This window comes from Callospermophilus lateralis, chromosome 14 (genome assembly GCF_048772815.1).
Source record: "Callospermophilus lateralis isolate mCalLat2 chromosome 14, mCalLat2.hap1, whole genome shotgun sequence".
In the NCBI taxonomy this organism is placed as follows: Eukaryota; Metazoa; Chordata; class Mammalia; order Rodentia; family Sciuridae; genus Callospermophilus; species Callospermophilus lateralis.
The window spans coordinates 1,555,028-1,800,396 of record NC_135318.1 but is presented as its reverse complement, the minus strand read 5'-3'; the positions used below and the strand labels follow the sequence as shown (position 1 = coordinate 1,800,396).

Here is a 245,369-nt window from a genome sequence, read left to right as displayed (position 1 = left end):
ATGAGTGCTTGTTACATCAGTGTTAATGACATTCATGTTACTTTGTTAATTCAGGGCCAATTAGTTTTCTCCAGAGCAAAGTGTACGCATAGGCTTAGTAACCATTCTTCAAACTCAGGGTCCTGTTTTACTTCTGGGATCAGTTATAGGTGCATCATCAAAATGCCCCTTTTCCCTGCCAGCCTAAGGCTGTTAGCTTTCCTGGAAGGGAGAAGCCTGGTTGCAGGGAGATGTCGCACTGCCATTACATGTGCTGCCCCTTGGGGAAGGCAGTGAAGTGGCCTTCCTGCCTAGCACTGATAAATGGCCAAATTAGGAAACCCAGCTGCAACCTAGATTCATCATCTCTCTTTATACCCAAGAGTGCTACCCAGTGGGATACCTGGACTAGAGGAAGAGGAAAGGGGGCCCAGGACATTGGTCTGCATAGAACGAGGTGGGGGTTCCAACCAGGGACTCAGAAAAGAGCAGGGTTCCTGTGTTGTGGACCTCCCTCCTGCTTGTGAATCAGGCTCAGCAGCTGCGTAGCCAAGAAACAGGGATAAAATAAGCAAACTAAATACACTTAACTGGACTTAAGGAATTCCAGCAACTCAGGAGGCTGAAGAAAGAGGATTACAAGTTCAGAGCCAGCCTCAGCAACTTAGCCAGGCCCTGTCACAAAATATAAAATAATAAAGGCCTGGAATGTGGCTCAATCCCCAGAATAAAAATTTTTAAAAAATAGAAAAATAAAAATAAATCTGTTGGCGATATAAAAACAAACCAACAAACCAACGTCCACACTGTGTGAAAGAGCCCTGAGGAAGGATCTTGTTTTGGAGATGCGTGATCTCAGTGCCTGAGATGCAGAAAGCCCAGAAGTCAGACAGGTCGGGAGCCCAGGGCTCCAAAGTCATCCTTTCTCCTCCAGATCCTCATGTTCATAAACAAGTGACAGAGAGGAGTTACTGATGAGTCCTTGCAGGTAAGACACGTGTATGGACCTGTCTGTTTCACCAAGAACTAATGGATTCTCTCCTCTCTGCAGCTAGCAAGGCTTTGATTTATTATTACCCATTGGCCAGTGTAAGTGAAATGAATCAGGGACCTGGGAATGAAGGTGAAAATCCTGAGTCAGGAACTTAATGGGAGCAAGGTCACTGGCCAGTCTGTAAAGCTTCAAGGTCCCTTTTCCTGCATGACACCTCATGATCTTCAGGCACAGAGACCAGTCAGGAGGATGGAAACTACCAATTCATATGTTCATATTTAAAATACAGAAATGTTTACACCTTTGATTTTTACTATAAACTGATAATTTGCCCCTCTTCAATATATTTCACCAAGAGCAACAAATTCTTGCCGTTAACTTGCATGAAATAGGCTTGAGATCAGAAGGAGCATGGCCCCGAGACGGCGCAGGAACATCAGGCGGTTGGTCAGCTTGCACAGCCACCATGCAGGGCATCACGATCTCCTTTTTCACAGGAGAGAGAAAACTTCAAGCAGCTCATCAGATTTATAGCGCTGGTGATTGTGGAGCTGGAATTTGAAGTTGATGTGCATGAACTTCTGAGCTCAGGCTCAGGGGAGAACAAACAGGCATCAGCTGAAAAGTGATACACACATCGCCCTGGGTGACCCCCAGAGCTCTTCCAGGGCCAGAGGGCCGGAGGACTAGAGGGCACAGAGTCCTCTGCTCCACCCCATTATGGTTTTTGGCTCTGGTGCACCAGGCACTTGATCCTCCTTGGCTAGTGAGAACTGGGGTCTGAAGGGAAGTCATGTGACAGGGAATGCACCAGGTCTCAAGCCTAGTTCACTACTCACCTTGGGGTGCATCACATGACAGGGTGAGTAGCAGAAGTACAGGGAGCCTGGAGAACTGGGGGGAGCTGCCTGGCAGGCATCTGTCCTTCCTAGGACTGCAGGGGGTTTCCTACTGCATCAGCCTGGGGGTTCTCACGCCACGGATTCCAGAGGGAGTGTCCCTAGGACAGTGCCATCCAGGGGAATTTGACACCAAGAGTGGATTAGTCAACACCCTTCTCCAATTATTCAACAAAAATGTTTTCAGCTGTAATCATGTAATAGTAATAGTCATCTGCCGGGTTTCTGTTCTTGCGACTAAAAGGCTCAGGGGTCACTCCAGTAAAACTGGGCTGCGCGAAATAAGCACACAAGAGACAAAAATACCTTTTTCTTTGGGACCGCTGTGATGGCTCCTCTGACTTTAAGGGTCCCCAGAAAGAGAGCGAGAGCCGGCACTGACCCCTTTTATTGAGGAGAAGCTATTCAAATGAGGCAAGGGGTCAGGTTTCAGGGGGCTGAGTCTATCTTCATGATGTCCACTGTCAGCAGGTTGACTGACACCTGGGTAGGCCACACCCAAGGGCACAGTAGGAGAAGGGGACACACACAAGGTACTTCCATGGAAGATTCTATCCTAAACAGGGCAAGGGGTAATATTACAAAGGAACAGGTGAGCGTAGCTTCACCCATGGGGCTGTAGCAAGACACACCCATGCACAAGACACAGACCCTCGAACCCAAGAAGGGTGGGGAAAGCTCTGTCACATTTCTGTGACTGAGCCCCTCAGCACCCAGCCAGGGAGTGTGACTCATTTGGTTGAGGTTGGTCTCCCACAGTCATTATTTTCTTAATCCATTAATTTTAACCAATAATTATATTTTAAAAGAATAGATTTTGATTTAATTAAAACTCAGCAGTAACTATGAATAGTTTCTTTGCTCATGAAGGAAGATTTCTCCTGAGAAGGCACTTATTGGGCTGTGTTTAGAAGGGCTGGTGTTTGGTGATGATCACAGCAGTCACCTGTGCCGCGCGCGCGCGCGCGCACACACACACAAACCCCAGCACCCAGCCTTTGGGGGCATGCAGGTGGAGGTGCAGAGGCAGGGTGTGGGATGATGGTTGGAACGTGAGGATCTGGAACCAGGAAATGGATGGGCTTTGGGAAAGGGCGTCTGCATCCATAGTCTGGGTTTAACTCCTGTGAGTGGTGACCCGCCTCTGGGTGTGGGTGACTCAGATTCCAAACCGGTGCACCTGGAAGGCTTGTGGGAAGTGGCCCGTAGGCAGCTCTCTCTGGTGAGCCACCCTGGAGCCCTCTGCTCCTGACTAAAGGCAGGACCACCTTTATGAGCTGAGTGCAGATCCCTCACGATGCATGGGCACAGCTCCACAGTAGGAGCTGTTCGGTGCCACAGATACCCAGGTGCCTGGGCCAGCCACAAGCCTCCTGGGGCCTGTGTCTTCACCACTAAATAAGCATCTGCCCGTGGACCTTATGGGTGCTGTGAGGAGCAGCCAGTAGCAGAGGCAAACCTGGCTGGTCCCCAGGGGGAGCGCCCTGGAGCACGAGGCTCAGACCCTGCCTTCACCTGGAGTTTCCCATGCTGTGGGCCTGGAACAACATTCTGAATTCCCAGGGAGGCTTTTCCAGCTGGCATGAGGCCCTGAGAGTCAGAATACTGGTTCCCGAGGCCCGGTTCTGGCGTCAGCTCTGAGTCTTGGCTCTGTTATAACCTGTCTTTGTGTCCGTGGGCAAGTGATACATGTCTCGTCACTTTCTCAGCCACACCAGGATGGTACTGTGTTGCACTGAGGATTGACCTGTGGCTGCATTTAGTACTAGCACAGCGCCTGGACTGCACAGGTTGCTGAACAGCGGTGCAGGTGCCCGTTAGAGAAAGCCACCAGCCGCTATTACCTGGTCACTGCGGTGTGTTAGACATATGCATTATTCCTGAAGAAGGAATGGCTCCAGGCGTTTTCTACCCAAAACTGCAGACTTCAGGAAGTTCTAAAGTGCTTTACAGAAACATGACATTAGATTTTATTTATCAAAAAATATAATTTACAGTAAAATGTGAATTAGTTACAAACCCATAGTTTGAAAATATTATTTTATATGTAGTTTTAAAAAAAATTTTTAGTTGTAGATGGACATAATATCTTTATTATTTTTATGTGGTGCTGAGGATCAAACCCAGTGCCTCATACGTGTGAGGTAAGTGTTCTGCCTGAGCCACAACCCCAGCCCGTTTCTATGTAGTTTTAATATTGTTTGATGATGAGGCAGGAGGATTGAGAGTTCAAGCCAGCCTCAGCAACTTAGTGAGGCCCTAAGCAATTCAGCAAGATCCTATCTCTAAATAAAATATAAAAAGGGTTGGGTGTGGCTCAGTGGTTAAGCGCCCTTAGGTTCAATCACTGGTATATATAAAAAATAGATTTGGGTCTTAGGGTCCTTTAAACTTTTAAAAATCATTAGAGACCTTGAAGAATTTTTTATTTGCACTCATATTTACCACATAAAAATACAGTGGAGCGGTTGGGGGTCAAGTTCAGTGGTAGAGCATGTTCCTAGCATGTGTGAGGTCCTGAGTTCAATCCAGCACCACAATCGATAAATGAATAAGTAAATGGGGAACTAAGATCATTAATTCCTTAACAATAAGCAATTTATATGTTAACATGCTGCCACACATGTTTTATTTTAAGATAATTACATTGGTGCCAAGGGGTAGAGCATACCTATAATCCCAGCAACTCGGGAGGCTGAGGCAGGAGGAGCACAGCCTGTGCGATTTAGCCAGACCCTGTCCCCAAATAAAATGTGAAAAGGGACAGGGTGTAGCTCAGAGGCAGAACCTTCACTTAGCATGCTTGAGGCCCTGGATTCAGTCTACAGGAATGCAAAGAAAAAGCAGGCTGTATTTTTAAACAAAGAGTAGAATTATGTACACTTTGCCAACCTCACTGATGCCTGGCTTAAAAGGATTAGACAGAGGTACCATTGCAGGAACTGAGTTCTTCCTTTCCTTCTTTTCCCTGGTAGCTAGTGCTTTCTGCACCTCAATGTAAATTCAAGGAGTATATTTTTAAATTTTAGTTGTTTTTAGATATCGAAAGGATTTTTCTTCAGTGACTTTTTCATTTATTTAATATTATATTGCTAGGGCAAATACTGTTGTGTGCGGATGCATTTCACTTACCCTGGGTGCTGCAGGTGACCTGCCACAGCTGGGGGGTCCCCTTCCATTGATAGTTTGTGGATTATTTCCACATTTTCTCTACTGTGGAGGTCATGGGCGCCCCGCTCTCATAGCCTTCCAGTTCTGGTAGCTGCAGTGTACATCTCAGAGGAATTGAGGGTAACAGGGTATATGACTGTCCTTGACTCTCAAGAGGCAACACCAAGGTGTAACGGTCAAAACCAACTTGAGCTTTCAGTGGAAACATAGGCCACCATTTTATATGGATGGTGGTCCTCGGATGTGGTTCCAGGACAGCAGCCTCAGCCTGGGGTTGTGTGAGCAGCACTTCCCAGAACAAACAGTGAAGGGAGCATGTGACAGGATGTCCACTGTCACTGGCGGCCAAGAAATGTAGATGCAGACCAAGGTGTGATGCCACTGATATCCACTGACAGACTTAAAAGTCTGACAAAGCTCAGTTACAGGGAGAAACAAAGTGAAGGTTGAAGGAGATCCAAGGAGTTCCCAGAGAAGGGGTCTCAACTCAGGATGAGTGAGGTTCTTGACAAATGCCACAGAAATGAGCTTGAGGACACATCAATTAGATTCAGGTTTATTTAGGGAAGTAGAGATCCACTGAAGGGAGAATGTGGCTATCTTGAAAGAGGTGCTATAGGGTCCCAGGCTCTTCTTTTAAAGGAAGTTGGTGAGGGGTGGGCATGGGAAGGTGTGTAGGGATGACCCCAGTCTAGTGATCACAAGGTGGTTAATGGTGCTCTGGTCATTCTCAGAATCCTTATGTCCCCATTATCTGATCAGTTTATCCTGTTGGAAATTACACTGTCATAGATACATATCATCTCTCTGCACTTAATCTATTAAGGAGTATATTTTTAAATTTTAGTTGTCTTTAGATATCGAAAGGATTTTTCTTCAGTGACTTGCTTAATATTATATTGCTAGGGCGAATACTGTTGTGTGCGGGTTAATTAACAGGGCACAAGGTAATTCTCATAAGTGAATGAATTTTCATGAGTGGTAACTCTGAGATTTAGATTTTCCGGGAATTTGAATGAAGGCTGGGAGAGCTAATCTGGGGAGTGACAGGCCTGAAAAGGCCTATGGAACTTCAGGTTAAAATCCCATTCCGTGTCCATCCTTCTGTGTCCTTTTTACCAATCTACCAATTTCTTCTGTCCTCAAAATAACTTTGAAAAAGTTTGCAATAACCCTTAAATGTCCCTTTTTCCAGGTAGTTCAAGGGCTGATGGAGGACCACAGCCAGGAAAGCGCCATCCTAACTAGTTCTCACCCCCAGGGGGCTGGTGGGGCTGGAGCCCCCACAGGCCATCCTGATCCAGTCTCTGGCACATTTCTAGGTTTCAGAAACATTTGCAGGAAGAATATAATGATCCATTATTAACTTTCAGGGACAGGGCTTTTTAAATTTTTATTTATTTTTTTCGTGGTGCTGGGGATTGAACCCAGGGCCTTGTGCATCCGGGGCAAGCACTCTGCCAACTGAGCCCTATTTTTGATTTGTTCTTTTTTGTTATACCTGACACTGGGATGTATTAAACAGGGATAGGTCTTCTTTTAAATGAAGAAACTACCTTGAAGTGCATTAAGCAGGACTGAGGCGTGCGAGCCCCTGCGCCCGGGCTCTAGGAAGCACAGGCCTGAGCGCACTGCGGTCACCTGGCCACGGTGCCGTCCCCGGCCCCGTTCCTGGCCCATCCCACCTCCTCCTTCCGCCCGCTTGCAGGCCGAGCCGGGGCAGCGCGTCCCGCCCCAGAAGCTCCACGGCGGAGAGCACGTCGGCCGGGCTCTGGAAGCGCCTTTGAGCTGCACCTCCGACTCCGGACTGGAGTCGCGGGCCGCCCCGCGGGGCTCAGAGGGCCCTGGTGCGCACCGACTGCGAGGGGACGGCGCCTCCCCTCCACTGGTACGCATTCCTCCCTCCCCAGCGCTTTGCCGGCAGCGCTGGAGCCCACGAAGCCGGACAGACCAGGACCCAGCGGAAACCGCGGCACACCCCGTGACGCCGACTTCCGGGAACGGAGGGGCGCAGGCCCCGCCCCGCGGGCGCACTACGTCATCTCCTCGCGTCGCCGCCGGAAGTGGGCTCGTGGGAGCGCCGGAGCCGGGAGAGCGAGGCGGCTGCGGGCGCGGGCCTGAGTGATGCGCGGGCTGCTACCTCTAGCCGGCAGAGTAGTTCTGGTCGCGCTGCGCGGCGGCCGCGGCTGCTGCGGGCTCGGAATGTTCTACGCCGTGCGCAGGGGCCGCAGGACCGGTGTCTTCCTCACCTGGTGAGTGGACGCGTCGGCCTGTGCGGACCCCGCAGGCGGCTTTGGGGCGGCCGGTCCTCCCTGGGGCCTGTGTTGCGGACGGGCTCCCCGCGGGAGGCGCGCAGCCCCGGCAGCGCCGCCAGCGTCGCCAGCACAGGTTCCCTGCTCCGACGGGGCCGGAACTTGGGCGATCTCCGGGGGGTCCGCGGAGAGGCCTTTGCGGTGGGCCGGGTCGCGGTCGTGACGGGAGCGCGCTCCCTGGGGGGTGGGTCCCCGCTGTCGGGAGCTCCGGGTCAGGGGAGTGGCAGAAGCTGGACCGGACCCTCCCCTCCGGGTATCAGGTTTTGTCGTCAGTGTGCAACATGTACTCCCCGTGCCTGGCCGCGACAGCAGAGAGGAAGAAGCACCTCAGATGTCCGCCCGTCTTGTTGCCATACAGTGATCAGTCGACCTTTGTATTTCAAAGACCCCCAACTTGTTGTTATGCTCTGAGTTTGAGGAAAGCCAGTGGGGCCGACGCACCGTCCGCCTGGCGGACAGCAGGGCAGGGGTGTGGAATGTGACACGCCAGGGAACGCTGCAATCTGTAGGGTGTGACATTTGATCCTAGGAGCTGTCAGCCCGATCTTTCTCACACTGTTTCCCACCTAAGAGAAGAGTCTTCATTAAAAAGAGGTAGTTGGACAGGGAGGGAGGTTGGAGATGACGTGCCTCCCTTTTCCAGGAATGAATGCAAGGCGCAGGTGGACCGGTTTCCTGCTGCCCGGTTTAAGAAGTTTGCCAGTGAAGATGAGGCCTGGGCCTTTGTCAGAAACTCCGTGAGCCCGGATGGTGAAGGTACTCGCCTGTCGATGAGGGTGGTATTTTAGCCCATTCAGAGCCTTCACAGCCAGATATCACTGGATCTGTGCACGGAGGAGGCTCTGCAATCTCATTTTTCCCCTGTTGTACAGATTAAAGAGTAGTGCTCATGTCAGTAATAGTGTTAGACACACCAGGACTCTCATCTCTTTTTGCATTCAGTTTATCACTAGGTCATAATTTCTTTTTTTTTTTTTTTTGGTACCAGGGATTGAACCTAGGGGTTCTTAACCACTGAGACACATCCCCAACCCTTTTTATTTTTATTTTTTAATTTTGAGGAAGGGTCTTGCTAAGTGCTGAGACTGGCTTTGAACTTGTGAGCGTCCTGCCTAAGCCTCCTGAGCCACTGGGACTACAGGTGTGCACCACCATGCCTGGCATGATTTCTTTCTTTTAAAAAAGTACCTGTACTGTTATTGGACCTAGAAAGCTATGTTTTTAAAGGATAGAATGTGATTTCCCTCCACAGCATATGTGTATATGGTGTTTTTATTTGGAACAGAGTCATGCAATTTGAATTTCTTTCAATTTCATGTGTTACGGAAAGTATGAAAGTTAGGCCTAATATAAGGGACATAAGATTTGCAACTCTGATATACATAACTGAGATAAACAGAGTAACTCTGATTTAGAGCACAAGATTAAAAAATATATATTTGGGCTGGGACATACTTAATGGTAGAGCATTTACTGAAGACACATTTGTGTGTGCATGTGTGGTGGTAAATGGTGTGTGAACCTACCTTGAGGAAGTACTTGCAGACTTTACAGGAAAGTTAAGACTGAGCAGAGCCTAATAAGCTCATATGCTCTTGAACAGTTTCAAGCTCACTGAGATGCTTGTATGCTGAACTCCTTTGGGATGTGATAACAATTCTGGATAGACAGGATTCAGGGAAAGGCAGATCATTCTCAGACTGGTATTTTCAAAGGGCTAGTTTCTGAGGCAGGAAGATCCTTCCTTTGTGCATCTGCTCATGCTCTCGCCCCAGCAGCTTTTTAAGGAGCTCCCTGTATGCTAGTTACTCAGATGGAGCGATTAGAAAGAAAGCAAGTTTGAAAGTATGGCACTTGTCTGTTTGGTTGAGTTCTTCATTGCCTTTTCATAGTTTTTCTGAACCAGTTAACAATTATTCACATCTCATTTCTTCCAGTGTACATATATTCCTGTCTATGAATCTGCTTTCCTAAAAGCTTACAGAGACCTCATAGTGGCTTAGGTTTATAAATTGAGATTTTAGCACTTTTAATGTTTAGGAACTATATCAAATAAAAACATTAGCCCCCTTTCTAGTTTTTTCTCTTATCCTCATTTTGGAATTTTTGATCTGTTTCTAGTTGTATGGCTTATATAAGCTGATTTACTTAAAGAAAAACACACTTTTGTGAAGTAAAAATTACCTGATAACTGTGGTTTTTCCATCTTTCAAAGACTTGTCTGTTCTTTAAAAACTTTCAGTTCAACTAAACTCTGTTGTAGTAAATAAACCCGTATTTGTATCAATATCAAAATTCTACAAAACTGCCCTTTGGTCTGTACCTGTGTGTTTGCATTTACTTCTGTAGAGTACCTTTGAGGTAAATAAAGAGGCACCGAGGTGGTGGGTGGAAATGCCCCCTTGTCTCACTCAGATTCCCAGTTGCCTGGACATTGGAGAGGCCTGGCAGGAAGCTGCTGGAGGCACAGGTGTGGTCTCTCAGCTGTTCAGCAGACGCCTGGTGGGTGTCAGTGCCCTGTTCCTCCATCCCTGGCATGAGAGTTTAGAGCTAAAGGTCAATTCTGTGGTTTGGGTTAAGGTTGCTGTTGTGGAGATGTTAGTTATATTAGTTGCTCCTTCTGTACCTCTGTTCCCACTCCATAAAATGAAACCGAGGGAGAGTTGCCTCAGATCAGTGTTTTACAGAAGCCTAGAGGGTCAGGGTCGATGTCAGCTGCCCATGTTCTCAGCCAGTGAAAGTGGAGCTGCCCTTGAAACACTTGTTGGCGAGTCTTTCTCATTCAGCTTGTGCTTGGCGAAAGGGGACTGAGATCCTGGCTGTCCAGTTATCCCTGAGGTGGTGTTTGAGATTCCTTTGGCTTTAACCCCGGGTCCACCTGAAGAGAAACTACAATAGTAGTTGGCTTGTTTCCTGATGTGTCCAATTGCCTTGTTGTTTATGCTTGACCCACACCCCCTTAGCCTCCCTAGAGGTTCTTAGTGTGGAGTTCACGTAATGGCAATATTTGGGGCAGCAAGGGGACTGATCTTATGTACAAATTTGGGTCCTTGTTTTCCTGGGTAAGAGTCCCTCAAATTTTCACATTGTCATCCCTAACTGGTGTGTCTGTTATGTCCATCAAAAACAGGTTTTTGCACAGAAGCTCTTCTATTGTCTTCACAGTGCTCTTATCAAGCTCACCTTGAGAGTTGAGAATTATTTCACAGGACGTCAAAATCTGAGATGAGCCGGGCATGGTGGTGTATGCCTGTAGTTCAGCGGCTTGGGAGGCTGAGGCAGGAGGATTAGGAGTTCAAAGCCAGCCTCAGCAACTTAGCAAGGCCCTAAACAACTCAGTGAGACATGTCTCAAAATATAGGAAAGGACTGGGAATGTGGCTCAGTGGTTAAGTGCCCTGGATTCAATCCCAGTGCCAAAAAAACCCCCAAAAGAATCTGAGATGGTGTGTTCCAAGTCATTCCCTCTTTGTAGGGCTGTTCAAAGGGTGTGATAGTAAATAACTTGCCAGAATTCTTGATTCTTGAGTAGTACATTTTATGCTCATTGTTTCTATCTCATGAATAGGCTCTTGTCTTCCAGAGCAAAAAAATACACATGCACAGGAGTCACAGGTGAAAGTCAGCAAGCGTCTCAGAGAGCCCTTAGATGACCATGAAGAAGAGGTCTCAGAGCCGAGTGCGAAGTATGTGCGAAAGAACACAGAGCCAGCCCCTGCCCTTGGCAAGGACACATTTTCTTATATGGGTATGTGTTTTAGTCAGGTTCTCACCACGGTGACCAAAAGACCTGACGAGTAATGCAGAGGAAGAAAGCTATTTTGGCTTTTGGTTTCTGTGGTTGCAGTTCATCGACAGGCAACACCATTGTTTTGGGCCTGAGATGAGGCAGGACATGAAGACAGAGGGAGTAGTGGAGGGGAGCTGTCAGGACATGGCAACAGGAAGCAGAGAGCATTCTGCTTACCAGGGACAAAAGATAAGCCCCAAAGGCATGTCCTCAGGGACCTACCTCCCCAGCCACAGCCTCCTGCCTGTCTGGATTAATCCATGGTGGGGTTACAGTGGTCATTCTCTAATTATTTCACCTCTGAACCTTTTTGCATTGTCTCACACGTGAGCATTTGGGGGATACCTCCTATCTAAACCGTAGAGTACATCTTCCTTGGGTTTTTAAAAATATAACAATCTAGAAACCATGAAAACTTTGCTCAATCTCTAAATGAGAGAAATCTGAGCTGATGTTTATCCTCATTGTTTTCCATACAGGATATGTAGAATTCTCTAAGGTTATCATTTTATAATTGATGAAGTCATGCAGAATTATTAAACTTTTAGGTATTCTTAGGAAAACCATTATGTAGACCACAAATGACATTGTAATGTTTGAAAGACCTGTAGTCCCTATGCACAGAGTGCTTTGCTTCTCTGTGCAGAGGCTTTAGGTCTTCAGATGAGGAAGGCCTCAGCACAGCTGTGTTCAGTCTGGAGATTGTGTCTTATCCCTAGAAGCAAGGTGGTCATGAACTGTTTCTCTGCTTTAACTTCAGTCTCTTAGTGACAGTGTGTATATCTTCTTATCTTTAGTATAGGCGAACAGAAGGTAGAAATACCCAGCATTTTTATTTTTAAAATTTTATTTATTTTTTTAATTGTGAATGGATCTTTTATGTTTTATTTGTTTTTTTGTTTATGGTGCTGAGGATTGAATCCAGGGCCTCACACATGTCAGGCAAACGCTTCACCATTGAGCTACAAACCCAACCCTCAGCATTTTTTTTTTTTTTTTTTTTTTTTTAGTCTTAGGGATTAAACTCAGGGGCACTCGACCACTGAGCCACATCCCTGCCAAGGTCTCACTGAGTTGCTTAGCACCTCACTCACAGTTGCTGAGGCTGGCTTTGAACTCTCGAATCTCCTGTCTCAGCCTCCTGGGCCACTGAAATTACAGGTGTGTGCCACCGAACCCAGCTCCTAGCATTTTTTATAACTCATCGAATTTGTAGGTTCTAACTTTCCCAGGAAGAAGCATTTTATAGTTTGATTCAAGGGAAACAAATAGAAATGTTTTGTTGATCTGTATTTGTAGGTTAGTTTTATAGTTATTTAAAACAGTCAAAAAGGTATACTTGATTTGGTTATTTGCTGCTTGGAATTGAAACAGGTGTTTGTGGGGTATGAGCTGTTTCCAGCATGCTCACCACTGCTTGAAGCTTGGTGGCCCCGACACAGCCTGGTGTGTGGTAGGTCTCTTCAGTGACTGCATGCAGCTGTGGCTGTGTTGGCAGAGCTGAGATGCAGCTGGACTGAAGCGTCTCACCCAGCCTGTGTTCTGATGGCCCAGCACCGTTCCAGGAGCTGAGTCCCCGTACTTCTGTAGCATCCTCCCACAGTGCCTCTGCTGTGCCTGCTCCACCCACTGTCCTGGACAAGGGCCTCCTGTGTGTGCCTCTCTGCTCCCCCTTCCTGTCCCTTAGTGCCGTACAACCCAGCTTCTCCCACTGTTCTGCTGAGAGTGTGTTGCTGGCCACCAGAGGCCTGAGAGTGGCCTGGCCTTATGTCCGTCCTTTTCTTCCTTGTTGTTCACAGCTTTGGCATGTTAATCCCACCCTCTGCCTTGATGAAAAGAAGCAAGGTCAGGAGCAACAGTACACTGTTACAAGTGTCCTACAAGAAAAATGAGATCAGCGTTTGTTAGAGGACTTGATCTTCTGGCAGGCAGGGTCACCATGATGCCAAGGCCCTGCTCTTTCTAGAGAGACGGTTTGCTGAGAATGATGGTGGCCCTGACATAGAGAAGGACATTGCCGTTGTCTTTTGACCCTTTAGGGTAGGTTGTGAGTGGTAGGTCTCTGGAAGCAGGTTCTAGCTCTGCACTGTGACCACCTTGCCCTGTCCCTTGCCTGGTGTGTGAGACCAGGTGTGATGTAGCATCTGCCCCACATAAGAAATTTGTGTTTCCCAGGGACTGCAGCATGTAGAACATCTTCTTACAATGCTGACCTGACTTCAGAGACATTTGGTGTGAGTTTTGTTTTTTCCAAAATTCGATCCAGCTGTTTCCTGTTTCCCTTATAGGAGACTCTGTGGTTGTCTACACTGATGGCTGCTGCTCCAGTAACGGGCGGAGGAGGGCACGAGCAGGAATCGGTGTCTACTGGGGGCCAGGCCACCCTTTGTAAGTAAACAGCTCAGTTTTTCAGCATCAGACTTTACTGAATCATATTCTAAAACTTGTGGAAAGATGTGGTAGATCTGGGTACTCATTGATTATTTGGAAACCTTGTCAGACAAACAGCTCTAGCAGGGGCTGATAGAAGAACAGAGCTTTGATTTTTATTGACACTGAACAGCTTTGTTCTTCAGAATGTCGAATGTAGAACCTGGGTGTTGCTGTGTGGCCCTAACTCTCAGGCGTCTCTATCTCATGCGCTTTTACACCAGAAGGGCCTCCTGCCTCTTAGCTTAAATTAGATGGACCTCGCAGGGCTGACCAGGGAATGGCTGCTGGGCTTGGAACCCGTGTATCACTAGACCCTTCTGAAGCTGTGTGACCCAGCGGTGACCCTGGTATGTCAGAAGGCAAGGTGAAATGCTCTTGTTCAGACCTATCTCGCCTGTGGATGTGAAGGAACTGGATTGGAAGCTGAGCCCTGACGTTCAGAGGAAAGAGGGACTTGGTCCCTCTAAAGCCGCCCGCACCAGTGCTCAACTTTGTTTTCCAGTATTTACAGGTACCCACAAGAGCCATGTGTAGGTGGCCAGATGCAGTGGTGCACACCTGCAATCCCAGCACCTCAGGAGACTGAGGTAGGAGGGTGGCAAATACAAGGCTAGCAACTTAGTGAGACTCTGTCTCAAAATTAAAAATAATCAGGACTGACAATGTAGCTCAGAGGTAAAGTGCCCCTGGGTTTGATCCCCAGTGGCTCAAGGAAAAAAAAAGTTGGTTGTTAGGCATTTTTATTAATGATACCACTTTCCATTTCTTTCTAACTGTACAGTTTACAAAGTTCTTTCACTTTAACCTTTTGCTTAGCTTCAAACCCCGGTGGTGGAGAGTGGAAGCTGCTGTGGCACTAGGTTCTGGGGACTTCGTGCTGGCCCTAGACACCATGCTAATGCCTTTCAGTCCAGAAATTGCACTTTGTCCTTGACTTCTGGTCTGTTGTTTCTTCTATGCCATATTATAGTGTCTTTCAACAAAGTTAGTATTGTTGGCTTGATTTTTTTCTTAATTTTTTTTTAGTTGTAGTTGGACACAGTACACTTATTTTATTTATTTATTTATTTATTTTTATGTGGTGCTGAGGATCGAACCGAGGGTCTCGCACATGTGAGGCGAGTGCTCTACTGCTGAGCCATAACCCCAGCCCCATGTTGGTTTGATTTTTTTAAAGTCTGTGTTTTTATATGAAGCTTTTATATCGTTTTTTTTTTTTTTTTTTTTTTTTTTAACACACTAGCTCACTATTCATTGGAGGGAATCACTTTTGAGAATCAGCATTATAAGTGTATTTTTAAAAATTCTGTTTTGAAACAGAAACATAGGCATTAGACTCCCCGGACGACAGACAAACCAAAGAGCAGAAATCCATGTAAGTTATCAGATAAATGTGAGTTTGTCATTTCTCAATGTTGACCTTGAGCATGAAACTTATGTAAAGTTACCTGATACATGTGAGTCTGTCATCTCTCAGCAAGACTGTGAGCTTTTCACTTATTGCTATTATCCATGTAGATAAGACATTCAATGTCCAGAAGAAACTTTGGGTTAGTAGCAATTCTGGAGAAACACTCTAAAATGTCATTTCAAGTCGGTGTCAACAGAATTATATGTTTAGCACTATTTCATGTAAAGAATATAATCAAAATACATAAGAAGAAGGAACCCTTGTGTCATAGACCCTTTTGAACATATGTGACCCAGAGGTGACCCTTGTATGTCCACGTGTGAGTCACTCTGAGCATGAGCTGTGTTGCAGTTCTCTGTGGAGTATGACTGTGGCTTGTTTTTCAAGGCAGCCTGCAAAGCCATCGAACAAGCCAAGGCGCAGAACATCAGTAAATTGGTTCTCTATACGGACAGTATGTTCACTATAAATGGTAAGCCTTCGTGTTTATTTCTTCCAGTAATTTTCCAGTTGCTCTGAGGGGAACTAGGCTTTTCTTTCCCTGGTGGGAGGTATTATAATAGGCTAAAATTAATAACAGGGATAACATTGGTCTGTCACAAGGAAAAGAGGGAGGTTTTGAAGCCCAAGTTCTGTCATGAAGTAGATGTGGCTCTGCTGTCCTTGCAGTTGGAGTCTAGATGTGTGTAAGTAACTTAGGATCAAGGTGTGCTGGCTGCTTCTTGGAGAATGCCCGTGGGAAACTTCCTGGAGAAGGACGTCCTAAGCTGAGAGCTTCAGGTGAATGCAGTTAGAGGAATGGGGGAGATGGGTGTTTCTGGCATGTGCTGCAGGCCAAAGCAACTGGGGCCAACTGAGGAGGGGAGGAGTCCAGGATGATGGGTCAGAGCACCAGAGGCCCTGGAGGCAGGGCAGGCAGGGCGGTGCAGGTGGAGGCCCAGTGAGCATACCTTCCCCTAGGGATCACTAACTGGGTCCAAGGCTGGAAGAAGAATGGGTGGAAGACGAGTACGGGGAAGGAGGTGATCAACAAGGAGGACTTCATGCAGCTGGAGGAGCTCACCCACGGCATGGACATTCAGTGGGTGAGTGCCTATTAGAATGTTCACATCTTGTGTCTGTTGTGACCGTGGGGTCCCTGTTGGCTCGAGAGCAGTGGTTTACTTAAGGGATCGAGTGGTGCAGGTTAACAATTCCCACGAGGGTCATATCATGAGGTGTAATGAGTGCCTTTGATTCTGTCTTTGCAGTGAACAGTGTTACTAGGTGTAGGAAGTGCAACAGTAAAAAATATTGCTCGAGGGCTGGAGCTGTGGCTCAGAGGTAGAGCGCTTACCTAGCATGTGTGAGGCCCTGGATTTGATCCTCACTACCACATAAAAATAAGTAAATTGGGCTGAGGATGTGGCTCAAGCAGTAGCGTGCTCTCCTGGCATGCGTGCGGCCCGGGTTCGATCCTCAGCACCACATACAAACAAAGATGTTGTGTCCGCCGATAACTATAAAATAAATATTTAAAAAAAATTCTCTCTCTCTCTAAAAAAAAAAAAAATAAGTAAATAAAGGTATTTTGTCCAACTACAACTAAAAAAATAAATCTTTAAAAAAAAAATTGCTTGATAAGGCCTTAGGAACATGGTCTTCTTTCCAAAAGGGAAATGTTTTTCTTATAGTTTTTTTTTTTTTTTGGTGGGGGGTGGTACTATGGATTGAAACCAGGGGCACTTTACCACTGAGTTATAGTCACAGCTTTTTTTTTTTTTTTTAAGATGTTAATGGATTTTTATTTTATTCATTTATTTATATGTAGTGCTGAGAATCGAACCCAGTGCCTTGCATATGCTAGGCAAGCACTCTACTACTGAGCCCCAGCCCCAGCCAGTCACAGCTCTTTTTGTTTTTTTATTTTGAGACAGTTTCACTAAGTTGCTGAGGTTTGTCTTGAACTTATGATCTTCCTGCCTCAACCTTCCTAGTTGCTGGGATTACAGACATGTAATAGATAATTTTAATGAAATGTTTTCTCCACGCAATACAAAGCAAGTTAAACTTTTAACCATTGTCTCAACTCTGCCTTGTTCTGCTTCCATAAAACCATTGGTAACATTTTGTAACCAACATGTAAATTTGCTTTAGCAATGGAAATGTGAACGATGGTTAAATCAAATAAGTAATCCATTCTCCTAAACAGCATTCAAAGAGTAAAGAGTGTGTGTGTGTGCGCGCGCAAACACAGATTATCCATCCATCTGCACAGTTTGCCGTATACCATTGCCAAGTGAGAAAAAAAGCACCATTAATGGTAAAATCAAATTTGTAGAGAAATGAAATGGAGCTTTTGTGAACACGTCATTGTGTGAAGCATCTGGAATATATGTTGTGCTCTTCAGTTATGTTGGGCAAGAGGCTCTGAGTGAGCTTTGGCTCGCCCAGTCTGCTCTGTGTGCTTGCGTTTCTCAGTGGAGTGTAGTCATGTTGCTTATATTAAAAATCAGGAGAAGTAAAAAGGAAAACCTTTATTTTAACAGATGCATGTTCCTGGTCATTCGGGATTTGTGGGCAATGAAGAGGCCGATAGGCTGGCGAGAGAAGGGGCTCGGCAGTCTCAAGACCGAGTGGAGTCACTTGGGTGCTCTGGAGAAGGCAAGCGATAGCTCTTATTGCTGTCATTTCCTGGTGTGGGCATCAAGACCTCTCAGCAGGAGTGGCTGCAGGAGACAAAGCTGATCCAGGGGGCACTGTGTCCTGTGAGCATCTCAGTAAAAAAGCGCTCCAGGAGGGAGTGGACATCTTTTGAGATCTGGTGATTCTGAGATCTGCTGCTTACCGAGCTTAGTATATTTTCATATGTTTTATTGCAGTTTGGCCCAAAGTGCTTGGGCATTGATTTTTATAAGAAATCAATAAAACATTGGTTAAAAGATGCTGACAGGAACTCAGGAAGAATTGTGGAAGAGTTCGATGACCTTCTGATTTTCAAGGTGGAGTCACCTGCCCTTGTAGCCACACACTGGGCATGTATGTGGCTCACAGGATGCCCCTTCAGTGCCTGATGCTGTGTACACAGGAGACCGTGGCTGTGGAAGAATGGCCTCAGTCTTTCAAATGTGTGTGTGTGCAGGGCTGGGATCGAACCCAGGACCTCACGCATGCTCAGCAGTTACAATTTTGTGCATGTGGGTGTGTGTGTGTGTGTGTGTGTGTGTGTTTTGGGCACTGGGGATTGACCCCAGGGGTGCTCTACCACTGAGATGTTCCCCCAGCCCTTATTTTTTCATTTTGAGAAGTCTTGGTGACTGGCTGAAGTTGACCTTATACTTGTGATCCTCTTCGCTCAGCCTGCTGAGTGTTGGGATTATAGGTATGTGTCACCACTCCTGGCTCAGTTACAGCTTTTTTTTTGGTACCAGGGATTGAATCCAGGGCACTTAACCACAGAGCTGCATCCCCAGCCCTTTTTTATATTTTATTTAGAGACAGGGTCTCACTGAGTTTCTAAGTGCCTGGCTAATGTGCTGAGGCTGACTTTGAACTCGCGATCCTCCTGCCTCATCTTCTGGAATTGCCAGGATTACAGGTGTGCATCACTGAGCCCGGCTCAGTTACAGCTTTTAAAGACCAAGATGCATGTATCTTTGAAAAGTTTCTTTGACTTTTTTTCTTAAAAATACTGTGCAGGTTTAAAACAAATGTTTGACATGATCATTTATTTTTGAATTTTTTTTTCCATAAAATAAAAATATAGAAAATGACACAAAACAAATGAATGCGTATTGAGTTACTATTATAAGGTGAATGTCCTTGCATCCACCACCCCGTAAGGAATAGTGCTTTGTGGACACTCCAGAGTACTCCCTGGGACCTCTCCTTCCTCCTCCTCCCTCTCTTTACAAGTAATCCTGACTTTTGTGGAAGTGACTTCAGGCATTTTTCGATGGCAGTTTAATCTTGCCAACTTTTTCCTTTTTTTAACTTAATATTTCTTAGGGCTTTTAATTTGCAGTCCCTGCTCCATCCCACTGTTTCCCTACATATTATCTTCTGGACCTGGGCCATCTGTTGTTTCTGTAGTCTGGATTTTGCTGATCGTGTTCATGAGAACACAGTTCAAATGTGGCCAGCAAGGTGGGGAGCAGGACTAGGGCATTGCCTCCACTACGCAGATAGACAGAGCTCCATTCTGTCAACCCAGAGACATACGGGATTATTCTGTTTTAGGAGCAGTAACTCACCAATGGGGTAAGCAAAGGTCTTTTTACTTATGACATATGATCATAAAAGAAAAAGATTGCATATAAATAAAAAACTTCATAACGCAAAGATTTTGAAAGTAACAAGCAAAAGCAAACAATGAAAGAGTTTGTAACTCATCACAAAGGACTAATATCCCTAATGTGTAAGAGAAAACAACTGGTGAATCAGAGGAACGGATCACCCAGGTTGTTCCCAAGAAGTACATACAGCCCCTGGAGTGGATGTGTGTCCATCTTCACTCCGGAGAGTACAGCTGAGCAGCAGATACAGTTTCTCCTTCAGCAGGCTCCAGGGTTGCCGAGGCTGTTGGGAAACGCTGCTGATGCTGAAGGCAGATGGCATGCCCCTGGACACCAGCAGGGCCTGCCTGCCAGTATGATAAATGTGTTTCCCTGATCCGCCAGCCCTGTTCTGCAACACCTGTGCCCATACAAATATAAGGCAGGATTCATGGGCTGGGTAGAAGCTCAGCCACCATGCCCAGCTCATCAGATAATGTTCTGGAGAATGTTTTTGGAATTAGAAGAAAAATATTGTCGCTATTAAACAGTTTTCTCCCTACAAGCTGCTGTGGTTTGGATGTGTCCCCAGTTCATGTGTGGGGAGCTTAGTTCTCAGAGGCACATGCTGATGGTTGGCAGGGGGCCTTTGGGAGGCAGTAGGGTGAGGTGAGGTCTACAGGGTGGCCCCACGACAGCATTAGAAGCCTTAGAAGAAGGGAGGGGAGACTGATGTGTTTTTTTTTAAGAGAGAGAAAATTTTTTTTTAATATTTATTTATTTAGTTTTTGGCAGACAACAACATCTTTGTTTGTATGTGGTGCTGAGGATTGAACCCGGCCGCACGCATGCCAGGCAAGCGTGCTACCGCTTGAGCCATATCCCGAGCCCCAGAGACTCATGTTTTTGGGAAATGTCTTAAGAGTCTTTGGGAACAATATGACCATGAATGAGGCTGGTGGCCCACACTGGAATAACTTTTGGGTTTGATTTTCATCCTGGAAGCTTGGACGCTTGGAATAATTCACAGTGGCCACGCCTGTAATCCTAGTAACTGGAGAGTCTAAGGCAGGAGGATGTCGTCTTCAAGACCAGCTTCAGCAACTTAGACCCTGTCTCAAAAAATAAAAAGGGCTGTGACTCAGTGGTAAAGTACACCTGGATTCAAAATCCCTAGGACCAAAACCAAAAAACCCCCCAAAACCAAAAACCAATACAAATGAGTTTTTCCTGCCTCTGCCTTCCCTCTACCTCCACTACCTCTCTTGACCAGAGACTGCTTTCCTTTAATAGCGCCAGTGAGACTTTGCTGAGTGGCCTCCAGGCAGCTGACTGGCTTCCTCCTTGAGAAATCCAGACCCGAGCTCCTTTTTTTGCCCAGGGGATTGAACCAAGGACCTTGGGTGTGTGAGGCAAGCACTGTACCACTGAGCTACATCCCCAGTCCCAGTCTCCCTTTTTTCAGTGAAGAAAATTTACGTGCACAGCTGGCTCATTTCTTCATTTACAGATAACACGACTTTAAAAATCTTCATTGGAAATTTTCAAAAGTACACAAAAAGAGTAGTTTGATGAACATCTATGAAACCATCTCCCAGCTTCTTCAACAGTTACCAAGTTGGATAACCTGACTGAGTAGTATTCCAAGGCTGTTCCTTCATATGTGGTATTAGGTGTGTCTCAGCACAGGGACACATGGAAAGTCTGCCACGGTCATGGGTCTCCTAGGGGAGGGACTTCCTGGGTTTCTTGGTTGGGTGAGACCTGGGACTGCCTGGCTGGTTTTCTTACGCAGGTCGTGCTGTTGACCCCAGGTTGGTTGATAGACAGGCCCTTGTGTTTCACAGCAAGTGGTTTTTTTTTGGCTGAGTGGCCAGACCTCTTGAGTAGTGCCCAGGTGTGCCTGTGTGTTATCTGTTGGCCTTTCTCCCCTGCTCTGTGTGGCTCTCCCACAAAGCCCTCAGGCTGTTCCAGCTGGAAGTCATTAGCCCAGATGGCTTTTCTATAGACTGCCTGGCCTTGCTGTGGCTGGGTCTCAGCAGGAGTGGCCCTGGGGGAGAGGACCTGAATGAAGATGGGGCTGAGAGCAGTTCTGCTCACCGTGTACTCTCTCCCCCAGAGCCTCTGAGGCACCAGGCTGCAGAGTTTGCCTCCCAGGTTCCCGACTCCCTGCCCAGTCGTGAGACCTGGTCTCAGAGCACCTCGCAGCTCCCTCAGAGATCCCCAGCGCCAGCAGTCTGGCTACTGCTTCTGCTCTTGAACAGTTGACTATGCCACGTCTCTCACCCAGGGGCCTCAGTCCTGTTACATCTGGGAATCTGGGTGAGGCCAACAGCCTGCAAGCCGGGCAAAATCTTACTCTGCATCGCTCTTCCCACAGGCCAGCAGAGGCTAAGTACGCTGGGCAAGCAGACAAAAGCAAAGTTATTAGCACACAGCAGGGGCCAGCCGAATCCTAGAAATGGCTGTTAAATATTTCCCCCTATACTACCTTCAGTTTCTCCTGTTGGCCTGCAAAGCCTAACGTGTTGACTCTGGCCCTTCATGGAGCACGTTTGCCTAGGGCAGTGTCCATGTCCCTGGTTTCAGTGGCTTGGGTCACCTGGTCTTCCAGGGCACTGCTCTACCTGTGGTCTGCTCCTGGCCTCCTCTGCAGCGGAGGCCATCTTTCAGAACACCTCAACAGGTTCTTCCCCAGTCTCATGGTGGTAATGAAACCTAGTCGTGAGACATTTCTGGGCTGTTGGGGGCTGTTTCTCTGGAAGAAACATGTCAAAGATTCTCCAAAAGGCAGAACGCACGGGCAGTGGTGTCCACGGGAAAGCAGCGGGAGCCGTTTCCCTCAATTGTCCTGCTGGAGTGTTGGGGGCAGCAGACACAGCGCCTGTTTCCCCGCCAGTCCCTCCGTATCCTTCCCATCTTATTTTTCCAAAGCAAAGTTTTCTATGGCACAGAACTGCTCCCCTTTCCCCTGTCCCAGTGGGAAGGAAAAGACATCTGCTCAGGATGGAGGCTGGCAGGGCAGATGCAGGCTGCTGGGCAGCTGCCCCTGGGTGGGGTGTTAAGTGCTCCCCCAGGTTCAGGACACTGCTGCTGGCACGGCATTTTAGCAGCTACTGTAGAGACTGTTGGGCAAGATTCCCTGAGTTCAGACCCCAGCCTTGTCACTTCCTGGCCATGTGACCTGAAGTTAGGTGAGTTCCTGTGCCTCAGGTGTCTCACCTTTCAACTGTGGGTGACAGGTACTCCCAGCTGCCCAGAGTGGTCCTGAGGGCAGCACTGTGCAGAAAATTCTCACACCCAGCTTGTGCTGCATCACTAGAAGCGCTGGACATGGGGCAGGAGGCCATTACAGTGATGGTGTGAAAACTCGGGAGGGCAGTGTTCACGAGCTTTTCTTGGGGTACTGTGTGCCAGGCGCTAAATGAGTGACCCGAAGGTATGCAGAGTCGTGACACCACACAGGAATCATACCACAGACATGAGGTTGACAGGTGTAGGCAGATGTTGATTCAAATGTCCTCACGGAACCTAACAAGGAACATGCAAGTGCCTCAGGGGAGGGGCCACGGCCGGCCTGTAGGAATGGCCAGGGCAGCTTCTCTGCAACTGGGTGTCTGTAGGGGAAAGCACTTGAGGCAGGAGGAGCAGGAGATCCACATGCTAAAAGGCCAGAGGTCTGGAGAGCAGAGCGCAGGAGGGGAGGTCAGGTTGGGGGTGGCCAGGGTCTGGAGTTCAAAAAGCAGGGTTGACCTGGGGACTGGCATGACATGGCTTTTAGAAGGTCACTGGCTGCTTTGCAGGGAATGGTTGCACTGGGGCAAAAGCAGTCACAGGAGGCAACTTCAGTGGTCAGTTCCACCAGCCAAGAGGTGGTGGAAGGAGTGGGATAGAGGCCAGTGGACGGGGGTATGGTGTTTTGAGGGTCAAGTGAGGGGATTTGCAGTTAGGGTGGACTGGATGTGGAGTGTGAGGGAGAAAGAGCAAAATACCCAGCTTCTGAAGAAGCCACTGCTGCTCCCTGATACAGGAAAGGGCAGGGGAAGGGTCTCCGCGCTGTTTCAGCCAGGTTAGGTTGGAGACTTGTGGATACTCAAACCTGAGGTTCTGGAAAGGGGTTCAGACTTGAGATGTGGACAGGGGAGTCAGCAGCATGGGGTGGACTATGTGAGGCCACGGGGTTGGTGAGAATGGGCAGGGAGAGACCGTTGGGACCATCCAGAGGAGCAGGAGCCAGAAGAGGGAGGGAGGGAGGGAGCAGTGACTTGAAGGAGAACCAGAAGAAGGTGTCTGAAGGGAGTGGGCGGCTGTGAAGCGCTGCTGCTGAGATGTGGCAACCCGCAGTGTCCATGGAGTGGGGCAGGAGGCAGTGAGAGAGGACAGATCATTAGAGACCACTCATGAAGCACAGCAGGGAAATGGCAGCCATGTCCAAGCTGGGATTTATTTATTTTTTTCAGTGCTGGGAATTAAACCCAGGACCTCACAGGTGTGTGCCAGGCACATGCTGTACACGAGCACATCCCCAGCCTGAAGGGCCAGCGGAAATCCGTCAGGTGGAGTGGAGAGGAAATGAGGATGTGGGCTTAGTATTTGCAGTCATTAGAGGAAGGGAACAGAATGAAGTGGACGTGTGCTTCCTGTGCAATCTTCCTGAAGCCTTGGAGTCAGTCTGCTTTGGAGATGTAAACTCGCACAGTCTGGTTCAACATCTCGGGGTTTCCAGTTGCTTGATTTGCTAGGCTGAGGGAACGGCTGAGAATGTGATCTTTTTTTAGCCGATTGCTCTGAAAAGATAAATCCAGGCTCATCAAAAGGTTAGATTCCTTTTTTCTTTTTATCAGCTACACAGATGCTCAAGCTTTGATGGGATTACTTCCTGATAAACCCCTCGTAAAGTGAAAATATCAGCTGAAAGCACACCAAACCTACCCCTAGTGGCGGCCTAGTGGGGCCTGCCCCCCCAGGCTCACACCAGCTTTAGCAGACAGTTGGCAGACCCAGCAGTCTGTCCTCAGGTGTTGAACATCCCATGTCATTGACTCAACAGGTACTGGCAGTGGAGGGCAGAGGGCCGCATGAGCGCTGCCCACTGCGGTGCACAGCTAAGACACACGGAGAAAGGTCCCTTCAGCTGCAGTGTTGACTGACTGCGTGGCTGCCAGCTCCCACAGCACGGCTGGAGTGGCCCTTTACCTGCTGCGAGCCTGGGCAGAGGCCAGAATTCAGAACTCCAAGTATGGTTTCCGCTGAGTGCAAATGGCTTTCCACCATGAAGTCACAAGATCTTAGCTGAACCACCCTAGGGAGGGGGCTGTCTGTGTTCACAGGGAACTCAGGACTAGGAGGGGCAGCCTGGTTTTATTCCAGGACACAACACATTTTATGGGAAAGATGACATGAAAAGAAAAAGATGGCGCTTTTAAAAAAATTACATATTAGGGCTGAGATTGTGGTTCAGGGGTAGAGCGCTCGCCCAGCACGGGTGGACCCGGGTTCGATCCTCAGCACCACATAAAAATAAAGGTGTTGCGTTGTGTCCATCTACACCTAAAAAATAAAATGAAAATATTTTTTAAAAATTACATGGTAGCATGGCCGACTTTATTTATTTTTTTCTAGTACTGGGGTTTGAACCCCTGGGCACTGTACCACGCGGCTACAGCCCACCCTTTTTCAGTTTTTACTTGGAGACAGGGTCTGGCCTCCAACTTGCGATCCTCCTGTCTCAGCCTCCTGAGTCTGGGATGACAGGTGTGGGCCGCGCCGGGCTACAGTCGTTCAGTTTTGCCTTCACGTTGACGGCTGTAAACGTGAACTGTTCCTCGCAGTCTTCTCCGGTGTGAAGGCGCAGGAAATCTGCGGCGGCTGGCCACGCGTCCTCCAGGCCCAGCAGGGGCGCGCTTCCCTCGCCGGCCCCGCCCTGGAACTCCTCCCACTCCTCCTGGCACAAGACCCGTCCGGATCTCCTCCCAGAACCACCCTCCGGGAACTAACCTCCCCTGGTCGGTCCTGGCCCGACCTGTCCCTTCCCTCCCCGGTCCCGCCTACCTCCCTGTCCCTGCCCGCCTCCCTGTCCGGACTCTGCCCTTCCCGGCCCGGCCCCGCCCACCTCCCCAGCCCGGGCTCGCCCACTTCCCAGTCCAGTCTCTGCCGGCCTCGCCCACCTCCCCAGCCCGGGCTCGCCCACCTCCCTGTCCAGTCTCTGCCGGCCCCGCCCATCTCCCCAGCCCGGGCTCGCCCACCTCCCTGTCCAGTCTCTGCCGGCCCCGCCCACCTCCCTGTCCTGGCCCCGCCCACCTCCCTGTCCGGTCTCTGCCCTCCCGCCCGGCCCTCCCCTCCGCCAGAACCCGGCTACCCGCGCCGCCGCCATGGTGCAGGCCTGGTACATGGACGAGTCCGCGGATGACCCGCGGCTGCCGCACCGCTCCGAGCCCGGCCGCGTGGTGAGCCTGGAGCAGCTGCGCGGGCTCGGCGTGCTCTACTGGAAGGTTCGAGGGCGCTCCCGACGGCCGGGCGCGCTGCGCATGATCGCACGGCGGGGGGCGGCGGGACCCCGGCTCAGCCGAGTGGCCCGGAGCACCCGGGGGCAGCCGTGGCCTCACCAGGCCCGGGGCGGCAGTGCGGGGCCCGCGGAGCTCCCGTGGGCTGGGGTCCCTGGTTCAGGTGGACCCCGCTCGGCGGACGTGTGCTCTGCGAAGCTGGTGCCGCCGCTGCGGGCCGGCGTTCAGTGTGGGCAGGCGCTGCTCCCCACCCGAGGGCCTGCCGAGGCCACGGGGAGGCCACGGGGAGGCGCCGGGGGTGGCTGTTGCTCTCGCTAGTCTGCATTCAGTTGTGATCAAAACGGAACACAGGCCCAGGCCTACGTTCCCCCACCTTTCCTAGGGCGCCCCTGAGGGTAGGCTTAGGGACGGGCATGGGAAGAAGAAGGGTGAAGGGGGCTGGAGACACGGTAAGCGTGGTCAGCGTATGCAGTTAATCTTGGGACGTCTTCTTGATGCGGGTTCAGAAAATGGTGTTGGCAAGATCTGAGGAGGGTGTTGTCTGGTCGCAGGTGAAAGATCCCTGGTTTCAACACGTGGCCTTGAGGTGGCTGGAAAGGAACAGGCCGTCATGGCTGTGACCTGAACCTCAGACGTGCAGCCTACCTGAGAGTTGAGAGAGGCCAGGCCTCCAGTATGGGCTTGAACCCAGGAGCGCGCAACCACTGAGCCGCATTCTCAACACTTTTTATGTTTTATTTTGAAATAGGGTTTTGCTAATTTGCTGAGGCTGACCTCAAACTTGGGATCCTCCTGCCTCAACCTCCCAAGTTACAGGTATTACTGGCATGTAATGCCATGCCTGGCCAGAATTAGTGACTTAATGCCACCTAAAAGCAGGCAGCTAGCCCGGTGCAGTGAAGCGTCCCAGCGGCTCCTGGAGGTTGAGACAGTAGGATCAAGAGTTCAAAGCCAGCTGCAGCAATGCCAGGTACTAAGCAACTCAGTGAGACCTTGTCTCTAACTAAAATTCAAAATAGGGCTGGGATGTGGCTCTGTGGCCAAGTGCCCCTGAGTTCAATCCCCGGCACCAAAAAAAAAAAAAAAAGGCAGCTAGAGACAGGTGAAGCCAGAGGGTCCTGCTGGTCCTGGGATGAGCAGAGGAGCTCAACTCTGACTTTTGGAGCCAGGCCCAGGTGTCTTTCCCTTGAAGGCTGAATAGGTTAATTCAGGACTGGACTTGTCTTTTGTGGGCCACAGCCGAGTTCTGAACCTCTGGAAGGTACCGTCTTCAGTGCAGTCAAAGGCTTTATGGTTTCTGTTATGATAGGAAAATCGGTTTTGACGAAGAGTGACATCTGATCTATCCCCATTCCCAAGCACAAGGGTCAGATCACAGCACTCCTGGAGTTTTGTTGTGTCAGTTAAAAACAAAAATGAGGTAAAGGTCAACTTCAGACGTTTCCGGAGAGTGGGACTGTGTTAAAGGGTGTCTCTTGGCTTGTTCCCTGGGTCCGCCAGGATGTCTTCCTTCTGCAGCCCAGTGGAGGAGCCCAGGGCTGCGGAAGGTCCCTTGCTTACCACGGGCTACCCGTGCCTGGTGCACTGTCCTGTGCTTTCCTAGTGACTGAGATGGACCAGTGGCATCCAAAAGTGAAATTAGTTAAAGATCTTTATTTTCTCAGTAGTGGGGGCTGAGCCCAGGGGTACTCAGTAGTGGGGATGCTGAACCACATCCCCAGACCTTTTTTAGTTTTTATCTTGAGACAGGTTCTTTTTTTTTTTTTTTTTTTTTTATTTACTTTTTAGTTGTAGTTGAACACAATATTTTATTTATTTATGTTTATGTGGTGCTGAGGATCGAACCCAGGGCCTCTCATGTGTGAGACGAGCACTCTACCGCTGAGCCACAACCCCAGCCCCTTTGAGACAGGTTCTTGCTGAATTTCTGAAGCCAGTTTAAAACTTATGATTCTCCTGCCTTAGTCTCCGCAGTTTCTGGGGTTACAGGTATATGCCACCATGTACTGCAAAGTTTGTTGAAGAGCTAATTGGCTTTTGCTCAAGATTTGTGAGGCCGGGCAGTCTGCATTCTGTGAAATACAGTCAGCCTCTGTGTCTTTATGTTGTGCACCAGGCAGTCAATCAACTGCTGATTGACAATAATAACAAAATTGTATCTGCCCTGAGCCTGTGCAGCCTTGTCATCCCTTCAGAATACGGTAGAACAAGTATTTATGTAGCATTTGCATCCTGTTAGGTATCCAAAGATGATTTAAAGTACAAAGGAGGATGGGTGTGGGCTATGTGCCCATCCTGTGCTGTTTTATGTAAAGAACTGGGCATGTGTGTAGGTGTCTGTACCAGCACCCCAAGGGCAAGAGGAGTGCAGAACGAGCACTCCCTGGGTATTGGTAGAAGGGTGAGCTTCATAACGTGGGAAAAAGAGACAGCAAGAGGAGAATAAACTATTGGTTAATGTCAAGTTCCTTCAGATTACTTTTTTGTGGGGGTGAAAGCAGAATGTGGCTTCTTATCAGCTGACCAGGAGACTGGTGTCTAATGTTTCCAGGAAAAGCAGGTCTGTCTGGGGACCTGTCTCATTTTGTCGGATTATACAGCATTTAACATTGGTGGCTCTGTTGGTTTTGTCTGGCCTGTTGCCGGGTGCAGAGCTGGGTTCAAAGCAATGGGACCCCTGCCGCGCATGATGGCACCTGCCTATAATCCCAGCAGCTTGAGAAGCTGAGGCTGGAGGATCACCAATTCAATGCCAACCCCCCTAAAAAACCAGCCAATCAACCAAACAAACCAAAAACCCCAAGCAGTGCCCCCTGTAACTTTGTCAGGTTTAGTAGGGATCCGAGTGGTGGAAACAGGGTGAGGAGGGATCCGAGTGGTGAGGTCTTGTGTACGCGCAGGCAGCTGGCGGTTCGGTGGTTCTAGTTTGCAATAGTGTGCGGTCGGGGCACAACCACAGTCTGGGAAGAGAGTGTTTCTGCCTCCTATTAACATGACTCCTTTTTGTTGTCTAAACTTGTTAGCTGGATGCTGACAAATATGAGAACGATCCGGAACTGGAAAAGATCCGGAGAGAGAGGAGCTACTCCTGGATGGACATCATCACCATATGCAGAGATAAGCTTCCCGACTACGAGGAGAAGGTAAGGCGCTGCCCCTGCGGCCCTCGGCTTTCTCCCTGTTCCTCCCAAGGGCCTAGCTCAGGGGCTGGGAAGGACGCCTGGGCTGGTGGACTGAGCCAGGAGGCTGCCCTGGCGGGGCTGCACTTTGTGGGACGCTGGCAGCTGTGAACCCAGCTCTCTGTTGGCTTGGGCGGTCCAGAGGCCCAGGCTCTGGGGCCTTGGGAGTGCCCAGGGCTGTCCACCGTGGAGCTGTGCCCTGCTTGGCCGCCCCCCCACTCCTGGTGCCCGTCCCTCCTGGGCCTGCGCAGGCTTACGCTCTCGCTGACCTTGCGAGTCACCCTGGGCTCATCGATCTCCTCCCGGCTTCTGCTTTCTGCTTCATCGACTCCTTCCTGACCTTTGCCCCCTTCTGTGCACTCTGGGTTCAGTCTGCTCTTCTTTTTCTAATGTCTGGAGGTGGAAGCTGAGGCCACTGGCTTGAGTCTTTTCTTCTTTTTTACTTTTGTGTGGTGCTGAGGATCGAACCAGTGCCTCCCGAGCGAGGCACGTGCTCCACCACTGAGCCCCAGCCCCAGCCCTCTTCTGCTGTTTGACGCAGGTGTTTAGTGCTCAGGCTTGCCCGCACGGTGACTAGTGATATCAAATACATTTTGATACGTTCTGATTTAATTTTACTCAGTAAAAATTTCCTTTCTGATTTTGACTTTGACTCATGAGGGATTTTTTGTTCTCTCTTTTTTTTTGGTGCTGGGGATTGAACCCAGGGTTGCTCTGCCACTGAGTTATGTCCAATCCCTTTTTATTTTGAGATAGTCTTGCCAAGTTACTGAGGCTGGCCTTGAATTCGGGGCATGTGTTTCCCTGCCTGGCTGTGTTTTACTTTTAAAGACATGTGTCAGTTTCCAGTTATTTGGGGATTTTTCTAAAGACATTCTTCTGTTTCTAATGTGATTCCATGTAGGTAGGGGATGTACTTTGTGTGACTTGAGGTTTTGTGACTGTGACTTTGAGATATGTTTTCTGGCCCAGAGTGTGGTCTCTGTGTTGGTGACGGTGTCTCTGAAGGCCCCTTGTAGCCGGGCAGCTGATGGTGCTGTGGGGCCAGCGCGTCCTTGCTGGTGTCCCGCCTGTGGTCTGCTGTTCCTGATGGTGGGCTGCTGAAGTGTCAGCTGGGGTGGACTGGTCTGTCTCGCCCTCCGGTTCCTTTAGTGCCGACCTTGTGGGTGTGACGCTGTAGGATGTGCACGCCGGGGACAGCCGTGTCCTCTGGGAGAAAGGCCGTCTGCTCCCTGGTGACCGATGACCTGCTTTCTGGGGGCGTGTTGACAGGAGCGCCTCTCCTTCCTTTTACTTTCAACTCTGTAGACGGCATATGATTTTGTTTTTGGTTCTGGGGATGAAGCCCAGGGCTCTTGAAGCCCACTGAGCTACATGCTTAACCTTTTTTTTTTTTTTTTTTTTTTTTTTAAAGAGAGAGTGAGAGAGGAGGAGAGAGAGAGAGAGAATTTTTTAATATTTATTTTTTAGTTATAGGCGGACACAACATCTTTGTTTGTACGTGGTGCTGAGAATCGAATCCGGGCTGCACGCATGCCAGGCGAGCGCGCTACCACTTGAGCCACATCCCCAGCCCAATGCTTAACCCTTTTTATTTTTCATGTCGAGACAGAGTTTTTTTAAGTTGCTAAGGGTCTTGCCAAGTTGCCGAGGCTGGCTTCCAACTTACGATCCTCCTGCTTCAGCCTCCTGAGTTGCTAGGATATAGGCATGCACCACCATGCCCGGCTTTAACATAGAATCATTTTTTTTAGTAGTCATTCAAACAGTTTGTCTTCTAATTGGTTGTACTTGGACAACCCACATTAAAACTGGTTGTTAATATAATTGAAATATCTACCATATCTATAACTGTTTTCTAGTTGTACTTTTTAAACATTCCCACTTTTTTTCTCCTTGTCTGGTTTTAACTGAGTATTTTTTATAATTCTATTTATTATTTTTTATAATTCTGATTTTATAATTCTTAGGGTTTGTGAGATGTGTTTACCCTGTTACCATGTTACCATGTTTACCCGAGGGGCCCAGTTTTTTCCTCCTGTCACTCCCATGGCTCAGAGAAGTTAAATACTAGATCATTGAAGAATAATGAAAATTAAATATTTATTTTATCTTTATTTCCTCTCTTTCATAGATATGAGTTTCAGACTTAAGTAATTTTCTTTTTGGTTTGAAGAACATCGTTAGCATTTCTTGCTAAGCAGATCTCCTGGTGACAAATTCCCTCAGTTTTTGTTTGTCAGAAAAAGTTCTCCTTCACTTTTTTTGGTGCTGGAACTGGGTGTGGTGGCACGCACCTGTGATCCCAGACACTGGGGCCAAATTCAAGGCCAGACTCCACAGCTTAGCCCGACCCTCTCAAAATAAAAAATAGAGAGCCTGGGGCTGTGGCTCAGGGGTAGAGCGCCCGCCGCACGTGTGAGGCCCTGGGTCCGTCGTCAGCACCACAGGAAAAGATACTGTGTCCATCTACAACTAAAAAATATTAAAAATAAAAAATAGAAAAGGGTGGGGATGTAGCTCCGTGGTAAAGGGTCCAGGCCCTGGGGAAGAAAGATGGGACAAGAAGGAAGGTGCTCTCCCTCTGGGCTGCCCCCGCCACCCTGCCCTCACGTTTCAGGTTGGGTGGGCGCCTTCCTTCCGTCCTGCGTGGTTCCTGGCAGAGGCCTGATGTGATTCTGCTCCTGCGTCTCTAGGTCGGTGCACTTTCCTCTGGTCCTTTCACGTTTGCTCTGTCTGTTGGTTTTCCACAGTTGTGGTGGGCTGTGCCTGGGGGTGGGCGCTGGGCTCCCCTGCTGGCTGCTCTGTGGTTTGGTGTCCGCAGTTCACTTGGGGAAATTCTTGGTCTTCATTATTTCAAATTTTGTCTGCCTCCTTTTGCTTCCACTCTGCCTACCAGTTATGTAGAAGGTGATCGCGTCACTTGAGCAGTCTCCTCCCATTGACCCCCGTCCATTCTTCTATGAGTACCACACTGGGTGATCACCATGGCTTTCTCTAGAAAGTCTTGGGGTTGGGTGCAACTGCGGTCCATTCCTTCAGTGTTGTGCTAGTTATTATTGGTCTTGTGCCTCTCCACTCAGCTTTAGAATCAGTGTGCTGACATCTGCAAAACAGCTGGCCCGAACCTGTCGACTCTGCTGGGGAGAGCGCCGTCTTGGGACACTGGGCCTTTCTACCCATGAGCATGGGGGGTCTCTCCACTCTTTTTAGTTCTTCCTGGATTTCTTTCATCAGAGTTTGAGGTTTTCCTCATACACCCCGTGTACTGATTTTGAGTTTGCACTTAGGACTCTTGTTTTCAGGTGGTGCTGATGTGATGTGGTGGTCGCTGGTGTGCGGGAGGGTGGGAGACCTCCACGTCCAACCTTGCTGTGGTTCTTCTCTGTGGCTCTGGGTGTTCACCAGGGGGATCGCGTCATGTGAGCAGTCTCCTCCCTCCCGACGAGCTTGCTTTCATCTCCTTTTCCTGTCGCGCTGCATTGGTAGGATGGTTCACTCTGTGCTGAGCCTCGCCTGTGCCCACTAAGTGGGGCACAATGGCGGGACGGCAGAGGGACTAGAGCTGGGTTTCCCGTCCCTGACCCGCTGTGACAGAATGCCCCCTATCCTGCCCCGAGGCTGCGGTGGCCAAGCTGCTGCATGTCGAGGGGCTTGAGATCCGGGGGCGAGGTGGCATCTCAGTGCGGTGCCCGCTGGTCTTTCTCTGAAGTGGTGATTTTCCAGATGCCATGGTGAAGGACACAGCCTCCTGCCTGGGGCGGGAGGCCCTGACACGCCTGGCTCTCGGTGGGGGCATTCGGCCCTCATCTAAGGGCCAGCTTCTGTGTACTTGATATCTCCATTATAAAACACAGGGAGAGATGACTGTCAGAAAGATGCAAAGTGAGTCTGAACAAATGGGAGCTACACTGAGACCGACTGCCGTCCCTGTGAGAGGGCGTGTGCAGCCGGATCTGCGAGGCAGTCTTGCTCTGTGACACTCGGCCCGTGACCTGCCCTCTCTGTGCCTGTGGTCTCCCTCATCTGTAAAACTGGGATGACAAGGAGACCTGCCCGGTGCGGTTAAGAATGGGATTGTTGCCTAGCACCTGGGCTGTGTGAGTGTGGCCTGCCCCTGCAGGGCATCAGTGGGTTCCTTGACTATTCTGGCCCACCCCTCAGGGCTCTCCTGGCCCCCCTGGCCCTCCTGGCCCCCTCCTGGCCCTCCTGACCCCCTCCTGGCCCCTCCTGGCCCTCCTGGCCCCCTCCTGGCCCTCCTGGCCCCTCCTGGCCCCCTCCTGGCCCTCCTGGCCCCTCCTGGCCCCTCCTGGCCCTCCTGGCCCCTCCTGGCCCTCCTGGCCCCTCCTGGCCCCTCCTGGCCCTCCTGGCCCCTCCTGGCCCTCCTGGCCCCCATGGCCCCCTCCTGGCCCCCTCCTGGCCCCTCCTGGCCCTCCTGGCCCTCCTGGCCCCCTCCTAGCCCCCTCCTGGCCCCCATGGCCCCCTCCTGGCCCTCCTGGCCCCCTCCTAGCCCCCTCCTGGCCCCCATGGCCCCCTCTTGGCCCCCTCCTGGCCCCTCCTGGTCCCTCCTGGATCCTCCTGGATCCTACTGGCCCCCTCCTAGCCCCCTCCTGGCCCCCATGGCCCCCTCCTGGCCCCCTCCTGGCCCTCCTGGCCCCTCCTGGCCCTCCTGGCCCCCTCCTGGCCCCTCCTGGCCCCGTCCTGGCCCCTCCTGGCCCCTCCTGGCCCTCCCTAGCCTGCGTGGCTGGTTTCCCGTCACCAGGGTTCTAGCCGTGCAGGTGGGGGCCGCGTGTGCTCAGGTTGGTGCCCAGCAGACTGAGCGACTCTGCCTCCTGCCTAGATCAAGGTGTTCTACCAGGAGCACCTGCACCTGGATGAGGAGATCCGCTACATCCTGGAGGGCAGCGGGTACTTTGACGTCCGGGACAGGGAGGACCAGTGGATCCGCATTTCCATGGAGAAGGGAGACATGATCACTCTTCCTGCCGGCATCTATCACCGCTTCACACTGGACGAGAAGGTAGGATCTGCTGACCTCCGTCTGCGTCTGCCTGCGCTGGGCGTCAGAGCTGACCAGGTGCCCCGACAGTGCGCTCCTACTGGCCGTGCCACTGAGACTGATGAGGGAGCGTGGGTGGCGCAGCTCATGACCTGGCAGCTCATGCTCAGGGACAAGGGCAGCGGCCTGCCTAGGGCCGTGTGTGGGCCGTCCACAGAGCGCAGAGAGGTTCCAGTGCCCTTTCTCGTTGTGTAGGGCTGGTGGCCTGTGGCCGCGAGGCACCCGTAGGGTGGGACTCCTGTCATTTTTGGATGTTAATAGTGGAGATGCAGCCGTCAGATTGCCGGGGTGTAGAGATGAGCCCCTGCGCGGGTGTGATCTGGCTAGACCTGAGGGCTGGCGTGCTCTTTAATAGATCATAAGTGCATGCACTTGAAATTCTGAGTTAGGAAACAAGAGGGTCTCCGCCTGACCCCTGGTCCCAGTTCCCAAGTCCCCTCCCTGTGGATGGCCGCGTCACATCTCCAAATGCCTTTGTAGAGGGGTTTGGTACGTATTTCAGTGAATGGGGTGGGGGTCCTTTTCCCTTCTCGGCACGGTTCTGCGTGTGCTCTGTTCCGCTGACGCACCGGGGAGGGGTGGTCCTCCACCCGCATGTTTGTTTGCACTCTGGGCTGCACATGCTCCGCAGCTGACGGCCCTGTGCGTTAGCCTCTGGTTCAGTTCACTGAGTGGGTGGCCTCTGTGAGGGCGTGTGATTGTTTCCACCTTGGAGTCTGTAAGGAGTGCTATCCCGTGTGCCCCTGCACAGTGTGGTTGCACTGGAGTGAGTTCACCTGCGTTAGCAGGCGGGCATGTTCCAGTTTGGAAGGGTGGTGCCAGCTGTCCTCTGCCCAGCCAGCAGCATGGGGCCCCAGTGCTGACTCATGGGGAGGCTGTGCCCATGGGGCAGAGAGCAAGGGATGGTGCTAGTGTCCACCACTGGTCTGTGTCCAGGCTTCAGCTGCAGAGGCTTCCACCCACTGCCACGGGAGCCTTCTGCATAGGGTGGCCACTTAGGCAGAGGGTCCAGTGTGGGATGAGCATCGAGCCGGCAGTAGGACAGCTGTGAGGGCGTCTTGTTAACGTGGGAATGTGTGAGAGGCGATGGGTCAAATGAGATGCGGTGTCTGTCTGTCTGCAGAACTACGTGAAGGCCATGCGGCTGTTTGTGGGAGAACCAGTGTGGACAGCATACAACCGGCCAGCCGACCATTTCCCCGCCCGGGAGCAGTACGTGAGGTTCCTGGCCCAGACGGCCTAGCGCACCGCACCCGGGAGCAGCTCGCCTGCAGGCTCTGTGCAGCGCCCTGAGAGCCACCTCCTCACTTTGCTTTCATGCAGTGGACGGCGGCTGTCTTTCCTTTGCAGACATCTAATCAGAGTATTATAATGAATGGAGCTGGGAATCGATTTCTACGTGGACGTGAATGAAACGGAGAGCCCCTGATTCCCTCTCATCGGGGGAATGTGTGCAAGAGACTGGGCGGGCAGCGCAGTGATCTGTGACAGAACATAGGAGTCAGCTCCTGGGGGGTCACTGCCCCTGGTCAGCTGACACCGGTCAGCCTGAGCGCTGTGCACAGGAGCAGTCCTAGAGACGGGCAGCCGGAGGGAGGCGAGGCGCTGTCCGCCCGGGGCACGTGGGCTGGGAAAAGCTCCGGCTGGTGTGCCTTGGGCTGCCTGTGTCCCCTCCTGTTGGGAATAAAGTGCCTTGACCTCACGCAGGGGCTTGGAGTTGCCTCTGATGCCTGTGGGTTTGCCCGGCTCATGATCGTGCGTTTGAATTCGCTGTGAGGCGCTGGGTGTGTGTGGTCAGCTCACAGACTGACCGTGTTCGTGTTTCTAGTGTGAGGTTTCTAGGTTCGCAGGCTCTGAGATCCTGATCACGGAGACCCACAGTCCCCCTGTGGTTGGAACATGTGGCTCATCCTGAGCTCCTGTTTTAACTGGATGCGGACTTCGTGCCCGTCACCCTTTATCACCTGCACCTGGTGTGGGGCTCGCCTCCGGCGGGCAGAGGCCGCTCGAGCTGTAGATGATTTCCGTGGCCAGAGCCAGGGCTGGTCTGCTGGAGCTGTTTCTGTGGATGGATTTCTAATGGTCATCATACATGGGACATGTTTTCCTCCTGTCCTCTGTGGCTCCTGAGGCTTCGGGAGGACGGAGGCGGGTGGCAGACTTCTGCCAGCCCTAGGAGCCAGCGGCCCTGTGAGCCTGGTCACGTCTCACTTTCCCCTGTGTCTGCGTTGTCACAGTGCACTCGGGCAGGCTGCAGCTGTGTGACACGCCCTCAGCCAGCCAGGAGGTGCCCGTGCCCCGTGCCCCTCCCTGCCCCTGCCAGCCCCGCCAGGGAGTGTTCCAGAATCTGTGGAAGTGGAGCCTCGGCTAGGGTCTCCGACTGGCTTCCTGCGCTCCTGCCTCTTCAGTGCAGCCCTGTGTGCAGCTCAGATGCTGCTGCTTGTCTTTCCCTCGAGAGGGGCCTCGCAGTGTGGCCCAGGCTGGCCTCAAACTCCCGTGCTCACACGCGCCTCCTGCCTCAGCCTCCCAAGGAGCCGGACTGCAGGCTCCACCACTGAGCCCAGCGGGGATGTTCAGAGCTCTCAGCTGAAGCCTCCCGAAGCAGGGAGTCGCTGCCTCGCCGAGCTCAGTGTCCGGGGTCTCCTCTGAAGCCGTGCTGCAGCAGACTGTCTCTGGTTCCTTCAGGGACGTGGTGTTGTGCTGGTTTTGCCCTGCCGGGGATGGAACCCAGGGTGTTCCAACACTGAGCTCACCCCAGTCCTTGTAGGTTTGCTTCTAAGACAAAGTCTCACTAAGTTACCAGGCTGGTCTGGAACTGGTGACCTCCTACTTCAGCCTCCTGTGCGGCTCTAACTACAGGCATAACACGCACCCGGCCAGTCCTGTATTAAAGGACAGCGTGGGTCACAGCATCAGGACTTGAGCTGGGCCTGCTCTCCCTTCCAGTGCAGCAGGGCAGAGCCTGCTCTGCTTTCCTTGAATCTGTAAACGGCCCAGAGCTTGGGTGAGAATTCCAGAGTTGAGCCACCAGGGTCTCGGCAGCCTGGCTCACGGAGGATCCACCACCACCCTGAATAAGGAGGGGAAAGCGTGACCGTGTAGGAAATGAGAGGCCCAGACAGTGTCCACCTGCAGCTGTGGCATGAGGGTGATCTGCGATAACCTTGGCTTGTCACAGGACAGTGTCCACCTGCAGCAGTGGTGGTGAGGGTACCCCATGCACACCCTCGCTCATCATGTGGCACTGGTATTGTGAACTCAGAATGGTTGTCACTCGGTGACACAGTGACCTGCACTCACTGCAGATTGCCACGGGATGGGGCAGGATTCAGGTGCAAGGCCACCCCGGGATGCCAGAGGCTGGTCTGCTGCGTTTCCCTGTGGGTGCTGGTGCGCTGGTCCTGGCCATGTGGCACTCCAGGGAGCTGGCAGAGGCTGGCCAGGTGTGGCCTGGGAGCCCGGCTGTACACCATGGAGCACGGGTGTCCTGTGGCCCTGCAGGGAGTGGAGGGAAGGGTCAAGGCCCACTGCCCACCAGGCGGCCGCCACAGCCCTGGGCCTGGCATTAAGTGCCTCCAGATGTCCATGTGCAGAAGGAAAGACTTACTGACGGGTGTGGCCGCCACGCTGCACAGTGTGGATCCACCTTACACACCTGAGCCCTGCCTGTCGCACCAACCTGCTCCTGGCCGGGTCGGCTGTCCGCATGCCCAGCCAGCAGGCCGTGCCGCATCTCCCCGGTGCACTTCTGCCCCCACGGGCCCCCTGCACCTCGGTCACATTCTTGCATCACGGTCCTGTCTGCATCAATGGGCACGTGTTCACCTGAGCAGGAGTTTTAAAACGGAGTTTTTCCACATCGTAAAAATCCCTCCACAGGATGGCTTTAGTACTGCACAGACTTCTCTTAGGAACACGCAGTAAGTGATCAACAAAACCATCCCCAGCTTTCCATTTTACTGGTTCCTCTTGCCCCATCATGTTCCAGAAATGCACATGCTGTTTTCTCTCCCAGCCGTTGGAGAGCGTATGCTGGTAGGAGGCCAAGTGGTGGACGTCCTGCACCCCTTCCACCTTGGTGTTGCCTGGCTCAGCCCCCACTCCAGAGCGCCTAGCTTGCTGGAAGACCTGCCATTGGGGCAGGGTGGGACCCCAATCCCGTGGGACTGTGGCTGACGAGGGGGGGCCACCAGTGATGTGCGCACACAGGAGACTCCACTGAGGGCACAGTAAGAGGCGCCCTTTGTCAGCTGGGAAGGGCTGAGGAGAGCCCAGCTCCCAGCCTCTGCCTCAGACTTCAGCCTGCAGAACTTGAGAGCGTGTGCTCCGGGGTTGAAGCCACCCTGTTGCTGTGTTGGTTTCTGCAGCCCATGCTGGCCAAGACGCCTGCGTTCACTCAGCTCCCTGCCTCCCGGCCCCTGGCTCTCTTTTGAGATGTCCTGTGCTGTCATCCTATGCACCACCTGGAGCTAAAGGACACAGGGGCACTGCCTGTTCACCCAGGAGGAGTGTGTGACATGTGCGCACATGTGCGCACCTGCCCTGAGCGCTGCAGTGAGACCCTGCAGTCTTCCAGCACAGGCCGCAGGATGGGGCTCAGCTGGGCGGGGCCTGAGTGAGGGGGTGCACCCTCTGCCTTCCAGCTTAGGCCAGGTGTTGCAGAAGGGGGCTCAGCTGGGTGCACCCAAGGAATTGGGGTGTGGGGCGTAGCTACAGTCCTCCCAGCAGAGACCAGGTCCTCCAGGAATGGAGCTTAGCAGGGCTGTGCCCAGGTAATGGGCACCTTATGTTCTCATTAACATTGGTCACCTCTTAAAACCCCTCTACTCAAATACACTCATGTGGCAGTAGGGCTTCAATACACGAGTTTTGTGGGGACAGTTTGGTTCATGACACTAGGTGGATAGCTTTCCAGGGACAGGAAGAGCAAATGCAGACCTGCCTGGCAAACAGGGCTGATGACTGGAACAGAGTCGGGGGTGGCGGTGGCAGGAGTCAGACAGATGGCAAGGGACAGATTTCACAGGCCTGAGACTGGGGGGCAGCCGGGAGCTCCACGGCCCTCTCCCATGGGGAGCTGGGGAGGAATGTGAGCAGAGGGGGCATGGCCTCAGGGGAGGCAGGGGTGGGGATGAGGAGGCCAGTCAAGAAGCTGTAACCCACCGCCTCTGCCCCCACAGGAGGGACAGCTTAGTGGGGCTGTGGGACTCACCGAGCAGGACTTCCCAGCTGGTCCGTGGTCCCAACTGCACACTCCTGTGCCAGTGCACTGCAGAGTGTGACTTTCACTCCAGAGCTTCTTGGGGGCACTCCTATGTGCGAGACGCTGTTCCAGGACAGGCAAGCAGGCTGGCCAGGGTGCCCGTGTCTGTCTGCAGCTTGAGGTGGCCTCCACATTCTCAAGGAGCTGTGACAGCAGAGCAAGGCAAAGAAGACTGCATAGCAAAGACAGTGTGGGCCCAGCCTCAAGTGTGGGCGCTCAGGCCCGCTCCAGGACCCAGGTGGGCGAAGACCTGGGCTCCCAGCGCTTTCCTTACTGGCTTGTGCAAGTCTTTGGGAGAGGGGTGGGCACACTGAGGTTTCCCCCAGGATCCCCCATCCCTGGTGGTGGTGAAGTGGGCCCAAGCCCTGGCCTGATTTGAGTGGTGGTGGACCTGGCCCAGGGGCGGAAGTGTGATGGGGCCTCCACCCAGTTCTGCCGGACACCACTGCAGAGGAGAGCACCGAGGGCTCCTTGAGCGCGTTCCACTTGAACAGTGCCCAGGTGTCCAGGGGAGGCAAGGTGGGAGCATTGCAATTCAAGACCCTGCCTCAAAATGAAAAGGGCTGGGATTAGCTCAGTGGTAGAGCAGCCTGGGTTCCCAACAAGCCAAAAAAAGAAAAGAGACAGATGCGGAGCACGCTCGGAGAGCGCTTCTAGGCAGGTGCCATGATCCGAGAAGCCTGTTGTGGACGCTTCTCCCCTGATCAGAGGGAGAGATGAGGCGTGCTGAACAGGCGCGTCACCACTTGTTACCAGTGACGACAACAGTAGTGGTTGACAGGAAAACGGCTGCTTGTACTGCGGGCGGTGAGGGCTGGGCTTCCTGGGACAGTGGGACTCCCCTCCTGTGTGTGCATGAGTGTGTGCTGAGCCGCGCGAGGCTTGGCCACAGCTCCCCCGGGAGAGGGCCCGGCACCGTGTCTGTTCTTGCTCGTTTCCTTGAAGGTTGGAGCATGTGCCCTGGAGAGAGCAGTAGGGTGAGGAGGGTGTGAGGCTCTTGAGGGGGCTTCCGGGGCTGACAGGGGAGGAGGTGCCCACGCAGCACCTGTAATGGAGGGACAGAAAGACCCTGAGTAGCACACATCATGGCACGCACTCAGGACCACTTTCTTACGCTGCACTACAGCCTCCGTCTGCGGCCGGCCCCCCGCAGGTGGGAAGGTCCGCCTTGTCTGTTCCTGTCGCTCAGTGTGCCCATGAAGCTCAACTCGCAGGCCTGGGCCCTGCCTGGAGAGGTCAGTGTGTCTTTTCCTGGACATCCGTGGCCCCTGGTGTGTTTGTTCTGACCATGTGGTGCCCAGGACTGGGGCTGGGAACCCTGGTGCTCAGCTTCCCTGCCTGGCTCAACCCAGTGGGACAGAATTGTTCTGTCTGCACCAGGGGATGACCCTCTTCTGTCCCTGGTGGCAGCAAAGGCACTTAGCACAGCCTCTGTACCTCTGAGGCCCCACGAGAGAGTGGCCTGCACGTCTAGCCCTGAGCCCACGTGCAAGTCGGCAAGTCGTTCCTGTAGTCCAGGGCAAGGCCTGAGGACTGCAGGGGTGGGAGGCACCCAGAGGGCCTGGGAAGCTCCCGGGGGGACGCTGCTGAGAGAGGGGGCTGAGTACCATAGCAGTGGAGTGGCACAGTGGCTAGAACGAAGGGGAGGCAGGTGTGGACCCCAGGATGCCAGCTGTGGGGCCACAAGGGCTTCCAGCCCCACAGAGGACAGGCAGGTGTGACTGGGGGAACACAGAGATATGGCTGGGAGTGGGAGAGGAGGCCCCCAGGCCATCCCAAGGCTGTGGCCCTCAGGCAGTGTGGAAAGCGGCTGGGCCTACACCGGAGTACTCCACCCACAACAGTCACTTGCCATCAACTCTCCATTTTGAGCACATGCCAAACTGCCTCACCTGCACAGCAGTGACAGGGGTTCCCAGCTTGCACAACACTGGGAGCCTTGGGGGCCAGCGGACCTGGAGCGCAGCCCAGGCCCCAGGTCCACATGCTGGAAGCCTTGGGGGAGAACGTTCCTTTCTGGGAAGTCTCTGGGGCCACTGCTGCTGCTGGCCCAGGGACTCCCAGTTGAGGTCCCCGAGCTAACCCTTCCTCTTGGGGGAATGTGGACTGACTCAGGACTCGGTCATACGGGAGTGCTCAGGGGGAAGGCGTGATAGCCCGACATCGGGGGCAGCGGCTGCTCACAGGGAGGCGGCTTGATGGACGGAACCTTGACCTTTTCCCTGCTGCTTGGCTCGCGTCTAGTGGGAGCCTGTCCCATCCATCTGCTTCCACCACGGGGTTCTGTGACCCAGGAGATTCCCAGACTCGGGGAAGAGACGCGCCATCTCTCATCCCCGAAGCCAGACTGAAGGAAAACTTCACGGGGAAGGCCTTTGGGCTTCTTAGAAACAAAGACAGGGTCTCCCTGTGCCTGAGCTGGACTCGACCTTCGGGGCTCAAGTGATGCTCCTGCCTTGGCTTCCTGGGCGTTGGGAGGACGGGTGCACTGGCTTGTTTTTCCTCTTATTATAGAGAAAGATTTTCAGGCCACACCATGTTCAATGATTCTCTTGTCTGCCTCTCGAATTTTTTTAAAATACTTTTTTAGTTGTATGTGGACACAGTACCTTTATTTTATTTATATGCGGTGCTGAGGATTGAACCCAGTGCCCTGCATGTGCTAGGCGAGCGAGTGTGCGCTCCACACTGCTGAGCCCCAGCCCAGCCCTTCTCCTATTTGAATGTGTAAGTGATCCATTTCAACCAACACCTTGGGACTGGGTGCCTGAAGAGGCTGTAACTTTCCACTGTACTGTGAATAGAAACATTGTTTTGTGCAATAAATGTTTAAATCAGAGTATTTAAGTTATTCTATTTTAAAGTATTAGAAAAACTAAACATTTAAAGGAAGTCGGTTGGTGAAGTGTAGAATTTTAAGTTCTTCAGAGTGGAGACTAAGGAACAGGCCCTGGCTCTCAGGCCCAAGGGCAGGGTGCCCAGGGCCTGGTCCTGAGAGCTCTGCCCGTCTGCTGGAGTCTACACCTGAGCTCCTTACCCACCCCTCCCGAAGGTAGCCAGTGCCTTGCCCTCTCCCGCCATTGCGTTACCAAACACAAGGTAGCCAAGGCCCTTCGGCCTGCGGGAGGGTGAAGCCTGCGGGTGGGGTGGTGGTGAAGCCGGCAGGTGGGCCGAGGCAGACAGGGGACTGCAGCTGCTGCATCTGGACCGTGATTTATTCAACCCTCCCATGAGAACAGCTGCCATCACACCTTCCAGCTCTTCTCTGGGAGGCTTACAACGAGTGACTGAAGAGGGCAGCCTCTAGGAAGAAGCCGGGGCCCCTTGTGGGCACACAGCACTGTGGGGCTGGAGGTCAGCCAATGGCGCAGCCGTCTGGTCTGACGGTGGCCCTGGCTGCAGCGCAAGGCAGCACTGAGCCTGGCAGAGTGGCAGCAGCACGTGTGCCTGGTGTTCACAGTGCACAGAGGTCACTGGTGTGGGCCAGGACGCCCTGCCCTGGTGGGCCTAGGCCAGCTTGAGGCACTGTGTGTTGAAGCTGTCCCCTTCCTTGCCCGCGACGGCCTCGAGCAGGCTCTGCTTCTTCTGCACGCTCCGCGAGGACTCCAGCTCATACATGGTGGTCAGGTTGAAGAGCACGCTCTCATGCAGGTAGTGCTTGGGGTCCTGCTGGACCATGGCCTCCAGCTGCCGCAGGGAATCCTTGAGTTTGCCCAGGTAAAGCAGACACACAGCCGCATTGTTGTTGGCCTGAGGGACAGGAGACATGCAGAGGCAGCAGGTCACCCGCTGTCGGCTCCTGCTGCTACCTTGGGCCCCGGCAGAGCCTAGACCCCTGCTTCACACTGCCCAGGGCCCAGGGCCCTCTGCAGCTGCCCGGTGCCAGCAGTCCCACAGAGTTGAGGGCCTGGGTTTGCCAGGGTGCCCACTTCTTAGTCCCCAAGACACTGAGGGCTCTGTGTGTCCTAGGTCTGTTCTTGGGATTCTTACCACTGCATTTGTGGGTTCCATCCTCAAAATCTCTGTGAAGAATCTATGGGCTTCCGCAAAGTTGTTCTGGCCGAGGTAAAGGAAGGCTCTGTAACACAAGCACAGGGAAGAGGGAGCCCCCGCACGATGGCCTCAGACATGCACCAGGGGACAGGAGCACCTGCTCTTTAGGGAGCCCCTGCTCAGATGGAGGCTGCGCCCTCCCAGCCAGGACCTCACTGCACGTGCTGCCTAGCAACCACAGCTCCCAGCTGTAACTGAACCTGGAAACCTGCTGAGAAAACTAGCCCCTGCCCTGCCCCATGTCCACTTCTGACTTCCCTTATGCTTTTTACTGGCTGCAGGTTCATCCTAATGAACATGCACCCAAAGCTGCCACATTTCACTCATGAAAATGGTTCTTAGGGACTAGGACAGGTCCCCACGGTGGGTGTGCCAGGGACAGTGTGGAAACAGGGTCACACGAGCAGTACTTTGAAGAAAACACTTCATTTTTATGGCTGCCTTTCTAGAAGACACCAGTGTGCCTCCAGGCCCGGACTCTGGGCCTCAGCTCGGGGATGGTGGAGCTGGAGAGGGACGCATTCACTGGGGAGAGAGGCTTGCAGGGATCCTCCGTGTAAATCATTTACCTGTTCATTAAAACCATTATTTTACCCTGTAGTCCATCCAGTTTCTGTGTTACTTTCTCAACATCTTGAAAATACTTTTCAGCTGTTTTTATGTCTCCAATCTGCTTAGATAAAATCATCTTGTTAGTGGACAAATTAGATCTATTAAAGCTACCCCCACATACATAGCACAGGCCAAAGCGCCTGCAGGCCACGCCATACTTCTTCCACTTCCTCCAGAAGGGCTGACACAAAGCCGTTCTAGAGACTGCAGAAATGCAGGCATTGCCTTGATGTGGGGTTTGAACACAGCAGCCACAGGCTGTGGGGACTCAGGCCATGTATGTCTGAGGCTGGCTTCTCTGAGGCTCTTTCAAGAATCTGCCATGGCTGAGGCTGCCTCTGAGCCCTGAGTACTGACTGACCCAGTGCCACATGCCTTAGGACAGAGCCTCGCACTGGCTTTCCTGTGTCTGTCAACTGGGATCCTTGTCTAAAACAGCAGAGTCAACCCTGCTGGATCTAACTCTGGAACCCCCTTGGCACCCCAGCCCCCGTGCTGTCCTCTACCATGACCGCCTCCTCTTGCTCTTACCCTCTACCCTGACTGCCTCCTGTTGCTCTTGCTCTCTACCCTGACTGCCTCTTGCTTTTGCCTTCTACTCTGACCGCCTCTTGCTCTTACCCTCTACCCTGACCGCCTCCTGTTGCTCTTGCTCTCTACCCTGACTGCCTCTTGCTTTTGCCTTCTACTCTGACCGCCTCTTGCTCTTACCCTCTACCCTGACTGCCTCCTGTTGCTCTTGCTCTCTACCCTGACTGCCTCTTGCTTTTGCCTTCTACTCTGACCGCCTCTTGCTCTTACCCTCTACCCTGACCGCCTCCTGTTGCTCTTGCTCTCTACCCTGACTGCCTCTTGCTCTTGCCCTCTAACACTGCTAGGCACGTCTTTTGATCTGTCCTGAGAACACAGAGCACCAGTAGGATGGCTCTGGAGAGCGGAGCTGGAAGATTTCTTCTGGTTTGTTCAACACTTTACTAATCACAACGGGACAGTTCCTCAGGTTCTCCACTTGAATGTCTCTGGTGAAAGTTCCTGCCAACTCACTCTGAGCACCCCTTCTTCCCCACGTCCAAGGCAGTGGCTTCACAGTCAAGTTAGAACTGCTGCCGAGAAACCCATTTGAATGGCCACACCAATCTGAGCTGATCTGGACCCTCCCTGTTCTGACAGACTTGCTGCGAGCGAGGCCTGCTTGGGTGGGGCAGCCTGGCTCTGCCCTGGAGCCCCTGGGAGCACAGGCACCTGCAGGAGGATGCGGCCGATGCCACTCAGCAGCTGTGGCTCCTGCTCTGGGTAATACTTGATGACCATGCGGTATGCATCCACAGCCAGCACGTAGTCCTGTGGAGAGACCCGAAAGCTCGGTGTGAGCGACAGACACCACTCAGTCTGCACATCAGGAAGAGCACAACTACCCATTAAGACACATGTGGAGTGAGCACACGCGTGCAGCTCTGAAGCGGGGCTCTGACTGAGTCAGTTGCATGTTCTTCTGTCACTCAGGGGCACAGGGTCAGCGTCCCTCTCCTGCCTTCCAGGGAACAGCTCATCTCTGACTTTCTCTCCCACAGACTCCAGAGTGGACCAGCAACGCCATTCCCCAAACACAATCCATATTTCCCATGCTAGAAATTGAGGCAAACATCAGTGTTTATAGCAGCTCAATTCACAATAGCTAGACTATGGAACCAACCTAGGTAACCTTCAATAGATGAATGGAAAAAGAAAATGTGGTATCTATACTCAATGGAATATTACTCAGCTTTAAAGAAGAATGAAATTAAGGCATTTGCTGGTAAATGGGTGGAGTTGGAGAATATCATGCTAAGAGAAATAAGTCAATCCCAAAAAACCAAAGGCCAAATGTGTTAGCTCTAATATGTGATGCTAATTCACAATAAGGCGGGAGCCGTAGAGAAAAAATAGTGTTACCATAGATTAGGTAGAGGCGAGTGATGGGAGGGCATAGGAGTGAATGTGGGATAGGAAGGGTGGAAGAATGAAACAGACGTTGTGCTTTGTGTATCCACATGACTGCATAACTAATGTGACTCTACGACATGTACACTCAGAAACATGGGAAATCATACCCCATTTATGTAGGACACATGAAAGTGCATAAATGCATTCTACTATCATGTATAACTAATTAAAATAAAGAATAAAAACATTTAAAAAAAAGAAATTGAGGCAAAATCCCTACAGTCAAATAAACGACCCACAAGTCGACTTTGCAGGGAGAGCAAGCCTGACATTGCACGTCGTTTTCCACAGCAGGACACCTGAGCGCCACCTGCTCCCGCAGCACCCAGGAAGCTCCTGCTGTTGCAGACACTGCGCAGGGGCCCTGAGAGAGGCCTTGCGGCCACCATGTTTGGCATCTGCACTCTGCACAGGACCTCAGCCTTCTGCCTCTTGAGTCTGTGCGTCTTGAGAAACAGGCACCCTGCCCCTGCTGCGGTCCCTCCTCCAGGCAGGGCCTGTCTGCCATTGACCTGTGAGAGTGGCCGGAGTGCGCCTCCAGGTGTTAGCTGGTCGTGGGCGGGGCTGTCAGTCACAGGGGACACAGAGGCCTGCCCCCACCCCGGGGTCTGCAGAGTGGCAGCCCTGCTGAACTCCCTCCTGTGGGCAGCAGGGTGGCCACCCACAGACTCGCCTCCTGGCTGACTCACTGTAAGCCCCAGAAGGTACTTTTATTTTATATTCTTCTACATTTTCCATTCCCTCAAACTGGGACTGGAGTTGCTAGTTTGCTAATTGGGATGTTATAAAGAAAGACAGACGACAAGTCAAGTTCCAGTTTGGCAGGAAGAAAACGGAGCCTCTCCAGCCTGGTACCTCCCGCAGCTCATTAAAACTGATTTTACTCCAGGCCAGATGCTCTCGAGGAGCCAGACAGCACACGCCTCCTCTCGGCTCCCACGGCACTTGCTATTTTGATAGAGACAGGGTCTCACTAGTTGTCCAGGCTGGCCTTCAACTTGCCGTCCTCCTGCTTCAGCCTCTCGGGTTGCTGGGGCTGCGGCCTATGCCCCGGGCTTGCTCAGCAGGACATCTCCTTGCCTGCTGCTGCCTGTGGCTGGACTGACCCGATTCTAAGTGGGAGTGAGAGGGTGAGACCCCACAGAGGTGGATCTGTGAGCAGCTCCTCGGGCCTAGGGAGGGCTGAGGCCAAGGCTGAGGAGGGACACACCATCCTGGGGCTGGTAAAGTCCAGGTGGCAGACAGGGAGGCTCCAGAAGCCTGTCTCTGTAGCTCCTGGGAGGGCGGTGGCCCAGGGCCTCTGTGCTGCTGGGAGGTGTCCACTCTGATCTGACACCCTTACCTTAGGTTTCCAGTGAATAAAAGGGACACTCAGGTCATTATGGCCTCCGAGTGTCCCTGGGCTGTGCAGTGCTTCACCTGTGTTCTGCCGAGACGGCCACTGTGAGAGCACCAGGACCCCAGCATGGAGGGCCGGCAGTGAGCTCCGCCAGGATGACTTCTCGCCAGAGTCAGTGTGGCTAAACGGGGGCGTGGAGCTGTGCTGGAGAGCTGCCTGAGTCACTGTCTCAGTCAGACCGCTCATTCCCCAGGTGGGGAACAGAGCCCCTGGGAGGCCTGGCTGACGGGAGCTCCTCAGAGAGCCCACTCACCCTGTGACACAGATCTGGCTTTGAGAGGAACATGGACACTTCTTCCAGGGACAAACTGACTCTGCACAGTTTCCACAGTGACTCTGGCTGCAAAGCCAGCCTTTTGGCCACTCCGGACCAGGGATACTTTGTGTCACGGCTGAGTGTGGGCAAGGCAGTGCCTTCATGTTCTTTCCACAGGTGAGGAGCCAGGACAGGGGGAGTGGGGGCACCTGGAGGGATGTAGACTTGGGAGGCACAGAGAGTCTGGGCAGTGAGCTGGTGCCCCTGTGTGGCCTGCCAGCTCAGGGGCCTCAAGGCTACCAAGAAGAACAGCAGGCCCCAGGCCAGCCTGGGAAACAGCAAGACCTTGTCTCAAAGTAAAATAAAAAGGACAGGGAGGTAGGTTGGTGGGAGAGTGCTTGCCACATGTTCAAGGCCCTGATTCCATCCCAGCACCACAAACAGGCTTAAGGAGAAGAAGTGACATTTACAAACTGAGTACTGTGGGGTTTCCCTGGCTTGGTTATATGGGCATGTTATATGTGCCCTTACAGCGCAGTATGCAGATATCTGGGGTTGGAACATACAGATAGGTTTCTCATCATTAAGAAGTTAAATTGATATTTACTTCACCATAACAGAAATGCTACTTAAAATAATTAAATGGCTGATTAAATAACTCATTGTTAGCCCATGCACAGAATTTAATGACACCAGACCCCCACTGCTGCAATACCGAGCATGCTCACTAGATGGCAACAGACTGTGCATGCTGGATGGGCCTTAATTGTAACATTTTTCACTCCTTTTTAAAATTCATGAAAATAAAAAAGATTCAGCTAAACTTTCAAATTAAATTATGTCATTTAAAAAAATTCTTGAAAAGCCATGGTAAGTTCTGTACTGAGTCCCAACAACATAGGTAGAGGCCTTACATTGGTGTGTGGTGTTGCGACTGCACCACAACAAAGAAAAGCACTTTTTATTCTACCGTCTTCTATGAATGCACCTTAAAAAGTGCAAGTCCAAGCCCAGCAGTGGAACAGGTGGCTTCCTTCCCCTGGAGTTCCAGCCCACGAGGGACTTTGAGGGACTTTGGTGCTGCGAACTTGTGATTGCACAAGCTGTTCTGGCAACCAGAATTGAGAGGCCTTTGGGGGAAGCCTGCGAGGGAGTGGAGGGGGGGCTCGCTGTGGTTGCTCAGACTGCCAAGTGGAGGGCAGAGAGGACAGGAACCAGGTGGTGGGCGCCTAGTTACCCCAAGGCCCTGCTCTGGCCCACAGGTGGCTCCTGGGAGGTGTGAGGCCAGCTCAGAGGGGGCAGGCCCTGCTGACAGGGTTAGAGGAGAGGACGAGAAGGAAGGCAATGGAAAGAGGGGGGAGAACAAGGAACAAAGTGGCCCTACAGCAACCACCTTTTCAGAAATATCTTAGAGAAGAAAACACCCATTCTGAGAAAAAAAAAAAAACATAGAACTCCTTAAAAAACACGCTTTCCTTTGTGTGGAAAGGGGAGAGAGAGCTGTGTGACGTCAGCGCTGGGAGGGAACCAGAGGCAGCCATCCCTTGCTGTGTTGTGAGGAAGCCGAGGCTGGTGGACAGAGGAGGTGTCCAGGTCACTGCATAGAGGGCAGGCTGATGTTCTGCCCCTTCTGCACCAGCAGAAGGTAGGGACCAGAGGTAGGGACCCTGAGTGGGTGCTGGGGCTGCACACCTTCCTACCTGGACAGGTGAGCTATTTGTGGATGCAGCACTCTCCAGGGCTGCCGAGGCGTCTGTGTGTAATGTGGGGGTGCCACACCAGGGCTAAAGAGGGGCCGGAGTGCAGAGCCCGTCCAGGAGGGACCGTGGGTAGCCTGGGAGCCGTGAGTGTGGCAGGAGCGCTGCCCATCTCAGAACAGCCCAGAAGATGCTCATGGTGCTGCTCTGGAGTGGCTGCCGCTCCAAGGCTGGGCTCCAGGACTGCTGGGCAGCTTCAGAGCTCAGTGGAGGACAGCTGTGCCCAGGGTGAAGGCAAGCAGTTGTGGGCTGCATTTGAAACACCGAAACTGAAGAGCACTACTGCCTAGGCTGAGGGCCGTGTGCAGCAGAACAGGCTGGGAGAAAGGAATGACTGGCAGGCCCCACGCATTCCTTGATTGCCACAAAGGTTCTCCGGTGGAAAGCTTTGGGGTGTGTGGGGTTGATAGGGTTGCTTGACCTCAGAAGTCATAAGCATCAATCAACACTGAGTGGGGATGGAAGGAACCCACCAAAGCCGGGAACAAAAGAATCTGCCTGAGTGGAATTCAGAGGAAGGTAAGGGGGATGACCCATGTTTGTATGATTAAGATTGATCACTTAATCAATCCTGCCTTCTAGAAACAACACAGATTCAGCCCTAGGGTGTCCAGAGTTCCTGGACTCTGCTCAGGAACATCACCTGCTCTCCCCCAGTGCACCAGCCCCTCTCCGGCCCTCCTTTGGACACACAGTGCTCCACAGCTGGCTAGCCACGTACCTTCATCAGGAGCAGGCAGTTTGCCATGGAGTACAGCACCCGGCCCAGACGTGACCTCCACAGCTGAACGGAGGCTGCAAAAGAAGAGCAGCTTGTCAGAGTATAGCTACATCAAAGGTCGGGCCTGTGGTGGCCGGGCCTATGTGGCCAGGCTTTCTGAAGTCTGATTTAAAAGCCTCTCTTGCAAACACCACGGACTCCAGCCCAGAATGTTCATCCTGCTGAGGGTTATACTCGAGGCAAGATGCACAGCAGGAACATCCGGAGGGCCTCAGTGGCTCCAGGAAGATGCATGCTGCAGAAAGGCTGTAGCTTAGCCTCAGCTCAGGCAAAGGCCCTGGAAATCCAACAGGAGCACCAGGTTAGCACTCCCAGAAAGGCACCAACCTGCCTGTGGCTGCGCCCTGGTGGGAAGGGCTTCAAGGAGCTGGCCACGAGAGGCCACGAGGCCCCGCACCCCCAGGCAGGGCGGCAGGGAAGCAGGTTCTCCCCAGGCTCTGCACCGGCTGGCTCTGCTTTAGTTCCTAGGACAACTTCCCAGGCCTTGGCTCCTTCATCTTTTAAAGGGAAACAACAATCCCTGGCCTCTTTTCTTCACAGGGCTCTGTGAGGGTGAACCAGCAAATGAGTACCAAAGTCCACCTGGACAGGTGAAAGCAGCACAAGGCCAGCTCCCATGGACGGCCGCGCAGCAGCTCTGGGGCACCCGCTCCTGGAGGGGCAGTGCCCGCTCTCTCCCGCTGTACCCACTGCTCATCTGCCATCCTTCCACCGAGTCCAAACCTCCAGGGCCTGTCCTCCTATGGCTCTCATGGGCTCCGTGGCTCCATGGCCTCCGGGGTCTAGAGAGGCCCCATAGTGCCTTCTGGCACGAGGGAGGGCTGGCCTATGGCTCTGTTTAATACTGAGGTCACCGGGAGTGAGTTCTGTGCTGGGGACTCAGCTGACTTCAAAGTTTGTATTTCACTGACAATTAGGTTGAGGCCCAGAGAAGCAGGGGTGTGTCATCAGAACCCCTGGTCAGTGAGCCTTGCCCTGGGCTCAGTCCGCTCCTCCAGAGGAACCCACGCTGCTGGAAGGGATGGCGCGGGGGTGGGGTAGTGGAGGTGGTGGGGGACACAGGCCCAGGAGCTTCCCCTACCAGCCAGCACCGCTGCCCTCTGAGATCATGGCTCCCTGGAACCAGGCTTGCCCCAGCTCCCAGAGACATGCGTACTGCCCCCAGCAGGCCACGCCCCGTCCTCCAGCACTCACACACCTGCAGCTCCTGTCTTCTCAATGAGCCTCGGTGCGGCTGGGCACCGTGAGCCGCCCTCTGCCGCCCTCTGCCGGCCTTGCCAGCTCGGTTGTGCCTGTGAGAGCCCCAGGAGTGGGACCACACACCTCGCCTTGATGTGCTTGCTCCTCTAAAGGCCCAGGGGCATCAAATGCAGGGGCAGGGTGTCAGGGTGATGCCTTCCCCAGCTGGCCTCGCAGGCACACATACACCAGACAACACACCCACACCCACGGGAAACACAGACACAACCACACCCACACCTCACACCATGCACACACCTACCCACCCACACATCCCACACATGTGATTTCTCCATTTGGTTTCTCAAGTTGTCCTAGGAACTAAAGCAGAGCCAGCCGGTGCACAATGGAGGGCACAATGGAGACCCAGGGTGACGCCCCTTCCCCACATGTCCCTCTTGCCTCCGGTCTCACTGACCTAGCTCAGTGCCCTGGGCCCGACGGGGGTCCCCCCAGCTCTCTTCTCTTCCCACATGTGAACACCTAATGGCAGTTCTGGAGAGCCTAGGTGTATCAGGCCTGAGCCAGCAGTGATGTGGATCTGGGAGTTTACTGAGCAGGTGGCCGTGGGGAGGAGGCAGGGGTAGGGATGAGGGAAGGAGGGCCTTTCTGGGAGTTCGTGTGGAGCTGGGGTTGCAGCACCCTGAAAGCTCACCCCCACAAATCAACTCAGCGTGCTGCAGCCAGGACACCTGCTGTGGTGTGAACCTGCTCCCACTTCACAGGGCAAACACCAGCCCCAAAGTCCTGCTTGTTGTTTTGAGGAAGGGGCCTTGCAGGTCACTGGGGCCTCTGAAGGCTTTAGTGGCTTTATAAGAAGGGCTAGCAGCATGCTTGCTTGGCCTCTCCATGTGATGACGCCCTCTGCCACGTTATGACGCAGCGAGAAGGCCTGACCAGATGCCAGTGGGAGCTCTTGCATTTCCCACCCCAGAACTGGAAGCCAAATAAACAGACCGAGGCAGTGACCTCAAAATATAGATCTGCACCCACAGCAACCCCGAGCTCTGGGGTGTCACCCTGTTTCCTGCAGACCAACATGCGTGGCCTCAGAGGCTGCACCCTGGACCACCTCCCCAGCCACTCTTCCTGCAGCACTGGCTCATGTCTGGTCGCACCCTGCTCCCTCCTGCCATGGGGGGCAGACCCAGGTGGGTGAGGTGCCCTTCCTGCATGGGAGGCCTCCTGAGCCACAGGCTGGGCTAGGCCCTCTGTCAAGGCTCTCTCAGAACTGCCACCTGGGGGAGGAAGGTCACCTGCATGGGTGACAGGTGGGTTAAGGTGCATCTTCTTCCCTGCAGATAGGCGCAGGTCTAAATCTGCACACAGGTCTGCAGCACAGCCACAGGGCTCAGCTTGCCAAGAGGAAGGAGTGAGTGACTGCGTGACTGTCACAGAGGGAGAGGAGGAGACCCAGGGCCTGTGCGGCTCTGCTGAGAGGAGATGCTCACCTTGCCGGCTCTCTGGTGTGACGCTGCTCATGCCCCCGTCTTCAGCTAGACCTTGCTCCAGGTTGGCTAAGATCTGCAGTCATTTCAAACAGGAAAACAAAACCATAAAATTGAGTTTGCGTCTAGACTTGTCACAATATATTCCAGGTGGAGCAAATTTCTCTGGATGAAAACCAATCTGTCAAGGAATGTTCACATGGACACATCTCAAAGGCCATGATGACTATCACTCAGAGGTGACAGCAAAGAGAAGGGCCTGTTCTCTGCGGAAGGTGGAATTGACACTCGTAAACCACAATGAGACATTGTGCATAGGGACATGTGGCTTTTCTTTTTAAGAAAAGCATCAAGTATGTGACACATGAGAGTGATTATTAACTTTTGTGGAAATATCAGTCTCATTCTTCCAGGCACCACGAGGGGCTGTGGCCTTTTTTAATGTACCAAATAAATATTGTGCATCTGCCGTTTCATGTAGATCGTACTGTTTGGTTAATAACTCTTGGTTGCTTCTTCCACGTTTTGGTTTACACTGAAAGACAAGTTGCTGTGGCCACTATCATTTAGGTACAGATTTTATTATTTTCTTGAGGGGAAGGACAGGAGAAAGTCTTAATAAAGACTATTTAGCAGGGAGACAGCAGCCTCAGGCCGATCACTGTGTGGAAACCCCTTTCTCTCACCAGGCCACCTACCCAGCCTCCCACTTCAGCGCTAGCAAGGAAGCCATGGTTCTATAGCCCGCTCGCCTGTGAGAGAGGACAGCAGTGGCCGTGAACCTCGACCTGTGGCATGCCTGGGGTCTTGCATCAAACGGTCTCCTGGCTAGTCTGTCTTCTGAGGGGGTCACGAGACCACATGTCAACAGGCAGCCTCAGGGCTGCTGTGCAGTTGCAATCCCTTGCGCTAGAGGAGAGGAAGCCCAGGAAGGGAGGGAAGGAGCCCAGTGGAACCCTGACCATGCAGATGGCCAGTGCCACTAGGATTAGGGCCACCAGTTCAGTGACCCTGGGCAGGGGGGAGGAAGCTCTGCGTGGAGGGCAAAAGCAAAGGTGGAGAGCAGTGCTGGGGCAGGTCGCTCAGCAGAGGGCCAGCGACGGCCCCGCCTGCCCCGACACCACAGCTCACCAGTGCACTCTGCTGACCCCCAGACCTGAGGGGAGCCCTGGGCCCATGGGCTGTGCCGATGAGCCCTGTGTTCCAGTGGGCAGATGCTGGGAGGAGGATCCTGCGCCACAGAGGCCAAGAGGTGCCCAGAACACAAGCTCCACCAGACCAGCAGGAGCAGAGCATGAGGGCACCCCCGCTGCTCTCCTGTCCTCCTTGTGGAGAGTCAGCTTCATTTGCTGGTGCCTGACCACGCAGTGGGGAGGGCACTGATGTCGAGAGGGAGCTGCAGCTGCCCTCTGTGAGGAGCCCACATGCCAGGTAGGGGGACTCCGGCAAGGCTCTACGGGGTCTGCAGAGGCCCAGGCTGCAGAAGCATGTGAGCACAGGGAAGGCTCAGCCATGACAGTGGGCCGTTTGCCTCGGGTGTCTGGTCCTCACACTGCTTCCCATGTTAGGGCACTGCTGAAGGGAAGCTGTCTGCAGTCCCCTCCAGATCAGAAGTGCACACCACCTGACCCATCAGAAACCCTGGTTCACAGTCAGCAGCTTGCAGAGCTGCCAGAGCCAGCCCTCTGCACTGCTGAGCAGAGACACATGCGCAAGAAAGGCCACCCCTACACTGAGAGTGACCAGAGCCAGCCCTCTGCACTGTTGAGCAACAGTGCACTGATCAGCAAAGGCCACCCCTACACTGAGAGTGACCACAGCCAGCCCTCTGCACTGCTGAGCAACAGCGCACTGACCAGCAAAGGCCACCTCTACACTGAGAGTGACCACAGCCAGCCCTCTGCACTGCTGAGCAACAGCGCACTGACCAGCAAAGGCCACCCCTACACTGAGAGTGACCACAGCCAGCCCTCTGCACTGCTGAGCAACAGCACACTGACCAGCAAAGGCCACCTCTACACTGAGAGTGACCACAGCCAGCCCTCTGCACTGCTGAGCAACAGCGCACTGACCAGCAAAGGCCACCTCTACACTGAGAGTGACCACAGCCAGCTCTCTGCACTGCTGATCAAAGAGAATCAAAATGTCATGGTCTTCTCTGACTACTAGATCAAAAACTAACAGAAGAAACTTCAGAATACACACAGTCACTTAACACGTTATTGAACAATGTCACTGAATATATAAATCTAAAGGAACATTTAAAACTTTCTGGAAACAAATGAAAATGGAAAGAATGAACCTAAGCTTAGGGTCAACAGCAAAAGTCATACTAAGAAGGAAGTTTACAGCAAAACACTACCAAGAAGAGAGATTTCAAATAAAAACAGTACATCTTAGGACCTAGAAAATGAAGAGAAATAAAGCCAAAATCAACATTAGGAAAGAAGTGACAGAGAGCAGAAGTAAGCCAAACTCAGACTGAAAAATACAAAAGACCATGAAATAATGAGTGGTTTTTAAATAAGATAAACAAAACTGACAAATCTTTAGCTAAGAAGAAAAGATCCAAAGAAATAAAGGTGAGGAGGCATTACGACTGAGACACTGATATCAGTAGAGATTGTCATGAGCAACGCTAGGCTAACAGACTGAAAGACCTAGAAGAAATGAGCAGACTTCTGACACATAGAACCTACCAAAACAGAACCAAGTTTAGGGCCACTATCATACTGAATGAGCAAGAGCTGAGAACATCTCCAAGGTCTAGAAGAAGACAATGCTTTTATTCAAATAGTACTGGAAGTTTTAGCCAGAGCAATAAGGCAAGAAAAAGAAATAGAAGCATAGAAATAGGAAGCCAAAGTATACCTATCTGCAGGTTTTATAAATAAATATAGAAAAATCTAAAGGCTCATCAAAATACAAATAAACATTTAGTACAACATTTCTAGGTCTTCAAGATGAACTGTTAGGTTTTTTTTTTTTTTTAAGCTTTCTCTTTTTGGTAGTGGTGTTTTGCTGTAAACTTCCTTCTTAGTATTACTTTTGCTATTGGCCCTAATGTTGCAGGATACAAAATCAATGTGTAAAAGTCAGTAACATCGTTTTTTTAATTTTTTTTTTGGTACTGGATAGTGAACTCAGGGATGCTTAACCACTGAGCCCATCCCCAACCCTTTTTGTATTTTATTCAGAGACAGGGTCTCACTGAGTTGTTTAGGGCCTCACTAAGTTGCTGAGGGTAGCTTTGAACTTGCAGTCCTCTCGGCTCAGCCTCCTGAGCTGATGGGGTTACAGGCATGCGCTATAGTGCCTGGCTTCAGTAGCCTTTTAATGCATCAATAACAAGACTGCTAAGAAAGCAAATATGAAAACAACTCCTTCACAATTGCCACAAAAAGTATGTATAGAGCGCCACTTAGAGACAGTAAGGGAGCAGAGGGAAATCAGCAGAGGAAGGTGACAGGGTGGAGGGGGGAGGGTCAGTGAAGGCACTGGGGCTGACATGGAGCAACATGGAGCAACATGTTAAGATGCTCATGCTCTTATGTACACCTCAGTGCATTAATAAGAACATGAAAAACAACTCAAAATGGGCCAGAGAGCTACATGTGAGACACGCAACTAGAAGAAATCACAGGGGAAATACTTCAAGACCTTGGCATGGGCAAGGTTTTCTGGATAAGACCCCAAAGCTCAGGAAACAAAAGCAAAAATAGACAAATAGGATTATAGCAAACTAAAAAGCTTCTGAAAGCTAAGAAGACAATCAAGGCATGAGGAGACAACCCAAGGAATTGGAGAAAATATTTACTAGCAAGCAGTTATCCAGATACACATGAAACTCAGGAAACTTAACAACAACAACATGGGTGATTCAATTAAAATGGCCAAATGATCTGAATAGATACAAAAGTATTTAAGGAAAAATGCTCAATATCATTAGCCATCAGGAAAATGCAAGTCAAAATTACAATGAAATATCATCTCACCCCAGTTAGAATAATTACCACTAAAAATCTAAAAACCAGCGGGTGCAGGGGCTCATGCCTGTGATCCCAGTGGCTCAGAAGGCTGAGACATGAGACAGCAGGAACATGAGCTCAAAGCCAGCCTCAGCAACAGCGAGGTGCTAAGCAACTCAGTGAGACCTGTCTCTAAATAACATACAAAACAGGGCTGGGGTGTGGCTCAGTGGTCGAGTGCCCTTGAGTCCAGTCCCCGATAACTCCCCAAAATAAATATTAAATAAAAATAAAAAACCAAGGGAGATGAGGAGAAAAGCTCTCATGCACTGTTGGTGAGAACGCGACGTAGTACAACCATCATGGAGAAGAGCATGGAGGTTCCCTGGAGGACTAAAATCAGACCCAATGTTTTGAATAACCAACAATAAAAATTAAAATAAATAAAATAAAATAAAATAAAATAAAATCAGATCCAGCCACCCCTTCTGGACATATAGCCAAAGGAAATGCCAAGGGAAAGCCCACGCCCACTACGGCAGAGGACTCAAACAGGAACCAGCCTAAGTGCCCATCAAGAGATGCACAGGTAAAGAAAGGCTACACACATGACAGCGGGGTGTTCATCAGCCACAGAGGAGAATGCAATCCTGCCACGTGCAGCAAAACGGGTGGAACTGGAGGACACCAGCCTGAGCCTCCTGTTCTCTCTCACACGTGGAAAGTCAAGATGATGAGGTACAGCCGAGCACAGACTCGGGGCTACACAGCTTGGGAGGCAGGGGAGCGTGGCGTGGAAGGCGGGTGGGTGAAGGAGGCTGAATCAATCCGTGCCGCTGGGTGGGCGCTCAAAGGAATACCACACTGAGCCCCATTGATGTGTGCAATTCATACATGCTCACGAAAGTAAAACAAAACTGTCCTAAAAATAACATTTATTTTTAAAAGAAAAAAGAAAGCCACTGTTGCTTGAAGCCAGAGCTTGGAGTGGTGTGTCCCATGGCAGTGGATGACCCACGCCCGAGGCAGCTCGTTTTAGGCCTGCCGAGGTCAGTGCTGCAGCACACTGTTTTTGTTCAATTGGGAGCTTCCATACGGGCTCCTCTTTGGAGTCCTGGAGCAGCCCCTCTCTGAAAGCAGCTGCACTCATGAGAAGAGGCTGCTGGCAGGGGCGGGGGTGGAGGGCAGCACGGGGCAAGAGCCGCCTTCCTGAGAGGAGGGCCTGATGCGCCATCTCAGTGCCTAGCACTGGCTTGTCCTGGGCTGCCTGGGAGGGACAGGCTGCATCCCAGCCGTGAGACAGCCCCCAGCCATCCACTGGGGGGCGGGAGGAATGAACACCTGGTGGTTTTGACCAAGGACAAAATCTTATGAATGCCTTGAACCATCCCAGCTGACTGTCTTGTTCACAACAGGATTTAAAAAGGCAATTTGTACCCTATTCAGATTTAAAGGACCCAAAGCCTTGTTTGAGTTCTATGCAGTCATCTGGAAAGGTGGTGGAGCAGGTGCCCTAACTGGAAACAGACCCCATTAGTCTGGGGCCACAGTTCTCCAGAGGCTGAGAGGAAGGACCCTTCGCACCTGTCCCTTGGTGACTGTCATGTGTGGTGTGCTGGGACAGGACTTATGTGAGGCATCAGTACAGATGGCTGAGAGGTGGAACTAACTCAGGGATCTGAGGATTCACTGACCCTCTACAGTTCAGACTAAAGGGTAGGTCAGGTCTGTCCTGGATCTCTAGGAAGTCCAGGGCTCTCCCCTCCTCACCACCACATCCCAGGAGACATTTCAGTAAAGAGGCTTTCCAAAGGGATGTGAGTTTCTTGGAGCTGCTCCAGGGCACACAAGAAGTGTTAAGTACTCGCCAGGTGCCAGCACTGTGCTGAGCCCTGACTCAAAGCCCAGGGGTTGTGAGCAATACTACTCAGGCCAAAGAGGCCGGGCTGATCCAGGCGGAGCAGCTGGTCCCGCAGCCAGCAAGGCAGGGCTGGATGTGGAAGTTCTCACTCTGTTTGCAGGGCTTCAGGACACCCTCCCAATCACTGCCTGTGGGGCAGTGTCCTCTGGAGCCCTCGTACCTTGAAGACACGTCTAGAAGGAAAGAGTACACAGTGCCGAGGAAACAGGGCAAAGTGTGCAGCATGTCAGGCCTTATTACTATGTCAAGAGCCTGCTTCCCTGGGCTTCACACACCTTGAGTTCACTGTGGTGCAGCCAGACTTGTGCCAGATGCAGGTGCCAGGTGGCTGCTGGCCATTCCCAAGTCCTGGCTTGTGATGTGCAGGGTACAATCGAGGGGCTTCTGGAGTGCGAATGTCCACTGTGAGCAGTCGGGACATAAATATTGCAAGCCCTGATAACAAGGGCTGTTCCACTCCTTCAGGGGTACAACAGCTTCTCCTGCAGGTGACCATCACCTCATGTTCTCAAGGGCAAGCTCACATGGCGTCAGGGCGTGAGCCTCCAAGCGAGGCCCTCGAGCCTGCTCCACTTCTCTCCAGGTGCCAGTCGTTCCCCTCCTCTCTTCTCAAGCCACAGTCAGCTTGCTCTCTGTGGGGAGCAGAACACTGAGCAAGGCAGCCATTGGGGCCACGCGGAGAGCTGGCCGCAGTGCACGTCCTCAGTATGCTGATGGTGGCCTGCCTGAGAGCAGCTGGCCAGTGACAGGCAGTGACGGCTGTTCTCACTTCCATTTCTAACTTTGTGTACAAATAAAACAGCAGAACTGAATACGTCCATCTGTCAGAAATCCCTTTTAGAAAAGCTATTAACCCCTTCTAGAGACCGAGCTCTCAACCACCAGCAGAGAAGCCAAATACACTGGCACCACTGAATAGGTTTCTCTCCCTCTGCCTCCTCCAGATGTGGATGAAGCTCTAAGAAAGGACTCCTTTGCCTCCGGTGCCCTCAGCAAGCTCTCGTGGGCTGGTGGGGGCTGCAGAACAGGCAGGTGGCATGGAGTTGCCCTGGAGACCATACTGGGCACATCCACGTTGGCAGTGAATGAAGCACAAACTGATCAGACACCGTTACTGACGGGTTCTGTATCTGCTTATGCAATGGCTCTCAGGAAGAGGTTCACTTGGCTTTCTCCCAACTGCCCTGCCAAGTTCTCAGACCCAGGGGAGGAGATAGCCTGCAGAACTAGTGAGACACACGGAGAGCAAAGACGGAGGCATCTGCTCTCAACAGCGCCACGAGCTTCTAGCCATGGCGCCACGGCACTCACAGTGAATCATGGCGTATTTCACTCTTCATTGGTGTAATTCCTTTGATCTACACATTTACTGATTCACTACCAGCTCAAATAGGTAAAATACTTGACTCCTTTATAAAGAGCAGAGGGGTGTCCTGATAAAACTGGGTCCACACAGAAGCTCCTGACATCACCCTGGTCTGGGACTCACATGATGAACACACAGACTCTAATCATCCCTTGGTGAGTCTTCCAAACTAGGAAAAGTTCAGCTGCTTCTGAACAAATGACGGGTTTATGGATGCTGAGAATTCTGTAGTCAATTATATTTTCCACTCGGCCTTGGTTACTAGGAAGTAGACACCAAATTTGCTTTGAACACATCTTTTACTGCACCAACTATACTACTAGCTAAATTTTATTTCTTTGTCCCAAGGTCCTCATTTTTTTCAATAGAAAAGGTCTTATAAATGACTTCACACATTGCATTAGTCTTGAAAACAAAAGAACTAACACCCGCTGTGATCACGTCACCCATACGTCTCACCTCTAATGCTACTGTCTGCTTCTCTGAGATCAGATGCCATCACTGTCCCATGGGCTGGCTCTGAGAATTAACACTGCCCTGCAAATCAGAATTTCCCTGCGAGATGGCTTTGGAGTGCGGTGCCATGTGGACCCCACACAGCCCGGCAAGGACCAGCTCCAGGAGCAGGTCTGAACACTCTGTCCAGGCTTGTGAGTGGACGTGGCCCACCCGGAGTGCAGCAGAGGCTGCCTCTGCAGGGGAGGCACAGACGCTGGTACAGGGAGGAGGAGAGCCTCCTCCGGGCCTCCTCACTTCTTGCAGAACACATGGCAGTGATGATGGAGCATGGGCCCAGAGCCAGACTCCTTGGCTCAAGTCAGGTGACCTCCTGTGCCTCAGCGTCCTCCTTTATAGGACTGGATATTCTGGGAGGGCAAACCAGACCTGGGTGTGAAATGGAATTACCAAGACCTCATGGCAAGAAACCAAGGCCTGGGGAAGGGGTTGGTTCTGCTCCCCTCTCAGCCTTTCTCCAGGAAGCCTGATTAACCATGGGTCTCGGCCTTTTGGATGCTAAGTAACTGCCCTAAGAGTCTGACCACTCCCTCTTGAAAAGTAGCAGATACCTTGAAAAGAGCCGTTTCTTCTCTGTTCCATGAGCATGCTCCATGTTAGAGACCCTGCACAAGGCCCTCAGCCACACAGATGAGGAATATTTTTTAAAAATATTTTTTAGTTGTTGATGGACCTTTATTTATTTATTTGTTTGTGGTGCTGAGACTTGAACCTAGTGCCTCACACATGCTAGGCAAGCGCTCTGCCACTGAGCCACCACCCCAGCCCTAGTTTTTCTTTTTTAAAAAGAAAAAAGCCCCAGTGATAAGATGGATCTAAGATGACATCAAATAACCTCTAAATGTTGTGAGAAACTAGGGATCAGGGATCAGAATTTGGAGTTCTTGTTTTTCTCTGGGCCCGCCAGCATAAAATAAAGTTTGGAGTTCTCCTGTCTGAGGGCTGCTTGCTGCTCCTCAGTCAGTCAGCTCCCTTCAACACTGCAACCCCTGCTTCATGGGTTGCTCAAGGACTGCTGAGTTAATATGTGGCTCAGGAAAGGTGGAGGGCTCACCTCGAGCTCCATGTACCTGCCTGTCAAGAAGAAAGAGGACAAGTGGCCAGAACAGAGTGCGGAGGACTCCTCTCTGACCATGTGCCAGTTGCTCTGCAGCCTGAGGCAAGGGCTGCGGCTAGTCCTTAGTAAGTGGGGCCTGGGGGGACCTCGAGCACGTGGGAAATAGGTAAGGACCAGAGCGCTGGCTCACGAAACTACTTTACTCTCTTAACTTTTTCACTCTCTAATCACCCCATGCCTCAGTTTTCTCTCCCAAATTGTAAAAAATCTTCCTGCAACAATCTGACATGGAGGTGAAAGAAAAACAGTATAGTTTAGAGAGTTATTGATCTAGAATTTCTCAGTATCAAGTTATGCAGTTCCTAATTCTGGAAATAAATATATTTTAACTGTGTTTTAAGATTCAAGAAAAGTGTTATCATGTAAAAAAGTTAAAAAAGCAATTTTATCAACTGGTCAAGGCACAGGAAAGCAGCACAGTTCTTTTTATCTTTTAAGTTATGTTATGAAAAAGTGGGAGCAGATGCGAGCCTGTGGGCAGGAAGGCCTGAACCCCATGCCGCCCTGCAGAAGACGCTGGGGCGCAGCCTGGGCAGGCCCACCTCCCTGCTGGGTGCTGACAGCCCTGGGGCTCACAGAACTCCCACAGGGGAGCTGGCTGGACCATGCTTTTGCTCCTAGCAGCTGCCTGTTGCTGTGGTTTTTGAGCACTTCCACCCAATGGCTCCCCTGGCCTGCAAGGGGCATCGCGAGGAGACGCCATTCCTCACCACAGGAGGAGCCTCACGGCTGCCCACTGGAAACAGTGAAGACTAGAAATCCCACATTTCTTCCTAACATTTCTTAGCATGAGTCTGATCGGCGGACGCGATGGATGGCAAGCCGTCTTTGCATAATCACTGTCACAACCAGGGATCCCTCAGCAAGCACCCACAGCTCCTGGGCCCTGGCATCAGTGTGCCAGAGGGCTGTGCTTCAGTGCTGCTGTGGTCTTCTGCCTGGCATGGTGCAGGTGCCTGTGACACGTGTGGGCGCATGTGTGCTCTGGCACACCGAGGCCTGTCAGAGGGCAGCCAGGCGGGGGCTCATGTGTTACTTCCACTTAGGTAAGTGTTTCTGCTTTCATTTACCCAGAATACTGAGACAGGGGAAGCTCAGCACCCAGCTTCACTTATTGAGAGTACTGAGGAAGGGAAAGCTCAGCACTCAGGCTCTTCCAACAACCATCCTCCACCCCTGAAGCCACTCTGGCCAGACCAACAGATACCATGGCCATATCAATGGATGGTGACTTGGTTCTGAGAAAGGAAGTGGTGCTGGTGTCAGCGGGAGGGATGAGTGCAGAATAGCATGACACAGGTGGGGAGGGGCTGGGGACAGCTGTGGTTACCTTGCTGCAGACGGTCTTGATCCTGTGCAGTCTGTCCAGGGACTCCTGCGGATTGCCCAGGTACTGCTGCAGCTCTGCATGCAGGATACGCATAGAAAAGGGGACCATGGAGCCTAGAAGTGAAATTAAAGCTGGTTAGTCTGCTGCTGTGACTCGCAGGCTTCCAGAGTGGTGTCCCTGAGGGAGGCACCAAGTGGCCCAGCAGCAGGGGGGACCCAACCCCTTTGTTTCTCGAGGTCAGCTGGGCATGTATGCTGGTTTTCTCTGGAGAGCAGGAACTAAGTATCTCTAGATAACCACCAATGGAGAGAGGCTCTGCCACCATCCCACGGAGAGGCCAGGCAACATGCAGATAGCAGGAGAGCCCCACCTCCTCCAGGGAGAGAAAGCGTGACACCCAGGTGTGCGGCTGTCAAATGAAGGCTGCCCAGGGCTGGGTGAGCCCCTTGGGAGGCCCAGGGAGCAGAACTGCCAGTGTGACGTCAGGCTGGGCATCTTGGCAAAAGTTGTCTCAAAATACTCTTTTTAATATTTTTATTGTTTCTTTTTAGCTTACATAACATTAGGATTCATTGTGACCTAATTAGAAAAACATGGAATATGATTTCCTCTAATTCAATCCCCAGTCCTTCTACTCTCCTCTATTCTACTGATCTTTCTCCTTCTTACTTTTTTTTAGTGTCTGGTGGATGCTCCTGATGGTGCAATCGGCTGTGGTATATTCATACACGCACGCAGGAGTTAGCCAGCACTATTCCTGCTTTCCCTTCTCCTATCCCCTCTTCCCCTTCATCTAGTTCACCAGTCTTTCTTCTATTTTCATGGAATCACCACTTTTCCCTTTCTCTCTCTTTCCCTGTCCCTTTATTTTGGACTAGCTTCTGCATGTCACAGAGAACATGCAACTTGTGACTTTCTGGGTCTGGCTTATTTCACTTAGCATGATAGTCTTCAGGTCCATCCATTTATCAGCAAATGCCATAATTCCATTCTTCTTTATGGCTGAGTAATATTCCATTGTGTACATGGTAAAATCCCATCTACCCTGGTTGGTTCCATAGCTTGGCCATTGTGAATTGTGCTGCTATAAACATTGATATGGCTGGGTCCCTATAGTGTGCTGTTTTTAAGTCCTTTTGGTATAGACCAAGGAGAAGGGATAGCTGGGTCAAATGGTGGTTCCATTCCAAATTTTCCAAGAAATCTTCATACTGCTTTCCATATTGGATGCACCAATTTGCAGTCCCACCATCAGTGTATGAGTGTACCTTTTCCACCACATCCTTGCTAACTCTTATTGTTGTTTATATACATAATAGCTGCCATTCTGACTAGAGTGAGCTGAAATCTTAGGGTGGTTTTGATTTGCATTTCTCCAATTGCTAGTGATGATGAATATTTTTTTCATGTATTTGTTAATTGATTGTACATCATATTTTGAGAAGTGTCTTTTCAGGTCCTTGGCCCATTTATTGATTAGGTTATTTGTTTTTTTGGTGTTTAGCTTTTTGAGTTCTGAAGATGGAAAGATCTAACTTGCTCTTGGGTAGGCAGAATTAATATTATCAAAATGACCATATTCCAAATGTACTATACAGATTTAATGCAATTCTGATCAAAATCCCAGAGGCATTCCTCATAGAATTAGAAAAAGCAATCAGGAAATTCATCTGGAAAAATAAGAGACACAGAATAGATAAAGAAATCCCTACAAGGAAGAGTGAAGCAGGTGGCATCACTATACCAGACCTTAAACTTATACTACACAGCAATAGTAACAAAAACAGCATGGTATTGGCACCAAAACAGACTGATAGACCAATGGTACAGAATAGAGGACACAGAGACTAACCCACACAACTACAATTATCTTTTATTAGACAAAGGTGACAAAAACATGCATTGAAGAAAAGATAGCCTCTTCAACAATTGATGCTGGGAAAACTGGAAATCCATGTGCAACAAAATGAGATTAAACCTCTATCTCTCACCATGCATAATACTCAACTCAAAGTTGATCAAGGACCAGAGACCCTGTGTTTAATAGAAGAAAAAGTAGGCCCTAATCTCCATCATGTGGGACTAGGCCCCAACTTCCTTAATAAAACTCTTGTGGCACAAGAATTAACATCAAGAATCAATAAATGGGATGGACTCAACCTAAAAAGTTTCTTCTCAGCAAAGGAAACAATCTGTGAGGTGAACAGAGAGCCTACATCCTGGGAGCAGATCTTTACCCCTCACACATCAGATAGAGACTAATCACTAGATTTAAATCTCAACATGTTTTTGAAAAGAAAATATTTAACATGTTATTTTAAAAATGTCAGTGTCCCTCCACAGAGCCTCTGGGCACCCCCGTTCCATGCATGGTGACCATGCCCCCACTCAGGCTTCAGCCACTGGTCCTGACAGAAATGCAGCCCCAGGGCTGGGGCTCTTCTGTGGCAGGAAGGGGATGGCACATCCTCATCAGGAGCACTGTTCCCACACACTGTCCCCATTTTGTGTGACCAGACATCCTCCAGTGCCAGCCCCTCACCACCTGCCAACACCCCTGAGACGGAGGCAGGGAGGACTGCATGCTCATACAGGTGACATCTTGAAGGATGGACAGAGGTCAACAGAAGGAGAAGAACGAAGGGAACACCCCTTCTAGGAGAAGATGTGGTCACCGAGTTAGACCAGAGCACAGCCGCTGCAGCCTGCCTCTCAGCTCCAGGGGACAGGTGGGTCTGTGAGGAACGCAGACACGCCTCTGTCACGCTCCGAGGGCAAACACACGCCAGGCCCTGGACACAACCCACCACCACCCCTGTGATAGCAGGCACAGGTCGCTGCTGCCATGTCACCAGACCCTTATTCCAGGAAATGCACATAACAGTCCCTTCACCCTGATGCTGAGCCTGCCTGTCACTGAAAAGCTACTGGAAGTCTCAGCGACATCCTTCATGCTAAGGGTGGCTGTCAAGTGACATACGTATGTGAGGCTGCCACACCAACCCTCGGGCCTGCCTCTCTCCTGCAAGGAAATGTGCTCGGGTAGGAAAAGGCCAGTCAGAATCTCCAAGGAAACTTGACTTCATGGATCTGTTTGTGAAAGATTCTCACATCTAGTCTTGACCTGCCAAAATTGAAGTTGGTATAAATATGGTAGAAACATTCTTGTTAATCATTTAGAAACCATTAAATGAAAATACTCCGTCAAAATTAACTTCAGACCATCCCCTGCAGTACTCAAAACCCATGCTGCCACTGCAGAAAGCTAGAGGACATGCACAGAACTCAGCCAGGCCACGGTGGGCAGGGAGAGGGGAAGTCTGCGACTCGAGGGGCTGTGGTTGGGTGGCAGGGCAGCCAGCAGGGTGGAGTCCCTCCCTCATCAGCTGTCTGCGCTGGGCAGCGGCATCCTCTCTGCGACAAGGACAGGAGGTTGCAGAGTGGCTGGACAGACGCCAACCCACAGCACTTGGTACCACTGCGGGCTGGCACCTGCCAGGAGCCCATTGAGTTCTTTGCCCAGCTGTGGCAGGTCAGCTCTGGGCACCACCTCAGGAGTCTGAATGGGCCACTGCTCAGTGCTGCCTTCCCTGTCTCCATCTCCTCCCCACTGGGCTGGGGGCATCCCAGGGAAAGCTGTGCCTTCAGCTTCCCTCCTTTGGCTACACTCGGCAGGGAAACGCATTGTGTGTGTGTCCATCCAACAAGAGTGCCACACTCACAACCCACAAGTCACCTTCAATTCGGGGCTGTATTTCTAAGTAGGAAAAACCTACTGAGAAAGTTGTAAGAGAAAAAAATTCTACAGCAAGTACTTACCCTCTAATGCCTAATTCAGCTAATGTGTCTGGAATCATGAAATGTGATGACCTATGTGTCCACTTCACTCCCATTAGAAAGCCACAGCATGCTGGGAAGGCACACCTATGCAGGTGAGCATAAGGGTTTCTTTGTGGCCACCCAGGTGCTGTGTCCCTGGGGAGGACGCACCACTCATGCTCCCCACACGGTGCCCATGCCTGCAGATGACTAGGCCACAGTACAGGGCAGCCCTGGGGTGTGTCTGGCAACGTCTCTAGTCCTGTGTCTCAGGACCTGGCCCAGGCCCAGGCCAGCGCAGAATCTGTCTGCACTTGCTCCTGGCACAACCCTATGTGGCAGGAACTCCCTAAAATGTGCTAACTACAAATAAAAAATGTTATCTTGATGAATTTAAATCAGATTCTCTTTTCTCAGGTTTAGAAATAAGATTTTCCAGAATAGGAGGAGATACTCCTAAAATATGTGACAAAGGATCAAATACCTAGAACACAGAAATAAACCTCAACTAGTGACGGAGGCATTGAGAGTGAGCCTGAGGAGGAGAGTCCGAGGATGCGGGGCTGCCCTGCCAGTGGTCAGTCCAGCAGGGGGCCTGCACGCCCTGGCAGTGGTCACAGCCCTCATGCACTGCTGTGCAGGTGGAAAGTGGCCCTGGAGACAACCTGCTGCTTGGAGACAAGGATGTGGCTATTTAGACCTCAGAAACTCAGAGGCAGGGTTCTCAGTCTTTTGGAAAGACCTTAATGTGTGCAGGGCGGCTGTGGAAGTGCATGGATATGCTGATTGGGAAAAAAGCAAAACTAAGACAACATGCTCATGATGAGTATTTAAAAAGCAAATCTCACACACTCTTGCTCGCTCTCTACACGTGTTTGGATCTCTGTGTCCACACACGCACGTGCGGAGTGGACATGCAAAGACATGATCAGGAAGGAGACATGACAGGCTCATGGTTGTGACGACCTTCGGGAGGGGTGAATGGGGAGAGGCTCAAGGATTGTATGCCAATGGGCACATCCGTTTTTACAGAAAAACTCTGGACCGTGAGCCCAAATAAACCTTCCTTCCTCTAAGTAGTTCTTGTTAGGTCTTTTGGTCACAGAGACACAAAAGCTGACTAGAACAAAGTATAAGTGATTAGAGGCTGGGTGGAGTTCACCAGAGGTTAACCAAGAAATCTCCTCTGCAAGCGGCTTCCAAAGGCTTCCTGGAGAGCCTCGGAGTGGTGCTGATGGTGTGGAACCACACAGACGGGGAAGCTAGGTCACTCGCTCACTGCAAAGAAACCCTTCCCTAAACACTCTCATTGTTAAAAAAAAAAAATGCATGAAGAAAAATGCTTGGTTAAGAATCTTAAGACTGGCTGGGTGTGATAATCCCAGCTTAGGAGGCTGAGACAGGAGAATCATGAGTTTGAAGCCAGACTCAATAAAATCAAGGTGCTAAGCAACTCAGTGAGACCCTCTCTCTAAATAAATTACAAAAAAAGGGCGGGCGGAGCTGGAGATGTGGCTCAGTGGTTGAGTGCCCCTGAGTTCAATCCCCAGTACCCCCACCCTCCCAAAAAACCTTAAGACCATAGGAAAACGTTTAGGAGGAACAAGGTCACAGAAGCCCTACAATGCTCTTCTAAAACTTACTGTTTGTCAACACAAAGTACATCCAGTCCAACTAAGAGGACATCAAGTACAAGATGGATGAAGTCTGGAGCAATCATGAAAGAGCTAGTGTCTTTGTTTAATGTTTACATTTTAGAAAGTTTCAAATGTTGTTGACTATAGAGTGAATTCAGACAGGGATATCCCCAATCAGGGCTTCTCAAAGGGACCTAAGGGGTGGAATAGAATGAAAGTAAACAGCTTTTAGTGAAAACTCTATCACAGTGGAGCAGACTTGGGCACAAGCATTGCGGGGAGCAGTGGTGCAGGCACGTTGGGTAGAACTATGTGCACCACAAGCAGACTCTCAAGGGCCCCTTCTGGAGTCCAAGGTCGGTGACAGGAAGACAGCCAAGGAACACCTGTCTGCTCCTCTGCCCCCAGATCATGGCTTGTGAGATCACTGTGCAGCTCAAGTCCAGTTTCTTGAGATGAGAGTGGCTCACAGCAAGTTAATCCAAACTGTTTTTTTTCTGGTTTTGACATCCTCTACCTGCATGGCCAATGCCCATGCATGGACCTTCCTGAGCCACCTGATGGTCACAGACTGGAGTGTAGGTGAGTCAGGTCTGAGTAACTGAAACTGTACTATCTTTAGGGGGCACTGTGGGGACCCAGCAGATGCACACAGTGGGATTCGCACGACCTCCTAACTGCTGTGTCCCATCTGGCAGAGAGCATGTGCACTGTGAATAGCTGCTCTGGGTTGACACATGGTTCCTGAGCCCTGGGGACACCCAGGCAGCATGATAGTATGATCCACGAGGACAGTGAAGAGCAGAACCAGAAGAAAGGGGTAGAGAGTGAAGAAGGGAAAGGAGAGGACAGGGCAGCTGGCAGAGCACCAGGCCAGGTGGCCCTCATATCCTGTGGCTCTCGGGTCCCCCAGATCTCCAGACCTCAGCCCTGGGCTCTGAAGCTGGCCTGCTCATGTCCTCATGACCCTCCAGATGGCAGGGCAGACATCAGTGCTGGGATCCAGGAAAAATCTAACTGTGTTTCAAGGGACGGAGGGTGACTGATGGAAATGTCAGAAATGCTGTTTTTTCTTAGGTGAAAACAACAACTTCATGATTTCTACACATGATTCATCACATGTCTTTTTATGAATGTTCTGAATGACTAAAAATTAGTCCAATATTTAAATGAAATATATTAAAGCTCATTCATAAAGGTTATTTATTTGTTTGTATTGCTATAATCTCCTTTTTAAAGCATATTTCAATGACTCACTTTGCTTATATATTGCAAGCTAAAATGAAATGAATGAATCAAATTCTTACATTTATGCTTGGTACTCCACCAAATGAAAAGAAAAATTAGTAAGCATTCCATGTAATATTGTGGATGAATGTTAATACACGTTAGCTCAAGTGACATATTTCTCCTTTGGAACTGGAATTAGCTGCTCTGTGATGCACAGTCACTGGCTTCTCCTTATCCACACCCTCAGCAGTTCAACCCCAGCCGAGTGGGAAGTGGCCCTGAGGCTGCACATCCAGAATGGCCTCAGTGACAGGCTTTTCTCACAGGAAGCCCTGTCCCCTCCCCCAAGAGTACAACCTTTCTCAGGACGCAGAAGAGAGCACCCAGGTGACCCTGGGCACTCAGGAAGCAGGGCTGTCGACAGTGGGGGTAGACCTCCCAGGGAGTCTGTCCACTCCTCTTAAACACCTGTCCTGGGCTCCGGCAGCTGATGTAAGCAGTTGCTGTGAACCTACATCACTGGCCTGAAGGACAAGAGCCCAGACTTCTCGCAGCAGCAGCATTAGGGTGCCTTGGAGCTCAGCACCGTGAAGGGGGGTCTGCATGCTCCAAGCTCTGAGCTTGGTTGGTAGCAGACAAATCGCCATCGAAACCAGCTGCCAACTCCCAGCAAGGCACAGAGAAGCAGAGGAGCGGGCAGGGACAGGGCTGGGAGCAGCCAGGCAGACTGAAGAAAAATTTATTTCATCGCTGAAGGAAAACAGATGTTCCTCCTGAGAAAAGGCAGAACCGCTGCCCGCTGGCAGCACTGCAGGCAAGCCCGACTCTAGAGGAACAGCGCAACTTTCCCACGTAGCCCTGCCCTTAAGCATTCCACCGCCGCCTGTCACAACCACTCCACAGGACTAAGGCTCATTTTCTGTCACAACCACTCGACGGGACAAAGGCTCATTCCTCTTTTGGGCTGGCAGTTTGCAATTACCCTATAGTTAAAGATGAGCCTCAAATGGTTAGAGGGTGTGAATGAGAAAGGAAGAAGGCAGCACCAGGGAGGCCAGTCAAGTCACATGCTGGGACAGTGTCCTAGAACCCCAGAGATGGCTGTTGCTCTGTGAGGGCAGGGAGGAGTAGTGGAAATCACACGTGGAATGGACGAGCTTCAGGGCGGGTGCACATGGGACCTACTTTCAGAGAAAGAGAACTGCGGGCCACAGGGAGAGGACTGTCAGGCCTGGTTCCCCATGACGGCACCTTCCTGACTGCCCAGCCTCCCGTCGCTGCTCCTGCTGCTAGCAGCAAGCACCTTCCCAGGAAGGTCGTGGGGTGTGCTGGGGATGCAGGGTCCCTCTGGGAGGCCCCACTCTGAGGACACTGCTCCCGGCAGCTCCCTTTTCCTTCTTCCAGCCTAAGCTACTTTTCAAACAAGGGTCCTGCCTGGGATCTCTCCATGGAATGGCACCAGCACCAGAGCTTTAAAATAGACAGGAATAGACAGGCCCTGCCCCCAGGCTGCCTGGTAGCCAGACAGGTGGCACAGTGGCACTGCTAAGTTGCATGGCAAGTGTTTGTTGAACCTTCAGGAAATTGCTAAATGGCTTTAAAGTCGGTGTGCCGTGTATGTTCCTGCTAGTGGTGTGGAAGGGTTTAAATGTCCAATTACAGCAATGAAGAATTTTGTAATTAAAACAAACAAACAAGCCAGGAATAGAGACTAGGGGAAAACAGAGCAAGCTCCCAGTGGAAAAGATGGGCCTTGCTTCATTGGCAGTGAGGCACATGCAGCAGCAGGCCACGAGACACCGGCTTTTCCTGTGGAGAGCAGCAGAGAGTGTTTGCAATCCTAACACCCAGTCATGCTGCAGGGTCCTAGCAGGTGCAACAGATGGCTCCTGAGTGACCCCAGGATGCACTGGTTGGTGTGTTCTGTCTAGGTTGGTGTGTTTATAACATTGGGTGAGATCACTTTGTAGGCTCAGGCTTGTGGCTGGGCTATTGCTTTGACTCTTCAGGTCTGGCAGAGCAGGCAAAGGGAGGATACCCAATTATGCACAGCCAAGCAGAGTGAAGTACGCGAAAAGGCACCAACATCAAGTGTGCCGTCTTACCCCTGCGCCCAGGGTACACGTGTGGGTAGTACTCGTAGTACAGGTCGGGCTGGTCCAGACTTCCAAAGGGCTCGAACTCCATTTCGGCATTCTGGAAAAGGCCTAACTTCACGAGCAGGGCCAATCTCACGAACCAGAGCTAAAACGCAAGACACAATGGACCAACAGGTCATGTTCACACATCAAGTTCACAAAGTCCTCTTCCTTATTAACCTGCTATCAGAGCTTGTTTTCTAATGTATCAAAACAAGGGCTAACTTCCTACCTTTGCAATTTGCATACTTACAGGTGTGAACGATCTAACTAGATTTGATTACTCTAACAAGCTTTTTGAGCAGGGCTCACATGCTAAGCACCACACTAGGTGTCAGGAGATGAAAGCACAGACCCTCCCAGAGGAGGATGCCGAGTGGTAGGGCTGGGGACGGTGGGGAGGGGCATGATGTGGATAAACAGGTATGCTGAGGGCAGCACTGAAGGACAGGACTTCAAGGCCACAGGATGGGGAGGGGCCTGCAGAGGACAGTGTGACCCTGGCCTCAGAGTGGACAGTACCAGATGCAGGCGAGCAGAGTGAGCTCTAGGGTGGCAGAATGGAGACACACGTAGGAAAATGGTGGGGTCTGAATTATAGAGCCATAGAGGCAGAGACTGAAGAACTAAAAGAACCCTGGAGATGACCCAAGTCGTTGCCTGTTCACTGACAAGAAAAATGAGGTTCAGTGTCTATCAATGGATGAGTGAATAAAGGAATTGGGGTATATGTATTCCATGGAATATTACTGAAGTTAAAAAAAAGGTAATTCTGCTACTTGTGACAATTATACACAAATCTGGAAGACATTATGTCAAGTAAAGTAAGCCAGGCATAGGAAGAAAAATACTGTGTGATCTGTTTGTGGAAGTTAGACTTAAATTCATAGAAGCAGAGTAGGATGCTATTCACCAAAGGCTGGAATGGGGAATGAGGGACGTTGTCAAAGGACAGTTAGGAGGAGTAAGAGCTAAGTCTATTACGGAACATGGGGACTCCGCTTGATATCAATGTGTTGTAAGAGTGTAGATTATGTTCTCAAAACACAAACACATGTATGAGATAACGAGTATGTTAATTAGATTGACTTGGGCATTTCACAATGAATATGTTAAAACAGCAGGTAATTCATCCTAAATATATCAATTTTTTATCAATTAAAAATTAATAGCTAAATATACTTTTTCTGAAATAAGCCCTAAAAACCAAGGAATGGGGTCTTAGGAAGCAACCGCCCAGGGTCTACAGCAAGCACAGTGACTGCTCTACTCTGCCTGCAGGCTCGGAGCTGCCTGCAGGATGATGAGGCTTGTCTAACCTGGGGCGGCAGGAAGTGCTTACAGCTTGTGAGCAGGAAGGTGAGACCATCTACATGTGCTTTCAGATCACTCTGGCTGCAGTGTGGGGACAGAGGTGAGTGCAGGGGCCAAGGCACCGTTCCAGTGAGGGGCTGTGCTGGTGGTGCCAGGTGTGAGACATGGAGGGAAGAGCCCGCGACTGGGCTGGCGAGGAGGGGCCAAGAGGGGTGAGGAGGTGCAAGGGCACCCGAGGTGGCCTTGCTTGTCCTACGCAGCCCATGCCTGCGGGCTCCTGGGGAGATCCAGGAGGGAGGAGCCCACCTGCAAGATCTGAGCCACCAGCTTCCCCAGTTACTGCTCTCCTAAGCTTGTTACAGCTTTGGAATATCTGGTGATAACCTCAGTTCTGGGGAGCCCCAAGAAAGTTAGGATTAAAGCTGAAATCTCCCAGCTGGGCATGGTGGCACAGTCCTGTGATCCCAGCAACTCAGGATGCTGAGGAAGGAAGATCACAAATTTGAGGCCTCAGCAATTTAGTGAGGCCCTAAGCAACTTAGTGAGATGTTGTCTCAAAATAAAAAATAAAAAGGGCTGAGGATGGCTGATAATAATGTATTGTACAAGTACTTGTCCACAGTGTTTTATATTTGTGTTTTGAGAACACAATCTCTATTCTCTTATCTATTTCCAAGCATATAATAGATTATATTTTTTAAATAAAAGGGCTGGGAATGGCTTCCCTCAGTGTTAAAGCTCCTCTGGGTTCAAGCCCCAGTACTGCAAAAAACAAAACCACCTCCCCAGGGCAGGGTGGGAACTGGAGCACCCTGAAGGCTCCTTCTTGTCTGGGGAGCTCCCTTCCAGCCACAGCTCGATCCTGGACATTCTTTCCACCTTCTCCCTAGTCGGAGCAGGGACGCTTGCTCCAGGTAGAGCACACAGCCTGTGGAGCCCACTCCCCACCTTGGGAACCCTTCAGAGCCACTTGGTTTCCATCACAGTAGGAAGCCCCCTGCCCACCTCAGGCCAGGCCTGGTCTGCCAGGAGAGCGAGGGCAGAGCACCCTCACCAGGCCTCTGGGCAGCAGAGGCCACTGCTCAGCAGGGCCACATGGCAGAATTAATACACACAGACCACCAGGGAAGGAAGAACATGAGTCATCTCATGCAGAGATTAAGCTCAGAAAAGGAAAATCCCTATCTTGTTCCCAAATTGTTCCTCCTGGCATGAAAGCCCATGGGCTTTCCTATGTCCTCAAACCATGACAGCGGAATACAACCCAGCGACCTAGTGGTGCAGGTGCTCTCACCTGCAGTGAGTCCGCCGTGTGGCTGGTGGGCAGCCCACTCTTGCCGTAGCCTTGGCCATGGGCTGTGAGAAGGCGTCCACACAGGTCGACTGCTGCCCTCCAGTTTCTGCAGCTCTGTAAGACACAACAGGATTTGTGAACCAAAGGCATACTGTGGGCTTGCTGGAAGCAGCTCTGTACAGCCACGGATAATGGGGCAAGGTCGGCTGGCTGGCCAGCACGTGGACAGTGCCATTGCCAACCCGGCACACGATTAGCAACAGGAGGGCCCCTGTGAGGTGCCGTTCCAGATGACTCATGACAAAACTTTGCAAGTTACTGACAAAACACAGGGAGAAGCCTACCTGGAAAGCTCTCCCAGACCCCCAACCTGTAGGACTGGTTTCCTTTTTAGCAAGATGGCTCTACCTTGTGGTTTCTGTCAGTTTAAAATCAATAATTTGATATTATATTAAGCACTGGATATATTTATTGCTACTATATGATGTACATGGATCATAAAACTAGGGGCTTCATGTGTTCCACGCTCTTTTTTACCAACATGAATATAGTCAACGCATCATGCTAAGGCAGCACGTCATGGCCCACCCATCCATACAGCCTACTTTCTGGTGCTTCTTCTGCTGCAACTGGGGCATTGGGAAGGTTAGAAGGCTGCCAACCTCCACATATCGGTTCATTTTTGGGCTCAAAATATTTCTGCCCCATCCAATAGAGAAAGGAAGGCTGCTAGGCAACTGAGTGAGACACTGCGGGAGGGAACACTTCACGCTTCCGACAAGCCTGGAACAGGCATTGCACAAGCACACGCTCTCCTAGCAGCCGGCCGATAAACAGGTTGTGAGTGGTTTGCTCTCAGCAGCACCCACAAGCAGGCAACAGTGGTGAGTGCATGTGTGGCTGAGGAGCTAACTAGGGAGGCAGTTCAGGGTGTGGGCGGCAGGTGGGGGTACAGGCCGGGTGGAGGAAGGGGAAAGCGGTGAGCAGGATGAGTGGGAAACAGGTCAAAAGGGAGTCAAAGACCCTCCAGGCAGAGGCAGCCTCAAAGGACAGAGTGGGCTAGAGCAGAAATGAATCCAGGGTGGCCGGGGCACAGACAGAGAGTGAAGAGGAGCCTAAAAATGCCGGGCCATGCAGGAGGTTCCATACTTGTCCCAGGGCAATCGGACACCAAGGAAGCCAGGGAGTTAGCAATACATATGCCAGCACATGTGGCGCAGCCTTTCCACCCACTAGCTCATGTGTGCACCTTCTGGCTGGCAGGCAGAGCTCCAGGTGCCGGACGCAGAGCGGGGGTTCTGCAATGAAAGCTCTCTCCACTGAAGGGCTGCTGCAGTCCTTTCTTGAGATTCCTGGGCTCTAGCTCCCACAGCCAGGAGAGGAGTCTCTGCTAAGGGCTGAGGGGGCTGCTAGACCTTGTGGGATCAGGGTCTGCTGAGTTTAGAAGCTGAGGCCATCGGCCCCACCTCAGGAAGTCAGCATGTACCAAACACCAAGTGCAGTGCCAGGCCCAAAGGTCACTGCCCAGCGTGAAGAGCAGTGAGAAGTCCCACGCTCTCCACACATCCAGGATGCCCTCCCTTGGTGTGGTGTCTTTCTCAAGGCTGTCAGCAAGGCCCAGCACCTCTCTGTGCAGGCCCTCTTCTTGCTGTCTCATGTGGGTGAGGGTGTGAGGGTGTGAGGGTGTGAGGGTGTGCGCACACCTCGCCAGACTGTGTTTATGAGGAAAACAAGTGGCATGGGGCTGGAACCTCAAGACTGCCTGGGCTGCTACTGTCCCGCTGTGACCTGATGATGGGTCGGAGTTCGTTTCCTGTGCTGAACAGCATTCCCTGCACTCACCTACTGAAGGGCCTCTGGGCTGCCTTTCATTTTGGGCAGTCATGAGTCAAACAACGTCCACGGGCAGGTTCTACGTGGATGTAAGCACTTGACTTTACAGGTGAAGCACCCAGCAGGTAACACAGCAGTTTCCTTGCTGGGCGTGCCATCAGAATACTGCTTTCCAAGGTGAGGGTCCCACTGGCCTTCCTGCCAGCAGTGAGGGAGCGTGCCATCGCTCTGGGTGCTCATAGTGACATGTGTGATGTCAGGGTGCTGGTTGCTCGTGGATGGGTGAACCTTCATGTTTTCTCTGGTAAGCTTCCTCCTCTCCTGGCTCCTTGCACCTGAGGGTGGGCCCCAGCCGCACTGTGCCACCAGCCAGCAGGGTGCAGACATCAAGCGGACGACTCAACAAGGGCCTCAGGGTGTGTCTAGTGGTTTTCTTTTTTCCCCCAGGAGACTGCCATGCACACATGCTGCCAGGCTCTCTGTGACTAAAGCCGCTGCTGCACATGTGAAGTCAGCTGCACCAGGGGCTGCAGCTTCCTCAGAGCCACCCGCAGCCTGGGGAACCAGGCAGAACCACTGGTCAACTGTGAAGAGGAAGTCGGGGCTGCATTCCTCCCAACTGTCCCAATTACAGCAGAGCACTCAAGTAACGCAGAACTTCCATGTTCTGGTTGACAGCTCACAAGTATTTTTAGACTGTTAAGATAATTTACTAAAATGCTTTCCAAATGCTGTCTCTAGTCTAAATTTCTATGCAATAATCACTTTATGTAATACAAGTGGCTGTGCATATTCTCTTTGCATTGCAAATGTGAAGGAGAGAGAGGGAGAGACCTGCCAAGTCTGAGCCCGCTCTGCGTCTGTGTCTGATAGACCCCACACCCTGGGCCGCTGGTTGTGTACCCCAGGTCAGCGTTCTGGCCTTGCCTGTTAGTGATACTTGATTGTTTTTTTCCCCCTAGGAACATAGGGAAATATTCAGCTTGTGTATTATACTTCTTATTTTCCTTAATTTGCTCTGATTTAATCTCAGAGATAATCTTCTGGGACAGTTCTGTGAATCTGATACTTAGAACCACTTCCCATGGGTGTCCCTCACCATGGACAGCTCCTGGTGACGATGTGAAGGCCTGGGTGTTAATTCTCCCGAGACATCAAGGTGTACACAGTGGTGGGTGCACCTGATAGGATCACACATGCCAGGAATCGGGTCTCAACCCCACCTCACCATCTCTCCGCCTTTCTTTCTCCTATTCTCCCTCTTCTGCTCTACTGATCTTCCTTTCATTCCTTTATTTTTTACTTTTTTTTTTTTTTTTGGTACCAGGGATTGAACCTAGGGGCATTCAACCACTGAGCAACATCCCCAGCCCTCTTTTTATATTTTACTTACAGACAAGATCTTGCTGAGTTGCTTAGGGCCTCACTAAGTTGCTGAGGCTGGCTTTGAACTCACAATCCTCTTTCCTCAGCCTCCTGAGCCACTGGGATTACAGACATGTGCCACCACACCTGGCCTTTACTAATTTTTGATGATACTTTCTCGATATACATAATGGCACTTGACTTAAACTGAGACCTGGGGGCAGACTTCCTGCAGGAAAGGACCTACACTGGGGACAGGTATGTGCTGGCCCAGAGAGCAGGAGGAGCAGAGCCTTGGAATGGGGGGGTAGGGGAGCATGCAGGGGGAATGGTGAGAATGAGGGGCAGGAGGGAGGCCAGTGAAGACGGGCCGCACAGGAGGATGGTGTGGCCTACAGGAAGGCTATGCAGAAGGTAGGTGAGGCCAGGCTGTGCTGCCATTCACCAGCTTCCCAGCACGCTGGCCACAGGTGACATGCTATCACACTGGGAAAGCACCAGACTCCCTGCAGCAATGGGTGGGTCTAAGGGGCCTAGTCAAAGTGAGAGAAGCAGTCAACAGGATGTCCCTGCAGCCCAGGCTGGAGAGCTGCAAGTGCTGGTGGGCCAGTCCTGCCCGGCACCCTGGAGTCCATGGGAGTTGGCCTCAGGTTCTTGCTTGTGCACTGCCTGAGGCTTGTGCTTGGCTGCAGTGGAGCTGAGCAGCTGCCATTAGGATATGCAGCAGGAAGCCTAGAGGACACTGTGCTGCTCCGGGGGGACCACGACACACAGGCCTGATGGCACACGAAAGGAAGGCCACGAGGACCTCGGCATAAGGGTGACTACAGAGCACATTTACACACATCCCTGCGCACACACATGTGCGAACACACTTATACAACCTACCCATGTGCCCACAAACATACATTCACAACGTCACGGCCATGTGGCTGGGAAGAAACTGCCCAAGATGTCTTGTGAGATGAACGTGGGGTGCAAGTGGATGTGACAGTGCAGCCCACAAGAAGGGCACCCCATGGCACCAGGGGAGGAGCCCTGCATGACACTGGCATCTGAAGTCAAGAAGCTCAGGAAGCAGATTGCTCTCGGGCAGCTACAAAGCTGGGGGCCGGAGCAGGAGGACGGGGTGCAAGATGGGTCACATGGGAGGCAGTGAGACCCCTGACGCTGTGAGGACAGTATGCAGGATGGGCTCAGAGGGGCTGACGCTGCAGGAGCTTGCTGTCCCTACGGGCACTGCAGGGGAGTGCGAGTGCTGGCAGCCATGAGAACCACGTTCCCCACACTGAGGAACTGAGCTGGAGTTCTATGTGGGGGTGGAAAAATATCGTTACTGATGCAACATGCAAAGCACTAGAGATTAATGGCAGATATTCTTAACAACAATCCAACTTGCGATAAAGGATCTCTGAGAGAAATTTAAGAGGGCATCTAGTTTTCCAGTTCTTTTGGAGGCATCTTGTGGAAAAGAGGCCGGTGAGCTAGCTTAGTGAAACAGTGCAAAGACACATGGGCCCAGTTTAGCCCAGAGTGCAGGGGCGTGAGGGAGGATATGGACATACTTGGATGGCAAGTGGGTGGCACAGTTCTGGGAATGCAGAAGCAGCAGGTGGGCCCATGGGTCCTGGCGGGATCGTCACAGGTGCCAACACCTCTGCAACACTGCTGTCCTCCAGGTGAGCTGCTCAGACAATGACAGTTAACGCCGGCTCCCTCCCCCACACCTTATCCACATCACAGGAATGGAGGAGACAGGAAGGGGTGAAGCGGAAAAGGAAAGCAACATCAACAGTGACGTGTTCTCAACGTGTCCTTGTGACCTTGTGTCTTTAAGCATGTACTGTTTTTATCTTTCCTCTAAACTTTCTTGCATCCTCAAATGTTCTCACAATATGATTTTTCTTTCTTTCTTTCTTTTGTTTTTTGAGACAGGGTCTTGCTACATTGCACAGGCTGGTCTTGAAGTCATGGGCTCAACTAGTCCTCCTGCTTCAGCCTCCTACGCAGCTGGACTACAGGCATGCCCCACCATGGCGGGGGCTTATACCGTTAACTTCTTTTTCCTTTCCTTTCCTTTTTTTTTTTTCTTTTTTTTTTTGTGGTCTTGGGGATCAAACCCAGGGCCTTGTGCATGCAAGGCAAGCACTCTACCAACTGCGCTGTGTCCCCAGCTCTACACTGATCTTTAATGGCTGCAGGAGAGTCAGCAGCACCAGTGCAGACATTGCTTGTGTACTGACACACTATTTTGGATATCTGAATTTGTGCCAGCTTCTAAGAAACTGAAACTGATCACAATCAGGACACCATTCAAGAGCTGTGGGTGCACCTGGGCTGACCAGGCGACACTCTCCTAGCATTGTCCAAAAGCTCTAAACCAAGTTTTCTAGGACAGCACTGGGAGACTCCAAAAACGTGACCTCATTCCTTTGCCTCTGCAAGGCCAAATTGTCATAGGATAGAAGAAATCCTGATGGCATTTCCTTGAGCCCAAGGACTCGGCTTCCGATTGCCACACGTGGAAGCAGTGTGAGAAGTGACAGGTCAGGGGAATCCTCGCTGAAGGGATGGGGATGCAACGGTCAGAAAAGTGAAGCAACCAGGTTTGGGGAACTAAAGTTCAGGTATAAAAGTTAGAACAGAAACCACAAATATTAATCCAGGCACTTACTAAGTGCACAGCACAGACCAGAACACTTCCCTGTGATATCATCACTTAGCTCCTGCTGGTGTCCTGCACTCCCAGCTCGGGCAGGCCCTTCAGGCTGCATCACCAGCTGCCTTGCCCACCTCTGGGTAAAGGCACAGGGAATTTTCACTAACCTGAACGTATAGCTTTGGACTACAGCCACAGGCCCAGGAAGCTCAATGACATCCATTATGCAATCGGCTTCACCTCTGAGTCTCACTGGTGACCCCAGAGCTTGAGATGATGGTGCAGCCTGTCCTACCTCTAGCTGTGCCCACCCTCTGCCACCTGTCACCTCTGCTCCCCAGGTGCTCCTCCAGCTAGTCAAGGACTCCTGGCACAACTCCTGCCTTCTAGGTGCCTTCCAGCCCACAGTGAAACTACTCGCTCTGCAGACAGAGCACAGGTTCTCAGTGGCCCCAGGGGACGGGGGTTCAGCTCTTGGTGATAAAAGAATCTTGGATAAACAATGTTCAGTAGTCCCCAAAGTTGAGTGTTACCAGCAGAATCTAATCCTTAGTGCATAATCCATGTGGGTCTAAGGGTAGTGGTGGTAGAAAGGGAAAAAAAACTGAAAAATGCTCCTAAAGGGCCCCAGATGGAAACAGGGTGAGAGTCCTGCTCCAGGCATACACTGTGCCTCAGCACGCTGCCTAAGCAGAAGGCGGGGGGGGCACTCCAAGTCTGCTCTGTGTGCGTAGGTGTGGTGCTGGGGATTGGACTCATGGGTGTTCTGGCTCCAAGGACATCCCAGCACTTTTATCTATTTTATTTTATTTTGAGACAGAGTTTCACTAAGTTGCCCAGTCTCAAACTCTCGATTCTCCTGCTTTAGCCTCCTGAGCACCTGGGAATTCTAAAACCAGCACGAATGGCTCCAAGTTAACTTTTAATTAGAACTACGGTCTGTCCCTCCACCAGGTAAGCTCCTTGGGGCAGTTGCCTTGTCCAGTGCACTGCTGTTTAATTTCTATGAGTATTTCATCACTGTAGCATGTAAGACATCCAATGAACTGTGGAGCAGATACAAAATTCACCGTTTAACAAAAGTCAGTAAGAAATAAAATAATAAAAGCAAATGCCTTTGGCAGCCTAAGAAATTAGAAAAACATTTACAACGAAGGAAGGTGATATTAAAGCAAGTGCACTCATGTTATTGAAAAATAATATGTAATACAAGCCTCAAGACTGACCCTACTCTTTGACTTAGTGATTTGTTTTCTAAAACTTATTCTAAAGAATCATATATACAGAAAAGAGTTCTGTATGAGAGGGCTCAATCCCAGGGTATTTATAATTGCTTCAGATTTTGTAGCTACTAAAATAAGTTTTTTTAATATTTATGCCCATAAAGCATCTGCTTACTTTTTAAAAATATATACACCTTTATTTTTATTTATTTTTATGTGGTGCTAAGGATCTAACCCAGGGCTTCACACATGCTAGGCGAGCGCTCTACCACTGAGCCACAACCCCAGCCCCTAAAATACATTTTAGTAAAGACTTTGTTTCCTTTTTGTTTTTATCAGTGCTTTATAGTTACACATAACAGCAGGGCTCATTCTGATGTAATCATACATGCGTGAAATGTAATTTGCTCCATTTCAGCCCCCAGTACTTGCACTTTCCCTCCCAATTTTTCTCCCCATTTCCCTTCCTCTACTCTGCTGATCTTCTAGTAGAATACTGGTATTCTTTTTAAAAAAAAATTGGTGCTTTACCAAAAAAACAAATAACCCAATCAATAAATGGGCCAAGGACCTGAAGAGACACTTTTCAGAAGAGGATATACAATCTATCAACAAATATAAGAAAACATGTTCATCATCGTTAACAATTAGAGAAATGCAAATCAAAACCACTCTAAGATTTCATCTCACTCCAGTCACCATGGCAGCTATTATGAAGAAAAACAACAATAAGTGTTGGCAAGGATGTGGAGAAAAAGGCACACTCTTACATTGCTGGTGGGACTGCAAATTGGTGCAGCCAATATGGAAAGCAGAATGGAGATTCCTTGGAAAACTTGGGAATGGAACCACCATTTGACCCAGCTATCCCTCTCCTCGGTCTATACCCAAAGGACTTAAAAACAGCATACTACAGGGACCCGGCCATATCAGTGTTTATAGAAGCACAATTCACAATAGCTAAACTGTGGAACAACCCTAGATGCCCTTCAATAGAAGAATGGATAGAAAAAATGTGGTTATATACACAATTGAATATTAATCAGCAATAAAAGAGAATAAAATCATGACATTTGCAGGTAAATGGATGGAGTTAGAGAAGATAATGCTAAGTGAAGTCAGCCAATCCCAAAAAACCAAAGGTCGAATGTTTTCTCTGATATAAGGAGGTGATTCATAGTGGGGTAGGGAGAAGGAGCATGGGAGGAATAGAGGAACTCTAGATAGGGCAGCGGGTGGGAGGGGTGGGAGGGGACATGGGGTTATTAATGATGGTGGAATGTGATGATGATTATTATCCAAAGTACAGGTTTGAAGACATGAATTGGTGTGAATATACTATGTATACAACCAGAGATATGAAAAATTGTGCTGTATACCTGTAATAAGAATTGTAATGCATTCCACTCTCATATATAAAGAACTAATCAAAAAATCTGTGCTTTATAGGTATACACAACCAATGTAGAATTCACTGAGGAATATTCATATATGTACTTAGTGTATGATTTGATGAGTTTCATTCTGCAGTTCCTCCCTTTTCCTGTCCCTCCTACTTCTCACTCTCCTCCTTCTACTCCTTTAACCCTCCTCCTATTTTCATGGGGTCTTCCGCTTTTTTCCCTTATTTGCTTATACATATGTTATTCTCTAGTTCCATTCATTTCATTCTTCTACATAATGGGGTAAAACTGCATTGTGAATGCATACCACATTACCCATTCATCTGTCAACAGCACCTGGGCTGGGTCCACAACTCGGCTACTGTGAACTGTGCTCCTATAAACATCAATGTGCCTCTGTCACTAGTATTCTGATTTAAGTTAAATTGAGAATGAAGAAAAGATGGTAGGGGACCATGAAGGAATACTCCAATTTGGAATAACACTAAGAGCCAAAATATAAGAATCACTGGCCTAGATGAAGGCACTGAAAAACAAAGAATGTGCAATGAAGGAATACTATAAAATGTCCAAACTTTAGAAATGGGATGGAAGTCCAAAACCAAGAGGAATTTAGAGCTGTGAATAGACAAAATCCAAAAATATCCTCAAGACATGTGCAGCTGGGTGTGGTGGTGCATTCCTATAATCCCTACAACTTGAGAGGCTGAGGCAGGAGAATAGCAGGTTCAAGGTCAGTCTCAGCAACTTAGGTCCTAAGCAACTCAGCAGGACTCTGTCTCAAGGTAAAATAATAGTAAAAAAGGGGCTGGGAATGTAGCTCAGTGTTAAAGTGCCTTTGGGTTTAAGCCCCCCAAAACAAAAGACACATTATAGTTGAAGTACCTAATGTACAGAACAAGGACAAAATTCTAAAAGTCACAAGAGAGAAAAGGTAGGTCACATTTAAAGGTCAATTAGAATTTCTACTTATTTCTCATGCCAGACCCTAAAAGCCAGAAAGCTTGGAATAAAATTAAGCCTTGAAAGACAACAGGTGCCAACTAAGATTGCTATATCCAGCAAAGCTATCCCTCAGAATTGAAGGCAAAATAAAACCTTCCCATGATAAGAATCTAAAAGAATTCATAACCACTAAGCCAGCACTACAAAACACATTCAATGAGATACTACACTCAGAAGAAATGAAAAATAAATAGCAGACCCAGAATATGGATGACTCTCACTAGAATACCCAATTAAATACTCTTTAATATGGGAAAAATTTTAAAATAATAAAAAGACACAAAACTAAGCATAATATGAAACCGTGTAGTACCTATGCAAATATACATGTATCATTCATCTTCATACATATAGGCACTATGTAGAACATATATAAATATGTATATTCATATGCCCACACACACACAACATATATATATGTGAATATACATGAAAATGGTAAAGGCAGTGGTTCTGTGCATAATTTCTTTCTAATTTTTCTGAAGCAGACAAGAACTTTGTGCAATCAGGAAAAGAGTGTCTTGTGAAAGAAAGGACAGGCCATACACCCACCAGAGAAACTTCAACTATCTGGCTTTCTGGAAGTGGGCCATGTATGGGCATGTCCGTCCCTCTACTGTGGTGATGGCCTCAGGGGGACCACAAACCATCTCTTACCCAGGCAGCACTCGACACAGAGAAACAAAATACATGCTCCTTGAAATACAGACTTTCAAAACCAAGTATAGAAAGCACAAGTTACTAAACATGGCAGCTAAAGGAGAGTTTTTTTCTTTGCCCTAAACAACATAAGGATTTAGATCCATAATTTGCCTTCTACCTCCATGGGTTCTCACCTGAGGATCCAATCCCTGTAGGTCAAAAATACTTACAAAAAAAAAAAAAAAAAAAAAGGTCTGCGGTGAACATGTAAAGACTTTGTTTTCTTATCATTATTCCTAAACAACAACGATTTACAAAGCATTTATGTTATAGCAGGCATTATAAGTAACCTAGAAAAATGTCTTAAAGTACACTGGAGGATGTGCATAGGATACATTACACAAGGGAGTTAAGTATCACAAGTTTGGCCCCCTTGGGGATCCATAGATACTAAGGACCACTGTGGTGGGGTGGAGTTCCCTGACTTCTGTTTTAGATGCCTGTACAGCTCCCCATGAACTCAGCTTGACAGACCTCAAATTAGAATTTGTGTGGGTACAAAAATGTATGAGAAAAATCTGTTCATAGATATTTATATATTTTTGAAACAAACAAGAAATATTACACTATGAATGTTCCTATCTCATTTTATATCCAGTATGTATAGGCACCCACCACCAGTAAAACATTTAAATGTGTAATAAAATTATTTGTAAGAACTTTTTAAGTATAAAGTGCTCCATAAATGATTAAAAATAGTAAAACACATCATATAAAAAGCCTTCAGCACTTGCTATGATTTCATATACAAGACGTGTTTTCTATATCTCAACTAGATCACAACTATTAAAAGTGAAGCAAAAAACCTACCATCTTAATTATTCATTGTTTTTAGTAAGTGCAAGTCTTCTAAAAGGTGGCATATAAACTAGAAAGTAGAAATGTTTACGCTTCTATTTGTCTCTTCCAATATAATTTTCCCACAGATGACTGACTTAGATTTACTTGGATAATTGCCGCTATTGACTAAGTGTGCGTTATTAGGTTAAGCAATGTTCTGATTCGTATTGATGGGTCTATAAATGATAAGCAGTCATATCTAAACAAACTTCCACGAACCTGAGAACCAATTTTATAGACTAAGAAGGACTCAAGTCCTTGCAAAAATTAATAACACAAGACGGCCCATGACAGGAATCTGGTGGGCTTGGCTACTTTCCTCACACAGAGGGAAACTCAGGCTGCACGTGGGCTAGCCTGTTGGAGGACACAGAGCTTTGGGCAAGGGGCAAGGACTGGGCTCAGACTGGAAACTTGGGGTGGAGAGCTCACTCACTGCAGTTCAGCCCAGGTGACTAAGCTCAGCTCCTCCACTCACTCACTCAGATCTAGATTACCATCTGGTCTGAGAGCCAGCCAGGCCAGTAGGGAAAGAGAGATGGGAGTAATTTTCCTTGTGTCACAATTGATTTTGTGTACTGGGGACTTAATCAGGGTGCTTTTACCACTGCATTGCATCTCCAGCCCTTTTTATTTATTTTATTTTGAGATAGGGTTTTACTAAGTCGCTAAGATTGGTCTTGAATGTATGATCCTCTTGTCTTAGCCTCCCAAGGTGCTGTGATTACAGGTGTATGCCACTGTGCCCAGAGATCTTGTGTCACAATTTTAAAAGAAAAAAAAAAAAAAAAAAAGGAATGAGAGGAAAAAAAAATGCATAGATGTTAGAAAAGCTTGCCATCTCCAACAATATACTTCCCCCCATTTTTTTTTTCCTGATGAGAGAATACAAAATGCTTAGTTGGCAACATTTCAAGTTTACTTTGAATTTCAAAGACATTTCCAGTATAGAAATGTTCTTCCTCTCACCAATGGGGGTCAACCAAGACCATAACTGGGTTACCTTGCTGAGGGTGGCTCTGCCATCAGATCCTTCAGGGACTGGGCAGGACATGAAGGCCACTTCAAGGCCACATGTTCCCAAAGAGTACTGAAAGAAGGGGCACTTTGTAAGGGTGTTGGCGGGGCCTCAAACTAGTGAGGACAGTGATGTCCCCAGGCCTGCACCTGATGGGACAGTCTGCAGGAGGACACTATACTGCTGCCAGGCCAGGGAGGGCGGGCTGCAGTGTACAGAGCAGGGTAAGAGAGGTGTGTGTGGAATAAATACATGGAAGAATATCTAGGTCAAGTACCAAAAAAATTTGGTCAGGTCAAATTTTGCTGCCCAAAGTGATTTTTGGTCTTCAGGACTTTCCTAGATTGCAGAGTGGTAGTGAAGGGATCATCCACCTGTGTGCAAACATAAAGAAAAGCTAGTGCACTGCAGACAGCATTGTGTAATTGTTCAGCTTTTATTGCTGAACATTATTTTTGAAATTTATTCATATTGATGAAAGTGGTTCCAGCTCATTTGTTTCAAATGCTCCTAAGCATTTAATTGGCTGTATATAACAGTTTTCTTTTTCTTGTTGGCTATTGCAGTTTTTAATGAAATCTTTGGCTAATACAAATAATATGTAACAAATATTCTTGAACATGTCTGTTTACACCATGTACAACTGGAGTGGGACAGCTGGAGCAAAGGTCACACAAGGCACTCATTTGGGTAGCCACTGTCAACTTGATCTGCAAAGCGTATGGTTGTCACACTCCTGCCAGCAACGTACGCTGCCCTCCCTTGCCAACTGGTGCTGCCAACTTGCTGGGCTGGAACGCGCGACATTCTTGTTGTATTTACACTTCTTTAACAAGAAGAGAGGCTGAGCACTTCCCATGTTCACTGGCTGTCTGGCTTCTAGTAATTGCCTCTTCAGATCTCTTCTCTGTTTCTCTACAGGGCTCTTTCTTTTCCTTATTAATTGAAGGAAGTTTTCTGTATCCTGGATACAAATCTGTCAGTCACAAGAACTTCAAGCATCTTCTCCCATCCCTTGCTCCTTTTTTAACTGTTGTTTATGGTGTTTTCATTGTACACATTTTAGAATTATTCAAAGTAGCAAATTTATTAATCTTTTCCTTCAAGGTTTAAATTTTTGGACCTTGTTTAAGAAATGCTTTTCTATCCTGAGTCACTAAAATTCCATTTTATGAAATTAAAAACTTTTGATCCCAGTGACTTAGGAGGCTGAGACAGGAGGATCACAAGTACAAAGACAGCCTCAGCAACTTAGTGAGGACCTAAGCAACTTAGTGAGACCTTGTCTCAAAACAAAACAAAACAAAACAAAAAAATAAAAAATAAAAAGGGCTGGGGATGTGGTTCAGTGGTAATGCATCCTGGGTTCAATCCCCAGTACCAAAAAACCAACAAACAAAAAAGCTTTGGTTTAGAGACTTATTTTTCCCCATATAATTACTCAATAAGTCAGGGCCACTGTATATGGATTAGTTCATTCTTTTCTGAATAACTAGTAATTCCTGTGTTGATCTGCACAAGTGTGTGTCGGTGGTGCTGCTGTGTTGATGCTTGTGTGCTGTTCTTTCTTGAGCTGATGACTGTGTGGGAACTAAGGCTGTGGCCACCCTGGCCTTCGTCCTGCTGCCAGCAGACAAGAGCGCCTTGCTTAATTTCCCTCCTCCCAACCGCAACAGGGTGGACATTTTCCTGGCTGTGCACACCAAGTACCTGTGTTGGGGGATTCATTTTACCCAACCCATGGCCTTGGTCTTCTGATTTTGGGACATGAATGAGAGGTGGCCTCTTTGTTAATGAGGAAAGGCGAGAGGAAAGTATGCTGGCCTGTGCCCGGCTCTGGGCAAACTCTCCTGAAGTTTCAGGCAGGACTGTGCTGGAGTGACGAGGAGACCCAAGGGCAGGCAGGAGTCCGGACAGAGTCCTTACAGGGTGTAAGGACGTAGGAGGGACCTAACTGCACTACCCAGAGGGCCAGGGCAGGAGTGTGCTGCTGTGGCTTGAAATTCTAGTTACTTATTTCCTCCACGTGTCTTTGCTGTTTTTACTATACTGTTCTCCACCTTCCCCTCCTGGTCGTTCTTCTACATTTTTAATGTCAGACATCAGAAATACTCAGTGAAAAAATTACCCTTTATAATTTAAAGTGTTCCACATAAAACTTTAGGTTGCATGGAGAAAATGTTATGAAAATCTTGTAATTACTGCATATGACAGCAGAACTCTGATGATGAAGTTGTCTTGATAGGATAAAAGTGCCTAAGTTTAAACAAATATTCTTGTCTAAAATTAGGAAATAAGATATAGACTGTATTTGAAAAACTGAACAATTATACTTTACAACTTCCAAAAAATAAGAAAACTAGTCCAATAAAAATCACTGAAGTAACATGGAAGGTACATGGCTTTTCTCCATTTCAAACTCAAAGGGAATCAACTGTACCTACGATTCCATTAAAGAAACTGAAGTGTCTTCCTCCTCAGGCTGTGACATTCACTCCCCGAGAATGAGAGCCCTGGAACATACCGACATCACTGAGGAATACACATTTGGAAGCTTTTTCCTAGCCTTAGACAATGGGAAATATTTTAGGACATAATTAAAATACCAGGGCAAGGTAATGATTTTGTAATGAATATAGTTTCCACTTAAATAAGTTCTCCAGTTAGGACCCTCAGTAAAAAATCTGTAACAGCTTTAACTATTTTCAATGTACCAAAAAAATCTGAGCTATTATGTGTATTTACTAATACCAGGAATCATCAAAGAAGGCAGAAAGACAGTGAGTGTGCCGAGGACATCAGTTACGGTGGACGCTGGCTCTGTGGCAGTGTTGGAATACTACTATAAAGTGAGGCCATTCCTCAAACGCTCCTCACTCATCGTTACTATTACTTATGATGGTGGACTACAGCAAGGCTTTGCAGCCCATTTAATAAAGGGAAGAAGAAGCACCACCTTTCACCCATGGAATGGTCTACTTGTGTGATCAGTTCACATGGGCCATGGAAATGGCACCGGGGACACGGGCATATCTGGGCCATGCAGGGTGCAGGGGGATGGGCAGTGGGAGGGTACTGGTGATGGGGGGATGTCTTTCTGTGCAGAGTGCAGAGGGACAGCCAGTGTGGACAGCACTAGTGACTGGTGACAAGGAGGAGGTCTGGGATTTTTCCTTGGGCTAACCACTTTTCTAGGTCTTAGTTTTCTAATCAGCAAAGTCAGAACCTTAGGCTACATTAATTTGTTAAAAATTGTGAAAAGCAAAACTCATATACTACTCCCCTTCTCCTCCCCTACTGTCCTTTCTGTACTTACTGATGCAGTGCTATGTGCCTGTCAAGGGCCAACCATATTGGACGCTGGAGATCAACTGCTTAGTTGGGTGACAGATGCTTCCTGACTGTCCCAGTGCTAGGCAGATCCTTAGTTCTTATAACCTTGCTCTGCCTATGCCCCAGTTCCAGATCTGGACACTGACAGCAGTGACCTGCCATGTTCCACGTAATACAGGAGGACAGACCAGAGTAACTAAGAGCACTCTGCAAAGGTCCAGTGCATTCTCAAAAACAGGCTCTTTTGGCAAGACCCAAAAAAGACCTCTGAGCAAAAGACCAGGGGTCAAAGGAAGAGAATGATTGAGAACGGTCCAGACCGAGGTGCAAGAACATGAGAACTGAGCTTTGGAAGGAGGTTTTTTAAGTGCTTCCTCTCCTGGCTCTTGCAGGAGACAAGAGATGTGCCGACAAGAGTACATCAGGAAGTAAAGGATGGAGCATTGTGTCCAGAGGACAGGGCCCCAGGGAGCCATGTCCTTGCTGACGTTGGCATGGGGGCAGCCTCTGCCCGATACATTGTGACCTTGGGTCCATCCTGGGCTGCACTGTCAGAGCTGGAGTTGCAGCCCATGTAGGGCAGCTCCAGGTGACCTGGTCATCGCAACAGGTAGCTGAATTCCTCCTGAACCAGGAAGGCTCCCTACAGAGGGTGGAGGTCATAGAACTATACATGAAGATGTGTACAAAGGTGTCTGAATCCAAGAGAACCTGCCCATTAGGAAAAAGAGTCATGATACTTTGTTAAATGTTAAAGATAAAGAGCTCCCTCCTCCCCATAGCTTTGGTTAGGACTCTGCTTCTCAAGTGTCACTGATTTCTGGCAGAATAGGGACAAGTCATGCACCTAACTTTCAAATCCTGATCTAAAGGTAGAGCTGATGAAATGAGAAAAGGAGAGGGCTGGGGCTGGAGCTCTGTTGTAGAGAACTTGACTAGCAGTGGTTGAAGCACTGGGTTTGATCCTCAGCACCACATAAAAATAAATAAAAATAAAGGTATTGTGTACATCTACAATAAAAATATTTTAAAAAAGAAAGATAAAGGACAGGGATTATTTTATTCCAAGATTTTTCAAATGGTCTCTGTGCAACTAAGTGATTTATGTATCTCTGGTGAACACAAAGCTGGCCACCTCTATGTTGAGACTGAATCTTGAGCTTCTCCCAAATAAACAGAAGATCTCTTTCTCCTTTTCATTTATAAGTTCACAGGCTTCACTTCTGATTTAAATGGGTTGCAAAGTTAAATCTTCAATAAATCTCAAAACCTCTCACCTATTATATCCTTAGTAACTGAAACTTGGTTAAAATAGGTGAAGTTTGAAGTCAAGTACTGAAGAAAAGTTACAATTAAGAAAGACAAGACAGAGAACTCTTAAAAAAAGTGAAGTGAAGCAGGACATCCCACTCTCCCGTTCAAAGGCTGAAATAATGCTCATCTTTCAGGTTGTCCCCCAAATAAAGAGTAGATATTCCAGATAGTGCACCACTGAACACAGGCAGAGTAAGGACAGGATTGCAAAGCTGAACTTTTGGGCAGCTGAATGGACTTCTTATTCCCAAGTAAAGCAGGTAATTGTTCAAATTCCCTCAATATAGCCCTTCAGGGACTGTGCTCAGACTCAGGAGCAAGGTGTCCACCATAGGTGACCAGCTGGACAACCCGCAGAGCAACCCTAGAATGCATGAGCATGGCCCTGGGCAGAGGAAACAGGGTTTGAGAGTGTTCATTTACTGCAAGGCTCCCTTGGGAAACCCTAATGAACAGTGCACTGCACACACACAATTTTCTTATCCTGGATAATCTTGGAAAGTACACCAATGCAATTAAAGTTCTTTTTGCTGGAAAGAAACCAACATATGGGCAGTGGTTACCAGTATTAAGGAATTTCAAAAATCGATTTAAGGAATTCATGACAAAAATTGAAAAACGTTTAGGAATCCACCCATTAGACAATAACCTACCATCCCAAATGGAGAAAATGAAGTATACTTAAAAGAGCACAAAATCATTTATCTGTTATATAACTAATACAGATAAATGTATTAGTTACATTTGATGAGACATTTGATCTAAGAATATGCTGCTTCAAGTCATTTGATCATTTAAAATAATGGCTTTTAAAGTAACTGGATGTAAAACAACCAGAATATTAATACTATGCTTTTTGCCTCACGGGATCTGTACCTATCCAACAGAATTTTATTGATGTGCAGGTGCTTCTGGTAACATAATCCAAGCAATCAGCTTCTGGGGAAAACAGCAGGATGGCAGGTGGGACCAGCACAGAGCATGCTAACCTCAGGCGCACTGCTACTCACAATGAGCTGCTTCAGGCCCAGGAAGGACTGCTCCACCGAGCTGGCGTTCAAGACCTGCCTCTTGGCTGCAGCTTTCTCACCCAGGAAGCGAAGCATCAGGTCTTTAACTGCATCTCCCTGCAAAGGGTGTGAGGAAACTAATTAAAAGCCGCTTTTACTCCATGGGCTCATGGAGGAAGCAACAGTGGTTCTAATAAAAGGAAAACTTCAGTTAACAAGAAGCTAAATTACTGCAACTATATATTTAAATAAAATGTACATTTTTAGAGTTGTTCTTTACCTTGAGGAGGAAATGGTAAATCACCACTATGTGTACCAGGCTTGAGCAAGAGGTGACGCCATGCCAGAAGGGCTTCCTGTGATGGGCTCACTGGAGTGTGAGATGACACTACTGGGGACTAGTACCATGTCACGGTCTGAAAAGAGCTGTGCCCAAATCCTACCTGTTCTCCACCTGGCCTGCGAATCCAGAAGGCCTCCTGGTCAGAGTGAAGAAGTATCACTGGTGCTGAGGAGGTCCACCGTCTCTTCCATGCTAGCCAAGCCAATGGCGAGTGAAGACCTCCTCATGGCCTTCCCCACCAGGCCTGGGCTCGCAGGGTGGGAGCACACTTTGGGATGCTCATTTGCCTCTGCCCTCGGGCATTTTCAGAATGTTTCCTAAGTGGACTCCTTTGATTATGCATATCTGGACAAGGCTAGAGAACACTGCAGTAAAACCCGAGGAACATTCTAAAGGGAAATCATGGAAGGGCAAGGAGAGGAGGTGTAGAGAAGCACCAGGACTAAGTATGGCCGGAAGTCTCAGCTGGCAAGAAGCCCAGGACTGACCAGAGCAAAGAGACCAGGCAACTCGTGTTCCTAAACCAGCCTGATCCTCTGCAGCTACGGGAGAAAGGCAGAGCTTGTCTGAGCTGCAAGCTACCAAGTCAAATGACATGCGGGAACAAGTAGCCACATCAGGCTTGTGCCTAAAGAATGGTGGCAACACACACACCTCAGTACTGTTTGGGCAGTGTACTGGCCAAGGGAGAGCTGAGGTCCGCCTGCCTGACATGATGCTTCTAGGAGTCAGCATTAATGACCTCGCTAGAGTGCTGAGCCACTGCTGCAGGCATCACGAGAGGTCGCAGGCAGCCAAGACAAAGAGCAGTGGTGGAGAGAACTCTGGATTGACCTTCTCCCTGCTGGAGGCGCTACTGCCTTAGGAGAGCTACCAGTGGCAGGAGAAGCAGCTCTGACTTTCCAAAATGCCCGAGGCAGGCCCAGCCCAACACAAGGCATTTGGTAGGCTGTGGGCGCTGACCCAGAGCACAAAGGCCTTGAGGTCTCCCAGGTGAACTGAACAACGACATTAAAACGAGGATACCCTCAGAGGGCAGGGGACAGGCAAAGCCCAAATCTCTCCACTCAGCCCAAAGCCAGCTTCCAGCCACAGGAAAGCTAATGCAACACCACAACAGACAACAGGGAGCTCATGTGAAGCAGGTGGAGAGAAAGTCCACCAGGACATGCCCTGGTGTGGACCTCACCACCCAACCACCTGTTTCTGTGGTGTTGCTGACAGAAGGCCCCTACACTCGGAGTGTGCTGCTCCAGGTTCTGTTTCATCCTTGGCCACCAAAATCAAGACAGGATCACTTGCATTGCAGGTGGGGTAGCAGGTCCACAACCATCTCAAGCTGGGAGGACCACTAACATCTGCTCAAGGGAACCCAAGGTCATTCTCCATGGTCAGACCATGAGTGATACCCTGGTATTCATATGGGGTCTCCTCCACGTCCCCATCCTCGTCTGGGACAAAGTAGACCTCATAACATTTTGCTGATTTTAAGAAATCCCTCAAGTTCTAGCTGAATCCAGCCCCAGTGCTCTCCAGATCCACAGGGAAGCTTCCTCTCCTCTTTCTGGTGGGTATGAGGGAGGTGGGAACATAGTTCCTTAAACTTGTGTGCCATGGTCACCTCAGTTTAGAAATACACATACAGATGGAGAGAGTAAATGATTTTAGCTCTGTATAGTGAGTTCACATTATAGTCTTCCGTGGATTAGTCTGAAAATTTACCTACAATTTGTATCACAATTTATTAGAAAATGGGCTTGGAACTTCCTTACAAAATGGAATTGCCTCCTGGTGCAGTCATAAAGGTTACTTACCAGCAACGGCTCAAAGCTTCTGAACTACGAAATCAGAGGGCTTTCACGCTAGAAAATTGGTCATGCACCAATTTCTGATCCCACTTCACTTCAGGGACAGAACATCTCAGTTTTGCTGGGGCACACTGTAGCCTGACTAATAACTCTATTTGTGAGCTTTCTGGCAGCTGGTATGGCCAAGTGTCTAAGCTCTGAGCAAAGGGACAGAGGGACATAGGTGGATACATGCTGTCCTTCAGGCAATGCAACTCAAAAGGAACACTGTTGTGTCCCCCTCCTGATGATGAGGAGTTGTGACAGATTGGAGGAGCTTCCTGGCCTCTGTTGAGGCATTGGAGCCCCCCAACAGCCCCACACCACTGAGCCTCCCCCAGGGACATGACGTCTGTTCTGCTCCAGCCACTGGAACGTGGGCTTTCTTTGTTAGTATAACTTGGTCTGCAGCTCTACTAATAGACGCATCAAAGCCTTTCAGGTAAGAAAATGAAGCTACAGATGTTCAGCGAATTCACTAGGTTACAAAGATGACTGGAAAAGCAAGCAATTGAGATCAATTCTTCCAATTCAAGCTTCTTTCTATGTTCATAGATTGCTCGGTGGAATGTCTATGTATTAGGCAATTTCTAGAACACTGGGGAAACTCCTATGGTTCCTAAATACTCATTCTGAAGCCTAAAATTAAGACATTTGATTCCTAGTTCTGTTTTTAAAGTGGCTAAAAAGAAATTTTATTTTTTAATTAGAAATGTTTAATTGAGGGCTGGGGATGTGGCTCAAGCGGTAGCGCGCTCGCCTGGCATGCGTGCGGCCCGGGTTCGATCCTCAGCACCACATACAAAGATGTTGTGTCCGCCGAGAACTAAAATAAACATTTAAAAAAAAAAAAAAAGAAATGTTTAATTGACATGTAAGGTATACAATGTGATACTCTGATATACGCATGTGTGTACTGACCACCACAGTCAATGCCATCATTGCCACCTGCAGTCATGGCTCATGTGTGTGCTGGGGATATCAGGATACTTAAATCTGCTCTCAAAGAGCTCAAGCAAACAATACTATCAACTAGTCACCATGCACATGCATTTGATGTCCTCCTGCTCACCCTGAATAACTCAAGCTTCGAACCCACTGACCAGCAGCTCATTTCTCCCTCCCTTCCAGCCTTGGAACCCACAACCGCACTCCCAGCTACAAGTTCAATTCTTCTAGATTCCACATATAAGAAGGACTGTAAGCTCAGTTCTTCCAGATTAACATACAAGAAGGACTACATGTTCAGTTCTTCCAGATTCACATACAAGAAGGACTGCAAGTTCAGTTTTTCCAGATTCACATATAAGAAGGACTGCAAGTTAAGTTCTTCCAGATTCACATATAAGAAGAACTGCAAGTTCAGTTCTTCCAGATTCACACACAAGAAGGACTGTAAGTTCAGTTCTTCCAGATTCACACACAAGAAGGACTGTAAGTTCAGTTCTTCCAGATTCACACACAAGAAGGGCTGCAAGTTCAGTTCTTCCAGATCCACATACAAGAAGGACTACAAGTTCAGTTCTTCTATATTCACACACAAGAACGACTATGGGCAATTGTCTCTCTCTCTGGGCTGCTTCATTTAGCCTCTTGTCTTCCAGGGCCATATAGATTGTCACAAATGATAAGATTTCCTTCTTTTTAAAGACTGGATAACAGTCCATCAGGTGTACACACCACACCAGCTTTATCCACTCCTCCAGAGATGGACACCAGGCTTGACCCTCTGTCTTGGCTATCAGGAATAAGGCTGCACTGGACATGAGGATGCAGGCAGTTCTCAACATATACAGATTTCAATTCCTTTGGAAACAGCTAAAAGGCAGGACTGGTGGGTCCTACCTTTTTGATTTTCTGAAGACCTTGTACATTGCTTTCCATAAGGACATACTACTCTGCATTCCTGTCAACACTCCTATTTCTTGTCTTTTTGGTAACAGTCATTCTTACAGGCATGAGGTGACATCCCTTTGTGGTTTGATTTGATGATTAGTGGTGGTTTCTAGTTCTTTAGCCCAAACAAGGTCTTTCTGAGAGAAACAGAATTAGAGATTTATATGGTAGATAGGAATGCCACGTTATATAAGACAGGGACCAGAACCAAGGAAAAGAGACTCTGAGTTCGGGTACTGGCCGTGTCATGCGCCAGCTGCGTTAGGCAATTGCACCTGTGGAAATCAGCTGGGTTCTCTGCTGAGTTACAGTACAGGAAAGTGTCTACTATCAGACTGCTCCCCTGGTCTGGGCTGGCAGGGCTGGGCTCATGCCCTCTTCCTTCGTGATCCCAGCAGAGTGGACGCCTGGGACGCAGCACCCCACTATGAATGCACCAATTGTGTCACCTTTCTCAAGCAACAGATACTGTCCACACCTTGGAAGCTTTGAGCCCACGGATGGACTGAAGACGACACAGTGTCAGTGACATTCTGGCTTTCTGGAGGCCTCAGGGTTTCCGACATAAGGACTCTGGTGGTCTAAACAAGGAGTTTTGACATAGACCTTGTGGGCTCCTTGAAGGAATCCTGTCAAGTCCAAGCTTTGGGAAGGCTGAGGGGAAGGAGAATAAAGCGGAACAGGATGAGAAAGCAGTGGGGGGCATCCAGGTTTGAAGCTGCCTGCCAGGTTTCTTGACTGGTAAGAGGCAAAGCCCTTACAAGAGGTCTGCGATGTGGCCCAGGAGCAAAACCTTCACTATCCAACTTCTGCTTTTATTTTTATCCTCTATCTGTCTCTTTTCTGAACAAGGTTCATACAACAATTCTCTGACTTTCATTCCTTACTGGGTCCTAAAATTTCTTACTTACTCTTTAAGAAGATCAAATGCCATCTGTAACTACAATTAGTTGAAAATGCACATGCTCTTTGTGTGATGCTACTATCCTTGGAGAAAGTTTTACAAATTTACTTCTACTGCCTCTAATTTAACTTAGACTGCTATAAAAGTCACCTAATAAAGATGCAATTTTTAAAAAACAATTTTTCCACAAGAAGGGGTCTTTTAATTAGATATTAATAGAGGAGAAATTTGAGGGGAAATTCAAATATAAGTGTTTTAGGAAGCTAATTTAGCACACAGATCACTTTAACAGTGTCGGGAGAAATTCATCATCAGAAAAACCAACAAAGGGTTGGTTGGCATCTTAAAAACTTGGGTGTTCAGAACGCCAACAGCAAAACTCTTTTTTGTTATGCCAACTCAGTTCTCGACAGACACGCACTGTATTTCCATTCAAAGTAAATCTCAATAGTCTTTTCTTTCTATTGCAAGAGTGAGAAGTTTTTCGAAGGATAAGATGCAACTGAAGAGACACTGAATGAGGAAACATCTAGCACGTCTGTTATATGTCCAAGTTAAAGGTATTTCAAGAATATTCTGAGTTCAAACTCTATACTTACCATGAGATTTCCAAAATAACCACTGTGAACTGCAGGAGGTGTGGAAGACACATCTTTAGTACTTAATGAAGGCTTGGCTCTGGCCATGTTTATGCAGCAGTGCTCTGTGAGGCCAGAGCCTCTACTGGTTCTGTACTGGGGCATGAGTAACTGAAGGCCCATGCTAAGGAGGACCCATCACAGAGGTCTCTAACGTGTAGATGGCACCTCCATGTTGAATCTAATTTCAGTTCAACTGAAAGAGCTATTTCTCAACTCAAGAATAACCTACATTTTGGGCAGATGATATTTTTGTTGTTTGATACTTAACACCCCCTGAAGGATTCTGAGCATCCTCATCCCAGCCCTCTGTCAACCATAGTGAGCCACCTCTGCACACTTCCAAAGGCATGTTGTTGGGAACCCCCCACTAGGTTGAGTCTTTTCTGGGGCAACCTTCAGATTCCTACTGAAGCTCAAGTACAGGGAAGCAAAGCACAAACAACAGAGTTTGAAAAGGGGGAGCTAAAGGTCCAGCCACTGCTGGCACAGGAAGCCACAAGCAGACCTATGAAGATAGGAAAAAGCACACACTAAAGCCATCCTGGGGTAGAGGCCAGGAGGAGCAAGGCTTCAGAGAACAAGGATATCAGATCCCACACATCCAAATATCCCCGAAACCAAGAGACCGTGATTCATCAGAAAGCTCCTGCAAGTCTCCGAGAGCGCGGACTTGGACTTTTGAGTGATGATGGAATGAGGCAAGGCACTGGGACTACAAAGCATGGAATTTCTGCATTTTGCATTGTGAGATGAACGTGGTCCTCGAGGCTCGAATGCAGTTCTAAGGTTTGGATGTAGTTTGAATGTGTGTTCTCATGGGTTCACATGCTGGAGGCGTGGTCTCCACTAAGGTGATGTTAAGAGTGGTGAGGCCTCTGAGAGAGGGCCTCTGGGAGGAATCAGATCCTTCATGACACTGCCCTCATTAGTTCTCATGGGACCCTGCTTAGTTTTTGTCAGAGGGCTATTATAAAGAGCAAGACTGTTCCCTCCTTGTTCTCTGGCTTGTCATGTAATCTCTGTGTCTTACACAGACTCCTTCCATGATGTGATACTGCCAAGGAAAGCTTTTACCAAAACCAGTGCCATGCTGTTTGGACTTTTAGCCTCTAAATTAAACAAAATAAACCTTTTTTTTTCTTACAAAGGACCCAGAGTCAGGTATTTTGCTATAAGAGTAGAAAACAGACTAATACAATTCTACTAAAATTCCTTCTTCCTCAATCATGTTATATGTAATACAAATAAAATTTCCATGTTTTAAAAGAAGAAATGGATTTATCATTTACTGGAATTCAAATGTCAGGAACTAACTGATCACACATATAATAAAGCTACTTCAGAGAACCATTATATAATGATCTACCTGCTAGTATTTATTTCTATGACAAGTAGTATCTTAAATACATTAAAGTATTGAGGAACTCAACAGAGTTCCTAATTACCTATAGAGAAAAATAACATAGACTCTCATAATCAGAATCTTAAGAATTGCTCAAGAATATGTATTTTTCCACCTTTGAAAGATGTTATGCATATTTCAAAGAAACAGATTCAAAGAGAAGAGATATGAAAACAGAAATATTCCTCATCTTACCTGAATGTTGTCGAACTTCAGGCCTGGCATGGTGAGGTTCTCCTTGTCTATAAACACAGTGCTGTACTGCTGGGTTGCTACTGAGATCAGGACATCTTTGGTCCCTTGGCTGGGAATCCATGCATCATTCCTTCGGTCCATCTCGCTCATGCTCAGGGCTGTGGCAAAAGGGTCATCACTCCCTGCGAATACCGCCTGCATCTGTGAAAAAGGGTTTGGAGACTCAGGAATTTCCAGAGAAGCTGTAGAAACACCTGATTCGGATCTTTCCATCCCTGCAGAGTAAGATGGGTCAGCAGAATCCGGGGACTCTTCTCCCACAGGGGTAGCAAGTGAAGAGCCTGCGTTGGGATTACTGACAGAAATGAAAGTAGAAGTGGTGAAGGAATCAAAGAAGTCAGAGGCCAAAGAATTAGTGTTGATTGTATCTCCAAAAAATTTACTCAGGCTTGGACTGGGCTGGACCACCTGAGGAGGGGTCTTGGCTGAGGTCTCACTCGCACTGCTGAAACTTGGAGACTTCACCATCTGAGACTCGAAGCCATCATGCAGAAACAAGTGTGGCTGGGAAGGAGCTGAATTTGATTGGCTAAAGATGGTGCACATGGGCACAGGCTCTTCCTTAGAAGAGGACTGACTAGAGGACATGTCTGACACCTGCTCTTCTGGGTGAGCATTTTCATCCCTGGGCACCAAGTCCTCTGCACCAGTGTTCCCAAGAGTGGACACGCCTTTCACCTCTTCCTGTGTAGAGTCTTCTTTCAAAGATGCTCTGCTATCAGGGGTCATATCTGAAACATCTCTAGGCGTGTCATCTCCATCAATTTCACTGTCGTTACTTAGAATGTCCATTTCTTCTTTTTCTGTGACATTGTCCAGTCTGTGATCAGTGTTGCCTTCTATGGGCTCCACAATATCCTGCAAACAGCCAAGGTCACCCACATCATCTTCGCTGTTATTGGGAGAGTCAGAAATAAGGACACTCTCCATCATGTGCTCATTAAGCTTATCTGCAAAGTTGTTAGAATCTTCTGACACAGTTACATTCTCTTCAGACCCAAACTCATCTCCACCAAGATCAATGGTTTCCTCATGATACAGAAGCTGCCCCTGCTCCTCCTGAGCTGCCTGCTTGGAGATGCTCTTGGCTCCCACCTCTGGAGGAGACTCTTTGGTCATGCTGTGGTCACCATCTTTAGCACTCTCCATGTTGCCTGGGAGAAAGACATCATAAATTAACCTTATCACCTGTCTATTCAGGTATTTTAAAGCTACTTTTGTCTTGTTTTTTTTTTTTTTTTTTTTTTTTAATTGGAGGGATACTCATTAGTAAAATATTTAAATGGTTCAAAATCAGAAACATCTCTTTCTCCAGACTTTTTATGTAATATTTATTTTTTAGTTGTAGTTGGACACAATATCTTTATTTTATTTTTATGTGGTGCTGAGGATGGAACCCAGGGCCTCGCAAGTGCTAGGTGAACGTTCTAGCACTGAGCCAAAATCCCAATCCCTCTTTCTCCAGTCTTATACTTATTAATTAATTGTGGCAAAATACACATAAAATATACAATTTTAACTAGTTTTTAAGTGTACAGTTAAGTACATATACATTGTAGTGTACCCAATCTCCAGAATTCTTTCCTCTTGCAAAACCAAAAATCTAAATGATCCCCTTTATGCTCATCCCCAGGCAACCACCCTGCTTTTCATCTCTATGAATTTGACTACGTACCTCATATTAATGGAATTGTAAAATAATTGTTTTTGTAACTGGAGTATCTTACTTCCCATAATGTCCTCAAGTTTTATTTATGCTGTAAGTGGCACGTGTCAAAATCTCCTTTAAATGGGTGAATAAATTCCATTGCACGCCTATAGCACCATTTATTATCTATTTGTCTCTGTTAATGGACACTGGAGGTTTCCACCTTTCAGCTGTAGTGAATACTGCTGCTATGAACAGGGTATTCCAGTCTCTCCTCCAGGTCCTGCTCTCCATTCCTTTCGGTATTCCCCCTAGAACTGAACTGCATCATATGGTCATTGGATTTTTACTTGAGGAACGGCAAAATTTTCCTCTAGGTATGGAATCATTTTACACCACCAACAGTGCACAAGTGATCCGATTTCTCCACATCCTTGCCAATATATTCTTTAATAATAGCCATTCGAATCAGCCTTACGTATTCCTTAGGACTCCATGGGGCCGACCAAGCACGCCAATCTAAGAATCTCTCCCCCGCTCCCCCAGTTTACAATACTGCTCCCTAGTTCTGGGAAAGTGAGACACTGAGAACAGCAGGGGCAAAAGGGGAAGGTCGTGCTCACGGAGCACCGACGGCTGACAGCAGAAACCGGCAACACTGATTGGCACTTGCTGAGCGCCTGGCCACCTGCCCATCCGATCCTCAGACACAGCTGCTGGGCTCCCCTCACTCCGCATCCGCAGGTGAGGAGACTGGGCTGCGGGACCACGAAGCCTGCTTCCCTGCAGAAACCGTCGCGGATCGCGGGAGAGCCAGGGCAGGGCGGCGGGGGGCGCCAGGGTCTGCGTGCAGGCCCGCCCCTCCTGACCGCAGGGACGCTGGTCCTCACCTGCCACCCGCCCGGGGCCGGGAAAGGGGTTGTCTCTGGAGACCCAAGTCGGGGAGGCAGCGATAGGAACTGTGACAGCTTCCGGGGGCCCTCGACTTCTGCGCCTGCGCGTCCACTCCCGCGCATGCTCAGTTCAGCCACCCGCGGTCCCGGACCCCAAGCTCCAGAACTTCGGCTCCTCGGAGGTGGGCGGGGCACGGGCCCGCGTCCGCATCTTGAGGTGCGAACTTGCCGGCCGCCACAGTCCCCGGAATGTGGACGGAAATCCCGGCAGTGGGTTCGAGTTCCGACACGAGGGCAACCCGAAAGCTTCTGGCAGAGCAGGAGGCGACAGGGAGACACTTTCTGAAAATCCTTATTTCTAGGAGTTTGTGGCTGGCTTGTGCTCTCCGTTTCCCATAATGCACCTGAAGAACTGGCAGCCACACCGACCTTAGCGGTGGCAGCAATCACTGGATTGCTGGCGGACCACTAAGTACGAAGCTAAACTCGGCCAAGGCGGGATACAGTCCTGTGGCTGGTCCCCTCTTGCGTGATTTCTCACGGAACCCAAGCATGGTGCTGGTCGCAAGTAAGCGAAACCAGACCCAGCTGTTTTGTCACTAAGTCTAATTAGGAGTGGAAGGAAAATCTAAAAATCGTGGAGGGGTGTGGTCCTGGAACCCCCGGGGCCGGGTTAGCGAAGGGGCTTCTATTGAACACGATCTGTAGATACCACGCAATGCCACTGCCCTTTCCCTAGGGTACTGCCCAGCGCCAGGCGGGCGCTCTGGGCGCGCTGCACCTTAAAGGCAGCCTCTCCATAGCGAGCTTTATCTCTCACGACCTCGGCAGCCTCCGCGGCCTCCCCAGCAGACTCCTAATCCCAGGCAAGGTCAGCTGGAACGCCCTGGGCCTGGCAGGGCTGGGCGCCCGCGGGAGACTACTCTCGCTCTCCACTGGCGACCTGTGCGATCGCGATGGGGTGACTCAAGGTCGCAGTGTCCAACTGTAAAGTGGGAGTGTCTGAGCTGCGCATCGGGCTGCAGCGAAGATCCTACGCTGGAGTGGAAGGCGCTGGCCCACACTCGGGACTGCCGTTTGGCAGTAAAGTACTGATGCCCCAGCTCCGGCCACTCTATCTAAGGTTAGGTGCAGAGAGGGCTCCATCCAGAGAACAGACTTGAGAGGAGCCAGACGCCCAGTCGCCCAACGCACGGGACCAGCCCCGCCTTCCCGCCCAGGGACCCGGTAGCTGAGCCGCGGGAGCCTGTGTGGGCATGCGCACGAGCCACGCCGCGGCCATTGGCTGCCGGCTGGGAGCGTATTGGTGACGCGTCCACATAAACAGGAAGTGAGCCCTACGGTAGTCGACCTGGGCCCGGAAAGGTGCCGGACGCCAGTCGTTTGTCTCGGGCCGGGAATGAATGGGCGTTGCGAGCCCCCGGTGAGGTGGTACGCGCTGCCTCTAGTGAGGGTCTGACGGCGTCAGCGGCACGGTGGGCCGCCCGCCGCAGCATGGAGGACGATGCGCCGGTGATCTACGGGCTGGAGTTCCAGGTGGGCCACTTGGAGGGCGGGAGGTGCTGCGCGGCCTAGTGCGGCGCTCGGGCGCCCTGGAGCCGGAGGCCTGAGGCGCGGGCGGTTTCGCCTCTGACCGCGGCGGCACGCAAGACCTGCTGGCCAGCAGGCGTCCGGTTCCCGAAGGCTGGACTGCGTCTGCGTGCTCAAAGGCGACGCGGGACTCCTCCAGCCCGGGAACCGTGTGTCCTGCCGGCCTCCCGAGACCAGCGTGACTCCGGACCGCGGCGCCGGGCCAGCTGGGACCGGCACGGCTTGTCGCCCTGCTCCTGTGCTCCCGCTGCGGCTGCTCTCCAGCCGGACCTCTCGGGTGCCTGGGCACCGTGAGAGCACAGTAGGTGCTCAGCAAAGCCTCGGGAGCCCCGAGGGCTGTGCAGCGGGAATGCGCGGGGCGGCGAGGAAGCCCGCGGCTTGCCCAGGGCCAGGTGAGCCCGCCACGGTTTTCACCTGTTCAGAAAGCGCCAGAGCTCCTGGGACGATAAAGCTCCGAGAGAAGGATTCAGAGAAATAAAAGCCTAATTGCTTTGTGCACACGAGTGTGTGGCAATGTGTGCCCAAGATATGAGTCATCTCTGCTTGCAGGTAATTGACTGCGAGAGGCAGCGGTATGAGGTCCTGAAAGCCAGGATGCCGCCCGGACGCCAGGGGTTGAAATCCTGGCTCCAGCATTTAATAATTATGCATCCCTGGGCCTTGGTTTCCTTGCCAGTAAAATGGAAAAACAAGTCCTTATCCCTCGTTCTCGTTAGGAACATTAAGTGAGCTAGCATATTTAATTCGAGCACTTAGAACTCGGTGTTCAGTAAATGTTCTAGTTATAGCGTGACAGAATTCTTGAATGTAAATTCCATATGGAAGGTAAGGTGCAAGACTCATTCCTAAGAAGCATTACTGAGCACTGTTATGGTTTAGATGTGGTGTTCCCAAAAGCTCCCGTGTGACACAATGCAAGGTTTGGCCGAGAAATGATTGGGGTATAGCCTTAACCTAATCAGAGAATTAATCCCTCATGGGATTAATGGAGTGGTAATGGGATGCAGGTTCCTTGTGGCTGGATGAAGTGGTTAATTAGGGGCAAGGCTATGGGGTATATAATTTGATCTGTAGAGTGGAGTGTCTCTCTCTCTCTCTTTCTCTCTGCTTCTTGATCTTCATGGGAGCTGCTTCCCTCTGCCACACTCTTCTGCCATGATGTTCAGCCTCATCTAGAGCCCCAAGGAATGGAGCCTTCTGTCTGTGGACTGAGACCTCTGAAACCGTGAGCCCTCAAATAAACTTTTCCTCCTCTACAATTGTTCTGGTCAAATCTTTCAGTTGCAGCTGCGAAGAAGCTGACTAAAACAAGCACTGAACTGTGTCTCAGACACTCTGCTTAGCAGAAGACTAATGCAGAGAAAGAGGTCTTTAGGATAGAAAAGTGTTGAACAGATTAGTGTTTGTGAAACATTTTGGTGTTATGGCCTCTTTTTAGCTTATAGGAAAGGATTTTGACTTGTGTTCAGGATTTTAGTTCTTTTTTACTTTTGCCAATTTAACATTTTTAAAACACCCAAGTAATTGTTAGAAGTAATTTAAGAAATTAGGGCTGGGTTTGGTGGTCCACACCTGTAATCCCAGGCTGAGGCAGGAGGATCCTGAATTCAAAGCCAGCTTCAGCAACTTAGTGTGACCCTCTCTCTAAATAAAATACAAAAAAGGGTCTGGGATGTGGCTCAGTGGTAAAGCACCCTGGGTTCAATCCCTGGTAGTGAAAACAAGAAAAGAAATCAAGTTGCTGAAAATTAGAATAAAATTAGCAGGTTCCTAAACTGTCCCTTCTTATCTTAGCTTATTCCTGAGATGACCACTTTCAATGTTTTCAAAAACTGTGTTTTCTGGTTTTTACCATAAAAATGAAAAGCATTATGTACTTTTCATAATCTGTTGACTTGAAGTCACATGACATGGGAAGTTTTTGCTTTCTTCACACTGTTCCTTTCCTCCTTTTAGACTCCCAGCATAGTTTTATCACCGATTTCCTGAAGTCAGTAATTAGGTGTTTGTGGTTCCTAGTAATATAAAAATATTGACTGTTAATTCATAGGGTAACATGCTTTCAGTTTTTTCTTGAACAGCTTTTCAATTTCCTGCAGTTTCCTGTTTTTCTTGTTTCCTCATCTTATTGGAACATTGTGTATCACCAGGACTATTGATTTGGGGTGAGCAGGAGTTTCCATCTTGGGGAGCTCTGTGTCTCTGACCCTAGCAGCTGAGTGCCTTGGGCAGTTCCCTCACACACCTTCCTGGGTGCCCTAGACTGGCCTGGTGGGAATCCGGAGACCTGCTTCACTCTTTCTGCCCTCAGCCCTTGTCATCTAGACATTTTCTTAGTAGTTGTTTGGAGGATGACAGTTGACATGCTCTTAATGGGGTAGATTTTAGTTTAGCTCTATTGACCCTCCTTCCCAAGGAGGTAGACCAATTCATTGTCAGGAAGACTTTTCTACTGACTGTGGTTACTTTTGAATGGGACAGACAGAATGGGACAGCAGAAGTCTGTGAAACCTCTTTGGGACTGAAAGTGCACCAGGTGAGGCTGGATGACGTGAGACTGCGCATACCGATGTTTGTTGAGGTACTATTATGTGCACATCACTGTATATGGTACCAATAGGCTCTGACCTCAGGCATGCCAGATATATTTGTGGAAGGAATGGCATAAGAGGTGGAGGGAGGGTAACTGTCTTTTAAAATCTACTCAGGCCCGGCTGGGTGCAGTGGCGCACATATGTAATCTCAGCGGCTCTGGAGGCTGAGACAGTTCAAAGCCAGCCTCAGCAATGGCAGGGTACTAAGCAACTCAGTGAGACCCTGTCTCTAAATAAAATACAAAATGGGACTGGGGATGTGACTGAATGGTTGAGTGCGTCTGAGTTCAATCCCCAGTATCTAAATAAATAAAATGTATCCAAAGAAGTAAAATACATTAAACCAAGAAGTGGTCACAGCAGCAGACTGTTATCAAGGAGAAGCCAAGTGTTGGTTCTGACGGGAGGAGTCTGGGCAGGTGGCTGGCTGGCTGGGCTGGTGGGCCAGGCCTGTTGTCGGTGAGGAAGCCTGTGCCCTCAGGCCTGTGCAGAGATCCGCAGATGTGTGCCTTGTTGAGTTTTAATATCGAGGGTGGAGATTCAGTTTTTTGGTGGAGTTCTCTCTTTTTGACTTCTGTTTTGGAATTGGGGATTAAACCTAGGGCTTGGCAAATGCAAGGCAAGTCGAGATTCAGTTGTTTTTTTTTTTTTTTTTTTTTTTTTTTTAAGAAAGAGGGAGAGAGAGTGAGAAAGAGGGAGAGAGAGAATTTTAATATTTATTTTTTTAGTATTTGGCGGACACAACATCTTTGTCTGTATGTGGTGCTGAGGATTGAACCCGGGCCGCACGCATGCCAGGCGAGCGCGCTACCGCTTGAGCCACATCCCCAGCCCCAAGATTCAGTTTTTTAAAAGATCTTTTTTTAAAAATTTTTTTACATCCATGGAATTGATCATATATGATCATTTGATTTTTCTCGTATTAGTAGCTTTGTGAATATTGGATCACCTTTGAGTTCGAAGGAAGAATTCCATCTGGTCTGGAATGGCACCCTGCTGGATTCCCCTTTCTAGTAGCTTATGTGGAACTTTCCTTTTCATATTTGTCATGTCATTTTTGTGGCCGTTTGATTCTGTGGCTGGGAGGGCCTCAGGAAGAGTACCTGGGGGCCTGCCTCTGGGGGCCCAGCGGGTACACTGCTGCCTGTGCCTGGTGACACTCTACGGGTTGTGCCTGGTGACACTCTACTGCCTGTGCCTGGTGATACTCTACTGGTGTTGTCCTTGTTTTCATTTCCCGAAGCTAGTTGCTCAAACTTCGTGACTTTCTCATGAGATCAGTTTTGGTGACTTACATTTTGCTGGTAAATGCATGCAGTTGACAAGTACTTATTATTTTCCTTATGTGTCAAGCACTCTTTTCTGTGCCTGGGACAGAGCAGAGAAGAAAGCGGCCAGTCCCGTCCCTGTGGATTCATTTCCACCTGTGGGAGTTGATGCAGGGGTGGCTTCTGTGGGCAGAGTCTCGGAGGGTTAGGAGAGGAATTTTTAGATATTACTTTATTTTTTTTGCTGGTGCTGGGCATCAAACCCAGGACCTCGTGCAAGCCAGGTAAGTGTTCTACTGTGGGGCTGTACCTCTGCCCTTCTGCTGTTCTTTTCAACTGCATCAGTTGGGTGCTAAGTACATTTCTCATTCCCTCCCTTCCTCTTACTGTCTCACCCTGGTGGTTTGGAAGCAGCATCTGGAGAGGGCTGTTTCTGGAGGAGGACTGCTTATTGAAGATGAGTGTGAAACTGACCCTGTCCTGTCTCTTTGGATTAAAGCCGAAGCCCCTTGCCACCATGCCCCATTTAGGGTAGTAGGACCAGGGCTCTTGGTGGGAAAATTTGGATGAAGAATTATAACAAGGTATAATTCACTATCTGTCCTCTAATGATACTGTTTACTTGCTTAATCTGGTAAGCAACTGGATACAATGTTGAATTTCCCAAGGGACTTTTGTACACTTGGTAGTACTTCTACTGTATATGGGCCTCCCCCAACTCGCCCTAGTGTTTCCGAGGACTGTTCCTGCTGTGATTCTGACTGCTCAGTACTTCTAGTCCTCTTACTGGTGTCAGCACAGAACTATGACTATCAAGTACCCCTGCTCTGTCTTCATGGGAGCCAGGGAGACATGTGGAGCGTGTGGTGACCTGTGCTCGTGTGCCAGGTGCGTCCTCTGCATGGCCAGTTACTGCTTCACCGTGAAGAAGAGGAACAGTTCCGAAGGTTGGAGTCTGACTTCTTTTTCCTCTTCAGTAGTTTTGTACCAGGGATTAAGTCACTTCACCTCTCTGGCCCTCAGTTTCTTTACCTACTGAGTAGTGACATCCGCCCTGTCTTCTGTCTACTTCATTGAATTATGAGGACAATGCACGACAACATGTGGAAAGTTTTGTCACCTATTACGCTTTAAGAATTGTTCTTATTAGAATAGGACCATTGGAATACCCGTAAAACAGTTATTATGACCAGACTCATTAAGTTAATCAGAGAAACAGAATTATAGACACCTGTCACCAGAATGACTGGAATTAAATTACTTTTGTGATTTTACCTAATAATGTACAAGAAAGATCTTAAAGCTTTATGGGATTTCACTGACTTTTTAAGATTTACCTTGATTTGTTTATAAGAATGATTTCTGTCTTTTGTTTCTTTAAAAGTGTCTTTTCTTGTATGAGATCAAATGAGATGGATCTAACTTTGAAGCTTTTCTAAAATTGGCAGTGTGCTCCCTCTGAAACAGACCTATTGGACCCCTGCCCGTGCTGCCCTGGTTGTTTTCAGGGTGTCTGGTTCTGGCTGTCTCAGCTGCTTTGACTGAAGAGGCAAATGCCTGGTCCTCTCCCACTTGTGAGCTCCTGAATTCCTGAGTCACCCTTCTTTTTTGGATTAGCCACTAATATCTTTTACTTATTTTTGGTTTTCTTTAATTGTAAAACAACAATGACATTTAACCCTGCCTGCTAAGGTCCAGCCTTGGAGTATAACTTGCATTGTGGTCTGGGCAGGGCTTGGATACTCAATCATGTATAGTGTATCTTGGTGTTATCCAGTCTCTCTCTCCTTAGGGCAGGGGTTCTGCCTCCTGCCTCTGGTGCATCTCCCTGCACCCATCTCCACGGGGGCTGCACATGCAATCAGCTTCCTCACTGACTTGTAGCCTGGAAAAGTCTTAATGTAAAATAATCATTCCCTTTCAGCTGGGTCCTCTTCTGGGTCTTAGATTTGGGAACATTTAGACTTGTATCATCTGGGTGGCAGCATGTTCCTGCATATGAAGATCTCCGTGCTCTTGATTGTGTGGAACTGTCCCATCTTTTCTCCACTGACCTGGGCTTCAGCCCTCTGAGCAGCCTTCCTCGGCAGGTGACTTCCTCTGCCTCACCAGAGCCAACTTTCTTTAAGCCAGGTGTTTAAATCAGAGTTTGAAGGTTCCTAGGTGTTGCTGATATTATATCACCAATTGTTTTGCATATGTATGTGCATTCTTTCATGGCAGAGGTCTCTAGATTCACAATAAATTCATCAGTTTCCCGAAGAGATTTAATGCTCAAAAAACTGTCCATCCAAGTCTGTGGAAGAGGGAGCACTGGTATTGCCTGTGGGTGCAAGGGCATTTGGAAAGATTGTAGGGACATCTCCAGGTGTCCAGTAGCACACAGAGTTTCCTTGGTCTTATTGAAATGTGGTTCAGTAGCTGAAGTTTTTGTGCTGCTGTATTTTTTGGGAAGAGCAGAAATATATATAATATGCTGTGTTTTGTAAGAATTGTTCATGAGATTGTTGTCTTGGAATTCTTTGCAGTAGATACCCAGATCTCATGGTTTTGTTTTAGTTATAGAAATCAAGTCAAAACCAGACAGATTAAATGATCAGGGCAACTGTTAAATTATTTGTTCTACTGATTTTGAAAGGAATGAATCAAAAAATCAGGGAAAAATTCATAGAAATCAGCTGTGACAGATGAGGAAGGAGAACATTGTGTGTTTTCTAGCTCCACGTGAGAAAAGAAGCCATGGACTGAGTGGGTGGCACCTTCAGTGAAGTGGGTGAGGCAGGATAATTCTGCCTCTTCCTGCTCGTAGGAGCCACCCAGCATTCCTCGCAGCTCTTCCTCCCGCCTTCCAGAGCCAGCAAGGGCTGCCCAAGTCCTGCTGCTGCCTTCAGTTCTGTCTTGTGTCGCGACTATAGCCAGAAGATTTTCTGATTTCAAGAAGTCACATGATTCAGTGCTGTAGCATAATATCCAGCTCTCGGGGTCCTTGGCTTATTCAGCCTGCATAGTCCCTCTGCCACATGTTAACATGTTCACAGGTTCTGGGGATTAGATGTGCATGTTTTAAGCATAGTGTTAGGGTGCTCATGAGAGGCAGCAGAACATGAGCTCTAGGGACTTGTCATTGGTCATTTGGGAGTTCGATTTGAGCTTATGAGCCTGAAGTCCTGTCAGAGCTTTAACACCCAGTATATGGCCTTTCCCTGTTAAGCCTCAAATAGTTCACCTGATATCTTTAATGTTTATTTATTTATTTATTTTTTAGTTGTAGATGGACACAATTTCTGTATTTATTTTTATGTGGTGCTGAGGATCGAAGCCAATGTCTTGCATGTGTGAAGCAAGCACTCGACCGCTGAGCTGTAGCCCCAGCCCCAGATATCCTTAATTTTATCTTGTAATTACTGAATGTATTAAGTACAGTTGTGTAATTTATTATGTTAGCTTTTCTTGGCTGTGACAAATACCTAAGAAAGTCATGGTTTCAGTGCATGGTCCACTGGCTCTATTGTTTCTGGGCATGAGATGAGGCAGAACATCATGGCAGAGCGGGTAGTAGAGCCAAACTGCTCACCTCATGACAGTGATGAAGAAGAAAGAGTGCACGAGCAGAAGGAGTTGGGGACAAGAAATACCCTTGTAGCCCGTGATCTGATTCCTCCAGCTGGGCCTGTCTCCTGGGTTCCCCCCACCCCATCCTGCTGTGTCTCTAAGTGCATTAATCCATGATGACGTTAAAGCCCTCAGGATCCCATTGCTTCCTAGAAGCTCCACTTGGAGGACCAAGCTTTCAACACTTGACTCTTGAAGTCTAAATCTAATTCCTAACACTTATGCTGTCCTATGCTGCTTAGATTTTAATTTCAGGAAATCCAGCAGTTTGTGAAAATGTTGGCAGCTGATATCTCTCAGTTGGGCATTGCTGCAGGATTTGCAGTTGGCTGGACAGAGCCATTTTGCCTAAGGTCACACCCCCAGGGACAGCCTGCATCCAGTGACTGATGAAGGTGGGTAGGTGGTACTGGTACAAAGATGTAGCCATCTTGCCTGAACTGCACTGGCCCAGGCCTCCAATGCAGACATGAGGCAGTTCACCTCTCCCTCCACCCAGTGCTACCTCTTCACCCTCATGTGGAGTGATTCCCAAGAACATTCTCCAGAAATTCCTGTACACATGTCTTGACACTTTGGAGCCTGTGTTTCCGGGAAGCTGATCACCTGAATCCTCTGCAGGCTGTTTTCTGTTGTTTCTTTTGTCCATAAGGTTTTGTCTTACTGTCTCTGCTCTTTTTGATTGTTCGACTTTGTATATGATGAGTTTCAGAAACTCTGGATGTCATCTTCCTGCAGAGGACTCACTACAGAAGTAGCAGGCGGCTTCCTAGCCTATGGGCACTGGCCTGCTCAGTCACATCAATCAAATCAAGGGTCGAAACAATTTGGAGCTTTAATCGGTGCTGTTCCAATTTTAGTTCCCTTTGCTCCTAAGCTCTAGCCTATGGGGTGAATGCTTTACCTGCCCCTTCTCCGTGGTGGGCTCTTCGTCTTGTGTCCTAAGCCCTGGGGGTCTGTCATGGCTGTACTCACCATCCGCCTCTTAGCTGCAGTTTTCAGTTGACAGGTGCCACTAGGTGGGTTTAGCCAGGTGTTGGTCTTCCTCTAGGCTTCCTTCTCCTGGTTCTCTGAGGCCCCGAGACAGATTCAGGGGGTCTCATTTAGTTTTCCTTGTTGTTCTCTGCAGGGAAATTGGTTTAAACCACCTATGCCCCTATTGCTAGAAGCCATTTTCTGCTGTATTGTTGACGTATAATTTACTTAACCAATCTATTACTGTTGAAATAAAGGTTTTATTAAAAGCATTAGCTATGCTGTATAAATAGCACGTCTTTATTGCTTAGTTGTGTGCCCACTTAAAGTTCTTTCACATGCAGATTTGAAGTGGAACGGTTAGTGTGTGGCTGCTCCAGACACTGTGCTGATTTACCCTTCATCAGCAGTGGGGGAGATGAACCATCTCCAGCCTGACTTCATAAATGTGTGTGCATTCCTTTCCTCCTGCAGGCACGTGCACTGACACCTCAGACTGCAGAAGCAGATGCCATTCGGTTTTTGGTTGGGACACAGTCACTTAAATATGATAATCAGGTAACTATTTTTGAAATGTATACATGTTAATTACTGAGATTTTTCTTAGTTTTATAACCATTTTGCTCTTCATTTTCCAGCAACATGTGAGAAAAAAATGTCACACAAACAAAATAAACTTGTATTAGACTTGAACATGTTTTAAACTGACGGCTGAATCCAGCTAGGTACGGAGATTGAGTGCAGCGATTTGAACTTGCTGTGCTGGTAGTACTTCCATAGCTTGGTTTTTGTGGCTACACAGGTTTTTACCTTATAAGTGATTGAGAAGCAGTCTAGGGGCTTGTGCTCCGGGGGTGACCTCTCAGATTGCTCCCAGCACCCTGTATCGCTGAGCTTGTCCCAGTCCCACTGCAGCACAGGGTTCCAGACTGTCACGCCTATTGGCCACCTGTTGGCTCATAGGATGTAGCAGACACTCAGGAGGTCTGGATTCATCCTGTGCCGTGACTCTAACCCTGTGACCTGAACCAATCGATTCGGCTTGCTGGGATGGAGGCCAAGCGTCTCCTGTGCCCTTCACAGAAAGACCATGAGTACTGTGAGCAGGTGTGCTTTCCTTGGCCCAGGGGTGGTGTCCACAGGCCACGTTAAAACGCACAGAGCCTCTCTTCCGTCCCACAGGAGAAATGTGTTAAAATAGCTCATGAAGAACGTTCCTGCTGCGTAGGTCCATAGAGATCGTCATATCCCATGTTGATAAGGGATTTAAAATTGGCATTTTGACTACAACACCAATTTGTTGATATTTATCTAGATACAGCTTTGTATATAAATATTTCTTTTACTCAAGCTATAATTTCTGTATCCACAACCTAGGAAAAGCTTTGTGCACCAAGAATATTAATTCACTGGTACTTAACAATTGTAAAAATAGAATATCAAAATGTGAAAATGCTGGGCGGGCACTGAGGAGTTTCCATCTGTGGAGGTGGGCTTCCACGGGTCCTCAGGCTGCTCGCAGTGCACCAGTGCTCACGTGCTCAGTAAGTTACAGACTCCGAGGAAGCATCACAACTTGGGATCTCAGGATCATAACACACTGCGACTAACTGTGGTGTAGAAGAGCAAAGTTCAAAATTGAATCTTTGCTTGTAATGAAGGCAGGAAGGAAATAGGTCAGAAAGGGCTAAAATTAGTGCTGTGGCATCTCCAGGTGGTGGGAGATGGGGATGCTGTAAATGTTTTCCTTACTAATATGGTTTTCTGAATGTGTCTGTGGGTATCTGTGAGAGAGAGTCTGTGTGTGTGTGTGTGTGTGTGTGTGTGTGTGAGAGAGAGAGAGAGAGAGAGAGAGAATGTGTGTGTGTGAGAGAGAGTGTGTGTCTGTGTGTGAGAGAGTGTGAGAGAGAGTGTGTATATGTGTGTGAGTGTGTATGAGTGAGTGTGTGTGATTGAGTGTGTGTGAGTGTGTATGAGTGAGTGTGTGTGATTGAGTGTGTGTGAGTGTGTGTGTGAGAGTGTGAGAGAGTGTGTCTGTGAGAGAGTGTGTGTGACAGTGTGTGTTGTGTGTGAGAGTGTGTGTGTGAGAGTGTGTGTGTGTGTGAGAGTGTGAGAGAGTGTGTGTGTGACAGTGAGAGAGTGTATGAGAGTGTATATGTGAGAGAGTGTGTGAGTGTGAGAGAGTGTGTGTGAGAGTGTGTGTGAGTGTGAGAGTGTGTGAGAGTGAGAGTGTGTATGAGAGTGTGTGTGTGAGAGAGTGTGTATGAGAGTGTGTGTGTGAGAGAGTGTGTTTCAGAGAGTGTGTGTGAGACAGAGAGTGTGTGAGAGAGAGTGCTTGAGAGAGAGTGTGTGTATGTATGTGTGTGAGAGTGTGTATGAGTGAGAGTGTGTGTGTGAGAGAGTGTGTGACAGTGTGTTGTGTGAGTGTGTGTATGAGAGAGAGTGTGTGAGAGTGTGTGTGTGAGTGTGTGTGAGAGAGTGTGTGACAGAGTGAGAGAGTGTATGAGAGTGTATGTGAGAGAGTGTGAGAGTGTGTGTGAGAGTGTGTGTGAGTGTGTGTGTGAGAGAGTGTGTGAGAGTGTGAGAGCCTTTCTGAACAAGGCAAGATCCAGTTAGTTAGTTTAAAGAAGCTTTAACATTTTTCCTCTCTTTCCTCCTAGTTGAAAAATTCTGATATCACTCAGGTTAGTTTCCCAGTAGTTGCTTAAGAGTAAACAGTGTCTTGTTACGCACCTTCCATTCACACCCCGCACATGTACTTTTAACGCTTTCGTAAACAGTGTAATCAATGCTTAGTGAAGATGTACACAGCAGTGGTTCTCAATCCCAGAGGTTTAGGGGAGGCTGGAGCTGCTCCCCAGCCTGGGGTGAGCAGTGGGCCTGTCCTGCTGCGCTCCTGGCCTGGCTGTCTTGGTCACATCGTGCTGCAGTAGGGGTGATGCTCTTGTCTAGGGCTGAAAGAAGTGGAGAGCTAGTGTTTTCCTAGGGTCTCAGAACTCACAGGCTCTCTTCTCTCTGAGCAGTGCTGTTGTGGTCTCTGGGGGGACAGCCAGCTCCCTAAGGCAGTTCCCAGCACTGCTGTCTTCAGTGTGGTTTCTGTAGTATAAGGTGTGCATTCTTGGGCCTGGTGAAAGAAGCCTTTTAATCAGAAAATTTTATCCTTCTTAAAATAGTCTTATATAGAAATCCAACTTTCCCATGGTAAGAGAAGCATATGTTGAGCTTAAGTTTGGGGTACCTAGTGTGTAAGTGTTGGGTGGTCTTTTCCACCCTCCATCATAGGAGTTGCTTGGTGTTTCACAGAGCCCCCACAGTAACGTCTTCTCTGTCCTGCTAAACTTCCTGATGACACAGCTAATCCAGGCTGTGGCCTCTGGCTACAGCCACAGTTTTCTTCATGGTAGAATGGGGTGACCGAATGATAGCTCTCTTTCTCTGGTTGTCTTTTTTTTTTTTTTTTAAATATTTATTTATTTATTTATTTAGTTTTCCGTGGACACAGCATCTTTGTATGTGGTGCTGAGGATCGAACCCTGGGCCGCACACATGCCAGGCGAGCACGCTACCACTTGAGCCACATCCCCAGCCCTCTCCGGTTGTCTTTTGAAGGTGACTCCAAACCATAGCAGGAGAGGAGCATTTCCTAGTGCTGGCTGTGCCTTCTGCTTGGGGGAAGGTGTGTGCCGTCTTTGTCTGCCCATTGGCTCAGGCATCCTTTCAGCCACTGCTTGTACTGCACATGGGCAGAGCTCTTGAGTTCCTCTTTTTATGTGTTGGGTACATACAAATGAACAGATACACGTCAGATAGGGTCTGATATGTGTCCTGAGTTGTGTGTTCAGCGAAATGCTGCGCTGGGCGTGCAGTGTCTCAGTGGGCTGTGAATGAGCTGTGTGCATGTTGCAGGAGACCAGGAGGTGGAGACAGGCGAGGGTTCTAGATCTGAAGTTTGTTATTTGCTTCTGCAGTAGACTTTTCTCCAGAATTTTCCTTCCATATTGGTAACCTCCTATTTCTTATATAGATGGGACACTAGTCTTAATCCTCCTTCTGAGGACAGCAGGAGTGCCAGATGGCCAAGAGGTCTGGAATGTGGGCTCTCACAGCCTCAGTGACTTGTCCTGGTCAGTGGAGGAGCTGCTGAAGCCAAGGGGCGGCAGGCCACTCCTTCCTTTCCCAGGGTAACTTTTGTCCCAGGTTTTACGGCCATAGCTGTGTTGTTGTGTGTTTTGTTTGGATTAATGATAGTGTGTTTCTGAGTCCCCTCTGCCTGGGTTTCCTCTCCTATCCCCCTCGGAATCTCTCTGCTTGGGAAAAATCCAGAGTCCTGGCCCCACTCCCACTTAACCTCAGCTTCTCTACTCTTCTCCTTTGTGCCTTCCTCCTTCCCTTTCTCCTCCTCTGCTCCTCCCTGCCCTCCTCTCTTCCTTTCGGCTCCTTGTTACTCTGGGCAGTTGGAGTATCCGATAGCCTGGGTTCCAGCTGGGCTGCCCCGAGCCCAGGCCATGCTGCCAGCAACCCGTCCTCCTTTCTGCATCTTATTTTCTTCAATAAGGGCTTCCTCTGTAGGGCGCTCTTGTTTCTGAGTGCCCCCAGGGGATCTGCTGTACTTGGGGACTCTTTCATAGGTTCCCTCCACCTCCTAGCTCAGCTAGTCAGGGATCTGACATCTGGTGTGGCCCTTGTCCTCTTCTGAGCATGGCTGAGCCTCGGGTCTGTTGACTTCCCACAGTGGTTGAGCTCAGGTGATCATTGACTCCTGAGTGAAATCTGGAACTTCCTGTCCAGGATTTCCTTGTGTCGTCGTCTCTCCTCACGTAGCTTGTGTGTGACCTCTCATGTGAGGCCTTTCCAGCTCCCTTGGCCCAGTTCCCCAGCCTCAAGTCATGTCTTTGTTGCACGGCCCTTGTCTGTCAGTGCCTCCATTGGGGGCTCATGCTGTCGGGTTCCAGTGGTTGTCTTCCGTGTTCACATCCTGACCCAACAGAGTTTTCCAGGACCAAGAGCTGTTTATTGCTGTGTCTCCTTTTTCTTTGTGGACCTAGGCCTTGGGCATGCTAGGCGAGTGACCTGCCACTGAGTGGCCCCAGCCTGTTTTATGTTAAGACATGGCCTGGCCAAACACCCCTGCTGCTGGGATCCCCAGCAGTCGCTGAACAGGCTGTCGGGGTGGCTGTACATGCTTCCGACTCATCATTCCTAATGTAGTAAATGCACCCTTTTCACCGGGAAATCTTGGGATGTCCTGTGATGCCTTCTCAGTGACATTTGTTACATTTTCAAACAAAGAAATCAGACATTTTTCTGCCTAAAGTTACAGCGTCTAGGAGTCATGCCTGGCCATCCAGTTCCATAGTTTCACTGTGTGAATTCCTCTGTGTTGTAGGTCTGGCTCTCAAGGAATGTTGGGTCAACACCTGTTGCCAGTTGTCCCCACTGGAGTCATAAGGAGCAGAGGCCTAGAACCGCCTATGGATGTTCCCGCTGCCTTGGGGGCTCCTGAGTTGCAGACTTTGGCTGTGGGGGTGGTGGTTTGTATTGGGTCTATGCTACAAAACAGGCAGGGCGGGGAGTCCTGTCTCTGCTCCTGCTTGAAGAACCCACCAGAAGAGCAGGCGGCTCCAGTTGCAGGATTTCCCAGCAGCCTTTCAGGGTTTCCTTAGCACCTGCTCTAGAGCTGTGTTGAGGTTTTCGCTTGGCTCCTGAGCCTGAAGTGGGTATGTGCACCGGTGTGAATGGGCACGGGGCAAGGACAGCTGCAGCCTTGGGCCATACTTGGCTCCCTTGCTTCTGTGAGTTGCCTCCTCTTTGCTCTTCAAGAATTTGGCTCTCACCCACCAGCCATTAGGCTCTCATGATTTTTTTTAAGTGCAGAGTTATGCTTAGGTCTTTCTGAGTTTCAGATTTATATCTAAAAGTGTGGTAGTAAACAGCCCATAGTGTCCAAAGACTTGGCCACCTTCCAGCTGTATCCCTAGTTCTTGGCCACAAATGGCAAAGGAGACTTCATTTTGTCTGTTGTTCTGAGGACTGTCACTAGGCCCAGGAGGTCTTGGAATGTGAGGACTTTTCTTTATCCCTTGGCTGCCAAGCATGCTTTGGGCTTCCTGGGCAGGGGCTATTAAAATGACCTGGGGCCTAAGACTCAAGTAAAGAGTATTGATATGGATAGGCAAGCGGTAGTCACAGTATGGGCTTAACGAACCTCTGAAAGTGTGTGGCCTATTTAACCATGATTTAGTTTCTTATTTAAATACATAGCTAAAATACTAGTACTCATTTTCAGTTAGAACAAAGGGATCTAGAAGTCTAGTACCTTAAATTTGCAAATGCAGAAACAAGAGCCCAGAAAACTTTAGTGAGTTGGCCAAGGGTAGCAAGCTAGGAAGTGGCAGAATCCAAGCTAGAACCCAGGTTTCCTGATAGATTCATGCTGAAGCAAAGCAGATTTCAGGAAGAACTACATTGTCAGAGTCATTGGTTTCAGCTGGGAATAAGGGAAACTAGGAACATGGTTTGCTGTTGGCAGAGGTAGCCCCCAGTGTAATGAGTGTCATCTATGGCCTTATGGCTCACACTGGGCTTTAAACATTTTAATATTGGTCATCAAAATATGCAAGTGGGATCTTTGTTTTCAGTGACTAATGTCTTTTTGAAAGTCAGCTGTGCTGTGAAGAATTCCTTCCTGATGTGGGTGGCAGTGCTGATCCCATTCTTCTGCCCTCATTCCGTTCGGAGCTTGTTCCATGTGTGACTCATTTTGTAACTGGCCTAAAGCTGCCTGTGTTTATTCAACTTCCTGTGAGCTGGGTGCAGGCGTGGTGCAGGCACAGTGCTTTTGAGAGTAGAGTTGAGCGCTCTTCCCCACGGTCAGAAACTGTTTCCTGCCTTGCTGGCCTGGCGCCCTGCCACCATACTCAGGTGGAGGGAGGTGCCTGAGGCCGGAGGTGTGGGCTTCAGAGTGCTGGGGGCTCCCCTGACCCTGGTTCCGGTTGTCTGAGTGGGCCAAGGCACCTTCATGCTTTGAGTCTCAGTTTCTTCTCCTTCACGTCGTGGTTAGTAAGGATTTTACTGGGCTGCTTTGGATAAGAGGAGCTGCCAAAGGTAAAGTATTTACGGTAGTCCTGGGGCATTGCAGACATCAGCCATTATTGTTGCTCTTGCTTTTGGCAGTTGATGGATGCCTCACTTTCCTTTTGAACATAGCCCTGTTGAAGCAGTTCATGACAATGTGTGTTTGGACTCTGAATTTCTAGAAGAGGAAGACAGGTGGAAAAACCTTCAGGCACGTCAGGCTAGAAGTGGAGGTTGCATGCCTGAGGGCGGCAGGGAGGGGATCTAAAGGAAGATGGTGCACCAACCAGTGGAGCCTGATGGACAGTATCTGCTTGGGGTCCTTGTAGGCAAGAACACAGCTCTGTGGGGAGGCCAAGCCTGCGGGCAGGTGGGCCAGGGGCCTGTGACAGCGAGGGTTGGTGCCTCAGATTTGCAGGATGCTGTGCTGTGGCGGGTGGACAGATCAGCCAGCAGAAGTGCTAGTACCTGCCTGTCAGTGCCCTGCGCTGTAGTGCCTGTAAGAGATGTGGCAAAATGGTACATTTAAGTGCATTCTTTCTTTCAGTGTTAATGGATTTCCGATAAGTAGAAAATGTGTCAAACACTGAAAGAAAAAATTCCCTAACAACATGAAAGCTATTTCTGATTTTGTATATTACCTTTTAGTTCGTGTTCACATGTGGTAGTTGCATAATTGCCAGCCATTTTATATCTGCTTTTAAAATTGAGCACTCTTACAACATTTTTGGTAATTATAATCATAATAGTTAAAGTCACATAATATTTCATAGTATATATTTCTGGCTTATTTTTGGTGGCAGATTTGAAGAAATCAAATTATTATTTCAATTTCAACATTTGTGTAGTTCTTATGTATATATTGTAGTAAACCTCCTAAAAGAATTATCCATATTACAACATGTATCAATTTTACAATCGTCTTCCCAGTTAAGTTGGTTAATAAAATAAACATCCATCGGTATCGGGGTTGCCATGTTTTAATTCTTTGTGTGCTGGGAGGAGCCCAGGGCTGAGGGCGTGCTGGGCAGCCTCTGCCCCTGAGCTGTCTGGCCCCTTGAGTTCTGCCTTGCAGTTTTCCTGTCATTCGCTACTGTGAGGAACGGGCTTTCCTCCTGCGTCTGCCATGTATGGATCCCTGGCTTCTGTCTGTGGGTGTGACTTACACTCATGCTGCTTATGTGCACATGCATCTGTGCCATACCACTACACTCATCCCTGACACCTGCACACGTGTGTGACTGCCACCTGGCCGTCCCTAGTCCCAGCTGCCCTGCCATGGGGGCCACTGGCCTTCCCTTGAATATCATGGAAGGGCTTGCAAGTCAAGATGGCGCCTGGCATTTTGCAGAGGGAGTGGTTTGTGAAGTAACGCCAGCAAGCCCCTTAAGTGTGGAGATTCCTTATTGGTTGACTGCTGTATCTAGTTTATGTTAATTAAGATAAGCTGTGTGTGATGTATATATACCCTTCCTGTCCTACAATAAACGGCTCCCACTCCTGCTGTATCAATCTACACAAGTTGCTCGTCACCCCCCCCCCCCCCCCGGGTTATTTTGCCCAGCCAGCCGGGCTGCGGCACGCATGTCTGCTGTATCTGCTTCTTCTGTCACCATTTCCTCTTCATCACCTAGGTGCCCTGTTCTATGAAAGTGACAGTCCTCTTGTTGGTGGACATCTGGGTGTCACACATTGTTGCTATCATGAGTCAATCTGCTGCGGACATTCTTGCCATTTATTGGCATATGTTGGGCATATGCCCATTGTCAGTGAATTGCTGGGTCCTAGGACGTGTATGTGCTTGGCCTCAGTAAGCACTGCCACATGTTCGTAGTAATAGCACTTGACTGCTTGGTAATGGATGGCTTTCAACACCTAGCAGTCCACAGAGAAGAGGGGTACTTACAGAGGAAACTGCAGTGGCTGCTGCCCCAGTTCTTGGATGTGCAGTTGTAATGTAGACAGTTTCTGCCAGGAATGTCTCCAACCTGCTGGGAAATCTTGCTGGGTCTGAGGGCAGGAGGCACGGTCTGCTGGTGACTTTAAAGATAACAGTGGTGATGGCTCATCTCCGGCAGAGAGAAGGGGAAGGCACCTGTGTATACTGGGCTCCTACTGGGCACCACTGCGTTCTCAGTAATCCTGAGCATCTACTACAGCCTTGCCATCGTGACGTGGAGAATGGCATCCTGTGGCTCTACTCTGGGTGCCCAGTGCTGGCTTGTCCACTGTGCACATGGGGAATGGTACCATGTGGCTCTGAAGGCTGCTGCTGAATTTGAGCTCTGTCTACACTGATGGTGCAGAGTGCTCTTGCAGGAAGCCGGATTGTTCTCATGTTGGTGTGCTGCGTAGAGGAAGCAATCCACAGTGACACTGAGTCTGAACAGTGTGGACATGCTCTTGGGCATCATGGAAACTCTGTTTTGATTGCTAAAGTAATGCATATTAATCACGCAAAAATAATAAAGATATTGATAAAGCACAAACAGGTGAAGGAAGACACCTGTGATCCCGCCATCCTGAGACAACCAGTTCCTCTGGTTGTAAACAAAAAAATGGTTGTAATTCTGTTCCTTTCTGTGTTCCCTTCTCCTTAAACGTGTCATGGACTTTTTTCCTTCACCCTGAAGCGCTCTGGAACATACTGAATGGCTCCCTGTAGTGTGTTGCAGTCCTGCCCGACATGTTATTGGACAGTCCCTGCTGTTGGACACTTGGGTGACTCTGGCCTGTCCATGGCAATAATCAGTGCCATGGTGTACATTCTTGGATATAAATCTTTGTGAAGATCCATGATTATTTTCTTAGTATAAGTTTATATTAAAAAGAATTATTTTTTGTTGACTTAATATTGATGAGAGATTGAATATAAAAATCATTTCAGTTCCTCTAAAATTTATTCAGAAAAGTATGAGCATATTTAACCTTTTTGTTTAGTGACCTAAATTTAGCACTTTGTAATTAATATTTATATTGTCATAAATGCTGACAGCCACTGGTCTCAATTTTAGAAAGAAGCTAAAACTGTGCTAAAATACAATCTTTCCCACACTTTCCCACTCAAATCACTTCTGAGGTGGATCAAGTTCTGCTCACCAGAGCGGCCAAGCATGGTCCACCCCACTCCACTGTGCAGCAGGCCCCAGGGTCACTCTCAGATCTCAAGGGGCAGCAGCCCCCACCAGCTCCTTCTCTTCCCTGCAGGCACACAACGGTCTGGGAGGCTTTTGCTGCCTTGAACAGCAAGGACAGCCACCAGCCACAACCTAATCTCAGAGCCCTGGGGTTGTGTGAAGGCTGGAGAGGACCAGAGGGTAGTTCTGTAGCTTGGAATTGTGAAAATATGGGGACTTATTACCTTGTCATTAAAGAGGAGTGCAGAAAGAATTAAATTACAGACATGTGTTTTTTAGTATAATGTGAATTAAAGGTGTGTTGGTGAAGTGATTTGGTGACTTTTTGGTAATCATGATGTTTAATTAAAATGCTGAGGAAAGTGTTTGAGATCCTAATGTGTCCTTTTCTTATATTTGTAGATCCACATCATAGATTTTGACGATGAGAATAACATTATAAATAAAAATGTCCTCCTGCATCAAGCGGGTGAAATCTGGCACATTAGTGCCAGCCCTGCAGATAAAGGTGTGCTGGCAACCTGCTACAGTAAAAGTAAGTATGGCTTTTGCTAGACACTTGTGCATACCAGCTGGATGTATCCCCTAACATTGATTTTATATTGCTAATGGATTGGTGTGTGGTTTACAAGCTTTGACGGCCAATAACCAGAGCAGCTGTGATAGTGCAGGTAGGTGTTTGTGGAAGTTATAACTCTGAGATCCTCAGGGTCCAAACTGGGGTCACAGCTGTTCAGGAGCATTGTACCCCCACATCAGGAGAGCACCATGCCGGAGTCTCCTGAGGGGGACACGGGTGTCCTGACACAGCCACACCACTCCTGAGGACAGCAGGAATTTGCCCCCCTTCACCCGCTCTACGTGCACGGTGATGAGCAGAGCCCAGGACTGCCTTCCAGGCCTTTTTGATAGCAGCTGTGCTAGCCAGCACAGGTGAGTCCTGTGTCCTTGCACCCAAGCAGACTGCCTCCATCAGCTTCCGGCCCTCCAGGCTCCAGGACTCACATGTTCATCTTTGTCAAATGTCTGAAACTGAATGGGCCCTACATCTTCCTTAATTCTTGTTCTGTTGCAGTCAGTAACTACTTTCTAAATTCTGGCTTCCCATTAGCCCTTTTTCTGCTTTGTAAGGTCTTTTCACCTTGTAGACTCCGATCAAGCTGAGACCCGTCTGTCCTGGCTCAATCTGCGCATGCAGTGAGTGTTGGGGCAGATGCAGATTGTCACAGCTGATTCTCCAGGGCTCACTACTGCCCTGGAGCCTTCTGAGCCACTGCCTAATCATAGGTGGGGAGAGTCGTTCCTGAGCCTGGCTGTGGGAGGTTGTGTGCACAACCAACTCTTGGAACTTTTCCTTTGTGGATAAAAGTCAAACAGCTTTATGTTTTCTTCTCGGTAATTTCATAAGAAAGATGCACTGCTGTGAAGCAAAGGGAGGGATGTTTCCAGGGTGGACAGTGTCCCGACAGTGCTGCGCAGACTGACTGGCACGTGGTAGCAACTGCTGGTGGGACACAGGGGTGATGGTGCCAAGTGATGGGAGGGGGCCCTGCACATGCCAGTGAAAGGGGAGCCTTGGGTCTTCATTTCATCTGTGTCCGAAAGAGTGTATTGCTACGAGGCATTGAGGCGGGGAGAGCTTCACCCGCGGCCTCTGCCTTTGCAGCTGCTGGGACTTGAACTTGCCCCCTCCTCAGTTTATCTCTAGTTCAAAATGTGCTTTCAGTAGATCTTAACCCTCCTTATGGGTCTTGCTCCCCATGTCCAGATTTTTTTCTCACACAACGCTTTCTTACAGTTCATGGAAAGAGGCATATGCTTCAGATGAACTTTTTAAAAAGCATTTACTTTGCTGCTTCAATTTTTTAAAAAATATTTTTCCAAATTAGAGTGAGTGAATATGTGTGTGTGTGTGTGTGTGTGTGTGTGTGTGTGTGTGGTGTGCTTATACTATCATGGGTGTTACAGTTTAGATGTGAAGTGTCCCCCAAAAGTTCACATGTGAGACAATGCAAGATTTGGAGGAGAAATGTTTGGGTCATAGCCTTAACTGGGCCAGTGAATTAAACCCTGATGGGATTAGCTGGGTGGTGACTGGAGGCCTGTGGGATTGGCTAGAGGAAGTGAGTGGTTATGGGGTATATAGTTTGTGTCTGGCAAGTGGAGATTTGTCTCTGCTTACTGATCTCCATGCCATCCTTTTATGGATTAAGACCTCTGAAATCTGAGCTCTCAAATGACCTTTGCCTTCTCTATAATTGTGCTGGTCAGATCCTTTTAGTCACAGCAGTGAAAAACCTGACTAAAACAATGGGTGAGAAGTGCCTGCCTCTGCTCACACTGTCCTGTCGGTGTGCATGTGTTTGCCTGCCTGCCTGCCTATGGGCTGTGATCTCTTTGCTTATACTGTCCTTGCTGACACCCACGTGGGGGTGGCCTCATGGTCAGCAGAGGGCACCAGCAGCCTGGCTCTGTGTCCTCCTCTCCTCTGACCCTCCACAGGGTCCCTTCCTGTGTGTCAGTGTCCCCGTCCTGCCTGGTGCTCAGTCACCACAGGCCATTCCTACAGCTTTCCCCCCTCCTTCTCTTGGTGTTTCTGTATTCTCACAGATGTTAAGGCGGATGCTTACAGGACAGCATTTTGCAGAGTTGGACTGGCTCTTTGTGTTTGGCTGTGGTGATGCCTCTTAGGGTCCACTGGAGACTTCTGTGGGCTTTCATAGAGAGATTACTGCCCAAGCCAGAACACAGTAAAGCACCGAGGGGACCTTGGAGCCAGGGCAGCTGAAGCGCCTGAGAGGTTAGAGCCTGATCAGCAATGTGGGGATCTGACTGGCACCCAGGATGATTGGAGCCTGGTGGGTGGTCCTGGAGGCTAGGACCCAGGACGGTTATAGCCTGGTGGGCCATTCTGGAGGCAGCAGTACCTGGGACTGGGGACAGCAGCACCCAGGATGGGTGGAGCCAGGTGGGCCATCCTGGGGATTGACAGGCACCTGATTTGATCATCAGTGGTGCCATGTGTGATCTTCAGGCATTAATCTCAGTGCCCCCAGGTGGAAGTGGTCCTTACAGAGGCCATGTTTAGACTTAGAGGTCTGAGTCCAAGGATTCGAAGCCAACACGTGAACCCTGCATGGCTTCCTTCATCAGCTTTAGCCTCTGGCTCCTGCACATCTGACTTCTCGCTGCTTTCCCTCCTGTTCAAATGTTGCAAGCTCTTCTTTACCCTTAGAAATATAGGAGGTATTTCTGTGTAGCTCAGTGGCAGAGTACTTGCCTATCATGCCTGAGGCCCTGGGTTCATTTCCCACTGCAGGAGGACAAAATAGGAAAAAGAGATACAGGCGCTTTATGTGTAGAATGTAAAAAGGAGTCGAATATATGGAGATGGAGAATAGACAGCAGTGACAATGGGGGTGGCGAGTCGAGGTCAGAGGATAATCAGTGGCAAATGTCTAGAGATCTGCTGTTGGATGGGAGGATTTGGTAATACTGTATCATTCAGGATTTTTGCTCAATGAGTAGATTACGTTTGTGCCTGCAACACATTAAATAATGGGAACTACATGAAATGATGTTAATTTGTTTCACTGTAGCAACCATTGACATCCCCGAGTACATATATATGTATGTCTTTTTTTTTTTTTTTTTAGAGAGAGGAGAGAGAGAATTTTTTAATATTTATTTTTTAGTTTTTTTTTTTTAATTTTTAATATTTATTTTTTAGTTTTCGGCAGATACAACATCTTTGTTTTGTATGTGGTGCTGAGGATCCAACTCGGGCCGCACGCATGCCAGGCAATCGTGCTACCGCTTGAGCCACATCCTCAGCCCCATGTCTTAAGTGAGGATGATAAAACTCATAAGAATAAAAAAGTTGGTGCAGCCATCATCTCCTCCTGAATGCCTGTCCCTCTCTGCTAGCCACAGATGGGGGCTCGCCTTGTTGCTGTTTTACTGATACTGTGTGGTACTTTCTGCCAGTGTGTGTATCTTTATGTGTAATGTCCAAGGTCCTCTGTCTCTTCCTATCCACGGATACCTCCAGGGGGCTGGACTAGTGTCATCTCTCCTTGTGCCTCAGGGCCTTGGTCATGGAGGTCCTATGGTTTAGGCCTCTCCTTTGGAAGTCTCCTTCAGCCAGGGCAGTGCCCTCTGTCTCCGCATTGCAGCCGGCCTTGGATGATACTTCACATTGCTGCAAAAGAGCTACTCGGAAATAGTTACAGATCAAATTGCTACTTTAAACAATGTTGCAATAATTATCTTGTGAGATTTAAGAAAATACAGAGAGTCATTCTTGGGAACAAGGGTGTTGAGGCACACTGTGTGAACCAGGAGGAAGAAAGGAGAGAAAATGAGGCTGCACAGCTGGGTTCATCTCTGTCTGAGCCCCAAGGGAAGAGGACATCCTGAAATGAGGTGACACAGGTGTCCTGAAACACTCCAAACTTTTCTTTATCTGGCTTTCCCCGTTACATGCCAGATGCATTTAATGATTTCCACATCTCATGGAGGTATCTTACAAATAGGCAAAATATTTTGCCAAAATGAGCTGAAAAACTTAACAAGAGAAACCAAATATACAACAGTCTGGTTATTTCCCCAAACTTCTGTCATTTCCTCAACTAGTCACTGGGGCCTGAGGAAGGGAGTCCAGGAAGTGGCTGGGGGATGTGGGGGGCAGTTGGAAAGCCTGGATTCTGCTGTTCCCTCTGCTCTTTACTGACTCTGTACCTGGGCCAGATGAGTAACTTGGTTTCCATCTGCAGAGTTGGTACAAACACCTTTACTAATAAGGAAGTAATAAGGACCATGCAGGCTATTTTGAACAGACTTTGTCCTTGTGTTGGTGCACTGTGGAGGGACAGGCGCTGGGCATCAGTCCTGATGAGGTGTAGGGTGTCTCAAGGATACTGCACACCCGTTGAACGCATCTGTATTCAGGAGAGGTTAGAAGTGAGCAGCCAGGCCCCTGAGCAAGAGAGCACCGTAGGAGCCGCAGTGTGTGGGCTCAGAGCTCAGAAGAAGCATTGCCAGCTCCAGGTCACCTGTGTTCACCTCTGTCTATGCTGGCTCCTGCGAAGGTGGGAGGAGCTCCTAAGCTGGGGCACAGAGCCCTCAGGGCACTGATAGTGCCACCAGCCAGTGAGGAGGTGGGCTGCAACCACAGGCTAAACGTGGAATATCTTGCTATGGTGTCATTTTTGTTTGATTTTAAGTAATGAAAGAATTACTCAAAGCCTAAAATGCATGTAGACATGTTACCAAGAAGAGCCCAGAATCCACAGGAATCTTGTGAGTAAAACACAAATCTCACCGAGGATCCCTTCACATCCTGCGCTCAGATCCTGCTGTGTGGACTCTTACAGCTCATGGGGAGGAGGCACTTTCTCTTTCCTTTCCCCTGGTTGGCTGCAGCAGGATGGGACAGCAGGTTGTTCTCCGGGAGCTTCAAGCGCTAGCAGCAAGGTTTGTGATGAAAAGGCCTTTACCTTCCTTGTTTCCTTGCAAATGCAGAGGACCAGTGCTGACTGTGCACTCCACCCTCCCTCTTGGAGAGCCTCTCCAAATCAGGGACAGTGGGTGAACCAGGGTGATGCCGGGCTGTTCTCGGCAGCCTGACCCTTGCAGTAGCCTGACGTAGCCGCCTCTGTCAGTTTTCTCTGCTGGTACGGTTGGTTCATGTTTCCTTGGGAAGCAGAGGAGGGCTGTTGGGATGTGTTGAGGGAGTACTGCTTATGGTGGAGGAGGAGACCCCTGATGGGCCATTTGCATCTGGACTGGAGACTGGGACCGAATTCCTGAGCACCATTCTCTGGGCCACCCAAAGGGGGTGGCTCTTGTGGTTGGCTCCTTCCTCGTAGGGCCTGGGAGGTGCTCCTCTTTCATCCATTGCACCTCCTAGAAGGCAGGAAGCTCTTAAACGAAGGAGCCTCCATGTTGGCCTGATGAGGGCAGGTTCCTGGCACTTGAAACAGTGCTAGAGCAGGAGCAGGAGGCCAGCAGAAGTCTAGCCTGTGGCCTGCACCTTCTGAGTGGACTTGTGTACATGAGAACAGGGGCCCAGATGTCTGCACCATACCATCTCTAGGTGGGACTCCCTTGTCTACCGGAGTTAGGGTTGTTCTAATGGAGGTCATTTCAGGTCCAGGGGGACACAAAAGGAGCTGGCTCTAGAATCTAGGAGTGGTTATAGACTGCTTCATAGACAAATAGTGCCTGGAGCAGTGTGGGGGTGGTCAGCTCTCAGTGTGGCAGTGTGTGAGCGAGTGAACAGCCAACAGTGAGTGGGCCAGGGCATCTGGGAACTTGGCCTGTGTATAGAGCAGAAGGTCTACTCTGAGTTTATAATCCAGAAAAGAAGTCTTCAATGGGCAGGCAGCTGTGAGGATGTTGGATCTGGGTGTGGCTGTGTGCTGAAGAACCTCAGCCTGATGACAGGGTCCAAGGAAGAACCTTTGAAACATGCAGAAAGACTCCGCATCCACTCAAGTACGTTCTCTCCATCCTGGCTGCTGCTGTTTAAGGAGGTGGCAGAACTAGAGCAGGTCTCAGGACCAGCTGCTGGGATTCCTGCACACCTCAGGTACTTGCTGCATCTCCCTCTCAGATGGTAGTGATCTGTTCTAGAGGCAGCAAACCATAAGGGTCAGGGCCTGGGCAGAGGGCTGGACACTGCACCTGGCTCCATGTCTGCATATGTAACCTCTGCCAGGTTTTGAGGTGGGTTGCTTTCTGTCTGTGAGCTTTGATTCCCATAAAATGGGAAGGGTTATGTCTGCCTTAAGTACTTTAGAGTTCTTGGATCACAGGAAGCCCATCACATGTGATGCTTTGAGGACCATGGTGTGTGTATTATAGTTCTATTTTGTGATTTCTTAATTCATTTTAATCTTAATTCATTTAATCTGTGGGTGTTGATGCCTGACTCCCGTCAGCATGCTGCTCCCTGTTGACTGGTCGGCATACCTTCCCAACTCCAGGCCTCAGAACCGTCTGCGCTACATGCAGTTCCTCACACAGGTTGAGTCACTAGACCCAGCAAAACGAAGAGGCAGATCTGTCCTAAGCCCAGTTCTTCAGGGGAGAAGCCATTTGAGGGGAGGTGACTTGCCCTGGTGTGCTAGAGGGAGGCCCCTTCAGACCTGTGCTGCCATAGAGAATGCCCCAGCATTGAGTCTTGCCTCTCGTGGTCCCCAAGCCCCACACGTGGCACCTGCTCCATTGGAATCGACTCTGAGCTTCTTGCTCTGAAGGAGGTTGTTGAGGGGAGCCTGTTTCAGAGGCCTCAGGCGGTGCCCGGGCTCCACAGATAGTGGCTGAGAAGTGTTGCCTGAAGTTGGCCATGCAGCCCACTCCAAGTGCCAGCAGGTGAAGGGAGAACTTAAACACCTTTCTGGCCCACCACGTTGGGCCCTGATGGGAAGTCGGGTACCTTCGTGGTGAGAGTCATTCTCACCAGGCCGTTGGTGCTCCCCTCAGAGGCCCCATCCCAGACTGGGTGGACACTGGTCTGATGGGGCACCATTTCCCTAAAATTTTTTTTTTTTTTTTTTTTTTTTAAAGATAGGAGAGAGAGAGATTTTTTTTTAACATTTATTTTTCAGTTTTCGGTGGACACAACATCTTTATTTTCATGTGGTGCTGAGGATTGAACCCAGTGCCCTGAACATGCCAGGCGAGCGCGTTACTGCTTGAGCCACATCCCCAGCCCCTCCCTAAAACTTTTAACGACAGGCTTTCTCATGGGCCTCTATGGAGTGCTTGCCATTACAGAATGAAATTCTACCATATGCATCATTCTGAGAGATTTTATTTATCATTTTCAGAGGTTAGGTTTTCATTAAAACAAAGAAAGAAACTGTGATATAAATGAGCTTATCTGCCAATTTGTGGATCCCCAGAAAGAGCCAGAGGTCTTTTGTGGGCTTTTGTGTCTGTGTTTTGATAACACTTGCTGCACCTAGTTTATATGTCTTTATGGCAGCAGCGATGACTTGCATTTGAACTAATGAAAATGATTAGAGCCAGATGATCCTGTTCCACCAGCTGCAGAGAGAGGAGAAGCTAACCCTCCAGGCTCACTGTGTGCCACTGTCCTGAGCCCTTTGAGCACTCACTCACTGAGTTCCCGTTTTACTTATGGAGAAACTGAGCACAGTAGGCCTAGGGTACTTTCTCCAAGCACATGTCTGGCAGTAGGGGACCTCTGGTTCCAGGCTGACCTCTTGACTGTGCCTTGCAGCCTCAGGACAGCAGGAGGCCGGTAGGTCAGGGGAGGAGCTCTTGACCTCTTCCAGGGCTTGTACCTAGAGCACATCCACAGGCAGTGCTGAATCAGAACTATGGGGTTGAGACTTAGGGCAATTAGGTTTTCATCTCTGTTTTGCTAGAAATGGATACTATAATTTTAAGATTTCTAGGTTCCCCTTTTTGTCATCTGTAACTAAGGAAGGTCAATCTTGTATATTACTCAGCTTTTAGTTGATGTGGCAAAATACCTGAGAAAAACTATTTTGAGGAGGAAAGGTTTATTTTGGCTCAGGGTTTCAGAGGTTGCTGTCCAAGGTCAGCTGGCTCCATTGCTTTGGACCTGAGGTGAGCAGAAGGGGTGGTAGAGCAAACCATTTGGCAGCCAGGAAGGAGGGGAGCAGGAATGAGGTACAGTTCCCAGCAGCACGGCCCCACAGACTCACTCCTTCCAGCTAGTTCCTGCCTCCCACCATTTCTCCCACTCCCAGTAGTTCATTCATCAGCTGGAATCCAATGGATTAGTCACTGATGAGGTCAGAGCCCTCATGGGCCAATCACTTCCCAAAGCCCCACTCTGAACACTGTTGAGGGGACCCAGCTTTTAATAGGCATTTTACTGGGAATGTTCTGGATCCAAGCCATGGCTCTCCAGTTATGACCCGTTTCTGTTTGTTGCTTTAGATATTCTTCATCATCCACATTTTAAAAAATGTTTTGAGGGTCTCTTGTGATGAAGCATAGCCATGGACGTTCAGGGCCGAGAGATGAGGGTCACAGGGTCCTACTGAGATGTGGCCAGCAGTGAGCCTGGCCAGTTGGATTGAACATGGTGCCAGGATCCTTGTGCTGGGAATAGTCTGAAATCTGCCAGGCCCAATGCCAGGGTGCTGCAGTAGGCAAAGGGGCACTGTCATACACCCCAGGGAAGAGGCTTCCAGATCCCACCTTGGCCTTTGTAGCACGAAGTGCTGCCCAGAACTGGGTCTTTGGACATCTTTGGCAAGTGAGGATTACAGCTCACTCTGGGGATACAGTGCTGTTAGGTGCTTAGTTTTTAAGAACAGCCAGGGTCTTTGGAGTTGTGAAATAAGGGTCAGGTAATGTGGCCTTGGAGGGCTTACCTCCTAGGAAGGATGTGTTTGGCTGTGGTTGGGGTACCTCTTGTTGCTGAGCCTGGGACTTTCTCAAGAGGGTCCCTCAGAGCAGCGTTGGAGGAGCTCTCATGGTTTCAGGCCCCCTTAGTTTTCCAGGATGCTGTATGTTCACCTGTGGAATGAAGGTGCTAGGCTGGGTGGTCCCTGAGATTTCTCTGTGGTGAGATGCCAAGTTCCCCGATGGTAGCAGCAGCTGCACCCATGGGTCATGATACAGCTGCTTCTGTCAGAGCCACAGTTTCCCATTGATCTCAGCACCACATTATAAGAAAATTGCATTTTCCAATTTAAATGATTGCTTTGTGAAAATAAGCCAAGAGAAGAAGTGGGTTTTCCCAGGAAAAGAATCTCTTAAGGCTCCTCTTTTTGAAACCAGAATTCTGAGATGAAACAACTGAGAGTGCTTTGAAAGAGTGGAGTGTGTGACAGGCAGGAGAACATGAGAGTCCATGGGGACATCGTCAAGGGGTATGCTAATTAAACATGCGCCCAGAGGAGTTTGCTGCCTGCAGCTCCTGTTGTGTATTTCTGAAGCTCGCTGGCTTCCTGCCTCTGGTTAGAGTTTCTTCATATTGTCTGGGCAGACATTCAAGGATTGAATGTAAGATTTCTTTGTTTCAGGGTGCAGGTGCTTAGCTGGGAAAGGTGAGTTAATTTTTCTCAAGATCCCAGGCTAAAAAGTACCACTTGAAAGATGAAAGGAATGGCGCTTAGTGCTGCAGAGCTGTCATTTTGGAGCCTCAAGGATCTCTTCATAGGCCATGGGCTCCCCACTGTCCCAAGTTCTGTTGACACTGGCAAGAACCCTTTATGTAAAAGCATTCTGACTGCCACCCTAGCCTTAATTTGCACACTGTATCACATGAAATATGATTTAAAACCAAACACTGTGTTTTCCATTGTAAGTTCAAAACAACCTTGTGTAGCTTAATGATGGGAACACATTCTGAGAACTGTGCCACTGTGTGGACATTATAGCATGTGCTTGCTTACACCAGAGATGCGTCATGGGCAGCCCGGCACCCCGCAGAATGTCTTGGAGCATGTGTACACACCCTGAGATGCGTTACGGGGCAGCCCGGCACCCCGCAGATGGCGTTGGGATGTCAGTGGAGGAACGTGTGTACACGTGCCAGGATGTGTGTTGCAGGCGGCCCGTTACCTGTGAAGGTCATGGAGTGTGTTGCACCCTCCCTAAGATGCATCTTACAGGAGATGGGACTCTGGTTCTAAAGGCGAGATTTTAAAAGTCTGCACAGGAAGTACACAAACAGTAGCATAGAAATTCCTCACTGTTCCAAGTGTTATGCACTGCACTTCATGTGACGGAGTAGTGGCTGTGTTTACACCAATGTCTGCACATGCATGTGGTGTGTGACTTCTGATGGCTCATGGGCACTAGGTGTTAGGGACTGCTCCTTCCTTTCTGATCCTAAGGGACCAGCATCACGCCTGCAGTCTGTCCTTGACAGAATCATTACTGGCTTGAGTGTATTTATTCTGTCTGTTTTGGCTTTTCTGAAAATGAGAAGTAACAGATTGAGTGACCATCTTTGGAACAGCTGTTTGCTGACCATATTGTCAGTTTGAGGCATGTGCACAGTAGCCTCCTGCAAGCTTGGGGATTGAAGTGTACCATGTGGCAGAATATTTTGAACACCAGGCAATTCTGAGTGCCAGGGATGTACCTGAGCACTGTTGAGTTCATAAGAGTTTGTCTGTGGACGGGGAGGAATGACCCACAAGAGTTCAGATGGCAGGGCTAGGGATATAGCTCAGTTGGCAGAGTGCCTGCCTGGCATACACAAGGCCCTGGGTTCAATTCCCAGCACCAAAAAAAAAAAAAAAAAAAAAAATTAAAAAGAAAGAGTTCAGATGGCAAGGCACACCTACCTTCTCCTCTCCTTGTGCAGCCCTCTTGTGGCAGTGGAGTGTGGCTCCGGAGCAGAGGGACAGTCTTGGGCTGGCTTCTTTTCTTGAGTCTGGCTCCTGTTCCTCATGCTCTAGAACAAGCCTCTTTAGATTCCAGTGGCATCATCTCTCCGTCCTTATTGACTTTCTGTAGCACCTCCAGATTAAGTACCAGCTGGGGTATGACCCATGTGCCATGCACTGCTTCTTCCAGATCACCAGTGAAGACGTTTAACAAGGCCTGGTCCCCAGTGTGCCTCATTTATTGTCATTCCTCCAAGTGTTCGACCACTGGGGATGCTTAGACAAAACCCAGACCCAATGAACTTTTCCAGTGATACTGTAAGAAGCACTGTGCCAGCTTCTTCCCCCAATGCCTGTGGGTCATGCTGAGCCCTTCCACAGCCTGGCACCATGCTGTCTACCCTTGGCTCTTGCCTCTCCCCATGCACTCTTGGAGATGCAGGGTTGGGGGCAGTTAGGGGCCTGGATTTGCAGGACCAGGACCTGGCATTGAGAGGGTGGGCCTCAAGGCAGCTCCTTGCCTGAAGTGCTGCTCGCCCTTTTCCACAGAGGATCTTCTTGGCTGCCCCAGCAGAATGCCATGGGTGGGGCTAACGCAACAGAGGTCCTTTCCTGGTGTTCTGGAGGCTGGGATTCCTAGAGCAAGGTCTGGCAGGACGGTTTCCCCTGCACTGTCTCTCCTTGGCCTTCCTCTGTGCGCTCCTTAGGCTGCTTGCTTATTATGACACAGGTCAGGGTCTCACTCTTAGGACCTTAAGGGAAGTCTAATGAGTTCATATCTCCATATTTGGTCACATTGGGAGTTAGGGCTTTAGCATATAAATTTGGGGGGCACAGTTCTATCTTTAACAGCGGGCATCCTTTGATCCATTACTTGTGTGGAAGTCTGAGGAGCGTCTGTTGTCCTGATGAGGTTCTCATAGCAGATGTGAGGCAGCTTGCCTGTCCTGACTCCATGTGTTCCTCATGTTGCCTGAGCCAGCTACGTGGGCAGCACATGTAGCCACAGCTTGCCATGTCCTGCTTCTTTGTTTCTGACTGGAAGTGACACTTTCAAGTCACGGTCTGTTTTCTGGGGCATTCTGAGCTGCTTGCTGTTGGGACCCCGTTGAGCAGGACAAAACGTTGGCGTATGGTCAGGAGTGGCCCAAGTTAGGTGGATGGCAGGGTGGAGGAGCCTGGCCCACCAGCCAGCATCTGCTTTGTGGTCCTTAAAGTCATTTCTGTAGTAACCTTTCTGAGAAAACAAACCATGTTCAAAAGCTTCTTTATGAAGTGTAAACTCCAACGAAGACAGAGAGCTTGACGGGAAGTGGAAGAGTGAACCGGGGACAGCTCTGCTCACAAGCCTGAGGGCTGGACTGCATGTAGGAGCTGTGTGAAGGTCACAGCATGCCCACACAGAGATGGGAGGAATTTGGGAGGGAACCCAGGGCCATGCACTTGCTAGGTGAGTACTCCACCACTGAGCTGAACCCCAGCCCTTTTTATTTTTGGATAGGTTTACCCAAGTAGCCCAGGCTGGCCTCAGACTTGCAATCCTCCTGCCCCTCTGCTGAGTTGTTGGGATTACAGGCGTGGCCACCACACCTGGCAGGTCCTTGCTCTTGATAAAAGCAGGAGACCCTGTAAATGCAGGTGGATGAGGCTGTTGCTGGCAGAGCGTAGCCTCTGTGAACTTTTTTTTAATAAGTAGAATACACTCTAAATAGGATAGAGATCTAGTATAGTGGACAGATAAGCCAGTAACAGCTGCTCGCCACTGAGTTTCATGCCCTGTATGTGAGTGTGTCTGTGCTGCGCAGACGGGCCAAGCAGCACCCGTGGCCCCGCCATCACTGCACACGTGAGTAATGCCTCCTGCTACTCCATTATGGCTGATGGCCATGACACAGCCAGGTGATGGGTACTTTCAGCTGCATCCTCACTGACTTGCACACGGTCTACGGAGGACTGAATCACCATGAGCATGTGAGCACAGTGGTTGAGTTCACAGAATCGGTATTTAAAGTATTTGGACAGTTTAGGAGTCCAGCTTCCCATGCACCCCGACCCCCACCCCCACTACCTTTCTTGTAAAATGGCGCTGGTGCTCACCTCAGGTTGTGCCTGCCCTGAGCAGCACAGCATGTGACCAGTACCTGTTAACAACTGAAGGCTGCACTCTGGTGGCACTTCTGTGTGCTGTGACTGGAGTGGTTTTGCAGGCACACAGTGGGCCAACTACCTTTGCCAGGGCCTGGCCTCCGTGTCTGGGCCAGCGTGGTTTCTCAGCCCCTCAGCATCCAAGGCTTGTGAGTTTTTCCTGTCCCGTTCACTTTACCTGCAAAGTGGGAGAAGATATTTCAAATTCAACACAGAGCTGAAACATGGCTGAAAGTGGTGAGCAGGCACTGACTGGTGGAAGGAAGTGTAGGGAGGCTTCTGGGGCCCTGAGTGGGAACGCAGCAGAGGACACTTGATGGGACAGTGTCAGTTTTTGGAAGCCTCACCCCCTTGGCAAGCACATAGCACCCACCCAGTAAACTCAGTGCTGTGCCATATCATCGGAAAACTAGTGTGCCCTTAGCCTCCACCAAAGATGTGCTTGGCAAGAGGGACACGCTGTGCCTCAGAGCCCAGCAGAAATGTTGTGCTTGGGGACTCCAGGGACAGGTCAGACAGGCCTGAAGTGGTTCAGATCACCATGTGAAGAGTGGTCCATATGAGAAACTTTGGAGGGGTCATGAGCCTCATCTTCAGGTTCTCGAAGGAGGGGTAGCTGTGTTCTGTGCCCTTGAGTGGGCACATGATAGGGTCAGTCAATGGAAGCCGCAGGCTGGGGGTTTAGGCTGTGCATTGGAGCGCGTGTCCACTCGACTGAGATGCAGCGGCTGCCTCTCAGAAAGCCCCTGTCCCTGAAGGACTCGTACAGATAAGGATGGCCCCAAAGTTGTGTGTGGGACTCCAGCTCTGTGTCTCTGCAGATTCCATGTCAGGCCTATCTTCTTGTAGAAGGTGCTAGTGAAACGGGAGTTAGTAGGTGAATTCCCTGCTTGTCTCAAGTCTCAACGTTTGTTGAATTAAGTGAATGGAAGAAAGAGAAAGAAGCTGTTTGAAGACAATGTCAGATTGCTCCCATACTTGACGTATTTGATTCTCTCCAATGCACCTTAAGTCCTTGACTTCATGGGATTTGTTTGTGGTTGCCCCCCTCCCCACCAAACAACAACAACAACAACAACAACACATTGCTCATAATTAATTTTTCGAAAGTCCTGTTTTAATGTGAAAGGATTTTACTTCCAGGGTCCCAGGTAGTTAGTGTTGCTTTTGCTATGGTTGGTGACTGACCATGTAGTGTAGCCATGTCGCTGAGCCGGGCCCGAGTGGCCACATTGCTTTCATGTGCAGTAACCATACTGTGGAGAACTTGGGAATTTGGGGTTTCTGCACGAATTTTCTGTCTGATTTCTGAAAGACGAGTCAACACAGAATCTTGCTTAACAATCTATTTAGAACAGACCCTTGGCTGTTCATGGTCCGGCAGGCTGGGTCAAGCGTTCTGCAGATTCCCATGCCCTCTTCAGCTTTCTATAAATGTTGGCATGAAGTTCAGCTGCACACAGTTGCTGAAAGACCACAGAGTTAGTAATGAGTTTGTTTTAAATCATTATGTGTGTTTTTGGAAGCCAAATTAATTTGATAAATACAAGGATAATAAAATTTTGATTTTTCCTCTGGTCCATCAAATATTAAAATTTTAAGATAGAGACAGATACTTCTACCTATACACATAGTAGGGCTAAGTCAACAGTAAATGAGAGCTTTCCAGGCTCTGCTCAAGCTATCTCAGTGTGCTGTTTCTGGCAATCTTCCGAAAGAAGACATCTGCATGTATCCCATTTTAGGGGGAAGAAAACAGAGGTTCAGAGAATTTATTTTTTCAGGGTCTTTTAGCTAACATCAGAGTCAAGTTTCCAGGAGAAATCTATTTCCTAGAGATTATTTCCTCTAATGTGTGGAAAACCAGGTTGATTTATTTATTTGAAAAAAAAAAAAAAGATGCTTGTGGGGAAAGAATTGTAAAAGAAATGTATCATTGTACTACTTTAATAGACAAAAATAATTTAAAAATATTCATATACCAGTGAGACATGTCCTATACAGTGTGTCCTGCAGGTTTTCATGTTACGTGTGAGGGCACAGCCTTGCTGTGAAGCTCAGGCTAGTTTCTATTCTTTAGGTCATCAAGACTCTTAGAGGCCTTCAAGGACCTGCTGTATTTGTGCTCTCTACCAAACCACGAGGAAGGAGGAATTCTTTAGATCCTCAGTGTCTGCTTCCTGCTCTTGAGAAATCTTCTGTGGCCTCCAGGTTCCAGAGGAGAAGACACCACAAACCTGCTTGTTGGCAGCAGCCTTTGATAACCACTGGGATGCTGCTCTGAGCTGGACACTGCCAGTCGTGTGCTCCTGGTGTGAAATAGCCTTGCTCCCACAGGAGCCATGAGCTGCTCATTGGCATGTGTGTGCCTGGTCACTGGGTCTTGAATAAGGCAGTGACTGTCTCCTCTTTTCCCCATTGGAGCTGTGTTTATGACAGAATTTTCCAGGTTGAAGGGTGGAGGGGAGTTTGCTGACCTGTAGATCTGCTGCCATGGCAAGGGTGCGTCTCCCAGGTCCTTCCTGGCTTTGCTCCTGCATCTCCAGCATGACTCCCCTGTGCATACACAGCAAGGGTGTCATCAGAACAGAAGAGGGGTGGGCACTGGCTGCATTCAGTCCCAATGGGTGGCTGCACTTAAGTGCCAGTGCTGCCAGTGCCCACTGATTCTGGAGGCACGGGCCATTTGGAGCTCACCCTGTGCAGGATGCTCTAGAGTCCTGGAGGCGAGGTTAGGGTGTCCTCACTTTGTCATCCTCTGTCTCCTAACTGGTGTACGTAGACTGCTCACATTTAAACCGCTGATTTGCCAGCTTCAGTGCCTCTGCATCGTCTTTGTGTCTCCATGCCCTGATGGCTCTGCCGCTCTTCTTGCCTTTCTGCCGCGCAGACCGTTGTGCCAGTGTCCATCCTGGTTTCCCGGTGGTATTTCGCGTGCACAGCTCTCTGGGTTTCTCTCAGTGTGCTCTGATGTGTGTGGTGTGAGCTGACGGGCCTGGATGGGCTCCTCCTTCAGGGGAGGAGAGGCCTGCTGCTCTGGTCACTCCTGTGCCAAGTGTCTCTCTGCTGGCTCTGTCTCGCAAGGTGGTACCATGCTTCTTTCACCAGGTACGACTCACAGAACTCATGTGGGGAAGGCTGTCAGATATGTGTGCTCTGCTCTTGGCTGTTGCCTGGGTCTCGTCTTTCTGAAGTCCCCAGAGAAACGGTCCCAAGCTGTTCCTCCGGGGCAGGTCTCCTGGCTGCTCTGTTCCCTTCTTCTGACTCTGCTTCTTGGCCTTCCTTCCTAAGGATGTTTCCACCGAGTGCAGAGGCACACCTGACACTTCTTTCAGCATTTGGAAAATCGTGCTGCTCCTTCAGGGCTCTGGTTTAGGGTGAGAAGTCTGTCGTTTCAGTCAGTGGTCCCAGAGCACTTCCACTACTTACCATTGTCTTGTGTTTTCAGTTATCATGTGTCACGGAGTGGATTTCCCCAGGTTTATCCTATTAGGGATTTGCTTGACCTTTTGATTCACTAGGCCAAGACTTGCACCAAATTTGGGGAGTAAACTTGAGAAAAGACAGCACCCATTTGGATGCCCTTAATCTCTGGAAGGGGGCTGGAGGCATTGTATGGGTCACCAGGTAGGACCCCTGAGTGAGGGGTCATCTGGGCAGAGCTGCTGGGTGGGGAGCCACAGGGTGGGTGGGGACACTGGGGTAGGGTCTTCTATTGAGAGGTCACCCAGGGGAGCCACAGGGAGGGTGGGGGCACTGGGGCAGGGGTCTCTATTGAGGGGTCACCCGGGCAGAGCTTCTGGGTGGGGAGCCGCTGGGTGGCTAGCCGCTGGGTGGCTAGCCGCTGGGTGGCTAGCCGCTGGGTGGCTGGGCCTGGAACTGGACGAGCAGTTGTCTTTCGGTTGCCAGGAACTCTGCAGCCTGCCATTTACCACGTATGGCACATGCTTCCAGAGCTGATTTTGTGAGTGACTTGGAAAGAGGTCCTTCCAGAAATAACCAAGGAGAAAATTCCCAGATTTTAACTTTCACTTTGCCCTGCGCTGGTAAGCCCGCCTCACGTCTGACACGAGGCGGTTGTGCCGTGAGCTGCTCAGCAGTGGCAGGAAGTCAGGCAGGCATCCTTGCCAAGGCCAGTCCCCAATTCTTCCTCTTCTGATGGCACCCTAGTCACACTAGAGCTGGTGGAGTGCAGGGCAGGGGTTTCTCTTGCTGTGTGCTGAGAGGCTTTTAGATGGCTGGTCTGGAAACCCCTCAGGTCTCTAAGGGCATGTTCTAGACACTGGCTTTTTGAATTCATTTCCACTCTGGGGCTTTGGCTTCAGCCTGGATAGATTCAGGAGCCCTATTTAAAAGTCCTGGGGTTACATCTGGGATCCTCTCTTCCTCTTGAGGTTTCCTGGTGGTCCTGTCAAATCCTACTTGGCCCCACTTCCTGGCCTCTTGACCCTTGTTAAGACATGAGAAGCTCAGGGCGAGTTCTCTAAATTTCTTTTTATTCCCCTGTGTTCCTAAGGGAAACCCCTGTTGTATATAAGGCCTGAGATAATGTAAATGATGCATTCAGATCTCCAGAATTATTCCAGATTAGTAACCACCTCTGACACTTGTCACCTTGTCTTTATCCTACCATCTTACATTCAGTGAGTCTGGGAATTGAAAGTAAAAGGGTTGAATTTTAGTCAGGTGACAACACAGCTCCCGTTGTGAGGACTGGGTCATTAGTGGTGAGTCGGTTCTTAGCCTACCCAGCTGGAAGGAGGAGGGGTGTTGTCCCACTTGGCAGCTAGGGTCAGGAGAGTCCGTAGCATTCACGCGGTCTTCCTTGGCTGGCACATGGGCAAGGCCATCCTCTTCTGAGTCTACGTAACCCACCTCTAGGCTTGTTGAGGTGAGGGGGGACCAGGAAGGGTGCAGGTGTCACCTCTCACTTGGAACTGAACCACTGATCCCAGAGGGTGCCTGAAAGAGAAGGCCCCTGAATTATCCTACACAGACACCTGGCACTGTCACACCCAAGTTCCACTGACCTTTGCTTGTCCCAGGAGACTGCCTTTCCAAGGCAGTGTGGAACTGCTGTCGGCTCCATGCCATCTGAGAAAACGTTTCTCATAATTTTACCCAACAGTTTGACTCGTGACAGTTTTGTCCTAACCAATCAGACTGGACTCTAGATTTCATACTATTTCAAAAACTTGAGCATTCCTCAAGAAACGTGATTCCTCCTAACGAGGGCTACACCAAAGACAGTGTGTGGGAACTTGCACCGCCCAACCTGCAGGCCCTGCCCACTTGCCCTCGTGCCCTGCATCTGTTTCTCCAGAGGATGCCCTGGTGGCTGCTTCTCTGCAGGCACAGATGGGCCATGACAGGACTTCTCCCTGGAAGAAACGATCCTGCATGCTTCCTGATTCTTGCTTTTGCTTCTTGATTCTTTTTTCATAGTAACTGACATTGGCAAGAAAGGCCTTCCATAGGTGTTCAGCGTGGAAGTTCAGGGACTTGATCTGTGGGAAGCAGTTAAAAACCAACACAGAGGCTCCGTTTGGGAAGCAGTGGCTCCAAGGACATGGGTGGCATCCAGGCCTGGCTTTTGAGCCCTGTGTGGGAGTTTTGGGAAGCAGTTATGGAAACACTCAGGACTAGAGTTACAACCAGTGTGTGCAGATGCTGAGACACCAACTTGAAGGGCAAGGTGCAGTTGGGAGCTGAGAGGTAGGAAGCTATGGTGAAATTCGCCAGCATTCTTCTCTCACCACCATCAAGGTGCACAGAGAAAACACATGTGTCCTGTGGAGAGAGCACTCTTTTAAACAGACCAAGTCGGAGTTTGGAACTGTGACATTCTAAAATGACTCTACCATAAGTGGTTGGATGGAGCGGGGGGTTCTTTCACCCTCCGGGAGAGCCTGAGTTCCAGAGGACACAGCCTCTGGCCGTGGCATGTGATGGCACAGAGCATGTGGTGCTTCTCAAGGAAGAAGATCAGGAGCTGCACAAAACTTCTTGGGGAGAGGACGCTGGAATTTGCCTGTTGTGGCCCCAGGATACCCAGCCAAGGGAGTCCAGTTCACAAGAACCGTTAAGATAGTAGGACAGTGGTTATATCAAGAGCCCTTGAGAGACATACATTCTTGCAGAGTAATTTCATCCTTTCCCAAGACACAGTGATCTGCTAGATCCAGGGCAAAAAGCAGATGCATACTGATATTAGCAAGATCAATCTGGTATTAGCAAGTTCTGGATTCTGCCACACACCACTTGGCTATATAAGAGAATGGTAAAATGTTGTGTAGACCAGTGGTTTTCAAAGCTTTCTTTTAAAGCCTCAGAGCCTATTTTTTTTCAAGGAACCCCAATATATGCAATCCCAGAATATTTGGTGGCTGAGAGTAGAGCCCCTTGGCCTCCCTGTGCTGCAGGTGCCTGTTGGGGGGAGGCAACACAGGGATGGTGCAAGGGACCTAGGGCATTTTCCAGTCCTGATTCTTCCCTGCTGACCAGAGTGCCTAGCACACAGTAGCACAACTCAGGAGGCAGAGGACAAACGAGTAAACGAATGAAGAGTCTGCCCTGGGTCTCCTTGAAAAACAAAAAACAAAGCATGTCATGCGTGATGTTGGACTGGCCAGCAAACCACAGCCTAACCTTGGCCCACCTCCTGGTCTTGTGAATAAAGTTTAATTGGCACACAGACACACTTCTTTGCATACTGCTGCTTTTGTTCCACAGTGAGAACTGAGTAGCTGTAATAGGGACTATGTGGCCCAGAAGCCATAAATATTTGCTTTTGGCCCCTTGGACAAGCAAGAGCCTGCTCTCCTAAGTGCACCAAGTTGGGTGGGAGTCAACCCCAGTAACTCACACTGCACCTCCCCAAACCTACCTCTTCACAGAACCCTAGGTCCTCAGTGCAGAAGGGACTTCACCCTCATCTCATTTTGGGGTGCATGTTCACTACTGTTTATTAAATACCTGCTGTTTACTGAGCTCTGTTTTAACATCTCATTTCAAAGTAAGTGTGTGGTGTGAGCAGAGGCGTCGTCCCTCAGTGGATGAGGAAGGTGTGGCTGGATGATCTGATGCCACCCAATGGTTAAGGGTCCATAGTCTAACTTTTGGCTTTCTGTGTCCGCTGCTACCCCACTTCCCACATCCATCTTTCCCTTTCCATCAGAAATCAAGTTCCTGAGCTGCTTTCTCCACCAAGTGCTTTTTCCTGCAGTGCTTTCTGTTAGCTCCTGGTGCACATTGAGCCCCGACTGTGTGCCTTGTTACCCAGATGGGGGGCCAGGAAGGATGATGAGGACCCACTGAACCCTGCTGCCCAGGAGCTCAGGACAAGCAGAGGACTTGCCTTACTGAGACATGCCAGCCAGCAAGGTACCTGGGGAAGCAGGTGGACTTCAGTTTGTGTAGGTCAAGGTTAGCTCCCGAATTGGAACCCCCCTGGACCCAGAGTAGGAGAGTCTGAGAGGCTTGGTCCTAGACTGCTGCCCAGGAGAAAGGGAAGGGTTGCAGGGAGGGAGGGACACTATGTGTGTAGAAAGAACAGATCCCATGGATGCACAGTATGTGTGAAGGTCAGTTCCACAGCACAGGCCAGAGCCAGGTCTCCTGAGAGCTATTGCATGATTATATGCTCCCCCTGTGTGATGAAAAACATCAGTAATATAATAAAATTCATCAGCATTTGTACCTTTAAAATATCTATTAAGTATCATATTTAAGTTTCCTTTAAAAAAATTTTGAGTGAAAACATCGTGTCTTGGATATTATTGAAAAATTATTAGGGTTGATGAGTCTCCCAGTTGCTTAGAATCTGTATTGTCCAGGAACCACTCTTCTGTTAGCTGAATTCATGGAGGAAGCATCTTTCCTACTGAGCAGTCTGTGTGGCCTTGAGATTTAAATGGTACAAGGTAGGGTGGAGTCCCTTGCTGGGATCCAGCTGCAGATAATTTAGTCTTTCCCTTAAAATCACAAGAGCTGCCTCCGATTATGTGGCTGGGTCTTCCCTCAGGCACACTGAGAGTTTATGAACTGCCAATGCCCTGGCTTCCCACCCCTGTTAGACTGGAGTTCCTGGTTAGTGGGTGGAGGTGGGTGTGGCCACGGTCCAGTGTGGCTTGGCCCCGGCTCTGAAACAAGCTTTCAGTGTGGTGTCCTCATAGGCTAAACTGGCCTCTGATGTCAGGACCCGGTTGGGGGTTGGTGGCCCACTGTGGCCACGCAGGCTTGCCATGAGGCTTTTGTGACCTAGACAGGGCCCTCTTCCTCCGGCACGTTTCAACTGCAGGACATTCAGCCTGTCCCTTTGTCAGCACCTTCTGACCTACAGTGTCCTTAACTGAGCCACTGAACCATCTGGGGGTCCTGTTAAAACATGTGAGGCACTCAGGTGGTGGCTCCGGAAGTGCTAGGATGTCATTGAGTTAAGCCATAGTTCCCCAACAGACTATGGGCTCCTCTGTCCTCGCCCGTGGCTTTGCGGCGTGATATCCTTCAGAAGAATAAAAGGAAGCAGAGGATGCGGGAAGAGGGTGGCAGGGCGCAGAGGTAGCTTGGCTCAGCCTGTGCCTTGACAAGGTTTGAAGCGTTGTGTGGAGTTGGCTTGGCTTGTGTGTGGACAGTGTCTTCCTATTGAAGCCAGTGTTTTCTGGATCTAGCCAGTGAGGTTGGTTTAGTGTCTTTGGAAGGACTTTTGCTCTGTCTCACGCCTTGGTGTTTTCAGCAGCAGGTGGACCCACTGGAGGAACCGTAGTCTTGCTTGTGCTTCTGGCCACTTTTTGGCGAAGGCTGCTGTGGTGGAGCTGAGGGCTTCTTGGGCTTGTGAACCAGAGAAGGACAGGAGTTGGGGTCGGGTGCCCTGGATCTGGATGCCAGCGCTGACTTGGCTGAGTAGCTTGGGGATGTTTCTTAGAAGTTCTGAGGCTTAGAATTATTGTGTGTAGAGAGAGTGACCAGGCCTGCTTGGGTTTGCTGTGAAGCACCTGTGGCAAAGCCTGGCTGCTGTCCACAGCAGCTTGGTCAGCAAAGGAGCGGAGAACTGGAAAGCACATGGTTTTTCTGTGAAGTGCACTGGGAGATGACAGACCATCAGCAGATGGACGTTAATGGTCAGCACGTGGTAGGCTGCTGGTTCTCAGCTGCCTACACTAGAGTCACCCATGGACCTTTGAAATTCTCTGTGAACATTCTACTGGAACGCTCCCTTGCTGAGCCTTAGGTGTTGGTGGCTTAAACCTTCCCAGAGTGATTTTAGCAGGCAGTCAGAAGTGGAAACTCTGGGCCTACGACCTCCTTCAGTGGGCAGAGTGGGCAGGAGGACAGTGTGTGGCCGCTGGCCTAGCAGGGAAGCCCCCATGGCATCCAGAGCCCTAGTGGGTAGTGCAGGGAGCAGACAGGCTCTGGGTGGGGAGGGTCCCAACCTACCTTGGGACAGCCAGTGGTATTCTCTCCAGGAAGATCAGGAAATGGCAGTGTGGTTAATATTTAAGGATTTTGACTTCACTCTTTGTGAAATGATGATACTCTGCTACCAGAGAATAATCTCCAGATCTGTTGTTCAGAGTATGAAGAGAACATATGAAAAGGATCTGGGCAGTTCCTTATCCATAGTTCCGTGTCGTGACAACCCATATATATTCTGAATGTTATCTGCTTGAGATGAATGGATGCAGAATTGAATTCTGGTTATTTTTAAAAAACCATAGTTTTAGGAGAATGCATTATATTTAAATAGGTCATATTTTGACCCAGACCCCCCACCCTTAAGATGTTATCTTATTTACTCTAATAAAATTTGATCTACATCATCATGCGTTTAGCAGGTAGCCCTTTCTCCTAGATACCTGCTGAAAGAAGGATGGATATGTGATGTAAACATTCAGCACTCTGCACCCTGACCTGGGGAAAGCAATCAGGTGTGTGATAACTATACTTTTCACATAAGATGGCTTCCCATTTTGCATTGATGTGAGTCCTGATCACAAAAATATATTGAATTCTTGATCTCTCAAGTGTGTGCATAGTAATTAATGCTGGGTGTGATCACCACTGTACTGTGAGGACTTACCCTGTCCTCTGGGGGTCCCCACCCAGTGGGTGCTGGTCCCTGCATCTGAGCTATGCTCCTTAGGTGGACCCTGGCCTTTGTGTCCACCACATGTCCTCATCACTGCTTCAGGTAGAAGGTCTCTTAGGACCGGGAGCAGACACTGAATTTACACCTGATCAGCAAACTGAGGACTGGCTCTGGAGCACCGACAGCCTCTCCTGGCTTCTTCCTGGGCTGCAGCCTGGGAGAGGGTGCAGGTGTCCTGGTGCTCTTGCTCAGTTCAGGCTGTGACAGGGGCACGAGCTGCGCTGTTGACATGTACAACCTGATGTGCCAGTGCTTGTCGATTAGGAATGTTCTGTCTCTGGGCCTTTCCCTGTCACAGCACACCTCCCTAGTCCCTCTGTGAGGTCAGCCTCGCCTGTCCTGCAGCTAGGAGGAAGAGTGCCCATCTCTCCATCCCTGGCCCTCCTTGGAGAGCTGTGACACACTTGGATTCGGTGAAATGCTCAAACAGCCAGAGTTGTTGAAGGACTGGGTTGCACCCTGTGTCCTTTAGGGACAGCCCTAAAGGCCTGCAGGCCACACTCTGCTGTTTCCAAGTCTTAGGGATGAAGACCTCTCTTGAATGGCTTGTGTTCCTAGGAACATTCTACTGCCCAGTTCCAATTCTGCCAGCCCTGTCATGTTGCAGTGGTATAGTAGCATCTTGGTGAAGGAGTCACCAGTTCGTGCCTCTCAAAACGTATTTTGTATCTCTTGCCATCGTCTGTGCACTTTGTGCAGTGTGTAATATTGTGCAGACCTGGGCTGTGGCCTTGAGCCAGCGAGGGCTGCATTCTGGTGAGGAAGATCAGCCACTTGTTTGCACTGGACATGCAGCAGCACATGCGAGCCTGGGCCTGCGCCCTGTCTCTGGTGATGGGGCCAGACCATGCAAACAGTAAAGTGTGCCACATGTCATGAAGGGCAGGGAAGGGAGAAAATGGCCAGGCAGAAGGGACACTGACCCAGCAGGGTAGAGCTGTCAAGGACTACCAGGAGATGTTTGGTTACCCTCTGAGCCACGAGGGCAGCTTGAACCAGGTTGCAGCATAGAGGCAGAGTTAAGTGCACAGCTCAGGGTGGAGAGAAGTCGGGAACCAAGGCGAGGCCAAGACCTTGCTGTCTGGGCGAGCAGTTGTGAAGCCTGAGAAGGACTCAGTGAGCAAGGCTTGTGCCCTGCACATCTGGTCAGGCAGGTGGTCCCTGAGGTACAGGGGGTGAGTGCTAGGGATGCCAGGAGGGGTCTTGTTGGCAGCTATGTGGACTCAAAGCTGTGGGACTCCCCTTGGGGATTACGTGCACAGAGAGAAGGGGTCATGGGTTAGTCCTGGCATGCCAGTGTGAATGAGTTTACAAGCTGGGAGAAATCGAGGTGACGCAGAAATGGGGACCCAGAGATCCCAGAGCAGAAGCTGGGGTGGGGGATCTGGGTCAAATGGGGCCCAGGGTTCAGTGAGGTGAGGGTCGAGGGTTGGCCGGCGGCCTGTGGCTTCATGGGGCCTTCCTGCTGGAGAGGGGTTAAAGGTGCAGTGACGTGCTGCTGGCCTCTGAGAGGACACACCCAGCTTGGCATTCTTTGTTTGAAAACTACAATTCCCCAGACAACCAGGTAGGACAGCAGAATGGCTGAGAAAGAACCTGGATACTGAGAGGTCAGGGAAGAGAGCAGCAGAGAGATTTTCAATTAATGTGAAAACAGAGTTTCCCCATCTCCTCTCACCCCCTGAAGCCAGTGGAATGTGGTCGCAGAGCAGTCCTGTTGCCGGGAGAGGGCACAGTGGTAGTGAGTACCCTAGAAAGCTGAGCGATGATTAGAACCATGGGTGGAAGGACTGCATTTTAATCAGAGGAGGTGACAGGTGTAAAGGTACTTGGAGGGAGCATCGATGCAGAGAGCAGTGTGGCGCACACCCCACAGCCATGTCCTTGAGAGGCACGCGGTGGCTGTTGGGAAGGAGCTGTGCTGGAGGACTGGGTGCCAGCACACCCTGGGGCCCTGTTCCTGGCTGACGCATCATCTGCATCTCATTTAAAGAGACGCCCCCCTCCCCACTTTGTGTAAATGCATACCCCCATCTGGCTTTTGAGTGAGAAGCATTTATTTTCAGAGGTCAGCACCCTGAAGCTAATGTGTGTTTTCCCCGTGCTGCAGTCTGGCTGTACTTCTGGGGGACGTTTACTCTGAGACAGCGATAGGTCATCTGTCCCTTGGGATCTGCACATCTGGACTCAAGTCAGGTGGCTGCCACCCTCTGACATGGGCTAATGCTTCACAGAGCAGGTACCTGAGGCACCTGCCAGGGTAGTGAGCTGTTGCCTAGCAACAAATTCATTCCACATCTTTCAGGGACCACAGTAAACCTATCTCTGTCATTGGAAATGCTTCTTACTATCTCATTTCCACAACCTTAGTAACTATCTGGTTCCTGATGCCACCAGTCAGAGAAGCAGGGACAGGCACCCAGCAGGTTGGATGGGGGAAGTCCTTTTCCCATTGTCGTCCACCCTGTGGTAACTTTCAGAGGACTTGGATGGTTTTAATGTCAGTTTCTCAGGCTGCTCAAGGGTCTTCCCAATGCACTTCAGAGCCAGTGTCTGCACCCTTCATCTTGAGGTGTGGCAGAGATTTGGGTTCTGGAGGACTGCAGTACCTAGGTGGCAGGGGTGGCCATGTTTGAAAAAGCATGCTTCCTCTTCCAGCTGGTAGCTGAGGACAGGAATGCTAGAGGTGTTCCAAGGTCCTGGGCGGCTCCCTCTCTCGCTGCCGCTGTTACCGTCAGTGCCTGCCCCGTCAGTCTCTGATCCACATCAGGCAAGCAGGCCAAGAGAAGAGGGACCTCACAGTGGGAGCCCCAGCTTAAGCTCCTTTACCACAATGCCCACTGCATGCTGGGTCTCTCCTGGAGTCCTGAGGCTACAGAAGATGAAGGGAGCATAAGGGAGGGTGCAGGGGTTAAACACATTCTCAGGGAGGGAAGGACGCTCTTCCAGCCCCTGGCGGGGGGGATCTCTTTGTTTTCCTCCTAGGAAAGCACAGAGTGGCTGAGGTTGGCCTTCCCTGCAGAGTGCGCCTCCTTCACTCATTCAGTGAGCACCGTGGCATCTGTTCTGCCTGCCCAGCGCGTCTCTCAACGTCAGGGAAACGGAGTTAGCAAGAGCCCTGCCCTCATGCAGCGTGGCTCTAGGGGAGCAGCCCAGTGCCGCCTTACTCTGCAGCTTCAAATGCAGGCCCTCTGCACTGCTGCAGCCCAGCCTGCAGGAGGTGGAACCTGTGGGGATGGCCTTGACTGAGGTCATTTTGGCCTCCAGCAGTTGCTCAGTATTGTGTGCCCTAGGACCACCCCTTGGCCCTGGCACTTCTGGGTTCCTTATGTGCAGATGATCTTGATGGTCCAGCCCCATGGGGCTCCTAGGAGGACAGGCTTGGTTCCATGTGGCCACTTTGTGTGTGCTAGTGTCTGCCAGTCACTGCCTTGGCTGCTTTGAGGCACGCTGATTATGAGATACCTTGTCCCCCAGAGCACACTGCCTCTTTCAGATGCTCAGAGAGGCCTCATCATTTCCAAGGTGAAAACAGATGCCCTCAGTGGACGCAGGCTGGAAGCCCCAGACTCTGTGTTCCCGCTTTATGGACATGGGGTGCCTCACTCCTCCATCTTCCCTCGTTGTCCGTCTGTGCCTGGCAAGACAGCCCTTCCTGCTTAGTTCTCTGTCCTGCCTCTTTTGTGCCTTCCCCTGGGGCTTTCCAAAGTTCAGTCTGTGACAGCTGGAGATTAATGGAAGCCAGTCATGGAGACACACTTCACACAAGCACTGTGTGAGACCAGTTGTAAGATTGCTTTACAATTTTAAAACTGACTTGTAGATAAGGTTGACTTTTTTTAATAGGACAACCTTATATGATGCTTGATGCTTATGGGTCTGAGGGTCAGCAGTCAGGCAGCTGTTGTGTTGGGGGCTTGGGCTGACCCAGATTCCAGAGGGGTTTCCGCCCTAGTGTGACTGCAGCCTGCCTCACCTTCCCTGCATCCCCAGCCCCTTCTCTCTGGGCAAGGTCTCTAGCTTGTGTGGAGATAACAAGATGCTGGGGGCAGCAAAGGCCACAGACCTGCAGTCCTGGGAGGGCCAGCTGGCTTGCTCCAAGGTGGAGGGGTGAAATTCGCTTCCCAAGGCCTGCTTGGTGGTGTGATGTGTCCCTGCGCTGTGACCAGTTCTCCCCTGGTGGACGTTTGCTTTCAGTATTTTTCTCTTATAAATAGTGCTCTGCTGAATTCCGTGCATACACATCTTTTGTTCTCATCTCACCTCTTTCTTTGGGGCTGATTTCTTGGGGAGAATTGCAGGGTCTTGAGGCATCCTCCTGTGGGATCCCTACGGGGTCCTTGGCTTTCCCCCTCTTGTTTTTTGACTCTTCCACTGGAAGATTCCCATTCCCGACCGTATGCCCTTCTCTGCCACAAGCAGGAAGGCAGGGTGATGAGAGGAGGACAGACAGACCTGAGTTCAAATCTGGCTCCATTTTGGTGGCCCTGTGTCCCGAGAAGTGGGCCTCCTGGAGCCTAGTGTCTGCCTGCACTTGGTGTGGAGTGACCATGGTGTCCATCTCCTGGGAGAGAGGAGTGCACCGAGGTGGATGCCAGTTTCACTTCCTTTTTTCCTGAGAGCACCACTGTCTGCAGTCTGGACACTGGTTGGGATTTCATGTCCGTTCTTGTGTATTCTCTGACCCCTGCCCCAGCTCCACCTGTAGGGTCTGTCAGCCACCCCCTGGCAGCCTGGGGGTCACAGTGTCCCTGGGCCTCTGCAGTACTTCCCGAGCTCGCCACTGTTTTTACTTGGCACTGCTCGCTAACATCTGGCCCCTGCCTCAGTGTCCTTGGTGGTAGGGTGCGTGGGCAGATGACTGGTTTGGCCAGAAGGTGGAGAGAAAGTGTGCATTTGTCCCTCTGGTGGGAGATTTCATTTCTGACATGAATTTCTCTATAGTGCTCTTCCTACTGCACACTTGAGCAGCAAATCCTGTCCAGGTGTGGCTGGCACAACGGGGGGACCAGAGTGGGGTGTTGGCCAACCCACAGGGGACCCAGAGCCAACAGGAGGTGGCCTCCGGTGCCAAAGGTACTTGGGTGGGTTCCATGTGTTTGCTATGTAGCATTGCCTGACCATGCCGACTGGCCTCCTATGCCTCTGCTGGTGAGGAGGAAACGGCCTCAGGGTGTGGTCCCAGACACATCTGTGTGAGTGCACCCACCTCACACCGACAGCTCATCCTGAGACAGTGGGGAGTGAGTTGGGCAGCGGTTATATATTCTCTGAGGACAGTGGAGACAGGGGAAGACTGAATGGGTGGGAGGTGTCTACAGTGAAATGTAAGGTGAGGTGAGGGGCCGTGAAGCCCTGGCTGGGCAGGGCTGTGTCTGGCGACACTAGTCATAGGTATTGGTAGAATTGGTCACTTGTGCATGCTGTCTGGGTGGGTGAGGGGTGTGTGCTTGTCAACGGGCAGCCTGCTCGTCATTGAAAGAGCAGGGCCTCTGGAGATTCTCTTCTTCCTGTGCACGAGGAGTGTTAATGGCCCTAGGTGGGCCACAGCTCCCCACTTCTGCATGCATACAGATGCCAAGGCCACAGTGCAGCCTGGAGCACACACCTGTTCCCTGGCAACAAGGCCACAGCCAGATGGCTTCGCCCCGAGTGCATCAGAGCACACGCCCTCCAGGGGCTGGCCCTGAAGTGCATGCTGCCTCTGCAGAACGTCCAGGGTTAGCAGGAGGGACTGGATGCAGTGGGGGTGGCTCCGTGTGCTCAGATCGGGGAGGAGAGGGGAGAGAAAAGAGGAAATGCCTGGCCAGCTCCAGATGGAAGGCCAGTGAGCACGGGCTCATCAGAGCAGCGTCAGTAGGGTCCAGCGTGGTCTTCAGGCCTGTGCATGAGCTGCCCATTTAGGCCTCTTCTGCCATGGGAGGGGCGGTCTGCTGGAGGTGTGGGGGGCCCAGTGCTGCTACACAGTCAGGCTTTGCCCAGCAGGACACAGAAGGTTGGAGGTGGGTGGCCAGCCGGTCCTGGGAAGGCAACTGAGTGAAACTGGTGTTTGCCAGTTAGTCTAGGATTTTCGTGAACTTCCTCATTGGGTCTTTGATGGGCCTCTCCAGCCAGGCTGCACCTGCTGGTTCCCATCAGTTACTTGTTTTGTACTGACTACAAAAGTCTCCTTGTTAGGCAGGGCACCTTGGCGCATTCCCTATCCGAGTGGGCCTTCTGCCTCACACTCGAGCCTCCAGCCTAGGTCTTCTGACCCGGGTTAGCCTCTCATGTCTTCCCTTTCTTTCTTGATCTGTTTTTGTGGTGCTGGGATTTGAACCCAGGGCTCATGCATACCTCTGAGCTATATGCTCAGCCCCTCATTTCTTTTGAGTATTTGTTATTTCTGTTTTTTGCTCTTTTAAATCCACTTATAGGAATTTGAAATGATTCCAATATATTTGAAAATGTTATTTGGAATCAAGTTTCAGAAGAGTTTTAATTTGGGCAGTTGCTCAGGTGAAAACAAGACCCATTCTGCATTGAACATGGCAGCAGTGAACTTCCTGGCATTTTGGAACTGGCCCTCCAAAGAGCTGTCTCTGTGACTCACTGGGGTTGCCCTGCCATGTGGCATGCTGGCCTCACCTGCTGTTTGGTGATGGGTCTGCACTGCTGGCCCACCCTCATCCTTTCCCTTTGTCCCTGAGTTGTTCCCCTCTGGTGGCCTCTCCCTGTCCCTGCATTTTGTTTTCCCTTGCTTAAGAGAAATGCAAATCAAAACCACTCTAAGGTTTCATCTCCCTCCAGTCAGAATGGCAGCTATCAGGAATACAGACAACAAAAAGTGTTGGCGAGGATGTACTGAAGAGGCACACTCGTACACTGCTGGTGGGACTGCGAATTGGTGCAGCCAATATGGAAAGCAGTATCTCCAGTATCTTTAGAAAACTGGGAATGGAACCATCACTTGACCCAGCTGTCCCACTCCTCGGTCTAAACCCAAAGGACTTAAAATCAGCATCTTTAGTAAGGCAGCCACATCAGTGTTCATACCAGCTCAATTCACAATAGCTAAACTGGAAATAACCTAGATGCCCTTCAATAGATGAATGGATAAAGTAACTGTGTTATAAATACACAATGGAATATTACTTAGCATTAAAAGAGAATAAAATTACGGCATTTGCACATAAATGGATGGAGTTGGAGAATATCATGCTAAGCAAAGTAAGTCATTCCCCAAAACCCAAAAGCCAAATGTTTTCTCTGGTAAATGGATGCTGATCTATAATTGGGAGGCGGGCATGAGAAAAATGGAGAAACTTTGATGGGGCCAAGGGGAGGGAGAGATGGGAAAGGGGGTATGGGGGCAGGAAAGATGGTGGAATGAGAAGGACATCATTACCCTAGGTACATGTATGACTGCACATATGGTGTGACACTACATCATGTACAACCAGAGGAATGTAAAGTTGTGCTACAATTGTGCACAATACATCAAAATGCATTCTGCTGTCATATATACTTAATTAAATTAATTAATAAAAAAACTAAAAAATTGAAAATAAAAGGACCTAAACATCCCAGGTGCCTCGCCTGGCTGGGTCTAGCCTACCTCTCACTGCTTCTCAGGTTGAACTCCTCTGTCCCTCAGGACTGTTCCTAACCCTCTCCCTCTTCCACTGGAGATATCCAGCCCCATAGGGGTTGCTCAGAAGTCGGAGCAGACCCCAAGCCAGAATGCACTTTTGTGTAAAAGTGAAAATCTAATTTTCCTGGTTTTCAAGTTTTTGAGTAAATTTTTGCAATCATAAGTGTGAACTGAGCCATGATCACTGGTGGACTGAAATGTGTCATTTGTCATACCACAAAGGCAAGGACAGGGTGCTGGTGTGGTGAATCCACAGCATTGGTGTCATGGGTCAGGCACCCCCAGCTGGTCCTGGGGGATGGTGGGGAGACAGTCTCTGTGTGTGCACAGCACCTGAGCAGGAGCCTAGGACAGGAGGGAGACCATGGGGAGGAGGGGTGTCTAGCAGCGGCTATGTAGGTGGCTCTTAGGAGGGGCAGCGGGAGTCACCGGGAGCCAGAAGAGACTGCACGGCAGCACAGCGGCGTGTCCTCGGAGCTCTGCCCTGGGTGTGCCGCTTCCCAGTCCCATGTGTGGGACTGAAAGGAGCCTTCTGCCCAGATGCCCTTAAGGCATGTCTGGTGCCACTCTGGCTGTGCCCCACTGCGTGCTGCGCATTCAAGGAGCCTTGTTTGTGGAAGCCATGCTGTGGTCTTTCATGGAAATAAAGGACAGCACTTCCCCCAGACCAAAGGACTTGCTTGCTGTGACTTGGATCAGAGGAGTGCTTGCACGTGACATAGAGACAAGGGTCTCCTCAGAGCTTCCCCAGACCAAGCAAGCTCGGTGCTGTGGCTCTAATCACATCAGCACTTGCCCAGGACCAGAGACAGCTTGTCAGCTCAGGGCTCTGAGCTGTCCCACGGGCACGCTCCTGGTGGCCCTGCTGGCCTTCAGCAGGCAAGATGTGTCACATTACACCAGAGCACTCACCCAGGCACAGGTACGAATAGGATGAGAGTGAGCTGGGGGATGATACCAGCTCAGCACCACGCAGTCCTTCCACAGCCCCCGTCCCCATCCTGCCACAGGGTCAGAGGGTTTCTTTGCAGGCACCATGTCTGCTGGCCCTGTCAGTACTGAGACGGTGCAGAGGAGGCTGCAGGAGGGAGGGGCCAGGCAGAGGTCCAGAGCCTGGGCTCAGGATCCGCAGGAGCTGGGTTGATGTGTGACCGTGTTGAGGCTACATGAACTCTCCAAGGACGTGAATGACAGCACAAGAATGCCCCAGGGGACAAAGTGTGCTGTGGTTGTGGCGGAGCCTGACCTCTCCACCACAGATTGAGATGGCCCCTGACCTCACACCACAGATTGAGACCTAGAAAGGAGTGAATCATCACTTCGCTTCCCTGCTTTAAGGTGGTTACTAAAGATGGCAAATCCAGGTGCATCATATAGCATGCAGTTGGAACTTAGATTTCTTTTTTCTGTACTTACAAAAAGCTCATCACTGCGGTTTAGCTGAAGAACTGCAGGTAGTACCAGGATGGCTCATAAGCAAGATGCTACCCTGTTGTGTTTTCTAGCCAGAGATAGTGATAGAGGAGAGATGCTGTTTAGTGCCAGCATGGCACTTGGTGAGCCCTGGCATTGTGGGTCTCAGCTTCCCGTTTCAGCGCGGTGTGGATCGTGCCTTCCCTTCTAAGTTCCGCATGTTGAGTCAGTTCCACAGACCAGGGGCTGCTGCTCCCAGACCTCACAGATCATCGGTGCCTGACCCATGTCTCCTCTAAACCCACGCTGGTGCTGCCTGTCCAGAGGCCTCTCTTAAGTGTGTTCATTTTACATCTTATTTAATCTTTTCAGATTCTTCAGAAGATTGAGGGCACTTCAGGCATTTTGGGGACTGAGGTTTAGGACCTTGAATTATCATTTGCTAAGGCTGCATAGCTAGTAAGTGGCACCCAGAATTCTCCTTGCTTCCTTCACAGCCACATGGACCCCTTTGGCAGCTGCCCCAGACTCCCTTTTTGGGCCGACAAAACAGCTTGCTCCTAGCCCTCTCCACCCAGTGTTTGCCGAGAAGACTGTTCGTGTGTGAAAATTGTGTTGATTGGATATTTTTGTAGGAGGGTGTTCTGTTGCTTCAGCCTGGGCAGAGTAGAGCCCCAAGCTTGTCAACATAAGTCTGCAGGTCAGCTGTTCACAGGAGGTGTGGCAGTTTTGTCCTGGTTTGTGCAGGGTGTTAATTCCGACGGGGCCGTGCTGGGGCAGTGCGCTACGCTGTTCAGGCCCATGTTGTAGACTGGTGTGTGCCGTCTCTGCTTCAGCCCGGGCTGGTAGATCACCCTTTTCTCTGCTTTCACAGGACACAAATGGATCACTGTCCAGAAAGCCAGTGGTTTGAGATCTGGCCAGTGTCACTGTTCTTTTCATGGTGTCAAATAGAGTTGCTCATGTGGCATGCAGGTGGACGCCTGGATCGACACTGATTTTTTCTTTAGGTGCCAACGTGCTTGATTTGCTAGAGATGAAGCTGGTGGAGCCTGTGCCTGGGCAAGGCCTTTCCTTAGGTCCAGTTACCCAGCCACCCAGCCACTGGCACAGGGGACATGCTTGTGTGTGGGAGACCAACCTTGCACGTGACTGAGTCACACTCCCCGGCTGGGTGCTGAGGCGCCCAGTCGCAGAAATGTGACAAGCTTTCCCCACCCTTCTTGGGTCAGTCTAGTGCATGGTGTGTCATGCTACAGCCCCATGGGTGAAGCTATGCTCACCTGTTCCTTTGTGATATAACCCCTTGCTCTGTTTAGGATAGAATCTTCCATGGAAGTACCTTGTGTGTGTCCCCTTCTTTTACTATGCCCTTGGATGTGGCCTACCCAGGTGTCAGTCAACCTGCTGACAGTGGACATCATGAAGATAGACTCAGCCTCCTGAAACCTGACCCCTTGCCTCATTTGAATGGCTTCTCCTCAATAAAAGGGCTCAGCGCATGCTTCCTGCGAACCCTTAAGGTCAGAAGAGCCGACACAGTGACCCCAAAGGAAAAGGTATTTGTGTCTCTTGTGGGGTTATTTTGCGCAGCCCAGTCAGCCCAGTTCAACTGGAGTGACCCCTGAGCCTTTTAGTCGCGAACAGAAACCCCGCAACTTATGCCCTCTGAGTGCTTTATCCTCTGGAGGTATCTGAAATCTGCCTGCAGTTGGTTGTAGAATTGAGCCAATCTTTGTAATAGTTTGGGGTCCCTGGAGCAGGCTTGGGAAGAGAGCCTGGCACCCCACCACTTTATAAAATGGTTGTAAGAGAAGCCTCCAGTGGAGGCAGCCAGGCCAGGCAGGAGGGGTGCCAGTCAGGAGGACAGGAAAGGCAGAGTTGTAGCACTGCTGTACCTCTCCTTGGTGGGAGCTGGCCATCTCCTGACCTGCTCCCGGCCAGGTGCGCTGCATATCTGGGGAGCAAAGGGCCTGGATTAAGGATGCTCCACTAGTGTTGGCCGGGAGGCGGAAGGCACACTTCTCTGGCTCAAGCAGGCAAGCAGTGGCCTGGAGGAGGGGCAGCAGCACCACCCCCCATGGCCTGTGAGGCAATGTGGAATGGGGTATTAGTCGGCGTGTCAGGACGGGAAACGGCAGATAGCCCCTGAAGGTGGCCTGCCACTTGCCTGCGTCTCACTGCCAGTTCAGGACCCCTCTGGACCCTTCTGGGGCTTGTCACTAGGGCCTGGAGTTTGTCTTGGAAGAGACTTGGGAGGCTGGTATGGGACAGAACCTGGGTGAGGTTCAGCTTCAGGTGTGTCTCTGGTGTTCTCAGTGGTGAGCAGGGAGGGCTGTTTCTCCGAGCCTGGAATGTTGATGCAGAGTGGACGGGCTGCACTCCCTGCTCCACTCCCAACTTTCTGCCTGTCTGATTGTGAGTCTCAGGGAAGAACCGTCTCAGAACCAGAGGGACGGAGGAGAAGGCTGCTTGCTCAGCGTCCGGTGAGGGAGAGCCCACACTTAGAGTGTGTCTCCTGTCTGGGCTTCTCCGTCTTCACAGCATGCCTGAGGCCCACAGAGGAGTCAGTGGTGTTCACAGAGGGTCAGGGCTCATCGGGGCTTCACAGTAGCAAGGTCAGGTTGGGTTGTGTGTGGGCCAGGCCTGGCTGGGGGCAGACTTTGGCTGACCAGTTAATGAAGAAGAACCAGAGAAACACCTGAGGGAGGCCAGTCCCACCTCACAGGGTCATGGCTTCAGTACATTTGAATATTGGCAGAGCATGTAGAGCATGTGATTGGCACAAAGTCGGTGCTGTATGTCTGCAAAGTGGTTCTGTCTCTGCCACTTGTTACAGTTTTAATGCTGCCCCTCTGTGATGAGGGTCAGGGCGTTCCCCGAGTCAGTCTCCCACTTCTGTTCCTGCCTTCCTCTATGAACTGTTCCCATTGAGCACCGTTTCTGGTCTTATTTCTTAGTGGAAGAACAGAGATGCTTGTGTGGGCTCGGGTGTGGACACCTGTGTTTCCATGCCTGCCCTGCCCCAGGGCTGAGCTGCTGCTTCCAACTTCAAGCAGGTAGGAAGCTGCAGTGGCTGGCCTTCACCACAACTTTCTGGAGCATTCACAGAAATGCACTCTCAGGGCGTGAATGGGCTGGCGGGAGCGACCTCGGCTGGCGGCAGCGAGGCTCCTGGGGTCAGGCTTTGGTGGGTACCTGCCCTATGCAGAGCAGCATGTCCTTTTTGGGAAATTGGTGATTTTTTCTTCGTGTGACTCTCCTGTGTCACCACGGTGCTCACTCTGCTGCCTCTCATATTCTTCTTGCTTCCTGGGTGATCCAGACTCACCACTTAAGGTATTGCTCAAAGCATGAAGTGCATTTCAGAGAGCTTCCGAAGCTCAGTGTGGGCAGAACGTTTTCGCCTAATACACAGGCTGCTGTTTTGACCACCGCTTGTGCTCTGCTCGTCAGAGCCCACGCACACGGGGTGAAAACGGCATCCTGTGAGCCTGGTGTGGACCTTCAGAGTGCCCGCCACAGTGCGGGAGGAGAGCGCAGCGTATTCACACCTTGGCAGAGCCCGTTGATGGGGAGGCCTGGAGTGGGGGCTGGCCACAGTCTTGGACTGCTGTGTCACCAGACCCTCAGTGTGTCTCGTGCTAAGTGGCCCAAGGCTGCTAGTTGCTGCAGAGCGAAGGTGGTGGCCTGGCCCTCTGTCACTCTAGAAAAGCAGTTTTGCTTTGGATTTTTTAGGAGGACAGCCATTATATAAGAATAAACGCTTATGAAGCAGTGTCTTCCACGAAGGAAGGGTTCGCTCGATAGTCAGTGCCTGCTTATCGTAGGCCCACGTCCCCTCTCTGGGTGAATTTTCGGTGTGTCAGATAGATGATGAAGTTGTCAGCAAACCATCAAAGAAGACTTTTTAGAAACTCTCATCTACCCTTTGCAACAATATTAAAGTAGACAATCTGCTTCTGGTCAATTTTTGCCCTAAATGGCAATCTTTGAAAAATGGAGTACATCTGTCTTGGAAACATGTATGTGGCAGCTGTGCCCACAATGGTGAATGGCTTCTTTACTTTAGTGGGCCCAGATTTTGCTCACACTACTATTTTGGGGATTCCTGTGTGTTTCTTTGACTTAGGTCAGGAGCACAGGTTAGACGTTCCGGGCTTTTGGTCAGGGCTGGTTTTCTGTTCTCTGCTGCCACTGCTGTGGACCTTGGGCACATCGTTGAGTCCCCTCAGGCAGTGGTGTTGTCCACTGAGCTGGAATGACCTTGCTCATGTCCAACGTCTTTGGCAGCTGGCCGAGTTAAGTCAACACAGCATTTGCATTACCTGGTTCAATTCTGGCTTTTTACATCAAGCCGTGAGTTTCCTGTGACCTTCACAGAAGGTGTTCCTTCAGTCACCTTTGTCCCCTTTAGCAGTTAGTATTTGCATCCTGCAGACTTGAGCTGTGTAACCCGTGCACAGCATTGTCTCTGAAGCACTTAGAAGGCCAGTATGGAAAAGTATTTTAGGCATGGCTCCTCAGACACCCTGTTATGTATGCCAGGTTATACCTGCATCAGGTGATTGCTTAGTGGAGCTTGATTCTGCCTCTTTCACCTGCTCAGCCTGTGCCAGATGCAGGGAGATGGCTACAGTCTCTAAAAATAGCCCTCAGATGCCTAATGTGCTCATTATGTGGCAGAGCCTGTGGATACCTGCTCCTCCAGCTGGGGATCAGATTATGTCCCCCAGCCAGGGCATTGTTAGCCCTTTAGCAAGCTGACTGCAGCTGCTATTCAGGCTCAAAGGCTCTAATCTCCTTTCAGTCCTCTAAGCCTTCACTCCGTAATCCCTTCCAGCAAGCGGTACACTCCATGGCACAGTTGGCCGCCTCAAGTATGCCTCTTCCATTCATTTTGCCCTGATTATCTTTTTATCTCATTAAGTGCCTTTAGCTCTTGTGTTACACGTTAAAATAGATAGACGCATCAAATTGGCCTTAAAGATACAACTTGGTATTTTCTCCTTCAACGCAGTGGACTGTTACAGAGTCGAGAGGCTTCATTTCATTCCCGACTCTGGTGCTAATGAGCCATGTGAACTTGGAAAAGTCAGTTAACTTCATTGGGCCTCAGTTTCCTCATTAGTAAAATGGAGAGGCTGGGTTCCTGCAGCGTGATATCTGAGCTCTTCCCAGCTCAGCCGTCTTGTGGCTCTGGGCCTCTGTCAGCTTGGGGGGTGTTGTGCAGGGGCGCTGTGCTTTGTGCTGTTTTAAACAGAGCCTGCACTTTGTCCTGTGGCTGGGCTTCATGCAGAGCCTGTGCTTTGTGCCATAGACCTGACTTTGTACAGAGTCTGTGCTCAATACCGGGGCTTGGTTTATACAGGCCTATGCCCTGTGCTATGGCTTGTTTTTACATGGAGCCTGAGCTTTATGCTGTGGACTTGGTTTTGTAGGGAGCCTGTGCTATGTGCCATGGTGTGGTTTCATACAGAGCCCATGATTTTTGCTGTGGGCATGGTTTCTCTCCGAGCGTGCGCCCCATGCTGTGGCTGTGGCTTCAGGCAGAGCCTGTGCTTTGTGCTTTAGGCCTGGTGGTTTTATACAGAGGCCTTGGGCCCTGCCCTCTGGGGGCTCCTAGTCACTGTACTGTTAATTCAGGACAGACAGTTACATCATAGGACCTAATTTCTTGGCAGTCTTAAAAACAGAGATGAAAGGCGAATGCCGCCCTGGCTATTACAGTGTTTTCCTTCTGAAGTGGGTTTTTCTTTTTAAAATGCCTTGGTTTCTTTGATATCTGCTGGGGGTGCATTGAAAGTTCTGCTGTAGGTCAGACAGCATGGAAATCTTGAGCTTCAGAGCCAGTTTGTACATCTCTGAGGGTATACCCCCTGGTTCTCACTTGGTGCTGTTTATCTTGAGCTTCAACCGCTTCTGAGGATTGGAGTTGCCAATAATGCCTGCCACAGTCCTCAGAGCCGGGGTGCCTCTGCTCATCCAGTTTCGTAGCCATGGGCGGCTCTGGGGTCATGGTGTTCAGCCGGTGCCTCCTGTGTGCAGAGCACTCCAGCGTTCTGGTTTCAGGTAATGTCTCATGTTTACAGTTTTCAGTGTGGGACTTTGAACTCACTTTGCACTCACCAGATTTTCAGAGCAAGCTCTGGAAAGCAAATTGTATTAGGCGTGGTTTTATACAGAGGCCTTGGGCCCTGGCCTCTGGGGGCTCCTAGTCACTGTACTGTTAGAGGACAGGCAGTTACATCATAGGACCTAATTTCTTGGCAGTCAGAAAACCTAAATAAAAATTTAACATACTAGATATTCCTTAAAGCTTTTTTCTTTTTATTAACTGATTTTTAGAAAAATATATTGATTGATTAGTATTTTGCAAAGTTTCAAGAAAGGTCTGTGTCCACCATCCTTGATCTGATCTGTCCCAGCCAGGAGGAACATCCTTTTTTTACTCTGTTCTTGAACGTGTCTCTGCAGTGTTTCCTGGCTTCCTGGTTTTCATTCATTAGCTTTTTTAAAAAGAGTTTAACCTTTGTTTTATTTACTTGTTTTTATTGGTGCCAAGGATCAAGCCCAGTGCCTCACCCTTGTTAGGCAAGCGCTACACCCTGAGCTACAGCCCAGCCCTTCCTTTCTTTATTTACGGAGTTCATTCAGGGCATGTGACTTGAAGATGACCGGATTACAGAATCCACCAAAGTTTCCATTGGTGATGGACAGATAAAGAAAACGTGGTACATAGGTACGGTGGGGACATTCTCCAGGACGGATAAGGAAAGAGAGGTGTACCTTGGATCTTCAGCCTGTTACTTGTGAAAACTGGGATGAACCCTGAGGACCTCATGCTGAGTGCAGTGAGTTGGGCCTGGGAGCTCTTCGTCATCTCACTTGGATATGGAAGCTGAGAGCAGCTCACAGAGCAGAGGGATAGTGATTGTCACCAGGGACAGAGTCAGCCTGGGTACAGGGGAGAGGTTGGCCAGCGGGGAGCCAGCCGTAAGGAGTGAGTTCCAGGTAAATTCCTCGGGTGCCTCCTGGTAACTGGGGTTCATACCAGTGTATTGTGTGCGGGAAATTGGTGAGAGATGATTTTAGGTGTTTTTCACAACAGCAGCAGCAACAATAAAGTAAGTATGTCAGGCACAGTGTGTGTTACTGGCTCCATGTCCTGTTAATACACTATAAATACATAGTTTTCATTAATTAAAAAATAAAGCTCTTTGTACCACACTACCATCTGCTGGGGGCACAAAGCTGTGCACGAGTACCTACTTCTGTGTATGTGCTGCAACAGGAGGTGCCTGTGCTGGACAGTTCACAGCTCTGTTGGCCCCATAGCCTCGGGTGGGAACTGTGGTGGGCATGAGTCCTGTGGTTGGGGCCCGCTCCTTTGTGCTCCCGTCATACAGCGGCTTCCCTGGTTGTGTGCTCACACTTGTGGCCGTCTGTTCAGGGGAGAAGGAACTCTCCATTTCTACAGGTAGATGAGGCCTGGGTGTCCCCGTGACCCCAGCTGGCTCTGTGGGTCTCCATTCTTTCAATCTTTTTCTTTCTAGTGTGCTGACCAGCCAGCCAGGCCACTGGACACATCCTTGAATGTGTGCCTCGAGCCTTGTGTGCTACAAAGATGGCTGGTGCAGTGCTTATGGCCTGCGCCTGGAGGCGGGTCTTCTCACACCGTGGCTCCGGGCCTCCTCTCTAGAATGCGGCTGTTGGAGGCTGCTGCCCCTCTCTGGCTTGTGCCTCTGTGCTGCACCCTCCCATCCATAAGCTGACCCAGCCTCTTCTTTCTCCTTCAGCAAGGAATGCAAGGTCCACAAGTGGTCTTGGGGTGCTGCTGGGTCCTGTGTCATCTAGGTACCTACTCGGCACTTCTGTGCCACCCCTCCACTCCTGGTCTTCCTGGCTGTGTCCTGGGTGCTCTGTCTTTATAGTGGATAGCTGCTGACTGTCTGACTCCATGACCTGGTCGATATGACTGGGCATGACTCGTGAGTGGCCCAGGGTCAGGGTTCTGCCTGTCAGGGCCCAGCAGCATGGCAGAGCTGGAGTCTCTCTGCTGGAGATAGCATGGCCTTCCTGCAGCATTGCGCTGCGTGCTTTTGCCATCGACACCTTCCATGGTAGCAGGGTCCCGAGGTAATGTGTCCCCAAGGTGGGGCTAACTGCCTCCTCCCCAGCTGAACTCATGACAGGGCCACTCAGCCTCTCCTGCTGGGTGGATCCCAGTGTCTTAGGGGCATCACCTGCGGTGCGAGGAGGCTAGCTGGGCACCACACCTCCTGGGTGGGTGTGAGGCAGCACCGTTGGTTTCTAGCTCATATGTCCTGCTCTTCCCTTGAACCTTGCAGGAGTGGCAGGTCCCTGAGTCTCAACGGCCTGCCTCTTGTACCCTTCTGCTGCCCAGGCAGTGTGCCGTCATCGTGCACGGGTCAAGTGGTACTCCCGGGGTGTCCAGGAGCCTCTGGACTCTGGTGTGACGGAGGAGGGGAGCTGCCCTGGCCCCACAGCAGCCTGTGGGCTGGGTTCCTCTGCTGTGCACACAGGCAGCTCCTGACCCGATTCTACACTGGGGCGGGCAGGTGCTTCTGGAGACAGTGTGCAGACATCATGTTCTAGAGGCTGTGAATCTGCTTTGAGTCCACATCTGGTGCCACATCTGTGAGCAGGGCTCCTGCTTTGTGAATCTTAGTGTAGTCTACAGTCATTGTCTAGGGCCTGCTGCCCTTCTGCAGAGGCCAGTGTGAAGTGATCCAAGCCATGCCCCTCCATCTCCTTGATCCCTGGAGTAGGTGTGTGTGTCCACATCCCAAGAGGCTTCCCCTTGACCTTCCATGGCCACAGACCCAGGATGGACATGTCATAAGCTGCCCAGTGTGTCAATCACATTTTACATGTGTGGGCCACAGAGATGACCACTGAATGGGTCCAAGATCAGGGGACTGTGGGGGGCCACCTCTGAGCTGTTTGCAAAGCTTCTACTTGGCCTTGAAGCTAAGGAGGTTTGGTCTGCCATTGCAAGTCATTCTGTGGCTTATTACGCAAAGCATGTGACTTTAGTCTTTACTTGGCCGTGGAGGCTGCTCTGTAGCTCCAGAGTTGGGCATTACCCTTCGGGCTTGGACAGCCCACCCCCTGCCTTACTGGGTAAAGAACATTCTATGGAAAAGCCTTTGTGTATCCACCATATAAAAATAAAAACCGTGGGCTCTCTATCTCCTTCGAGTGTGGAGGCAGGACCTTAAGGTCGCAGAGGCATCACGCCCTCGCTTTTCAAAATTATTTGTGTCGTGATTTTTTTGCTGTATTTTGTGGCCAGCTCACTACACATAGCGGGGCACAGCATATCTTGCCTGTGTGGGCCACGTACTAGAGGACTGTGTTTTAAACTTTACCTGTGCATTTTCTTGGGTGTGCTAAATCTTTGGGCTCTGGGCCACTTGTTTTCCAGCTTTGAAAGTTTCCTTCTCTCTCCTCTTCTGGTAGGTTATGTCTTTAGCTCCTCTTGGGCCTGTTCCGGGGGCTTTGGGGAGCCCCTGGTGGGTTGGGTGTGTTTGTTGTGGTGTTGCCTTTGTGGTTGCTCAGTGGCTGTTGTAGTCAACTTTTTTGCTGCTGTGGCCAAAAGACCCAACAAGAACAATTTTAGACGAGGAGAAGTCTATTTGGGATTCATGGTTTCAGAGGTCTGGGTCCATAGACATCTGACTGCATTACTCTGGCTCCAAGGTGAGGCAGAACACGGTGGCAGAAGAGTGTGGTGGAAGAAAGCAGCTCAGGACATGACAGGAAGCAGGAAGAGACTACTCTTGGCTCATTAGGGACAAAATATAAACCCCAGAGGCACACCCCACCTGCTCCAGTCACCGCCCAGTTAACCCTCCAGGTGGACTAACGTGCTGACTAAGTTAACAGGCTCAGACCAGCCGTTTCACCTTTGAGATTTCTTGCATTGTCTCACATGCGCTTTGGGGGGACAGCTCACATCTGTTTCATAACATTGCTGACCCCACACTGTCGAGGTGATGACCTCCAGTGTGGCAGGTGGTGATGTGCATGGACAGGAGTGAAGCCTCTTAGACGTCCAGCGTGTCACTTGGGCCTCCTACCTGAGGCAGACTTTGAAGGGAGGCAGCAATTGGAGTGTTTTAGCCTTTGTGGTCACAGGAAGTGGTCGAGGAGTTGCATGAGCAGGCAGTTCTGGAATGTAGCTGGGCAGAGTCCTCCAGCACAGGACCTGGGCCAGGGACGTCGGCCACAGGCTGGTCTATCACAGAATGGCCGTTTTACTCCCCCTGCCGCCGTGGTCCTGGTGCTTCCCTTCCTTCCGGAGTCCATAGTCCTCCATGTCTCAGGTGGGGCGTCTGTCTCTGACCCCTTAGGAAGGCGGCCGAGTGGGCCCCTTGGCTGGGTCAGCACTGCAGGGCTCCCCTGCTCTCCCAGGTAGAGCTGCCGGCTCCCTCGGGGCCTTCTCCTGGCACCCCGGGGCTCTGCAGGGGCGCTGCGTGGCCACGCGTCTCAGCAGGAAATGGAGATGGAAGCGGAAGGCACTGGGCCTCGCCTTCCCCTAGTTGGCAGAGGTGTTAGCGTTACCATGTGGGCACACCACTCTCTGTGGGATTCCCTCTAAGACCTCCGTGTTTTCTTAACACTAACCGAGCGTGCGAGAGGAGCACTGGGGCCCTCCTGCAGCCTGGTGTTTGACTGTGGATGGAGATGGCAGCCAGGAGGCCTCGTGTGCTGTCCTCGTGTCCACTGCTGTGGACACCCGTGGCTCACCTGTGGTGTCGAGGTGAGTGACCATCCAAGCTAGGTGGGTGGTGTGCTTTCACACTCCTGAGGCCTCCTCCCTGCGCGGGGCCCGCGTGGAGTCTTCGTTCCTGTGTAGGGAATGCCACTGCCAGCTGCGTTTTCTTCTAACATCCGACAGGGTGTGTCCTGGTCTTTACTTGATGCCATTTGATTGCTTAATATTTGGACCTGATCCTTGAGGTGGTCTTTAAAAGAGAAAGGAAGGTGTTTAGCACATTTGCAATTTAAAATCAAATGGAAAGCAAAATTCAGAAGGGTTTCTGTTTAGGAATTTAGTTTTTCATTTGATTTTGTAGAACTTGGTCACACTGTGAACTTTCTGGAGGCCAAGTGCTGGCCCCGGCCCTTCTCAGCTTGTTCGCCCAGTGGCTTTTCAGGGGGTGCTGGGAAAGCCAGGTCCCTAGGCCCTGAGGAGTGAAAGGCTGAGCAAGCAGGCTGCGGGGCCACTGGAGGCAGAGCCGTGAGGACACTGTGTTAGTGGTGGGGGGGGACGTCGTGGAGGGGCTGCAGGCGTGGGGCTGCTCTCTGCTGGCTGCCAGGGTGCGAGTGGGGTGTCTGTCTTCAGCCTGAGGCACCTCTGAGTGGCCTTGTCCTCTGAGACCAGACGCTCAGCACCTTGGGTGAACTGGGCAGGCCCAGGCGTGGCAGCGTTTCCAGACATCTCACGAGCCCAGCACCTGTTTAGGAGGCCCCTGAAAGCCGTGAGCAGAGAGACCTATTTAGTGCCCCTCAGACACAAGTTGTGTGCCTGCTGAAGGTTTCCTCATCCCTTGTTTGGCTCCTATTTTGAAGAGCCGTTGGAAAACAGTGGGAGGAAATTGATTTTGAGGAACCATAATGAAGGCTTTAAATCAAGGACAAGGTGGGCTCACTGCTGTCGTCTCTGGGCGGTGCCTGGAGCTGCTGCCGCCTGCTCAGCAGACGGGGCAGCCGCGGCCGTGTACGTGTGCTGTGCCATCTGCAGACACCCTGCTGACTTTCTCCTCTGTTGCTCAGCCTCCGACAGCCGAGTCCAGGCACGTGCAGCTGTGTGGAGGATGCCCAAGGAGCTGGAGTCCGGAAGCCAGGAGTCCCCCGACGACTCTGCAAGCACCGCCCAGACCCTGGAGCTGCTCTGTCACCTGGACAACACAGCCCATGGCAATGTGGCCTGGTAGGATGCTACACGTGGCATAGGCCCAGGACGAGCCTGCAGGCTGCGCAGGGGGCTCATTCTGTGCAGGGATCACCTGCACTCTTGACAGACGCTGTGCCTCCATTTGTTTTTTGTTTTTTTTTTAGTGTATGTGGGGGTCCTTGTTGTGTTCTAGATTAACCTTGCTTCTGGAAGCTCACCATATGCATGGTGCAGAGCCTGTGTCCCTTCTTTTCCTCTTGGTCTAAGCAGTGTTGCCCACAGTCACCTGACAGAATCAGCCTGCCTTGTGCAGCGCTTTCCACAGGTCGTGCCTACGCCGAGGGCAGCCAGCGCTCTTCCCATGGCCTTTGCGTGAAGGCTGTGTGCCTGGTTTACCATGTCCTAGGCCTTCTGTTGTCTCTGCATCTTCAGCTTTGTTTTCTCCATCAGTCCCGTGGTGTATCAGGCCACAGGAGATGTGACTGCCATTTGTGGAGGCTTTCTGGCCAGTTGCTACTTGTGTAGTCAGAGGTTGGCTGTGTCCACTCACCTAGCCACTCCAGAGGTGCCTTTGCACAGCAATCATGGCTGGTCTCTGATGGTGCTGAAGCCATGATAACATTAGAGGCCATGATTTCCAGGAGGTACTCTGGGGCATAACGTTATGGGTGTTTATAGTGACCATGATTACTTTTCTTAGTACAGCGAAACTTGGATGTGTGTGTGTGTGCACTCTCATGCATCCGGAAGGAGGCCTGTACCTCTCTACGCTTGCTTCTGTCATAGCTGTGCCAGTGAAACAGATTCAACCCATAACAAGCTTGCTAAGCATCTGCTGCATGCGCCCTCCTAGGCTCTAGGGACAGCAGGTGAGAGTTCTGGGACCTGGCCTCGAGGAGTCCCTGTCTCCAGGGCAGACTCAGAGTGTCGTGGGCAGGAAGTTGAGTACTAATGAGCTGTGTGCCAGAGCCCTAGAGGAAGCTGCGAGTCAGACTGCTCGAGGACTGAGTGTCCTGAGGTGACACTCGGGCAGGGCTGAATGTTGGTCCAGGCTCCATTGCGAGGCCTGGTCCTTGACAAGGTTTTGGAGCAGTGCACAGTCAGGCAGTCTGAGCTCAGGAGGCCCCACATCACTGAGGAGGATTTGATTTTACCGTGGTTTTGCTTCCGCCTGCTCCGTGGTTCTTCCTTGTTAGAGAGCTGCCTTGAGTATTCACCTCATGCCCGACCTTGCGGGGTTGTTGGCTGGTGAGTCCTGAGGCCCCAGGAGCAGTTGCTTCGTGCTGTTACTTGGCTGCCCACCTTTAGATTCCCTGTGCACGTCTTACAGCTCCATCCAGAGTCCCACATTCAGTGGCTACATTGCCCAGCAAGCAGACATTTGTGTAGGTGTCTGTAAGCTTGCACATTGTGTGTGTCCCTTGTCCCTGGAGGCACAGTGGTGTGGGAGCAGACAAGCCCCAGGTGGGCCAGAAGTTGCTCAGGGAGGACCATGAGAGCAGAGATGGTGAGCTCAGGAGGGGCTGTGGAGCCATCAGGCTGCTTTCCTAGCTGCCTACCTTGTGCACGCCCCTGTCAGATGCCATCCAGAGAGCAGGCTGTGTGTGTGTGTGTCAGGAACTGAATGCTGAATATTAGCTTCGGACACTAAACTGCACCATGCACACCTCCCATGAAAGGGAGGCTTGTTGTGAAGTGGTTGTGGTGGTTAAACACAGTTGGCTGTTCTCAGAGTCACCGGAGTGCTATCTGTTCTGACTTTGCCACTGCTGTTCAAAGCATTTCTTGACCTCTTCTCTGTCATCTAGACCATCAGTGCATATTTTTCCCCGTGTGTCTGTTTTGAGTGTTTCACATTGAGGTCATTGCAGATTCAGCAGCAGTTGTAGGGAGAGCACAAACCCTGTACGCCCTCCACCAGTCTCCTTGGTACCTGTGGCAGCAGTGAGAGGCCACCACCTGCACGTCGGCTCTGCACCTTTTGCCAGCCCTGTGTGGGTCCTCGTGCTTGCGTGGGAGCCTCCAGAACAGTCTAGAGCAGCTCGCCCAAGGGTCCCTCCTTCTTTAATATAAGTGAAGTTTTGCACTGTGTAACCTTGATACTGACTTTTTTAATTCCCTGGAGTTGTGTGTGTTGACTAATAGCCAGTTCCCTTTTGTTGCTGAGTATTCCCTGGTACCATGCACCACCGTCTGTCTACCCGAACCTGCTGGAGGATGCTGGGGCTTTGCCAGCTTGGGTCCGTCACGTGTAAAGCCACAGTCGGTGCCAGCACTCACTGCCCGTGCCGACTGGCTTTGCCCCGCAGTGCCATGGGTTCTTAAGAAAGGGTACTTCTTTCCCAGAGTGACTGCACATTTGATGTCTCGCTGTTGTGCATGTGGACCAGCCTCTGTCCTCGCCAGCACTGGGTGTGGTCAGGGATATTCAATGTTCCCTGCAATGCACAAGGACTGTTCTCACCAGCGCTGAGTGTCACCAGGGATATTTGATGTCCCCCACAGTGCACGAGGACCAGCTTGTGTCCTCACCAACCCTGGGTGTAGTCAGGGTTATTCTTTGAAGAATCTTCAGTGATTTCCAGGTTTTATTAGACAAGAAATTTTAGTTTTGAAAATTTAAGTCACAAGTGTGATGGATCCATAGGGGGCTGGACGTGGTGATCAGGGCGTGCTTTCCTTTTGGCTTATCAGTCGACACTGAGCATCGCTAGGAGAGGCCCTTAGACTTTCCTGAACAATGCTGCTGGCTGTCAGAGAGCATGCAGGAAAGCTACCTAGTTCCCATGCTCCATCCACCAGGTCTCCCCGCCTCAGGTCATATGCCCTGCTGGCTTGGGGTGTGCTCTCCCTGTCTCCCCCAAGGGGAAGTGTTGGGGGCATCTGTCCTCAGCCATTTCAGCATCCATTTGTTGGGGAGCAGTAATCAGTTCTGACCTAGGACACCCCTCATGCTGTTTTCAGCCCCCCAACAGACAGGGTAGACAGTGATTGCCAGCAGCTCCCACTGTGAAAAGACCTCTGGTGCTCAGCTTGAGTGTCCTCTAAAGAATCAAGGGCCCACCCATCCACCATGAATGCCCGATGTCACAGGGGGCTTCATCCTCATGGCTGCCATCTCTGCTTGGTGTTCCCGCTTCTGTTGACACTCGAGGGTGATGTTCTCTGTGGAGTCCCAGCTTTCTCTGAAACACCAACTCGGTCAGGCTCAGGGCTCCATCTTCAGGGAAGACAGGCAAGAGAGCCGGGCTCTAAGCCACCTTATGAGCACCAAGGACAGCAGCAGGTGCAGAGGAGGCTGGTTCAGGCACCCAGGACAATGCCAGGCCAGAGAGCTCAAGACACAGGGAGAAGGGCTCTAGGCTGTGTCCTCAGCCTGAGGACAGCACTCAGCACATTGGGTGGCACGCCCCAGCAGATATGGAAGGCCAGCACCAAGTGCAACTCCAGGCACAGAGTAGGTGGGTTTGGGCACAGAGGATAGTGCCAGGAGGAGACCTGGACTCAAGACTGCATCCTCAGCACCAAGGACAGTGCCAGGCACAAAGGAAGTTGGGCCCCAGTCCTCAGCATCAAGGACAGCACTGGGCACAGAGGGAGGTGGGCTCCAGACCTTGTTGTCAACAACAAGGACAGCACCAGATATAGAGGATCCCTGTCCCAGGCCTTGTCCTCAGCACCAAGGACAGCACCAGGCACAGAGAGAGGCGCACTCCAGGCTGAGTCCTCAGCACCCAGGACAGCTCTGGGCACAGAGGGAGGCTGGCTCCAGGCTGGGTCCTCAGCACCAAGGAGAATGCACTTGGGCTTGTGCATTCTGCGTTGGGGTGCTGGGACTGGTGGTGGGCATTCCGACCCAGGACTTCAGAAGCACCTCGTTGCATCCCAGCTAAAAGGGCTTCTAGAAGAAGCCGTTTGCGACCATCGTCACCTGTGATCTGAAAGTTGTTTGGTTGCTGGATATGTTGATTCATCTTTATCAGAATGGTCTCAGAGTGTCCAGTGTCCTCTAGCTAGTCCTTTTCAAAATGTAAATATGGACCAGCTGAGCTTCAGCCTCCCGAGTGGCTGGGATCATAGGCAGGCAGCACTGTGCCCGGTCTGCCCCATGCACTCTGGAGTCACTTCTGGAGTCAGCGTGCATGTGCTCTGGGAAAGGCAGCATAGTTAGGCCTGGGTCTGCACCCCCACTTCGGACATGCAGCTGCTTGTGCTGTCAGCGTGGGCTGGCCATTTCTCTTCAGGCCCTGCAGTCCTGTGAGTGGGGTGATTTGAAATGGCCAATGCCGTTTCTTCTCTAAGCTCATGGGCTGCCACAGCTTCTCTTTGGCACTCAGTGCCACCTGACTTTACTCATCAGAAATAAGTGGCAGACCTTCCTTCCCTGCTCCCTTTGCAGTGAGGTGGTCCCTGTGCCTGCTGCCACCGTAAGAGGAGCCTACTCGGACAGGGCCTCGGCATACAGCCTCCTGGGTGGAGTCCGTGATCAGAGGGGAACCTACCTGCACAGGGCTGTGGCATACAGCCGCAGGGCGGGAGCCGTCCAGACCACTCCCTCCTGGGTGAAGTCTGTGAGCAGAGGCTGCTCCCTGACTGGAGTGGGTGCAGGCCCAGGGGGACCCTAGGCACCTTTCACCCTCTGGTGTGGTGTGGTGTCCTGGCCACCTTCAGTTTATCTTACATGGCCATATTTCACATTGGTCTGTTGGCTACCTTAAATTCTTTCTGGAACAATTTGGGACATTGATACACGAGTAGCATTAGAGTCTGCCTTGCCACTGCTGTAGACCCTGATGCTGAGAGGGGTTGACCCTCGTATTGTACTTGCAGCGGACTGTGCTTTTTCACTTTTGGGGAGCAGACATGGAAGATCTCTTTACAGTGCTTCTTATTGTGGCATGTGTTGTGCTTCTGCAGTTGGGTTTCTCCTTGGGGGGACACACATGAAACTCATAGTTAGACATTTTTTTCCAGTGTGCAGAATGGACATTAACACTGGGCCACCGGCTATAGACCCACCGCGTTTGCTAACACCTCCTGCACTTTACACTTGCCCGCTGAGGTTTACACCAATGTCTCAGGAGCCCAGATGGAGAGGAGGTTTCCTGGAACTGTGAGGGGAAGGAGGTGATTATTTCTGAGAGTCTGCACAATGCTTCATCATCACTGGGGCTTCGCTGGCTGATTAGCCACAACAGGGTGATTGTGTGGTCTCCATCGCCTTTGATGATCAAGAGGCCCTCCAGCTGCTTAGGAGCCGTGCCCCTCACCTGCAGATGAATGTTCCCTGCTGGCGAGTGGAAGCAAAGTCAAAACACTGGGAACGTGGGCACATTCCTGTTGGGCACTGTTCCCCAAGTGGTGTATCAAGAGCAGTCACACAAATCACCTTGTTTTCTTGGATGATGAAAATCTCCTTTAAAGGAGAAGTTACTAAAATCAGTCACGACAAGCTTTTGAAAGATGGGGGTAAGTTTGAGGACCGTCAGCTGTTGTATTGTCCTTGCTTCTGCCACCATGATCCAGGTGTGAACGGAGTTAGGCATGCTGTTCAACATGGTATGTTTCTCCGGTGGCATTCTGCATCCTGTGGCTCTGCACAGTGGCCAGCCAACCTGGCCTCCTGAGCCAGCTGCTGGGAGGAAACCTGCTGTGCAGATGCAGTAAATGTCACACTGGAGTGGCAGGCAGGCCATTGTGTGTGAGGACCTTGTTGGAAGGCAGGAAAGGGCACAAGCCTGGGTGTTGAGACTGGGGAGGGGGAGAGAAGCCACATGGGGGCCCACCAGACAGGACGTTGCCTCTTTATTTCTCTCTTTTTAGTTCAGTGTGCCAGAAGAGTGGAAGTTGGCTCTGGTTAAATGTTACAGAGAGAACTGACAGTTATTCTCAACATCTTAGAAAAGTTGCCTTTGAGGGTAAGACAATGTTTGACGTTTTCACAGATCCTATGCTGCGATTGCCCTGCCAATGACAATGTCATCGTCAAAGTGTGATCAGGTTTTTATGAGGTCCATGCCAGTGCTGGCGAATCACACCAGACCTCGGCATCCCTAAGAGCAGGGTTTTAAAAACTGACACCTAGGAGCTGCTGCCCTGCTCACCAGCTGGTTACTGATGCCGTCCATCAGCTTTCACAAGGACCCTGGAATTTTGCCCAACAGACCTTAGTCTATGCAGAAGAAACGTCTCATGGTGTTCTGGGTCCATACCAAAAACGCCATCTTTAAAGCTTTCTTAAAGTCTCCATTGTATAGTGGGAATGGGCATCACAGTCTCCCTTTTCCCGTGTATCTAAAGGGGAGTATTAGAAAGAGGGGATGATGAGGAGGGAACGCTTGTAATATGCATTGTGTAGGCACAACCCATTCTAGGAAGATCCAGAGTACAAGAGTTTGGCCAAACAGTACAGGAAGTATAGGTAACTATCCACAGCAAAGAGACACTCATTCAGTTGTTCACTAAACACTGGCTCAGAAGTGCGCGTCAGTCCATCCTCTCAGCAACCCAATGGGTGTCTCCCCGCACACGTCAGCAGAGTCGCTTACCAGTGAATCCAGTGGGAAAGCCAAGAAGCTGCTGTGACAAAATGCCAGCCACCGGGTAGCCTTTAAACGGCAGAGTTCATGGCTGTGGATTCTGGAGGCTGGAAATTGCACTCTGCCCACAGGTCTGGTTGGCCTCGACCAAGTCCCTCTGCTCAATGCTGAGATGGCCCCTGTGCACCATATCTTCACTGGTGTATGGAGAACGAGCTTGCCCTCACCACACCTGTGCTTGTCCTCACCACACCTGTGCTTGTCCTCACCACTCCTGTGCTTGTCCTCACCCACCTGTGCTTGTCCTCACCCACCTGTGCTTGTCCTCACCACACCTGTGCTTGTCCTCACCCACCTGTGCTTGTCCTCACCCACCTGTGCTCGTCCTAACAACACCTGTGCTTGCCCTCACCACACCTGTGCTTGTCCTCACCCACCTGTGCTGGCCCTCACCACACCTGTGCTGGTCCTCACCCACCTGTGCTCGCCCTCACCACACCTGTGCTCGCCCTCACCACACCGGTGCTTGCCCTCACCACACCGGTGCTTGCCCTCACCACACCTGTGCTTGCCCTCACCCACCTGTGCTTGCCCTCACCACACCTGTGCTTGTCCTCACCACACCTGTGCTTGCCCTCACCCACCTGTGCTTGCCCTCACCACACCTGTGCTTGTCCTCACCCACCTGTGCTTGTCCTCACCCACCTGTGCTTGCCCTCACCACACCTGTGCTTGTCCTCACCACACCTGTGCTTGCCCTCACCCACCTGTGCTTGCCCTAACCACACCGGTGCTTGTCCTCACCCACCTGTGCTTGCCCTCACCACACCTGTGCTTGCCCTCACCACACCTGTGCTTGCCCTCACCACACCTGTGCTTGCCCTCACCCACCTGTGCTTGCCCTCACCCACCTGTGCTTGCCCTCACCCACCTGTGCTTGCCGTCGTCACCCACCTGTGCTTGCCGTCACCCACCTGTGCTTGCCCTCACCCTCCTGTGCTTGTCCTCACCCCACCTGTGCTTGCCCTCACCCACCTGTGCTTGCCCTCACCCACCTGTGCTTGCCCTCACCACACCTGTGCTTGCCCTCACCACACCTGTGCTTGCCCTCACCCACCTGTGCTTGCCCTCACCCTCCTGTGCTTGCCCTGACCACTCCTGTGCTTGTCCTCACCAGACCTGTGCTTGCCCTCACCCACCTGTGCTTGCCCTCACCCACCTGTGCTTGTCCTCACCCCACCTGTGCTTGCCCTCACCACACCTCTGCTTGCCCTCACCACACCTCTGCTTGCCCTCACCACACCTGTGCTTGCCCTCACCCACCTGTGCTTGCCCTCACCCACCTGTGCTTGCCCTCACCCACCTGTGCTTGCCCTCACCCCACCTGTGCTTGCCCTCACCACACCTCTGCTTGCCCTCACCCACCTGTGCTTGCCCTCACCCTCCTGTGTTGCCCTCACCCACCTGTGCTTGCCCTCACCACACCTGTGCTTGCCCTCACCACACCTGTGCTTGCCCTCACCCACCTGTGTTGCCCTCACCCACCTGTGCTTGCCCTCACCCTCCTGTGCTTGCCCTCACCCTCCTGTGCTTGCCCTCACCCTCCTGTGCTTGCCCTCACCCACCTGTGCTTGCCCTCACCCACCTGTGCTTGCCCTCACCCTCCTGTGCTTGTCCTCACCCCACCTGTGCTTGCCCTCACCCCACCTGTGCTTGCCCTCACCCACCTGTGCTTGCCCTCACCACACCTGTGCTTGCCCTCACCCACCTGTGCTTGCCCTCACCCACCTGTGCTTGTCCTCACCCACCTGTGCTTGTCCTCACCCACCTGTGCTTGCCCTCACAACACCTGTGCTTGCCCTCACCCTCCTGTGCTTGCCCTCACCACACCTGTGCTTGTCCTCACCACACCTGTGCTTGTCCTCACCACACCTGTGCTTGCCCTCACCCACCTGTGCTTGCCCTCACCCACCTGTGCTTGCCCTCACCCACCTGTGCTTGCCCTCACCCACCTGTGCTTGCCCTCACCCACCTGTGCTTGCCCTCACCACTCCTGTGCTTGTCCTCACCACACCTGTGCTTGCCCTCATCCACCTGTGCTTGCCCTCACCACACCTGTGCTTGCCCTCATCCACCTGTGCTTGCCCTCACCACACCTGTGCTTGTCCTCACCCCACCTGTGCTTGCCCTCACCCCACCTGTGCTTGCCCTCACCCACCTGTGCTTGCCCTCACCACACCTGTGCTTGCCCTCACCCACCTGTGCTTGCCCTCACCCACCTGTGCTTGCCCTCACCCTCCTGTGCTTGCCCTCACCACTCCTGTGCTTGTCCTCACCACTCCGGTGCTCGCCCTCACCACACCTCTTCTTGCCCTCACCCCACCTCTGCTTGCCCTCACCACACATCTGCTTGCCCTCACCCACCTGTGCTTGCCCTCTGCTTTTATCTGCCTGCAGGCGGAGTGTCTTGGTTGATGGAGCCATGAGTTTGTCCTGGTGAGATGGAAAACAGCACAGGCTTTTCAATACCCCATTGCCTGGTTTTGAGGTCACAGGCTGTTATATCAGATGTGTTGCCAGGCAGCCTGTCAATGTGGGTCTGTCCCTGCAGGTGTTCCTTGTGCTCCAATGTGAAGATCTTGTCCTTATGCAGATTGATCAAACTGTGTCTCCTTCATGGTGGGCTCCTTTCTTGTGCCACTCCTGTGGCTCTTGCGCAATGCTGCTTTGTGCTTATTGCAAATTTTTGAGCAGAAAGAAACTGCTGAAACTGAGCCAGGTTGCCAAATCGGTATGTTTTAAGGGAGATTTTGTGAACTGGGAAGTAATTTTTTAAATCCTTTTCTTAAAGGGGGTTTCAACATTTGGTGTCTAACCAATGACTTAATCACTATCGCATAGACGTATATTTTAAGATCTTCCTTTTGTCAGAGTAATAGTGAACTCAGACTGTAGGGTGCACATGGAGCAGGCAAGGCACCTGATACCCTCATGTCCTGGCAGCGCGTGACCTCTGCCCTATGTGGCAGAGTGGTGACTCCACCATCTAACAGTGGTAGCTCCCTCTTTTGTAGGCCTTGGCACCCCCACTTCCGTCCTGAGTGCCGTGGGAAGTGGTGTACATCAACGTTAATTTACATTGTGGCTTCTGTGAGAGCTTCTCCGTGTCTCTGGAACTGCCTTACCACGTGCTGGAGCCCAGGGCAGCGCACGTTCAGCTCGTCCATCCAGGAGCCTCTTGCTTGAGGAAAGGGTGTGCTTCCTCTGAGGGGCATGAACCCTGCAGAGGTGCCACCTGCCTGCTGTGGCCCTGCTGGGTGCCTCCCAGGGGCCCTGTGTTTTATTTGCTTATTTTGGCAAATGGGGTGTTCACGGGAGCAGCCTTCCTGTGCTTGCTTTTCTCTCCAGGATCGGGAAGGGTGTAGCTTGCCTACATGAGACCAAGCTTCTCTTTCCCCACTTGTTAATACTGTCATGAGTCCTCTCAGTCACTGGTAGAGTGTGATAAAGTAGAAAAGTGGGTGATTTTTATGAACAAAGAAATAAACTTCTTGGTTTGGAGTAGCAAGAATGGCAGACATCCTAGGTTATTTCCCCATGTTTATAGCTCTGGTTTCATGGTGATGATCCATGATAAAATAGTTTCTCTTTTTATTGCACTTTGCATATCCCAGCTATTGCAAGGTGTGCTGCAAACAGGAATGATTATTGGATTGTTACCTACAAAATAAAGCAGCTATTTTCCGACATATCAGCCGTGGATGAATAATGGGGTGTGTAGTAACAGGTTTCCCTCGGCGATTCCCTCAGCCATCAGTCCCCTGGAATAGCTGGTGTTTCTTCGCGGCGCAGTTCTGTGGAAGCACCTTACAGATGCTCTTTCGAAGTGCATATCTGCTAGCTCTGGTTGGGGTTGCAGTCTTCCGTTGCCTGCAGAAGAGCAAACAGCCCTTGTCTAGTCACTTACTGCCTGTCTTACATGCACAGGAACTGTAGGATGGAACAGAGCCCTGAAGGCGGGAAGTGGGAGAAGCCCAGAGTTGGGCCATCAAACTGGAGGCTTGGCCTGAGGCTCTCACCTGGGGAATTGTGGCCACAGGGCAGAGCTGGAGCACCACCAGGTGAGGCAGGAAGCATGGTCATCCCCACCAGTGACCCATCAGGCCCATGCAGGCGTAGCGTGCTGTCCACCTTGTATCTGACTCTCGCACACCAACTGCAGGAATGGTGGATTTCTAAAGAGAATGAACTTGGGTTTTCTGTTTGCTTAATAGTAGTTCTTATTTACCCTGCCTTCTGTGTGTGTGTGTGTGGGGGGGGGGGTTATTTGCTTCCCTTATTGACCTTGAGCTGTAAACTCCTCGTGCTCACCTGTAATACTGAGGTCTGCAGTCACAGTCTATGGAAACCGTCACCAGAGGAGGCCATGGGACCCTTGGCCTGTGATGTCTTGCCTTTCAGGCTGCCTTGCCTGCCCTTCCCAGGGCTGCAGAAGGCTGGATATGTCTCTTCCTATATTTTGGTGTTGCCTCTTGGATTTTAGGTCTTTTCCTTGTAGGATATCCACACTCTGTCTCCTACCAGAATCTTTAAGGAACCCACCCTAAACCAGTCCAGCAGGAAAATCCATGAGCTTTCTTATCTGCCCTAGTTTGGTTGGTTGACTTCTCTGTCTAGTCCTTTCAAAGACAAATTAGCAAACCATGGGTGACATAATCGATAAAAGTTACCTAGAGTCCTTAGTTTTCTCTTCCTTCCCCCCGTGGGTTCTGGTTATTGAACCCAGGGTCCCTCACACATAGGCAAGTGCTCCACCACTGAACCACATCCCTGGCTCTTCTTCTTATTATTATTTTTTGTTTTTGGAATCTCTGGATCATCCATATCAATATGCCAAGATTGACTCCTGACACCTATAAAAGGCAGGTTAGTTTTTCATTTTAAATTTGTGGACTGCAGAGTTTCAGCCTTGAATAGTCTCAGAAACAAATGGTGACCACCCCTTGGTTCATGGCCTGCAGTTGCTCAGCCTTGGTTTCCGTCCATGGTGGAAGTCTGCCAGTGCGGGGCACCTTCTTCAGGACATGCGTGATGGGCCTGTGTGGCGTAGAGTTCTAAGTCCAGGCCTTAGCACGAGGGCCTGACACGCATGTGCTTCTGTGCTGTCCGGAGAGGAAGGGCGGGAGGTGGAACCCCCATTTTGTGTATTAGCTTTAAAAGCAAAACAGTACAAGCTGTGTCCCTGGCAGGACCCAGCACCATGGGCTCCCAGAGGGAATGGCCTGTGCATGTGACAGGACTGTTTCCAGTTCCAGGGGGACATCAGGTGGCACTCTGCTAGCCTCAGATGGAAGAACAGCAGAGAGGACCCAGGACCTATAGAAGGTGACACTCTGATTCAGGCCCTCAGGCTGCAGGTGAGAGTGGGATGGCACAGCACAAGACAAGTATGTTTCTGTGCCTCTCAGAGCTGGAAGAGCTGAGCACCTGGTCTCTTCTGGAGATTTTCTCTTTAAGTTGAGTCTCCCTGGAATTTTTTTGTGCACTGAGAAGGGGTCTTTTGAACGTTCCTGACAGCTTTAAGGATGCCGGCCTGGTTTGCAAAGAGAGGTTGCTGCGTTGGAGGTGAGACGCTCTTGGTTGTTGAAGCCATTTGCATCAGGAGACGTCTTGCAGGCCTGCCCTTGCCTGCTAGCAAAGCTGTCCCTAATCCATGTGCAATTCAGCAGTGTCCCTGTCCTGACCCCCTCCCCCCATGCCCCTGGAGGACAGCACCAAGCACAGATCCAGGGGTTCTGACACAAGACTGCTGCATCTGTTACAAGCAGTCTGCTCTGAGTATCAGCTTGTTGGCTGTCACAAACCTGTGGTGCTGGAACATTGCTGTGTCCCCAGGAGACAGCGAAGCCTTCACACAGAGATGAAGGCAGTGTGGCTGGAAATTGGGAAGAGAGGCAGGTGGGTGACAGTGTGCAGCCCCCTTATGTGTCTCTGCTTCTGGACTGTAGTGCATTCTGTGTCTCTAGTTGTGTGTTAAGTTGTTAAAAATCCCTGAAGGCTGAAAAGTCACATACTGTTAGGTTAGTAATTCGTTATTTTCTGGAAGGTTCTTCCTCACCTCCTTGGTGGTTGACATGGGTTGCTTGATTGAGTCACTTCTCAGGTGTTCTTGCGTATGTCCCTATGGAGAAACAGCAGTCCCTTATAGATGGCACCGACACAGAGCCTCATTCTGGCTGGTACAAAGCTCAAATGCTATGATTTAGATGTGAAGTGTCCCCAAAAAGCTCACGTGTGAGACAATGCAAGAATGTTTGGAGGAGAAATGATTGGGTTGTGGGAGTCTTAACCCAATCAGTGAATTAATCCCTCACAGGATTAACTGAGTGGAAACTAGATGCAGTTGGGATGTGGCTGGAGGAAGTAGCTTATTAGGGGCGTGGCTTTGGGTACACATTTGTATCTGGAGAGTGAGTGCTCTCTCTCTGCTTCCTAATCACTATGTGTGCTGCTTCCTTCTGCCATGATGTTCTGCCTCACTTTGAGCCCTGAGGAATGGAGCCAGCCTTCTGTAGAATAGGACCTCTGAAACCGTGAGCCCTCTATATACCTGTTCCTCCCCTAAAATTGTTCTGATCTGGTCCTTTAATCATGGCAGCAAAATAGCTGACTAAAGCATGGGTTAGTTCTTGTGCAGTGGCGAGGAGGAGGCCAGCTAGCTTCCTGGGCGAACCTGTTAGGACTTGCAGCAGCGTCAGCCCATAGTTCAACTCTCACCTCTGCCACTTCTAGCCATTTAACGAGGGGCAGCTGTGTAGCTTCCCATGTCTTTTCATCACTGAGCATAAGGAAGGTGGGCTCTTCTGGGCCCTGGCACAGTGTGAGAGGAGAGTGCTATCCAGAGCTTAGCGCAGGCCCTACCCGCCAGGCCTGCAGACGCTGCCTCCAGTTTCTCCAGCTCCACCTGGCCACACCCGCTGGCCTTGCTAGCCAGGCGTGCAGCTATGCCCCTTTGTCCTCTGGCTGGGGTGCCCTGCACCAGATGCTGCCATCACCTCAGATGCTGTCTAGAGCCCATTCCTTGGTGTTGCTCGTAGATCTGTCCCATCTTGTGTTCAGTTGTTGCCTGGGCTAAGCTCTTACAGCCCTGTCAGTCTCTGGTAAGGTGGTCAGGGGACAAGGACTAGGATGTGGTCCTGACTCACCAGCAGTGCCACCTTGCCAGGTCCCTTACAACACCTCCCAGCCCAGGGTCCTGCCATAAGTCGCCCTTTCCCTGCCTTGCTCGGGGCTGGTCCTGCATTGTCTTGTGCATGACAGCACTTGCATCTTGGCACTTCAAGGTGTATTGTGTGCAGAGGGCTTCCTTTAGCCTCTCCACAGCATGGGTCACTTCACACTGCGCTGCTTGTCCCAGTGTCAGGCCCCTAGTGTCTCACTGCTGCCTCTTTGGTTCAGCATCTGAGCAGCAGGTTTTCTCTGTTCCAAAAGTGACATGGTGGAGATTCCCTCAGGTGGGCACACACCACATGTGTCCAGTGTACTCCAGGAAGGCTCGCTGTGGTCCAGGGACAAACTCCAAGGGCTACTTTTAGGAAAGTGTCTCTTTTGTCCCTCTGAGGAACAAGGGCAGCCGCAGACATGTCCTGTATTGTAGAACAGGTGCAGGAGGAACTGAGAATGGAAGGAATGAGGTGCTTTCAGGCTGAGTGGCCTGGGTTCAGTCATTCTGGTCAGGGGAGGGTGGCTCAGTGTCTGGGCGCTGTGTGGAAGCACTTGCAGACCATGAAGGCATGCCGGACACCCGTGCTGCTCCAGCCCCAGTCGAGAGCACGCTGTCTTCCCCTGACCTGAGGATCTCACCAGAAGGAAGTCATGTTGACAGCCCAGCTCTGCTGTGCAGCCCAGACCGCAGTGGCCAGTTGACAGGGGTTTAAAGCCACTACCTTTCCTTTGTGGGCCACCTTTACAGCAAGCCCAAATTCCAATGGGTCATTGTCTATTAGGAGCTCTGATGAATGACCAGAGTTTCTGCCCAATGGAAAAGACTTTCATTCATTTTCTGGTCATTTTGCTCATTAGAAACATGCTATAACCCTTTTAAAATATTGTATTTTGTGGTAAATTAATTAGATCTTTACTTAAAATAAGTTCTGCCATAACTTGGATTTGAAGGTAAGACCCCAGGGGCTTCTGCTGCTGGGCACTGCGGCCAGGGAAGGCCGTCCGGGAGGTGTAAGCCTGGATACCTGGCCCACTGGCTGCCTGCTGGTCACCTGGAGAAGCCACACTGTGATTTTGTGGCTGTGCACATGTGCCTTTGCAAAGTACACCTTAGTGACTTGAAGCAGCTGCTGCTGTGCACCCCGGAGCAGCTCCCGATCTCCAGGCCCAGGCTGACCCTGGTGGCTCAGAGCAAAAGCTGAAGCAAAGCCCTTGACTGCACAGCAAGCCATCTTCTAACTAGTTGGAATGCTCAGTGACTTTTACGTCTTTGAAGAGGAGTGAAAGGCCAGCGGTCATTAGAAATCCTGTTTTCCTCTCCTTTTTTTTTTTTTTTTTAAGAGAGAGGGGGAGAGAGAGAGAGAGAGAGAATTTTAATATTTATTTTTTAGTTATCGGCGTACACAACATCTTTGTTTTTTTTTGTATGTGGTGCTGAGGATCGAACCCGGGCCGCACACATGCCAGGCGAGCGCGCCACCGCTTGAGCCACATCCCCAGCCCCTGTTTTCCTCTCCTTTAGTGCTTGGCTTTCCCAGGGGTCTGATGTGCAAACCGTGTGTCCAGCTTTAGGAAGTCCTAATCTGCCACTGGAGAACATGCACCTGCTTAACCTGCTGAAGCCTTATTGCTGACATTCTTCACTTGTGTTTTTTGGAAGAGAAAGCTGTTTCCATGAGGATTCAAGTTCCTACCCCAGAAAGAAAAAATCCTGATGAGAGGATTGAGGACTTGGCTACAGGCTCAGCCCCACAGTCAGCTAACCCTGTCGTCTGCATTGTCTTCTGGAGGAGATGTCTCTCTCCTCTGGAAGCCCACCCCAGAAAGCCAGGCTCTTGCATGACGGGAATAGTCTTCCAACTAGGGCAGAGTGGGGAAGAGGCCACAGAGGCACAGGAGCAGCCACGGCCTGGAACCACGGGTAACCAGCTGCACAGCAGGCTGGGACGAGGCCAGGTCGGAGGCTCGAGGATGAGCAGGCTGCTGACTCTGTTTTGCCTTCTGCTGGAGCCCTGGATATCCAGCCCTGGCCTGCATGAGCCTGGACCCCTGATTCCTGTGAACTCCCAACCCTGGCTGCCGGTACCTTGACACTCTGCCCCCTTCCACGTCATGCTTAGCTGATGTGGAGTCTTCCTGCCTGCCTAGGGGCTCCATGCTGGTGTTTCCAGCTGCTGAAGAGTGTCTGAGGCTTCCATATATGTTGGGCAGATGAAGTGGACCAAGTGACTTTTGTTTCAGAATTTAGATTATGAAGTACTGGACATTTTCTTGTGAAAGACTCAGCACAGTACGAGTCACTCTAGGCAATTGAAGCACTCCGCATTTCTGCCTTATCTTACTTTAAACACTGTAGTAAAAATACAGGCAGCTACCCTCCCTCACCGGCAGCCTCTGGCCTAACCCAGCCCTCTGCTGCTTTTTAAGTGAAGTTTTACTGGCTCTGCTGCCTCTGTCTGGCCGCATGTTCCTGTGGTTGCTTTTGTGCTGCAGCCACAGCCCTACAGGTCCAGAAGCCTCAGCTGACCCTTCAAGCCTAAAGTCCTTTTCCTTTAGTCCTTTATAAAAAGCTTTCCGACACTGTTCAGGGTGCTTGAAATTTTGACTCCCAACTTTAAGGTTTTTAACTTTCCTTGGACATACGATGTATTTCACTTAATACTATTGTAATTTTAAGATTCTTATTTTCCAGTAGAGCAGATCGGATTAAGCTCTAAATGAAAAGCTGGTGATTTCTCTAGCATTGTGATACTTCACCCATCTAGTCCTCTGCTCGCTGGGTTTTACCTGAAGGGGACATAGAGGAAGAGGAGGCCATCACACGTTGTAAATGTCCTTTGAAGGCCATAGCTTCCCTTCCAAACTAGATATTGAAAGTGAACAGGTGCTTGCAGAAGAATTAAAAGCAGCCAGTACATGTTGAACAGGATGTGTACACTCTGTAGCTGTCAAGGAATTGCAGATTAAAGCAGCAGAGGTGTACATTTTGAGGGGCAGGTGGGGAGCTTTTGCCAAATGGTGCAGGTCAGTGAGGCTGTGGGGTGGGCTTTTTTAGAAGACTATCAGGAAATGCATCTGTCTTCTGATTATAAATTCTAAGAACTGACCCTCAAGTGTGCCAAGAAGTTCACCTCTAGGATGCTTATTGCTTTACCCTGTGAATCTGTGGTGTGAAAATTGGAGGCAACTGCAATATCATGTATTAGGGAACTGGGTTTAAAAATTCTGGAAGTCCACATGGTGGAGCTTGGTGTGGTTTTGGAAAGGATTGTATCTGTTTGACAGGGAGTGTTGTGCAGGATGCATTTTAAGTAAAAGCAAGTTGCAGGACAGTTCTGTAGGTCGTAACTGCAGCGATGTTCTACACATCAGCACCCATTGGGAAGCTGTGGAAAGACACATCACAACTTGTACATCGTTGCAAGTGGGTGGGAGTGCAAGGGACATTGTGGCTCCAAAACCTGAATATTTTGATAGGCAACTGCAACTTCACATTTGCAGTGTGTGAAACAACTCTGAGCTTGAAATGAGGTTTTGCAGAGCCAGGCAACTTCTCATCCTTCACTGGAGAGGAGAGCTCCTTCAGTGCCCATGAGGGCTGTTTGTTATTTTGTTAGCAGGACTTGCTAGATATAAGCAAATGTGCTTTCAAGCTCACTGCAGGGGGAGAATGGCAACTGCCAGCAGGAGGACCTGCAGGAATAGAAAGGGTGATGGACACGGTCACCAGGGTTACAGACCAAGCTTTTCTAAATGCAGACTCCATAAAGAAAGAGCAGGCACATCAGGGCTGCCAGCCTGGGGACAAGGCTGCGTGGCTATCCAGGAGTGGAGTGCAGAATGGGCTGTCGAGCTCATCTGTGTGACCTGAGCCCCTTTAAGAGCAACACGCTGTGAAACACTCCAAGGTTAATTCCAGCAGCGTGCCTAAAATAACTGAAAAGGACCAATGTTGATGAGGGAAATAAGTACCTTGAGACCCGTGATGATGGAACCCACTGTATGGAGCGCAGTACTGTGGTTTTGAGAAGGAAGTTCACAGGAATGAATGCCTGCATTAAGAAAGGGAGGACTCAAATAACTACCCGGCTTTATGCATCAAAGTAGGAGAACAAAGTAAGCTCAAAGTTAACAGAGGGAAGGAAATAAATGAAATAGAGCTGAGAAAAACAAATGAAACAAAGTTGGAAAGCTTTTATCCAGGTTAAGAAGAGGGGGCATTCAAATAAATAAAATCAGATACAAAAGAGCAGGCATTACAACTGATACTACAGATCATCATAGGATCATCAGAGGGTAAGAGACCACCATGAACAATTACTCACAAGCAGATCATTGGATACCTAGAAGACGCGGATTGATTCCTGAAGACATACAGCCTCCCCAGTCGGAATCATGGAGCAATATGAAAACTGAACAAATCAACAATAAAGAGACTAAGTCATCATCAAAAATCTCCCGACAGAAAGAAGCTTAGGACTGGAAGAGACTATCGGTTACCTCCCAAACAGTTAAAGGAGAGTTCATGAGGCCAAGCCTATGATGATACCAGAATCAGAGAAAGAAACTACAGGTCATTATCCCTGATGAGCTTCCATGCAAATCTTGATGCAAGCCAAATTCAACAACACATACTAAGGATTATGCACCCTAATTAGGGAGTTTTATGCCTGGGATGCAAGAATGGTCCAAACATGTAAATCAACAAATGCGATATGATCCTCTCAATAAATGCAGAAGATGCCTTCAGCCAGGTTCATAATAAATACTCTCCTCAAAAGAGGTAGAGAAATAATGTACTTCAGCACAGTCAGGCCACAGGTGTCAGGCCACAGTTAACATTGTCTGGTGAAAAGCGTAAAGCCTGTCCTCTAGGATCAGGACCAAAACAAGATGATCACTTCAGCCACTGCCATTCAACGCATAGTGACGCCTTGGCCAGAGCAGGCAGGCAAGAGAGGGAGTCTGAAGGCATCCATATTGGGGAGGAAGACGTGACATTCCTGCTTGTAGATGACATGATGTCATATGGAAAAGACCCTGAAAACTCCTCTTAAAAAAAGTCAGAGCTAATAAACAATTCATGATTTTGTCTTGGTGAACTGTGTGTTTCTAGGAATTTATCCATTTCTTCTAGTTTGTTTGTTCAGTTTGTTTGCATACCTTGTCGATGTGGCCTCTTGCATCCTTTGTACCTCTGTGATATCAGTTGTAGGATGCAAAGCCAACATATAAAAATTAGTTGCACACAATACAGTGATACCAAAAGAAATTTAAAAAGCTGTCCCATTTATAACAACATCAAAAAGAATAAAATTTTTAATTTAATAAAATTAAAAATTTAATAAAATTAAATTTTACCAGGGATGTGAAAGGTCTGTACCCTGAAAAATATAGAACACTGATGAAAGGCACTGGAGAAAGCACACAAAGGAGGGATGACCAGTGTTTATGAACTGGAAGAATTAATACCATTAAAATGTCTGTGCTAAAAAAAAAAAAAAAAGTCTGTGCTGCCTAGAATGCTCTACAGATTCAGTATAATTTGTATTAAAATCCCAAAGACATTTTTCAAAGAAAGAGAAAGATGTCTTAAAATTCATGTGAGCTTCCAACAGAGCTGAAGGAACTGAGGCCGTCTTGAGAGCGGAGGGCAGAGCTGGAGGCACCCTGTTTCCTGGCTTCCACTGGCACTGGAAAGCTGCGGCAGGCAGAGCAGGGTGGCTGGTGTCAAAGACAGACACACAGATCAAGGAGACACGGCAGGAAGCCTGGCACGTAGACCCCACATGGTGAAACGCCCTTTGTGCAAGGTGCCAGCAACGTACAAGGAGGGAAGGGTGATCTCTGCACCACAGCACAGGGGACACTGGGTGTCCACTTGAGAAAGGGCATCTTGGACAACTATCCACAGAAGCGAACTCAGAATGGATCTACAAGTTAGGTGTAACACCCCAAAGCCTCTCAGTTGGTCCAGGTGATCATGTCTTGGTTGAGACACAGAAGCATAGGCCACACAAGAGCAAGAGCAAGCAAGGGGCGTCGCGTGCAGTTGGAAAGTTCCTGCTTAGCACAGGGAGCAGCCAACCAAACGCAGAGCATGGAGAGCACGGCTCGCTGTCTACATTGACCTGGTCAGTGGCCCACAATCCAGCAGTAGGAGGAGCTTACAGGACTCCAGAGCAAACGAGACAGCTGGGTTGAAATATTTTAGAACAAACAGAAATATTTTGAAATAAAAAAATGGGCAAAGGACCTGACAAAAGATATTTTTTTTCAAAGTAGATACGTAGATAAGCAACAGATACATGAAATCTGCTGGCTAGTTGTAAGGAACTGCAGAGCCAGCCACATGAGCACCTCCTCACACTGCTGGGATGGCCATATCAAGAAGAGCTGGCAAGAGGTGGAGGAGCAGGCCTTGCACAGCGCAGGCAAGAGCAGTTGAAGCTTCCTCAAAAAGTTACAGGTACATCTGTGCTCACCAGCAGTTGCACTCTGAATGTGCGAACTTAGGAAACAGAGATACTGCAGCACCACATCCGCCGCACAACTCTTCACAGCAGCCAAGGTATGGAACAAAGTGACAGTGTCATGGCCAATTTGTCAGGTTAGATTGGAGCAAAGGTGACAAATCAGCCATGAAAAAATAGAATTCAACCAGCGTTCTTTGTTTTGCCTGTCGTGTTTAAGGATGAGAGACACGTACTAAGCCACCCAGAGCCTTGGTCTAAGACAGTATCACCGCAGTCAGGGTGGGAGGCCGCCAGGCCCTCTGTGTGGACGTTTGGAGTTGATGGTGAAAACTGGACATCTAGTCAAAGATGCAAGTGGGCAAACGTGAAGGTAGTGTCCAGGCTGGACTTCTCTATTGGGAAGCTGTCATGCAGGTCACAGGAGTGGGTGATATGGAGGAGGGGAGCAGAGTCAACAGAGGCCCAGGTCCTGGGGCCTCCCGTGTACTCCACGTATCTGACTACATCCTTCCCTGAGAGTCGCCACCTCAGCACACCTCTTTGTACAAGCCACTTGGTCCTGAGCAGCAAACCCTCTGGAATGCACTGATTTATTTATTTATTTTTTTTTTATGCTGGGTATTGAACCCAGGGTGCTTTGCTACTGTATATCTGCAGTTCTTTTATTTTTGAGACTGGGTCTCACTGATTTGCTTAGGGTCTTGCTAAGTTGCTGAGTCTGGCCTTGAACTTGCAGTCTTCCTGCCTCAGCCTCCTGAACAAAGTCCCTTAGATCTTGACTGAGTTGTGCTGATGAATAGAATCTCTTTCAGTTTTATTCTTCGAGCATTTACAGTGTGCTGGACATGCTCTAGAGGAGAACAACGAAGTCTCCCCCAGTCCTCCTCAGCACATATTTGTAAGGTGCTTTCTGCCCCAGAGACTGCTGGGTGCTTGCGTGGTCAGTGCTTGTCAAGAACTGAGAGGTGACCGGCATGAAGGGCAGTGCAGCTACCACTGAGGACATGGGACAGTCTTGCGTTGGCTGTGAAGCAGGACAGCCCCATCAAGGAAGTGGAGTGGCAGCCTAGCCCTGTGTCTGGGGAGGGTGAAGAGTGGGAAGCTGCTGCCTCCTGGAGACGCTCACTCTTCTCATGTGCACGCTCACTCTTCTCCTGTAGGTGACCTGCTTGTCCCAGCCTGGGTCCTGGCCTGCAGGAGTGTTGGCCTTGCCCGTCCGGTCATGAAGGTCTGTAGGAGACTCCTGTACTGGGTGCATGTTCTTGTGAGCTTTCTCTCCCAACCCTTCCTTGTTTGCCTTGAGGTTTCTCCACGAGGGCTCTGTGGTGGACCTGCAGAGCCGTGGCTGCTGAGGGGTTTCTTTTGACCACTCTGTGAATGTACAGGTCTCGTGACTATTTTTTAGAATCCACCACCCTCACCTGTGTTGCTGGTTGTGTGAACCTTTAACAGGAATAGATCTTACTGGTCTCTTCCAGGCCACCCGTGATGCCACATGCACCTGTGCAGCAGCCTTGGGCTGCAGTCTGTCTGGCATGTGAGTCTTCAGGACCAGACTTGGAGTTCACATGACTCCTAGCAAGCGCATCCTCCCTTTTCCTGGTTCTTAGCAGCCATCCTTAGAGCCTTTGGTATTCAGTGTGACCTTCTGCACATAAGTGGCAGTAGACTTTGTCCACAAGACGAAGCGTGTTTTCAAGTTTTCACTGCCACAACAGGAAAGCAGTCTATTTTCTAAAGCAAGTGGACTCTACCTGTGCTCTGTAAGTTCGTTTTGCTTCTTTTCAAGTTAAGCCATATCTTTCCTTTTTAGATATAAAAAGTTACTTCTACAGCCACTTGAAATTCACTGAATCTTTTCTTATGATAATACTACTGAAAGTGTGAGCTGCTTCTCAGAGAAGTCTCTGCCTTGGCCACACACCGGCGGACCCAGACCTGTGGGTGAGACAGGAGTAGGTCAGTGCACAGTGCCATTCCTGGAACCTCCTAGACCCAGGTCCCCATTGTCTCTTGGGAAGAGGTGCTGTTGCCATGGCTGTTTGCAGGAGGAGGGATGTCCCTGAAGGCACGTCGCTCTTCACGGCGCCCTGCACTGTGGGTCAGGTGGAGTATGAGTGCGTGCCCTGGTTATGACTGTGGCTCTGGAGTTGGTGTTCGTGGGGTGCACGTCTTGCTCAGCAGAACTGGGGGATTTGGGAGACAAGTGTTCAGGGCACTTGGCACTGACCATCAACTCCCTAGGACAGGAAATAGATGCCTCAGCATGTCCCCGAGCAGTCTGGGGCTCGACTAAAGATGCTCAGGGATGCACCAGGCCATGCCTTGGTGTACAGCTGACTCACCACAAGTGCTCCGGACCATGCTGGGTCCATCCTGTGTGCATGTGTGCCTGGCTGACACACTGTGAGTGCTCTGTGGCCCACAGGGTCAGCACGTGCCCGCACTGCACTCCCTGGAGATGCTCCTGTGCGACGTGCCTTCAGGGACGTCATGCTGCCATGTTGCCCCCACACCTGACTCGCTGGTCCAGGGGTGCTCAGAGGAGCCCTGGAGTGGGAGAGCCTCCCGCTGCCTGGAACACCAGTGGGAGTTCTTGGCAGACAAACTGTACTTCCTGGGTGCACAGTGGGGCCGGGAGCCTGTGCTCCTGCTGGAGCTCTGGGACGTGCTGAGGGGAGCCTGTTCCTGGTGCTTAGTGCCTGAATATCTGCCATGAGATTCTGCTAACTCGTGGCCTTGCCTCCTTCCCAGAGTCCCTTGGAGACCCCTTGATCTGAAGAAGGATGTAGCATCGACCTATTTGTAGTGCTTCACATGAGGCTGACTCAAGTTTTTGGAAAGTGACTATATTTAAAACTTAGCTATCTGAAATCTGAAAGGTTTCCCTTCTTGAATTTTTTATTTTTTTAAATTCTCATTAGCTGTACACGACAGTAGGATGCATTTTGACATACACAAATGCAACACAACTTCTCATTCCTCTGGCTGTGCATGGTGCAGAGTCACTCCAGTGGTGCGATCATACATGTAAATAGGGTGATGATGTCTGTCTCATTCTACTGTCCTTCCCATCCTCACAGCCCCACCCCTCCCTCCTTCCCCTTTACATAACCAAAGTTCTTTCATTCTTCCCTATCTCCCACCCTACTATGGATCAGCATCCACTTATCAGAGAAAACATCAGCTTTTGCTTTTGGGGATTGGCTTACTTCACTTAGGGCATGATAGTCTCCAACTCCATCCATTTACCTGCAAATGCCATAATTTCATTCTTCTTTTAAGGCTGAGTAACATTCCATTGTGTATATGTACCACATTTTCTTTATCCACTCATCTATTGCTTCCACAGTTTAGCAATTGTGAATTGCTATGAATATTGTGAGTTTCTATGAACAATGATGTGGCTGCATCACTGCAGTATGCTGATTTTTCAGTCCTTTGGTTATTAACTGAGGAGTGGTTCCATTCCAAGTTTTCTGAGGTATTTCCATACTGCTTTCCAGATTAGATGCAGTTTGCAGTCCCACCATCAACGGATGAGTGTGCCTTTTCTCCACATCCTTGCCAACATTCATTATTGCTTGTTCTCGATAATTGCCATTCTGACTGGAGTGAGATGAAATCTTAGCATAGTTTCAATTTGCATTTCTTTAATTGCTAGAAATAACATTTTTCTTGTTGATCAATTGTTTTTCTTCTGAGAAGTGTCTATTCAATTCCTTAGCCCATTTATTGATTGGATTAATGGGGTTTTTTGTGATATTAAGTTTTTTGAGGGGGAGGGTCCTGGGGATTGAACTTGGGGGTACTCAACCACTGAGCCACATCCCCAGCCATATTTTGTATTTTATTTAGAGACAGGGTCTCAGTGTGTTGCTTAGCACCTCGCAGTTGCTGAGGCTGGCTTTGATTTCACAATTCTCCTGTCTTAGACTCCCAAGCCGATGGGATTACAGGCTTGTAGTACCGTGCCTGGCACTTTTTGAGTTTTTATATGTCCTGGAGATTAGTGCTCTATCTGAGGTGCATGTGGTGGAGATTTCTCTCTCTCTCTGTAGGGCTCTCATCACATTATTGATTGTTTGCTGAGAAGAAGCTTTTTAGTTTGATGCTATCCCATTTATTGATTCTTGACTTTACTTCTTGTGCTTCAAGCCTTGTTCAGGAAGTCAGGTCCTAAGCCATCATGTCATGATAAAGATTTGGGTCTGCTTTTTCTTCTATTAGGCGCAGGGTCTCTGTTCCAGTGTCTGAGTCTTTGATCCACTTGGAGTTGGTTTTTGTGGAGATTTAATTTTGTTTTGCTACACGTGGATTTACAGTTTCCCCAGCACCATTTGTTGAATAGGGGTCTTTTCTTCCATGTATGTTTTTGGTGCCTTTGTCTAGAATGAGCTAACTACATACATGTTAGTTTGTCTCTGTCTTCTATCCTGTACCACTGCTCTACATGTCTGTTTTGGTGCCAATACCATGCTGTTTTTGTTACTATAGCTCTGTAGTATAGTTTGAGGTCTGGTATTGTGATGCCTCCTGCTTCAGTCGTCTTGCTGAGGATTTCTTTGGTTAGTCTGAGTCTCTTATTTTTCCAAATGAATTTCATAATTGATTATTCTATTTCTATGAAGAATGTCATTGGGATTTTAATAAGAATTGCATTAAATCTGTATAATGTTTTTGTTAGTATGGCCATTTTGACAATATTAATTCTGCATATCCAAGAGCATGGTCTTGCATTTCCAAGACCATCTTCTAAGGTCTTCTTCAATTTCTTTTTTTAGTGTTCTGTAGTTTTCATAGCGGAGGTCTTTCACCTCTTTTGTTAGATTGATTTACAGATATTTTATTTTTTTGAGGCTATTGTGAATGGGGTATTTTTCCTAATTTCTCTTCAGTGGATTCATCGCTGATGTGTAGGAATGCATTTGATTTATGGCTGTGGATTTTATATCCTGCTACTTTGCTGAATTCATTCATTAGTTGTAGAAGTTTTCTGGTTGAATTTTTTTGGATCTTCTAGATATAGAATCATGTCACCAGCAAATAGTGATAGTTTGAGTTCTTCTTTGCCTATTTGTATCCTTTAATTTCTTTCTTCTGTCTAATTGCTCTGGCTAGAGTTTCAAGGACTATGTTGAATAGAAGTGGTGAAAGAGGACATCCTTGTCTTGTTTCAGTTTTTAGAGGGAATGCTTTCAATTTTTCTCCATTTAGAATGATGTTGGCCTTGGGTTTAGCATATATAGCTTTTACAATGTTGAGGTATGTTCCTACTATCCCTAGTTTTTCTAGTATTTTGAACATGAAGTTGTGTTGTATTTTTTCAAATGCTTTTTCTGCATCTATTGAGGTGATCATATGATTCTTGTCTTTAAGTCTGTGGATGTGATGTATTATGTTTATTGATTTCTGTTTGTTGAATCAACCTTGCATCCCTGGGATGAACCCCACTTGATCATAGTGCACTTTCTTTTTAATACGTTTTTGCGATTTTCCAGAATTTTATTGAGAATTTTTGCATCTATATTCATCAGGGATATTGTTCTGATATTTTCTTTCTTTGATGTATCTTTGTCAGGTTTTGGTATCAGGGTGATACTAGCTTCATAGAATGAGTTTGGGAGGTTTCCCTCCCTTTCTGTTTCATGGAACAATTTGAGGAGTATTAGTATTCATTCTTCTCCAAACGTCTTGTAAAACTTGGCTGAGAATTTGTCTGGTCCCAGGCTTTTCTTGGTTGGTAGGCTTTTGGTGACGTCTTCTGTTTCCTTACTTGAAACTGATTTGTTTAAATTGTGTTTGTTCTCCTGATTCAGTTTGGGCAGACCATATACCTCAAGAAATTGGTCAGTGTCTTCTGGATTCTCCATTTTACTAGAGTATAAATTTTCAAAAGAGTGTCTAATTAACTTCTGTATTTCAGTAGTGTCTGTCATGATATTTCCTTTTTTCATCACGAATTTTAGTCATTTGAGTTTTCTCTCTCCTTTTTGTTAGGGTGGCTAAGGGTTTATCAATTTTATTTATTTTTTGAAGAACCAGCTTTTAGTTTTGTCAGCAGTTTGTTTCAATTTTATTGATTTCAGCCCTGATTTTAATTATTTTCTGTCTTCTGCTGTGTTTGGTGTTCTTTCTGTAGGGCTTTGCTGTAATGTCAGGTCATTTATTTGTTGACCATTTATTCCTTTTATGAATGACCTCAATGCAATGAACTTTCCTCCTAGCACTGCCTTCAGAGGGTCTCAGACCCTCTGTATTGGAGTTCTGTTTGCCTCCAAGAACTGTTTCCTCCTCCTTGATGTCTTCTGTTATCCATGCGTCATTCAGTAGTATAGTGCTTAGTCTCCAGGGGTGGGAGTAGCTTCTGCTATTTATTTTGTCATTTATTTCTAATTTCATTCCATTACAGTCTTATAGAATGCAGGGTAGTATCTCTATTTTTTGTGTTTGCTAAGAATTGCTTTGTGACACAACATATGGTCTGTTTTAGAGAAGGATCCATGTGCTGCTGAGAAGAAAGTGTATTTGCTTATTGATGGATGGAGTGTTCTATATATGTCTGTTAAGTCTAAATTATTGATTGTATTATTGAGTTTCATAGTTTTTGTTTGGAAGAACTATCCAGTGGTGAGAGAGGTGTGTTAAAGTCAACCCGTTATTATTGTGTTGTGGTGTATTTGATTCTTGAAATTGAGAAGACTAAGTTTGATGAACTCAGCTGCTCCATTGTTTGGGGGCATGAATATTCATGATTGCCATGTCTTGTTGACATATGAGTCCCTTAAGGAAATGTCCTTCTTTGTCCCTTCTGACTGGCTTTGGTGTGAAGCCCACTTTGCCTAACATGAGGATGGGACCCCTCTTGTTCCCCTGGTCCATGTGAGTGGTACATGGTTCCATCCTTTCACCTTCAGGCTGTGGCTGTCTCCTACTCTGAGGTGGGTCTCTTTGAGGGTAGCATCTTGATGGATCTCTTTATTTTAATCCAATCTGTCAGTCTATGTCTTTTGATTGATGAATTTAGGCCATTAACTTTCAGGGTTATTATTGAGATATGGTTTATGTTCCCGGTCATTGTGGTTTATTCTGTTTTTTTAACTTGGTTTCTCCTTTGATTGTTTTTTTTCCTTTAGTGTAGGTCCTCCTTTGCTGGTTTTTATTGTTGTTTTTTCACTTCCTCCTCCTGGAATATTTGCCATATTTGCCAAGAATGTTCTGTAGTGCAGGTTTTCTCATTATAAATTCTTTTAACTTTTATTTATCATGGAAGGTTTTTATTTTGTCATCAACTCTGAAGCTTAATTTTGCTGGGTATAAGAGTCTTGGTTGACCTCCATTTTCTTTCAGAGCTTGGTATGTATTGTTCCAGGATCTCCTGGCTTTGAGGGTCTGGGTTGAAACATCTGCTGAGATCTGAATTGGTTTCCCCATATGTAATCTGAAACTTTTCTCTTGCAGATTTTAGTATTCTATGCTTTTTCTGTAGGCTGGGACTTTTTATCATAATGTGCCTTGGTGTAGATCTGTTGTAATTTTGTATATTTGGTATCCTGTAAGCCTCTAGTATTTGATTTTCTAATTCATTCTTCACGTTTGAGAAATTTTCTGATTTTTTTTATTGAAAAGATTGTACATTCCTTTGGTTTGAATTTCTGTGCCTTCCTCTATCCCGATAATTCTTATATTTGTTCTTTTCACAGTATCCAATAATTCTTGGAAATTCTGTTCATAGTTTCTTACCATCTTCATTGTATGGTCAACATTATTTTCAAGATTATATATTTTGTCTTCATTGTCTGAGGTTCTGTCTTCCAAGTGATCTAGTCTGTTGGTGATGCTTTTTATTTATTGAATTTTTAATTTGGCTTATTGTTTTCTTCATTTCAAGGATTTTCGTTTGTTTTTGTTTGTTTGTTTGTTTTGTTATTTTGTTTTGTTTTTCAGAATCTATTACTTTTTTCCTGAAGTAATCTTACTACCTGCATTTGCTCTCTTATCTCTTTGTCGGAGTGATCAATTGTTGCCTGCATTTTCTCTCTCATATCATTCTTTGCTTCACAGATCATCTGAATTATGTGTATTGTGAACTCTTCTCTGTCATTTCATATGCCGAGCTGTCGATGGATTCTATTACTGTAGCACCTTGGTTGGTTTGGGCACTTTCTTCCCTGTGTCTTCCTGTTGTCTATGAGTCATCCTCCCTAGCAGTGGGGATCCAAGGTATTTCAGTTTATACCCTGTAATCTTGTTCTGTCCTTGCAGGTTACTAATACCTCGACTTTAAGGAGGAGATCAATATTTACAGCACCCAAGGCAAACAATATGCAGCCTTAAACCAGATAGCTCCTATTTAGACACAGTTTTGTCACAATAAACAGAAATGATGTGTTCAATTAATATCTACAATATAAATAGCAGGCTTGCATCAGGGTCTCTAGTTTTTAATGTTGGACAAAGGCGGGGGGTGGGTGGTAGGATGTGGGGTTCATGCGGTAGGAGTGGGAATGTAGAGGTGTAGGATCACAGGAAGAGTGAGAGAGGAATCAAGAGAAGTGGGCTAGCAGGGACAGCCCTGGTGTAGGCAGGCCTGCAGGGACTTGGTGACGGTTTCCCGGGTCTTGGCTGCTGTCTCTAGATGGAAGGAGCCAGGAGACCATGTGTTGGTAGATGGGGGGCTGCAGCCCTGTCACTCTCCTCCTCCTTCCCACAGTCACTCTGCCCGCTCCTCCGCATGGTGGGCTGGGTTGTTGTCTCAAATTTTTTATTTTTAAATTGTAATTTGACAAAATAAAGTTGCTCTGAGTTTTCTTAGTCACTGAGGTTTCCTAAAATTAAATATCCAACTTTAAAAAGTAACCACTTAGTTGGAAACTTTTCTAAAATATATTTTGTCATTCAGTACTTTTCACCTGGAGCTTGCTGAGGGTCCGTCGGATCCCCGGCCTTCCTGAGGTGTCCCCTGCCCGTGCTGGAACCCACCCTACTCCTCTTGCTCCCTTCGTCTGTTTCCTCTGGACTTAGAAGCTGGGTCACTGTGGGTGCAACAGGGCCACAGGGACCTCTGGGCTGGGGCTGGGCACTGGTTGGCAGCAGTGCTGGAGGCCTGGGCTCCCTGACCTAGTCCTCACCCAGCATTGCTGGCTCTTCCAGGTCTGCGCCAGCTCCCACAGCTGCCCCACTCCCACCTGGCCTTCCGAGCTCTTGGAGCTCCCCAGCAGGTCTTGGTGAAGTGCCCCACGCCCCACGTGTTACTGGTCATGGCAGGAATGCAGATCAACTGTCTGCTCCAGCAGCTTTAAGTGGGCGGGGAAGCCTTGATCAACTGTGCACCAAAGCAGGCATCCAGGGTCGGGGTGTCCTGAAGCTAGCCGGTCTGTGGGAGGGTGGCGGGACTGAGCTTCAGCTGTCTCCCTGTTGGGCGCTGGGCGGCAGGTAGCTTGGCTCTTCCCTCTCGGCACCTTGGCCTGGCTGGGGCGCTCCAGCTCCCAGGCTCTGGTGATGAAGTCTAGGTTGTGGTCTTGCCCTTGTCGCCCCAGTCCATGTGGACAGGGGTATACCTGAGGTTCAAGCTGTGGCAAGGGATGGTTAGTCAGGCTGGCTTCATCGCCCAGCTGCGTGGAAGGGGTCGAGGGGGCCACCCAGGGCAGGGCTGTGCCCTCCATCCTCCTTCCCCAGGCGGCGTTGCCCTTGCTCTCTGCGTGGAGGAGCCCCTTCAGATCCAGCCCCCAGCACCTACCGACGTTAGCAGCCAGGTCCTCCCCATCCCTCCAGGGCAGTGCTCCAGCTCCCTCCAGTGGGGCGTTCCTGTTGCTGGGGGGCTGCAGGGCACTCTGCCCGCTGTGCCACGAGCAGGGAGGTCCCTCCCAGCCTGGGCCTGTGCTCCTCAGCTCTGGGCGGTGCTGTGCTGAGGTGCGGGGAGCTCCACCGGCATCCGCTGGCTCCGTGACCGCAGAGGGTGCTCCTGGGGCGTCCCAGCCCATCAAGGCGTGTGCCCTTGACAAGAGAACATCGCCTCAGCTCAGACTGCATGGAATGAAACTGTTTTCCTTGTGAGCTCCTTAAGAATTTCTTCCAGGAAGACAGAAACCTATGTTTGTGACTGAATTGAGATTTTTTTCTATCTCTTTATGGCTTTCACCACAGAGATAGGATTTGGGGCCCCTTGGGAACTATTCAGATGTGCCTTGTACTGGCTAGGGTGGACGAGTCTGCTGCGCCTGGGAAACCAGCTCTGCCTGCTCAGACGTGGAGGAAGGACTCCGCCCCCAGGCAGCGCAGGCCTGGGCCTGGGCAGGCTGTGGTTCCCTGTCCACTCAGCGTTCAGCTCTGCCTCCTGTCCCCCGGGACTTTGCCTCTGCCTACAAAATTGCGGGCACCCTGTCCATAACAGCTTCTCCTCGTGGCTCCTCACAATGCTGCCCACCAGCATGGTTGGACCCTGACCTCGAATCCTTAGCCACTGGTGGACACTGGTGGGCTCGAGTTGGCTTAACTGCCGTGAGCACCCAGATGGTTGCCTCTCATGGTTCTAGATTCTGGACATCCAGCTCAGGCTGGCCAGTCAAGTTCTTGGCAGGACTGTCTTCCTGATTTGCAGAGGGTCCTGTCTTGCTTTGTCCTCCATGGTAGGGAGAGATGAGGTGAAATCTCTGATCTCCTCATGAGTGTCCAACCCTCATGGCCTCATCTAACCTGATTGCCTCCTAAGGGCTCCCTCTCCAAATACCGTCACACTCTGGGGGTCAGGGCTTCAGCATGAAGCACACGTTCAGTCCACTGAAGTGAGACCACAGGGCGCATCGGATGGTGACCTCCAGTGAGTGGGCTGCGTGAGATTGCCAGAGTGTGAAGGATGTGAGTGGAATCTCTGAGCCCCAGGTCCCGTGTCTCCAGGGTCACATTAACACGGTTCCTCTCCTTCCAGTGTCACCTGGGAGCCGATGGGAGATGGGAAGAAGGTCATCTCCCTGGCCGACAACCACCTGCTGCTGTGGGACCTGCAGGAGAGCTCCAGCCAGGCCGTGGTAAGCCAGCGCGGTGGGGCTTCCCTGGTCGGTGGGTCTGGAAGTGACTAGAGGCCAAGCTCACAATAGGCTTTTCAACTTATGTTTAGCATTTTGACATTAATTATGAGGTAATTAATGAATGGACCAAGTCATCAATCAAAGAGCTAAGTGATGGGTCTTTTTCTTTTTAGGATACATGACTGTAGAGTGTTTTTAACATGTTATACATACATGGAGCATAACTTGTTCTCATTAGGATCAGTTCTGTGGTTGCACATGATGTGGAGTCACCCTGGTCATGTTTCCATATATGAACCAGGAAATTGACGTCTGGTTCATTCCACTGCCTTTCCTGTTCCCACCCCACTCCCTGCCCTTCACAGGGTGAGAGCTGGAGCCATGGGAGACCTCACAGTTGATAGAGACCCCGTGCCCCTATGTGCCAGGGGCGTGGCACATCCAGGGCTGCCCTGGGTGGGTTTAGGTGAAACTGAGTAAAACACATTTTAACGTAGGAACAGTTGTAAAGCATCAGCTTGGAGGTGTCGCCCACCTTTTGATGTGTTGGTGTGAGTTAAGGAAATGACTCGTGGCACTGTGGGAACCCGGTCTGCTTTCCTGGACTCTTTTTGGATGTTTTGACTCCTAGAGTAAACATAGTTTTCCATATTTGGTTCCTGAAAACTTTCTCTTTTAAAATGCATTTTTACATGCATTTGTAATATCAGAGCATTTGCTGATGTCAAAATAATTACTTTAGGAAAAAGAAAAGCCAAGAAACTTGAAGTGGCACCCTCGTGGCATGGCGAGCACTCCTGGGCGAGGTCGACACCGAGCCCGGGGGGGGGGGGGGTGTTTCCTCGATGAAGCAGTCTTCTATCTGTCTGTCCCCAGGCACCTTACGCAGCCCTTTTCCTTCGTGGTGCCTTCCTGCTGTCACAAGGCCCCTTCTACCCTCTGGGCAAGAGATGACCCTAGGAATGATTTATCATGCTTTATCTCTCCTTGGCCTTGTCTTGGCTGCTGCAGACTTTCAGGGAGAGAATACCAGGCTTGCGGTGGGCTTTGGGGTAGCCTGGAGAGAGAGTGCGATTCCTGGTGATGAAGAGCCAAGAGGAGCTGGGTGAGGCCCCCAGTGCCTGAGCCTGTGCATTGGGACTCTGCAGGGCCTTGCTTGCCCACCTCGCTACCTGGGCTGTAGTCACGCAGTGGCCCCGGCTTCACGCCCCAGCTGTCTCTACGGGATTTCAGGATAGGGTGATTATTTTCTGCAGAGATCAATTTAGTTTTCTCTTCCCTTTTTTATCTGCTGTCAGCAGTTCTGTCAATATCCTCAGTGACCCTCCACCGTGGTGTGTAATACAGAAGCCTTCCATCGATCTCAGCCTCCTCACACCAGCTTCTCATTTTTTTTTGTTTGAGGATATTGCCTTCTGTGGTAGAGCTAATCTTATGCTCACTGCATCATTACCTTTTGCAATTAAATTGGAGAGTCTTTGCCATTTATAATCATTAGCAGAACCCATGGGAGGCCCTGGAGTGGGAGGCCCTGGAGTGGGAGGGCCCGTGGGGTCTGTGGACCCCAATGAAGACAGAAGGACCCCCCACACCGTTCCGTTTGTGCCATTTGTCTCCAGGGTCCTGCAGCCGTCAGCAGCTGTGCACGTGGAAGGCTTCTGTCCAGGTGGCGGAGCAAAGAACTCCCTGCGCCTCTTTCTTTTCATTTAGAAGCGTAGGAGCCCCTAAAGACAGCCGAGAGTGCCGTCTGCGGGTGCCACGCCTCTCCAGGGACACATGCTGTAAGCGATGTTCTGACCCGTTCTGACTAAATGTGAGAGACTGCCTCCCGTCTCCTGGAATAGGGGTGCAGACTGGAAATATTTCCTCCATTTTGGCGGTGATCTTCTGTTGTTCTAGTTGGTCATTTCACTGGGCAAGTTTCTCATTTCTTAAAAGCGGACTTTATTTTTTAGAAAGGTTCTAGGCTCACAGTGAAACTGAGTGGGTGAGAGGGATTTCCTGTGTCCGCCCACCCCACACGGAACGTCTCCCTGCCAGGAGCACCGCCACACTTGGTGCGTGGTCACGCTGGTGAGCCTCACAGACACAGACGTGTCTTCTCTCCCCGAGTCACAGTTCCCACGGGGTCCTCTCAGGTTTGGACAGATGCAGGGCCATGCGGATACCCCCGCTGTGGCACAGGGATCCCAGGGCCCTGTCCATCACTCTCCGTCCTCTCTCCTCCCAGGCCCTTTACACTGCCAGCAGGGCTCTGCCCTCTCAGGAGGTCACAGGTGAAGTCCTTCAGTCCTCAGGTCCGCTCTCCACTCAGCAGCGCTGCTCTCGGGCTCCCCGGCTCTTCTGTGGGCTCCCCGGCTCTTCAGTGCCGGGCAGCCTCTGCGTTTCACCCTGGAACCTGCCCACTGCTGGGAGGCTTTCCACATGGAAGGCGTCTCCTCCTCTTCACTGTCCCTTTGGCTTCAGTCTGAGAACTCTGTGACTGGCTTTGGACCTGAAGCTTTTCTTCTCTGATTTTTCACAGGGGTTTTGTAGTTATGCGTCTCGCGATGTCGTGACCTGTGTTTTGAAGGTGTGTATAGCAAGGTTCTGCACAGTGGTAGGAGTCACCTGGCAGGGTGTCGTGGCCTCCCCTGGCCGGGTGAAGGCAGAGGTCCAGGCTCCTGTGTGGCCTTCGCTGTCCCAGGTGGGCACGAGGCGCGTGCTTTCTGTTTCTCTTACCTGGCGGCTCCTTTCAGAGGGAGCACCTTTCCTTGGGGCCCCTCGATGTTTCCTGATGGTGGCTTCTTCAGCTCCAGTTCTGGGGCTCCTCACGCACCAGGCCCAGGCTGGCAGCCTCCACCTGGGAGTCATTTTGTGTGTTGCCTGGTGCCAGGTGAGGAGGTGGAGAAGGTGCTGTCCTGCTCTTCAGCAGTCCACCTCCAGCTGCCCTCCTTGCCATCTGCCGAGGTTGGCGTTGATGGTGTGGAAGCTCTGTTGTCTCACCCTAACGTCCCACGCTGGTGACTCCCTGCTGGGCATGGGTGCCGTCCAGCCAGCCAGGGGCTGTCTGGTGATGGAAGCGAGCAGGTGGGGGCAGGCCTGGGGCTGAGCTAGGGCTGTCAGACCCGTTGAGTCCCCGTGTGCCGGGATGCCTAGGCCAGACTGACTAGTTAGCGAGCTCACTTGGGAGAGATAATCGATCCTTTTTCAATTAACTGCCATTCTTGACACTGCTGGTGTCACCCACCTGGGCTGAGGAACAGGCCTGGTAGTTGTCACTCACCCTGTCAGTGACGTGCCCTCCTTCAGAATGGAGGCGTGTGCATATGGTCTGCTCTTCAAAGGTCAGTAATTTTGTGTTCTGTGAAGGTGAGTTTGATTGTTGGAGTGGAATCTGATAACCAAGATGGTTAACCAGGTCAGTGACGCTGCTGGTGGGAGTGTGAAAGCTGGTGGCCTGGTGAGACTCAGAAAGGTGTTCCAGAGTATTTGGAGCAGTGGATGATGGTTGAGTAGATGTCGCCTCAGAGCTGCAAGTTTCAGGCAGCAGTCATTGAAATTTATGCTTTAGGATATCTGTCTTTAAAAACAATTATCTTTAAGAAGGTGTGCCGTTCAGTAACATACTATATTGCAAAGCTTAATGATGTAGTATGAGAGATAACTGTGTCTTGATTTCATAAATATTATTGATAACTGGTATCTTTTATAATGTTTCAGTTAAATTTTGAAACAGTATCTTTCAATGGCATAGATCCCCAGCACCATATAAAACAAAACTAAAGTCATTAAAACTTCCAAATGTTGGTGTCCAGCAAGAGTGTGCGGTGTTCCAGGCTCTCAAGAGGCTTCTTGCTGTGATCAGGAGTAATTTACCTGGCTTTGGGTCAGGGATAGGTTACACGGCTTTGGGACCAAGTGTGTGGAAGGAGAGGGAACTGCCTGAGTCTGTGCCAGACAGCACCCTGTGGGGCCAGCGACCCCTGCTGCTGGAGCCCTGGCCAAGGCGTGACTCCATCGTTCCCTCCTTGCCCTGCGGCCCTGGGCTGGAGAACGTAGATGCTGCCTTTGACGTACAGTGTAGTTTTGCCAGAACAGTCTGGGTCAGATATGGGCCAGAGGCCAAGGTGAAGGGCACAGAGGGCCTGGGACAGAAGGGTTGGAAGGCAGCAAGAGCTCCTGGGGCCAGCACTGCACCGAGGGCTTCACAGCACAAGACTGTTTCTGCCATCCCTCCTCAGGAGGACCTTGGGAGGTTGCCTGGGGTGGGGAGTAGACAGACAGATGGGTGAATGGGGGGTATGTGGATGGAGTAGCTGTAACACACGACCTCCAAAGCTGGATTGCTGATGGTCACACAAAGGAAAGCGGACAGAGCAAGAGATTGAGGTACCAAAAGCAGGCAGTGATACTTCATGACTAAATGGCTATCTCCAAAGTCAGCAAGGGGTGATGATACTCAGAAATAAAGGGTACATCATACATGGCTGTACTCCAAGTTTCTTAAATCTTCCTGTTCTTCATGAAAGCTCTCTCTCTCCTTTCCAAAGGATTGACTATAATTAGGTCCATCTCTCCAATAGATCACTTGTGCCTTTTTTATATTCCAGTCACCTTGGTAAAATGTATAAATCTCTGTGTTTTGAGAGTGTAGAATCAAGATCCTGCCACATTTCTGGACCTGGGATAGAATTGTTTTCAGAAGCAGGTTGGATTTTGGTGTAGCAAAGGGAAGAACAAACAAAGCCCCCGTTATTTCTGATCCTCCTACAAGGAGAATCCTTTTAGAAATAAATTGAAAGTGAATGGAAAGGATACCACACTCCCTGCTGGCACAGAGCACCTGTGGGCCCAGGAGGCCTCTCCAGGCCCTCTGCCGGCTGGCTCTATAAGGCTAGCACCCGTCTTTCTTGGGTAGTGCCCTTGTTGCGTGGGCCATCCAGCTCCCTGGGTTCTGTGTGTCCCGTGTTAGCCAATGTGCAGTGCTGCACTTCAGTGACCTTGGGCCACATGATCCTGGCAGGGTACCACCTCAGTCCTTTCCCAGTTCCCAAGTGCTACTGGCTTTGAAGCAGGAGCCGTGGCAGCAGCATCCTGCTGTGTGACCCCAGCTCTTGCTAGATGCTCTGCCTCTTTTGCTTTTGTGTCCTGAAGGTGCAGTGTGCCTCAGGGACTCTCCAGTGAATTCTATCACCACCTTCAGACCGTGTGCTCCAAAGGACAGTGTCTGCCTTCTCCACGTCCCTTGCTGCAGGACCGCTCAGAGCTCCTCGGAGGGCTCCTAGGTGTTGGCTTCTTGAGTCAGCAGAAACATCTGGGCGTGCACATGACGCGTGCTCCTTGGGCCCTTGATGTCTGATACCTAGCTTAATCCTCCCACCCTGCAGGGTGGACGCTCAGGTGTCTCCTCTGTGCACGAGGCACAGGGGCCAGAGCCCCCAGCCTGAGACGGGGAAGGAGGGTGCCTGTGCATGTCAGAGGTGCTCTTTTAGGTGGCCTTGTTGTAAGGGTAAAATTTCTAAGCTGTTTCTAAGCTGCAAAGCCTGAGTTAAAGTGTAAAAGACCAGGTATTGTTAAATTCCTCTGCTACCCCCAAAACCTGAAATTCCTGTAGCTGTTAAGACAATACCCGAACTGCTCAGTAAATATTCCCACTGACTCCCTGGTTGTCTAATAACCTCGGACCCTGTGTAGCTTGTCACGTAGGCATTTAGGCCCTAAAACCAATCAGTTTGAATGTGTACCCCACTTAGGAGTGACCAATCACCCCCGCCCAATCTGTTCCCACCAATCAATGTACTAATCATGTCTCAGAGTTGTTGTTCAATTTTTTCCTGCGCCTCATGATGATTTGTTCTGATGTATGCAAAGCCCCCGCCCTCCTCAAAAAGTGTACTTAAGCGCTGCTCAACCTCTGCTCTGGGCTCTGGGCTGCTCTCCCTTCTCGAGTGGGCACGGAGCCCCAGCATGCTGGAATCTCAATAAACCCCCTCCTGCTTATTGCATAAAGTCAGTCTCTTGGTGGTCTCTTCCTCCGACGCTTCGCTGGACCCTTACATTGTAAGTTGGCACTTAGTGTGCATTTGTCTGCAAATCGTGAGAAATGGCTCAAGTGAAGAGGAAGTTTTACTTGTTTATTTTTATTTTTTTAGTTGTAGATAGACATAATGATTTTATTTATTTTTATGCAGTGCTGAGGATCCAACCCAATGCCTCACACATGCTAGGTAAGTGCTCTACCACTGAGCCACAACCCAGCCCAGGAGGTTTTAGCATCTTATGGGGCCAGAATCATGGAGGTACCGCAGCTCCAGGACTGGTAGATTCACACCCTGAGCATTGTCCTCAGTGCTTTGCTGCTTCTGGTCTGTCATTTGCACATCACTGCCACTTGTCATGGCTGCAAGGTGACTGCAGCCATTCTAACCCTCACCTCCAGTCTTCCACAACACCAGTGAAGAGAAAGCCAGCTTCTCTGGACATCTCTTTGTTAGGAGATCCTTTCTTGGAGGTGACTTTTACCAGCTGCCAGACACTGTCCACGTCGTGCCTCAGCTAATCACTGTGAAGGGAACAAGTCCATCATGCTTGACTTAGCCATCTCAGGCCCGAGGGTGGATGGGGGGGTCAGGGTGGCCGGCCACAGCTGTCAGTGAGAAAGCCACTTCTGCCATGTGGTCAGGCTCCTGGGAGGCACCTGCATGGGCACTCCGTGCCTGCTAGGCTCTGGGCACCACAGCCCTGCTGCACCTCCCCTACCCTCCAGCAAGGGGCAGTAGTGCTCACCTTCTCCTCTGGCCTGTGGTGTCCTCCATCTTGACCAGCAAGAACTCGGGAGCTGCTGTGGGCATACTGTGCTCCTGGTCGCGCTCCTCGGCCCCTGTCTGCTGGTCCCCCTCCCCTCTGGTCCTGCTTGTGTGGTCATGCCTCTGTTGCTGTGCGGGGCCGCCACAGCACACACCGTCGTCCTGTCTGTTTCCATCTGGAATACGGCCTGGCTCAGCAGGTGCTCCACACAGCGCTCACTGGGTCCCGGAGAGTCTGCTGCCAAGTCCACCAGTGTGGCTCTCGGGGGACGCAGCTCCCCCAGGTGGACAAGGGCCTCGCCCCTGGGTACTCGCTGGCTGCTGGCCACAGAGAGTGCCATGCATGTTCCTTGTCTCACTGGGCCTCTTCCGCATGCCCCCCTGCGTCATTGGAGTCAGCATGACAGAGTCCAGGAGGCCTCATACTCTGGTCATCCAGATGCTGACTGGGGGCTGCTGTCCGGGGAGGGTCCACTCAGGCCATGAGGGCCAGGGTGGGTCCTGAGGCTGAGTTGGCTGTCGCCAGCCACAGCCTCTTCCACCCCTGCCTTCCGGTTTCCAGCCATCTCTCTGCTGGCCATCTTCTAGACGTCCTGCTTTCCTGTCCTGCTTCAAGGCTAGCCAAGCGCCCATGCTTCCAGCCAGGTCCGTCCCCATTGGGCTCTCTGTTACCCAGGCCTCTTCTCCAGGGATGGCTCACTTCCTTGTGCCCCAATTTAAGTTCTGCTCAGCCTCTGCAGCCTTGTTGGTTCTAACCAACCCTCTTGTGCCTGGAGTCTCTGAACTCATGCTGTCATTATTCTCCCTGGCCTCCACTACCTTGATTTCCCCTGGCCTCCCCCACCCTGGTTTCTCCTGGGCTCCCCCACCCTGATTTGCCATGGCCTCCCCCACCCTGGTTTCTCCTGGGCTCCCCCACCCTGATTTCCCATGGCCTCCCCCACCCTGATCTCTCCCAGGCTCCCCCACCCTGATTTCCCCTGGGCTCCTGCCGCAGTCCGGCTGCAGCAAAGTAACCGGGGGTGACAAACAACTTGTGTACATTGATACAGCAGGAGTGGGAGCCGTTTATTGTAGGACAGGAGGGGTATATATACATTCCACACAGCTTATCTAATTAACATAAACTAGATACAGCAGTCAACCAATAAGGAATCTCCACACTTAATGGCTCCTGGTGTTACCTCACAAACCACTCCCTCTGGCAAAATGCCAGGCGCCATCTTGACTTGTTTACAGACCCTAATATTTACCCCTTTTGTTTAATTTAAATAATGACCATAGTGGTTTCTACACAAACACCATAAATAATCTGCTACAAGCAGAAGGGGAGAATACAAAATGTCACAATACCAAGCCAATTGATGGCTCCATGCAAGAAGCCCTTGGAAAAATTATACCAGCAATGACACCATTAGCAAAGATACCGAGTTACAATTTGTTGTAGATTACAGTTTGTTGTCTTAGTCCAGGTAAAGCAGTGTCTCAATAGATTAACTCACAGTCCAGGTAAATTCTGCAGGCAGCTAGCTTAAATCACAGTCCAGGTAAGTTCTTCAGGCAGCTAGCTTGATCCAAAGTCTCATCCATTTCTCAGCGGAAAACTCATCCAGTTTTCAGCAACACTGGAAATTCTTTCACCCTCGTCCTCACCGGCACTGGGACCAAAGGCAGGAACTTGGGCAATGCTGGCTAAAGAAAATCCTGTAGCATTCCACTAAGAAAACAACCTTTTGAACAATTTAGCACATTATCTCAAGATTTTTTTACATTTGAAATAAGCCTTAATAATGCTCATTACTCATTAGCTTCCAGGTGTGGGAGATCCATTGTAGTTACTGGCCTTGGAAATGATCAAACTTCAGGGATGTGGGCTGTCTTTTGCCTGCAGCATCCGGGGCAGCCCCAGATGACCCCAGGGAGAGTCCGGGGAGTGTTCCGACTGCCACTGGGCACAGGGAGCAAGAGCCTGTGAGACTGTGCCTCTGGGTCAGGTTTGGATTTGGGCTCTCGCAGTAGCGTCCCGCTCCCAGGCCGGGGCGGGGAAGAGCAGGCTGCCGCCACTTGGAAAGTCCTTGCTGTGCCATGACCAGCTCGCGGACGTGGCAGCCGCCTCGCCGATTCACGCACCCTCCAGTAACAAAAAGTATCCAGTAATAGCCTTTTGCTGCAACTTTTTTCCTGATAATCCTCCTTCTTCTGAACTTTCTTCTTTCTGACTAAAGTTCCTGGGCTTCCATCAACACATGCCCTAACTATTCTTGGTTCCACTGGGGTGCCTCCTTCCCTTAGTAATTTACTTCTCACCCCTTCCATATTTTCATCACAAAGACAATACAATACACTGAGACAAAACAAGACACAAACATACTGCATCAATCTTCTCCATTTTCTCAAAATGATCATTTTTCCTCTCGCCCTATCTGTCTAGGGATGAGCAGATTTGCTCCCGTCCTGTCTAGGGACGGGCAGCTTTTTTTCATCACCCCCGAATGTCCCAGGGCTCCCAGTACGGGCCACCATCTGCCGCAGTCCAGCTACAGCAAAATAATCGGGGGGAGATGAGCAACTTGTGTCCATTGATACAGCAGGAGTGGGAGCCGTTTATTGTAGGTCAGGAGGGGTATATATACATTCCACACAGCTTATCTAATTAACATAAACTACATACAGCAGTCAACCAATAAGAAATCTCCACACTTAATGGCTCCTGGCGCTACTTCACAAACCACTCCCTCTGCAAAATGCCAGGCGCCATCCTGACTTGTTTATAGACCTTAACAGGCTCCCCCACCCTGGTTTCCCCTGGGCTCCTCCACTCTGGTCTCACTTTTCCTCTGTGGTCAGACCGTCGGTGTGAGGGGAGTGGCACTGTGGGCCGAGGAGTCACTCAGGGAGCACTGGCGGTTGGGCTGCGTGGCTGATGGGTGCTTGCTGGCAGTTTGGTTCTTCCCCTAGTGCCGCATTGTTTCTGGGTCTGGAAGAGTCCTGGGCTGTGTTGGAGCTGGGCCACTGCTCTGGAGCAGGGGCTGCTCAGCCTGGCTTTTTGGCTCCTGAGGCCTCCAGGCTAGAAGTGGAGGAGGTGCCGTGGCAGGTGACTCCTGTGAGGTCCGCTGGGTGCTTGCTGGAGGCTGCGGCCACCCTCTGGGGTGGCGTTGCTGTTCTCCAGGACACTCTGAACCAGCTGGTGCAGCTCACTGTGGAGCTGCTGTGTCCCCATAGCAGTGCAACAGTGGGTGACGTTCAGTAGGTGGGGACGAGACCCAGGATTGATGAGCCAGACGGTAGCCAGTCCTGGTTGTCCGGCTGCTTCATTCCTTGCTTTGTTATCTATTGTTATTATCTTCACTCATTTGTTTTCTGTAACAGGAATTGAACCCAGGATGCTTAATTACTTGAGCCACATTCCCAGCCATTTTTAATTTTTATTTTGAGACAGTCTTGCTAAGTTGCTTAGGTTCTCACCAAATTACTGAGTCTGGCCTTGAACTTGGGATCCTCCTGCCTCAGCCTCCCAAGCCATTGGGATTATAGGCGTGCCTCTGCACCCAGCTCCATCTATTACTTTTTAACGTCTGCTATCATCCACGGTGATCATTAACCTGGTAACCTCATCTTCAGAACACTGAAATGATGCCTGTAAAATTTTGACCTTATTTTTCCACCTAAGGTGGGTGGGTCCTGCAGAAAGAGCTCTTCATTTAAGTTGCTTGTGTGGAGGTTGGGGCTGAGCCCAGCTGGGAGTCGAGGAGCCAGGGCCACCTGTGTCTCTGTCACGGCAGCATCGCTTCTGGTGCTTCTGGTTTTCCTCTCTGGCCACTGTGCCCCTCGTGGCTGTGGAAAGGAGCTGTTTTCATCTCCTCCCCCAGGACTGAGATTGTTGCCATCATCTTCCTCCGCCTGTGTGGCTTGTGATGGTGACACTCTCCTGGGCGTCACACTGCCAGGGCCCCCTGCCCTCTAACTGGGAACCAGCCCTGCTGCAGGGCTACCTGTGCCCAGCTCCTGCCTCGTCCCTGCTGGGCGTCTGCCAAGCAGTCTCAGCCTGTAGCGAGCTGAGCTTGCTCTCTGCAAAGGTCACACAAGGAAAGGGTCTGGTGGAACCTGACAGGGAGAGGGAGGGGGCAGGACACACCACCACCATCTAGCAGAGCGCCTCTCTCAGCCTCTACACTCTCCGCTGCTGTCGCAGGTGGGCCCCGGCCTGCTGAGCCAGCGGACATCCTCCAGGAATTCTGGGGGAACTCTGAGGCTCATTGTGCTCTTCCTGGGTGCCTAGTCAGGGACATGTCAAGACGGGTGCTCTGGGCACCTTTGCCTCCTGCCCTTGGATATGAGGAAGCTGGGAGGGGGACTGGGAGGTGTGGAGAGGGCGGAGATGGCAGTGGGAGTGGTCTCTGATGCTGGTTGTTCCTGACCTGCAGCCACACCCTGCCCTGGACACTGGCTTCTTAGAGTCGAGTTCCCTTTTTCTCAAGCTAGTCCGAGTTCAGTTTCTGAGCTGCTGTGTGGGCAGCTGGCTTGCTAGGGAGAGTGCCCAGGACTGCTGGGTGACCTCTGCCTGTCCTTGTTCCAGCTCTTCTTCCCGACATCCCACTGGACCCTGGCTCTCCCCCACCTGCTGCGCCTGCTCTGGCTCTGCACCTCTGCACACACTGCGGCAGGTCCATTTCCATGAGTTCCATGTTCTGCTCCCTGAGAGTGACCACAGCGACTTGCTGCCTGGGCTCTCGCTTCCTCACCATCTCAGCATGGGTGTCCCGCCCCTGCCCCAGACCCTGCTGTCCTCCTGTCAGTTCTGCCCGTGTTCCCTGCCCCCCACCCCCGTGCCTGCTGCCTGAGCCTGCCTGTCCTCCAGGACTTCTCTGTACCCTGGCGGCTGCTCCCGTTTGGCCTCTGGTCTGGCACCGCCGTGCCTACCAGTGCCCCTCCAGGGATGTGACGAGCACGTTTTGCACAGAACATAAACAGCCCCTTAGCTTTCTGTGGAGAGTCAATGGGCCACACATGGTGTGTAGGTCATGAGTTGCCAAATCTCAGACTCCTCATTTAATGTGCAGGAGAGTGGGCTGGGGGAGGATTTCCTGGGACAAAGAGGACAGCTCCGAGCAGAGAGCAGGTCCTGCAGGGTGAGGGAGGGTCTCACTGGAGGGCTGTTGTCTCAGCTGGGCCGTCTCCCTGGTGAGCAGTGGGTGCCCTTTCCCAGATTCCCCTGGAGGGCCTCAGAGCGGGAGTTCTGGTTGGAGGGGCGCCCTGTTCATCGTCCTTAGTCGTGGTCTGAGGCCGTGGCTGCTCCTGGGGCTCGCCACATGTCTGCCTCCTGTTCTCTGCCAGTCTCCGTCACCTGCCCTTGGGCCTCCCACCCTAGGCTCTCAGTCATGGTCATTCTGGGCCTCAGCTCTGTGAATCCCTCAGTGGCCCCATGTCTTCCCAGGGCCAGGCCAGGACTGTTAGGGGCTCCAGCCTTTCCAGTCCCTTTCTTCAAGGTGGGCACAGGCTCAGACAGCCCTCAGAGGACAGTCCACTCCCCCCAGGGTGCTGAGGCCTCTGCTGGGAGGGAAAGGAGGTCTCAGCCTGTGTGCTCTGAACTGTGAAGTCCTCAGCTTTGGGCAGGTGGGGACCTTTCTCTCCCTTTAGGAGCCTGTCTTTCCCATCCTTTGCTCTAGCCAACCTGCTACCCAGTGCTGGGGTTTCTGATTAAATCGTGGCTCGAGCAGTATGTCCAGGCCTGTTCATCTCTTGAGTCTGGACACTTACACTGCCCTTGTTCAACAAAGCCCTCGATGAATACCCATTAGTCCCTAGGACTGTCGCTGGGTCTCATTGACTCCCCAGGGCCTTTGTCCAGGGCTGCCACAGCCTGGCCTGCCTCCCTGGATGCTTGGCCACCTGGCTGCTCAGAGGGCTCTTGAGCACTGTTGTTGAACGCTTAAGTCAATTAACCAATGGAGAGCTTGTGTACGCTGGGGACAGCTTGGGGTGGGACAGAGCGTACCCCCAAGGCAGGCCTGCAGCCTCTATCCTCAGAAGTCACCGTGAGTGAGAGTAGGCCACCCAGACCCCACGTGGAAATAATGGTATAGCCAGGGTGAGTCCTTTGTGCATGTAGTCCCTGGTGCATGGAGAAGTGGGATCGGGAGGAAGCTCTTCCCCCAGGTCTTGCAACTGGGTCTTGCCTCCTCTCTGCCCGGAGGAAGCTTCAGCCCCAAGAGACGGTTCCCAGTGATTCTCAGGTCTGTCGATGCTTAGCCTCTGCATGAGCATCTTGGTCCTCACAAGAAAGAATGGAGAGGGAGCTGATTAAGTCGGGGGGTTTCCCTTTGTTTCTCCAGAGCTTGCTCCTGTGGACTCCACTTACCTTCCCTCTTGGGGGAAGCCAGACGTTTGAGTGATGCCATGTTGTTTTGTTCACGTTTGAGCTGGTTCACTTTTAATCACACATTTGCAGGTCCTCTGTGATAGAAGTCTATTAATATGCTTTCTATTTTTTGCTGTGCTCAGTTTTCTAGTTTTTTCCCCAAAATAAGGTTCAAACATTCATGCCTTTTAAAGGAAGAAGACAAAGAGAGCCTTCCTAATTGTTCTGATGGTTACTTTCCCTAAATCCTGAGTATAGGATGCCCTCTTGAGTTTTCCTGAACAGGGTTCAGATTTCTCTCCTCCTCTTTCTGGCACTCCCAGCTGGCCAGCTCGGCGTCCCTGGAAGGGAAAGGACAGCTGAAGTTCACCTCAGGGCGTTGGAGCCCGCATCACAACTGCACCCAGGTGGCCACAGCCAGCGACACCACCCTCCGAGGCTGGGACACGCGTAGCATGAGGTCAGTGACGGGTGCGTGTGCCTGTCCCTGTGTCTGTCCCTGTGTCTTCCCTCCCTTTCCTCTTCCCTGGACGGGAACTATTTCAGTGGCAGAGGTGATTAGAAGCCAGGTGCATTTGGGGGCACATGGTCTGTCTTTATGTCATTTTTGCAGGCTAATCACAAAATCATCTCCCCAAGTTAAGCCAAAGTGTGTGTGCATGGGGCCCTGTGCCTTGGCTGGCTGTGCTGTCCCAGTTGCTGTCCCTGCTTGTGCAGTTCACGGTGCCACCAGGCTTTGTGATGGGGCTATGGTGCTCTGTCTCACGATGAGCCCCTGAGGGCTGGCGATGGCCGCCCTGCTCCAGCCTCCCTCCAGGACTTGGCTTTGACCGCTGCTGTGTTTTCAAGAGACATACCTGTCGGGTAGTCATATTTTGTCATTTAAGTAATTATGTGCAACAACCAGCAGTTCTAATGGAACAAACAAGAGCGATTTTTCTGTTCCAGTTGTGATTTTGATAGGCAAAGGAGTGATGGTGGGATGTCTGTTGCCATGGCAACAGGAGCTGCACAAGCTTTTTTAAGATGCAGTTTATCCCCTTGGCACACCATAATTTATCACTGCGCTGAAGAGACGGATGTCATGCAGTAACTTGCGCTGCTTCCAGGGAGGGGGGCACACCTTTAAGTTCAGTCCCAAGGCCTCTGAAGACCCAGGGGCTGCAAATGGCCAGAGGCCGCTCCTGTTCTTGCACATCTCTGCACCCAGGGCTGCTGTGGTGGGGAGCTGTGGCCAGGCCTCGGGAGCTGCTCTCCGTGGCCTGTGGCCCCTCCCCCTGCCCACTACTCTGCGAAGGACCTGACAAGGAACTGAAAGATGAGATGTGGGCCCAACCAGAGTCAGCCCTAGTGGGCGCACCCCACTGTCACCTCCCTGTGCCTGCTGCCTCTCTGGCCAGGAGGTGGCTCCTGCAGGAATCAGGGACACAGCAAGGAGCCATTCTGCTGTCTGTTAGCCTCTCTTTCATATCAGCTTCAGTTTTTATGTTGCCGCGGTGCCTGTGGCATTTCTTCTAGAATGCGCCATGTTTGTATGTCAAAGTCACTGCCACTAGAGCTTGCCGTGGCCCTGCAGTTGGTAGTTAGTGCACTGTGATCACCCACCAGCTCCCTGGGATGTGCCAGTTTTTAATTTTGTACATGTGTCTGTTTCACCTGAAAACTCACAAAGATTGGGGTTTCTTACTTTTACAAAAACAATGTTAAGATATCGAAAAGGTGCTGGATATAAAAACCAGCTCAAGATTTAAAACAGCTCAGGGCCAGAGTGGGAGTGAAGGGGCCGAGCTGGTCTGCATCAGGGTGCAGGGAAGAGCGACTGTCCCCTGACCCGCGAGGCATGGTTACAAGGCGCTGGTAGCCCCACTGCTGCCAAAGGAGCGAGGATGTCAATGGTGGCAGGAGAGGCTACGATGCCACCAGTGGGGAAGCCAGCAGAGCGCTGTGCACAGGGAGAGCAGGGCAGCACGGGCCAGCGCACAGGCCTCTTGGGCCAGTCCAGTCTCACTGGAAGGCAGCTGGCAGCAGAAGGTGTGGGATCAAGTTAGGGGTGCTTGTGTACCTGGGCACACGTGTGTAGGGGCCCTGTGCATGTGCATGCCCAGGTGTAGGAGTGTGTGTGTGTGTGTGTGTATGTATGTGTGTATCTGTTGCATAAACAACACACACAAAAGTAAACGTGCACACACACTCATATGTGGACACTCCTACGTGGACACTCCTATATAGATGCTCCTATATGGACGGTCCTTCAGAACAAGCAGATCCCACTGGCCACGTGGTGGTGAGATCCCAAGGCGTGTGGGCCAGCCCACCTCCCTCGATTCTCTCCAGGCCTCCCAGGGCTTTCCTGCGCTCGCTACGTGCCCCCCAACACCAGCCACACATGTGCTTTCTTCCACTGCCCTTTTTTTCCTTTCCTTTCCTTCCTCCCTCTTGTATCCTTCCAGAACTTACCAGGTGTCCTTCCGCAGGCCGGCTTCAGCTCTCGCCGGCAGTGTGGTCCCCCAGCCTCTCTCCTCCAGACACCAGGCTTCCTCTGTGGTAGCTGTGAGCCCACATTGTTCCCCAGCTCAGGGGGATCACAGACACACCTGGGGCACTTGGCTGCCTTGCCCTCAGAGGCTCCTGGTGCCCTGTGCCCTCCTTGTGCAGGCGAGGATTGTAGAGGGGACCCAGGCACCCCAGGCTGAGATTCCTCTGCTCAGCTGCTGGCAGGGGGAAGGGCCGTGCCCTTGGCGGGGGCTTGGAGGGCCCTGGAGACAGGTGCGCCTGCGACTCGGCAGCTCTCCGTCACCCATTAAACATTCTCATGTGCTGTTCTTTTTCCTCTCTCAGCCAGATATACTGCATCGAGAATGCCCACGGACAGCTGGTGCGCGACCTCGACTTCAACCCTAATAAGCAGTACTACCTGGCAAGCTGTGGGGATGACTGCAAGGTGAAGTTCTGGGACACCAGGAACGTCACGGAGCCGGTGAAGACCCTGGAGGAACACTCCCACTGGTACTGTGGCTCGCATCCGCTTGAGGGAAAGGGGACTGTATAATTTATTTTGCTAATTACTTTACCATTTGGAGAGGCACAAACCAGCTTAGTTTGTACTGCTGTGAATCATTCAATCAACCCAGTTTTATTTTTCCTAAAGAAGCACTAATTCCAAATCTGAGTGTTTGTGATTTATAAGCGTAGGAAAAGAAGAAAAACATGAGATCCTGTTTTCCCTTGAACAGTGCTGGTTCAAATCTGCAAAAGTAAACGGGCACAGATGTTCACGCAGCATTGTTTGCAATGCATGAAAACTGGAAGCGACCCAAATGTCCATCAGAGGGGATTGGTTAAGTAAATTAGGTGACATCCGTGCAGTGGAGATTATGCAGCTGTCAGAAAGAATGAGGAATATCTGCATGTGTATGGATGTGGAAGGGTGCCCGGGATCATTCGTTCTCTCTCAAATATTATTTGAATGTTTGCCATATGCTGGGTACTTTCTGCTAAGTGTGTAAAAGGATCAAGTCATGGAATAGTACACAGCATGAACCCATCCTTTAAAATTCAGAAGTGTGTGCACAGAGGAGGGTGGAGGACAGGGCTGGAAGGGTGGCGGCCCTCGCAGGGAGCCTGCCCTGGCACTGGGCGCCCTGGGATCTTTGCTTCCCACAGCTGTGTCTCTGGTGGGTGAATTATTTGTCAGAAGCGATATTGTTTCTGCAGTGGGAACATTTTAAAGCCCTAGAGGACTCATGTGCCATTTTGAGAAATTCAGTGAGTGGCCTATAATTTGCTGCAATCTGAGCAGAGAGCCAGGGAGTGCCTGCCACACGGGGCATCTCCACGTGCCAGCTGTGCTACACTCTGTGCCTGGGCCCACGTCCCGCTGTGGGCAGCACCACAGAGACCAGGCTCATCATGCTGCAGGGCTTATGTCAGGAAGACACACCCCACCACTGTCCCTGGTCCTCGGGGGTGCCAAGGCCCTTATCCTGGGCCCATGGCAGCCAGCTTGACCCGAAAGATGTCCCAGGGCTTTGTTTGATGATACAGGTTGTCGCTAATTCATGTGTCACTTCTGGGGAGGTGGTTTTTGTTTGGGAGCTGTAGAAAGCCTGTCTGAAACCCTGAGTAATAAGCCTCTCCCTCCACAGGGGGAAGCTGACATTTGGTCTTTCTCATCTCTGTTTGTGAGGACTTAGGAGAATATTTTAGAGCAGCATATGGTAGGCCTAACCCCCTGCTTAGGAGCCCTGCCTTTAGCCCAGGAGGTGGGGGTGAGATACCCAGGGACACTCAACATGACTCAGCCCCGCCAGGCCAGGGCCTCTGAGGGCATCAAGTCAGGACAGCTCAGCAGCTGCTGTGCCCTTTTCAGGGTGTGGAGCGTCCGCTACAACCACTCTCATGACCAGCTGGTTCTCACCGGCAGCAGTGACAGCAGAGTCATCCTGTCCAACATGGTGTCCATCTCCTCCGAGCCCTTTGGCCACCTGGTGGACGACGACGATGTCAGTGACCCGGAGGAGCACCATGCAGATGAGAAGTAAGGACCACTGACTGCAGGGCGGCTCTTGTCTGTGCTCACACGCAGTCCTGGGTCCGGGAGCCTCCATGGAAAGTGCCCTGTGCATGGTTAAGGTCCCCGTCTTCCCAGCAGTGCAGGATGAATTCCAGGGTGCCTGGCCCCGAGACAGCTCTGGTGGTGTTAGAATGTGCCCCAGGGCGTATCTTCCTGTGTTCTTCCCAAATGCCACCTACAAAACCTGAATGAATGTGATGCTCTTCAGGAGTGAGCATGGCACCTGGGCCTCCGGGTGCTCGCTGTGGAGACTCGAGCATGGACTGTGTGCTCTCCACCCTCAGCCCGTGTTGGGCTGAGTCCAGGCACACCCCTGGGGCACAGAGCTAGGTCCTGGTTGGCCCCGGGTGTTGCTCACAGTGGGGAAATTGTGCGCTCGTATCTGCGCTCCGTTGCCCTGTGGCTGGGAGACTGGGAGACGGCTAGGGCAGCCCCCTGTCCCAGGGCTCACATCCCTTGTGACTTGTCCCCTAGGGTCACTCGTAGCTAGTGACAGCAGGGCTCCCAGTGTGAGCCAAGGATGCTGCTCCTTTCTCCAGTCTGTGTAGGTCCCTTTCCACCTGCAACAGCTTCCCTCTCCCTCCGGATCAGTGGAGCAAGGCCTAGCCACCACCCCAGAGGCCCATGCCTCCAACTCCAGAGGAGGTTCTGGAATAAAACCAATGGCTGTGGGCAATGCTGTCTGTCAATCAAATATTAGAAACAGGGCCAGGAAAGGACTTGTGAGCACGTGCCTGATTCCAACCCCTCCTTTGCCATGTGCCATGAGGACTTGGACATGTAGATTTGGCTTCCTCCCAGGCTGTCTGCAGCCATTCACATGTCCTGTCTGTTGGGGAAAGCTGATTGGTCACATGGCCTACTGAGAGGACAGTGTGTCCTGCCATGTGACCAATTTTTGAGCTACTCACACATGTGACCAGTGTGTGAGCAGCTTCAGGGAGGAAGCACTTATGGTCGGCAGGTACCCTCCCTCCATCTTGATGCCTTTAAATAAAGGAGAGAGAAGTCCCTGTAGGGGGTTATACGTGGTGTTTGTCACAACATGTCTGTTGACCATTGGCAAGTCCACTATCTGGGAAGGCCAGAGCTTAGGGATACCCACAGCCTCGCAAAGCCTACTTCCAGAGTGGGGGCTTTGAGGTCCTAGGTTTGTCTCGTTGGGAGATAAAGTGTTGCTTAGAGACAGCCAGGCCCTGGACTAGGGTGTGAGTGGAGGGGACTTCCTGTGGTGGTGGGAAGGAGAGCACCAAGCACCTGTGCCTGCTGCCGGCCCTCCGTGAGCACAAGCCGGAGGCCCCTGCTGCTCATGCCTGCAGGTGCTGACCCCACCTGTCATCCTAGCATGAGATTGTTGGGTGGGCCTCTAGACCTGAGCTGACTCTCCTCTTAGGAGGTGCAGAGGTGGTCTGCTGTTTGGCACGCGACACCCTCTGCTCAGGGACGCTGGCAGGGCCCTCGTGCTGCCTGACCTCTATGCAGCAGGGGAGTAGGGCAGATGCTCCCAGCTCAGTTCCTGGAGATCTGATGTCACGCTCTCCTCAGTCATGGAGACCACTTCCCCAGCACTGCGCTGAGCCAGGAGACCCTCGCACTGACAGCACCTCACCCAGGCACCCACAGCACTGAGGACCAGGGACCTGCTGTGCTGCAGGTGTCCTTGATGCCCACAGGTCACTGACGTCCTCTCCCCACAACCAGTGAGGGACACACACTGGGCTCAGCCAGGCCGTGTGGACTTCCCGTGGTTCAGATGAGAGACCGGCTCCCTACGGGATCCCTCCTGTCCCCTGCTGCCCTTGGGCCTGGCTCACAGCTCTTCTCTGTTGGGTTGCAGAAGCAAGGAGCCCCTGCAGGACAACGTCATCGCCACGTACGAGGAGCATGAGGACAGTGTGTACGCTGTGGACTGGTCCTCAGCTGACCCATGGCTGTTTGCCTCCCTGAGCTACGATGGCAGGCTGGTCATCAACAGGGTCCCCAGGGCGCTGAAATACCACATACTGCTCTAGCGCCCGGCCCTCTCTGTCCTTCCTCTCACGGTCTCCGACACTGGCCGCTGTTGGAGTGAGTCCTTTCCTGGCGGCTCTCGCCCTGGGAGCCCGACCTTGCCTTCTCACAGGAGCCCTTCTGGAGCGCGGAGGAGCTTCTGCCAGCAGCACCTGTCCTCCTCCGGAGGGTGGCTGTGGTGGCTGTGGTGGCTGGGAGTGTCGGGCGCCAGCTGCGGCCCACTCACTTTGCTTCCTGCCTTGTGGGTGAGGGGAGACTCTGCACACCTGGTCCTGTCGCACCCTGCTGAGGGCCGTCTTCCCCTGAGACTTCCAGTGAAATAAAGTCAGTGGGACTCTGCTGCTGGTTCCTCCTTTCAGCTCTGCCCTCCTGGCCACATCATAGGGGCTGCTTGTTTCCCATCCCAACCCAAAAAAGGCAGGTGCATAGAGGGGCAGCGCCTTGGGGCCGGGGCCAGCAGGACCCACGTCTCTCTCCGGCCGAGTGCCCTTCGGCCTCTGGGCCTCCCCTGCTCTGCTCACCATTCAGGCTGTGTGCAGCTTGCCTTGTGCTGTGGGGGCCGCAGCTGTGTGTCTTCCCCTGGCAGCCCAGGCCCGGTTCTGTGTGTGGGGCACCCAACCTTCCTCGCACCCTCCCGAGACCCACCTGGCAGGTGTCCCAGCACGTGCTGGTGCTTTCCGTGATCCCCAGTCTCCCTGAAATGAGAGGGGACAGCTGCACAAGCAGACAGCTCCCACTCAACTGTGGGACCTGTGGGTCCAGAGAGGGAGCATTCTGGGCCTCTCTGCAGGAAGCCTAAGTGGGCAGGGGCTGACGGGCAGAATTCGGGCTCGCCACCCAGCAGGGTTAGGACTCACTGCTTGGTCACATGCCCTAGCCCCCGTGGGTGGAGACAGTTCACCAAGGTCCCCAGCCCCAGTGCCCATAGTGTTGCCCTTGGGAGGCTCACGCGACTGTGTCTGAGACATTTTGGGTGGTTGTGCCTGGACCCAGGCACCTCCTCGTCTTGCACTCCACCATGGGGGTGCCCCAGCTTGCATGTCCCTTCCCACTGAAGGGAGTCCACGTTGCTCCTGGGGCCTGGTGACATGCAGAGAGCTGTCCAGCACCAGCCTGTAGGTCTCTGTGAGAAAGGATGGTTTCCTTCCCAGCAGCAGCTATCAGGCTGACCTGCAGGGCAGAGCTCGCCATGCCTGTTTTTGTCCACAGTGTTGCCAGCCACGCAGTGCCTGGTGACCAGTGACCACATGTGTGGACCCACGTCTGACTCTGCCCAAGCCCTTGGAGGTAGACTGCTGGGTCCTGTGGCGAGTGAGTGCCCGACTTTGTGTGATGCCGCCTGCTGACTTTAGGGCAGCACTGTCATGGACCCCCACAGCGAGTGACCCTCCCCTGCCCCTTGCCCCAAATGTGGACTCAGCCCAGATGCGAGCAGGTCCATAGGCTCATGGGTCATGGTGAAGTCTGCGTTTGATGTTAAGGTGATGGTTGATTGTGTGCTTAATTACTACTGATTTGGCCCATTCTTCCTATATTTTGGCTAAAGTACTTTGTCAGCTGTGTGGTTTCAGATAGCTTCTGTTTTTTTTTTTTTTTTTTTTTTTTTTTAATGCATCCTGTCATTCTGTGTTTTCTATAGAGAAAGGGATTTGGTTTGGGTTGGTTTGGCAGGGGGATTGAATCCAGGGGCATTCTTCCCCTGAGCTACCTCCCAGCCCTTTTTAATTTTTATTTTGAGACAGAGTCTCACGATGTTTCCCTGTGACCCCCCCCCCCCCCAGCCTCCAGAGTAGCCGGGTTCAGAGCAAAGGTTTCCTCCTGGCCAGCAGAAGCTTATCTCCTGGCAGCATGTCTGGGAACTGCCTAGCCAGTGACCAGGATGTCCTCCAGCGGGCCCTTCTAAAGTTTTCATCAGCTACGTCTGCACCTGTGGCCATCTTCAGTTGGCATTTACAGCAGGTGTGAGGCTTAGGTTGTGCCTCACTCCTCATGTACATGAGCCCCGCGTCCAGCGTCCTTTGTGAGGAGGGCTCCTCTATTGACTTGGCTCCTTTGTCAGAAAGGGCCCTGGCTGTGGGCCTGTGTCCTGTCTGCCTGCCCAGGTTGTCAAGGCGTCCGAGAGCAACTCACGGACGATCTCCTCTGTGTACCGTCTGGGGCTTCTGCACTCCCGCGTTCCCTAGGCTCCCTTCTCGCTCCCCAGTCACTCTGGGGCCTTATTCCCCCAGTTGCTGCCCATCCAATGGCCGAACCTGTGACTGGAGCTAGTGCAGGACAGGGAAAGAGGCCACTGGTGTCCCTTTCTGATTGGTTGGAGGCAGGGTCTGTGTCCTTGTCTGGGGCTCTGAGGCCCCTGTGGCTGCTGCCCCACAGACTTGCTCAGGGCTGGGATGTGGAAATCAGCCTCTCTTCCTGGGACAGCAGAGTCCCACCTGCTGTTGGAGCCAAGGCCCTCATCCTGCCCCCCCCCAAAACTGCCCGTGCCAGTGTCCAGGTCAGGCCTGCATGGAGCACTGGCCAGGACTGTCGGGGGAATGGAATGGAATGTGGGCCAGGTGCTGGCTGAGGTCCTTGAGAGTGTAGACCCCTTCCCAGGGCCTGCTGGGCTGGCCCCTGCAGCCCTTCCCGGGATCGCAGTTCATGTAGCACTTGGGGGAAAGGCAAGCAGGAGTGCTTGTCCACCTGCAGGACAAGTGCCATGAACCCCACACGTGGGTCACTCGGCTGCTGCGGCGAGGCTGGGTCAGTGCAGCCATGGGGAATGGGGCTGTGGAGATGCTGGTGACATGCCATCGCTAAGACACACAGATGCTGGGAGGTGGCAGAGACCCTGAGCACAGTCAGCTCCGGGCGCCTATGGGAAGGGTCCTGGGATTTCCTGACAGATTACAAGGTGTGAGACAGAGGATCCAGCATGGCCCAGGGCCTTGGTGAGGAGAGCCACTGCGTTAGTGGGCTGGGCTGGGCTCTGTGAGAGGAGTCCCAGAGGGCCAAGTGGCTAAGGGAAGATGTTTCTGTGGTGTGTGCACAAGTGGGGCACAGAGCCTTGCGCCCAAGCACCCAGGAGGGCCAGGCGAGCCCCAGGGTGAGGACTGCAGAGGAGTGGGGCTTAGCCCTGCGTGAGGACCCGCTTATGGGATGCCTGGAAGCCAAGCAGAGTGGAGCTGAACTGGAAAGGGGTCAGCACTTCCGGTGCTGCTGGTGGGTGTTCGATGAGGGTGACATGGTGTGGGTGTTGTGGTTTGGATATGAGGTGTCCCCGACAGCTCCTGTGGATGCGGGAGTGCTCAGAGGTGAAGTGACTGGCCATGTCAGTCCTCCTAGTTTGGGTGGTCACAGCAGGCAGGTGGGGCGTGTCTGGAGGGGTCACTGCAGCTGCCCTGGAAGGGAGCACCGTCCCTCAGCCCCTTGCCCTCCCCTCTCTGCTCCCTGGCTGCCGGGCACAGAGCAGCTTCCCTCCACCACCCCCTTCTGCCACGGTGCTCTGGCTCACCTTGGGCCCGGAGCCCTGGAGTCTGCCCACCATGGAAACGTTTTCACCTCTTGAGTTGTTCCTGTTGGGCATTTTGGTCACAGCAGCACAAACTGACTAATGTAGGGGGCTGGGGCCTGACAAGATGGTAGCACTGAGGTCCCTGAGAGAGCAGGAGGAAGCACACCAGAGGGAGGCGGTGTGTGGCTTCCTCAGGGTCCTGCTGTGAAAGGGGACAGAACCCCCGCAGTGACCACGGGTTCCTTCTCTAACAGGAGCCTTTTGTCTCTTAAGAGCGCTGGCCGGATAGTCTGTGGGGAGGGCCTGAAGGGTTGTGATGTCCCAGGACAGGAAGATGAGGTAGGGCCTGGCCACCAGTTCCAGACCCCATGCAGAGGCTTCTTCATGACAACGTGTCCCAAGACTGCCATTGGCCTGAGACCTGCTGCTGTGGGGCCAGTGGCCACAGGGTGTAAGGGACGCTCCTGGGGTACTGCATGTTCTGCATTTGAAGGAGCTGCACTGCTTTTCCTTGGAGCCCAGAAGCTTGGGCAGTCGGGAGCAGGGTGCCCAGTATTAAGCCCTTCACGGAGTGTTGTCACTCGGATGTCACCAAGTGAAGGAAGGCAGCCAGTAAGTAGGGACTCATGGAGGGCAGGCTACAGTTCAACGGGAAGGACTTCTGGACAGCCTGGGCATGAGGAGGAGTGGGCCTCTTCCAGGGCCAGCCTGCTGCTCTTTTCCAAGCCCCTGCTGCCCGAGAGGCAGACTGCGGGAAGGGACACAAAGATGCCAAGCAAGGGTAGAGAGTGCGGAAAAGGGAAGAAAGGGTGCGGATAGAACCACGACAGACCCTCAGACCAGGGCCCAGGAACGCGCCCTTCCCCACGGAGCCCGCCCAGGCTCCTGCCTTTAGCCAGGTGACCTAATGTATGTACCAGTGGCCCCCACCTGCCACTCAGGCCTTCTGAGAGCATGGTTACGTGGGCCCATAACCCTTGGCCTTCCTTGCCAGCCTTCAGACACAGGCACCCTGGCTGTGGAAAGGGGACGTCTCATGGCATCTGGAAGATTCTTAAGGACAGGATGTCGGATGATGCTGCTGGCCTCTGGACTCCCTTGTCTGTGCCCCAGCTCCAGAGCCCACAGGTGGGATGTGTCTCCTCAGGGACCCTGGGTCCTCGGTCAGTGGCTGCTGCTCTCCATGCTGTGTGTGGGCTCCCTGAAGAGCACCTTTGCTGGGTCTGGCCCCCCTAGGGGCAGCACCTCCACTGGGCCTGGACACCACCCCCCCTCGTGCAGCACCTCTGCTGGGCCTGGCCCTCCCCAGGCGCAGCACCTCTTTGGGGCCTAGCTCTCCCGGGTGCAGTACCTCTGCTGGGCAGGGGTGCTTGCAGCTTCTGTGCCCAGGCCACACTTGTCCAGGCAGGGCCTCTATCCAGGTCAAGCTTCCCTCAAGCCCATCTCCCCACTCCCTTGGGCCCCTACCTTCTGAAGGCCATGTGTCAGAGAGCCCTCTGCCATCTGTCATGCCAGCTGCCCAGCCCCTCACACCCATCCTATACTCTGGACTTAGTTTGGGTCAGTCTCTTTCCTCAGTGGCCACGAGAGGCCAGGTCCTTTTCCTGTACACACACAGCACTTACTGGATACGTGGGAACTGACCTACTGGACAGTTTCATGCTGGATGCGGTCCCAGTAGGCCTATGCAGCCATGGTGGCAGACCACAGGGCCAGCCCGCTCCCCCAGGACATAAGTCAAGCAGGACTGCGGCGATCAAGGCAAACGGGATGGTAGCTGCACCCAGGTTCCTGGCCCACAGTTCCTGAATTCCCCAACAGCCCGGTGCTTCACTGGTAAACCCTTGATATTTCCCCCTCTTAGTGTGGGCAGCTCACGCTTCTTGCAGGGCCTTTCATGGTGACCAGAGAGCAGCCTCTGGGCACTGTCACAGAAAGTGCTGAGGGTGCTTCCTGGAGCCTTTCTGAAACCAGATGGTCTTGGAGTCTAAGCCTTTCTCACCATGGGGATTCTGGACCTGCTGACCCAACCTGCTTCCCACAGCCCCCGTGCCCCTCCTCTAGGCAGGCGCTGCCCTCTGCCACTCCACCTCCCTCAGACTGCCCCTTCCCTCCGGTCGGCCATGGGCAGAGCCTGTTCCGCCTTCCGCAGCTGCTGCTGCTGCTTCAGTCGGCACTGGTCCGCTCGGCGCAAGGGGCCTGGACACCCTGGAGTCTGTCATCCGAGGTTCCTGCGGGGCCCGTCATGGTGAGTTGCAGTCGGTTCTAGACCTTCATGGAGCTCTCTAGGGAGCTGTCACGACAGCAGGATGACACTTTGCCTGTCTAGTGACTGCACAGGACACAGGAGCCAGGTGGCTGTCATACCAGCTGAGCAACTGGCCTGGTGCCCTTGCTTTCCCTGTGCCACCAGATGACCCCAGCACCCACTTGCTGGGTAATCTGGGGGTTCACTGACACAAGGGCACACTTAGGACCATGCCTGACAGATAGGCCCTGCTTGGGGCTGGTCTGCGTCCCCAGACTCCAGTATGGTGTTGGAGGAGGGCTCTGGCAGGTGCGTAGGGACAGGTGAGGTCATGAGGTGGATTCCTGATGGGTCAGTGCCTTTCCAGGAAGCCAGTGGAGCCCACCCAGCACACACCGAGGGAGACCACATGAGCTGAGGGGAGGAGGCAGCACCCAAGCCCCCTGAGGCAGTGATGGTTCTGGAACGCAAATGTCCACCTCAGGACGCTTGAATTTTTATGTGAAAAACCAGAAATCACATGAGGGAGGTAGGCAAAGGTTCCCTGGCAGCCAGGGCCAGGAAGGAGAGGAGGGGTCAGGACAAAGACAAGGTACCACTTGGATTCTTGGTCCCTCAAAAGGAGCTGAGGGCAGAGTGAGCCCTGAGAGGGGTCAAGCCAGGGGGTGGAGGGCGCAGCCCCCTCCCGCCTCGGTCCAGGCTCCTGCTCCTCCTCTGCTGCAAGCAGAGGCAACCTCCCGGCTCCTCGGAGCCTTCTCAGGAGCTGCCACCCCTAGGGAGCGGGACAGTGGTGTTGGGCTCCTGCGGTGACCACCGGGCCCCAGCCCACATGCTTGGGTCAACAGAGCTTGAGCAGGACGCCCACTTTGCTCACAGGCTAAGCACTACTTTCTCAGCTCACTGGACCCCATCTCTCCAGCCCTGTGCCTTCGCCTCCCGCCTCCAGTGCTAATTAGCAGGCTCCAGACACCACATACTACAACCTGCTGTGCGACCTGAGCAAGTCCACCCCACGTGTTCACTGAGCTGCTGCTGTGTGCTGACACCGTCCCCCATGGGGATGAAGGACGGGTCAGGCAAGTGTGTCTCCTGCCCCCAGCCTGGCGTGAGTCTGATGACTCTTCTTTCTGTGTGTCTCAGCCTCCTGTCCCCAACCAAAGGGCCAGGGAGGGGATGTCAGTGTGTGGACATGGCTAGTCCAGGGGAGGGGCTGGAGTAGCGCAGCTCCCTGCATCCAGAGAGCAGCTGAGAGCTGTATCCCGGCTAAAGCCCAGTGCCAGCCAGGCTGAGGCGGCTGCTCTGAGGAATCCGGGAGGGGGGCTGGAGAGCAGGGGAGGCGGGTGGTGCAGGGAGGGGCAGTGCAGTGGGGGCAGCAGAGAAGGAGGTGGAGGAGAGGTGGGGGTGGCTCCCTCCTAGGCCTCCTGGGCTTCATAGACTTGATACCAGCCTTTGAGTTTGACAGAAGGTGACCATCTCCACCATTTTTACAAGTTTCTTCAAGAGAGAGTGTCTAAGGCCTTCCTGATGATGGGCGCTGGCAGTTGGCAAGCAGTTGCAGGGCATTCGAGAACACTCTTGCCTCCGAGGCAGCTGGGGCAGGTGCATCCCAGTCCGACAGGAGGGAGGAGAAGCTGAGCAGGGGCGGCCTCCCAAGGCCTTGGGGCACATATGGCTCTTCCTAGTCCTCCCAGCATCCATCCGGCTTTGGGTTCTCCCAGAGCACTGATGCCCGCAGTGACCTCAGGGGCACAATCATCATCTTGCTTCCATCTCTTCCCCTAGGGGACGAGGTTTCTCCCTAACTCAGGGGCCAAGTCTCAGCTCCAGCCGTGGGTAGGCACAGGTTTTGAAGAGCGTCACGTCCTAGCCTGATGCCCCCCAGCCCCTTCCCTGGGGCGGGCCACGCAGTGAGCAGCGCTCCTCCACTATCTGTGAGCATGTCATCACCGCACAGCACAGGCTGGCCTCCAGTCCCCATGCTGGACGGTCCATCCCAAACACTGCCCTGTCCAGAGCTCGGACGGTCCACCTGGTGCCTGTGGATCTCCCTCCCCAGGCTGAGAAAGGTAGAGGGCAATAGTACCCTAGCATTTCTAGAATCCCATGGGATGTGCGGAGCAGAGCAGGAGTGGAAGCCAGGGCCACTGGGGGACTGCGGGGTTCCTATGGGACATGGGCTGCTCTGAGAGCAGGGATGGGAGGGGCCAGCAGGGGTGCAGCCCAAGGGGCAACAGGAGCAAGGCCTGGTAGGAGCTTCAGGTGGGGCTGGCCAGGCCTGTGCTGGGGCCACACCATGGGAGAGGAGGTGGGCAGCCCCCTTTTTAGGCCACTGTGCCCCCGCAGAGGGAGTTGGAGAGCAAGGCTCCCAGGGCAGTACCCCAAGGCACAGGCTGCTTCAAGGGTTTGTTTTCTTCAACAGTTGGCCAAATGTTAAAGATGGCAGAATTTCGCCCTTATGAGGTCAAATAAAACAGAAAAATGAGCCCAAAGCACCCCTGACCCTCGAGGCCTGTCCCAAGGCCTTGTGCTTACCTGGTGCACCCCCTGCTCACCTGGTGCTCTCAGTGGCCTTGCCGCAAGTTGGGGGATGCCTAGCAGGGGTGCCGTTGGAGGCAGAACCCCAGTCCGGATCCTGCCTGGGCCCGGCTTGGCCTAACCACAGGCTGAGCCACACCCCTGCTGGCGGCTGAGTCCAGGAGGAAGGTGGCTGATCTGAGGCAGCATATCTCCTGTGCCACACTGACCTCTGTTCTGCCTGCTTCGGGCAGCCCTCAGGGTTGACTGGACGCCTGCCTTCTGCGTGAGAACACACTACCGGGAATGGCCATTTGTGATCATGCTGCCCCGAGACCATCAGTACCTCTCTGGGCTGCGCAGGACCACAGAGGGAGGAGCAGCTTGGGGGACCACCGCCATCGGTGGCTGCATGCTCCCTCTCCCCTCAGCACCAAGGCAGCTGTGTGGACACAGTCACTGGGGCTTGGCGTCTCCGTCATGGGTAATGAGGCAGCAGGGCCACGAGCAGGACAGTGCTGCGGGAGCCACTGGAAGCCTGGGCTGGGAAGGGACAGGTGCAGTCTCCCAGCACCACCAGCTGACCTGGGGGCCCTAGAGATGAAGGACAGGCCCATCTGTGTACCTCATGGCAGGAGGTGTCCGTGGCCTGCCCAGGGGAATGCAGGTGTGCATCGAGGTGCAGCTGCCCTGTGGAGGGGTGATTCACCCCATCTTGGCTCACAGTGGGCGGGCCAGGAGGCAGCTGCAACAGCAAGTCGGGGCTCAGAGAGGACCCAGGGAGACCCTGTCCTTTTGGTGTGTGGGGACTGGAGCACCCTGAGTTCAAGGTCTGCCAGGAAGTGCAGACCTCTAGGGGAGAGGGGGGTGGAGAGTAGGGGCCTGAGCAAGACCAGCTCCTAAACTTCATTTCCCCGAAGGATCGTCTGACCCAGTTGCCTGTAAAGTGTGGAGCGGAGTTGAGTGGACACGTGGACAGCCAAGGCCTGCCCCTCAGCAAGCCTGGTGTGCCTTGGAGGGAGGCCTGAGGAACACAGGTCCACACTTCGCCTGGGACATGGACGCCTCCCACAGGTGTTTGCTGGGAGCAAAGGATAGGATACATGATTGTGCCCGTCTTGGGCACATGCAGGGCCAAGACACACCCTGGCCCAGAAAATTCCTGGTCCTGGGTGAGGCCCTCAGCAGCTTCACAAGGAGCTGTGGATGAAGAAATCTGAGGACCCCAACCTTCCAACCTTGCACAAAGTCCACAGGGCTGCAGGGGAGCCTGCCAAGTGCCACCAAAGCCGCTGGCAGATCAGCTCGGCCTGACCAAGGACCTCTCTGTTTCAGGCTTCCTCCATGGAGAAGGTGGTGCTAGGTCACCAAGAAGGGTGGGCCAGAAGGATCGCAGCTCTCTCTGGATTAGCCAGAGGAGGCGGGGTCCTGAGCCCCTCCCTGGCCACCTGCCGCAGATTAGCTCTGGGAGGCCTGTTGCCACGCAGGGTTAGGGCCAGGCCCAGCCTGTCAGTCTGTTCTTCCTGCACACACCTGGAGGAACTTTGGTGAGAGCTTCCAGAGCCTACTGAGGAGTGGCCTCAGGGTCCGAGACGAGGCCTTCACCACAAGGTGCTCAGCCCCAGGTCGGGGGCCCTGCAAGGTCAGCTTGGGCCCTGGGCCCTGCGGGCTTGGGGCAGCACCTTCCTGGGCCTCTGTGTGCAGCGCAAACAGCCCTACAATGTGTGGATGGTGTCGTGCCAGGGTGGTGCCTGCCGCACCCTGTAGGACGCAGAGGCTCCAGTGTGCTGGTGTGGCACTGGGACTGCTCTGATGCTCAAGTCGGAAAATAACCAAGGTGCTTTTGAGGGTTCTAGCAATCGGCAGTTGTTGAAAGTGTTGCAGGCCAATTACATGGAGAGCAAAAGTCATGAGCCAGAGGACTCGGGAAATCACCATCATGTCCAACTCGTCTCTACTGGGGGCATGTGGTTGGAGTCACTGCAAGAAGGGCCAGCAGAGGGACATTGGAAAGTGGAGGGTGGGGGATGGTGACCTCAGCATGCAGCTCTGCCTGATCAAGTGGTTGAAGTGGGTGCTGCCTGGGCTCTGACGTCTTGGACAGGCCCCAGGTCAGTGGTGCCCTCTTGACAATGAGGTCATAGAGACAACAAGGTAGCAGATGTGTTCTGGTCACTTAGGGCTCAGAGTGAACCAACCCAACCTGAGGGGTAAAAGAGCCACCAGCTGATCCTGCTCATGAGCTGTCCCAGGCAGGGAGCAGCTCACTGTGGCCACCTCCAGCTGGACACCTTGGATCCCATGCTGCCCCTGCCCTGTCAGTGGGTGCTCCAGGAAATCTGTCCTCTGGAAGGAGGAAGCCGCACTAGGACAAGCCCACCTTGCCAAGGGCAAGTCAGGAGGCCCTGGGAGTGGCCAGTGAGCTCAGTGGGTAGGGATGCCTGCTCCTGGGGCGGGAATCAGGGCCTGTTTTACGCATGCGTGTCCCAGTGTCACTGCCTGGTCTTATTCTACATTAATAGTCTTTGTTTTCTAAAGCATTTGGATTTACAGAAAAATCAAACAGCAAGGAGACTGTTCCCATACACCGGCCCTCACCCCTAGATTTCTTTTGTTTACATCTCCCTGCCTGGTCACTATGGGCATGGCACCCCCAGCTGAGGGTAAGGTTGTTGGGTCCAGGAGTCAACCTCAGTGGCCTGCTCTTAACTAAGGATCACGGGCTTACTGTTGGTGTTTTGCGCCAGTGGCGTTGGACAGATGTGTGCTGCTTGGTGACAGGGTGACAGCTGCACTGCCTGAGTCCCTGAGCCCTGGGGACCAGAGATCTTCCTCCTGTCTGCAGAGTTGGCCTTTCTCAGTGTGGAGGAGTTGACAGTCCACAGGAGGCCGCCTTTCAACTGGCCTTTCATGTGGGATGGGCCTTAAGTGTCCCCTGTGGCTCCTCAGCCTGGAGCTCATTTCTCCTGAGGGCTGCAGAGTGCCCATTGCATGGTGCCCAGAGTCTGCCCGTCCGCTCACGCCTGGGTGTCTGGAGCACGGCTGCTCTGCACAGGGTGCCTTCTATCCCTGCGGTCTGGCTGGAGAGACTAGTACCTCAGGACCCTAGACCCTTGATGCTGGCCGGATCCGCCTCCAGCTCTCGGGTTTCGTGAACTCATGCAGGAGCCTGCCCCAGTCCACACTGAGCCCCAGACTGGCTGTCCATTTGCCAGTGGACTTTGCCTTCCTGAGCCTATAGCACCTGCCTGTTGTACACACATTCTCCACACCCAAGTGCGTTCTCCGGGCCCTATCTGCAGTGTGCTGCCCTGTCTGTAGTGCCCTCCTCAGTGGCTGGGGAGGAGCTGGGTTATGGCTGGTTCTGTCCCCCTTGGCCCACATCCAGAGGAGACTGAGTCCTTCTGCTCAGCCTCTTCATGGCCCTGTGGCCCCCGCCCTCCTCTGTGTGCCTCTGCTGCACCCTACTCTGTCCATCTTGCCTGCTCAGAGAACGTTGCCTGAGCTCATGCACCCTGGGAACTGGGCAAGTCCTGGTCACTATGGGCATGGCACCCCCAGCTGAGTTCTGGATGGGTAGTAGATAGGCTCTCAGGCCAGCCTTCAGATGGGGTGGCTGAGGGACCGTTCAAAACCCTGGGGTGCAGAGGGGTGGGCCTTATGATGACCAATGCATCTGGTGTAGCTAAAGGTCAGTGGCTGACTCTGCTGCCAGCCAACCAGGGAAGCTGAGATTGTTCACAGCACTCCTGGCCTCACTGCGAAGGCCATATTCCCTGGGACGCCTCAGCACTGCCTCTCCCCGAGGGCCCTCCCTGCATAGCCGGGGCCTCGTGGCCAGTTTAAAGCCTCCATGAGCACTTAAGAAAGCCAGGCCCCTCCGAGCAGCAGTGTAGGTGGTCAGAGGGGCCTGACTTTCTTAAGTGCTCATGGTCCTCAGAGCGTTTGCAGATCTGACCCAGTGGACAGAAATTTCCTGGGTGCTAGGAGGTGTGGCTTGGAAAGCAGAGGAACTGGGTTAGAAGGCCACGTGTCTGCCTTCCTGCCAGTGGGAGAGGAAGGGGAGGAAACGGGCTGGAGTGTGGCCCTGAGGGAGGCCCAGCAGCAGGACAAGGACTGGCTTCCTTTCTCATCCAGGCCACCAAGATGCTGAAAGTTCACTGCTTTCTCCTATGGGCAGGAGACAGGGCTCCGGGGAGAGTGGTGAGCTGCAGAAGTGCCCAGTGACCTTGAGATCCAGGCACCAGGGCTCTGCATCCCGGCCCTGCAGCTGCTTTGTGTGGGTCTCTGAGGGCAGGATTTGGTGTCTGGGAGGGGTAGGCAGTCGGGGCCAGGGGTCAGGCTGAGCCTGTGACAGGGCTGGGTGCAGTGGAGAGGCTGCCATGTTTTCTCCTGTCTTGAATTGTCTGTGAACTGAGAGCAGCTTTAGGTTTACAGAAACACTGTGCAGAAAGAACTGAGTCCCATCCTTCTCCAGGCTCCCTCGGGTCAGCACCCTGCATAGCATGCTCCCTCGTCCAAGCTGGTGACCAGGACTAATGGTGGCTGTCAACCCAAGCTTGGGTTCCCATTAGGGTTTTTATGGTTTGGAGGTGAGGTGTCCCCAAAACCTCATGTGAGACTATGCAAGAAGGTTCCGTGGAGAAGTAATTGGGCTGTAAGAGACTTTACCCAGTCAGTGAGCCAGGCCCCCCCCCACCCCCCATGGATTAACAGTGCTGGCTGGAGTGGTGGGCGTGGCTGAGGAGGGTGGGCGTGGCTTGGGGTTTATACCTGTAGCTGACAAGTACCTTGTGAGGTGCTTCCCTCCGCCACACTGCTCAGCCTCACCTGGAGCTCACCTGGAGCTCACCTGGAGCCCCGAGGGATGGAGCTGCTGCTGTGGGCTGCCAGCAGACCTCTGAAACCGTGAGCCCTCAAATAAACTTTTCCCCCTAGAACTGCTCTGGTCAGATCCTTTAGTCACAGCAGCGAAAAGCTGACTAAACCAGGGTTCATTCTCAGTGCGTGCCTTCTCCGGGTCTTGACAGATGATATATAAAGCCTTGCGTCTGCCGTTACAGTGTCCTGCGGAAAGCTCCACTGATCTGTCCCCTGCCTGAGCACAGCAGCAGCCCCTCTGGTTACAGAGGCCCTGCTGTGTCGCCTCTGGGCTGTGTGCTTCCTACTTTCTGCAGTATCAGAACATCTTCAGTGCCACCCCGAGATCCATCACACTGCCGATTACCTCAGTATCCCCCCGGTGTGGGCCCTGGGTGGACAGTGGGGTAGACACTGGGTGGCTGGGCATTCTGTGTCAGAGGAGGAGGCATCAGAGGATCACCGCCCAGGACCTCTAGGGGCCGGACACCAAAGCAGCCCTGGCAGCCGAGTTCTCCCCACCTGAGGCTCGTCCCCTCAGCCCTGGCCTTGGGCTGAGCGAAACAGGAAGGGGAGGCACTGTTCTCTGGGGGCAGTTGGGACTTTGAGCTCACATTTCTCTGGCATCGCTGGTTCCTCTGCCACAGCTAATGAATCCCCAGCTGGGCCTCAAGCCAGTGCCCGCAGTAGGACGTCTATTGTAATGAGCCACGGCTGGCTGCTGCTGGCACCTCCCTCGGGCTGGCCCCGAGCCATCGTTAGCTTCCAGGGACGGGTGGCCACAGAACCCGAGATGCCCCTTAGGTCTCTTCTCTGGGATGCCGCCTTCCTCATTAGGGGTGGCGGGGGCGGTGGATCTCTGCAGAGGGACAGAGTGAGCAGCAGGATCCCCGACCTCAGCCTCCTGCTGGGGCTCGTTCGCAGCTCCTGGGTGCACAAGGAAAGGTGGGCACTGGGCACCAGGGAGGCCTGTGCAGGCCTGTGCTCCAGGAGGCTGCTTACGGCTAGGGTGGGCAATGTGTCCCCATGGTCTACCTGGCCACCAAGTCACTTGCTGGGGGCTTCCATTTTGCTGTTTTTCCCCCTAAAGCAAGGATAAGAAACAGGCATTTATTATCATCTCCCAGCAGCAGAACCCAAACCTGATTTTTTCCTGCTCAGTGGCTGGTTTATCTTAAACTGTCCAAGTTGATAGCCCAATCCACTTTTTGATGTAACTATGATGGTTTTAGGAGATTTAGACATGATTTTTTATAGTGTGAAAAAGAAAAATAGAACTGAATATATGATAATGATGGATCCCTCGACTTTTGGGTCTAAAGTTGCTTCTAGGCCTGAGTTATTGCATCGTAATTCACGCCCTGTTGTGTCTCAGTGCTTAATAAGCATATGGAAAATAGTTGTGCCGGAATCACCTCCTTGCGGCCGTTGTGTGCCGGCCCTGTCCTGGAGCCTGGAGATAGCAGAGCCGGAGCCCTGGCTGAAGCCATCTCAGCACCCCAGGAGGGCTGCTCCTGGCCTGCAGCACCAGAGGCCAGGAGAACGCCCTGTAGGCATCGACTTCCCCCTCTGACAGAAGGGGTCTTGTATGGAGAGGCAGTGTGGGCCCCTGTCTCTTTTGGGGTCTCAGCCCTCGGTGGACATTGGCAGATGTCCTGGGCATGTCTGAGGTTTCAGTGCATCTCAGGTGTGAGCGGCCATTGGCTTGTTGGGTGTTGGCTGTCAGCTTCCATGGGGCAGGCTCCCCAGGGTGCTGTCAGAATGTTGACCCGATGTTTTTCTTTTACTGTGGTGTTGGGCCCAGGGCTTGTATTCTCTAGATCATGGCCACTTGCAGAGAGAGGCCCAGGGTACGTGCCTTGGATGTCGCATCAGAAGCACACGCTAGGCCAGGGCATGGGGACAGACCCGCGGTGACCACAGTGTGTGCTCAGTAAGTCTGCGCTCTGCGTTAGTAACGCAGGCTGGACAGATTTACTAGTCTGACTCTATTCCAAGCCATTAGTGGAGAAAGTCTCAAGCAGCTCCAGGCAGGAGCTGGGGCCTGTGTCTGTGGGATGACGCTCATGTGTCCTGAGGTGCCTTGTGAACGCTGAGCCCACCAGCCCCCAGCCCATCAACACAGTGAGGCCAGTTTACCACGGAAGAGCGTAGGACTCAGAGAGTCGAAGGTGGCACATCTCAGAGCAGCACCCAGTGGCCACACACAGTCATAAGTGGCCAGTCCTGTCCCTCTGCCACTCTCTACCCAGGTGATGTGAATTGGGTCCCTGCTGCTGTCTGTGCAAAGCCAGGAAGCCAATCTGTGACCTCCAAGACTCTTCCAGCCCTACTGGTTCCAGGGCCTCTCCCCAGAGCAGAACTGGCTGTGCCTGCAGGTGATGGAAGAGTACCAGGGTTAGGGGTGGTGCAGGCTGGCCCACAGGGCCCCAGCTGTGTCCAGCTGTGACAGACTCAGGGCATGCCATTTTATTCCAGGCCAGGGTGGGCTCCAAGGAGTGACAGGTGAGTGTTCCCTGTGGCAGGCTTACAGCAGTAGTCATTTCTACACCTCCTGTTGTCCACACGGGCAGCCCTCTTGGTGTCCCCTGGACTGGTGCAGCCGGGGGCGGTTCTCTTTGCCTTCTGTTTGCCCTGGCTGCGTGTGGTGTGCGGAGCTTGGCCAGGCACTGCGGCCTCGACAGCAGAACCAGGGCTGAAGACGGCATGTCTGTGGGGTTTCCTGCCCACACACAGAGCTCCCAGCAGCAGCTCCCCTGTGTGGGACAGACTCCGCCATGCTTCTGGACTGGGGCTACAGGCTGCCCCACACAGCAGGTCTCACACGTGTGCAGGGAAGTGTGTCATTGCGCAATGCTGCGTCTTTGACCCGGCCATGGTCCGTGGGCCGGGTCAGGTGGGCCTGGCAGCTGGAGGGCCAGAGCTGGGTGTGGTGGCGTGGTGGTGGGTGCACTCTGCCAGCAGGGACGGCCTCCTGTACTCCTCCCTCACCCGCAGAGGGAAAAAACGTGCTCTTGTCGCGGAGGCAAAGGTCACTGGGTGGATGCTCAGGGAGCCTCTGGTGCAGGACACTCAGGACGTGTTGGCACCCTTCCCGTTTCCCAAAGCCCTCGTGTGAGCACGAGGTGTCGGCCTTCTCCTGGGAGGTGCTGCCCTGAGTGCTCCTGGGCACACAGAGTGGACTCAGCCTGCTGCCCAGGAAGGTGAGCTGCCTGCAAGCATCTCCTGGCATCTCCTCAAGGTGTGGGCAGACCCTGAGCCAACAGGACAGGCTCCACGACACCCACCAGGTGGCGTTGGCACCAATCAGAGCCGTGCCGTGGCCCTGGGAAAGCAGCCTTTCGTTGCCTCTGTGGCTGTCCTGTCCTCATCAGGCAGGGTGACACAGTGACACTCAGGCCTGGGGCTGTTGTCAGCTCTCAGCGGTGTTCTGACAGGTGTGCTCTGCTGGCCTGCACGGTCCAGCACCCCAAGGGCCCTGGGGCATGCTTTGAACCTTATGTGGGGGCAAAGGAGGACCAATCACTGTGGAGTGAACAGTGAAGTGACAAACTTGGTGGTCCCCAGGCCCAGAGCCCAGGGGCTTGGCAGGCATCTGACTGCTTGGTGGCCCATATGGCCTGACCTGCAGCAGGGAGTTCTACTGCCAAAGTCCTGCCTGCCATGCCGCAGGATCTTGACACGTCACTGAAAGCCACAGTCCTCCCATCTGTGAAGTAGGTGAATGGAGCTAAATGAACCTGGCACAGTACTTAACCCACAGTGGAAGGTCCTCTTTGCTGGCTACAAACCCCACAGAAGAGTTGACTGATGCCTGGCTGCAGGGGTCCTGCCCTCACCTCCAGGTACGTCTGATGAGGCTGCTGCTGGCTCAGCTCCCGACACACCTGAGGCCCAGGGCAGCTGGGCTGTTGGGCAGTGGAGTGGTATCTGATGCACCAAGCTCTAGGCCAGGAGGTCAGGGGTGGGCTGCAAAGTGGGGGAAGTGCCAGCAAGATGGGAGTGCTGCAGAGGTCGCCCATCCCTCTGGCCTCCTCCTGCTTCACATCCAGCTGTCCTCACATCTGGGCCAAGGAACCTGTTCTCAAGAAAGGACCACTCTTTAGCTGGCATCAGGAAGCTGAGGCAGAATCCCTTGAGCCCAGGAGCTTGAGGCCAGCCTGGGCAACATAGCAAGTTGTCTGTTTTGAAAAGAAAAGAAAAAGAAAGGGTCCCTGTTCCCTGCTCATCCCAGTCCAAGGACAAGGCCTCTGCTCCTGCAAGATCCTCAGCCCGGGGAGCCACAGCTGCAGCACGTGGTGGGGAGGGGCCAGGGCACTGGTGCTGGGCCATCACCGTCCCTGGAAAACATGGAACCACGGCTTCCCTAGTTGTGGCAAGCAGTGACTCCAGCAGGGACCGGGGACTCCCAGCCACCAGGTGAGGAACTGAGGTGCTGGCTCGAGTTGAAGGGGTGTCCTGGGTTGACGGGCCACAGGTGCCGTCTGCATGGCTCTGCCACCCGACAGCTTGCTCCCTGAGACTTCAGGGTGTGTCTGTGGCTTCAGGGGATGGACACAGCAGCCACGTGCTGGCCCCTGGCCTGCACCTGGGAAAGAACGTGAACATACTCTTCTTGAAAGCTCTGCGCACTCCTGCGGCAGGGACCACTCGTCTCCTTCTGTGTCTGGAAATCTGGAGGTGCTGCAGGGCCGTCGGCATGCCAGGGCCCCGTGGGGGTCAAGTTGAGCCATGGCTGGACTCAGGCCCCGCTCTCTGCTCTGCGCACCACTAAACATGCACGTGTGGATGTGGGGGGGTTGCCGCCCCCCAGGCGGAGCTGTCTACTGCAGCCCCACTCCACATAATAGACGGAACCCACTGACTAGAAGGAGGCTCAGAGCAAGGATAGGGTGGCCTGGATGTCGGGGACCCTCGTGGAAGAAGAGGAGAGCTGAAGTTCAAGACACCAAAAACTGAGTGGGTGAAGTTCATGGAGACAGGTTTAGCTGGGTAAGAAAGTAGTGCTGTGGTCCTGAGAGCCCTGTGGTGGAGAGTTGGGTGGCTGGACAGCATGCTGGGTGGTGGCCCGGCTGGTCCTGGGGTGGGTGCCTGTGGGTGTGAGCAGACAGCTCCAGGAGGCTGAGGCCTGAAGGCTGCGCACTGCCTCCCTTCCCCTCCCAGGTGTGGTTCCTCCTGATTCAGGCTGTCCCTGGACCTCTTCGCCTTGCCCAGCCCGTCTGTGCTGCCTGCAGCCTGGCCCACTCTCCTGGGAAGCATCCCCTGTTGTCCCTGAGTTGTGGCCACATGCCCAGCCTTCTCATGTCCCAGGTGTGGAGGCCCAGGGAGGAGACAGTAGGAGTTAGCTGCAGGAACACAGGAGGGGTGTGTGGGAGCTCCCCTGAGGTCACAGTGAGCTGGATCTCATGGGCCTGTGAGATCCAGCCCACATGGATGTGCCTGACCTCATTTTCCTCCATTTGGTGCTTGGAATAAAACTCAGGTCCTGGAGTAAGCTCAACAAGCACTCTACCCTATCCTCCCAAGTACATTTCAGATTTGGACTTTTTCATTTTTAACATATTTAATTTAAAGCTATTATCTCATTTCTGGGCTGATATTCAGGGGTTAGAGGCCAAAACGTGGGGAGAAATTTGTTCTATTCCCATCTTTGAATTCTCTATTCCTAGCACAGTGCCTGGGCCATCGAACTCTAATAAATATTGAGTGAAAAAATGAGCAGATTTAGTTCTGGAAGTGACCCATATCTCATACAAAAGGACAAAACATTTAAAGGAAGGATGTTATGGTTTGGAAGTGAGGTGTCCCCCGAAAGCTTACAAGTGAGACAATGCAGGAAGGTTTGGAGGAAAAATGATTGAGTCATAGATTTAGCCTAATCAGTGAATTGATCCCCGATGGGATTAAGTGAAGAGGTGGGGTGTGGCTTTGGTGTACATATTGTATCTGGCAGTGGAGACCACTCTCTCTGCTTCCTGTTCACCATGTGAGCTGCATCCCTTGCCCCACACTCCACCATGATGTTCTCTCTCATTCGAGCCCTGAGAAGTGGAACCAGCCTTCTATGAACTAGGACCTCTGAACCCGTGAGCCCTCAAATAAACCTTGCCTCCTCTATAATTGTGCTGGTCAGGTCCTTTAGTCACAGCAGTGAAAAAGCTAAAACAGTTGTCCAACTTGGAGTGGCTGCATGTAAACTCTCTTTCAAGCTCCATGGGCCCCAGGTGTTCAGAGCAGAGCGAGATCTGCTGCACGGTCCCTGCCAGTAGAATTTCGGCTATTCATCCAGCAAGCATGTACTGGACTCCTGGCACTGCGCTGGGCACTAGGGACCAAAGCAAATAAAACATGTCCCCAGGTTCCAGGTTACTCCATCCATGTCAGCAAAGGGCCCCTGGGTACCGAATCTGAGCCCAGGCTTCTGTGTCCCAGCAGTAATGTCCTCGGGGAACCTGGGAGAGGAGGCTGGAGATGGAGCCTGGGCGCTGATCCTTCAAGCCCTGTCCCCAGCCCACTGCCACAAAAGCCATGGCCCTGATGTCAGGAAGGTTTGACGTGAAGTGCCCTTCCCAGTGTAATAGAGACAGCAGCCCCAACTGCTCCACAAAAGCCCCGCAGGACAGAGGACCTCCCAAGCACTCCACCCTCCAAAGCAGCCCAGACCCCTCTCAAGGAAAACCGTGAAGACGTGAAGGGCTGGCACTCGCGGGGCATCTGCTGCAAACAGCACTCTGTCTTCCTGACAGTCGAGCCAGGCTCCCAACCTGCCAAGGGGAGTAAATCTTGTGTGACCTTCATGCATTCATGTACCGAGAACGGTTAATGTGTGTTCCCTTTGAAATGTGCAAGGTGTTGGGTGTGATTAAACTGAAGAAAGATTAAGGTAGCTGCTCCTGGGTAGACTTATTAAGGGAGGGACTTAAAGTCCTTAAAAATCCAGCAGGGCCAAGACCGAGCTGTGGTTCCAGCTGACGTGTTGCAGGTCAGGGTGGAATCATCACTGCACCTTACAGCTGCCTCCTGTCCTGACGGGGATGGAGCCTGGCCAGTTTCAGAGACATGTCCCGAGGCTCCTGGGGGCTCACGAGGGCGCCGCCGATGGGCTGGGGGAACGGCTGCCTCCAGGTGCTGCAGAGCAGTTTCCCGTCAAGCCCTGTCCACATCCCCTCCTCCCGACATTCCTGTCAGTTGGTCAGAGCGTCAGTGGGTCAGAGCAGTCGACCGACTGTCCTAGGGATGCCATTCCACCCTCCCTCCTACCCCATTTGCCACTTTGCCAACTCCTCACTGTTAAGGGTTCCTTCCTGAACCCAAGGATACGGTGCTCTCTGGCAAGTCCCGTCAGAGCCTCTCCAAGGGGCGGTCACAAAGGAGAGGAGAACTGGGTTAGGAGCCGGCAGAACTTTGTGTGTGTGTTGGGTGGGGATTGTCAGAATCCTCCATTGCTCTGTGCATGACCTCCCCGTTTCCTTATTACAATTCGGAAGGTAGCCCCTGCTCTGCCTCCTAGTGGGCAGTGTGGAGGACTGCACTGGGGTGTGGAGGGGCCTGCAGAGCTGGGCTGTGGAGGCCACAGGCGCTGCCTGCTGTCCTGTCGCTGGGCCTCAGGGTCTTTGTCAAGTGGAGGTGAGAGCAGCTGGTCACACAGGGTCTCAGGCTCAGTGCTGCCAGCCAGGGCAGAGCCTCGGGAGCACCGCTGCGGGGCCCTGAGTGGTGCTGCTGTGGGCTGCGTACGGTGCTCACACCGGATCCCTTGGTGCAGCAAGGGCACAGCCACTGGTGCCCGTGGCGCCCAGGCTGTAACTGCCTGGAGCTGGCTGCCGATCTCCTCTGCGGCCAGCGCTGCGCCCGGCCACCTGGAGCTTTCCACACTGCGTGCCCTAAAGACAGCGCTGATTGGATTGCTATGACGTCGCGTGTGTAGTGGCCTTGCCTGTCGTAGAAGCAGGATTCATTTTCAGATTGAAAATGCCCAGGCCTCTCTCTCTATTGGTGCTGTGATGGGTTAGTGGGAATTTGTGTTTTGTAGTTACACACCCTGGCCTGTAAATTCATATTTAATAACTGCTGGGGCCCGGGAAGTAGGCATATCTGGATGCATCCTACCCTGGCTCTCTGAGGGGGGCATCTTCCACTTCTGCCCAGCGGGGCTCTATCCACCGCCTCCTCTCACCTGGGTGCTCTGCACTCTCACCTTTTAATCAAGTGGACGGTCCTTCACGTCAGCACAATGTGTGAGCGGCCTGCAGGCCAGGGTCTGGAGACTCTGTCTAGGGCTGTGGCTTCTCTCTGCTCAGTCCGGGAACTGCATAGAGACCTGGTCAGGGAGCACAGGCCACAGAGTGCAGGCCTGCTCTGTCAGCTCTGTCCAGAGGGCAGCAGGAGGCTCGTCCCATGGGTGTGGCCTGGGCCAGGCCTGGCTTGAGCTTGAGGAGTACAGCTCACAACCAGGTGAGGGAAGTGCCCTGGTCAACAGGCATCGCAGCCCTCAGTGGAATTGAAGGGGAGGTGAATCTCAAAGGCACTAAACAGTGAGAGATGCAGGCTGGTGGAAGCAATGGTGACAGTTACAGGTACCCCAGCAAGCGTGGAACCAAGGCGGTTACAGCCTGTGCAGGCACACAGCCGACTGAAGGAGGCTCAGGAGAGGCAGCTGAGGGGTGGTCCGCAGGTGGGGTCTTCCTCCTGAGCACCTGAGTCCATGTCTCTGTGTCAGCCAAGGAGGAGTGGCCTGAGGCTCCTGGGGTCCCGTTTGTGTGCTCATGACTGGGACTTTGGCTGTGCAAGCCATGCACATGGATGTGAATTTGGAGACTTTTACCCCAGTGACTGAAGGAAGCAGGCCTACCCTGGAGGGTGTATGATAATTGCAGGTAATATGTGGCGTCTTCGTGATTGACTTGGGTGGAGTGAGAGGGGAGATGAAGCAGGCCCAGGGGAAGAGTGTCAGGAATATCCTGAAAGGCCCTGGACCTGTCATTCCAGGAGACACAGCCCAGCTCCCATCCTGTCCTAACTCCAAGGTGCTCAGGATTGAATCTTCTGATGGGATCCCAGCACCCGCCCACCTCAGAGTCCTAGCAGTGCCGTGGAGAAAATGGCCCTGACTGCAGAGAGCCCAGAAATACCAGGGTAGTGAGACATTGGAGGAACCTAATGTCGTTTGCCTTTCTGTGTTTGAGAATCAGGACTTGGGGAGGAAGGTCAGACAATGCCCCCCCACCTCTGTCAGCCGTGTGCCTGTCCCAGCGTCCCATCACCAAGAGCTGAGAAGCACACTTCTCCAATGACAACAGCACCAATACCCTGCGCAGTGTAGATTGCTTTCTTGTGCCAGTCGATATCTTTCCCCTTGTCCCTCTGTAAGGAAGACAGAGGGTTCTAACTTATTTCCCATTTCTTCTGTTAATAAACTAATTTCTTCATGTTATAAAAGAAGGAGAATTCTAATTTACAGCCTTGGACTGAGGCAAAGAATAGAACTAAATGTGTGGGGCAAACCCTGGAGACTACAGAGTGAAGTTCCGTTGACTCATGCTGCAAATTAAGCTGCAGGCCACTTAAACTGCCAGCAACAGCAAATGACGCTACTGTGCCAGAGGACACTGGGAACGGCACTGGGTGAGAAGAGGGCCCATTAAGTGAGAAGCACTTAGCTCCAGTCGATGCCAGGGCTACCCACGGGCTTCTGCTTCTCCCTGGACGTGCCGTGCTGGAGTTCCCACCTCCCGAGGCCGCGATGGGCCGGTGAGGGCGGCTGGCGAGAGAGTTAGAGTCCTCTCGTGGAGACCGTGTGTGACAGGAGGCGGCTGAAGTGCCCACACGTGGGCCAGGCTTTCTTGGTTTGGGTTTTCATTTTTTTCCTTTCTTTAGGTTAATGAAACTCTAACTTTCTCATCTGAAGTTATAGACGATATCACTCTCCTGTGAAGAGGGTCCCCATTAGAGGACAATGGCTTTCTTGCGAAGTGACACGGTGCGCACACAGACGTGGGGCTGAGGATGACCCCAGTGACCTGGAAGGTTCCACTCTTGCCTTGGAACCATAAGAATCTGGCAGAAAAAGCTGGTCTTCCCCTGGCGCTGCCGTCACTCCGAGCCAGGAGAGGTGGGCCGCCCCTCCTTTGTCTCTCCTCCTGTTTCTCCTACCTGCAGGTTTCTAGGTGGCTTGTCCAATGTCATTGGGATAAGAGGGGAGAGGCCACGTCCAGCAGCCAGCGTGTGGCATGGTGCCCTGCACAGCCTGTGCCCTGCAGGGTGGGGACTCTGGGCAGCTCCCCCATGGCCTCTGGCCTGGCTTCCGCCTCCCCGAGCAATGTCTGGGACCCGACTTCTCCCTTTGCTCTGCTCACCAGGGCGTTTGATAAAGCGAATGAGCCCGTGAGACTTGAGCGGGGAGTCTGCGTGCTACTGGACAGCGCTTGCTCTCGAGTGTTTGCACACTCACTGCACACACTGACCCAGTGAGCCCTTGAGGTCAACTCCTGCCCCCTGACCACATAGCTAGTGCAGAAAACTGGCCATGGGACCTCATAGGGGCATCTGAGGCCAGGGGCAGGCGCACCGTTCAGGCTGTGGAACGTCACTTAGAACCGGAAGGCCTGTGACTGCCATGGACAGGGAGCTGGCAGCCTCACAGCCAGACCCGCTGTCTGCGCAGTCCCTGGGCCAGGGCTCCTGGGGTCTGGGTGCCTGAAGTCTGGGACAGCAGGGGTCTGGAGCGCCTGGAGACTGGGTGCCTGGGGTCTAGGAGAGCTGGGGTCTGGGGGCCTGAGGTCTGGGCGGCTGGGGTTTGAGGGAGCCTGGAGTCTGAGGATGCCTGGGGTCTGGGGCATCTGGGGTCTGGGGCTCCTGGGGTCTGGGGTGGTGAGACTGTTTCCTTCCCCTTTAACGGTGTCTGGCAAGCCTATGTTCTCAGCCTACTGCCACTGGTCACAAGAAAGAGTGACATCATCTCTTAACTTCAGAAAGAACTTCTTCCATTAACCTAAAGATAGGAATAAAGTGAAAATACAAAACCAAAACAGGGTGATTTGCGAAAATGACCTTACTGTTTGAGTTAAGAACTGAGTTCTTTCCTAGCTGACTGCAACAGCATGGCAGATGCTTCCCAGGAGCGAGGAATGCTGGAGGCTCCCCTGACCCTGGGGACCAGGGGGACAGAGGGCAAGGGCAACTGGGGTGTCCCTGAGGCCTGCCCTCCACAGCAGGGACAGAGCCTGGGGCTTCTCCCGAGGCAGGATCGATGGTGACTGGCTGGGTCCAGTGATGCTCTGTATTGGATACCGGTGTCCCTCCCATTGTGACGATCTGGGAAATCTTTTTGTGTCAGATATGCGGTCTGTCGGGGGTGTGTCCTGTGACCACTGCCTGTGTCCTGTGTCATGGTGCCACTGCCCCATGCGCCTGTCTGAGGTGGCGGCGCTGACTGCTCCTCGGGAGCCCGTGGCCCTCGTCTCCTGGTGCTGCCCTTCTAGTGCCACTGTGTCATGCTGCCGTCCCGGGAGGCTTTGTGCTTTGGTTCAGGAGGGACATGGGTCTCGTGTTCTCTTATTGTAGTGCCCTTGTCCACTGCTGCCATCAGCAAGACCGGCCCGTGAGAGCCAAGCAGATGCCCCCCCCCCCCCGTGGCAGGAGTGGCAGGAGGGGTAGGAGTGGCAGGAGGGGTAGGAGCGGAAGGAGGGGCAGGAGGGGCAGGAGCGGCCGGGTGGTCTCACCTGGAATGGGCCGTGAGTTTGCCAGGGAGCTGCTCGGGCAGGACCCTGTGCTGGGAGGTCGGAACTGGGTTTCGGAAGCGGCTTTTCTTCTTGTGTTTCCCACTCTTTCCTTCCTCTCTGATCTGAGACGGACTGTGCTCACCTGTCATCAAGCTCTCCTTTTCCCCTTATCAGAATTCTACAGTTGAAGCTTCCTTGTGGCTTGGTTTTTGGCCATTGTCTTCCTTCAGTTCTGAAGCTCTCAGTTTAGAGTAGCTCATCTCCCCAGGGCACTGCCCTTCTCTGATTCTGGGAAGGCTCACCTTGGTCACCTGCACCTTATGAAGCACAGCCATTGGGCTGCCTTAAAGCTTAGGTGATTCAGACTTCTGGGACATCTCAAGCTAGACATGGGCTGAGTCTCCCCAAACTTGTGAATCTGTCAGGTTCTCCTGGATCTAAGTATGTCATGCAATTTCAGATTACACCCCAGGCATAGTGAATCCTATGCCCAAGGAGCTGAGTCCTGTTTATGTCAGTGGTTTTCAGCCAGGGGTGACTTTGCCCAAGAGGGCTTTGGAAGTGACCAGAGCAGTTCTGATTGTCCCAGCTGTGGGTTGCTGCTGGCATCTAGTGGATAGAGACCTGGGATGCTGCAACACATCCTGCATTGCACAGGACAGTCTCTCCCACCAGGGACAGTCCAGCTGAGGTGTCAACCATGCACGAACTGAGAACCTGTACCCCGATTCTCTGGGGCCATCAGGTATGACCACAGGGGCTGTCTCACTGCTGGGGAGTGATTTTAGTGCCAGTTCAGTTTCCAAATCCTCTAGTTTGTGCCATGGACTGAGATTGTGTCCCCATAATTGCATGCTGCAGCCCTGGACAGGTCGTGATGGTGACTGGAGGTGGGCCCTTGGAGGTGATCAGGGCTGGATGAGGCCGTGAGGGTGGAGCCACCAGGAGGGGATCAGTGCCCCTGTGAGAGGAGAGACCAGAGGACAGGGCACCTTCTGAGGACACAGTGAGAAGGTACCCATCTGTGATTTAGGAAGAGGCCCTCCCCAGAGCTGGACACGTGCGGGCACCCTGGTCTTGGACTTCCAGCCCAACCTGTGGAACGCTGTTCTGGCAGCGCCGCTGACTCACAGTGTGAGCCTGCTCCAGTGTGACCGGGCAGGTCGCTCCTCGTGGTTAGGGGACCTTCTCTCACACTGCCTCCCCAGACACTCCCCAGTGCTCTCCAGATCACAGGACACCAGTGCCCCCGGCCTTTGGTTAGAAAGCTCTGGTTTCCCTTCCTTAGATTTGTTCCCAGGGGCTGTCTTGCAGTTCCCTAAGGGATGTTTCAGGGTTGGTGGGAAGACGAAAGCGAGAACCAGTGGACTCCCTCCAGTGCTTCTGGAGAGCAGAGGCCCCTTTTCTCCATCCTTCCAGCCAGAGAGGTGACGTCTGCACCCTGCATGACTGGGCAGGCCAGAGCAGGGCAAGGGGTGGGAGGAAGAAACCAGGGCCTGGCCGTGGCCATTGCTCTCGGGCCTGCGAGACCCGCCTCCAGCGTCTGGCCCAGAGAGGGCCTTCTCCCTGAGTGGTTCTGTCCTGCTGGGGGCGCAGCTCTGAGACTCCAACTGCCTAGGGGCGAAGCTGAGGACAGAGAAGGCAAGCCAAGGAGCTCCCCGCTGCGCTGGCCCTGGTCAGGACGACTTCCTGTCCAATTGGCCCGCCAGAGCTGCCCCCTGGAGTCCTCAGATGACAGCCCTGAATTCTGTCCGTTGTTGGTGTGGTCAGCGTGCGAGAGCTCTGTGGGCCTGCTCACCTGGCTGGCTCCACAGCCGTGTGTTTCCTGTTCAGGGAGGATAGGAAGGAAGCAGGTGCCGTGTTCTGGGCTGGAGGCTCCTGGCTGTCCTGCCTACTCTGTTGCCGAGCCTCCTCCGCCGTCAGTCATGGCCAGGAGATCGGGTTCTGGCCAACAGCGAGGGCGGCAGTGAGTGCTGCGTGCCCAGTCCTTGCCCATCACGGGCCCTTCATGCTGTTGGCCTGTGCCCAAGGGCCAGCTGAATGCACAGGTCAGCAAAGGGCTCCATGGATGCTCTGGAAGTCCCACAGGTTGGAGATGTCCATGGTCCCTGGGTCACTGCAAGGAGGTGACGTGGCCACTGGGATCTGAGCAGCAGATAGGTTTCAGTGGGCAAAGCCACTTGTTTCAGAGTTTGTTACCCCAACTAATGCACTTCTAGAGGACAATTTGAATCCTCCCTGACTTGACCACCGTGTAAAATGCTAGACTTGTGATGAGGGACTTTTACCTCTTCTCTGGTTAACCCCTATCAAATGGATCTATTTGTCTGACCCACTAATATTACTTTTTTTCTGCCCTCGGCAATGTTGAACGATAAATTGAAGCAATCTTTGGAAGATTCAGACTCTTTGGAGGAAAGACAGTATGTACAGACAAGGGGCAATTATCATAATTCTGGGCACCGCTCTGCCAGATGCATGGGGAGAGAAACTATTAGTCATCCCTTAACTCTGACAGAGGTACCGTTTCTTCAGGTGAGATCTGCAATAATTAAAAAGCACACGGCTTCTGTCTCCCCGTCTCAGCCTGCCTTCCACGATCGCGGTGCCCTTGAGCAGCATCTTCTGCAGGCATGGTGGCCTCTGAGCTGGAGGGTTGGTAGGGCTGCCTGGGGAGAGCTAGCTCCTGGCAGATTTCACGGTGTGGTGCCGGGGATAGCGCC

At 51.1% G+C, this 245,369-nt stretch overlaps 4 protein-coding genes across 11 annotated transcripts; 3 read left to right on the top strand and 1 right to left on the bottom strand.

Moving 5' to 3' along the window:
- Positions 1 to 7,100: 7,100 nt before the first annotated feature.
- Rnaseh1 (ribonuclease H1) lies at positions 7,101 to 24,742 on the top strand. 4 transcript variants are annotated; one of them, XM_076832675.1, is made up of 8 exons: positions 7,101 to 7,295; positions 7,999 to 8,111; positions 10,923 to 11,102; positions 13,433 to 13,532; positions 14,898 to 14,952; positions 15,376 to 15,460; positions 15,949 to 16,073; positions 24,292 to 24,742. In XM_076832675.1, exons 1-8 carry the CDS (start codon positions 7,168 to 7,170, stop codon positions 24,385 to 24,387), a joined length of 882 nt encoding a protein of 293 aa, XP_076688790.1. In that variant the 5' UTR covers positions 7,101 to 7,167; the 3' UTR covers positions 24,388 to 24,742. The 4 variants fall into 4 exon arrangements, with proteins under 4 accessions (XP_076688790.1, XP_076688789.1, XP_076688788.1 ...); XM_076832674.2 differs by lacking the exon at positions 24,292 to 24,742 and adding an exon at positions 17,517 to 19,434 and having other exon boundaries at positions 10,938 to 11,102; XM_076832673.2 differs by lacking the exon at positions 24,292 to 24,742 and adding an exon at positions 17,517 to 19,434.
- Positions 24,743 to 25,562: 820 nt separating this feature from the next.
- On the top strand, positions 25,563 to 35,684 carry Adi1 (acireductone dioxygenase 1). Of its 2 annotated transcripts, none has more exons than XM_076833018.2 (4): positions 25,563 to 25,687; positions 28,768 to 28,887; positions 33,764 to 33,943; positions 35,106 to 35,684. In XM_076833018.2, the coding sequence occupies exons 1-4, from the start codon at positions 25,613 to 25,615 to the stop codon at positions 35,223 to 35,225; spliced, it is 495 nt and encodes a 164-aa protein (XP_076689133.1). In that variant the 5' UTR covers positions 25,563 to 25,612; the 3' UTR covers positions 35,226 to 35,684. The 2 variants fall into 2 exon arrangements, with proteins under 2 accessions (XP_076689133.1, XP_076689131.1); XM_076833016.2 differs by having other exon boundaries at positions 25,564 to 25,732.
- Positions 35,685 to 42,119: 6,435 nt separating this feature from the next.
- Positions 42,120 to 102,546, bottom strand: Trappc12 (trafficking protein particle complex subunit 12). 2 transcript variants are annotated; one of them, XM_076832994.2, is made up of 12 exons: positions 101,688 to 101,780; positions 99,357 to 100,570; positions 92,129 to 92,245; positions 74,424 to 74,537; positions 71,783 to 71,921; positions 62,992 to 63,104; positions 52,777 to 52,849; positions 50,027 to 50,100; positions 45,153 to 45,251; positions 43,868 to 43,968; positions 43,236 to 43,323; positions 42,120 to 42,995 (listed from the first exon to the last, which is right to left on the bottom strand). In XM_076832994.2, exons 1-12 carry the CDS (start codon positions 101,758 to 101,760, stop codon positions 42,753 to 42,755), a joined length of 2,448 nt encoding a protein of 815 aa, XP_076689109.2. In that variant the 5' UTR covers positions 101,761 to 101,780; the 3' UTR covers positions 42,120 to 42,752. The 2 variants fall into 2 exon arrangements, with proteins under 2 accessions (XP_076689109.2, XP_076689110.2); XM_076832995.2 differs by lacking the exon at positions 101,688 to 101,780 and adding an exon at positions 101,955 to 102,546 and having other exon boundaries at positions 42,121 to 42,995.
- A 729-nt stretch (positions 102,547 to 103,275) lies between these two features.
- Eipr1 (EARP complex and GARP complex interacting protein 1) lies at positions 103,276 to 218,153 on the top strand. 3 transcript variants are annotated; one of them, XM_076833491.2, is made up of 9 exons: positions 103,276 to 103,493; positions 112,471 to 112,554; positions 122,610 to 122,742; positions 166,699 to 166,855; positions 197,986 to 198,085; positions 211,555 to 211,691; positions 214,070 to 214,237; positions 215,601 to 215,768; positions 217,642 to 218,153. In XM_076833491.2, the coding sequence occupies exons 1-9, from the start codon at positions 103,452 to 103,454 to the stop codon at positions 217,814 to 217,816; spliced, it is 1,164 nt and encodes a 387-aa protein (XP_076689606.1). In that variant the 5' UTR covers positions 103,276 to 103,451; the 3' UTR covers positions 217,817 to 218,153. The 3 variants fall into 3 exon arrangements, with proteins under 3 accessions (XP_076689606.1, XP_076689608.1, XP_076689607.1); XM_076833492.2 differs by lacking the exon at positions 103,276 to 103,493 and adding an exon at positions 103,871 to 104,096; XM_076833493.2 differs by lacking the exon at positions 112,471 to 112,554.
- The last annotated feature ends 27,216 nt before the right edge of the window (positions 218,154 to 245,369 follow it).

Excerpts from the sequence above, each read along its gene's own strand:
- Rnaseh1 (XM_076832673.2), top strand. The coding sequence starts at position 7,168 with ATGCGCGGGCTGCTACCTCTAGCCGGCAGAGTAGTTCTGGTCGCGCTG. Across the intron at positions 11,103-13,432 it reads GGACACATTTTCTTATATGG|GAGACTCTGTGGTTGTCTAC; the intron begins GTATGTGTTTTA and ends TTTCCCTTATAG. Across the intron at positions 15,461-15,948 it reads CAGTATGTTCACTATAAATG|GGATCACTAACTGGGTCCAA; the intron begins GTAAGCCTTCGT and ends ACCTTCCCCTAG.
- Trappc12 (XM_076832994.2), bottom strand. The coding sequence starts at position 101,760 with ATGGGCAGGTGGCCAGGCGCTCAGCAAGTGCCAATCAGTGTTGCCGGT. Across the intron at positions 52,850-62,991 it reads TCAAGACCGTCTGCAGCAAG|ATCTTAGCCAACCTGGAGCA; the intron begins GTAACCACAGCT and ends AAATGACTGCAG. Across the intron at positions 45,252-50,026 it reads ACTGCCTGCTCCTGATGAAG|GACTACGTGCTGGCTGTGGA; the intron begins GTACGTGGCTAG and ends GTCTCTCCACAG.
- Eipr1 (XM_076833491.2), top strand. The coding sequence starts at position 103,452 with ATGGAGGACGATGCGCCGGTGATCTACGGGCTGGAGTTCCAG. Across the intron at positions 112,555-122,609 it reads CACTTAAATATGATAATCAG|ATCCACATCATAGATTTTGA; the intron begins GTAACTATTTTT and ends TTATATTTGTAG. Across the intron at positions 215,769-217,641 it reads GAGCACCATGCAGATGAGAA|AAGCAAGGAGCCCCTGCAGG; the intron begins GTAAGGACCACT and ends GTTGGGTTGCAG.
- Adi1 (XM_076833016.2), top strand. The coding sequence starts at position 25,613 with ATGGTGCAGGCCTGGTACATGGACGAGTCCGCGGATGACCCGCGGCTG. Across the intron at positions 25,733-28,767 it reads TCGGCGTGCTCTACTGGAAG|CTGGATGCTGACAAATATGA; the intron begins GTTCGAGGGCGC and ends TAAACTTGTTAG. Across the intron at positions 33,944-35,105 it reads GCTTCACACTGGACGAGAAG|AACTACGTGAAGGCCATGCG; the intron begins GTAGGATCTGCT and ends GTCTGTCTGCAG.